The 288358-nt window shown below is 46.6% G+C and overlaps 2 protein-coding genes, 1 long non-coding RNA gene and 1 pseudogene across 6 annotated transcripts in view; 2 read left to right on the top strand and 2 right to left on the bottom strand.

Annotated features, from left to right (window-relative positions):
- Positions 1–49833, bottom strand: part of ZCCHC7 (zinc finger CCHC-type containing 7) — a 252664-nt gene extending 202831 nt beyond the window's left edge. Inside the window, exons 1-3 of one of the 4 annotated variants that reach the window (XM_045469082.1) lie at positions 49689–49812; positions 49231–49349; positions 44247–44877 (exon numbers count right to left, since the gene is read on the bottom strand). In XM_045469082.1, coding sequence (XP_045325038.1) covers positions 44247–44856 — 610 coding nt within the window. In that variant the 5' untranslated portion in view covers positions 44857–44877; positions 49231–49349; positions 49689–49812. Of the gene's footprint in view, positions 1–44246; positions 44878–46379; positions 46477–49230; positions 49350–49684 lie in introns of those variants that run through there. The other 3 variants (XM_045469081.1, XM_045469084.1, XM_045469083.1) reach the window with 3 other exon arrangements.
- Positions 49834–53423: 3590 nt separating this feature from the next.
- Positions 53424–54660, top strand: LOC123593363 (annotated as a pseudogene).
- Positions 54661–91369: 36709 nt separating this feature from the next.
- On the top strand, positions 91370–279943 carry PAX5 (paired box 5). The gene is made up of 11 exons (XM_045469080.1): positions 91370–91562; positions 104905–105069; positions 110496–110693; positions 118564–118628; positions 122056–122184; positions 154590–154765; positions 193808–193864; positions 199872–200001; positions 239674–239775; positions 273058–273144; positions 279395–279943. The coding sequence occupies exons 3-11, from the start codon at positions 110608–110610 to the stop codon at positions 279469–279471; spliced, it is 909 nt and encodes a 302-aa protein (XP_045325036.1). The 5' UTR covers positions 91370–91562; positions 104905–105069; positions 110496–110607; the 3' UTR covers positions 279472–279943.
- Positions 268001–279386, bottom strand: LOC123593362. The gene is made up of 3 exons (XR_006710282.1): positions 278699–279386; positions 275024–275199; positions 268001–268434 (listed from the first exon to the last, which is right to left on the bottom strand). It is a non-coding gene; the product is annotated as an uncharacterized LOC123593362 (long non-coding RNA).
- Positions 279944–288358: the final 8415 nt, after the last annotated feature.

The raw sequence follows: 288358 nt of genomic DNA, 5'->3' as shown, positions 1-288358 counted from the left end.
ACACAAAGTGCAAAGGATTAGAACGATGTCTCAGGATATAGTAAGGATCTAACCCTTTAGAAACTAACTTATTAGACTGAATCCACAAATACATACTGAGTATTTTGTTTATGTAATTAATTTTACTAGGCATCATGGAAGACATCCTGAGTATGCCAGAATATGCCAAAATATAAGGAGATCCCAAATGTAAAGTAAACCTCCATTTCCCCAATAAGCAGATTTAAAACTAAGATTTTTGGCATCCAAACACATAAACCTTTTGGGATATAAATGTAATAGTCTACAAGAAACTACTACACACAAATCAAGAGTGAGTACCAGGCTTCTACATCCAACTAAATAAACAGGGTTCTGATCAGATTTACCAGCCCAACTGAAACCAACAAAAAGAAATAAAGAAAAGGTAACAGACAAAACATAGCCAACAACAGTGTTTAAGAAACTGAATGTCAGGGGTGCCTGGGTGGCTCAGTCGGTTAAGCATCCAACTTCAGTTCAGGTCATGATCTCACGGTTCATGAGTTCGGACCCTGCGTTGGGCTCTGTGCTGACAGCTCAGAGCCTGAAGCCTGCTTCGGATTCTGTGTCTCCCTCTCTCTCCCTGCCCCACCCCACCCCCACTTGTGCTCTGCCCCTCCCTCACTCGTGCTCTGTCTCTCTACCTTCAAAAATAAATAAATGTTAAAAAAAAAGAATAAAAAAGAAAAAAAAAGATAAGAAACTAAATGTCAGGCAATAAAGGACAATAAAATCCCTGAGAGACAGGTAGGTGAACCTTACCACTGCCCTAGTTTATTGCCTTGAGAGAGTTTCCATGCCACAGCACAGAAAGTAGGAACCCAGGCAGACCCTGACAAACACCAAGAGTTTATAAAAGAAAGAGCCGAGAGCCCAGGGAGATCAAGGCAGATAAGTTCAAAAGATAAAGTAATGAAGAGGAAACAATCACACAGATCTCTAAGGGGTGTCTCTGAGTATTTAGCAGAGTATATTCCACACAGATGTAAGAAAACTACCTGAGGTTGGGGAAAGAACCACCTAAAAGAATTGGATAAAACAGCACTAGGCACTCAAACAGGGAGGGAATAATGCCTGTTTCCTTCCACTGGTCAAGCTACAAAATCTCACAATTCATAGGGTGCTAGGCAGAGCACTCAGAAGAGCCTTGCCTCAGTGGTGGAGAATAATTAGCCCTAGACCAAACTTCCCTGTTCCCAACTAACAAATCTTAAAAGCAAAACTCAAAAAGATCACACAATTGCAAAGTAATTTCATTTTGTCCCAGCAGAAAGATCAAGAATATTTATAGGAACATAAAAATAATCAGCACCAAACAAGTTAAAATTAACATCTGGCACCTAATCAGATTGGAAAGGCATGCAAAGCATCAGGAAAATGACTCATAATAAGGAGAAAAATCAATCTATTGAAACCAACTCAGACTTGACACAGATGTGAAAATCAGGAAACAAGAACATTAAAACAGTTGTTATCACTGTATTCCTTATGTACAAAAAATTAAGTACAGGGGCACCTGGGTGGCACAGTCGGTTGGGCATCCGACTTCAGCCAGGTCACGATCTCGCGGTCCGTGAGTTCGAGCCCCGCGTCAGGCTCTGGGCTGATGGCTCAGAGCCTGGAGCCTGTTTCCGATTCTGTGTCTCCCTCTCTCTCTGCCCCTGCCCCGTTCATGCTCTGTCTCTCTCTGTCCCAAAAATAAATAAACGTTGAAAAAAAAAATTAAAAAAAAAAAAAATTAAGTACAGACCTGGAAGATATAAAAGATTCAAATAAAACTTGTGGAAATGAAAGCTACAATATCTCAGATTAAAAACATAATGGAGGGGCACGTGGCTGTCTTAGTTTGTATAGACTCTTGATCTAGGTGTCATGAGTTCAAGCCTCACTTTGGGCACTTTGGGCTTAAGTAATATTACTTAAGCAAAGCAAAACAAAACACAACACACACACGCGCATGCGTGCACACACACACACGATGGAATTAGTGGCAGATTAGATTTGTAAAAGAAAAGATTAGTGAACTTGAAGACACAGCAGTAAGAAAAATCTAATATAAAACAGAAAAAAAAGAATTAATAATGAAAACAGCATGAGTGAACTGTCAGATAACACCAAGCAACTTAACACCATGTACAACTGGAATATACAAGGTGGGGAGAAATATTTTTTAAAAATTGGAATAATGGCTAAAGTTTTTCCAAATTTGTCCTAATGGAATTATCTAAGAACATTTACCAAGATATTCTATATTCTGGGCCATAAAACAAGATTCCACAAAATACAAGGATTTAAGTCTGACAAAGTATGTCATTTAAATACAATGTACTAAATTAGAATACCAAAATATATGGAAATTAACATACTTCAAAAAAGAAATCACAAAGGAAATTAGAATATATTTTGAACAGAGAGCAAATGAAGATGCAACATACCAAAACTTGAGGGATGCTGTTAAAATAATACTTAGGGGGAAATTCACAGCACTAAAAGAAGGGTCTCAAAACAACCTTAGCTTCCACCTTAAAAAACTAGAAAATTAAAAGGAAATAATACCCACTGCAAACAGAAAAAAAGAAAATAATAAAGATTGGAGTGCCTGGCTGGCTCAGTCAGAAAAGCATGTGACTTTTGATCTCAGAGCTGTGGGTCTGAGCCCCATGATGGATGTAGAGATTGCTTGAAAATAATTTTTTTTTTCTTAATTTTTAGAAAGACAGCAAATAGGGAAGAGGGGCAGAGGGAGAGAAAGAGAAGAGAGAATCTTAAGTAGGCTCCACACAGTGTGGAGCCCAACACACGGCCCGGTCACAATGATCTTGGGATAATGACCTGAGCCGAAATTAAGAACTGGATACTCAACCAACTGAGCCACCTAGGTGCCCCAAAAATAAATAAATTCTAAAAAAAAAAGGAAGAAAGCAATAAAGATCAAAATAAAAACAAAAAATTAAAAAAATTTTTTTAAAAGGCAAAAACAAAACACAAAGAAACCAAAAAACTCAAAAGCAGGTTTTCTGAGAAGATCCATAAAAGTAATGCCTCTCAAGCTAGACAGACCAGGAAGTATAAAAAGAAATGAGGGGCGCCTGGGTGGCTCAGTCAGTTAAGCGTCCGACTTCGGCTCAGGTCATGATTTCACGGTTTGTGGGCTTGAGACCCACGATGGGCTCTGTGCTGACAGTTCGGAGCCTGGAGCCCAGAGTCTGCTTTGGATTCTGTGTCTCCTTCTCTCTCTGCCCCTCCCCAACTTGTGCTCTATGTCTCTCAAAAAATAAATGTAAAAAACAAAAAATTAAAAAAAAAAATGAGAGAGGTGATGTCACTAGAGACTTCATACATATTATAAAGATAATAAAGGAATATTATGAACTCTATGCCAATAAACTCAGCAACATGATATTTTTAAAAATCTTTGGAAAACAAGAACCACTAAAATTTATTAAAGAACAAACCAATAACCTGAGTTGTTCTAGGTCTATTAAAGTGATTGAATTTGTAGTTTAAAAACTTCCCATGAAGAAAACTGAAGGCCCAGATGGTTTCACTGGTTAATTCTACCAGATATTTAAGAAAGAAGTAATATCAATCCTTCATAAACTCTTTAAGAAAGTATAAGAGAAGGAAATGTTTCCCAACTATTTCTATGAGGTCAGCATTACTCAGATACCAAAACCAAATAAAGAACTGCAAGAAAACTATGGACAAATATCCTTCATTAATATATATGCAAAAATTCTAAACATTACTTTAGCAGATTGAATTCACCAATACATAAAAAACCACACATGGCTAAGTGTGGTTGTTGCTAGGAAGAAAGGGTGCTTTAATATTTTTTAAAAATCAATTAAATGTCTACTCTCACCACTTTTATTCAACATAGTACTGGAAGTCCTAGCCACAGCAATCAGACAAGAAAAAGAAATAAAAGGCATGCAAATCGGTAAAGAAGGAAAACTTTCACTATCTGCAGATGACATGATATTCTATATAGAAAGCCCTAGAGCCTGCACCAAAAAAATACTACAACTGATAAATTCAGTCACATTGCAGGATACAAAATCAATATACAGCTCACAGCTCGTGAGTTCAACTTTGGCTCAGGTCACAATCTCACAGCTTGTGAGTTCGAGCTCCGCATGGGGCTCTGTGCTGACCTCTCAGAGCCTGGAGCCTGCTTCAGATTCTGTGTCTCCCTCTGTCTCCGCCCCTCCCCTGCTGATATTCATTCTCATCCTGTCTCTCTCTCTCTCTCTCAAAAATAAATAAATGGTACAAGAAAAAATTTTTAAAAAAGCAATATATAGAAATCTGTTGCATTTCTATATACTAATAATGAGGTAGCAGAAAGAGAAATTAAGAAAACAATCCCATTTACAACAAAATACCTAGGAATAAACTTGACCAACGAGGTGAAAGGCTTATACTCTGAAAACTATAGAACAATAATTGAAGATGACACAAATGGAAAGACATCCCATGCTCATGTATTAGAATAACAAATATTGTTAAAATGTCCATACTATATAAAGCAATCTGCAGACTTAATACAATCCCTATCAAAATACAAATAGCATTTTTCACAGAACTAGAACAATAATCCTAAAATTTGTATGGAATCATGAAAGACCCTGAGTTGCCAAAGCAATCTTGAAAAGGAAGAACAAAATAAGAAGCATCACAATCCCATATTTCAAGATATACTACAAAGCTATAGTAACCAAAACAGTTTAGTATGGCAGAAAAATAAACACACAGATGAAGAGAACACAATAGAGAGCCCAGAAATAAATCCATGATTATATGTTCAATTAATCAAGGACAAAGGAAGCAAGAATATGTAATGGGAAAAAGATAGTCTCTTCAACAAATGGTGGTGGGACAACTGGACAGCTACATAAAAAAGAATGAAACTAGATCACTTTCTCACACCATACACAAAGATAAAATCAAAATGGATCAAAGACCTAATGTGAGACCTGAAACCATAAGAATCCTAGAAGAGAGCACAGGCAGTAATTTCTCTGACATCAGTCATAATAACATTTTTCTAGCTATGTCTCCTGAGGCAAGGGAAAAAAGCAAAAATAAACTATCAGGACTACATCAAAATAAAATGCTTCTGCACAACCTTTCTGTTAAACAAAAAGACAACTTACTAAATGAAGATGATATCTGCTGCATCCAATAAAGGGTTAGTATCCAAAATATATAAAGAAGTTATATAACTCAACACCCAAAAAACAAATAATCCAACTAAAAATGGGCAAAAGACATGAACAGACATTTCTCCAAAGACATCCAGATGGCTGACACATGAAAAAATAATATCACTCATCAGTAGGGAAATGCAAATCAAAACCTCAATGATACACCTCACACCTGTCAGAATGGTTAAAACAAAAAATACAAGAAACAACAAGTATTGACAAAGATGTGAAGAAAAAGGAACACTTGGTAGGAATGCAAACTGGTGTAGCCACTGTGGAAAACAGTATGAAAGTTCCTCAAAAAATTAAAATTAGAATTACCATATATGATCTAGTAATTCCACTACTGGGTATTTACCCAAAGAATATGAAAACTCTGGGGAACCTGGGTGACTCAGTCGGTTAAGCATCCAACTTTGGCTCAGGTCATAATCTCTTTTTGCGAATTTGAGCCCCGCATCAGGCTCTCTGCAGTCAGCAAAGCCCACTTCAGATCCTCTGTTTCCTTCTCTCTCTGCCCTTCTCCCACTTGTGTTCTCCCTCTCCTCTCTAAAATAAACATTAAAAAAATTATTTTTAAAAAAAGAACACAAAAACACTAATTGGAAAAGACATATGCACCCCTATGTTTATTGCAGCATTATTTACAACAGCCAAAATATATCAACAACCCAAGTGTCCATCAATAGATGAATAAAGATGCAATACACACACACACACACACACAATATTAGTCAGCCATAAAAAAGAATGAAATCTTCCCATTTGCAACAACAAATTTAGAGGGTAAATGCTAAATGAAATAAGTCAGAGAAAACAAATACCAAACAATTTCACTTATATGTGGAATTTAAGAAACAAAACAAAGAAAAAAAGACAAGCAAAAACTAGACTCTTAAATATAGAGATCCGGTGGTTACCAGATGGGAGACAGGTTGGGGGGATGGATAAAACAGGTGAAAGGGATTAAGAGTACACTTATCATGATGAGCACTGAGTAATGTACAGAATGGTCAAATCACTATATTGTACATCTGAAATATAACACTGTACATTAACTATACTAGAAATTAAAAGTAATATTAATTAATGAATTAATGTAATTCATATTAACAAAAACCACATGATCATCTCAATATAACACATAAAAGCATTTGACAAAATCCATTATCCATTCCTGATAAAAGTGCTTAGCAAACAACAGAAGGAAATTCTTCAATCCATTAAAAAGTATCTACAAAAATCCTATAGCTAACAGTGTATGTAATGATGAAAGACTATACTTTCCCCTTAAAATCAGTAACAAGTAACAAGACAATTCTCTCACCAGAATTACTCACGTTGTACTGGAGGTTCTATTCAGGGCAATGAGGAGAAAAGAAAAGGTCATCCAGATTGGAAAGAAGTCAAACTGTATTTGCAGATGACATGTTCAACAACAGAAAATCCAACAGAATCTACTCCAAAACTTCTAGAACTAATAAGTAATTTTTACAGGAACTATAAAGTTATAAGGAATCAAAATCAATACACATACCCATATGATTCAGCCAATTCACGTCTAGGTTTTTACTCAAGATGAAAGCATATGTCCATATAAAGGCTTTTACAATGTTCTTAGTTTTATTTTTAATAGACAAAAACTGGAAACAATACAAAAGTCCATCAACAGGTGAACGGATAAACTGTGGTATATCCATCCATACAATAGATAGAAAGCAATACCAAGAAATAACTATTGATAACTGCTATATTATGGTTGAATCTGAAAATAATTATGCTGGCTGAAATAAGCCAGCTCTCTTCCCCCCAACAAAAAGAGTTCCTACTACATGATTCCACTTCCATAAAATTTTAAAAAAAGCAAAACTAAACCACTATGACAGTGGAGGTGAAGTAAGGTATGGTGAGGCAAGAGACAAGGATTACAAAGGGTAAGAGGAAATGAATGAAGATTTGGATATGTTCACTACCTTGATTACAGTAATGGCTTCCTATATGTATACATATACCAAAATTTATCAAATTGTACATTTTGAATGTGTGCAGTATGTCGATTATACCTCAACAGAGTTGGTTGTTGTTGTTTTACAAAAGTACCACTGTGCTAACAGTCATGTATAGGACACTTCACTTACAGGTTTTTATTCAGAGCTAGTTTCTAAAGACATCTCCACAATATCCCAAAGTATCTGTTATCAGTCATAGGATATTAATGTGAAGGAAGAGATTCATGGATCATTCATTCTCCTGCCAAGGATTCAATGTCTGACTGCTATAGCAAAAGAAATGTCTGCCATGACAATGTCTTGAAGGGTCACATGCAGAAGTGCTAGCTCTAAAGAGGCATTTGAGCATGGTCCACCAACTAAAGGAGTTCTGTAGCTATCATGATCAGACCTCAAAATACTCTGTAAATTGTAGCTGCCATGCAGAGAAAAGGACCAAACTGAATACAGATTGACATGTCACTTATCTCCTCTGAGCCTGCGATTTTTCATCTAGAAAATGAGAGCACTGGCCTTGAAGCAGTGATTTCCAATCATTCTGTGCCAGCCTAACACTGGGGGACTTGTTAAAAACAGAATCCTGGGTCTCACCCACAAAGATTCTAATTCAATAGGTCCAGGGTAGAGCCTGGGTACATACTGTTAAATCCTGGCATAAAACAAGATTTGGGAAATTCTGGCCTAGGTATTTTAGATCCTTCCAGCTGCAACATTCTTCAAACACTATTTCCAAAGGCTTCAATGAGATATTTCAAGTTGGGTGTATGGCAGCCATAAAGGTCAAAGTGAGGTAAAAAAGCAGTAGTCTATATAAGGTATACCAACCACAGCAGGCCCTAATGTTTAACGTTTAAGAGAATCTCTTTAAATACACTGATTTGGAAGAAGTAAGTTTAATTTTTTTTTAAGATTAGTTTCAAGCCTGTTACAAATAGGTTACTTCTAATTAATTACTGCATTCTTTATCTTTACTCCTTTTCATACTTGCCAGAGACCCTAAGGATTAATTAGGTCTCCTGGTGTCTTTCTGCTTATTCTAAAGCAATTTTCTCCCCCCTTATTCTTGGGATATTTTAGAACAGAATGGAAATCAGAGATTCTGAAGAGCCAAAGATGTAGTCCCATACTCTTGTAGCTTCAAAATGTAATAGCAAAGCTTACAGGAATAGAATGGCAAAGATTTCTGCAAGACTCTCAGAGCTTGAGAGTGAAAAATTTAAATAATTTCTCTCAAATTTCATAAAATTATAGACACAGTACTAATGTCAGCTATAACAGCTGACCCAATTCCACTCCAACAAAATTAAAAGGTCCTCTCATACTGTCACCTCATCGTAGCTTCTGTCACTTTTGGAGTACAAAATGACATCATTTTTTGGAAATACTAAAGTTCAAATGAAATCATTTCTTCCTCTACCAAACTGGTTTGTTACATTACTTAATATAATAAATAAATCATTCAAAAATTTTAAGTAACATATTGCCATCTAACTACATATAGTTAGATAAGCACATATTTTTAATATTTGTTTCAGTATTTTAAACATACACTAAAATATTTTCATAGCCAATAGCATCAAGTTATTGTAGTTGAATCCTGTAGTTAGTCTTCATCCTAAAATTTTATTAAAATTCTACACCTCTGGACATAACTGCAATTGAAAATCTGTTTCAAAAAGGATTACATGAGTCAGACAGAAATAGAAAAATATACCTGTTAAAGTTGTTGTATGAATAAATGTGAACAGCATACAAATCAACTTTTATCTCTAAACTTTATTTCTGATTGTGCCCCAAACAGACAAGCCAATGAATGATTTAATACCTTGGGTATGTTTTGTGCCACTAGGCAAAGTAACCTAATTCTCTTAATTCCTGGAATTGGCTGCTGTTCCAAGACTAGGAGGATTGCATTGAAAGTGGCTGTGGCATACTATAATACAATTAATACGCTGCAGAAAGAAAAGTAAGCTTAATTTTATTCAGCAGACAAACTAATATATTTTGTTGCCATTTGCAAACCAAGTTGTAAACAACTGTAAGCTGCCCCATATTCCTTGATCTTTCATACATTCTGTACAAAATCATTCTTCTAATGACAGATTCTAAGGAAAATCATTAAGAGGGGAAGGCTACCAGAGTAATTTTATAATTTATGTATCTTTGTAATAAACAACATGTTAGTCAATCCACTCCAAAAAGAGAAAATATTTGTCCCCGTATGAGCTAAATACATGCACCTATTATGTTCATTAATATAAAATTCATGATAAGCCTAGGGCACCCGGGGGGGCTCAGCTGGTTAAGCATCTGACTCTTGATTTCGGCTAAGGGATCAAGCCCTGAGTCAGGGTCCATGGTAATCGTGAAGCCTGCTTAAGATTCTCATTCTCTCTCCCTCTCTCTTCCCCGCCCCGCCTCATCCGTCTCCCCAGCTTGCGCTCGCTCTCTCTCTACAATTTAAAAAACAAAACAAAGCAGTATATGTCTCAAGGGGGAAATGTCATATAAATAACTTGCAAACCTGTTAGACATGCTTACTCTCTTACACATTGCCTCCAGACACTCTTTATACATTTCCCCTACGTCCTCTTTTCCTTAACCACCAACATCCACAATCAAAATATTTTTTTAAGCACTTGTTTCTCTTCTTTTGCCTTACCAAATTTGACCTGCCACAAATTCTCGTCCAATGTGGGGCTAACATGCTTAATACCAAACAACTTCCTTGGGATTCTAGCACCCTTGAACATATGGGGCATAGAAAGGGGTGGGGGAGGGGGAATAGCTATAATTATCCATTCCTTTTATCATTTTAATTAGGTTTCTGTCCAAGGACATTACTTAGACTCAAAATCTTACAATAAATGCTTTCTTAACAAATCTTTACTTAACCCACTAAAATGACCAATTCTCTCAATCTGTTTTGTAAAATACATTGATGCTACAGAATACTAAATAATAGCCACTCTCAAGTTCACCCACTCACTTCTGCTGTAACCAATTGAAATATATGCTGTTTATTCCAAAGCTAATTTTGCCAGTTGTACTTCTATGATATTTACTGTAAGTGTTAAGTAAGGCAATGAAATGATTGAAAAAGAAAGGGCTACAACGTAACTGAGCTGCTAAAAGTTACTGTCAAATTAGGCATAGGCAAGTCAACTATATTATATAAGACTAATACCACTGGGGAGCAGGAAGAAGAGTCTGCATTCATGTTCCAAAACACTGGATTATGAAACAAATACAATGAAAAACTTTAGTCAGCAGAGTGAATGTGATACTCAAGAAAAGGTATGACTTTCTACCAAAAGACTGGCAAATGAGTCTATACATTAAAGTGTGCTTTAAAGATTACTTTATGTTCATATATGTCATTTTTCATACTTCTCCATTTTATTGAGGGATATGACTATAGATACTGATAGTACCAGACAAAAAGGGTTTGTACTATAAAAAAAAAAAAAAAGTCCTTGTTTTCTTAGGGAATACAAATATCATTCAATTTCTAGTAACACAACCTTCAAAAGGCATCTACTAAATACGTAAAACATTAAGAAGTTGAATGGACCCCTAAACAAGCACTGTAAAAGAAAAATCTCAAGCTTGTAGTGCTAAAGGAAAAGAGAAAAGTCTACACACACACACCCCCAAACACACACAGAGTATATACATGTTTATATACACACACATATCACACACACATATCAAGGTTTTTTGTTGTTGAGGAGAGAGTTATTTTTTTCTGGGAATATTTACTGAAATAAATGTAAAATACATTACTACTCCAATTTTTAGGTTAAGATAAAGAACAAGAAAACAGCCCATCTAATATATAGATAAGTATGTTAATCTATTCTAATTCTATAATGTAAGAACACAGAACAAGAAAAATGTAAAAGGGACTCAAATTTTAATTCAAAGGCTTTTAATTCAGAGAATCAAATAAAGGCACAATAAGGAAGACAGGTACAAAAGCCAAAAAGAAAGAAATATACAACCACAATGAAAAAAGAAATTTACAACCACAATATAGAAGGAAAAACTGCAGGACAAAGAACAGCATAAGCATACAGGAATAGACAAATACAAAGAAATTTTCATAAAACTCTATCATGAGATTCTATTTAGGATAGAGCCAATAAAGACAACGTCCATGTTATGTATTCGCAATTACAGATTAAAAGAGAAACACTAGCTTTTTGATTTAGCCTAAGTTTCCCAAGCTTGACTTGCACGGAGAAATGATAGGAAACAAAAAAAGAAAATTAGAGGGGCACCTGGGTGGCTCAGTCAGTTAAGTATCAGACTCTGGCTTTCAGCTCAGGTCATGATCCCACGGTTTGTGAGTTCTAGCCCCGTGTCCGGCTCTGTGTTGGCACCTCAGAGCCTGCTTGGGATTTTCTCTCTCTCTCTCTCTCTCTCTCTCTCTCTGGCCCTCATCCGCCAGGGCATGCTCTCTCAAAATAAATAAATAAACTAAAAAATTAAAATTACAAAGAAGTCTCTCTGAAAATGGTCAGTCCTTATACTCTACAAATCAATTTGCCAATTTACAGTGATGAAAAGTAATGCTATATTAAGACTTTACACATACATTTGTATATAGATATCTATATCTAAAGCAAAGATAAAAACAAAAACAAAAAAACAGCATTCATTCAATTCTTCCTGTCTTAAATATCCTATTTCTCCTGCCCTTATCTCCAGAAAGGCTACCCATTCTCCTTCAAGACTTAATTTAATACATATATCCTTCATGAAGTTTTCTTGGTTTCCTCTAAGCAATAAATAAACTACCTGTCTTCTCTGAACACAAGAATTTTATATCATTCACAATTATTATCATGTTCAAGTCATTATCATATTCAAATACCCAATATTCGAGTATTTGTCCTATCTGTACTTATACTAGATGACTGAATCTTAACTTTTTGGTCTAAGGACCCTTTTATACTCTTAAAATTACTGAGCACTTGGGGCGCCTGGGTGGCTCAGTCGGTTAAGCGTCCGACTTCAGCTCAGGTCACGATCTCACTGTCCGTGAGTTCGAGCCCCGCGTCGGGCTCTGTGCTGACTGCTCAGAGCCTGGAGCCTGTTTCGGATTTTGTGTCTCCCTCTCTCTCTGACCCTCCCCCGTTCATGCTCTGTCTCTCTCTGTCTCAAAAATAAATAAACGTTAAAAAAAAAAAAAAAGAATTGGGAAGTTTTGGGGGCACCTGGGTGGCTCAGTCAGTTAAGCGTCCGACTTCGGTTCAGGTCATGATCTCACTGTTCCTGAGTTTGAGCCCCGTGTCGGACTCTGTGCTGACAGCTCAGAGCCTGGAACCTGTTTCAGATTCTGTGTCTTCCTCTCTCTCTCTCTCTGCCCCTCCCCTGCTAATGATGTCTCTTTGTCTCTCTCTCTCTCTTAAAAATAAATATTAAAAAAAAAAAAAAAAGAATTGGGAAGTTTTGTTAAACTCATCATTTATACATAAAGGTTTTTCAAAATTCTAATTTTTGCTCAAAAGCTCAAATTTTATCACTGACAACAAATGCTCGTGGTTATTTTCCTTCATGTGGCATGTTTAATCCATTCATTTTCACGAAAATGTCTGCAAAATACCCAATTCTGAACAACTGTAGCTTGTCAGTTGTTCTTTGTGGTACAAATGCAAATAGAAACTAGTTCAGCTCACAAAAGTACATGTGCTCTTCCTTGAGACAACAACAATACTTCAGGCCACAACACAAGCACTCCCCATTCATCAATACAAAATACTGGTAAAGGTATTATAAACTTAATTTTTTTAAAGCTTTATTTTGAGACAGAGGCAGTGCAAGCAGGGGATGGGCAGAGAGAAAGAAATAAAGAGTCAGAGAGAGACAGAGAGACAGAGAAAGCCAAGCAGGCTCTACACTGCTAGCACAGAGCCAGACGTGGGGCCTGAACCCACGAAGTGTGAGATCATGCCCTTAGCTGAAACCAACAGTCTGGTGCTCAACTGAATGAGACACCCAGGTGCCCCTAAATTTACTAATTTTTTTAAAAGTTTATTTATTTTTGAGAGAGAGAGAGAGAGAGAGAGAGAGAGAGAAGCGGATGGGCAGAGCGAGAGGGAGACAGAACCGAAGCAGGCTCTGGCCGACAGCATTGAGCCTGAAGCGGGGCTCGAATTCATGAACCACGAGATCATGACCTGAGCCCAAGTCAGATGCTTAACTGACTGAGCCAACCTGGCACCCCTAAACTTATTAATTTCTCCTGCTTCATCAAAGACATTAAATGAAACTGGCTTTCTTTTTTAAAACTGAGTTTGTGTGGTGAAGAATACAATGATTCCTCATACAGTCTGGTGCCACAGCACAGATTCATACTGACGCATCAGTTTTACCCACCATTGCTTCTGCGCTATCAGAGCAAATATCAGCACAATGAAAAAGGAAAACAGCATCTTATGATGAAAATAGTTTTGACCTTGCAGGAACAACAGAGGTCCATAGCCCACATTTTGAGAAACATTTTACCAAATTACAAACTCTTTGGGCCAGGAAGTTTATTTACTTATCACAATGCCTTGCCACAATAAAGCTGTTAATACAAGAAGAAAGGAAGGTTTTAATGAAAGAACACCGGTAACATGGTAAATAAACAGAAACTAATTTGGAGTCTAAAGAAAGTGACTGTATGACAAATGCTGAGAAAAAAAGATGGCAATGAAGGCATATCTACCTATCCATTCCCATTAACCAACTAAAAAGCTCAAAATTCCTTCAGTTACCAGAGAAACAAAGCTCGGCTTATAGAATTATGGCCATCTTTTTAACAATTATCTATTCCATAAGAAATTTAATAGCTTAAGCAAAAGCTAAAAGTGTTTATATAAGGTATCTAACTTTTTTAAATGTTTATTTATTTTTGAAAGAGAGAGCAAGCAAGCATGAGTGGGGTAAGAGCCAAGAGAGAGGGAGACACAGAATCCCAAGTAGGCTCCAGGCTCTGAGCTGTCAGCACAGATCCTGACGCGGGGCTCAAACTCACGAATGGTGAGATCGTGACCTGAGCCAAAGTCAGATGCTGATCTCACTGAGCCACCCACGTGCCCCTATACAAGATATTTTTAACTTCTTTTATGGTCATTTGGATTATCCATCCTATGAAAAAGAATGTCAAAAAATTTTACTCCATTTAGAGAATCCATTCAACAAGTATTTATTGAAGGTCTGTAATATATACAAGGTACTCCATTATGTGCTTTGGGCTTATAGGGAGGAATAAAATGTGGTCTCTTCCTTCAGGAATTAAACACAGATCAGGAGAGAAAACATTGAGAAACACAGGCCAAGAAAAGCTAAAACAGCCTTTTTGTAGCCAAAATATATCGAACCACAATGACCATCTAAAAATAAATGAGTTATGGGGCGCCTGGGTGGCTCAGGCGGTTGAGAGTCCGACTTCAGCTCAGGTCATGATCTTGCAGTCTGTGAGTTTGAGCCCCGCGTCAGGCTCTGTGCTGACAGCTCAGAGCCTGGAGCCTGTTTCAGATTCTGTCTCCCTCTCTCTCTGCCCCTCCTTTGCTTGTGCTCTGTCTCTGTCTCAAAAGTAAATAAACATTGGGGCGCCTGGGCGGCGCAGTCGGTTAAGCGTCCGACTTCAGCCAGGTCACGATCTCGCGGTCCGGGAGTTCGAGCCCCGCATCAGGCTCTGGGCTGATGGCTCAGAGCCTGGAGCCTGTTTCCGATTCTGTGTCTCCCTCTCTCTCTGCCCCTCCCCCGTTCATGCTCTGTCTCTCTCTGTCCCAAAAATAAATAAAAACGTTGAAAAAAAAAATTAAAAAAAAAAAAAAGTAAATAAACATTAAAATAAATAAATAAATGACTTATCTAATGTTAATGTATGGATTTAGAGAAAATTCAAGAAAATGGCTTAAATCAAAAGAAAATCGAATTCATGTAAATATCAAAGAAATTTACCTTTATTACTGAGGAAGAAAAAATGGAAGGAAACAAGAAAGGAAGAAAGGCAAATCATAGCTTAAAGCAAAGAAATCCATCAAGAAATCTTAAGATGAAGCCTACCTGATCCTCGTGTTTACCTTAACCAAGACTTTTAGCATGTCTCCCACCAAAATAAAAACAAAACAATTAATTCACAAACTAACGTGTCCAAACTGCCAATAAAAAGAGCCTAAACATAACAAAGTTGGGGTAATTTTGCTACAGATGGATGGGAGACCAGATGGTGTTATTTCTGACAGGTCAGAAACTCTAGTGTTATTCACCTCTAGTCTTAACAAAGAAACTAGTCAATAAATATTTGTGAACTGATGGGGCATCTACACTGCATGACAGGCAATGCCAGAACAGAATATTCTTTGTACTCACATTCTTAACCATTACCAGGTGATGAGGTTATTTGGAAGAACTTAAAGAGAACAAAGACTGTATATTTTAAGCAGTTAGATAAGACTCTGGAATTTGGTGAAATTTATTAGATTGCTCTCTGAGAACAAGGATTTTTTTTTTTAATGTTTATTGATTTTTGAGAGAGAGAGAGAGAGAGAGAGAGACAGAGCACGAGCGGAGGAGGGGCAGAGAGATGGAGACAGAATCTGAAGCAGGCTTCAGGCTCTGAGCTATCAGTAGAACCCCATGTGGGGCTTGAACTCACAGCTATGAGATCATGACCTGAGCTGAAGTGGGACACTCAACCGACTGAGCCATTCAGGCGCCCCAGTAAAGCACATTTTAATATCCAACCTCTCAGAACACCAACAGCTGGCTTATAAAAATTGAATGCTATCAATTTGGTAACATGAGATATCAAATCACTGAACTTGAATTTATAGTAAATATTTATGTGAAAAAAATATTTAAAAGAAAAATTAGAATTCAAACTATTTACTAGAACACATTTAATAGTAAAACATTACTATTAAAACTAATAAAACTATAAAAGCATTATTATATACTAATAAAATCAATTTGGTTGGCTTAGTTACTGCTAGGTGAACTAATTAAATGTCATCCTAATGGCCATCTTTTATTTAGCTCCCAATATCCACTGTAGTTAGAACACTCACCAACGTGGATCCACAGAATATTAAATACCACCTGTTTACGTCCAAAATTATATGAATTTCATTTTTTTCCAAAACCTAAACACATTACACTAATTTTTTAATTCTATGTTCTCTATACTTTAATAAAATCTGGAGAGGATAAACAGAACCCAAACTCATTAACTCATTACTTTACAAAATGTTATCATCATTGTTCTTTTATTTTTTTTTTTTTAGGTTTATTTATTTATTTTGAGCGAGTGAGGGTGCACATGTGCACAAGCACACTTGGAGAAGAAGTAGAGAAAGAGGGAGAGAAAGAATCCCAAGTAGCCTCCATGCTGGTGTTGTCAGCAGAGCCCAGCAAGGGATCAATCTCATGAACCATGAGATCATGACCTAAGCTAAAATCAAGAGTCAGACACTTAACTCACTGAGCCACCCAGGTGCCTCTATTCTTAACTTTTTAAAAAAATCAAACTGAGATCAACAGTCACTAGTTAACTGTTATATACCATGCAATTAAATATACACAATTCTAGGGGCGCCTGGGTGACTCAGAAATACACAAGAGGAACCTACAAGAGGAATCTTGTAGTACCAGAAAGGAAGTGCTTTAAGAAAATGATAGGATTCAGGCTCCTGGGTGGCTCAGTTGGTTGAGCATCTGACTCTTGATTTTGGCTCAGGTAATGATCTCAGGGTCGTGGGATCAGGCCGTGTGGCAGGCTCTGTGCTGTGCATGGAGCCTACTTGGGATTCTCTCTCTCTCTCTCTCTCTCTCTCTCTCTCTCTCTCTCTCCCTCCCTCCCTCCCTCCCCTGCTGCCCTTCTCTCCTGCTCTCATTCGCGTGCTCTCACTCTGTCTCTCTAAAAAAAGAAAAAAAAAATTCTAATGTTTATTTATTTTTGAGAGAGAGAGAGAGAGAGAGATAGAGAGAGACAGAGCATGAGCAGAGGAGGGGCAGAGAGAGAGGGGGACACAGAATCCGAAGCAGACTCCAGGCTGAGTTGTCAGCACAGTCCGACATGGGGCTCTAACTCACAAACCATGAGATCATGACCTGAGCTGAAGTTGGAAGCTTAACTGACAGGCTACCCAGGCAACCCTCAAAAATATTTTTTAAAAAAGGTAGGATTATGGGGTGCCTGGCCGGCTCAGTCATGGAGCATGTGACTCCTGACCTCGGGGTTGTAGGTTCCAGCCCCACACCAGGTATAAATATTACTTAAAAATATGTGTTTTTTAAAAAAAATGATAGCATTATGTCAGAGACACAGGAGCCAAAGGAAAGAGCTCCCAAAGCCCAAAGCTAGAACAATTCAAACAAAATTAAGTAGTATTAGATTATAACCCAAAATATAAAATATCCATGAGTCCAAACTGACATAAATGAATGAATAAATGAATGAATAAATGAATGAATAAAGAAGGAAGAATAGATAAACCTCCCACACAGAAGAATCCCAAATAATTTATATATATATATATTTCACCCTCAAGAAGTTGGAACGTTAACTCCCTACTCCTTGAATGTAGGCTATGTCCCTAGGGACTTCCTTCCAAGAAGTAAGTATGATAAAGAGGGAACAAAAGAGTAATTCTACAGTGGCAAAACCAGATAAACACTACTTTGGCCAAGTAAAGGTTAATATCATCAGTAAGAGATCATATATAGGTCACTTTGCCTCTGTGGTCTTCTTCCCAAAAACCTGTAAGCCAACCTAACCATGATAACAATATCAAACAAATCCCAATTGTGGGACAGTCTACAAAATACCTGATCAAGTACTTCTCAAAGCTGACAAGGTTATCAAAAACAAGGACAAGTCTACGAAACTGTCACAGCCAAGAGGAGCCTAAAGAGACATGACACACAAAAGTAATGTGCTATCGTAGATGGATGGGATCCTAGAACAGAAAAAGAACATTAGGTAAAAACCAAAGAAATATGAATAAAGAATGGACTTTAGGGGCGCCTGGGTAGCTCAGTCGGTTGAGTGTCCGACTTCAGCTCAGGTCATGATCTCACACTCCGTGAGTTCGAGCCCCGCATCGGGCTCTGTGCTGACAGCTCGGAGCCCGGAGCCTGCTTCAGATTCTGTGTCTCCCTCTCTCTGACCCTCCCCTGTTTATGCTCTGTCTTTCTCTGTCTCAAAAATAAATAAAAAATTAAAAAAAAAAAAAAAAAAAGAATGGACTTTAGTTAACACTAAGGAAATCAATGTTGGTTCACTAATTTTAACAAATGCACCATTTAATGTAAGATGTTATTAACAGGGGAAACTGGGTGTAGGGCATATAAGAATTCTCTGGACCATCTTCATAATTTTTCTGTAAAACTAAAACTGTTCTAAAATAAAAAGTTTACAGGCACCTGGGTGGCTCAGTCAGTTAAGTGTCTGACTTTGGCTTGAGTCGTGGTCTCACAATTCATGAGTTTGAGCCCCACACTGGGCTCTCTGTCATCAGTGCAGAGCCCGCTTCGGATCCTCTGTCTCCCTTTCTCTCTGCCCCTCCCCCACTCACACTCTCCCTCTCAAAAATAAACATTAAAAAAAATTTTAATGAAAATAAAATAAATAAAAGTTTATTTAAAAGAAATAAGGAAAGGCAAATAGGACAAAAAGGAGAAGAGGGGAAATTCAGGTGCCACTATTCCTTGTACATAATTCAAGACAGGTTATTTAACCTTATGTACGTATTTAGAAATCTTTCTTCAGAGCTCTCAAGAGCTATACATATAACCCAAAATATAAAATAAGTACCCGGGGCACATGGCTATCTCAGCCAGTAGAGCATGCGACTCATGATCTCAGGGTTGTGAGTTCAAGCACCACGTTGGATGTAGATATTACTTAAAAATAAAATCTTAAAAAATTAATAAATTAATTAATTCAGTGAAATAAATAAATATCCATGAATCTATACTCAGAAATTCTCAAACTCTTCCTAGAGTATACTACCATCACTGTGTCTGTCTCCTCTAATTTAAGCCTATGTTCCCAGGAGAGACTGGAATACTGCTGGTCTCAATTTTTCATTTAAAAATAGGGAGGGAATTCAAGAGAGTTTTTATTTTGTTTGAGGATATACACTGCCAAAACAAAGAACTGTTAATGCAGTACTGATCCACCAGGAAGCCTATCAAGAAACAACCCACAGGAGCTAAGTTTAAAAAAAAAAAAAAAGAACTCCACCATCACCCTAGAATCAAAGGAAAAAAAATTTTTTTAAGATTTAACATACGAAGATTTTATAATTTTGCATAAAACCTAAATAGCTAAGTCATAAAGTAAAACGAAAGCTACCTTTTCCAGTATCAGCTTTAATGTCAAAAAATTCCAAGTAAAATGAAGGATAGAAGAACCATTTTAGGTAGAAAAAAGGTTTACTCTTTGAAAACACACTTGGGGTATTCTAGAAATTTCTTTCTGATTTCAGCTGGGAAAAAAAATGAAGAAAACAATAAATAATCATGTCCTTATAAATTCCAATGCTACAGCAGTTCACAGGAAAGAAAAAACCTACTTTCTTAAGACTTGTTAAACAGGAACAATAACTTATCAAGCCCTATATGCACACTGGAATGTTAAAAAAATCATAAAAAAACCTCATAGATGTTAAATTTTTTTGCATTAAATATAAGGTTTACAGTGTTTGCTATTCTTAAGAAACCTAAAGGGGGGAAATTATGGTTGTACATTGTATAGTAACTCCTCTTTCTACTCTACGCTTCACTAAAAAGATAGGTATACATGTGATGAAATGCTTTCTGGATGTTATTCCAATGTCTGATGCAAAAATATGCTCTTCTGTTCCTGTACTGAAACACAGCTGATTCTGGCACACATTTATTATTTGCCCTCTTTTGTGATACAATCTGATTGACCTACAGAATGTACCAAGGGCTATTACTGTCACCATACAAATAAGTACAATGGGTTAAAACAATATCCTTAGAGTGGAAGTCGAATTATAATATAATGAAATTTCAAATTTAATATTTCCAAACAGCTTAAGTTAAATGCAAAAAAGAATTATGTGCTTACAAATATAAGCAGGGCTGATTTTGTTTATTGGCCCTGGAAACATTCAGAATTTGGTTTACCTTTCTCCATTAGACCCTACAAATTCAACATTTAAAGAGATCAATGAGAAAGTAAACTGTACTGGTGTACAGGTGTCCCAAAGCTCCAGTCTAGTCCCATTCCCTTCCTCTCCATCCCCCTTCTCCAACCTGATTAAAAACCTAAAAAGAGCCCAACTGAGAATCCCACGGCCACATACTGGGCATCATTGTAGTCCTGGGGATCCTCCTTTCCTCAGGAGCATTCATTTCTAAAACCTTAATGACACTCTGTCACATTCTCCTGAAAAGGAGAGGAAAAACTGCCATTAAAGGCTGTGTTCATTATAATCAGTGACTTCTTAAAAATGTTTGCAGTCAAGCAGTGATGTATCTTTGGGACTTCTTTCAGAGCTTGAGTCTTTTAGCAGCTTCTTAATGTTTCAGGGAATTTCTCTGCACAGGAAATTATGAGAAATGCTTAAAATTGCTTAGACTTTAAAAAATAAGAAAAGGCAAAAACAAAAGAGAACATGGCAATGCTAAATTTATGTGTTTCCCATTTGCTATTTAAAGTATCTGTCAAAGCGAATTAAATATATTTTTATATAAAGGCAAGCTGACACATGAACTATTAAGAACCTCAAATGGTAATACAATATCCTCAAAGTAGCATATTACAAGCAAAACACTCTAAAGAAAATAAGCTACAGAGAACCAAAATTATTCAATGTATGATGTGAGCAAATAGTCTTTTCTCCAGGTAATAACAGTATTCCCAGGAATTTCCCAATCTAAAAGTCTGGATAAGTTTCAGAAAAATATAAGGAACTGAAAGTCATCATCTAATTCTTACTTTGGTCAATTTTATTTGTTTGTTTGTTTAGGGGTGGGGGGACACAGTTATTTTTATCCCTAAAAAAAAGAAGAGGGAAATATTCTCTAGTATTTTTTCTCAAAATTTTTGCAATGTTTGATACAGATATTCCTAAATTTACCATGTTCAATTTACCCAAATTTCTTTAAAGACAACAAACTAAAGTACTTGTTTATTCCTTATGTGTTTCTCCCTAATTAATGAAATAAAATTCTATACTATCCTCTACAAAATAATGTAGGTTTAACTAATTTTAATGAACTTAAACTGTCAACTTATTGCAAAACTATAAGCAGATAATAAAATCGGACTCCCAAAATAATCAATTACACAAAGGCTTTGGATACGGTATAAGGTTATAAGGTACTCTTTAGAACTAAAAAAGAATAGAAGGCTTACCACAGAAACCATTTTAACAGGTCTAGTTTATGTTCAGACTATATTTAGGAATTTTACCCTCCATTTAATAAATTCACAGTCCATTATTATTTAAAATTACATACGCTGTGCCCATTCATCAGTACTGCCACCAATTTAAATCCTAAATGGTAGTGGCTTACAAAAAGCTCAAAGAATTTTGGGATTTACAGTGAACTCTCTCAGCTACCTTTCTGAATTGCCTGGTCTCCAGAAAAAAACTAAATCCCAAAGTGGATCCCCTTACTACCCACATACTTCTGGGCTACCTACTTCCTGCCATCAATTTGAATGTGGCCCAAAGAGCACAAAATATTGGTCTAAGCCTTTGTTTCTTAAACTTTCTTTCCTTTTTTTTTTTTTTTTTTTGGTTTCTCAAACTCTCCAAGAAAGTGGTATAAACCACTGTAGAAAAGTTCTCTTCAACTTCAAATCAGTCCACAAATCCCAAATTGAGAAACACTGACTTAAGAAACTGATGTCTCATTCTACAGCAAATGTCCTTCAATTGTGAATTATCACTGCAAAGTGTTATCTTTATAACTGGTACTTTTTTTTAAAAAAATCAACATGACCATACAAATTTTAACAGTTCTTCTAAAACTCCAAGACTATCCCTTGAAAATGGATCCCAGGAGTCTGAGGAACCTAGTCTGAGAAACACTGCCTTATTCAAAACACAAAGAAAAGTTTGCCGTTCCCATAATCACACAACATATTCTATCTTCCTCACATACCCCTTCCCTCATGAAAGCAGTCTTTCGTTTTCTGTACCCCAACAGCTCTCTTATTCTACCCATCTCTTGTCTCTTCTCTTAAACCATCAGATCTTTGAGGTCTGGGTCTATACCTGGTATCATCTCTACATGGATCAGCACACCTTACACACAAGGCCCTGATTATTTACTTGTTGGCTGAATTAATAGATATGGATTATATTCCTTTGGCTATTATTTGCTGTTTCAGAGTATTTAGGTCTTTGTTCCCAATCACCACCATAAATAATCAAAAGTTTACAGACTTTTCAATTCAATTCCTACAACATGCTTAGAAGATTAAAAAACAGAACAAAGTCTAGCCTTTTTCCTTCCTTCTCCATATGAAGAGACCATCACAGATAGTTTAAGATACCAGGAAAAAGTCAGTAAAGATACAAATATACACATCATTACCATCAGTGCTCTTATACACCAGCTTTACCAAAAAAAGGCAAAAATTCCTTTATAATGAAACTCTGATATGTTACAATGTATCAAAAATTCACTGATAAATGGTAATGATTTTAAAGCCTAAATGTTTTTAAGTGGTCAATGGGCCTGACTGAACCAATAAAATCACAATATATAAATGATTATTTTGTGAATAAGGATCTATATAGTACCTTTGATGCAAAATGAAACAAAACTCATCAAATACAGTAAGTTAAAATAAAATAATGCTTTCTCTTCCTTTCAAAAGCCACAAAGGTTTGGTCTATATTAAAAGGCCATAAAAAAATAATCAATTCTAAGTCTCTGTATAGTAACTCAAATACAGATGGTTCCTTAGATGCTAATAAAAAGCGCTATATGAGCTATTACTTTTAATCCTACCATGATTGTCATGCCTTTTACAAAAGAAAGTCATTTGCATTGTAGGAAATGAAAAAGCCCAAAAGGTTAAAGCTTTGGATATAAAATTTAGCTAGCAGACTCAAATACTAGATCTCTATATCCTATTCACTCTCTACTCTCCACTCAGCTTCATCTTCTTAGGATTTAGATATTTGGGAGTTTTATTTTATTTTTTTTGTAACTTTGTGTTGCAATTTTTGGAATAAATACAATAGCATACCCATATCTCTATGTTAGACAATATTTAAAAACTTTCAACAAAGTGTTTTTGTGGGGCTTTTTTTTTTTTCTGTATTTGTTAGGCCTCACCTGGTTAGACAGAAAAACAAAGCATGAAATAAAAGTAGCTTTTATGAGACAAAATATTTTTTCAATTACATTACAATGTCCCTTGTCCGTAGAACTTTATTTACAAAGAAAGAGTATTCTGTAGTAGATTTAAGATTAGATACTATTACCTTAAATTCCCAAACTTCCACTAAACTGTTTTTAAAACAGCCTAATTTAAAGGTGTTGAGGTAGCAATAACAAGGAATGGGGCTAAATGTTATTAACGGTACGATTACTTACGAAACAGATATATTACTACAGCAACTATTACATTAAAAGATGCTAAAGAAACAGAAGTCTTAAAGAATTATCTGTAGGACATCGTGTCCCTTACCTCACCTTTACTTCCTACAGTTATCTGAATATTAAATTCTGAACCTACTCTATTAGCTACCTAAAGTTAATTCCACTTTAAAAGAGAAGTTGCAAATTGCTGATGTTATTCACTGCGTTTTAAATATTTAAAAATTTAAAAAGGTCAATCAGTACAGGTACTCACTAATTTTAAATTATATGACCATCAGAGCACTTGATACCGAGTCAGATTTTCAACTTAACATACATACTTCAACTTCCTCTGAAGTCAAATGCAAAATAATAAAATAAATTTTTATTTTAAAATCTACACCTTTCCATATTATAAGGCCATTATACTAAAGACTTCTCTCCTATTTTTCAAAGATCTTGTGGGAATGTTGAGCAGCAAAAACTGCATTTCTCTCTTAAAAGCAACTAGTTTCATATTTGATGAACAACAAATCACCAGAGGAAGTTACTACTGACCTATTTCCTATTAATTAAGCATCTTCCAATGGACACCATATACCTAAAACGTGGGGTGAGGGAGAGAAAAAAAAAAGCATCTTCCAGTAAATTAATACAGCTACTACACATTTTTATTTTAAAAACAGAAGTGGGGAAAGTAAAGACAGACTGATTGGTAGGCAATAATAAAGCAGGTATAATTTGATAATATGGCCATACAGTCATGGTAATATGGTCAGAAATAAGGTTTCTCATTTGGAGGATCTACATCCTTTTCCAAATTACAATTAAAGAGAAAAGTAAGAAAAATAGCATACATACGGACTTAAAAGAAATGTGTTTCTCAGAAACTGGATACACAAATACTAAGAAGCAAGCACTATAAATTCACTATGTCTGAAACCGATTTGAGAAAAAAATACTCTGTATATCAGAATCTATATGCACCATAATTATTTGGATCATAAAATCTTATATAACCAACTCCCACAATAAAATAAAATAGGTACGAAAAAACTTTATCAGTAACTAAAGGTATTATATCTATATATAGCACATCAAACAAGATGAGATAAATCAAGCTAAAAGAATGTGTTAAAATAGTAATTACACTTTTGAAATTAGTACTGACCATAAGGCATATAACATGGCCGTTAAGGGCTGATGTTCAAAAAGATTTCCCTAGAAAGTGATGGGTTTGGGTCACGCACTCTGAACTACATAAGAACATAAGAACACACACGAAGATAAATGTTCAAGGTATTTATTGCAGTATTTTTTATGCTGCCCTCCCCACAAAATAGAGGAGAAAGGTCAAATAAATTATGATGCATATAGTTGTAATGTTATGCAGTCATGAAAACTTGTATTTTCCTAGAATATTTTAATGATAACATACTTATGGTATTAAGTGAAGTACAAGATACAGAACTGTACATGCAGTTTAAGATTCTATATATGCATATATTTATATGGATATTCCCATGAGAAAAACTTTACCTGAAGATGTTATTAGTGGGTCTATCTGATAGGCTGGATTGTGGCTATCTTTATGCTCTTCATACTTTACTGTATTTTTTATATTTTTATTGGTGTCTTATTTTCATCAAAAATAAAAATCACATTTTTACCTACAACTTTAAAAAAATAAAAATATGTAATTAGTATTTATAATTTTTAACGTATAAAAAAACTTGATGCCAAGCTTTTATTTAAAAGTGAATGCATATGAAAATGTATACTGTATACTTCAACAACAGGATATAAGACCTACTGTCCCAGATAATTACCTACTAACAAAATAATTATCCTATTTTAATGGTGGGTTATATTCCTTACTTCTAATTGAAATCAGCACCTCCAATCCAATTTGTAAGAACAATTTTTATCCAAAATTATACTGAAATATTTCAATATTTTAAATGAGGACTGTTACTCAAGGAAACATTTTAGTAAGAATTTTTTTAAGTCAAGGATCAAAAAAAAAAAACACCAATTTTAATAAGCAGTTAAGAGTTAGGCATGTTCCTCCTCTCTCTCTCAACTATGTATTTCATTTATTTAGAACAGCATATAGAATCAACTTTCAAGCTGTTTCCCTTTAAATTAAGGCTTGTTTCACCCAACAATTTAGTTTAGTCTAAGAATTCTTTAGTCTAGAATTCTTATGTTCTTTAGTCTAGAATTCTTATGTTCTGTTTTTAATAGCTCAATCTTTGTTTCTAATCTACAAATTGAAAGAGTTTTTAAATTTTGGAGTGTTTTGATGTGTATGCCTCCCAAGCAGTAATTACATATTCACAGCAAACTGAAGATAATTTTTAGAAATATGTTTAAGAACACAGCAGACTTCTAAAACTATGAAAGCATTATTTAATATAATAAAGATAGTCTGTTTTTAAGACTGAAGAAAAATACAACTGGAAAAGGAAAATTTTTAACAATTTACTGAACTCCACATTCTTCCATGCCAATTTTCAACGTGGTCCATTTTTCAATCAAGGTCTACATATCTGAAAAGTTGACTTATTAAAATTCTCAATGAATTTAAAAGCACTGCTATTAAACTTTTCTTTAGTCCATTCAGCCCCTTAACTAATCAAACAATGAAACAAATATTACAAGACGAAGGCTGACAAAAAATCATAATGAACCTCTCAGATGAGAAACTAATTGGTACTAAGTACACAATGGCTTACATTTAATCCTGTTAATAACCACACAAAAAAAGAAATAAAAGACTCACTTTTCAGTCATCTCTCTGGACCACTGGGCTAAAATAACAGCATGACTAAATCTGACATTGACCCCGTGGCCCTGCTAGGAGTTAAAAGAATTCCTTTGAGTCTTCTGAGGCCTGTTTTCAACTGCTCCAGAAGGGGTGGGCTAGTCATACACACTTGTTAGCCTTCTTTACAGTAACAGGTCAAATTAGAAATGGTCATACACACTGTAACATACCCTAGCTCTTACTTTAGACTTGGAAGTCTGTACCTCACAACAATGCAAAAAGAACAATAAAATAGTAATAGCTGGCTGATAAAATGTCACAAATGGACAAAATGTAATTGGAACAAGAATATACCCAAGCAATAACATATTACTGGAAATACATTTCTAAAACATCTAATATTATGTCTAAATTGACAAGACTGAAGTTTAGACAAAGCACCAAGATGAATCACTGGTAAATGAGAAAAATACCATATATAAATTTTTCTAGGTTTATCACAAAATAATTTTCGGCAAGCCTACTGATCTAAAACACCTAATTCCTTTGTGAAGTTTTGCAGGCTTTTGTGACATGAATCCACAAATAACATACAATGTCAAAATGATATAAATATGACTGAAAGCAGTTTACTTCTTCCCTTTCGTGGTTTTTTTTTCCAAAACAGTTTGACTTCCAGCAAAGAGTATATTAGCATCTCTTAATCATTCCTTTCTAATTAATCATTTAAAATAATTATGGATATGGATTTACTATACTTAACAAGATTTCTCTAGTATTTCTCTAATATTCCTAGTATTTTTCTAAGATTTCTTCTAAGATTTCTCTAATATTAGTACTTCTAAATTAAGTATATTTCCTTAATTAACATAAAATTCCAGACCTTATTCTTATTTCACAAAGTCCAATCACTGAAAATCTAACAAATCAGCACTGGCATATTTTATATATTTGCCTCAAGTTTTTACAATTTTAAAAAAGTACAACTCCAGTTAATTTATGGCAGTATTTAAAATTAAAAGGTCTACATTTTCTATATATTAAAAGCCAACAGAAGTCCTTCTACCACAAAGAAATAAAATTATTACATACCAAGACTCCTTTGCCTCTACAGCAAAATTATTTTTACATAATTCAATTTCTGTACTCTTATAATTTCAGCTTATCATATTAAGCTAAATGAATAAAATCAAACAATACTACAAAGAACTATTAACTAAACATGATGACTTCATTGATCATTAGTAATTAGCCTCAAGGCATTGTTTCATTAATTTTGTAAAGGCTTAAATTAATTTAGGATAAAGCCAGAGTTAAAATTTTAATACTCATCCCAATCAAACTTTGTGAATATGTCAAAGTTTAAGTGAACTCTTAGAAACACAGTGTTCCAGCCCTCTATGTTTTGAAAATCTGTAAGGGCATATAATTCTCCACCTGTCAGGTGGCAGCATTTGGGGAAAGTTTTCTTTCTCCCCAGGGCTGTTCTGTTCTCATTCCCTATCTTCTCTCTTTCAGAGTATAAGATTTTTCAGGAAATACCAACAATCAACTAGAACACTGAAACACAAAAACACCTCAAACTTACCACACAATGAGAACTACAAAATACTTCACAAACAATCCCTATTTAAAGCCCTAATCAGAGTCTACTTTTCTAAACAGAAAACTAAAGCTAAAGTTTCCACACTATACAGTGTAATTTCACCCTCATTGGCTTACCTTCACAACATTTTCTGGCCTAAAAACATATCAAGAATAAAAGTATTTCCATTATACTTGAATAGTTACATGTTTAGCCACTCAGTTTTAAAAGAATCTTCCCACCACTACCAAAAGAAAAAGGGAGAGAAAGAACAAAAAAGAAAACCTATAAAATGAGAGTTTCAAATAAAGACTGGAAAAAGGGCATCAAGCAATGATGACCTTAAAAAAAAAAAAAGTTGTCTGACGACTGTCTGTGAAGTTTTTTAATAGCATGAAAACACTTTACCAGTTTGTTCTTTCCTTAATAAATTTCAAGTTTGGCTCTACAGTGTTCTCCTACTAAAGCTACACACAATAAAACATGTGCCATGAGCTTCAAAAACTAGTAACATTTTACACAAATGTTTGTAAAACTAGTAAAATGTGCTAACAGAAGAATTCCTTATTTTTAAAGCTGCATACTTTCAGATAGCTTTTCATATCACAGATTATATCCTGATTCGATAGGAATACTAAAAATACCTCTAAATATATATTTTCTATATAATACAGGAGAAATAAATTATATGAGTGAATATATTTTAGAGGTTATGTTTCTCAGTAATTACATATAAATATCAAGTATAAACTTATAGAATACCTTTCAAAATACTAATCAGAATTAGGAAGAATAATTTTACAAACTTATGAAGCCTCTATAACTATGATGAAAGCGTAGGAATTCAAAAGATTAATTGCCATGGAAAAACATAGCTAATTAGACTATTAGGATACATTTTCTTCATAGTTTGAAACTCTCACAGATTTTAAAAGAAATTGCTGCTTGAGAGTCATATTATAGAAATCAAAATGTGAAGTATTAACTACCTAGAAAATCAGTTACATAAAACAAAAGTTCAATAATGTTACTTGTTTCTGGGTAATAACAAATTGTACAAGTCAGTTTCATATTCTAGGAGCACTAAAACCCACAAGAAAACACTACAATTAGCAGACACCAAAAAAAGGCTTGCCCTTACCCCAATTCCCAAAGTACTTAACAGACATCCAGAAAGGGAATTCTAGATACCTCACTGCCATGGTGTATAATCAACTAAACAAAAAAAAAAAAAAACACCCTAAAATTATGCATATCAAAATTCTTTTTTCATTCTATCAACATTAGAAAGTTCTTTTAGCCTATTAATAGTATATCACATCATTTTTCATGGTATATTAGGAAATTATTACAATTTTTAAATGCTAAAACAAACCTTTTAATTACCTTATAGGAGTTTGTTGATATAAAATTCAGCTAAATAATGCTACTGTATGATGCACCCTCAAAAAACTGATGTAAAATAGAAGTAACTTTGACCACGCTAATTTGCTATTTTTAAAGTCTTCAGATATTAATGAAAAAATATTTTGAGGAGATGTTAGGACTAGAGATCTCTCTTTTCCCTTACAGCAGTAACAAATCACTCAATATTTAATTGCCACAGCACTTCTCCAAGGACTTAACATTCAGCAGCATAAAGTTGTTTCATTAAACAAAATACTTCACATTTGAAAAACAAGCATGTTTTGAAGGAACAGGCACTTTTAAGATCTAGTCAAGTTAAAAATGTGTGTTCCCCAAGCAAATGTATATTCATACATCTATTTGAATGTATACATTACCATGGACAAGAAAAATTGAATGTAAGATAAATCACATATCAGATGTAACTGATTTCTTATGAATATCTGTTGAATATACAGTAATTATTTAAATTAAAATTTTTAACAGCTACTTCCAGTTAATTAGTATTTCTAGTTATTTACTTAGTTCAACTATAACATTTTTATTCCAACAGTGGAGCGATTGTAAATAGAAAATTTGGGGATTAATAATTTTCTATCAATTTCATACATAAAGCTAACATCTTTTGAGCTTCTCAATGGCTCAAAAATTAAATTGCTACTGTTATTAAGAAAACAAAACCAAGAACAAAATTAGTTTTTCCCTGCTAGTCCCCATGGATCTAAGTCCACACAATAATTCTTCCCAATCTGCAAAACAAAACAAAACAAAACACAAATAGATGGGCTAAGGAAGAAAGATCAAAACAAAGAAACAAGTCAAAAACAAAACAAAACAAAACCTCTTTCCCTTTAGCAATCAACAAAATAACAAAAAAGAAAAAGTGGAAAAGTCCCCCAGAATATATGACCATGTAAGCATGGGCACTCTTGCAGAAAACCAAGTCTGCAACCCAAAGCCATGGGAAATTTAAATTAGAGCAAACGGCCACAATAGGCAAGGAAATCTGCAGAGATAAAAAGGGACTGCTGAGGTGGCAGGTACCCGACTAAAGATCTTTTGAGATTTCCAAACAAACTTTATTAGTTTTACTAATTTTAAAAAATAATAACTACATCCAGATTATTTCATAAAGATTAAGTTTTTCCCCACTTAAATCAAAACACACGTTTGTGACAGATCTAAAGGAAAAGATTCTTATTGCTAAAATTGAGAATCAGCAAATCAAATATGCTTCACAACTCTATCCCTTCTAAATTTAAATAATGTTAAAGCAACTTAACGATTTAACAAAAGGAAGAAAAGTCAGTTAAGACCCTTCACTGCTGATGGTACCTAAGTGGTGGCACAATCACACAAGCTCAACACAACTCCTCTTTGACGGCCCTGCAAAGAACTATATGCCAAAGTTAGTTTAACCAAACGAGCTTGAAAATCAGATGATCTGTGATACAACCATCGCAGTTTATCAATTAAATACAATCGTAAAAAAAATTTCCCGAACTACAACATCTCAAACAGAAGAATTAAGGGACTTCTACAACAACCAAAACAGTCATAGTATTAAGAACCAATACAAGTATTCCACAACCTAGGACCTGATGAATTTTTACCAGTAACTCACCTCTCCAGAAACATTTAGATTGAATACTATGCACCTTTTGAGGTAAGTGCTTCATAAACATAAAAACCAATCATACTAGATTAAAACAACACATTTACAGCAATACTTAAGCCACATTTATTCTCCCACAAAATTTATACCATTTTTAAAGCAAACCAAAAGAGCTGGAGTAGATAGAGGGTATGGAATGAAGAGCAAAATACTAATTATATAGGAGTGAGGTAATTTTTCAAGTACTTATTAGAATGCTGAAATTTTACTGGCAGTTAAAATCTTCCTTAAAAGTGGAAAGTAATGATATTTCTAAATAAAACCATTCACAAAAGCTCACTTTTGTTTACATCAGACCATTTAACACTAACAAATGACTAGTACAATATAAAAAGTAACTTACAGGATCACTGGGGTTGCATTTTTTTTTCTTTAAAACCTCCTTCATTCGGTTAAATTTATATGTCATTTCCCTCTGTGTCCTGAATTCTTCTCACCTGACTTTTCTAAGTATAATTTTTCCATTACTTTAACAAACTTATTAGCCATGACCAGTCTATTTCCTACATCTTTAGAATTTCTCATTAACTACAAATAGGGACACAGTACTGAAAAGTATTCTAGAAATCTGGGCTTTTCCTCTTCTGTACAGGCACTATTGAGTGACAAAGCAAAACCAAATGTGACCTCGGTACTTCGAGGGAATTGCCAATAAAAACACTTTCAATAAATAGCTCTAAATAGCCATTCTTTCAACTTGAGGTAATTATAAGTTAACTATATATATAGACAAAAGGTAGGAGTACAAATTATTTTCTCATTAAAGAATTATGCTGTCTTCCCTTAAAATGTATTTGCAAAAGATGAAAGTAACAGCAGATGCTCTCAAGTCCATGGTTAGCCAATTTTCAAAACTATGTCAAAAGCTGAAATTCTAAGGTAAAAATATCATAGAAATAAAAACTACACATTTAACAGACAAGATTCACTATTAAATAATCTATTACTACATTACATTTATATTTGAATCCAAATCTATATTACAACAATTATTTTTTTATCCCCATAATTACATCTATCCAGAGCTAATGCTATCAGAGCAAGATTCAAACGCTAAAAAACAAGTCAAAGCTATTCCTTTACATATTCTTAAGCATATTTGTATAATTTAAAAAGAAAAATGTGTCCTTCTACATGGTGGATGCTCAATTAAAGTATTTGTTTCTTTATTACCAGTAGAATCAACAACAATCTGGCAAGTAACTCAAAATGCCAAAAACTTAACCATGACAATAATTTCTAACAAAACAAAGATAAACAATGATTGAAAGGGTAAAATATTTTGGCTGAAAAACTTCCATTAGGTTAATACTTTACTTCATTAAGTGTTAACAACCAAGACTGTGCTGGCAAGAGATTAGTAAATTACTTTGAAATTAAATATAAATTTAGCAAAGTCTTAAAAACAAGATCTCCTACTTAGAGACATGAATTATCTGAATGGTCTTTATTCTTACAAGGGAAAAAAGAGTAAATGCTCTCCATTCTATACTTCTTTTGAACGATGTTTTACAGTCTGATCACATGTAGTTAACGTCAAGTTTACTTTCTGACCATAAAAAAATTTACTGTCTATAAATTACACTTACTTCTTAGACAAGTGATCACTATATGCAACACATTACTTTTATAGCAAACAGCTACATGAAAATTATATTTCAATACTCTTTACCCAGACATCAGGATTCAAGTTCCTATGACCTGCAGATAAGAATGAAAATGTTGCCTGCCCATCTAATTTTATGCTTCTCCATCCCCCCCCAAAAATGTAAAACAGTGGATAATGAATAATATTTGAATGGCCACTAAACTTAGCCATTAGTTCAATAAATATATATGTTATTCTCCTATTAAGCAGTTTCCAATAAATTTAGTATATCTTATATGAAAATCAAATCAGTATCTAAAAGAAATGTCAAAAAAAGGGTAAAACTTTAATTCTCTTCCTAGGTACTTATCGCTGTTGAAAAGAAAAGCTACTGTAATGAATTTAGACTCAAAGTCATAAACTGACTTTGGAAGAATGCATACCTAAATTGCTGATCAAAAGGGAAATCACAGAAATTAGCAACATACAATATCAACATTCCAAAATGTTATTAAAATCCAACCCAAAGCTGCCTTAGCATTTCTGGAATTTCTAATGAGATTTTCAGTCCGCTGAACAATGGCCATAAAAGGCTTTCAAACTTCACTCCATTCACAAGTAAAGTTGAAATTGAACATTTTTATTTCTTCTCTCCCTATGACAACTTCACCATGGAACAGTGAATAACACAGCTCAAGTCATTATGCTAATTAGAAATTAAATAAAAAGATGCCCTTACAATAGTTAAGTGTAAGGTGACATGCTACAACTAGAGACACAGTTCAAAAGCAGCTTTACGAATTGTGTAGTTCAGGCTTACAAAAGCTGAAAACATCAGGGAGGGAGCTCCTTGACGCCCTCAGTCACTGAACTCTAGCATGTGGCCATTTTTCAATTATAAGGCAGAAATTAAACTATACATCGATGAGAAATATGTCAAATGGCAACCCACCCTTATGCTCTAAAAGGTCTCTCAAGAAACTATTTACTGAAATTAAGCTGACTTGTTATCTGATAAACGCAAGAGGGGGGAGGGACACTACCTTAAAGATTTGAAGAGTACTGAAAGTAAAGTTTAATTTATGAATGTTCCTAAATGAACAGAATGTGTCCCTTCCCTATGTTAGAAGATAGTAAAGAACACAAGCTATGAGGAGCCAGTTTTATTTTAAGAAATGCTTAAACAGCCCTGTATAAAATATATACTTTAAATAGCTGGTCATGTCCTTTGCTAACCTTACAGCACCTGGCCCATTTGAGAGAATTTTTCTACCTGCCATAAAGTTGCATAAAACATCCAATTTTTTTTGAAGGGAAAGGAGAAGATACACAAGTAATAAACAAGCAAAAAAGGTGGAACAAAATAATGACCAAAAAAAATATTCCAAAAGCATTCTGACACATACGAAGAACATATATGAAACACAAATACCCTTTCTCACTTAGGCTGAGACAGCTACTAAAAAGGCATGCTATTAAAATATTTAATCACACCAACCCAAATATTAAACCATTAATTTAGCATCTGGGGTACCACACAGTCTTAAGTTTCTATGAGGGTTTTCTGCTTCTATTCTTCCCCCTTGCATTTAACCTATCCTATCCATTCTTCAAGACCCAGCTCAAAAGGCTACTTTGCAATTCAGTCTTATACTTTGCCTATACATGTAATTGTTTTTGATCTGTTACATGAATCTGGAAATGATCTTCTACTATGCTGGAGCATCTCTTGTATCTGTAGAAATGTATTTAACTCTGGTGTTCCAGTGAACTTTCCATATCATCAGGCATTTTACGGCTTCTCAAAGCAGAGACTACATAGCAATTCTTGAATCTCAACACCCAAATGGTACAGTAACTTGTACATTGTAAGTATCCACTAGGTAACTACTGGACAAATTTTAAGATTCCAGATTTAGTTTAACTAAAATGTCACCAAACCAAATAAAATTTATTTAAGGAAAGTGCCATACTAGAGACATGTTCAAAAGCAACTTGGGTCCACAAAAAGTGGAGAACTTTGAATTCAAAATACCAAGAGGAAGCCATATGCCCATGCTTGCCACAGTGATCTGTAGTTAGAAGAATTTTTTCAAAATATTTTCCTATTAAATTAATTTAGTCTATTCATGGTCTCACTTTAGCTTTATAACTTTAATGAAACAAAATCATTATTTTACCAATATTGAAATTAAGTTACCCAAAGTCACAGCCAGTCAACTGAGGAGCTATAACAGATCTAATAACTACCACTAATTGAGGGCCTATAGGTCACCTCATTCAGAATTAAATTTTAAACTGGCACCCAAGGGATGAGTAGGTATCAGCCAGGCAAGGTAGAAAATGATCCAGATAGAAAAAAACAGCATTTGTACAGACCCAGATAAAATAAAATATGACTTATCCAGAAAACTGAAATTCAAATAGGTAACCCACTCCACTCAAATTTTAATTAGTTATCAAGTCTTGGTTGAGTGCTTAATAAATGCCAGGGATTCAGCAATTACCTCTAGATGAGTTCTTCATCCTGTGAAATGGTACCAAAACTTTTATGTGCATATTTTGGGGGAGTAAAGGGACCTGACACAAAAACGACTACAAGATTGGGGCACCTGGCTGGCTTAGTCAACAGAGCATGAGACTCTTGATCTCAGGGTCGTGAGTTTGAGCCCCACGCTGAGGGTAGAGTTTACTTAAAAATAAATATATATATAAAAGACTTACTGTACTAAGTCACTGAAAGCCATGATTTTACTTTAATCAAGCTGTAATTTCACTTCAACTTCATGTAGTACTACTATGTAAACAGCACTACTCTATATGCAAAGGTAGAACTTCAGCTAAATTCAACTAAGATTTGGGGCGCCTGGGTGGCTCAGTTGGTTAAGCGGCTGACTTCAGCTCAGGTCATGATCTCACGGTTCATGAGTTCGAGCCCCACATCGGGCTCTGTGCTGATAGCTTAGAGCCTGCAGCCTGCTTTGGATTCTGTGTCTCCCTCTCTCTCTGTCCCTCCCCTACTCATGCTCTGTCTCTCTTTCTCAAAATTGAATAAATGTTAAAAAGTTTTAAAAAATAAATAAATAAATTCAACTAAGATTTGCTAGATATCCACTATGTGGCAAATGTTGATAAACTAAAGAAACGATGTGTCAAGTTGTACATATTGAATGAGCTCTATATTAACATAAAATTCTCTAACATAACAATTACATACTAGGAACTAATACAGCTTCTTCAACTCTTAAAAATACTATATTCTTCATTCTTCCAAAGTTATTTCTTTTTAAAATCCGAATCTAATTTTTTGCTTAATCTTTAAAAATTACTAAATGAAAAACAAACATTAAGACCAGGAATAAATACAAAGCAAGCTTGTGAAAGTGCAACTAGATGGTTACACATGTGTTTAAAATACATTTTAAGACTGCAAAAGTATTTCATTCATCAAATACTTTAAATTACCATTCATTCACTTCTAAAAAGTATGTTACATGCCTAATGTATCCAGCTCAGAGTAGTGCAGAGTAGTGGACAACCCCAAATAGTCCAGAGTCCTAGAAATGAGGACTATCTTTACATATACTGTACAATGGACTGATCTCCAGGCTATATTGCCAACGGGAGGGGGAGGGGGAGGGAAAAGCAAATTGTGACTAGTATGCTAATGTTTAAGAAGGGGGAGAAAGATTTCAAAGACATACACATATTTGCTTACATTTTTTTTTTATATAAGGACATACCATCAATTTTCTCTGAATAATTACCCATAAGGGGAATGGCAAGAACAGGGTGAGGACTTGGATAGAAAGTAGAAGGTAGACTTCTCTGAATATATTTTACCTTGTCTTACTGACTTAAATCTGGATATTATAAACATCTTTGTAATTATAAAACAAATTAAATTTATAAACGGCAAAACTAAAAATTAAACATATCCAAAGCAAAATAAAACAAATGAACCTATCCATGTATCTAGTTGATAACATAACCACAGGGAGAGAAACCTGAATTTAATCAAGAAACACAGGGACACAGGGGAGTATGTTAAACAATACCATAAAATTCAGACTACAGAAAATTCTAGAGGACAACCAATACAACAAATAAGTTACAAGGGGAAAAAAAAAAGAGAATAAAGAAATAAAAGCGGAATCTAGAAAGGACACTTAAGTTATCAACCAATTATAATAAATGGATCTGATTCAAATAAATTGTAAGAAAAAAAATTAAGAGCCAGGAAAGGAAATCTGAATGCTGACTGGGTATTTAATAATAAAAGAATTACTGGTAATTTGTTTAGGTGTGATAATAAGATTATGTTTCTTAAGAAACTTTTCCTTTCAGAAATACATATTGAAAAATATTACATGAGCGCCTGGGTGGCTCATTCGGTTGAGTGTCCAACTTCAGCTCAGGTCATGATCTCATGGTTCGTGGGTTCAAGCCCTGCATGGGGCTCTGTGCTGACAGCTCAGAGCCTGGAGCCTGCTTCAGATTCTGTGTCTCCTTCTCTCTGCCCCTCCCCTGCTCATGCTCTGTCTCTCTCTCTCTCTCAAAAAATAAATACTTAAAAAAAAAAAGAAATATAGATATACATATATATGAATGAACAAAATGATAGGTTGATGATGTGCTTCAAAATAATACAGGAGTATGCAGTTATAACTGAGGAAAGACTAGTCATAAATTAGGCTATGAGACACTGAGTTCATTGTAACATTCTATTTTTATATACTTCAAATTTTCTATAATAAAAAACTAACAAAAAGTTACTAATTACTCCCAGCGCTATTAATAACCCTTCTCTGTGCAGGAAAATAAGTGGCTGATTATGCCTCTATAATTCCTATAGCACTTATTGTCTCTCCCCATCATCTGGCTATCTTACATAATAATCCTTCCCAAACTTGAGATCCTCTTCACAAATTAAGAAACATGCTAATTTCCCTTGGCGCATCTCTTCTTCAACCAGGAGCTCTACCTTTCTAATATATGAGAATTGCAAGTCACAATACTGGAGATAATAAGAGAAAGAAAGTAAAGGGTGAGAATTTCAAAAAGGAAAACAAAGGATAGAACAGGCAGTTATATAAATCCTTAGGAAAGAGTAAAGAGTGAAGGAAATGAAGCCTATACCTTAGAAATAAACTCCTACATCCCTCAGTAAAAAGAGCAGGAAGCCAGATACAACAAGCACTGAAAGCCGATAATCTCGCATGAATTTATTATAAGCAAAGCCCTCATCATAAAACTGCATGTACTGAGGAAGGCTAGGCTGAGCACGTTACATAAGTGTTACATCCCTAAGGTCTCAAAGGGACCTCAGGAAGCTAATCAAGAACTTCAAACCAGGGGCCCTGGCTGGCTCAGTAGAGACACCATATGACTCTTGATCTCAGAGTTGTGAGTTCAAGCCTCACGTTGGGTGCAGAGATTACTTAAAAATAAAATCTTAAATGGAAATGCAAGCTGGTGCAGCCACTCTGGAAAACAGTATGGGGGTTCCTCAAAAAACTAAAAATAGAACTACCCTACGACCCAGCAATTGCACTGCTAGATATTTATCCAAGGGATACAGGTGTGCTGTTTCGAAGGGACACATGCACCCCCATGTTTATAGCAGCACTATCAACAATAGCCAAAGTATAGAAAGAGCCCAAATGTCCATCGCTAGATGAATGGATAAAGAAGATGTGGTATGTATACACAATGGAGTACTACTCGGCAATCAAAAAGAATGAAATCTTGCCATTTGCGACTATGTGGATGGAACTGGAGGGTATTATGCTAAGTGAAATTTAGTCAGAGAAAGACAAAGATCATATGACTTCACTCATATGAGGACTTTAAGAGACAAAACAGATGAACATAAGGGAAGAGAAACAAAAATAATATAAAACAGGGAGGGGGACAAAACAGAAGAGACTCATAAATATGGAGAACAAACTGAGGGTTGCTGGAGGCATTGTGGGAGGGGGGGATGGGCTAAACGGGTAAGGGGCTTAAGGAATCTACTCCTGAAATTATTGTTGCACTATATGCTAACTAATTTGGATGCAAATTTTAAAAAATTTAAAAAATTAAACAATTTTTAAAAAGTGAAAAAAAGAGAAGGAAAAATAAAAAGAAAAGAAAATCTTAAAAAAAAAGTTAAAAAAAAAAAACTTCAAATCAGAAAATCAGAAACGCATCCAACATTCAGAGGAAAAACAGTAGGGGGAAAAAAGGCCTCCTAGTTGTGTATTATCTGCCTGATTGTGTATTTTTAAACTTTTTATTAATGTTTATTTTTGAGAGAGACAGAGAGCACAAGTGGGGAAGGAGCAGAGAGAGAGAGGCAGACACATAATCAAAAGCAGGCTCCAGGGTCTGAGCTGTCAGCACAGAGCCTGAAATGGGGCTGCAAGATCATGACCTGAGCCGAAGTCACACACTTAACCGACTGAGCCACCCAGGTGCCCCTGCCTGATTGTGTATTAAAGCAAAACAAATGTGTAAGCATTTTACTAAAACTGAAGTAGTGGGGGACAGTCTGAAGTTTCCATAGAGCAAGAATGGCACTGCACTCATTACTACAAATTTAACAATAGTAAATGGGAAATATGTATGTACTTATATATTCCTTCATTCATTCACTACCTCAAATTCACTAATTCTATTTTTATTAAGGTATAAGTTTTCAACTAATCTACCATCAGGATTTTAAGAGACTTAACTCCCACTATTGAGAGACTTCCATAAATTACTTAGCTTCTTAGTGTCAGCTTCTTTTTATAATACATGTATTACATAAATTTTGTCTCTTCAATGAAACACTAAGCCACTTAAAGCTAAAACTATGTCTTTTATCATCTTAAATCCCCTCTATGTATTCTACAGAGTAGATGCTCAATAAATATTTGATCATTTAGCTATACAGAACTAATATATACAGAACTAATATATATCCAAGAAGTACTCTAAATATTGTAAGGAGGCTTCTGAGTATGGAAAAGACCTGCCCTCAAGAGCCTGCAATCCCTTCTGTCATAGTGATATTTTAAATATGCCATAGTTTAGGGTACCTGAGTGGCTCAGTCAGTTAAGCATCCAACTTTGGCTCAGGTCATGATCTCACAGTTCATGGGTTCAAGCCCCAGGTCAGGCTCTGTGCTGACAGCTCGGAGCCTGGAGCCTGCTTCAGATTCTGTGTCTCCCTCTCTCTCTCTGCCCCTCCCCACGCTCACGCTCTCTCTCAAAAATAAATAAACATTAAAAGTAAAATTAAACATGCCATAGTTTGGGGGTTTGGAGAGAAGGGGAAGCAGCACACCAAATAGCTACTGCTACTGTTTAATAATCATCATTTCAAAAGTATGCCAGAATTTCTACAAATTTCCACCAACATGAAAAAAATCTTCTCTTTAAAGACTGTTATATAAACTGAACTCAGATCTATTCACAAACAGGATAATAATGATTAGAGAGTAACAACGCACTCAGATAAACATCACTGCAGAATATATTGTTTATTAACTGAAAAGAAATAGGATTATGGCATTAGCAGATCAAGGAAATAAAACAGGAGATATACATTTGAATATTTGTCAGAATTTATAAAAGTCAAGCAAGTTAATTTGCAGAATTGCAGAATGTGTTTCAATTTGGTTGGAACAAAAAAGACGTCCTAGAAGCAAAGGGATAAATTTCAATACGGATAAGAGGAATATATGCTGAATGAATGTCAAAGGGAATCAAGAAGTACAGTATTTGGAATTACTTGGGTCTTATACCAAACATTAGTAATGCTACTAATGTTGCAGAAAAGGTGTTATAAATTTATACACATAAACACACTAAACTTTAAGAGAATACACACTTACAAGAATCAGTTTCTTTAAAAACTGTAAGTAGAAGAAAAGATACAAGAAAAACGTGATACCAAAAAAGCCATTCTAGAAAAACATAAGACAACATAAGTAAAAAGTATAAAAAACAAAATACTAGGAGAAAAAACTAAGAAATAACAGAGTAAACCAGCACATCACAACAGAAATACACAACATCACAAATCATTGTTAAAAGCAATGCAGTTAAGTGGAACCCTCACACAATGCAGGTGGGAGCGTATAATGGGGCAGCCACTGTGGAAAACAGTCTGGTGGTTCCTCAAAAGTGAAACAGGAATCTCCGCTACTCTATTCTGAGGTATATGCCTAGAATAATACCCAAAATAGGTATTCAAATGATACTTACACATGAATGTTCACAGTAGCACTATTCATAATAGCCAAAAGGTGGAAACAACCCAAATGTCTATCTACCGATGAACGGATAAACAAAATGTGGTGTAACACTACAATGGAATATTATTCAGCCTTGAATAGGAATGAAGTATGATACATGCTACAATATGTATAAACCTCTAAAACATTATGCTAAGTAAAAGAAGCCAGACACAAAAGTCACATATTAATTAGATGATTCTATTTACATGAAATACCCAGAATAGGTAAATCCATAGACAGAAAGCAGATTAGTGGTTGCCAGGATCAGGGAGAGGAGGGAAGAAAGAGATCCATAATGTTCTAAAAATGTTTTGGAACTAGATAGACATGATGGTTCCATAACACTGTAAATATACTAAATGCCACTAAATTGAACACTTTAAAATAGTTAATTTTGTTATGTTAATTCCACAATTAATAATAAACACAAATGTCCCCTCCTCCAAAAATGCAGTAACAGCCATGCTTATCATCTAATAACAGAAAACAGTAAAATTGTTTGCCAGAGATCTTATATTCCTTCGTTTCTTCTCTCCTGTAAAACATACCTGACTAAATCTATCATTCCCTTTCTTCTAGAATCCTCACTCTCATATGGCTCACATTCCATATAGCTACCCTATACCCCCATTCTCACTACCCCTCATTCACCTCTTTCATTTTGTCCTGAAAAACCTTAGTTCTCAGGGCAAAATGAGAACTGCTAATCACTTCCCAGTTAACCTGCTCCTGTTTCTGTGGAAAAATAACCCTTTCAATTTATCAAACTTTTCAGTATGTTAAGTCTGAAATGACGATAAGATACCCAAATGGAAAAATCAGCAAGGTGGACAACCTGAGTTCAAGAAAAGTGGCTGATCATTATCAACACATTAGTGTTTGATGAAACCAGGTGCAATGTCAGGGTTGAAGAAAGAACAGGCTAAATGCTTTTGACCCATCGTACACCTAACCCTGGATCATTTGGTTTCCATAATCTTGCTCCAGGCTGCCAAGTATTACTGGAAAAAGTTATGAAATCCTTCAAAGTGAGTTCACTGCAAGTTCATATTGTTTCAATTTTAATTGAATACTACTTCTAAGTAATCCTTTTATTCGCTTATTGATTTATCAGCACAATGATTTTCCAACTATGAGCTTCAGACTCCCGGGGAGCTGCACAATTAGCTATCACAATGGATACCCAGAGGCATGCATTATATAAAGAAATACACATCTATATGTATTAACATTTTTCCAATATGCAGATACTGGGGTTAATAAAATACAACGTCATGTGAGAAAGTACTAAAACAGCAGCTTTTTGCTAATACGCATTTTCTCAACTAACAAGCACTATAAACATAACTACAGTGATGTGGGGGGAGGGTTTCACAAATCATTGTGAAGTTAAAAAGGTTGTCATCTTCAAAATACTGGGAACCACCGCCTAAGAGAATCTCCCACAGCACTTAAACATGCTTTCCACACTCAAAGCTCCTAGGTACTCCCTGCCCACTTCCACTCCCAATTCTCCTTTCACTTTCTCAAGAAAATCAAACACATGCTCATATATCCCCTCATCTGCGATCCATCTGAATGTATTTTTTTTCACTACTTCTATATTTGATACTTTAGAAGTTACTGGTGTACCTCTTCCCTTTTAAGGCTAATTCAGACATACACACCTGATCCCATCTCTTCCTTGGTCCCCACTACCTCAATCCATCAAACAGGTTTAATCTCTCCTTCAAAAGTTTTTTCCCTTCTACCTAAAAACATTTTCAGATCTTATTCTGATAAAACTTTACTTGATTCTACTCCATGTTCTAGCTGCTACTCTATTTCTTCCTTTTGCTGTCAACTTCTAAGGGCTGGCCTGTTACAGACTGAGCCAACTACCTATTTTTATAAATAAGATTTTGTTGGAATAGCCATCCTGTTTTTTTAGGTATTGTGGCTGCTTTCCCACAAGGGCAAATTTAAGTAGTTAGGAAATCCTATGGCCTGGAAACCTACAGTTTGTCTCCTTAAAAAAAAACAAAAACAAAAACAAAAACAAAAACCTGGGTGGCTCAGTCAGTTGAGTGTCTGACTCTTGATTTCGGCTCAGGTCATGATCCCAGGGCTGTGGGACTGAGCCCCACATCAGGCTCCACACTGAGCAAGAACCCTGTTTAAGATTCTCAATCTCTCTCTCTCTCTCTCTGCCCCTTCTTGCCCACTTGGCTCTCTCTTAAAAAATTTAAAAATAAAAATATAAATAAATAAATAAATAAATAAATAAAAAGAGGTCAAGTACTGGGGCTCCAAAGCATGACCTACATTCAATGCCATCATTTCCTCTGAGAACAAGTGGGTACTATTAAAGGTTTTGGAGCAAAGTAAAGTACCATGAGCAAAAGGGCCTTTCAAGACTCCTAGTTTAACAACAGTGTGCAGGGAAGATATAAAAGATCATTTAGGAAATCACTCACTGCAAGAGTCTAGCATTAGGCATACAGGGAGAGAAACAAAAGGGACTTTTTAAAGGAATAAGCATCAAGATTAGATGCAATATATGACAGAGAAGACAAAGCTCACACCAAAATTTCAATCTTTGGTGATGTGGTTTCTCCTATAATCTACTGTAGACTTACAGCTTTTCAGAGTCTTAGTGACTATAGAGTTCCTAAAATCTCAATACTAATTCCATATCCTCTGTGTATCAAAGCATTCCCCATGCTTGCTACCTGGCTAATGCCTAGGTAAGCAAATCACTTAGGAAGAAGCAGTCCCAACAGAGTTGGCCAAATGAGAACACAGGACCAATGTCAGAGATGGATGGAGTACTCACCTGTGATACCAAGTAGAGAGAGAGGGGGACTAAGATTTCAGGTCCAGAACTGGCTCTAGCCAAACAGGAAGAAGCAGCTATGAATTTGCTTACAGTAGAAGCAGAGTGTCTTTGATATTCTGACATACTCTTTCTGATGTTCAGACAGACCACTATTAGAGCAGCCACTGGTAAGAGTCTCATGAGAAACAAGCCAAAAAACAAGACTGAAAGGTGAGGAATTAAATGGAGCAGACCCTATTGGTCTTTTGTCTAGGAAAAGCAGTCTTCCTTATTAAAGATGGTACTACTTTTCAAAATGGCCAACATGATACTAACCTTCATTTACAGAGTTTTCACATCCCACAAGATTGAGAAGGATATCATCATCTTTATCATCAACTTCACATCCCAGCAGCATCCAGTTCTCCACGTTATCACTTTCTGAAATGGTGCTCTCTTCCTCTTCACTTGAACTGACCTCTATAATCATGACCTCTCGGATTGTACCCGATAGCTCTTCAGATTTAGGCTTCTCGATATTCTTCTTGCATTTCTTATCAGTCAACTTATTAGAATGAAAACATGCAGGAGGACCTTGTGTTTTTTCTTTTGCTTGGACTCTAAAATTCTTTCTTTTGCATCTGTAAATACTATCTTCATCAGACAAAGTGATGACCTCTGACCCATCTGATAGCTGGATGACCTCACTATCCGAAAGGATAATTAAGTTCTTCTGATTTGGTTTACTAATGGATGATTCAGAATTCCCAGAGTTCTTCTCTTCATGTTCTTCCTCTTTAATGACATTATCAAGATCTTGGGCATAATGAACTTGGCTGTAGAGCTGAAATTCCACCTCACTATCAACACTCAGTTCACTAGAGGACTCTTCACGATAAAGGTCATCTTCGTATGCTTCTATAGTCTCATAACCACCAAACATCATGGAAAGTCAGTAATTTTGATGCTGTAAAAGAGAAAACCATACAAAGAATGTATTTTAAAAGCTCAGATCATGCCTGTTTAGTGCATAACAACATCACCTTAGAGCTAACTTCTGTGAAAGCCATCACTGTTCTCAGTGACATATTAAAATACCTTTTCCTCTTAGAGTACCTTTTTTTCAAGAATTTCCAAATCCTGTTATGACCTACTCTAACAATGCCCACCCCCCAAATGAAAATTACTACCAACAAATTGACTTACAGCTATTAGTGGAAACACAATATTTTGCAGGTGTGACAGAAAGAAAAAATAGGTTGACATCCACTGCTTCAGACACCAAACATTTTTTTCCCCTAAAATGTTAAAAATCACAAGAATGTTTTAAGTCATTCTCACTAGTCCATCCATTTTTCATCTCTTCCCTGGTTCTGGCTCTTCCTCTCATCTTTTCTGATATGCATTCTCACATAGAAATATCACTTCAACTTTAATGAAAATCCACTACAGGAAACAATCATCACATTTACTGTTTTAGTGCAGATTTTTATTTTCAATCAAAAAATTAATCTCATGACCTTAACTTGACTAAAAGAATACATAAAAATACGTGATAAGCCATGGTTTACTTTTGTACTAGCAATAAAGATGTGTGTGAAACACACACACCTAAAACTGAGGCAAACTCCTAGCTACAGGAGCACTTTATTTTCCTACTGTGGCATATTAAATCTTATTCACCTTCCACTCAGCTTAAACATCACTTTTCTGAGAAGCTTCCCTTGACCCACCAGACTAAATTAAGTGTCCCTTTTATAGGCTTCCATAGCACTTTACATTTCAAAACACTCACCACAGTTCTAATTACTAATTCAATGTAAATCTCCCACAAAAACAGAGACATAGCCCAGGAGAGCAGAAACTATATGCACTTTGTTAAACGCTGGATCCCCCAAGCCAAGCAGAGTAACTGGGATTTGGCAGGACCTGCATAAATGTCCGTTGAATTAACGGATAAATAAATAAAAGAATAATATTATCTGGCATTTGCTCCTCAGTACTAATAAATCTAGTATGGGCCTAAAATATGGAAATTATGGTGGGACAAAGTTCACAGTTGTCTCCAACTATTCCAACTATTCTCATATCAACCCAAAATCTACACAGATGTTTCAATGAGGTACTGATGGAATACTGATCCAAATGAGAGCTCTGGAAAAATAACTCAGGTTTTTTTCAAAAATCAGGGATAGCCTAAAGAACAATACAATGAAAATTTACTCTTTCCACGTCCTTTTTAGCTATACAAATGCAATTCAGAAAGACCAGCTGTTTTTAGTTTACCAATTTTCAGCCCCAAATGTCAGTGTTCTGATGGTAGTTTTGGTAATATAACCAGCTGACTCCAAGAAGCAAATGAACAAAAGCCAAAAATGCACTCCTTACACTGGAGTTTTTCTGTTCACAGAAATAAAGAAACCGTGTCATACACCTTAAACTTACACAATGTTATATGTTCAGTTATACCTCAACAAAGCTGGGAGTAAAAATGATAACTTCTGAGTTAACAATACAGTATTGTATTCTTGAAATCTGCTAAGAGTAGATCTTAAAATGTTCTCACTGGTGGAAAAAAAAGGAAGACAATATGTGAGGTGATGGCTGTGTTAATTAATCTCAATGTGGTAGTTATTTCATACAACAGATCATGATATCGTACACCTTAAACTTACACAATGCTATTTGTTAATTATACCTCAATAAAGGTGGGGGTGAGGGGAAGAAACCAACTTTTAAATGCCTTTTTCTTCTAAAAGTTACGACACACCTGTTCCATTCTTACACTGTCCTTCAGGTTGCTATGCTGTTGTTGTCATACAAGTTAAATGTGGCTGTCTGAATAATAATGCTCATAGCATTTATCAGTTTATATTGAAATGTTAGCCTCAGAGCAATTCAAATAAAAGATGAATTCTTTCCTTTTTATTTAATAGGTAAATTAATTCTGAAAGAAGTCAAAGGAATTATGCTTCCTTCAAAATCCTCACTGGATCCATACTGATAAAACATAAATAACATAATTCCAGTGCAGCACAGAAAAAATTAAAAGAGCTAAATTACAGAGTTACAAATTTGTACTACTCTTGGAACCATCCCAAAGGAAAGGGATTAAGAAAAGAGCCACGGGCACACCTGTGAATGTATGCCAAAAATAAACTACAGAAATATAATAAAAACTGACTTCCTTGGGTCTAGGGGTTTATCTCTTTCCTTGAAATGTAGAAAAATGAATTTAACAATTTAGCCCCTATGGCCTTTAAGAGGATTTTGTATCTTCTGTACTTGAAAATTGTGCTCAGCATAACTTGCTCTGCTCTTTATGTAGCTTATGTATGCCAGGGTTAAGGTTTGCCCGAGGCTATTTTGGTTTATGTTTATGTACTACTTTAATCACATTCAAATGCATTTAATTTTTTTTAAGTATATACTCGCAGGACAAATATGAAATAAATAAATAAATAAATACACACACACATCTTAGACTAGAAGACTTTCTCAGCTTTTAATCATTATATACGATCTCAAGCATACTTAACTAGATAACATAAGGTCCCTATGAGAGCCACAAAATTTTAAGCCTCAAAGAGAGCTTCCTGATTATCTCACACAACCTCCTCAACTTACACATAAGGAAATTAAAGCCCAAAGAGATAAGGAAGCCTATCCAAGGTTATGCAGCTGATTAAGAACATAGGTGGGACAGATTCACATTTCCCTGACTCTTAGCCAAGTGTTCACTAAGACTTTTTTTTTCACTTTTCCAAAATAATTTCAAATAAAAATTTTTTTTAAAAAGCTTCCTTCAAAGCTATATTTGCATTGGTTCTAACACCTAAGTTTATCTCAAAAATATCCATTTCACTTCCCAGTGGAGTATAAAAACTATGAAAGAGGCATTTTAATTGGAAGGAAAAGCATACATGTGAATTTATTATCACTTTACCATCCAAGAACCTTGCAAGTTGGTACTCAAGAGTACAGCAATCCCATGACCAAAGAAGATGGTTCTTAAAACCTAAAACACCCAGTTTGAGAATAAAATTTATTCATAAAATTAAAATGGTTTAACAAATAAAAAACAGGCATAGAGAATCACTGCAAAGACTCTCACCATTCAAAAGTGGGAGTAGTTTTCATTCACTAAAAAATTTTAAACTACACAACTTAAGGCTTATTTTAAGCTTTTATATTTTACTATAGTATTTTTGAGGCCAATACTTTTCTGCTCTAACAGTCTACCAGCTGGTCATTCCAGACCTTTTGCTCTTATTTCCTTCCAAAGAACTTTTAGCCTAAATGTTTCTTCTTGATGACATAGGTATCCATTTCAACATTCAAATCACAGATTACTCCTTAAGTCCAATGTTCACTGGAAAGTGATTAATAGACATAGTTGATTTTCAACTTAAAATTTCTGACATACTCTATTATATTTACATACTCTGCTAGCTATCCTGACAGTGACAGATTTGAAACACTATTAAGTTCAGTCTAGAATGAAAATCTCTGCCTATTCTTCAAATATAATTTTCACTCTGAAGCAAATCTGACTAGGGTAGAGAATTCAAATATGTGAAACGACACTCACAAAAAAAAAAAAAAAAAAAAAAAGAGACAATACAAGATATTGGTGGGAGAAAGTTATGCTAAATTTATTCAGACAAGTCTAGCTGTTCTTGGTATAGTCTTTTTATGATAACTAATCCTATCTCAAAACACTTCCTTCACCTTTCTCTCAAACCTTCTTCCTTTTACTACACAGCACCTTACTCTTGTAGCCACTTTATAATCCTCACTTCCAGGTCTTCCTCAGTTCATCCCCTACCCTCAGATTCTGGAAAACAACAATACTGAACTGTCCCCCAAAGGTAATCCTGTCTGAAATATACACACAGCCCATTTCAGAGTCTTTGTATGTTACAGCAAAAGTATTGGAAACACAAAGTCAAGAGCTTTGGAATGGACAGTCACTAACTTGCACGCTCTCATTTTATGTATACAGAAACGGGCTCTCTGAGAAGCTTATTTATTCATTGAGCCTAAAGATCTCCTCACTGGACCCTGTAATGTGAAACGGAGGTAAATTCAGCCTAAACATGAGATTCCTAGAGTCACCAGCTATTCAGTGGTGGAGCCACGACTAGAACCGAGGCCTGCTGATTCCCAGCCAGTTCTCCCACTGCACCTGCAGCTCTTAAAGTTGGAAGTTAACTGCGGGCTCACAGGATGTGAGGGATATAGCAAATCTTGGTGCACACAGTCCAAATCTCCCTGTTTTACATAGGGCAAGTAGCACAACCCCCTAAAATTTTCTGACCCCACAGTTGTAGCTGTTGCTTCTGACAGCAGAGACTGGAGTTGGGCTATTCGGTCCCCCAAAGGCCGGGCTCCCTCAGTGAGGCAGGACCTCCGCGTTTAACTGACTGACCGGCTTCCCTAAAAAAAAAAAAAAAAAACGGGAACTGGGGGAGGATAAAAGGCATGGGGTAGAAACGCCACCCCACCAAGGCCATGGGTGCCCAGCGTTTTTTGAACCACGACCTCGCCCCTGGCCGAGTAGGGAGAAGCGAACACCCCAGCCGGTCAGCCGAGCCGCAAGAGGCAGAACACGACTGAGGGGCCACGAGCTGCACCCTGCCACGAGTAGGGACAGACGGGGGGCGCGGAGGCCGGGGAGGGGACACGAGCTAGTTCCACAGCCCTGCGAGAGAGGCGGAGGGCGGGCAGGGGTCCCCCGGCCGCGGGCGGCTGGGGGTCCGTCACACACATACTCACTGCCGCGGCTGCGACCAGGAAGCACCAACCAGGAACCAAAGCGCGTAGAGGGATGGGGAGGGGCGAGGACAAATGAGGTAAGGAAACCGCGTCCGCGCGGACCCGGGAGGAGGGAAGGCACTTCCGGGGAAAACACAGCTCCCGGGAGTTGTCTTCCGTCCCCGCCTACCCGGCGAGCCCTCTGTGCGCATGCGTAATACCTGTTAACCCTTTCATTTCCCTGTTGATAATCTGTTGAGTTGCCTTCCTTGCTTTGCCCCTTACCCTTCGTGACTTCTTTCAAAGATACCTAGGCTACATCTATAATGGGGTAACACTTGGCTTTAAAGACTTGCACGCAGGGGATGCTACTTAGTAGGCAAAATCAGGGAAGACCTCGCACCCTTTCTGTGCCGGCGAGGAAAACTACATCTCCCATGATGCCCCTGGGCGGGTTTCCGGACGGGCTCCGCCTCCTGCTGGCTTGACCTCCGGGGAACCCTCTTTGTGCCACGTGGCGTGGGAGGTGAGCTGAGACCCAAGTGGGTTAGGGTAGGGAGGACGGGTTCTGGAGGCCGGTTCCCCAGCGTACAGCGGGACCTCGACGAAAGAGAACCTTCTTTGAAACAGCCTGGCCTTAGTGCTAGGTGATCTTAGGTAGGTCCCTTCCACCTCTAGTTTGAAGTTGAATTTAGTTAGTATTGGGATGATTCTGGCTCTCTCTTTCCTAGAATTCGAGGCAACAGATTTAACTCTTTGTGAGTCTTGAAGACATGCCTTTTTTTTTTTTTTTTTTTTGCTCTACACTCAACGTTGGTCTTCAACTCAAGAGTCAACATCTCTACAGACTGAGCCGGCCAGGCGCTCATGAAGAGCTGCATTCTTGATAAAGATTGAAGTTCATACTCGTCCTTTGGAAGCCTTCAGAGGCTACAAGATTGTGTTGGAAACCTCTGTCTTCTGTTCCTCTTCTCACACCTTATTTTAATACTTAGCAATAATAAACCCATTTGTACAACTTTACACAATGGCAAAGCACTGTATAGGTTGGTCCTAGGCAACAGTCCTGAAAGATAAGCTTGACATTGGTACTTCTTCCCAACATTTTTTGAGCATCTGTTAAGAAGCAGTGTTAGCAACTGTGGATGCAGTGGTTAAAAAAAAAAAAAAAAAAAAATCTTAAGTCTCTGGTCTCCTAGAGATGAGTCTAGCTGGGAAAACAATACAATTTGGGTGTAGTCTAAGGGTGTGATCAGGAAAATAATTAGAAATTAAATTAACATGGTAAATGCTAGGAAGGAGGACAGGTTACAATGAAAAGGTAAACTTGGAGGAACCATTTTGCAGAGCAGGAAAAAGGCTTAGAAGTGGATCACAGAGATTACTAAATTGTTTAGGTAATGTGTATGGTGTACAACAGAAGTTATCTCTAAAAAAATAAAGTGTTAAGCTTTTGTCAAGTGCCAGGCTTAATCTATAAGTGTATTATGTATAAACCCTTTTAAAAGAATGTTTAATGTTTACTTTTGAGAGAAAGAGAGACAAAGCTCGAGCAGGGGAGGGGCAGAGAGAGAGGGAGGCAGAATCTGAAGCAGGCTTGGGCTCAGCTGTCAGCACAGAGCCCAAGGTGGGGCTAGAACCCACAAACCGGGAGATCATGACCTAAGCTGAAGTCGGAGGCTTAACTGACAGCCACCCAGTCGCCCCTAAACCCTTTTAAATTATAAAAGCTTTTTTTTAAGTTTTGATTTTTTTATTTTGAGAGAGAGAGAGCGTGAGAGAGCATGCGAGTGGGGGAAGAGCAGAGAGAGAATCCATAGCAAAGAATCCCCAGTACACCGTTTTAAATTCTAACAACATTTTGGGATGCTTGGGTGGCTCAGTCAGTTAAGCATCCCACTTTTGATTTCAGCTCCGGTCATGATCTCACAGTTCCTGAGATCAAGCCCTGTATAGGGCTCTGCACTGACATCAAGGAGCCTGCTTGGGATTCTCTCCCTCTCTCTGCCTCTCTCCTACTTGCATGCACTCTCTCTCTCTCTCTCTCAAAATAACCATCTAATTAAAAAATTATAAATAAGTTTTAACAACCTTTTGAGGTTGATTTTTATTTTTAAGTAATCGGTACACCCAATGTGAGGCTCAAACTCACAACCCAAAGATCAAGCTTTGCACACTCTACCAACTGAGCAAGCCAGGCTTCCCTTGAGGTTGATTCTTCATTCCCATTTCACAAAAAAGGAAACATTCAGAGAGGTTAAGCAACTTGCCCAGGGCCACAAGGTTAGGAAATGCACTGAGTGACCATGCCCAATCCTACTATTACTCAAGCATTCAACAAAGATTTACTACTTACCATTAGTCAAAATGCTTTAGATACCCCCTTTTAGGTTATTTCATAAAACCTGTAGTCCTCTGGATGGCACTTCATGAGCTGACATCTGCCTCCCTGTTGACCACCATGCTAAATCCTGAGCAGTCACCAGAAGACACTATGCTCTCCTATACCTGTGCCTTTGCAAAAGGCATTCCCAGTGCCTATAAAGTCCTTCTCTTTGTCTTTTAAATACGCCCCTACCATACCCTACTGCACTCAAGCCCTGGGTCTTCAGGAAGAAGACCCGAGTCAGCAAGACAGAATAGACATTCCTTCTCTTAGGCTTCCCTACAATTTGGATGAGTCTCCATCAAGTCAATCATACTGTGTTTGCCTTACAGTTGTCTCCCAGCTGGATTGTGGACTCTCTCAAGGCAGAAGCTTTGACATTTTATCTTTGTATCTTCACAAGCTAACATGGTACTTAGCAGACCCGAGCACTCATTAAAGGTGTTAAAGAAATGAAGGCAAACTAAGAACTAGATGTGGATTCACCAGCTGTCAGATCAGTGGGGAAACCATGTCATGTCCCCAGATAAGTGGGATGCAGTGTAGTGCTCTATGACATTAAGACGGGCATAAAGAGCTGCAGGGGTCCCAAGGATACAGAGATTTGTAGATGAGGAGAGTAGTGTATATATACACACTTTTGCCTTGACATGGTGAGTTCTCATTTAGATGGCTTTTAGAAACTGAGAGATCTGGTCTCCTATTACAGTAATGGGAAAACTGAAGCCAAGAAAGGAAGAGACATGCCAAGAGTCACCTAGCAACCTAGCAGAGGCAGAGCTGTGTCTATAATCTGGGTCTCTGAGTCTTTCCCCAAATCACACACACAGTAGTTCTGTTTCCACCTCCTGCAGTCTCTAGTCCACACTTCTTGAAATCATGGGTAGCAATATGCAAAATACCCTGAAGTCTCTCTTACAGAGAATGTTCTAGAGAGCCCACTTATTTGAGGAAGGAAGCACCTGTTTTCCCCCCAAGACGGTGGCAGTACTACATCAACAGTGAGCAGCTGAATTGGGACGAGGGTCCAGGACAAAGCAGAAATCTGCAGAGAGCAGACAAGATGGGGGATGTACTGTAGCAGGGTCCGGGTGAGTGTTGCATATTACTGTCTTTACTCTTCCATTGCAGAGGGAGGAGCTGCCTTTTTTCTTTGGTTCCAGTTTATCAGTAATATCTAGTACCCCTGAGAACTAACTAATCATTTTGACCACTCACTTAACAGTTGCTTTTGTATTTATTATTATTCATTCACTGAGAGCCTACTATGTAAGAGGACCTTGCTTGTCACTCCAAATATATTATCCTCTCTCCCATTCTCGAAATGACTCTGTGAGGGAGGTGTTAGCCCATTTCACTCGTATGGAAATTGCAACTTGGTAAGGTCAGGTGACTTACTGTAAATCATACAGCTGGGATTCAAACCTAAGTCTTGTCTGAATCCAAAACCATGTTCTTTTCTATGCCCAAAGCTGCCTTTCAGAACTAAACTCTTTGAGGCGGAGACTATGATGACCTACGTCTATCTCTACACCCAGCACCTAGCCCAAGGCCAAGCACTCGGTAGGCTCACAAAGAACACTTGTGGAATAAGTGGATTTAGTATGGAGTGTCCGCTAAATGAAGGCCTGCGTGCAGTATGAATGATGTTGTGGGACAGCAGCAGAGGGAGCAGCTGGGCGTTTAGAAGTGGAGAAAGCCTCCCTCTGCAGAGGGGGACGCCAAACAAGTGGTCAGTAAGAAAAAAAAACATCAATCCAGCATTCTAACGGCAAAGAATCCAGCAGGCAATTCACAAAAGAAATCCAAACAGCCATGAACAATGATAAGAGGTGTTCAGCATCACTAATAATCAGAAAAATGCAAACAATCTCATACACAGTGGATGAGAATACAAATTGGAAAAGCCTTTGAGGGAAGCTATCTGAAGTATCAAAATTATAAATTAGCTATGTCCTTAGGTGTATGTACAAAGATTGTGATAAGAAAAATGGAAACGGCATAAATATTCATTAATGAGGAATAAAATACTTTGTGGCTTTTGGCTCAGAGGAGGCCATCCCGATTCTGGGTTATCAGACACCAGCCACCTCTATCATGGCACCTAAGTTCAACCCCCACAAGATCAAAGTCATTTATATACCTGAGGTGCACCAGTGGGGAAGTTGATACCACATCTGCATTGGCTCCAAAAATCAGCCCCTGGGTCTATCTCCAAAAAAAGACTGGTGATGACATCACCAAGGCAACCAGTGACTGCAAGGGTCTGAGGATTACAGTGAAACTGACCATTCAGAATGAACAGACCCAGACTGAAGTGGTATCTTCTGCCTCTGCCCTGATCATCAGAGCCCTCAAGAAACTGCCAAGAAACAGAAAGAAGCAGAAACACATTAAGCACAGTGAAAATATCACTTTTGATGAGATTGTAAACATTGCCCAATAGATGTGGCACAGATCTTTAGCCAGAGAATTCTCTGGAACTATTGAAGAGATCCTGGGGACTGACCAATCCATAGGCTGCAATGTTGGTGGCTGCCACCCTCATGACGTCACAGATGACATCACTAGTAGTGCAGTGGAATGCCCAGCTAGTTAAGAACTACAACGGAAAATATATCTTTTTTTAATTTTTTTAAATGTTTGTCTACTTTTGAGACATAGAGAGACAGAGCATGAACAGGGGAGGGTCAGAGAGAGAGGGAGACACAGAATCCGAAACAGGCTCCAGGCTCCGAGCTGTCAGCACAGAGCCTGACGCAGGGCTCGAACTCACGGACCGAGAGATCATGTCCTGAGCCGAAGTCAGATGCCCAACCGACTGAGCCACCCAGGCGCCCCACAAAGGAAAATATTTCAAAGGATCATTTAACAACCAAAAAGAAATAGAACAATGAGGAATAAAATAAACAAGGACACATTGAGGGGTGCCTGAGTGGCTCAGTCAGTTAAGTGTCTGACTTCAGCTCAGGTCATGATCTCACGGTTCACGAGTTCGAACCCCGTGACAGGCTCTGTGCTGACAACTCAGAGCCTGGAGCCTGCTTCAGATTCTGTGTCTCCCTCTCTCTCTGCCCCTCCCCTACTCATGCTCTGTCTCTCATTTCTCAAAAATAAAACATTAAAAAAAAATTTTTTTTAAGAATGGGTCAGAATTTGCTAGATAGAGAAGGCAGGGGAATCTTCTGGCAAAGGAACAAGATAAAGGGAGGAAACTGACAGATGTGAGTCTCCTGCACTGAGAAACAACCAGTGGCTCTGAGTGTCCAGGACACATCATGAGGCAGGGAGAAAGGGAGACAGAGGTGAGTAAGCAGGACCCACAAATGGACACATTTCCATGCCACCTAATGAGCTTTCTTTCTACCCAGCCTCATGCCCTGCAAAAAATAACTTGAGTACTTTGGCTACTCATTTCATTGGTGATTTCTCTTCCTACCCTAAAAAAAGAAACCCTAGAATAATGACTGAAGGGGACATCTAGTACAATGCCCTCATTTTGCAGAAGGGAAAACTAACGCTTGGAAAAAAAAGAAACTTGCAGGTTCCCAGCAAAAGTTTGTGTTAACAGTGGCTTCCAGTTCACAATCCAGCATTCTTTCTGTTGCACCGAAGTCTGAAAGGTTGAGGCAGAAATAGAGGCTGGCAAGTGAAATGAGTGAATGTTGCCCTTTAAAGTTTGGATGTTTTGGGGCGCCTGGGTGGCTCAGTCGGTTAAGCATCCGACTTCAGCTCAGGTCACGATCTCACAGTCCGTGAGTTCGAGCCCCGCGTCGGGCTCTGGGCTGATGGCTCAGAGCCTGGAGCCTGCTTCAGATTCTGTGTCTCCCTCTCTCTCTGCCCCGCCCCCGTTCATGCTCTGTCTCTCTCTGTCTCAAAAATAAATAAACGTTAAAAAAAAATAAAGTTTGGATGTTTCGCATTTGCCACAAATACAAACTTAATGTCTGTATAATTTTAAAATGTAATTATAGAAACTGTTATCACTTAAAGCCCATGCCTTGCAACTGGGAAGTGATATTCAATACAGGCTTTGAGTCTGAAGCAGCAATCAAGGTGATTCTCAGGAATTCTCAATGACATTGGTACCCATCTGGATTTGTTGAAAAGTTTAACATCCTTTTTTATTATTCATGATTTTGCAGTTCTTCAAATTGCAAGGTGATGGAGGGAGCACGCAATTTTCATCCAGGCTATGAAATCATTCTTGAAAATTTGGACCTTCATATAGATGGCTTTTAATTTTTCTTAGAGACCTCTTTTCCTTATAAAATCATGAAATTTAAAAATATATATGCTATAAATTAAGCTATATAAATGATAATGGTCACATTACAATAAAATCCTAGGATACGGAGCTAGTATTTCAAGAATTCTATACTCATTTGTTATTATCCCTAGTTAGAATTGTATTCCTCAAGGCTCAGATCTAAGTGAGTATATAAGGACCATTGACTAGCAAGCCCATTGAGATTCTAATTTATTTAAGAATCATTAGATTCCATACAAGAAATCTCAAGCATATCATCAGTAATGCGTTGAGAAGCAGCACACTCCCAAAGGTATGCCTTTATTTTAAACGCCCAGGAGCCCTAAACCCACAGATTCTAATGCATGAAGGGACACACATACCCAGAAAGGGACTAGCCTTATTCATGTCTCATTCTATGAGGGATCTGCTTTCTTTACCTGCCTGCCCCAGACTCCGGAATCATGCCTGCAATTTTCAGTCCAGACATGTCTTTGTAACTACATTAGCAATGAATTATTTTACTCAGGACTTTAGATCGACAACAGAAAAAAATTAATTGAGAATAATTAATTGAGAATAAGATTGCCCTATCAAATGAGTTATATACAGTTGACAACAATCAACTTAAACACAATTATATAAAATAAATTATAGATGTCATGCTTTGTGTCTCAACCATTAATATCCCTTGTTTCTTACTAAATTGGTGAAATGACTGTCTCTATTCTGATAGAGTCCATATCTTCTACCTCTGCCTTCATTCTGGATCTGATATTCTTTCAAGACTGATTCCCGTGTGCATTTGTGCCGTATTTCTCTTGCATCAGACCTATTAATTGCAGAAGATGCTAATCTCCCTATCTGCAATACCTCACACTTCACACTTTCTGTACAATCTTCAACAACTATATTTGCATGACCCTGGCAATCCCTATTCTTGCTTTGCTACTAGACAGTAAAATCCTAGAACTACTACACGTTTTCGTCAGAATGTTCAATGCGTCTCTCTCTCGAAAAGGCTTCTTTCCCCTGCTGTGCTGTTGCTCTCAGAACTTACTCTCTAACCTTGTCTCTTCTGTGCCTGTGCTCAGCTATTGGGGCACAGGCAGAGTTTTTATCATCTGCCTCAGTTTCTTGGCACAGGGAAGAATCTATATACCTGACCGAACAGTACCCTAAAAAAGCTTTAGGCTGCTTAGCAGACCCACACTCCGATTCTGCTCAGGTAGTGTTATCAAGGCTCCAGTTTCCTGTCTTCAAGGACCACCTGGGCAAACATTGACCAGATTAGACCAGGATAGAATTGTGTGAAATGGGACCAGGAAAGCAGTGGGCAGGGATTGCTGGGAGCTACTAGGCAGTAGAGGGTAAAAGTTACATATCTCTGGGAAAAAAAAAAAAAAAAAAAAAGAAGCTGTAGGCTGCAAAGAGTACTGCAATCAAGTGAGGACCAACAGGTAAACACAGACAATCAGGACTAAAATGGATCTCATGTGGTATTGAAGAGGAATAAACATCAAAAGTCAGTGTGTATTTTGGTGTGTGATAAAGATCGCACTTCAAATCGGTGAAAATATGGAATATTTGATAAATGATGCTGAAAAAAACTGCAAACATGAAATTAGAGCCTACCTCCATTCAAAAAATAAATTCCTGACAAATTACATATGAATTAGAAAAAGCATTTTAAAATGTAGTACTTTAAGGAGAAAGAAAACATTAAAAAATTAAAAGGCAAACCACAGAATAGGAGAAAATATTTCTCTCACATATACTAAACGATATTAACCATAACATATAATGAATTCTCACAAATCAATTAGGAAATTAAATGTCACCATAGGAAAAGAGCCAAGGATTCAAACAGGTACTTGTAGACAGAGAAATAAAAACAGTTGGTTAACATGAGATAATTCCTTTATTTTTATTGTTTTCACGTTCATTTATTTTTGAGAGGGAGAGAACATGTGCTAGTGGAGTGGAGGAGGGGCAGAGAGATAGGGAGAGAAAGGGAGGTCCCAAGCAAAGGGGTCTGTAAGCACAGAGCTGGATGCAGGGCTCAAACTCTCAAACCATGAGATGATGATATGAGCCAAAACCAAGAGTCAGATGCCTTAACTAACTGAGCCACCATGGGATAATAATTGATCTTCCTAACAGCCAGATAAATGGTAACTAAAACATAATGCAATTTTTGTAAATCAGATTTACAAATTCTAAGATTGATAATAACTTCATTGTTTCATTCATTCAAATAAATGTTTATTAAGAGTCTACTATGTGTCGTTCATGGAAAAATGATGAGAAAAAGAGACCCAATCCCTGTATTTATGTGTTTGGTTCAAAAATGAGTCTATGCTACTCTTATAAGTGGTATATAGTGGGTCATATATATTTTATTAGCCATTCTGCCAATCTCTGTCTTTTAATTGGTGCATTTAATCCATTTACATTTACTTTTTTAAAGTGTTTATTTATTTATTTATTTATTTATTTATTTATTTACAGAGTGCTCAAGGGAGGGACAGAGAGAGAGGGGGAGAGAGAGACAGAATCCCAAGCAGGCTCTGTATCATCAGTGCAGAGCCTGATGCAGGGTTTGAACTCACATACCATGAGATCATAACCTGAGCTGAAATCAAGAGTTGGACAGTCAACGGACTGAGCCACCCAGGTGCTCCGTTAATCCATTTACATTTAAAGTGATTGTTGACAATGCAGGTCTTACTTTTGCCATTTTGCTATTTGCTCTCTACATTTCTGATATCTTTTTGTTCCTAAATTCCTCCAACACTGCCTTCTTTTGTTTTTTATTTATTCTAGTATACCATTTTGATTCTCTGTTCATTTTCTTTTCTGTAAATTTTTTAGTTATTGTCTCAATGATTACCGTGAGGTTTACAGGTAACACCTAAATTTATATCAATCTAGTTTCAATTGATACCAACTTAGCTTCAGTAGCAAACCTAATCTTGCTCCTATCCAGCTCTCTCTGATAGCTCTAGGAGAGAATCCTTCCTTGCCCCTTTCTAGCTTCTGAGGTTCTCAACAATGCCTGACACTCCTTGACCTGTAGATTCATCACTTCAATCTCAGCCTCTGTCGTCACATGGCCATATTCTCCCCGCGTGCCTCTCTCCTCCTCTTACAAAGCCACCAGCATATTAGATTGGAATAGGGGCCTACCCTACTCCACTGTGACCATATCTATACAACTAATTGTACCTGCAATGACTCTATTTCCAAAACAGGTCACATTCTGAGATACCACGGGTTAGGACTTCAACATATCTTTTTGGGAGACACAATTCAACCTATAACAACATATCTCCATCATTTTGAATGACTCACCTCTACCTCACTGATTCATTGCAGTCCTGGAAGAGAAAGTCCTACATTTAGAAAGAAAAAACAAACAAATAAAAGAAAACAAACAAAAAAACATTAGAACGTTGTGTTAAAAGAAAGCAAAAGGTGAGCAGGAAATAAAGAACCCTACACTGGAAGCAAAGGAGAGGGGTGTAGGGCCGGGTATGACATGGTTTTACTGTGTGAACATTTATCTCTGTGCACTTTAATTTCCTCACCTACAAAACAAGGAGCCAGACTTAATTATTGCAAAGGCAGGTCCCTTTGGGTTCCCAGATTCTAAGATTCTTCCGCATATGCATTCAGTGTTAAAAGATCGTTTGCAAGTGATACAATGGGCTCTAATCTGTTTAAACTGATTCCTCAGACCGCTTATGCTCAAGGTCTCTCTGGGTTCATTTCCAATTACTTTCCTGTTGTCCGCGAGATAGTTTAGTTTATTTCAAAAACATCTGGAGGATTCACTAGTCTTAATTCCAAGTGTCAAATATAAAGGCCCCATTTAAAGCTCCATAATTAGAGCCAGATGTTTCTTCTAATGCAATTAAACGCTCTCATCTAATCTGGGTACCCGGAAGAGTGTGGGGTTTCCTCTCAGAAAGATGCACATTATTGGGGTCGGAGGGGGAAGGAGGGGAGCGGGAAAATTGAGGGTCGTGCTGTATGGTCTCCCTCATCATCCCACCTGTGAACGTGGCTCCCATACATCCCTTCCCCCCCTCCCCCCACTTACCTGCAGCAAGTGCTCCTCCAGGGCAAGTACTCTGTCTTATTCACCTCTGAGTCCCCACACGCAGGCATTAGCCCCAAACCTGGCCCAGGACCAGTGTTCTGGGGAGTGAGGGAGGGAGCAAGGGAGGGAAATCAGTCATAAGATGAGTTTCATTACTGCTCTACTCCCACTCTACTCAGTCCTCTAGCCCCCTAAACTCAGATCTAGGAAACTTCCTTTGAATTTTTTTTTTTTTCAACGTTTATTTATTTTTTGGAACAGAGAGAGACAGAGCATGAACGGGGGAGGGGCAGAGAGAGAGGGAGACACAGAATCGGAAACAGGCTCCAGGCTCTGAGCCATCAGCCCAGAGCCCGACGCAGGGCTTGAACTCACGGACGGCGAGATCGTGACCTGGCTGAAGTCGGACGCTTAACCCACTGCGCCACCCAGGCGCCCCTAGGAAACTTCTTTTGAAAAAACATGTGGTAGGGGTGCCTGGGTGGCTCCGTCGGTTGAGTGTCGGACTCTTGATTTTGGCTCAGGTCATGATCCCGCATCTGGCTCTACACTGGGTGTGGAGTCTGCTTGAGATTCTCTCTCTCTCTCTCTCTCTTTCTCTCTCTTTGCCCCTCGCCAGCTGGTGCAAGTGTGCTTTTTCTCTCTCAAATAAAATAAGATTAAATTTAATTTAATTTAATTTAATTTAATTTAATTTAATTTAAAAACATGTGGTAAATGTCTATAACATAAAAACATACCATTGAACCATTTTTAAGCAGATAGTTCAGCGGCATTAAATATATTAACATTGTCGTGCTACCATCAGCACCATCTATTTCCAGAACACTTTCATCTTCCCAAACGAAAACTCTGTGTCCATTAAACACTGACTCCCTGTTTCCCCCTCCCCTAGCCCCCGGCAGCCACCACTCTACTTTCTGTCTCTGTGAATGAATTTGACTCCTCGAAATACCTCATATAAGTGGAATCGTATAGTATTTGTCTTTCTGTAACTGGCTTAGCATCCTGTCTCTGAGCATAATGTTGTCGAGGTTAACCATGTTGTAGCATGTGTCAGAATTAGGAACTGCCTCTTCCCCAGAGCCTCAGAACCCGTAGATTCCCTTCCAACTCTGAGATCTCCTATCTCTGACCTAGCTTTTCTGGTTAAATAAGAGCAAGGACTAGCCTAATCCAGCCTCCTGACCTTCATCGCGCTATCTTTCCAACTAGGCTTTCGGCCTCTTTGGTCCTCATTCATTTATTCATTTACTAGACACCTACTTGAGCTCCTGCTCTGTCCCAGTCCTGCTCTTAGCTTCTAAGACAGACGTAGTATGAAGTTCATGAGACACAAGAATGAAGGATTCATATATAACTGAAATAATGAGAAACATCTCCAGAAGCAACTCCTTGAATCTCGTAAGAGGAGTAAGTGGCAAAAGCACTTGTGGAAAAACCAGGACAGGAGAGGAGCATGCTGGAAAGGAGGCAGGGCCAGAGCAGACCCCTAGAGGCAAGACTCAGCCTCATGTGTGGGTGAAATTGCACGTGAACTGCCTAACTGGAGCACAGCGTGTTGGGGGATGTAGGGAAAGGGGGAATGTACCATGAAAGAATAGTCTGGGAAGCTCTAAAGGAAGGCAGAAGCCAGGTCTCAGAGACCTATGTATGCTACATAGGGAATTTGGTTTTCTTCTCGGGATAAGCAAAACCCACGAAGGTTTTAGTAAAGGTAACATGGTCAAATGCATGTTTTATCTAATCTGTCTGCTAGTAACGTGAGACTAGAGGTAAGACACCAGTTAGGAGAATGTTGCCTTAGACCAAGTGGAGTGACCCAGTCATGGTGAGATGGGGCAATAATGTGCTTGACCGGGCTCATACCAGCTCATGAGAGCCAGTTGTCAAATTTTTAAGAATTTTGCAAGTTGGTTGTTAAACATAGTCACTGTTAAAAATTAAATTATGTAAACTTACAATTAAGTGAATTCTAATTTAAAATGGTAATAAATACTCAACATTCACTACTTCCTAATTATTATATTACCTTTGCTGTTCCAGAAGTTTATGTCTATCCGATCTATACAGTAGAATATGCTACTGCTCTGCTCTTCCCAATGACATCACACTGGTAATTTGAAACTGGCCATTGGGGGAATATTTTTACCAGAGGAATTAGTAGCTGCTTGAAATCAGGACTTTTTTCCCCCTGAGAGCCAGTTATTAAACATTTGGTGCCTGGCTGTCTTGGTTGGTGGAGGGTACAACTCTTGATCTCAAGATTGTGAGTTTGAGCCCCACTTTGGGTATAGAGATTATTTAAAAATAAAATCTTAAAAAAATTAAAAAATAAAAATAAACAAAAGACATTTACCAACACACCACTGGATGTGGTTACCACAGTGTAGAGAGATGCACTCAGAGAAAGGGGAAATAGTAGAATCTTCTGGTCGCTACCTGGGCAGACAGAGCCAATGTGCTAGTTTAAAAAAAAAAAAAAATCGTCTAGTTTCAGTAGGACAACTACTAAGGCTAGTTTCAGTAGCCTTCCTCCAAGGGGGCACTGTGCTGATCTAAAATCCATCAGGGACCTTGCAGCACAGAGCAGGTATTCTTTTAATTCTCAAGGATTTTGCTGATTCTGTTCAGGCCGTTAGTGCAGAGCCAAGGATGTTATTTTGTTGGCCAGTAATTTACAACCAAGGGAAAGTAGAATGACAAAAATCCTGTTTTCCTCCCACCTTCCTGAGGTTTTGATTGAATAGGTCTGGACATCCTCAGAAAGCTTTAGCAGCCATAGCATGGGTATAATAAGATTATATTTTCATATTACAAATAATACCATCACTTTAGATTAGAAATGGATGAGAGAAGGAGGGTGGAAGCAGAGGCAGGGCAACCGGTCAAACAATTGTTACAGTCACACTGGGGAGAGGTGACAAGAACTGAATTGGGGAAATGGCAATGGGGGACTCAAAAGATGTGGGAGAGGTAGAATTAACAATGCACAGATGCCTGGCTGGCTAGTTGGTAGAGCACACAACTCTTGATCTCATGGCCATCAGTTCAAGCCCCATGTTGGGTATAGAGATTACTTAAAGATAAACTTTTTTTTTTAATGTTTATTTATTTTTGAGAGAGAGAGACCATGAACAGAGAAGAGGCAGAGAGAGGTGGAGACAGAATCTGAAGCAGGCTTCAGGCTCTGAGCTGTCAGCACAGAGCCTGATGCGGGGCTCGAACCTATGAACCATGAGATCATGAAGTCAGACACTTAACCAACTAAGCCACCCAGGCACCCCAAGATAAAATCTTAAAAAAAAAAAATACACACCAGTTGGTTGAATGTAAAGAAGGGGAATAGTCATTGGGTAGTGGGTAGAACCATTTATTGAGACAGAGAAACCAGAGGAAGAGCAGATTTTTTTGAAGGGAACCACTTTTAGACTCATTGATACTGAGGTGCCTTTGGACATCCAAGTGGTAAAGTCCGGAAGGTGGTTGGACATAGAGGAAAGGTGCTCAAAAGAGAGTACGGCATGTATATGAGTTGTATACTTGGGAATCTTCAGTTGAGACATGACATTTGAAATATTGGAAGGAGGGGTGGCTGGGTGACTTAGTTGGTTAAGTGTCCAACTCTTGATTTCAGCTCAGGCCATCATCTCACGGTTCATGGGATCGAGCCCCATATTGGGCTCCATGCTATTAGCAAGGAGCCTGCTTAGGATTCTCTCTCTCCATTCTCTCTGCCCTCACCCACTCACATGTGTGCACACGCACTCTCTCCCTGTCTCTCTCCTTCTCTTTCTCTTAAAATAAATAAATAAACTTAAAAAAAAATGTTGGATGGAAATGAGCTTATTTAGGGATGATATATAGAGTGAGAAGAGATAAGGACACAATTCTGGAGGTTGGACCCCAAAGTTTAAGAGGCAGACCAAGGAGCCAGCAACAAAGGATCAAGGGGGAAAGATCAGATACCAGGATAACATGGTAAGAGAAGTAGGAGAAAACTGGAAGGCAGTGGTGACTTTTAGAAGAGTTTGGGAGACAAGATTGACTGTGGTGTCAGATAACACCAAGTAAAAACTAAAGAGTTCACCAGATACAGCAGTAAGAGGTGCCCAGAGTCCATCTTCAGAGCTGTCCGAGTGAAGAGGTAGGAACAGAAGCCCGAGTGCTTGAATTTGAGGTTACAGAGAAACATGCGGTAAGTCTTTGAGGGGCATACTAGAGATAGGGAGTAGCATGAATATTTGGAGGGGAGTGAATGCCTGGCTGGCTCTGTCAGAAGAGCATGTGACTCTTGATCTCAAGGTCTTGAGTTCAAGGCCCATGTTGGGTAAACTTATTTTAAAAAAAAAAGATTTGGGGAGCTCTTGTGATGTTTTTAAGTAGGAGATACCTGACAGCATGGCTGTTGGAAAGTGAAGAAGAGATTGGAAAGGCAAGAAAGACTGGAAATGACCAATAAAGTGACCTTTCAAGGTAGACGGAAGGGATTGGAACTGTCAGTTCCTTGAGTAACGAACACACGAATCACCCGGGGATCTTGTTAAGATTCAGATTCTGATTCAGTAGGTCTGGGGTGGGGCTTGAGATTTTCCATTTCTAACATGCTCCCCGCTGAAGCTGATGCTGCCCGTCTGTGAACCACACTTTGGGTAGCAAGGGGCTAGAGTTCTGAATTGTAATTGTGCATTCTTTTGTCTGTCTCCTTCCCTAGACTCTGAAACAGAATCCTTCCAGATAATCCCTATTGTCTAGCACAGTACCTGTCATATAAACGTTTGTTGAATATATTGAATATACGAAGATTAGAAAGTAGGGAGGAATCCTAAAAGTCCAATAACACCAGAACGGACAAGTAAACTATAGTACGAGTATGCTTTGGAATGTTCTTAAGTAATTAAAGCGATCATTGTAAAATCCATCTCATAATATAGGGAAATTGCTACAATAAAATTTCAGAAAGCAGGTGAGTTTTTACTTATATTTTGATGGCCACTCTATGAAAGTATGCATTTGGACAAGAACTAGAACGGAACAGAAAAAACATGTTTGGTATGTTGGAGCAAAAGGATCATGAATGAATTTTTACATTTAGATTTCTGTCAATGTTGTCAGAATTCAGGCAAAAAAAAAAAAAAAAAAACCCTCTGTTCACATGTGAAAGAAAATCAGACATGGATATTCTGTGGAAAATCAAAACAGAGAGGAATAACCTATACACATGGTAGCTTCGATTTTGGATTGTATGTATTTTTTTTAATATATATATTAACTTCTCGTTGCACATTCTTTTATTCTGACTTGACAGGTTCTCCCTTCCTTTGTCCCATCTTTCCTTCCCTTTCTTTCCTTTCTTCATTGCTTCCCCTCTCCCCTCCCTCTTTTTAAGACATTTCTCCCTTAAGGAATTCCCATTCCCAGTGATCTCTCGTCAAAGGAGCACATGAATAGCTGACATTATGTAATGCTTTGACACTTGGCATTCCCAAGGCGTTACCCCACCCCTGATGCAGAATAAGTTGTCAGAGCATGAAATTGGTATTTTTACATATTCTTAATGTACAGATGTCAGTCTGAAAACCATTCACTAGTATTATGATTACATTCTTTGTCTCATTTTCTTTCTATGCCAAGATCTGTTCCTGTGATTTCATTTCTTTTGGGAGTTTCAAAGAGGGAAGACAAAACTTTAATAATCCAGCTTACTGACTCTGCCAAAAGGTAAAAGTAAACTTTTAAGTGTCTCACCATCTCTGGCAACGATACTTCTGGCACAGGAGCAAATATGTAACGAGAAGGACCAGATGTAAGCTGGATATACAATCAGTGGCCCACTTGATGGTGCCAGATTCCTCAGTGTGTTCCAGATCAAATCTGCTTACAGTGTACAAGTTTGTTTTTCTGTGTTCATCACACAAATGAGTGGCCTGGGCTTATGGGAGAAATAGCATGTCTAAAAATAATAACCTTGCAGGGGCGCCTGGGTGGCTCAGTCAGCTGAGCGTCCAACTTCCACTCAGGTCATGATCTCACAGTTTGTGAGTTCAAGCCCCTCATCGGGCTCTCTACTGTCAGCACAGAGCCTGCTTCGGATCCTCTGTCCCCCTCTCTCTGCTCCTCCCTCACTCGTGCTCCCTCTCCCTCAAAAATAAATAAACCTTAAAAGTATAAGAATAATAACCTTGTAGAAAATACACAAGATAAGAACCAGAAGGGTTTTAGAGACAGTCTCATCCATCTTCCCATATATGCCCCTAGAAGATCCCTGACAGGTGAGAAACCATTCTCTGTTTGAACACCTTCGGTACCTCACAAAGCAACCCATTTCACATGTGGCAAATACTGTTCAGCATCCTTTCTTCTTTCTACGAACAGCCCCAGCTTCCTTTGGGGGAACTGCTACTTCTTCATTCCATGTGGGTCTGACAGGACAGAGGTGATGTGCTGCTCCCTGGCCTGTATTCCCTCGCATCCATTCCTCGCTTTTCTCTCGTCCCTCTCTGTACTGCAGGGGGGGGCCACAGGCCCTCAGTCCCAGGCTCTCGGCTGGGGTTTGGGTGAGTCTGACCAACGGAAGGCACTGGTAGGAAACTGGAGAGGGAGGAAAGGGAGAAGCCAAAGTATTTCTCCCCCCTCCACAGAGGGGGAGATGGTCAGGTTCCTGCACTGCAGTAACATTTCTTCCACGGCTCAGATCCAGCTCTGGTTCACAGACCCACCATGGTCCCAACTTCCGCTGGGTGACCCCAGCAACACCATCTCTTCTCTTTATCCCTCCAATTTAGGATTAACAACAGCTCCTAGCTATTGGTGATATTGGAGCTGTTGCATCATTCTCAGGAAGGTTTCTGAGGCTCTCCCATCACTTGCGTATAACCAATAAACTCCCTTCGTTCAGAGCAGGTTCTGTTTCCTGTTTGGATCCTAACTGATATGGTTCCATGTGTGATCAGACCTGACAGTCATAGTTCCTATTTTCAGCAGATTGGCTGAGGGAAGACATAGCACGCAAGCTAGATCTGTTAGAGTCCTTTCCTAGGGCTGTATGTGCGCTTTTCAATGGGGGTCGCTAAGCTTGGACTGGGTAAGATTGGAATCTGCAGCTATGTCTATGATGCCCATCTGCACAGCGGGAGAATGAAGTTAGCTAGAGAAAGAACTGGCATAGGGAGGGGAGACACCCAATGGCACCATCTTCAAGTTCCTAAAATCCCTGAAGCTCTACCCTGAACTATCCATTCACATGAACCAAAGTGGTCTCTTTTTCTCATAAATTTCCTTGACTTGGGCTTCTGTCACTTGCAACCCCAAAATAAGCCTGACTAACAGAGATTTAGTTGGTAGAAAAATATTCCCTTGAGAACCCCAAATCTGCTTCTCCATATCCTCCCCATTATCAGCCTGGTTCTCAGGATGGAGAAGACAGCATTCTTGGCTCCTACCCACCCTATGTAGCTTTTTCCAACTATAGTATGGATCAAGGACACCCCACTATCTCCCCTCCCTGTCCCTGAAGTTCTCCTTCTCCCCTTCCCCATCGCCTGATGTCTCTACTGGCTTCCAGTGCTTCCCTCAGGCAATCTTCAGACATGCTACTGGCTCATCCTTGACTCCTCTCTCCAAGATATGATATGGGCAGCCCCTAGTGCCAGGGGCTGGTCAGAAACTCTCCTGACCCCCCTATCAAATAAGGGCATTTGATGACTCTCTTTTCATGGTACTTTGGGGACTGAAGGCAGCCTTTGTGTTCCCCTCACCTTCCTTTTCCTCTCAGGACCTTAGAACCCTACAGCCTTCAAGCATACCTCGCATTTTGAGGTCTCTGCTCTCGAGTAGCCTGGCAATAATCTCCACTGAATGTGTTCAGAATGGTCACCAGGGTGCTGTGTCTTCAAGTGATGGGTTTTACACCACCACTGGAGACCCAGAGCAAAAGATCTACAGATGACCTAGGGATGATCCAATGTTCACTGTTCCTTGAAGGCAGCAGCCCAAGTGACCACAAATCTACTAAAACATGGGCATCTTCCCAGTTAGGGAGAACAGCCACCTGGCATGACCATTTACTGGGCACTCTGCCAGACCTTTATTTACTTTTTACTTTTTAATCATTACAACACACCGTGCAAAGGGGGCGTGGCTGCCCCTATGTTTCAGAGGAGGAAACAGAGACCTAGAGAAGTTAAGCAACTTGCTCGAGCTCACACAGGTAAAGGGTGAGGCTTAAACAGGACTTGAGGAGCCATCCCCCACCCCTCTCCCTTTTCCACCACTGCATATGGCTTTAGAAACCAAAGAAGACAGAGAGAGACTACCTTTCCCTGCTGCAAAGCCCTGATGTGCCCCACTGGCTGTAGACATGCCAGAAACTCGGTGTAGGGTGACTAAGGTATTCAAGTGGGAATGGGTATCTGTGAAAAGAAGGTCTAGAAAGATGGATGAGTGAAGAGATTCCAATTTTTTTTATTTTTTTAAAAAATATTTTTTTTAATGTTTATTTTTGAGACAGAGACAGAGCATGAACAGGGGAGGGGCAGAGAGAGAGAGGGAGAGACACAGAATCTGAAGCAGACTCCAGGCTCTGAGCTGTCAGCACAGAGCCCGACGCAGGGCTTGAACCCACGAACCACGAGATCATGACCTGAGCCGAAGTCAGATGCTTAACCGACTGAGCCACCCAGGCGCCCCGAGATTCCAATTTTAAAAGTGTGAAGCAAGTGGCCAAAACATGATTTGGGCTTTGATTTTCAGAGCACACCTACCTCAGGGCAGTGAGGAACACCTAGAGAGAGAAAGGGCTTACTCAAAACCACACAACAAATTAGATGCTGAGCCTAGAGTGGATCCAGGGCTTTTGACTGGATCTCCTTTTTGAAAGGAGGAGAGCTGAATCCTGGGCAGCACCAGTCACCTCGGCCAACATCAGCTTCAGATGCTGATGGGACACTTCTGGTTCCATCCCCATCCCACTCCACCCTTACACACATGGCGGTCAGCCAGACTCCCTCAAGAATCTTGTTGCCCAAGGGCATCTGGCTGGCTCAGTCGGTAGAGCATAGGATTCTTGATCTCAGGATGGTGAGTTCAAGTCCCACACTGGGTGTAAAGTGTACTTAATAAAAAAATTAAAAAAAAAAAAGAATCTTGTTGCCCAGCATGCAGATCCTAGACTCTAAGAACCCTAGAAGCTTCTAGCTCAGATCCTTCAATCTACTGCAGGAGTGAGGCCAGAGAGAAGATGAGCATTTCACAGTCACTTAGTGAATAGTCCAGGCATTCAATCACCAAACATTTATCAAGAACTTATATTCTGCTGGGCTCTGTGCTGAGAGCTCGGAATGCTGTGCAAAACCAGCCTGCCCCTCTGGAGTTCTCAGTCTAGAGGAGGGGGAGAGGGAACAAACAATTAAGTAAGTTAATTAGTCAATTATAAATTATGTTGTATGCTATGAATGAAATCATGAGCTACAATTGAAAATAACTGGGGCGGGTGAGAGATCTTTTCTAAATAAGGTCGCTAAGGGAGGTCTCTCCAGGACATGACCGGTAAGCAAAGACTTGAAAGATGAGAAGGGGTTGGGTATGCAAAAAGTCAGAGAACATTCCAGGCAGAAGGGGTAGTATGAAGCAAGATTCTAAGGTAATAATAATATATAAACATTTACGTAACACTTACTAAATTCCCGGCACTAGTCTAAGCACACTACATATATTACCTCATTTATGCTTTGTGACAACCCTATGAGGTAGGCAATATCATCACCTCCATTTTATTTATTTATTTATTTATTTATTTATTTATTTATTTATTTTTAAACGTTTATTTATTTTTGAGACAGAGAGAGACAGAGCATGTACAGGGGAGGGGCAGCGAGAGAGGGAGACACAGAATCTGAAGCAGGCTCCAGGCTCTGAGCGGTCAGCACAGAGCCCAACGCGGGGCTTGAACTCACGGACCGTGAGATCATGACCTGAGCCGAAGTCAGACACTTAACCGACCGAGCCACCCAGGCGCCCCATCACCTCCATTTTACAGATGAGGAGCTGAAGCACACAGATGCTAAGCAATTTACTCGAGGCTGAGCAGCTAGGAAGGGGTAGAGCTGGGATTCAAACTCAGTAATAAGGCTTCAGAGCCTACATGTTCAACCATTTCACTGACAAATTTGGGGCTGAAGCCCAAGTCCCCTGACTTCTATTTCAATTCTTATTCTATGGGTATATCCATATACGTAGGTGTTTATACACACACACACACACACACACACACACACACACACTCCCTGAATTTCCCTTTCAGGAATCTGAATATAAATAAGGGACATCCGAAGGCCCCTTCTTCAGCTAAGAGTTGTTAGAATTGTAATTCTCTATGTCATTCCTGTGTTAGGCAGTGGGAATGCAAAACCAAGTAGTTCCCACTGTAGAGGAGCTCACAGTCTCATGGGGTTGGAGAGGGCATGGTTCAGAGCAGTCTTCCCGAAGGAGGTGACACCGAGCAGTTTTTCTGGAAGCAATGGAGAGGGAAGGCCAAGTTGGACGAAGGGAACAGAAAGGGCAAAGCCACACTGATGTAAGGGAGCTTGGCTCCGCTGAGTAAATGCAAAGCCTCTGGTACGGTGTGTCACAGACAGGTCCAGAGGGAGATGTACAAGTGAGAGCTGAGCAGGGCCCAGACCACAAAGGGCCTTGAATATCATGCTGAGGAATTTACACTTTCCCTTAAAGAATCAGAGAGCTATAGAAGGGTTTCAAGCAGCATTTTGCTTTTCATCATTTTAAGCCCACTGCACCAGCTGTTATTTTCACACCACCAAAGGAATACATATTTTTAAAAATTTATTTATTTAAGTAATCTCTATACCCAATGTGCGGCTCAAACTCATGACCCTGAGATCTAGAGACCCACACTCGCTGACTGAGCCAGCCAGGCGCCCCAAGGGAATAAGTATTCTGACTTCTCTGTTTTCCCATCCTCTGCTTCCTGTCTGGTGCCTCTCACTGGCTGAACCCAAAAGGAAGTCGAAGGGCAAGAAGTCTTAGTTGATGAAGTCTACAGAGGTCAGCCTGCCAGGGTACCAAAAAGCGGGGGAGAAGGGTAAAGAGTGGGTTCGGAAAAGCATCTGTTTCTCTTGAAAACATTCAGCACCTTTCTGAAAGGTTAAGAATGACAGAGAAGAGAGAGAAATTCTAGACCTGAAGGCTTCATGGGTGGGGAACATCTGAACTGGGCCTTGAAGATCTTTGACTTGTACAGATAGGAAACGGGTCTTCCAGGAAAAGGAAAGTGCATGAGTAAAAGCTCCGGGAATACTCAAGGAGCCATAAACTGGACAAGGCAGAGCAGAAGGCCACACAGAAGAAGAGGGGAACGGTATTTGTGTGCTGGAGGGTGGCATCCAGCAGAAAGGTGGACCATGAACAAAGGCAGATTGAACTGGATTAGGAAAGCCCAGACTCTGCAGCCTGACTGCCTGCTTTGAAACTGACTAAACTATCTACAATCTGTGTGATGGTGAGATGGTTACTTAACTCTCTGCTTCAGCTTCCTCCTCTGTAAAATGAGGATGATACTAGTGTGCACATGGCAGTACATGCCTTGTAGGATTGTTGTGAAGATTAAATGAATTAAAATATAAGAAGTGCTTAAAACAGCCTGGCACCTAATGAGTGTTGCGTAAGTGTTAGCTGCTGCTGCTGGTGGTGGTGGTGGTGTTATTGTGAGGACTATTTGCCTTTAGCCCTTGGGTTTGGGTATAGCTCCTGGAATGGGACCCAGGATCTCACGATGTTCCTAATGCAACCTGAGCACACAGATTCCTCATCCCCAGCATGACCTGGCTTATTTGTACACCTATGAAACCTGAATACGAAGAATGTATAGAGAGGGAAGGACAAGCTGAATGAAGAATGTATGAATGAGTGCAGAGCAAAGCCATCAAGAGAAACGCATTACTTTGTCTTTGTTTCAAGGCTACGGTAAAGTGATCAAAGAAAAAATGGAAAGGGCGCAGGGCTGGGGAGCAGGAGACCCCGGTTCCTACCTGAGCTCTGCCACTAATTCAGTAGGTGACCTTGGGCACGTCCCTTCCACTGTCTGGACTTTATTTTGACCCTCTGTAAAATGACGGGGGAGGATTATGATGATGTCTTAGGGGCTCTCTTCCAGCTCTATCATTCTGTAATTCTAAATCCCTTTATAACAAACTCTAGGAGAGGAGCTTTGCTCTTGCAAATGGAGTGTAAAGTTAATCCTGCCTGTGCTGAGGCTAACTAATGTGCATGTGTGGTTTATCCTACTTCATTAAACCCTGACTCCCCACAGAGCAATGCATAACGCAGCCCAGGCAGGTAATACCAAAGTGGTGCTGAACTGGGTCTCCTAATGGAAAATGATTTCCCCCCACTCTCTCAGGTTTATCGACACAAAGCCTATAACCCCCATTTTCCACACTGTTACTTTGCCACATGTGTAGATTCAGACCCTGTCATAGGTATAGCAAGTCGGGTCCTGATACTGATTTATGTGCAACACAGCCCGCAGCCCACACCACCAGCAGATGTGAGCAACGCCATGATTTTACATGGGAGGAAATGGAAGCTCAGACAGATCAGTGGACTTGCTGGGGGAGGCACGTGGGGTGGTGTGTGATGGAGGAATTGAGGGTAGAGCTGCCGTTGACCAACTTTTGGAATGTTTGCTAAGGGGTGGGAAAAAAAAGGAAAGGTAACTGGAAGCTCTGAGGCTAAACTTTTGTGAAAATTTGTAAAAATCATTGTAGGGGCGCCTAGGTGGCTCAGTCGGTTGAGTGTCTGACTTCAGCTCAGGTCACGATCTTGCAGTTTGTGAGTTCGAGTCCCGCGTTGGGCTCTGTGCTGACAGCTCAGAGCCTGGAGCCTGCTTCGGATTCTGTGTCTCCCTCTCTCTCTGCCCCTTCCCCACTCGTGCTCTGTCTCTATCTGTCTCTCAAAAATGAATAAACATTTTAAAAAATTAAAAAAAATCATTGTAAATTCCCAAGTCACTTTTCCCCAAGACTAAAAGACCCTTTTTCTACAACAGTCTAGATTGTCTCTTGAGGATAAAATTGAATAGTAACTGTCTTGGGCTCCTTCAATTTGTCTTCTTGTATTGTGAAATACAGTCCAGATCCTGAAAAAATGCATAAAGTACAGAAGACCATTTAATGAATAATTAAAAGTGAGCTCTGGCAACTCCCACCCCAGTCAGAAAACAAAGTACGATGGTGAGCGAAAGAGGCAAGACACAGAGAATATATCCAGTATGATCCCATTCATATGAAGTTAGAAAACTGACAAACTCAATGTGTAGGCAGAAGTGATCACTCCCACACAGACCTGGGATGCCTTCTTCCTCTTCCACCTCACTGAGCACAGAACTCACTAAAGACTAAGAGGCACAGAGACACTGAATGTTAGAGCTGGGAGCCACCTCATGTGACTTCAAATCACTCATTTATTCATTCATTCATTCATTCATTCATTCCTCAGATGCTTTGGGGCCTCTGGGCTGGGAATGGTGGGGTATATAGCATAGAGGTATCTTGCACAACTATGGGCCCAAAGGATCAACGAAAGCTGGAATGAATTGAGTCTGAAATGGGGGGAAGTAATAAGGGTCTTGGAAGTGCCTGGCTGTCAGCCAGGACATAGCCTTGCCCTCCTCTGAAAAAGAGCCAGCTGGGGCAAAACCCATCACGAGGGAGGGACCGAGAGAGACTACCTTGGCCTCAAAAAGAATGAGTAGGCTACTGTGGATGACTGCAATCAAGCCTTCATACCAATCTCTGTTCTCAAAAGTCAAGTGGATGGCGTTTTATGCACAAATGGATGAATGCCAAAGCAGTCAGAAATCAGGCTCCAGAATGTCAGAGAAGAAGGATCCGATGCCCTTGTTCTGTGAATGAAGCGAATGAGGTGCAGAGTAAAGTGACTTTTCCACAGGTCATGTGGGGAGCTTGAGGGGAACCAGGACTAAAATTCAGGTTTCTGACTCCCTGAGCAATTCTCTTCCTCAGCCCAGACAAGAGGAATAGTATTTTTCAAGATGAATTTTTAGTATCATGGGTTGTTATGGTCATGAAATCATGGAGAACATAAGAGCTGGGAAAGATCTTAATGATAATCTCTCTAGTCCATTGCGTCCAAACCAAGTTGGTCATCAAATCAGCTGGGAAACTTATTTTTTTTTATTTTTATCAAAAAAAATTTTTTTTAATGAGCTGGGGAACTTATTTTTAAAAATACAAATTCTGGGGGACTTCTGGATGGTTCAGTTGGTTAAATGTCTGACTTCAGCTCAGGTTTGTGAGTTTGAGCCTTACATCAGGCTCTCTGCTGTCAGCACAAAACCCAGTTCAGATCCTCTGTCCCCCCTGTCTTTGCCCCTCCTTCCCCCTAACATACATAAATATTTTTAAAATATTTTTTATAGTTTATTTATTTATTTTGAGAGGGAGAGCAAGCATGAGTGGGGGAGGGATAGGAAGAGAGGGAGAGAGAGAGAATCCCAAGCAGGCTCCATGCTGTCAGCACGGAGCCCAATGTGGGGCTCGAACCCATGAACCTTGAGATCATGACCTGAGCCAAAGTCAGACACTTAACTGACTGAGCCACCCAGATGCCCCAACATAAATAAATATTTAAAAAAATATAGATTCTGGGACCCCAGGCCCCAGAGATTGGAATTTAGTGAGGCTGGGATTTTAGGAGGACAGCTTGGCCATCTATAATTTTTTAAAGCCCCTTGTTGATTCTGATGATTAGCACGTGGGACATTCACAAGGTTCGACAACTGTCTCCCATGATGGAGGGAGGAGGTGAGGCCCAGATTAGAGAAGGCAGAGTATCTGTACGAGGTGACATCTCATTTCACCACACACTCCTCAGTTATCCAGGAGACGACTGAGTCAGACTGCATCTCTAGGAGCCTTGATTTGTTAAGAGTGTTACCCCCAATACCATTTTTGTGGTTAACACATTGTGTTTTTTTGAAGCAGCTTAAAAGATTCCTCGCCACGCGGCAAGGCGCTCAGCTTTGTGCAATGTTTACAATGACTTTGTTGTTCATTAAACAAATTTACTCAGACTAACCCAACGATGAAAAAAAAAATCGTCTTGTTTACAGTGAGATCCTGACAAAAATACGTGTAGCAAAGACAGACAAACACACATAAACCTGGATTGCCGAGTGGGACATGATTTGCTGTTGCATCCAATTTTTCTCATTAGAACTTGTTTTATTTGAACATGACTCAGTACCCCGTGTAAATGCAAGGCTGTTAATCTTATTACTATATGGAAAACAAATTAATTAGTATGCATACTATTGGAGATGAGTTGTAAGGTCGGTGTTGGAAAGATTAGGAAAATACACTCATTACTCCAAATGATATCTGATATACACGTCTGACTTCCACTTTAAGATCGGTTCCATTATATGGGCAACAAATATAGCTAATAAAAATCAAGCCTTTGTGCTCAGCATCTAAATGTTGGGGTTGGCCAGAACATGTATACTGGCCTTCTTTGTTTTAAAACAAAGGTCAATGTGATGAATAACTGCTTGTCACTCTCCCTCTCCCTCTGCCAAGACTCACCTGCAGCAGGTACCCTTCTCAGGTCCAGGCTCCTGCTCCAAACCAAGCCCTACTAAGTGACCTCCTCCTTCTTCTACATAGCCACCCAACTGCATACACTCTTCCGTGAGCACTTCCTACCTTTTTGCAGTGATCATAATGAGCCTCATTTTCCCAGGGGACTGTGTGCCCCTCAAGGGTGAAGACTATATTCCAACGGGACATTCAAATGCATACTGATCAAAATATCATACTACAAAGGGAAAAATGCAAAGAATGAGGAACCTCTCTATGTACCAATGGGGAATAATCGCCAAGGTATATTAAGCGTACCCATATGGACTACACATATGAACATATACTGGCAGGTTCAAAGAGAGGGAACGGGGGTGGGAGGGGGTGGGGGGGAGAGGGATAGCTGAGGGACAGAGATAGGAAGAGACTTTTCCTCAGGTTCTTTTTGTACCTTTTGAATTTGAGCCACATGTATATATTAGTGAGTCAAAACAAACAAACAAACAAGTCAATAAAATATTAAATTTAAAAATAAAATCTAGTAAAAAAGGAAACATTTGCTCAAAAGAAACCCCAAAACACCAGAACAAAAATAAAACAAATAAATATAAACAAATGTCATTTGGGGTATTAAAGATTTTGGGAAGTCCTTTAATAAGTAAACCTGTTTAATTTTAACTCTGTGTTACCAGACTCATGTCACCAGAGAGCTCCAAAAGAAACATAAGGTATCCAGTATTTCCCAAGTGATTTTGACCCTGCAATCCTTTTCAAAATATCCAATTTTACTGTCTCACAAAACACAAGTGACCCCACTAATGTGCTCTAGGAAAACTTTTTTTTTTTTTTTTCGGAGAGAGAGAGAAACAGAGAGAGAGAGAGGGAGGAAGGGAGGGAGGGAGGGAGAGGCAGAGGGAGAGAGAGAATCTGAAGCAGTTTCCAGGCCCAGGCCCAACCCAGAGCCCCACACACGGTTTGATCTCACGACCATGAGATCATGACCTGAACGCAAATCAAGAGTCAGATGCTTAATGGACCGAGCAACCCAGGCGCCCCTAGGCCACATTTTAAATCAGAGGGTAGAAGACAGAGTGGATACTGAGTCTGCTGCCAACTCCCTGAATGGACCTGGACAAGTCCTTTCTCTTCTCTGGGCCTCAGTTTCCCCATCTCTAAAATGAATCAGCTGTATGAGATTCTTTCTAACATCCCTCCCAGCTCAGGCGTTCAAAGATTCTCTGGCAAGAATACATCAAAGAGAGCCCAGGCTTTCAGTAGCAACTGGAGGCAAGGAGGTTTATGAAGTTACAAACTTACCTGATATGAATGTATTGTCCTAGTTTCTACCCAAACCCCAGGGATAACAAAAGCAAAACAAAGCAAAGCAAAACGAAACAAAACAAAACAAACCTGAGAATCTTCCAGGAGGTTACAAGAAACCAATGAAATCATCTTTGGTTCACTACAGCTACTCATAGTGCCAAAGGCAAGACCATTTTTCTCTGTGCATCCTTGGGCAAAACCATGAGTTGAGACTCTGTCTCCTCAGCTATAAAGTGGGTATAATAACTGCTTTGCTGCTTTCCCCAAAGTCTCGGTAAAGGCATTTAATTTATAACAGCAACAAAGAAGAGAATAGAGAGCCAATGACAGTTCCGTCAAACCATTTATTTTAATGAGTGAAAATTTTGCTTATCAAGTTATCTTTTATTTTTCGGAAGATTTCCCTTGGGTAGTACGAAAGTATCATACTCATACTCATCCATTACTGGAGGCAAAATAAATTTATAAAAGCCTTTTGCAAAGTGATTTGTCCATATATATCAAGAACCGGGCAAGTTCTTGAACCAGCAAATCTAGATCTGGGGATTTTAGGAAATGATAAAAAAAAAAAAAAAGACAGAAGTATGAAGACGTGAAGTTTGGGATTATCTGTGATAGTGAAAAATTGAGTCTTTTTGAAAGTATAATGCTAGGAATGATATATCTACTTAAAAAGGGTATTAAGCAGCCATTAAAATAATTATTAAAACATTAAAAAATCAGAAGCCCATTTATTTTTATTTTTTTATTAAAAAATTAAAAAAAAATTTTTTTTAACGTTTATTTTTGAGACAGAGAGAGACAGAGCATGAACCGGGGGAGGGTCAGAGAGAGAGGGAGACACAGAATCCGAAACAGGCTCCAGGCTCTGAGCTGTCAGCACAGAGCCCGGTGCGGGGCTCGAACTCACGGACCATGAGATCATGACCTGAGCTGAAGTCGGATGCTTAACTGACTGAGCCACCCAGGTGCCCCTAAAACAACTTTTTTTAATGTTTATTTATTTTTGAGAGAGACAGAGACAGAGTGTGAGCAGAGGAGGGGCAGAGAGAGAGGGAGACACAGAATCCGAAGCAGGCTCCAGGCTCTGAGCTGTCAGCACAGGGCCGGATGCGGAGCTCGAACCCACAAGCTGTGATGTCATGACCTGTGCCATAGTTAGACGCTTAACTGAGTGAGCCATCAAGGCACCCCCATTTCTTTTTAAATAATTATGAAGACCAGGGGCGCCTGGTGGCTCATCAGTTAAGCATCTGACTCTTAGGTTTCAGCTCAGGTCATGATCTCAGGGTTCGTGAGTTCAAGTCCCACATCGGGCTCTGTGCTGACCTCACGGAGCCTGCTTTGGATCCTACCTCTCCGTCTCTCTCTGCCCCTCCCCTGCATGTTCATTTCTCTCTCTCTCTCTCTCAATAAATAAATAAACTTAAAAAAAAATTTGAAGACCATGTGGCATTATAATCATAAATTGTTAAGTGAGAAAGCTGAATACAAGCTGTAACCACACTAACAAAATCCTTATGTAAATTTTGCCAGCATGTAAATAAGGGCATAAAAGGAAAGCTGAACAGTTCATTTGTTAGGATGGTAGGATTATGGATAATTTTCTCCCCTTTTAATTTCCTTTATTGTTATAACAGTGTAAACCACAAAAAAAAAATCTGGAAAAAAATACAATGAAAGCAACAGATAGGTACATTTTGTCATATCCTTTGTAAATCCTTTCAGTGAAGAAAGGGATTAAATGTGGTTTACCATAGAAAATGATAAAATAAGAAGCACATATTGCATTTCTTCCAGACCCTCCTACCTTTCTGGGAAGAAATTAAAATATAAACACCAGAGTTGATTTTTTAAAATCCAGGATTATCTCATCATTCTATTTAAAACATATAAAGAAAGAAAATGCACTCCTTTTTCTTTTGGATGAAAAATTTCCTCAGCCAGTTTCCATATGTCTGTTCTCTGTTGGTGGAGCTTGGGTCCTGACTCCTACCTTGTGCATTTCCCAACTTGTAGGACCTCCCTCTGGATGTATAGACAGTGGTGGAGAAGGTCCAGTGAGACTGAAGGAACCCCAACTGCTCCTGCTTTGAGAAATGAGCATGCTAATTCCTGCCCAGGCTGCAACCTGAGTCTGTGGTCAGGCTCCCCTGAGATAATGTGTGTAGGGTGACCCAGAATCACTTTGGAAATCCTCCGGAACTGCATACACTTGGATCTTTTTTCTTTGGGAGTCAGTGCAGCATCATGAAGGACACACAGGGGTAGAATCTGGGTGAGGGTAAAGGTAGGGGCTGGAGGAGTCCTGGGTTTTAGGGAAGTAGTATAATTTGACTGTGAGGTTAGAACTGACTTTCAAATTCCATCTCTGCCATTTCCTAACCGGATGGTCCTGGGCAAGTCTCTGTGGCTTTACTTAACTCATGGTGATAATGTTGTAAAGCATGGTGAGCAGTAAGTAGTAAGCACTCAGGAAATGTCAGGAACTCTCATCAGTCCTGCCCCTCCCAGTAACTCACTGTGGAAACTTTGGCAAGTCTGTTTCCTTCTCGGGGCCTTAGTGTGCCCATCTGTCAAATGGGGCAAGAGGTTGGATTCAATGGCTTCTCAGGGCTGTCTTTCTTAGCATAGACAGGCCAAGTCTGTGGTGTCACAGTGGTGGTTATACCAATGTCCTTTTAAAGATAAAGTTACACAGGAATCTGTAGCCCATGGGGATGCAGCCATGGAATTGAGTTTTCAGAAATGTTCTGTAGACTGGCCTCTCAACCCCATAATCCTGCTCCCGCTTTACTCCTTTTTGTTTTTGTTTTTTTTTAAGAATCTTTTTTTTGGGGGGCGCCTGGGTGGCTCAGTCGGTTAAGCGTCCGACTTCAGCTCAGGTCATGATCTTGCGGTGCGTGAGTTCAAGCACCGCGTCGGGCTCTGTGCTGACAGCTCAGAGCCTGGAGCCTGTTTCAGATTCTGTGTCTCCCTCTCTCTCTCTCTGCCCCTCCCCTGTTCATGTTCTGTCTCTCTCTGTCTCAAAAATAAATAAACGTTAAAAAAAATTAAAAAAAAAAGAATCTTTTTTTTTGGTTTGTTTTTAGAGATAGAGTGAGAGTGCATGTGTGCATTCATGAGCATGCTTGTGGGAGGGGAGGGGCAGAGGGAGAGAGAGACACAGAGAGACAGAGACAGAGACAGAGAGAGAGAATCTTAAGTAGGTTCCACACTCAGCTTGGAGCCAGACTCAGGACTCCATCCCACATCTCTGGGATCATGACCTGAGTCGAAATCAAGAGTCAGATCCTCAACTGAATGAACAACCCACGTGCCCCTAGAGTTATTTTTAAGTCATCTCTGCACCCAACATGGGGCTTGAACTCATAACCACAAGATCAAAAGTTGCATGCTCCACAGACTGAGCCAGCCAGGCGCCCCCTGCTTTACTCCTGAATGTGTTTTCCCTAGTTGACATTATAAGACCACCCTTTTAGGCTGGGATTATTCATCCAATGACATAGGGAGGATGTTGAAACCCCCCTTGCACTGTCTAAGCTGATATTTTCACAGGAACCTTCACTGTGTTACCTTGTTTGTTCTTTCATGAGGGCAGTGACCCCCAGAGGGCAGAACTAGGACCAATGGACAGAAATTACATGAAAGCTGACGTGTGCTCAATGAAGGAAAGGAATTCTTGGCAGCCATTCCACGATGAAAAGAGCTAGTGAGCTCACTGTCCCTAGAGGTATTCAAGCGCAGGCTGAGTGTTTATTGGGATGCTATAGACAGGCCAGGCTAGATACAATTCATATAATTAAATGAGGTCCTCCACTCCACGTGCCCATGCTATTAATGAACTATTTACTGATTTAATTAGTAATACATTAATTGATGAACTACTAGCTGTACCATCTAAGAGAACCTGGCCTATTCTAGTTGCTCTCTGAAGAGAATGCTCACTGGGAGACTCCTGGGATTGGGGGTTTGTGGAGAATCTGACAGAACACATGACTTATGACTCATCTTTCTGCGCCTTCTTTCCCACAGAGTGAAATTCTATAATGTACAGGGTGTGTGTGTGTGTATGTGTGTGTGTGTGTGTGTGTGTGTGTGTGTATGCAGTAGACTTCACCTCATTAATGCACTATTGACTGCAATTATGCCTTTTCATTTTCCCTGTAGGATCTGAGGTTTTCTTCCCCGTTCAGCTCTGCCCACCTGTGTGTTTTTCCCCAGCAATTCTAGATCCGACATTGTCTTTTCAGAAATTTAGCAGTGGTATCATGACAGCTGTTAACCAATGGCTCTCAGATGTGCTTGAGTTGAATTTTTTGCCTGCTGGCAAAGGATACTTTGAAAAGACTGGCACAATTTTTTTAAACATGTGAGTACTGTCTGCCTCCTCCTATACAAACCCTCACTCACAGCTCCTGTCAAATGCTGGGCCATTGGCTCCTCTACCAAAGGAGAAAAATACTTAGTCAACCAAAAAAAAAAAAAAAAAAAGATTTTCTTTAAATGGCACTGGGGGATGTAAACCCATCTTAACAGTACCTCATGAGATAAGAGCCTAGCAATTCTGTCATTTGATATTCACAAAAGCCCAGAGAGGTGGGTTGAGTGGGTGCCAGTTGATCTCCCCAACACACAGGTTAGCAAACTGAGGGGCAGAGAGGCGAGGTCACACTGCTAGGATGTGGGAAAGCAGGAGTTAGAGCTGTGGACTACAGAGGCTCAGTCTAAAGAGGATCATCCCTTCACCACGTTTATTCATTCATCAGACTCTCGATTTATGTGCAAGTCCTGTGTTGTTCTGGGGTTGCAGAGACAGATAAGATACTGTCCCTGCTCTCATGAGAGAAAGGCACAAGGACAAATTGCTATGATAGTGTGACGAAGGCATTTGCAGAGGTGTGGGACCCAGAGGGACTCTAATACACTCACTCAGGGAGTGACTCTAGGCATAATACAGACACAAAACCCCACAGAAGCAGGTAGTAGTAACCTCTGCTCAACCAGAGAGGCTCAGCAAGAAAGAGGGTCTTGCAATGTTCGGAGGGAAGGTGATATGTTCCCGTGGGAGTGGTAGGTGATTGGGCCAAATCTCAAGGTTGCTCTAATGCAGTTCTTAACTGTTTCTCCTTGGGGACTCCATTTTCTCAGCTCCCTAGTTTGGTCACCAGGGAACACTGTGTGCTCCTGCCCTTCCACTTCCTAAACAGGCCAAGCATTGTCTACCTCTAAGCCATTGGTCATACTGAACCCTTGGCCTGTAGCAAACACCTTTCTCCCCATCTTCTCCAACTCAGTCTTCCAAGCTTAGATCAAATACCACCTCCTTCAAGAAACTTTCATAGATTCCCCCTAGTAGGAAAGGACTCTTCCTTCATTTTCCTAACTGTATTCAATTAAAAGCTCCATCAGGTTCTACCTTATATTATAGGCTTATTTCTCTCCCTTGACTGTGAGCAACTGGAGAGCAAGAGAGTCTTGTCTCTCTCTAAGCCTAAGCACTGGACTCTTTTTGTTGAATGGAACAGAATGAAAAAATGGGAAGAGGAGACAGTTCTTTGGTTCTTTTGGGACACATTGGGGATGGTTTGCAAAGAGACTTGCTGGTACTTTGGGCATCTAAGTACTGTGATCCTTACCAGCTCCAAATTCTCAATGTTTGGATAGGTGGAGGCCTGGTGAAGTGGGGGGTGGGCAGGAATCAGTAAATCATAGGGATTCAGTCCTTGCCCTGGAAAAGCTTTTAAGTCAGTGTTTTTCAATGGATGGTTCAGGTACCTCTTGCATCTGATTTCCCCGAGGAAGTTATTAAACATTTGGGTTCCAAGCTCTGTCCCATATCACTAAAGCAAGCTCTCCAGAGTTGGGGCCCAGGGATCTGCATGCAATCCTTCTCACACTGAAGTTGAGAAGTTACTGTTATTAACAACCAGAATGGCATACTGCCAGAAGAGCCAAGGTCCCAGAGGTGGAGCCCTGCCCACGGGAGCTCATAGCCTAGGAAGATGGGGGAGGACTGGACACACATACTCATTTGCCATTGCACAGGGAAACAGGAAAGGGAGAACTCAGGGCTATGTGGCCTGAGCAGTGAGTGGTGGCCACCAGCGGTAGCTCTGGGAGGGTGTCCCACAGCTGGAAGATTTACTAAAATGGATGAGGAACATTGCAGGCTGAAATTCTTTTGTTTGTCCCCAGGCTGGAGTTTTTTCTGAACTTTGCAAATTTTCCAGGTCAGACCATGAAAAGTTGATACAAGTTAAGCGTTCTTGTGTATGTCTCCTTTGGTCCTGTAGCTTTTCTTTGAACTGCTTTTGACCCTTGGGGTCCATTCACTCCTCCAGTAAGGGGAGAATACCTGCTGCCATTACTCTGGCCATCTTAAGGGATGTATGGCAGGAGTTTGCCCACCTTATCCATCCTCCTCCTTACTTTGCTCCATTCCCCAAACCACTCTGAACTCCTTCCCTCAGGAGCCTTTACCATTCCTGTCCCCCCACGCAAGCCCTTGGTCAACTCTTTTCATAGCATTTTACTGATATGTTGGTACACAGTAGTCTCATCTGCAAAATGGGAATGTTGATCATGCTCTCCCAGTCATTATCCAGTGAAGTCTTACTCACCCCTCAACATCCTCTAGGTTGCTCCCCCAAGAGAGGTCTCCTCCAACCTCCTCCGCCTTTCCAGAGTCTGGCTTCATCACTCTGCTGTTTTCCCACTGCCCTCTTTGCTTACCCCCATCCTCACACTCTTTACAGTCCAAGTAGAGATCTGTCTCCCCTCTGGACAAGGGCTCAAGCCACGTTATGCCCTGGCTCTTGACACAGGGCTGATTACTCTTTCCCAGGATGGCTTCAAGGGTCAAATGACTGCCGTGTGCACTCACTGAGGGTGTCTCTGCAAATGTTGTTGCCCTCTTCCCTGACACCCGTGACAGTGGAGGGCACGGGGCTGGCCCATTAGGCCAAGGGGACAGGGCACCCCAGCACTGCAGGCATCAGATACTCCCACTGGGTCCGGAGAAAGAAGGGAGGGCTATCTACTCGGAGCATGTGGCCCTTCTGGCCCCAGAAGCACGCTGCTCCCCCTCCCCCATGCCTGCTGGGCAGCAGCTTTCCCCTGGGTGGCCAAAAGGGCTTTAGGGACAGAGCTTTCGGTGTCTCCGAAGCAGCCACCGATGGCACAACCCGGGCATCCAGCCTGCAACGAGGGCCTCAGAGGAAATGGAGGAACCAAGTACTCGCTAAACTGGGGCAGGCTTTGGTGAAAGGAGCCCACACAAAACCTAGCTCTGAGCCTAATTAAAAAGAGTGCTTAATCCCTCCCCCAACAAATGCTGATCTCCCACAAAGGAGAACAGGAATGCCAGTGGCCAGGAAGACCCAAAGCCTTAAAAACAAGCGCTTCGGGCTGTGCTGGGCAGCTCCTCTAGGATCTGATACAATGACTATTGTCAGGGAGGGCTGTTTTTCCGTGTTTTTGTATCCTTTTCTTCGCATCTTCTTTTGCTACCTAATTTCATGCATCAGAGGTCAAAAGACAAAAGGTCAGTCCTGGTTTAGAGGCAGCAAACTCCCCACCACCAGGAACGTGTATCCAAAGGAGCGCTTTGAGGCACCGCCTGCAGACACCGGCAGGTTTTCATCCCCGCCTAATTCTCTTTTGTCACTTCATGGGGTACACGAGTCTACGTGCAAATTGCATGAGAAATGAGACACCAACTGCTGTACCAAACTCGGAAAAAAATCGGTCCCCCTTTCAATTGACCATACTATTTCCAACTCGCACCTTGTGGGTAAGAATTTGTGCCTAACAAGAATCCCGTCTGGGGCTCTTAGCCTGCCTATCCACAAACCTTTATATATACATATCAACTTACACTGCAAATAAAGACTCGGAATAGATAGTCCTTACTTGTTTTTCTGGGAGAATTTATAAAGATCTCTCCAAAACATTACCAACGCTTGTCCTAAAAATTGCTTTCATTGAAAATTTAGCAGCATTTTTAGTATGAGTGATTTGGTATGGTTCTTTTAGTATGAATTTAGTAGGAATATTTTGTTCTAGACCTCCAATTTTTGTCGATGCCCCATTTTGGATTCTCAAGTAGTAGTGTATTGCTAGTTTCCCTATGTGATAGGTGGACACTTAGGTGATTATAAGGAAAATACAGTGTCATGATTTCCCATTAGAAATATTTTCATGATTTAGGGGGAAAACAACTTTCTTGTTCTATGTTTCATAACTTCCTCATACCATCTTGATATGCCAAATGGCTTTCATCTGATTGAAAGTAAATGAGGGGACAGTTTTAATTTTTCTTTTTGTAGCCAATTTTTTAGCCAGTTGCCATTCAATGTCTGAAGGTCTGGCCCCCACCTCCAGGATTAAGTAAAGGAGAAGTTAAACACTTTGGGAAGTGTCTCTGGTCACTAGAGACTGGGGCTGGCTGCAGGGCTCACCTCAAAGGCCCTCTGGACCCAAATCCAGCCAGCTCCCCTTGCATCTCACTCTGGGCTAAGTCCTGGAGAAAGCTACCAGCAAAGAATAGCTGGTCAAGTTGCTAATAAGAGGTCAGCAGCAGCAAATCTGAAGGGTTTTTAGAGCTCAGTTTTATTACAGGCATGTTCTCAAATCCAGACTTTATATCCTGCAGTCCCCTCTCTACCCCCTTTGACTGCCCCTCAAAAGGAAGAAAGGAAAAAAAAAAAAAAAAAGCAGTCCACAACCTGCCATGAGTCTGAGGTATTCGCTTGGCGATTTGCAAGGTCACTCTACAGGCTCCAGGGAAAGCGCTCCAATCCTGCTGTGATCCTCTGCCATAGCTCGGAAGTTATTACAGAAAAATGGAGAATGAAGTAAGTGAGAACATTAAAGGGCCTACTTACAGGCGCGCTTCGCTTCCGTTTAATAGCCTGATCTATGTCCAAAAACTAAAAAGATCGTTTAACCTGTGCACTCACTCAAAATCGCTTGTGAAGTAGGCTACTTTATGTTCCAATACTTCACGGGATGAAATTATATCACATTTAAATGTTATTGGTTTAAAACATTAAATAGGATGTAAGTCTAGGCTGGCGCATGAATATTTAAAGCTCACATTACACGGAGAAATAGCAGAAGAAAAAAGGGGAGGGAGAGCTAACAATTCATCGTATATTGATAGAAATAAAACATCCTATGTATTAACTTTCTTAAGCAAAATAAGATTTTATTATTTACAAATTATGGCATTGTTCAATTTAAGGGGAAATATAATAAGAAATGAACTGACTTAACGTTTGTTCTCAATGTTAAACAGAGTGCCAGTAAATCTTTTCAATGCCTCGTTTGGAATTCTTAGGTAATAGTGGATTGCTGGAAAATGTTGGCAAATGTTAAATACAACTGACTGCCGGTTTTCCATATTCACGTATTGCAAGTGTAACTCCAAGAGAGTAAATTTTACCTCAAAATTCTCCTAGAGTTTCCTTCAAACCTCGTCTCTGTGCCTATGTATACGCCATATACATGACGTCTGCCATGTGTACCTGTGCACTAAAAACCGATAGTGGAACTGAATTGGATTACTGGATTGAGTTGAAATGAACCCAGCCAAACGACCCAGGTCTGCCCTTCCCGAGGCTTCTCTCAATAACACCTTTAATTAAAACAAGAAAAGCAGTAAAGTAAAACAACAATAGCGATAACCCACCACGAACGCCAGGTTCCCCGAACACAGCCCCATCGCGTTTTCCAGCGCTACCCGAATATTCCTGGGTGGCGAGCCGCTAGTACACTGTGCCCTAGAGAACCAGGAGCCAGACCTCAAAGCCCTTTGGGCGCAGAGGATCCCGCTGGCAGCAGAAATGGGTGCTTTGACCCAAACCCGTCCTCAGCCCCTTTCTGCTGCGGACACCGCTAGAAAACTTGCGGCGGCGACTGGCCTGCGTTGCGCGCTTTTTGCGCTCTGCACCCAAGTAGTTGCCAGTGGAGAGGCGCCCCAACCACCCGAGCGCCGCCCCCAGGCAAGCCCCAAGCTTATATCGCGAGGGACCTACTCGCCGCGACTCGGTGTCCACCCTCAATCCCAACACCATCCAGGGTCGGCAAACGAAGCAGGGCGGGGCTGGGCATTAGGGGCACCGCCCGCGGAAGGTGCGGTGCCACGTGCGCGCTGCAAAGACCCTGAATCCTGCAAGTCCAGCTGCGGCCTCTGCCGCTCCCAGATCCCGGCCCCCAGCTTTGGGGCGGGGCCTCCTCCTTCCCTCCGGCCTGGACGTCGGCTCCCACCCACCCTCAGCTCAGGCCCCAGCCCAGAGCCCTAGGGTCAGAGTCGTTCTCCGCAGCGTCTCCCTAGGCTCGCACAGAGCGAGGCCCAGCGGCGGACCGCGCTGGTCCAACCTTCCCTTGCTGGATTCCGGGTTGGGGATCTCTGGGGGCGCTGGGCCGGAACCGGGCCCCAGTTCCGGCCCACAAGCCCTGGGGTCATCGGGCGTTTCCTGGCGGAGTGGAAGAGCCCGAGCTAGGCTCCTCTCCTCCCGTCGTTGGCCTCCCCCTCCCTAGACTTCAGTGTCTTAGCTGGAGGGAAGCTCGCAGCGTGCCTAGGCCAACCCCTTCTGCGACTCTTTTCTTTTCCTGTCACTCTCTGTTCTCGGTTTCTGCTTTCTCGCTCTCACAGAATACAGAGCGCTGGGGCCCCGAGGAGCCTCCACACCAGCCCCTTTCCTGGGCCTCCAATCTGCCCTTCCCCACGGTCTTGTCTCTCTCTCAACATAATTCTGTCTCTATAGATTCTTCCCGCATTTCCCTGCGGGTTTAGCCAGCATGTCTCTCTGCCTCTCCAAATTTCCCTCTCCCTTTCTCCCGGGTATAGCATTAAACAAATCCAGGTGTATCGAGGTTGGAGAAATTCCGGCGACGTGGACAGAAAGAATGCCTTATTCTGTCCTTGTAACATTTCCGGCCACTACAGTTTGGCTTCTCCTTGAAGTGATGCCAGCGCCGGTACCGCCATGCAGGCCGCTGCTACCAAGGCGCTGGCTCGCTCTCTCGCTCTCTAGCTGTATATGCGTATGCTCGAGTGTGGATTTATGTGTCTGTGGTTGCAAACCAGGAGAGCCTTTCCAAACCGAAAGCTGAGCGGAGTTGGGTTCCTAGGATACTAGGGCTGCGGGCAAGTAATATGGGGGACTTTTCCGGGATTCCGACGCGAATCTGCCTCTAGAGTCCGCGCGTCCCTAGCCATCTGCCAAGTATCTCGAGGGCCGAAGCATCAATTCCGTGTGGTCCGAAGAGTTTCTCCACTTGCTCCTCTGTGGGGATCCGCCCCTCGGTCCAATGCTGCTGGAGTCAGGGAGGTCCGGAGCAAGCTGGCCAGGCGCGAGGGGAGATCGACCCACAGCGGACAGGGTGCGCAAGGGAACGGCGGCTGGGGATGGGTACCCCGCGAGGGGGGGCTCTGTGAATTCTGAGCCTGGCACTGGCCCCGCACAACCCGCAGGGTTATGACTAGAGGCGGGCGCCCCCTCGGGAACGCACATTTGTTTCGCGTTGGTCTGGAGCGCGCAGAATACGACGCGGCGGCGCCGAGGTCAGGTTTTGCGGAGCACCGTGAACCCATCATTTCTGATGCTTGGCCTATTCTTCCGCCCTTCCTGGGTGCAGACTGGAACAGAGTAGTGGCCGGTGTCTCCTCCCTAATCCAAAAGCCCACAAAGCCAAAACACACTTGCAAAACTCACCAAAGCATCTCACAAATACAAAAACTAAAGCCCACAGACGAAAACATAACCCCAACCCCCCATCCAAACGCTCGGCTCCTAAAAAATAAAATCAAAATCGAAGAAAACAAAACACATACAAACACAAAATTCACCTAACACAAAACACACAGACGAACACCCAGTAATACAAAATCAAAACACATCAAAACACCGCGCAGAAGCAACAGTCTTCCAAACGACACACAAAAGGACAACCTCCTAGGACAAAGTACAAAACACGTAAAATTAAAACCCACCAGACAGAAAACAAAGGCCACCAGAAAGGCCAGGACTCACAGAGCAAAACCCTCTTAAAATGAAATCCACGAAAAAACTACACGCAAAACACCCGAAACAAAAGACTCTCTCAGAGATAATGAAAAGAAAATTCATGGGAAACAAATAAAAACAAAACAAACCCTCTAAATCGAAAACAACCCCAACAACTCCCGCCCCCAGCCTGGGGTGAAATGTCAATTCCGGGAGGACTTTTGATCTCTAGGCGCGGACAGGCCGCTCCTCCTCGGCTCTGCCACCCCGCGCGGGCTAGGCGAGAGGGCGGGAAGCAGGAGCTGGGGCTGGACAGCGGAAGGAAGAGTCGAGCTCTCGGAGAGGGCCAAAAATCGAATCGCCGGGGCAGGGACCCGGACTCGAAGCGTGCAAGAAGGAGGCGGCGCAGGGGGACTGCGCAGATTACTTGGTGGGGGGGCCGCCGGGGAATCCACAGCCACGTTTCCGATTGTGGCGAAATCGGCTCAGTGGATAAGAGATGTCCGGTTCCCGCCAGCCTCCCCCCCTCCCCCTTTTCTCGAGCTCTGGGCTCTTCCCCCTAGGTTGCGGCCCAGCCTCGTGACCACCCCCTCCAAAAAACAAACAACACTCTTGCTGAGGGCGATTCACTTTCCGAAACTGCCATTGTCCGGAGGGCCAAGAGTCCTCCTGCAGAGCTCTCCCCCGCCCTGAAGAACCTTGCCCCTGCGACCACCCCACAGCGGGGCCCCACAGACTTCCAGTGGCCAAGCCTTGCAGCTGGACTCGGGACTGGGGAGGGGGAAGGGGAGTGAAGTTTTAAGCCTGGGCCGAAGAGAACGGGCTGGACGTGCCACACCACTGCCCGGTCTCTCTCGGGCTGATCGCCCCTCTTGGAATCAAGTCCCGGGTCTCGGGGCCGGGCCCGCCGCAACGTCTCCGGGCTAGAGGGCAAAGGGATTCTATTTATGGGCCGGGGTAAGGTGTCCAGGACTCCCGCCAATCTCCAGGACCTCTGAGATGGTTCTGCTCAGCTCGGGCGCTCCAAAGCCGAGGCCCGGATTTTATCTCCATCTTATAACCTCTATAAGCTCCGGGCCAGAATGGGACATGGTTTGGGAGGGAGCTCTGGGACCAGGAGGCTGAGTGGGGACCTGGGGGCTTTAGGGTTCTGGCACTACCCTAAAGTCAGGGACCCGGCAATGTTATTAGAGCTGCAAATTGGGGTGGGGGTAGGATTTCTGGGGCCTGGCGCCGCCCTAGGGGTGAATCTGAGGAAACTGGAACGCCCCCCTCTACGCCTGGCGACGCTGCTTGCCTTTGCACCCCCTTCAAAAACACCTGCTTGGCGAGGTGGTTATTTTTTAAAAAACAAAAACCCGGCCTGCACCCGCCTACGCGGCGGGGCTCACACCTAGAGGAGTCACCCGCACAGGGCCGCGACATCGAGACATCGAGAAGCAGGGGTTTGTAGAACGTGCGGCCACGAGGCCAGGGCTTCCCGGCTTGCCTTCGGTCCGCACCTTCTCGTGGGCGCGCGGGCTAGCGCCCGGCTCCGTTTGAACCCTTCCTTCCCTCCCCCCAACCCCCTATAAAAGTCCAGGGCGGCGCGGCAGCGGCACTGCTGCTCTCCCGGCCTCCCGCACTGCTCCGGCCCGGCTCGGCCCGGCCCGCCCCGTCTGGCCAGCTGAGCAGGCCCGGTGGCACAGCGCGGACACCCTTTGCCTGTTCGGGGCCGGCAGTGCGGGGCGGCACGCTGGGGGCGCGGCGTGTCTGGGGACATCTTGTGATGTTGGCGAGAACAGGACATGATCTCACATGGCGAGAAGCTCTTTAGTTCCTTAATCATTTCACGGTGCCTTCGGACGCTTTTTTTCCACCTAAAACGTTTAGTTTCAGCTCAGTGATCAGCTACCCCAGCTCGGCGGGGGAGCGGAAGGCTTGAATTATTCCGACCTGTGAGCGGCCCCTGGCACCAGAAAAAAAAAAAAAAAAAAAAAAGAAAGAAAGAAAGAAAGAAAGAAAGAAAGAAAGAGAAAAAAAAGAAAAGAGAAAGAAAAAAGAGAAAGAAAGGGGAAAAAAGGAAAAGAAAAGAAAGAAAAAAGAAAGAAAAAGAAGCACACACAAAAAGTGGAAACTTTTTCTCCCTGTCCACTTCATCAAGTTCTGGAAAATCAAAATGGATTTAGAGAAAAATTACCCGACTCCTCGGACCGGCAGGACAGGTAGGACTGCGATCCGGGCTTCAAGCATGCTAACTCCAGGACCCAGCCGGCTCTGGTCCTCACGCACGTCGGCCCTGGGGGAGGGAGTGAGCCGCATTTTCTCAGGGATTGACTGCGTGTCTGTCTGCGGCGCGTTTTTTATGTCTTTTCACCAATTTGTTCACACACTTCTGCATCCGTCCAAGTATCTGTGAGTTTGTGTTTTCCTCTGTTTCTCTATGTCTATCTGGGGGTCTGAAAGTTCGTTTGGGTCCGTGTGTTTACATAGGGGCTCAGAGTGTGCGTGAGTAACAGTGAGTTTGTGTGTCCCTGTATGTGTATTTTCAAAATGTCTGTGTGCCTAAGAATTTATGTGCCTGTGTGTATCCGTGTCCTTATATTAATGGGTGTTAGTCATGTTTATGAGTTGATATTTCTGGGTACTGTACTCTGCATATCCAAAATGTGTGTCTGTGAGCCGAGTGTATGTAATTTGGAGAAGTGTCTCAGTGTACATCTACTCCTTTAAGGGCTTGTGTTTACCTGTCGTATCCCAAGTGCCTTTGGCAGTGAGAATGAGGTGGTTACGCTGACTCCTCCATTTTTGGATGCCAACAGCTGTTCACCATGTACATGCCAATGTACACAAGAATGCCTGCCTGGAGGCACAGAGATGGATCTAGGGCATTGGGGTTCTGTTGTGCTAAGCCTGCGGATGGTCAGGCTGTGGTCACATAATGTTGGGAGAACCCGGAATGGAGGCGTGATTTCAGGGAGTGCCGTCCCTGGGTGTGTGGGGTGCACTGCTTCACTCTGTGGGCTCTGTTGAGTCTACCATTTGTATGAAAGTGTCTCCTGTGGCAGGCATAACCTTGGCGGGTGACAGCAGGCAACCTACAGGCTAGTTGTGACATTTCTAGGGACCTTCAGCCTGCCTTCACTTTTTCCTAGACAAGCCTTTGACCATGGTGTGTGTGTGTGTGTGCTCTTGCGCGGACGCTGTGTGCACGGGTTTTATCTTGTGGGTGCTGCTCCAGTGGAGGAGAGCACAGTGGGTGGACATGTATGCCTCGCCTGGGCATCCAACTCTGGTGCCTGTATAAACACGGGCCTTCCTGGCACAGAGCTTGGTGTGCCACCCACAGGCCCAGGCAGTGGTAGCAGAGTGTGTTTATATCTAAGAGGAAGTGGCAGGCAGCAGGAGGCCTCAGTTTGCCCTGAGGTTAAATCTGGGTATAGGAGCCTCTTTTACGCATTAGGCTAAGTGTACTAACCCCCCCCCCCCACCCAAACACACTCCTGGCCCTGTGGGCAAGAATTCCACTTCCATTATCCTCGTGGATCTTTGAGGCCGTACCTCCACCTCAGCCTTAAATACTGGTCAAAAAGCAGAGAGAGAGAGAGAGAGAGAGAGAGAGGTGGACTTCAACTCTAAACCCAGACAACTCCCTGGGCATACATAGGTTTCCAAAATTGTAACAGGAGAAATGAGGACAGAAATCTAAGAGGTGGGGAATTAAAGCGGACTCCCCAAGGTTAAGGTGCATCAGGAAGGGAAAGGAATCGGGAAACCCCCTCTGCTCCATCCCCTTCCTCCTTCCCCACTGGGGTCCCTCGGAGGGTAGGACTCAGAGAGTCGCCTGCGTCGGAATGAGGACTAGGTGTTGTGTGTATGTCGGGGACGGGTCAGAGGCATGTGAGGCTCCGAGGGAGGGTCTGGGTGGCTGGCAAGGCAGCCTCTCCCTACGAGCTGTCTACCCAGAATGTAATTCAGGGCGGTCGATGGGCTCTTTGATTAGTTCAATCGCCTGAATAATCGTTTAATCAATAAAGCATTTCATTCCTCAGTGAGGCGGACCTGGGTGGGGCTGGGGGGCCCTAGTCTGGCCCGAGTTTTAAAATCTGGAGAGCCACGCCCCATCTTCTCCTTTGGGCTGGGGTAAGGGCCGCCTCCTCTGGCAAGGGTGGACATCTCAGGTGACACTGCACTTCCGCCTGTCTGCACCAGCCTGCGCCCCAACTGGGGGGAGAGGAGACAGCTGAGAAGCTGGCCAGGCTTGGGGCATCTAGGTCTGGTTCTAAGGGATTTGTGTGGGCTTCTCCCATTTCTCAACTTCGAAGCCTTTTATGGGCCACTTGACCTCCTTTTCCTTCCTTCCAACTGTATTCCATTCCCTCTCTTGACTTCAGTTTCCCCATCTGTACAATGGGGAAGGAGTATATGCCTTTTTTGCTCTAATTGCAAGATCAGGTGAGGTCAGCCTTGAGCAGGGAGCCACTTAAGGACCCTCCTGTCTAGCCTCTGATCATTGTGGTACCAAAAAGGAAAAACTGACGGCCAGAGAGGGGCAGGGACTTGTCTGACATCATCCAGCAAGAAGTACAGGAGTAGGTAGTACAAGAAGTACTACAAGGAGTAGGACTGACAGGTGACTTCTCTGCCATTAGACCTCTCATTCTTGCTGGGAGAGGAGATAGAGCCCCACCCTCCAAAGGCCCCCTTGGAGAAAAACTATTCTTGGCCAAGCTAGCTTAAGGAGTCCAAGGCCAGGAAGGCCAGGAGAGGCTGAGCACTGTCTGGGCATTGGCATCTAGCACCCTAGCTCTGGGATGAACGTGGTGGAATGATAATAATACTCCCTAGCCATGGATCTCCATCTTTCACAACTTTGGGAGGCCTCATCTCAGGGGTCTTCTCTCCATTAGACACATAGGGAAGCTGAGCCCTAAGAGAAGGGGCCTGTAGCCTGAAGACTTTGGGAGAGAGGAAGGTAGTTCCAGAACCCCTGGCCTTCAGGGTGCACTGGTAGTGATAACAAACCCTGACAAAGGCAGTTTACGTGGTTCTTGAAAAATTTTGTTAAATTCTATTTTTCACATACTTAAGTGATTCCTACAGAAAGACCCTGATCCAGGTGCAGGAATCACACAGGAATTCACTCTGCCACCACTAGCTGTGTAACCCAGGTCAGTTGCTTTCTCTCTTTGATACTTTAAAAATGAGGATTAGACCCAGGGTAGGTGGGGGTGGGGGTGGGGGTGGGAGGGAGCTGGCTGCCTCTGTTGGAAGAGCATGTGTCTCTTGATCTCTGGAGTCTTGATCTCAGGGTCAATGAGTTGGAGCCCCATGCTGGGTATAGAGATTACTAAAAAATAAAAAATAAAATAAAATAAAATAAGGGTTCGAGAGAGAGAGGACCTACTGAGTTAAGACAGCGATAGCAGCGGCATCTTTGACTCCCTCAAACTGAGCAACTAATCTGAGCCCTGTAGGCCTCCCTTCACCTCAAACAAGAGAAGAGAGATGGGCTGGAGGAGTAGATTTCAAGCCCCTAGAGCCCTTTAGCAGTCCCAAGCCCAGACTCCTGCGTCCCAACTCCTGCGTGGCGGGTGGGGCTGACTGGGCAGAGAGAAAGAGGAGGAAGGGAGAGTATGTTCTGAGTGAGGGCAGGTTGCTGGCTGAATATCGAGGTGGACACTCCTCTGGAGGTATTTTGGCCTCTCATACATTCTCAATGGGCTTTTTTTTCAACAGCAGAACTTTCAAAGGCGATTTGACTTCCATAAATTTAGTTTCTTCCCGGATGGTTTCCTTTCCCAGTTTCCTGCCTCCAGTGCTTAGCACAGGGCCTGCCGGCCCTGCTCAAAGTTGTACCGTTGGGGATCGTAACCCCGTGAGTGACTGTTGGACACAGCAAGTCCCGACCTCATTCAGTGCCATCATTGAGACCAACTCCCTGCTAGTCCTTTCCATCTCTCATTGCTTGTCTCTCTACTAGCCTCACTCAGACTCGTGGGCTCATGAGCCCTCGGAGGCACGACTGTGGCGCCGAAGCCCGGCTCCTTCATGGAATTGCTGTGTAATCTTGGACTAGTTCTATAACTTGTCGGGGCCATCGTTTGGTGGCCTGTAAGGCTGGGCTAGGTGGCCAGGATGTTAGGTCTGGTGGTGCCTCTTGGCGTTAGAAGTTCCCAGAAGACGGCTGCCTTGGAGATGGTGAATAACCCCCACCCAGAGGGAAACTTCCTCTGTCATGGGCACCTGTCGCCCAACAAATTAGGCAGCCCAGCTAAAGCCTGTCCTGAAGCAGCACGCCTCTGTGTGAAGTGGGAGTCCAAGCTATTCCTGCTCAGTTAATATCTGTGGTTCCATCCCTCTCCGGCAGTACTTCCAAGATTCTGTCCAAGCTGCACAGGTATTGGGAAGAAAACTGGTTTGTGCCGGCATATCCTAACTGGGTTCTTTGATTTGGCAGCATCCACACCCTCACCTCTCCCCCAAACTCCTTGCCATCCCAAGAGTGGCTCTTTTCTGAGAGAGGTTCCCAGCCCACAGCCTTTCCTCTACCTTAAACTTTCTACTTGACCTTGGACAAGTCCCTCCTCGGCCTCAAGTTATGCATCTGAAAAATGGGGAAAGCAACGCCTCAGGGCCCTTTTGGCTCTAAGACTTTAGAAGTTGTGGTTCTAGGCCCGGACTCAACGAGTGTGGCTGGAGGTGTCCCTCAGGGTGTCCCCACACTCCCGCCTCTCCGGTGGGAACGCTGAGCCACCACTTCAAATTTTAGTCAGTTTTTATGCACCTCGCGCCACCGGGTGGAAAGAACATGGGAACCAGGATGAGTAGCTCCTCTCTGCTTTTGCAGAGATGGGATTTCTGCTCCAAGACGGGGTCAGGTTTGAGGGGGTGGGAGAGGGATGGTGGGGAAGTGGTGAGGATCGGGACCTGCACGGTCCCAGACAAAGGAGAGACAACGCAGCCACTCCACCCCAATGCACACCGCAGCCTTCTGGGCCCCAAGAGGCCGCTTGGGACCGTTTTGCGCAGCTGTGCCCTGGAGGGGGTGGGGATGGTGTCAGCACCGGAAACTTATCTACCGGTTAGGGGCAGCTGTGTCTGGGACAGTAACAGAAGGTGAGACCGAAGGCTAACTCAGTGTAAGGAAGTGGTGCAGAGGTAGAGAGAAGGGAGACTGAGGCAGAGAATGAACCAGGATTCCTCTCAGGGGCAATCAGTCTGTGCTCTGTCTTCCTTACAAGCCTAGGTCTGGAGAAGTTATCTCAGAGCCCCTTTTTATGTTTAATACCAGAGGATCATTACTTGTGAATTACAAATGGTGGGTTTGGAGACCACTTCCATGAGCTGCTGGGGCTAGAATCTTCAGTGTATTTGCCAGTGCCTCCTGGGTGTAGAATGGCTGTCACATGCTTCCTTTTCAAAGTCCATTCCTTTGCTTGTTGTCTTCTGGACCAGGAGAGTCTGCTAGAAATGCACGCATTTTGTCTTAAAATGCAACAAGAAATTCCCCGGAAAAGGGAAGGAGGAGTTTTCTCTACAGCAGCCTGGTGTAGCACGCCTGTCTTGGCGCAGCCCTTGCAGATAGAACTCGCCTGCCGACCTGCCTGCTTTAAGGACCCTCATTAGCACTGGACTAACCCGACTGGCTTCATTCAGTTCCCAAGAAGTCTTGTGTCAGATGCAGTATTACTCCTGGAAACAGAATCCTTCAGCTGCGCATCACTAGCCCCCAAAGCGTCTGGCAGTTCCTGGTCTGAAGCTGGAAACAGAGGCTCAGGGCTCAGTGCTTGGACAACCTGGTCCAAAGCCTCAATTAGTCTTCTCTCCCAGGAGCACCCTGATTACTAACTTTAAAAGGATGTGAGATTTCTTTCCTCTCAACGTCTCTGCATTTCTGTTACCTCAGAATTGGGGTGTCCTGGGGGTAAAATGAGGGAGGGAGGTGGACGAGGCAGCGGCGGCAGCGGCTTAGCAGGCTCTTGAAATGTTTAAAATTGTGAAATGTTTCCTCTGGAAGGAGTTCCATTAAAAACTAGGTAAGCCAACTCTACCCATTTTACAGATGAAGAAACTGAGCTCAGAACCGGGTAGATGTGCTCACACTACGAGTCTATTGCGAATCTGGTGGCGCTTAGATTGAAAACCGGATCTCTTACTGCGCTCCGATTTTTCCTCTAATATCCGTGTGTAGATTTCCAGGAGACTATTCCTCCACCCTCACCGTTCACCTCCCCATCCCCACTTTGGCCGCCCCAATCTCTTAGGGCATTCCAAGTTCCCAGCACTGCGGCGGGGAGGTCAGGCTCCCGCGGGATCTTCGGCGGGACTCTCCAGGCCCTGTGTAGATCCCCTTACCCCTCCCCCCATCCGCGCTCCTCTAGGCCTTCGCCCCGCGCGTTTGTCAATGAACGTGGCGCCGCCGCCTGGGCCCCGCCCCCCATTCTCTCCTATTGCCCAGGTGTCGGCTAATCAGGCGGAGCCCGCCGGTTGCTTAGCCAATGGGACGCTGTCTCGGGCCAGGGCCGGCTGCCACAGCTCTGATTGGCTTGATGAAGCGTGATTGGCAGGTCAGCCCCCGCCTCGCCCCCGCCCGGAGGGAGGCTGAGCCCCGGGCGGCGCTGTCCACACGCAGCGGGTCCTGAAAGCGGCTCCGGGGCGGCGCGGTGGCGCACTGTGCGCGCCGAGCAGGCGGAGGGCTAGCGCCGGCGGCGGCGGCGGCGACAGCGCGGGCAGTCAAAGCCGACAGCGGCTCCATCTCAGCACCGGCAGTCCCAGCGGCCTTGGTGGAGAGGACCTTCCGCTCTCTCGGTCCCTCGCTTCACGCCAGGGGCAGGCGCGGCGGCCGTCCCGGAAGAGGCAACTGGAAAACAGTGGAACCAGACCCCTGAGAGAGGGCAGCGGGGCTCGAAGAGTTGGTGGGCGTGAGGCAGATACTCAGGCGAGGAGGCGACTGTCGCTGTTGTCCCCATTCCTGGTCCCAGCGATGGGGGAGCATCGGGGGCCGGGGGAACTTTGAAGGCAGAAGCTCCGGGGGTGTGAGAGCTGCAAGCTCCTGGGGACTGAGGAGTCACGGCCCCAACGTCAGTGACGGAAGCGTCTCCGAACCCGCCGGGGCCCCAGCGCCGCCAGAGAGGAAGTTCTTTGCAACTTCGTCCGAGACGTCGGAGAGCCGAGTAGAGAGAGGCTGGGGCTGCAACTCCAAGCCCCAGAGATTCAGGGAAGCAGAGAAAGGATCCGGCGGAGACCGAAGGGTCGAGGAGAGACTCCAGAGGCAGCGAGGCCGCGGAACCAGCCTGTCAGTCCGCGGGCCTCGCTGCCCCCTGAGTGAAGCCAAGGGCCGTGTGTCCCGAAGGCCTCCTCAAAAGCCGCTCCTACCGGAGGCCGGGGGCTCTTTGCCGTCCCGGAGACGGGCCCCTACGCTATGCCCCCGAAGCTGCCGGCTGCTTGGCCGCAGCTACTTCGGCCCGGGTCCACAGCCACTGCCTGAGCCAGCCCGACAGGGAAGCCACCAGGACTTGGGCGCCCCGCTCCCAGCCGGACGGCACTAGCACCGTTTCCCGCCTCTAGGCGCAGCTCTCGGCGATCTCCAGCGGAGAGGCTCTGAGAGAGGCCCGGCAGCTCCAGCAGCGTTTTCCGAACCCAGATCGCACAGAACCCGGCCTGGCGGCTCGGCTCCCTAGCCGCGCTGGGCAGCCCCTTGGCGCCGGGAGGCGGCGGCGTGGGCCGGCCTGCAGTCTGGAGCGCCCCGATGGAAATACACTGTAAGCACGACCCGTTTGCATCCATGCATAGTAAGTAGGCGGCGAGCTCGCTTCTCTCACTCTCCGGCCGGGACGGGGTTGGGTGTGCCGGACCGCGGGGCAGGTACCAGGGCCAGGAGGACTCAGGACTTCCGTAGCAGCGCAGTCAAGTTGGCAAAGTGCAGTGCTCCCAGGCAGGGCATGTGGAACGACGCGCCTGGTTGTCCGACCCAGAGCTCGGCCAGAGCACCTGGTACCGGGAATCCCGCCTCCAGCAACGCGTAGTGTAGGCAGCGAGTTGCAGCCTCTCCAGGGGTTCCGGGCAGCAATCCCAGCGTGTTGGGAGAATCCTGGCTCGGACCTGAAGAGGGCTCCAGGCCTGGCTAGTTGGAGGGCACGAAGTTGTAGGAGAGGTCAGTCTAAGTCTCAGACAGTGCCCCACACCCCAACCTGGGGTGGTGCCTTTTACAGCCGTGGGGCATCGAAAGGGACTGAGGCTTGGAGGGAAATTGGGGCCCTGACCAGCACCTGTGTAGTTGTATGTGTGGAAGAAAAGGCTGAGAAGTAAGCAAGGACACCAAGTCCAGAGCTCTAAAGGCGCCCTGGAGTTGAGGAGTGGGATCTGAAAAATCAACAAAGTGGCGTTCCCTCAGCCGAGCTTAGAAGCTGCCGATTCATACAGAGACCCTTAAAGACACTATCAAGTCCTTCTCTTCAGGACACTTGCCTCATGATGGCTTCACCCCTTTAAAAAAAAACCCCAGAGGTCAGTTAGTCATAACAGGCACCCCCCCCCCCCCCAACCGTGGCTTCTGTAGGAGACGGGAAGGGTCATTCTGGGCACAGGCGAGGCCGACCCAGCTGCCTGACCCTTCGGGATCTGCCAGTTCACCCTTTAGCACAGCTTCCTGTGAGATGAGCGCTTCTCTCATGGTGAGTTAACGCCGGATTAGATTCGGAGATTTCAAGGAAATTCCAAGTGGAACGAATCGCGTTTCCCTTCTGCTCACTGCAGAGCTGGGCCGGAGCAAGGCGCCAGGCTTTGGCGGCATCTAGCAGGGTAGCCTGCTTGAGTCCCCACGGGCAGCAGGTCAGGGAGTTGCTCCCGGACTGGGAGCTTACCCAAGCCAGGTTTCCTTCAGACAGCCCAGGATCCTGCTTACTCAGCCGTGAGTCCCCTATTTAACAAAGGCAGCACAGACCCGGCTGGAGAGAAGGCAAGCTTCGGAGGCGGATTTGTTGGTTTCTGCCCTGGAGGGCCGAGTGGCCTGGTAAGGAGGGAAATGCTGATATAAGCGGCAGGGGCTGGTTGCGGGCAGGTCAGTTTCTCTTTGTGTCAATTTCCCGAGTGCAAGGTAATCCACCAAAGCAGCTAGGAGATTTGCGTACAGAAGCGGTTTGCGCTGGTCCTACCCCAAACGATTCTTCACCATTTGGGGCCTGTGCCAAAACGGTTTCCAGTCCATGGTGACCCCAGCGTCCCTGACAGCCCTCTCTGGGGCAGACTTGAGCCATGCTCTGGGGAGGATCTGTTCTCGCAGAGCGAGCGAGAGAACAAATGAGTTGGGGTCAATACTCTGAGAGGTGGACAAGCCTTTAGCTCAGCTACGGGGCGATTGGGGGACAAAATGGAGAGGGTTGACCCTGCACTTCTCTCCTCGCCAGCCACAATTCACAGAGTCTCGCTGCCTCCTGCGGAGAGCCGGGAGCCCCAGAAGTCGTGCCGGCCCTTGGGGAGATAGCATCAGAACCAGTGGTCTCCTGGCTTATGCATGAGGGTGGAGAAGGCAGTTCCTTCCAGGTGCTGGTTAGCCAACCGAAAACGCCAGTGTCTCTGTCCCTCCTTGTCCCTGCCTTCATCTGCCCCCTCCTCGAGAAGTGCTCCCTCCTCCCATTTTCAATCATCCCGGCAGCATGGTGGGGGGCTGGGCCCCAGCCAGCCTAGCTTTCAGAGCTGGCTTCTCTGGAAGTGCCTTGGTTCTGACGCCTAAAGCTATTTGCTTGTACACTGTAGGCCCACCCTGGCCCCCAATTTGTTGGCTGTTGAGGGGGGTCAGCTTCTCCCCCTGCTTCCCCCATCTCCCCCATTCCTGGTGGAGCAGGACATCATCTGTGGGGAGGTGGTATTGGGGGAGGGCAAGGCACTGCTGGGAAATTGGCTTCTGTGTTCTCTTGCCCCTACTCCCTATTCTAGACTCATCCTTTTCATCAGCACAATGGCCTCCCACCATCCCCGCATAGATGTCTCCTTCCCCCAGGTAGGGCTTCCAGTTATAAAGCACTTTCATGGGCAATCTCCTACCTAAGTGTCATCTAAACCCTCTGCTACACCCATTTTACAGAGTATGATAATTGAAGCCAGATAGACAAAAGGACTGACAGGAAGTTTACATGGGCAGAGGTGGAGCTGGTTCTTGGGTATCCTGGATTCATGGAAGGGGAAAGGGAGGGACTCAAGATTCCAGAGAGAGGGCAGTGGCCTGAGTGAGTACACACATGTGCAAGACACTCTCTCTGTCTGGTTTCACTATACCTGTACTCATGATCGGACTGTCCATCTGTGTCAGCGCCTGTCTGTCGGTTAGAACCCATTAAGGAAATTTCATCCCTCGTCTTTCCCTGTGTCCCTGTTTGCATGTCTGTGTGCCCCTTCATTTATCCTCTCTGGTGCCACTAGGAGGAATTTTAATAACCCTGTGGGGTTCTGGAGTTCAGTCTTCCCTCTGAGTCAGCAGAGACCCTCTCCTCAGGACTCTTTACCCAGCCATGGTCTTCACGATTTGGATAGGGTCCCTGGTGGGTAGTATGTCCTTATCAGGGCCTAAGGAGCATCTGTGGAGGCCAGCCCTTCCAGACCAGAGCCACAGAGGCCTCGGGGTATCTTCAACCCTTCTCCCCTCACCTTCCTCCAAACCCTGAATAGTCTTCCCTGTGGGGTCAGTATCTGTGTGTCTGTTTCCTGGTCTTTGCCTTGATTTGTTTGCATCTGTCTCTGTGCCAGGCTCTCTGAAAATTCTACTTGGCCTTGAGAAGTGTAGCTGAGAACATGCACCGCTCAGGAGGTGAACCCTCACCCAGCTGAGGTCCATAGGAAGTAGAGGCTGGGACTTGGGTCCTCTGAGGAGATGCAGGGTTGGAGCCGGGGTCCCAGAAAACAAAGATTCTTCTCCAAAGAAGTCCCCTGTCTTCCAGATGCCCCTTTCCTGGGCTTCCTCCATTTTCTCTTCTGGTCTTCTTGCCTCCCATGTGCACCACACTCACCTTTCTTTTCCTTGCCTGTACTAGCTGATCCATTCCTTTTTCTCTTCCTCTGCCTTTCTAACCTGAGGCTTCCCTTCTGGGCTCTCTGTCCTCGCTGTCTGTGTCATTTAGTTCCTATGCATTGCATCCTTCCCCTCCCTTTTCCTCTCTTCTTTTCCCATCCTGCCTCCCTCTTTCAGGCCTCTGGTTTTACTTCTTTCTAATCTCAGGGTAAATGGGAGACACTGTCTTCTCTGAGCAAGTAAATTACCTCCCCACCACCCTTGAAATGCTCTCTGTTGGATAGGACTGTGACTTAGGCAGAAAGGGCTCACCTAAGTGAGTTTGGGAATCTTCCCAGAAAGTTGAGGGAGATTGGGGGCTCCAAGGTCATCCTGAGTCTGAGGTCAGCTGTGGTTATTGGATCGGACTCTGGAAGAACATTGGTAGCCTTGTCTTTGTGGTCAAAAGTAGAGAGTTTGGGGCCTTGCTGCCACCTAGAGTGTCCGACCCTGGGGGTTTCTCCCTGGTGCAAATGGCCCCTGAAGCTCACAAATGTCCTGCAGGACTGCTCTTGGAAGTTAAGTCCTCTTGAAGGTTGCCACTCTGTTTTTGGCAGAAATTTTACATTGCCAGTGGTATAGGGAACAAGCGATAGCAAATGGGTCACAATGCCTGGGCTATAGGTTATCTCAAAAGTGCTGGATGCTTTTGGCTTCCTTCTTGTCCTCTCAGATGGGCTTGTACCAATTTTGAATTTACTTTCTTCTTCAGGCCAGCCTGTTCTTTAAAGATCTGTACAATCCTTTTTTATTAGATGCTCCCAACCCCAGAACAAAGCCTTCTTAAGGCCCTCAACCAGGGGTGGCCGCAGTCTTTCTGTTTTGGGTGAACTACACAGTTTTCTTTCTAACTGCAAAATCCTGTTGGGGATGGTTTTCCTTTTTCTTATGTTTGGGGTGTTTTAGAACAATCAAAACCAATGAAAGCTCGTTTCAAAAATGAGAGAGAAATTCAGCTAAGAATTAGAATTAGGTACTGTCATTACCTATAAAATTATGTTTTTCCTTGAAATCAGTCTGAACTTGGAAATTTGGGAAATATTCAATTAGGACCCTCATGGGAAACTTCAGTGAATAGCTTTGGCAGTTTTTAGGAAATAGGTTATGTTATGAGTGTCCCCCCCACTTTTATTTCAGATGTTGTTCATGAACTTAGATAGTAATTGAGTGCTTGGTGGGGGATTGCTGAAATGAGGTGGCTATTTTATATTTTAGAGCTGGAGACAGAGAGAGAGAGAGAGAGAGAGAGAGAGAGAGTGTGTGTGTGTGTGTGCATGTGTGACATTTGAGATGCCCTAGCTTCCCTAGTACAGTCTAGTCTCAGGCAAGTCCCAGTTTAGATAGAGATTTCCCCATCATTGGCCTCTGAGCTGCCAGCAGCATTGATAAATGCTTGGACTTGGCTTTTGGCTTTTGGCTGTCCTTAGTGATGTCAGTTAGTGGCTGATTAACAGCCACAAGGTCAATGATGTTACATACTGGATGTTATATACAGTGGTGCTATACTGGATCACTCTGTGTTTACTGGTTTTGCTATTCATTTACTTGGATTCCTGTTTCCCTCCAGATGGACTTTGGTGTAAGAGAAGGGAGCTTATTGGGTGGAGGAGACACTTTCCTGGACTCCTTTTACTTAAAATCCGTCTCAGAGCCCTTGTAAAACCTGGGACTCGGAAGCCTTCTCCAGCTTCTTTATTTCCCCTGAACCAACTTAAAGCTGCTTGTCATTTGCAAAACACTTCAGCAATTCCAAGGAAACTCTTTTATAACAAATCCTGATGTGGTAGAGTGGAATGTGATCCTCTGACCCATTTCTTTTGTGTGCTCTGAGAGGGTACAGTCTGCATGTCAACCTCACCTTTTTTGTTTATTTTTTGCCTTTACTGAGGGATGAACCCCATCTTGTTAAAAAAAAGATTTTTATCAAGGCAGTGGTTGGGTTTTGTTTCAGTACTCTGCAGACACTATTTAAATTAAAAAAAAAAATCTTTAGCCTTTGAATCAGATTGCTGATTAAAAAAACCCAAAACCCATTTTTCCCCCTGAGATCTAGGTTTATTGGAGTAGTCCTTTTCACTTTTACAGATATTTGCTAAAAGGAAAATAGTTATATTTTTAAAAATCTCTTTAAATTTGATGTATTCTAAAACATTTTCTCCCCAGGATCTTTCTTAGACCTCAGCATCATGCATGTAATAAGTTAGGTCTCTAGTATAGATTGGGGTCTTTCACATAGTCCATTGTTAACAAAAAATTACAAGGCAAATTACAACAAAAATTGAAGGATGGGGATGCTTGTTATCAATAGCCCGACTGGCTGAAGATGGACAAAGGCAAAGGTTAATTTTAAAAAGCAATCTGAGGGGCTCATGAAGCCTGCGCGATCAGACTCCAGGCTCAAGATCTCCAGCCTTCGGCCATTTCCGATCAGAGGGGCTGTGGGCGCTTACAACATGCTTCTTCTCTTATGGGACTGGTTCTAACCACCCTTTCTCTCTGCTTTTGTTTTTGATCTCTTTCAGGACATGGAGGAGTGAATCAGCTTGGGGGGTTTTTGTGAATGGACGGCCACTCCCGGATGTAGTCCGCCAAAGGATAGTGGAACTTGCTCATCAAGGTGTCAGGCCCTGCGACATCTCAAGGCAGCTTCGAGTCAGCCATGGTTGTGTCAGCAAAATTCTTGGCAGGTAAAGGCAGAAGCTGCAGGCTTCCCTTGATTTTTCAAGTAACGACCTAAAACATGACCCAGTAGCTGTCCAACGTGCGGGTGTCATATTGAAAATCATGGTGGCACTTCACCCACATGCATAATACTTAAGAGTTTGCAAAGCTCAAGCCATTCAATTCAAAGTAGTCCTGGGAAACCCCTGTTTCAAGTGACATGTGGAATGAGGTGACTCAATCAGGAATGACATGTTTTTTGAAAGCCTGGTGAATTATTCCAAAGAACCCAAGAATAAGAGGTTCTTGGGAATTTCCCCTACACATGTTAGGTGAGTCTGGGGCCTGAGCAGGGCTGGGTGGAAAACCCACAAGTTATAAAATCACGTTATTAGAGTTCAGTGTTTCATTTTAATGTCTTCAAAAAGCATATTCCATTTTTAAAAGTCAGCTGTCATTTTCAGTTTTTGGTTATCACCAGCCTTATTATGTTGGGCTGTAGTATTTTCCTTCTACACATTTTGTTTCCTTTGTAGTGACAGGCATCCTAAGCGTATATTAGAGAGGGAAAAAAACTCAAACGCTAACTCTCAAATCTGACATTTGATAGTTGCCACTTGACCCGTCGATTTGCAGCAAGCAAAATACGAATAATGCCAATTCTCCCAGAGGGCTGTAGAGCCCAGCCTTCGAGCACTCCTGTGTGTTTTCTCAGGAGAGCTTCAGTATGGTCCAGGGAAGCTTGTTTTGAGAAGGAAACAAATCTACAGAGGCCAAGTGCCTGAGCCAGGTCTATCCAGCTAGTCAGTTCTCGGACTGGGAAAAGGCCTCAAGGATTCTTAGACCATTGGCACCTTAGCATACTGCAAAGCCAAAGCCACAGGCTTGTTTCGGGGCACGTGAAGTTGTTCGAAGTCTGCTCTGGCAGCCACGGGTGTTCTCAGGTTTAGTTGTTTAGAGCTCTCTCAGGATTTTTCTCCCTGGGTCAGGAAATAACCTTGGTCCTGTAGCTTGCATTATGATTTGAGAACAGATGCCTGAAGAGAAAATAAATATTTTGCAGTATGTCAGTGATATTGTGACTTTTTGCTTGCTCTCTCCCTTTCATCTGCTGGAATTTAAGAAATTCTTTTAGATGGAAGGAATAACAGTTTCTAACCTTGGGGAACCTTGCTGGAGGCCAAAGGAAGAGGTTTCAAGGCCAGGGGTCTGGCGTCCCCTTTGGGGACCTTGATCCTTGTGTTAATTCCTTATCCTGTACCTACCTCGGGTCGCCTCAGCCAGGGAGGCTCTGGGCTCCACTCCTGTTTAACGCTCAGCAGCGAATGAGACCCAGCCAGAGTTCAAGGAGGAAGGCTGGACATTAGCACGGTGCTCTTGTTAGACGGTGGTTTGAGGCAGGAGGACGAAAGTGAGAATAAAAGAAGAAAAATACAGGAGAGGGAGATGAAGAGAAAAGAGAATCGTTCATTTAAAAGAGAGAGAGAGAGAAATAGAGAAATGAAGACAAGAAAGAAGGAAAGAGAAAAAGAGAGAGGAAGGAAATATTTGAGATTATCCCAGTGTCAGGCTTCGAGAGCCAAGTGGATCTTCGCTATCTTCTTGGGAAGCCTCTTCATTGCATTGAGGGAGAGAAAAAAGAAGGCCCTTCCTTTGTGTTTGCTGAGACACCTTTGCTGAGCCGACATTTTGCTAGCTATCTGAAGTCTTCTTAGGACGAGATGCCGAGCCCTTTTTAGAGGGGACATCCAGATGCCAGGTCCTCATGTTCTGGTGCCCCAAAGCCCTCCAAATCTCCCCTGGAGACCAAAGGGGACAAGGACCTTCCCAGGCACAGCCGGCAGCCTCCGGAGGCCCAGAATAGATTTGTCACTAGGTAGAGTGGCACTCGGAAGTTATGCGCCGCTCTGGTGCCTGGCCGTTTAAGTTGTCAACAATAAATTGGAATTTCATAGCTCATTATTTTCATAACTAAGAACCACAGTGGACAAAATGTCACTCTAATTAGAACTGCCTCTTAAGAAACAAGTTCAGCCCTAAAACAGTGTGACTGGGAATTTCTGAACTGGGCTGTTCCATCCACTTATTTTATTTTATTTTTTCGGTTACCGAAGAATTTGATGGGTGCGCTCGGAGCGACAGATTATAGAGAGTGTGTTGTGTGTGGTGGCCGTGGTTTTCAGAGGGTGCATGACAAAGCAGGCAGAGACCCTCGTCATCTTGGGAAGGTGGCGATTTGCCAGGAGTGTGGGCATTCAGTCCACAGACCTCGAGGCTCAGGAGGGGCTGGAGAGGCACAGCCTAGTGGCATGTGAGGCCCATTTAAATCCACCCAGAAAGCCTGGCTCTTGTCTTCTTTCACTGGAGCCTGGCTGGGAGGTTCAGCCCGTTTGGAATTGGGTGGTATGTTACACAGTAAGAAACACTCAGAGGATTTTAATCCGCAACACGTGCTTTTTATGTTTTGCAAAGCTTTTTCTTAACCATTCTGCATTTCTGCCCGTGTCCTGGGAGGCAGGCAGGGTAAACATCCTCCCCTTATTATACAAATGGGGTCACTTGGAGGCCCAGAGACGCTAAGTGATTTGGCCAAGGTCACACAGAGCCACTGACTAACACGCCCACCTCCTCACTCCCAAACGAATGTTCTTTGCAGGGAACTACGCTGTGTTGGTGGCTGCCGTTTGTCTGTCGTGTGTAAGCCAAAAGGCGGCATGGCTGTTTTGCTGATATGAAAGAGCAGTTTTTCCGTCTGATTCCTCACTTTATACGGTTGCCAATTGGGGTTTCCCCTGGGGTGCCAGGACTGCCTTCTAAGGGCCAGGCTGATGTGTCAGTCAAAAGGCAGACAGAGACCTCTTCGTGTGAGCACCACAGCCTGCTATGGTTGGCACTGCTCAGGTGGGCTGGGTGGAGGGCCCCAGATCCTGCCACCCCCGCTGCTCTCTCAGCTGCGGCAGGAACAGTGCAGTCCCATTCGAGTGATTACAATTGGAGTACTTAGCCCAGGGTTGTCCTTGCGTCTGTAACTGCTGCCCCAAGCCAGTGCCTGTCCTAACAGGTGCCCAGAGAGGGGTGAGTGAGTGAGTGAGTGAGTGAAAAGAGGTCTGTGAAATGCCTGGTAAACAGTAGAGCTTCCTACAATTGTCATCATCCCCATTATCATTTTAATTTTCACAATCAAAGCAGAAGTTTGCTCTAGTGGGAAGAGGCCAGAGTCAGACTTGAAAGCTGGGACCGCCTCTGGCTTCCAAAAGGGAGTTGGGCAAGGCATTTGTTCTAATCATCAGTTTCCCCTCCGTAAAACCCCGCTGGCCCCTTAGGATTGACGTGGAGATCCAGATAATTTGAGGCAGAACTCTGTAAATTTTAGAGCCTTGTGCTGAATAATGAGTTATTGTGTTGATAGTAACAAATGACTTTTTATTGTAAAATTGGAAGGATAATTGGAAGCTGCAGAGATTGCTGTGTGCCTTGATTTAGCTGCCTTTCTAAACTTCTGACAAAATAGTGTTTTCTTGGATGTTTCTTAAAGATTGTGACTAATAATTTTTCAGTAATTACAGAAGGGGGGAATAGGTTGCATTTTGCCTTATTGTCCAAATTTAAACATGACTCAGTTTTCTCAATGAAAAACAGAATTTCCATGTCCATATCACTGCTCTCAAATTATTTCATCTGTTTCTAGAATGTCCATTAGGTTGGCCCTAACTAGATTTCCCCAGGCTGAGACTTTCAGCATCTCTTTATTTATTTATTTTAAGTGTTTATTTTTCAGAGACAGAGAGAGAGAGAGAGAGAGAGCGCATGAGTAGGGGAGGGGCAGAGAGAGAGAGAGGAAGACACAGAATCTGAAGCAGGCTCCAGGCTCTGCACTGTCAGCACAGAGCCAGACGTGGGGCTTGAACTCTTGAACCAAGAGATCAAGACCTGAGCTGAAGTCGAATGCTTAACTGACTAAGCCACCCAGGCACCCCTCAGCATCTCTTTAAATGTGACTAGTCATTGGGTCTTGGGTAACACTTCCCACCCGTCCCATGGGAGAATCGTCTCTTTGCCTTACCTATTATAAACTCTTCAGGTTGAAAATTTACCAGTCATTGGGGTGCATGGCTGGCTCAGTTGGTAGAGCACATGACTCTAGATCTTGGGGTCGTGAGTTCCAGCCCATATTGGGCATAGAGTTTACCTAAAAAAAAAAAAAAATTACCAGTCAGTTCTAAAATGTCTCCTTAGCTAAGAAAAAAAATCTCAACTACAAGATAATCTCTTTTGCAAGCAGAAGTCAAGAATTCCTCTGTAAATATTGAGAGACATCCAGTGAAGGCTCAGATTCAGAAAAGGAATCAAGTAATTTTTTTCCCTTGAAATGATCTTTCACGGCACTCTTCTCCCCGGTCTCGGTTTTACTGTAAAACCCTGACATCCTATTTGTGTTAACGAGGAAGAGCTGATAGCATGGAAATGTCCTTAGAAACAGCGATTTACCTCAGGGGAGGTCTCTGGAAGAGCTGCGGTGACTTGTGGTTGGTTTTTATTTATTTATTTTTTTGATTGCTTGGGTTTTGACTTGTATATAACACATATTTCCAGTTAACTCTGGAATCCAACATTTCCTTTCATTTCAGGCTAGGGCTATCGTTGTAATCTTATGGCAAAAAAAAGTTGCACTTAAGGGATAGTGTCACAGAATGCAGATGGAATCTGCTAGGGGATGTGAGTACTGGTAAATTAAAGGTACAAGCCAACTTTCTGGGGGAAATTTTAGCTCGGGGGCCAGGCCACTGTCCTGATTTGGCCAATGGGCCTTGTGTAACCCTGGGCAAGCCTTTTAACCTTCATGGATCTCTGTTTTATACCTGTAGATGGGGACCAGTTCATTCACTTATTCATTCATTTATTCATTCAAAATATGTATGTGCTTTAGAACTGTGGTGGGGATCAAATGGGAAAGCTGACTTCAAAGTTTTCTGTAAACTGTACAATGATAGATAAATGTGATAGTTAATTAACTAATTAATGCATAGCATCTGGACCAGCACTGTCCAATAGAAATATAACACGAGCCACGTTTGAAATTTAAAATTTTCTGGTAGCATATTAAAGAAGGAAAAATAAACAGGTGTAATTGATTTTATATATTTTATTTAACCCAGTATATGAAAAATGTGATCACGTTAGCATATAACCAGTATAAAAATTATTAATGAGATATTTTACCTTCTTGTTTCTATACTAAATTTTGACAATCTTGTGTGTGTTTTATGCTTACGGTACACCTCAATTCAAATGAGCCATGTTTCAGATGTTCCAAAGCCCCATATGGCTAAGGCTAGGGCTGCTGAATTGGACAGCACAGATCTGGATGTTTTCTGGACAGAGTAGCTATTTTGTTGCAAACATCCGTTTTGCTGGTTCCTCATGGCTAAGCTCCTTTCTGCTTGGGTCCTAGGTATTATGAGACGGGGAGCATCAAGCCTGGTGTAATTGGAGGATCCAAACCAAAGGTCGCCACACCCAAAGTGGTGGAAAAAATTGCTGAGTATAAACGCCAAAATCCCACCATGTTTGCCTGGGAGATCAGGGACCGGCTGCTGGCGGAACGGGTGTGTGACAATGACACGGTGCCCAGCGTCAGTTCCATCAACAGGTGAGGGGCTGGTGCCTGTGGGGGGCTAGGGATCGGGGGGAGTGGGGCATCCTGGAGGTTCTGTGAGTGCCTTTCCTAAAAGTCTGGTCTCTCCATTCATCCAGGCCCCTTAGGGGTTATTGGACAGGAGGGGTGCTAATGGGGCTAGATTGATCTCTCTGTTGCCCTTCTTATCTTTCCAAAGTAGGCAGGGGTCCTAGGCTCAGGGAGGGAAGGCCACGTCAGTACCCAGGCTGCTTGAGAGTCTTCTGAGCCCAGAGTGATTTCTGTCACTCTCCCTTTACCGCCGCCTCTGTGTGTGGGACACTTAGCAGCAAACTGTTCTGATCAGGCCTTGACAAATGTCACTTCTTTGTAAGCCCGTGCTCAGGGTCTCCGCACTGGCTGATATAAATCAGAGTTTCCAAGGAAGAAAATCCCTGCCTCCAGTTTGGGCAGAGGTTGAGCCGTTGAATGTGGAAAACAGAGCCTGGACTTGAAGTTGAGAGATTTGGTTCCTTGTCCCAGTTCTGCCACAAACTCCAAGTGTCACCCTGACAAAGTTCTTCCTCTCTTTAAGAGCCCAGAACCTTGGTGGTCCTGATGTAGGTCAGTGATCTCCAAGAGGGACGTCCAGGACACCAAGATGCTGTGGAGTTAGGGAGCTGCCCTCTCCCCAGTTTCCCTCAATGTCACCCATGGAGAGAAAGAACCAGAGAAATACCATGAGTACCAGGCATGGCATCTTCCTGGGAGCCACAGCGGCACCTTCTCTGAAGTGTGATCCAGGATATCTCTAATGGAGCTTTCAGAGCTTCAAAAAATTTCTGAAAGAAAGTATTCTATTATAGGGGCACCTGGGTGGCTCAGCTGGGCAGGCCCCCGACTTTGGCTCAGGTCATGATCTCATGTTCTGTGAGTTGGAGCCCCGTGTCGGGCTCTGTGCTGACAGCTTGGAGCCTGGAGCCCGCTTTGGATTCTGTGTCTCCCTCTCTCTGCCCTTCCCTGGCTCATGCTCTGTCTGTCTCTCTCTCTCAAAAATAAATAAACATTGGGGCGCCTGGGTGGCGCAGTCGGTTAAGCGTCCGACTTCAGCCAGGTCACGATCTCGCGGTCCGTGAGTTCGAGCCCCGCGTCGGGCTCTGGGCTGATGGCTCAGAGCCTGGAGCCTGTTTCCGATTCTGTGTCTCCCTCTCTCTCTGCCCCTCCCCCGTTCATGCTCTGTCTCTCTCTGTCCCAAAAATAAATAAACGTTGAAAAAAAAAAAAATTTAAAAAAAAAAAAATAAATAAATAAACATTAAAAAAAATTTTTTTAAAAGAAAGTTTTCTATTGTAAATGGCAAAGTCTCAAATCCGTTAAACCTATAGAAGTCAAGGATGAAGTTGTGAGGTGAACAGAAATGATTGTTCTCTAAACTCCACAAAGAAAAGAGAACCAGCTGACTGAAAACTTGAATGGTTCCCATTTCTCTAAGGTCACACACTACCCTTGTCCGTGCAGAGCCTGTCCAGGCATAGCAGACCCCTCACCCCCCAGCAGAAAGAGGTGGTCAGACTAGAATGTCCCTGAGACCCCTTCTGGCCTTGATGGTTGTTCCTTCTGTGATGACTCAAATGCACAGAATCACTGTGTGAGTGCATCTCTTGATGTTTTGAGACCTGCTATTTCATAAGCCATGAGCCTGTTTCCTTTCTCTCAGCAAGTCTTTATCTTGGTCCTGACATCATGTGAGGTACAGAGCACAGAGAGGGGCACCAGGTACACTGTCTCATAGTCTCTGTTCTAGAGGGCCTCCTTGCGTAGGATGGCATTCAGGCATGCATGAGAATTCTGGTCAACCTGAATTAGCTGAGGAGATAGCAACGGTTGTGGTGGGTTTCGGGTGGAGGGGGATAACTTCTGTTCTTCTGGGTTATGAGGGGCTCCAGTGTGCTTTGGGAGTCCCCTACTTCTGGCACGTTGCAGGATTACCGTCACACAGAGCAACATGACTTTTTCCCACGTCTCCAAGAGCCCTCGTGTGGAGTAAGGCATACAACGCCTATAGCGATGGGGGAACGGAAGCCTTCTCTTCAGAGGAACCTCCACCAAACCCATGGTCAGGCTTTGGGGGCCCGCAGATTTCCCAATGTAGGGTGTACGTGTAATTGGTGGTTTGAAAGATAACCCTGGGTTGCCTGTGGGGGTCCCAAGCTCCTAATGCCTGCTGTTGGCAGGCAGTAATGTAACAAGTGAAGAAGGCTAGGTATGAGGTGATAGGGAAATGTGGGGTCTGTGGGAAACCGGACAGCACAAGAGTTCTTGAAGGGGTAGGTGCTTCTCAGCTCCAGCCGAATGCCTCCAGGATTTTTTTTTAAGTTTATTTATTTATTTGGAGGGAGAGTGTGTATGCACCCGCGAGTGTGCGAGTCCACCAGCAGGGGAGGGGCAGAGAGTGAGGGAGAGGGAGAGAATCCCAAGCAGAGTCGGCGCTGTCAGCTCAGAGCCCGACACGGGGCTCAGTCTCATAACCAGGAGATCGTGACCTGACCCGAAATCAAGAGTCGGACGCTCTACCGACTGAGCCACCCAGGTGCCCTCCAAATCTCCGTATTATTAAATGGTGGCAATGAATTTCAGTGAAAAAAAAAGTGCCTTACAGGACGAGCATAACTCATTTGCAGGGCTCCAGCTTATATCTTCTGTAATACAAGGATGAAAACGGTCATCTATTTATGATGAATTTGCTTTAATATATTTTAGAAAAATATAAGTGGAACACCAAGCCAGTGAGTGTGAACTTTATGAACTATCCCTCCCATTTACGGTAAAGAACTCGTATTGCCTCATAAAGTAAGTCTAAGTCAAAATGTAAGTTACTTGAAAGGAAGATACGAAGTGAAAAGAGCACAGTGGCCCGACGGAGCGGTGGAGGCTGTGAGGCAGGACTTGCATGAGTGTCTAGGGAAGCCGTGGACCAGCCGGTGCTTTGTGCTTGGAGTTGCGCTGGGCGGCTGCTTGCTGGTTGCTGGGGCCGTGGCTAGCCTCAGGGGCTCCTGTGTGTCCACAGCGGTGGCTGTGTCTCTGAGGTGTTTTCAGGTCTGTCGTCTCCTGTAGCCCTGGAGGCTTAACTCTGTTCTTTGGCAGGTGTAGAAACTGAGGCCCAGAAGAGAGGTGTAGAGGAATGATGATTTTGAGGTAGAGATGGGAGTAGAGTCCAGGTCCCCTGATGTTAGTAAGAGGAGGGCCTGTCTCTTTCCACCATCGCCCCGTAGGACTCTACCCATGACAGAACTGAGGATCCGAGAGCAAAGAGGCAAGGAGGAGTAAAACGGTCATTCCTACCATGTCCACGCACCTCGCAGCCTTTGCGCTTTGCTGCCTGTCTGCAGCTCCCTCTGTGGCCCACAGCCCTCTCCTGGGCACCCTGCTGGGGGCTCTTCTCTGGGGGCACAATGTGGCACTTCACTCAGAGCTCTTTGTGTCTTTAGCCAACCAAGCCAGCAATGCAGATGAACAAGGACACTGTTGGTGCCTCCCTCCCACCGCCACCCACCTCCCCCTGCCCTGTCCACGAAAGCCTGAGCCATCCCTGTGTGCAGTTTTATTTTCCATATGAAGGCAAAGCTGCTCTCCAAAGCTGCGTTCAAACGGGTGCAGTTTCCAAGTAACTGTCTCGCAAACGTCACGATCATGATGTAAGAGCGTCCACAGATTCCTCTCCCAGCTCTTGCCTCCCCGGGGGCAACTTTTCACTCTTCCCCTACTTCACACAGCTAAGGAGGGAATGGTGGCTGGATTTGTAGCTATTCCGGTGGCAGCAGTGTCGTCTCCACTATCCACCCCTACCAGTGTATGCCTTTCTGCTGTCTCCTGGGAGAGCAGCCTGGGAACCCGTGACTGACACGGAATTCAGCGACACCGAACCTGTTCTGCTCAGCATGTGGGAGATTTGCTGGGACACGAGCCATCATGTTTATGTGGCTTCCTAAGGACAAAAAAGGGCTGGGGGTGCCGCACGACCTGCACCAAGGATTGTTAGAATCCAGCCTGAGTGTCAGTGGGAGGTGACTGTCCAAGAGCTGACAGAAGCCGGTAATGGAGCCTTCCTTCCAATCGGGTCCTGGATCTCTAAATCAGGGACCAAGTGGTGGGGACTGCGAGTGGCACTCCAGTTAGAAGGACGGTTCCACTTAGCAACAATTGGTTGTTATCATGTGGGAACGTGGGATCAGGATTGCTAGGTGTTTGGATTTTTCAAGGGAAGCTACAAATCCGTGTATTTATGTAAAAGCTCCCACCCTACAATTATTGGCAACTAATTCAAATAAAACAAATGACTGTGCAGGCCAAACAAAACTCACTCAGGAATTGATGTGGCCTGGGGATGACAGTTTGTAAAGTCTACTCTTAATCTGAACTTGGGCAGCAAGACTTCTGAGAGTGTTTACCCATTCCCCTCTTTCTTCTCCACATCAGTTGCTGGCCTGGGTGTCACCTGTGGGCCCCCTCCCAGCATGGCCCAGTTGGACCCTTGGTTTGGGATTCTTAGCACAGCTGGTGACCCAAGATTCTTACTGCACCAATGGCAGTTTGACCAGTGCAGTAGATGTGGGTATATCTTCAGCCCTGTCTTCCTATTTCCTTTTTAAAGGCGCCATGATTTTCTCCTTCAATGTAATTGTGTAATGGGGGGCGGGGATGGAGGAATATGTGTGTGAGAAGACCTAGCCTTTCAAAGAAGTGAGGGTGATGTTGAAATAGGATCCTTACAAATGCCTGTAATACCTGAAGCCCTTGAAGTTTAGTCCCTCAGTTTCTAAATGGATTTGGAATCCAAATAGACTTTATGTCTCCTATAGGAAATATTTAGCAGAGGGGCCACTTCTTCTGAATGTGGTGCAAAGGAAATTGCTCAAGCATGGGAGCTGGGAGTCTGGGCTGACCTGCTGTGTGACCCTGGGCAAGTCACTTCAGCACTCTGGGCTTTGGTGTCCCCATTTGCAGGAATTGGTGGATTGTTGAATTCCCTTCTCTGCTGGACCATCTAGGATGCTCACATGGCACCCAGGATCATGCTCATGCTCAGCGAAGTAAAGGCAAAACCCTTTAGTGTTAACTGCCAGGTAGCCAGACTGTCTCTGGTTTAGAAGAGGTCCAGAGTATGACTCTTACTGTGACACGTCTTGACGATTGCTTGTTAATTTAAAATTTTTTTTAGAATTGCTATGATTCAATTAGTCTTGTCCTTCCCACTACCATTTCTTCTCAGTGGAAGATAATGCTCTTTGTTCCTTTTTTTTTTTTTTTTTTGGCAGCTGCTGCAAGCAGATGGGCAAAATCTCTATCCCTGGGGACAGCTTTGGAGGGTTCCCTACAATTCTGGTCTCGCCTATAAAGGACAGATCCTCTATAGCCTTAAAATAGGGTGTGGGGATGGCTACTTTCCCCTCCCTAGTTCCCAAGGGGATCTCATGTGTTTTTAAGGCATTTGTGGAAAATATGAACCTTTTAAGGTTGAAGCTGGCGTTTAATCTTCCTGAAGATACTACTGAAGATAACAGCTAACATTTATAGCAAACTTACTGTGCAACAGCTGCTATTCTAAGTAATTGATTAGTTTCATTCTCATCATAACCCTATGATGTAGGAATGATTCTTGGTCCCATTTTGCAGATGAAGAAACTGATGCACAGAGGAGTTAATTTACTCAAGGTCATGCAGCTGGCAAATTGGAAAACTGGGTTTCAGACTCTAGTGGTCTGATTCTGGAGCCTGTGGTTTTAATCAGTATGCTGCAGTGGCCTCTTAATGATTTGTAACAATTAATAATGTTTTACCAAATGGCTTATAAATATTTTAAAAGAAAAATAAGGAAAACATAATTTTCTTTGCTCTGCCTAGGTACAAACTTAATGGCCAGGCAATACTCTGCAAAGCTAGGACTTTATAGGAAATAAATATGAGAAATTGTTCTCATATATTTTACCATACATTTATATGTACATAACCCATAATATAGGTAAACTGTATTTATATCTGTATAGCCAGATATTCATATTAGCCATATCTCTGTAGACAAACACACATGTATCCTTGGAAAAGGTGACATACACACAAATACAGAAATTAGATCAGATTCTAACTTAATTCCAGGTGGTCCAAAAGACTATCTCACTCCCAGGTCCTTGTCAATATGCTCCATGTTTGTTTACTTAAAATAAGAATTTTGAATATTGGAGGAAACAAACCAACCCTGAATGCATTTGAAGCAACACTTAAGCTGACTCATAAGAAAAAGGCAAAAGGCCCTGGGGGCTCCAGGGGCCTGGACTCCAGGGGACCTGTGGTTGGGCTGTGTGGTGTGAACAGAAGTGTCCGTTCAGGCTCTCAGCTGGGCATGCTGAGGGGCCTCGGTGCCCACCACTGAGCTGTGAGATCTCTGAGGGCAGAGACCATAACCCAATGAGGGTATCCTTACTCCTCTCCATTTGTACAAGCTGGAGACTCAGTGCAGCTTGAAACTTGAACTTCCAGAAATAACGGTCTGGAATGTGAAAAAGCCTCTCACCTAACACTGAGTGAAGAGAGCCAGATACAAAACCATGGACGCGATTTAATCTTGATTTTGTTAAAGGAAATGGGTATTTCTTAATATGCGTAGGAATGTTAGCATAAAGGAGGTACATCGAAATGTGATTTTAGATACCTTCTTTGTAGTTCTCGTCCTAATAGTCTACAATGAGCACAAAGTACTTTTATAATTAAGAAAAACCCTAATAACTGTTCTTTTAAAAGGTGATCCTTGGAGGCTGGAGTAGAACGTCTCCAAAGAAGCTGAACATTCTGTTACCACCCACCCTTCTCCCTAATGAGAAGGGAGAAGCTTCCCTTCTCAGGGAAGGAGCTTTCGTGCAGATCCCACAGGGACTTTGGGCCCAGCCCTGGTTGGTTGCACTATGACACACAGGGCTCAGGGTCTCACGGAGGAGACCCATATGAGTGTGCTGTTGTAGACAGAAATTTATAAGCTAAGCTTCTCAGAGCCCAAGGTCCTACAGAAGAACATCAGAGCTGCCAGGGCAAAGGAAAAGCAGTACCACTATTATCCCTTTCATACAGTGGGCTTTGTTTGAAGATTTTTTTCCCCAAAAAAGGATTTAATTAGAGTGGTCTGTTCCAACTTCCTCATTGTATTGAGGCCGGCAACAGAATGGACTTGCCCAGGGTCACAATCAAGTTCATCATATTAGAACTAGGGCAAGGTCTCTGGAAAGACAGGCCAGCACACCCCCGGCTCCTGGCCTTGCTGGAGCCTAACCATGTGGCTTTGTACACGGCAGCTTTGGAGGCTTCCTCTTAGCAAAGCCAGGCCTGTCCCGGCAGCACTTTAACCCTTTCTAATTTCAGAGCAACATGCATCTGCTTCCTTGGTAATTTTTAATGGGTGGGGATGTGGCTCTCTCCTGCAGAGAAACCAGAGCATGTGGGCCCCCAGGGAACAGAGAGGTCACCTGGTTCAGTCCCTTCATTCCACCGATGGGCGGGCAGAGGTCCAGGAAAGGGAAGAAAGTCCCTATTAGTGTCCCTCAGGGAGTTCCTGATGGAACTGGAGCTGCTCCAGAGAAAAAGATGTCTGTTTGTAACATTAATGTGTCATCCTTTTTCTACACAAGAGGTACTTGAAGCCCAGAGAGGGGTGGGAACGAGTTACCCAAAGACACCCAGGGAGTTAGGGGCTGAATTGGGACTAGTCCATAGCGCTGCTAACCCCCTACACTCCCAGTCTGGGGTCATAACCTCCCTCCTCGTCTGCCCCAGCTTGCCAGGCCTTTTCCGTGCATAGCTGGTTGAGATCTCTTCTCCGTGGTGGTAAATAGCCATTAATTTTTCCCCCAACTGTCCACAGGATCATCCGGACTAAAGTACAACAACCCCCGAACCAGCCGGTCCCAGCTTCCAGTCACAGCATAGGTAAGAAGAACTTTTTAAAAAAATTTAAAAATCTAATGGGCTCCAAATATTCTAAAGAACTTTTTAATCATTCTTATGGACAGATAATTCTGCATAAAACACTTCGGCACACGTACTAATGCGCCTTCTTTGTCATTCTCCAAGGGCTGAACCTGGTAAATGAATTTTATAAATACTGCTAAAAGGTTTTGAATTTTACTGATTATTATGATAAATAGCTTTCACCATGAGACAGAAAATTGAAATCTAAGCCAAAAAAAAAAAAAAATCCACTAATGGGGGTCTATAGAATGTCAGATAATTAAAGTAATAAATCAAGAAAGGGATACTTATTCATAACATTTTCTGCATCATTAGTCAGTAAGTAGTTTTGAATGTGTTTTTTTCTTCTATCAACCAGCCCTTCTACAATTCTTTGTGCACTTGCAGTCTTGAGTGAAGATGTGGCAAAACTTCCCAAACTTTCTCTCTCTCTCTCTCTCTCTCTCTCTCTCTCTCACTTCAATCTCATGTACTCCATGAACTGTCGAGAACTGCCAGTGGGGCTTTTGACACTCGTGGGAGATAGTCTGAGTGAGCATGACTTATAAGGGTGGGGGTCCTATTTCCAACTACTAAAGAGTTCAGAAGTTTCGCTTGCCTGTCCTTTCCCTGAAAAGACTGTGAGATGAAAATGACATGTGTCTATTTAAGACATATTATTTCTCCACTTGGGATAAAGGGAACACCTCTGGGGGGAAAGTTATTCTACTATAAGAAAGTGCTGACCATTCAGTTCAGTAAGCCTCTGACAGTCAATGTCACTTAATAATGCCTCAGACTGTGTAATGTTTCCCCACCTTTGTCACACCCTCTTTAACTGAAGAAACCCCCACGCGGTGATGGGGGATGGGCAGAGGCAGGCTTATAGTTCCAGCTCTGCCATTAACTCATCCAGTGAGTAAGTCCCTTTACTTCTCCGAGTCTCAGTTTCCCCATTTGTGGACTGACGTGCACAAACTAGGTGCTCCCTGAGGTTTCTGATCCACCATGGTTGCCTCTGTGGATAAAGGTAAGAGTGAGTTCCTCCCTTCCATAAAATAATTATTTAGGAATCCATTCAAAAAGTGTTTGCTAAGCCCTTGCTTTGCATAGAGACTAGTGTTATAAAGGAGGCAGGACAGAATCTCCATTCTCATGGGCTTCTCGGTCTAATAGGGGAATGTAACGAAGAGAAGTTTGCAAAACACCGAGATAAGGCTCAAGAAGGAAATACAGGATGCTGTGTGAGCCAAAGGAAGGGAACTGTTACCAGCTCTGTTGAGCTGGTGTGAAGAGGGTTGAGGAGGGTTCCTGGGGAAATGTTTGTGGCTGAGATTTCCCTTGTAGCTTTAACTATTTCGGATGACGGAGCAATGAATGTGAGACTAAGAATACCCGATAATATTCTTGCAATTGGGCTAGAGGAATAATTCTACTTGTAGGTCAGCAGAATGCTTTGTCTCAGAAAGTTTTATAAAAAAATGTACCTTGTATGCGTACAGGCCTTTATCGTTTACAGACTTATTGAGGAGCGAGGAAATGGAAGTTAGAGCGATTAAATAACTAGCCCAAGGTCACATTGCTCATAAGTGACGGAGCCAGAATTGGAACCTGGGTCTTTGGAGTCTGGCGCAATCACAAGATAATCAGAACTATCACTGGCTCTGTCAGCAACATGGCGAGCCTTGGTTATATGTGGTTGTTGGTTTTTAAAGTACCAAATGACGTGTGATCTTCTTTCTTCCTCTGTTCTTTGCACCTTAATACAGAAAAGGTTGTGAGATTTGCATAAATCTATTTTGAGGAGCTTCTTCTGGTGAAGGAAAAGAGAAGTTAACGATTTCTACTTCTGTGTCTCCTAAGGAAGATCTAAAATCTAACTCAGATATAAGAAGAAAGGCACTGTTCCCTCTAGGTCTGTAGGAGCAAGAGCTGGATATGCTCCAAGGAAAGCAACAAACAGCTTCTCACGCAACACCACCATTTCTAGTAATTTCCTACACTTTAGAGTCAAAGGCGGCTCCACCTGCCTCCAGCTAGTTATAGCCCAAGGAAATGTGTCAGAGATTGGTTTGTAGGTTTTAATGAACCAAGAGAGAATTCCCACAGCCCAGAAATGGAAATTCAGCTGTACAGCTTGAGAGGACCCTGACGACTTGGCTGCTCTTTTCCCCTGGACTCTGGGGTTAGGAGTTAAAGTGAAACTTGCGCAAAACCACCCCTCCCCTCCCCTCCCCTGTTCTTATCCTTAGGAATGTAGAGACCTGGCCTTAGTCCCAATAAGTCACTGAGCTCAGCCCACGTTTCTGGGCAGGGGAAATCAAGACTTTAAGTCAGTAGACCTGAGGCCAAGTGCTGGTGCTACTGCTTATTGGCTAGATGACATTTAGCGAATCACTTCACCTTATGGCGCCTTCAGTTTCCTCCTTTGACCCAGGAGTATAAATAACAGCACTTGACATTGTTGCAACCGTCAAATGAAAAGCAAGGCATTAATGTGAAGCGTATTATTGTTCTTCATTATTACTTAACGAGGGGCAGATTACTGTCAGGGTTCAGACTTCAGTTTCTGGATTCTGTGGCCTTGGGCAAGTCGCTTACCTTTCCTGAAGCCTGTGTTCCCTTACCTTTCCAATGAGATAACAACATCACCTCCCTTACAAGATTGTTCTTAGAATTAAATAAAATAATGCCTCAATAATGCCTGGCACAGAGTAAGTTCTCACAAAACATCAGTTATCATTATGATATTATACATATCGATACGTATTATATATGCACAATATATATTCTATTATATAGCCTATCATTATTACATAATTAATATTGAATGTGAAAATCCAGGTAAACTAGAAGGAGAAAAGACAGCGAGGAACTATAAAGAGAAGGAACAGTTTGCCATTTGGAATTTTGTTGGCTAAGTGTATGAGTGTGCAGGTATTTATGTCTGTGTGGATGGGTGGATATGTAAGCAGGGAATGCAGCTGCCTAATGAGCGGTCTAGGCTGGCTGGTGGTAGGCCCCAGCTCCCCCCTCTCTCTTCGCCGTCCCCCTGCTTCCTGCATTCTTGGACAGGATTTGAGCTACTGCTCTTCTCACGCTGTCCTGTGTGCCTTTCTGCACCGTCAGTCCTCCTAGCTGCCCGTGCTCCCCCTTGCATCCTCCCAGCAGCAGAAAACCCGGGCAAATGCCCTGAGGGCTGCCCCCATCGCCCAGGTGTAGACGCTGCCATAGGGCGGGTGTCCTCAGCGAACACTCACTGCATCCCGCGCTCCCGCTGCTCCGCAAACAGTGGCATCCAGCCCAGTGTAGGGTGAGTGCTTTTGTTTTGGCCGGCTGCCCGGCAAAGCGCCCGCCCCCACAGCCCTCCCGCCGGGCCCTGACCAGCCCCTCTCCCTCTGCACAGTGTCCACGGGCTCCGTGACGCAGGTGTCGTCGGTGAGCACGGACTCGGCCGGCTCCTCGTACTCCATCAGCGGTATCCTGGGCATCACGTCTCCCAGCGCAGACACCAACAAGCGCAAGAGAGATGAAGGTAAGAGATGCCTCTGCAGTCCTGTCCCGGGCGGACCCGACCGGACGGGATCTGCTGTGGGGCCGTCAGGGAGGAGTAGAAACAAAGATGCCTGATGAGCACCGGAGTCCCCAGGTCGGGTGGACACGGGAAAGGGCTGGGTGCCCTGGGAGAGGCAGGCAGGATACTGGCTGGGATTGCGGATTTCTCACCAGTGTGCCCTCATCTTCACCCCTTGGGTGAAGGAAAGAGGGCCTGGCAGAGTCCTTGTGTTTTGAGCTTTGTGGTCTGTAAGAAACCGTGTGCAGATCTGATGCCCAAGGGCAGGGTGTGCAGGGTACAGTGCAAGGCCTTTTGTCTCCTTTGTTGGGGAGCCTGGGAGCCGAGGGCGTGCTGGGTGCCCTGCAGTGAGAGCTGCACACCTGGGCGGAGGGGGTCAGCAGGTGGGTTATGCCAGCTGGCTCTCCCAGAAGGCCTCCGAAGACGAAGGCAGTGATGGTGGGGGGCTGAGGGAGTTAATCATCTCATCTCTGCCCTTGGGCCTGGAAGGAAGGAGTGCAGTGGCCTCCTGGGGATTACAAAGATGACAATCTTCCCAGTTGCTTTTTCTGAACCCCTGTGTATGCCTGCTGCCTGGGTCCCGGGAGCCGGCCATCTCTGTCCTGCACACAGGCCCACCTTAACCTGGGTTTCTGTTCCCTGATGGGCTGCCAGTGCAGCTGACGTTAATGGGTTTGAGAGGAGAAACGAGCCCCTGGGAGTCTGTAAGACCTTCTCCAGGAGAGGGGGAAGAAAAAAAAAAAAAAACAAAAACGCCTATGGTCTAGGGCCTGAGAGCTGCGTGACAGAAATCTTGATTCAATTATTCTGTTCCTCAGCACAATTCCCTTTCTCGGCGCCCTGTAAGGGATGTGTGTTCTGGTGAGCACATGCCTAAGTACTTAAGATCTGTAACTAGAAAATTGAGTCGGCCCAGCGGTGGATTGGCCTGTGGTCTTCGTGTTCTGGGCAGTGTGGAAGCTGGATCTCTGGCCTCCTCTTGGAGCTGTGGGGGCGCCGGGGCGGGGGGGATGATTCACAGCTTTGGAACTTCCCTCACCCCTTTCCCCTGTTCTAGACACTCGGAGCAGATGTCAGAAGTCTTTAACTCAGTGGGCGATTGTGCTGTGTTACCGCAGGAGGCAGTGGGCCTACCATCTCTGTTGGTTTATGGGGTTGGTGCTGTCATCTTTTCTGCCATTGTCACCTGCACTCACAGCAGATGTGCCCAAGTTGGGGCCAGGCTGTGTTTGATCACAGTGGAGGGGCAGGTTGTGTGAGACTCCCTCACAGGCCGAGGGATCCCGGCACAGACTTTTGGAGAAATTAAAAAAAAAAAAATCTAGTTTGATGTTTATCACCAAACAGGTCCTGATTTGGCAGGGGGTGGGGGCTGTTTTACTGTGTTTGTGGAGCACTGGGGTGGGGGGGGGGCAGCTGTTTTACTGTGTTTGTGGAGCATTATACTGGCTTTTAGCTTCTGTTCAGCGGCCACTGTTCAGCTTCTCGTGCTGCTTTAAAAGGTATCGAGTGGGGGGCATTGAGGTGGCTTAGTTGGTTAAGCGTCTGACTCTTGATTTTGGCTCAGGTCATGATCTCGAGGTTTGTGAGATGGAGTCCCACATGGGGCTCTGTGCCGAAAGCACAGAGCCTGCTTGGGATTCTCCCTCTCCCCTCTCTCTGTCCCTCCCTGCCTTGTGCTCGCACGCACTGTGTCTCTCAAAATAAATAAACATTTAGAAATCTAAAAAGCTATCGAGTGGTCAGAATGCAGGTGTTGTTGGTCTAGACTGCTCTGTGCCATCAGACCATTTCTCAAGGACTGTGGCCCAGTTGGGGTATTGACCTTTAAGAAGGACAGTGACAGATTGAGATGTGTCCAGGTGGGTGTCACCTGGAATGGCAGGGATCTGGATATTACAGCGCCTGGAGAACACCTTGAGCCTCTAGGGTTGTTTCAATACAACAAAGAGAAGAATGAGCAGGACTGGATTGTTGCCTTCAAATATTTGGAGAGCTGGCCTGGAAGGTAAGAGGAATGAGACTTTGTTGTCTGGCCTTCAAGGCCAGTCTGCAGCAGATTCAGAATTTCAGCTCAGTGTCAGAAAAAACTTGTAGATATGAGAGTGGTCTGAGGCAAAGGGAGCTACCTTGGTAGGTAGTGAGTGCCCTGTCACTAGAGGTATGTAAGTAGAGCCTAGGTGACCATGGGCTGGGGCTGCTGTATGAGAGCATCAAGGATCAGATGTAGGATTGGATACTCTTCGAGATCAAGTACTGATCTCCAGAAAGACGTTTTCCGGGGGCTAAGGGACAATGATTTGATGGTCCTGGAAGCCGACAGGATTGGGAAGAGTGGGAGCCCCAAATGGCAACCAGAGCCCCTTCTCCCCTTGCAGCACCAGGAGTGTGTTAAAGCAGAGAGGTGGGCAGAAGTGCCCTTGTTCACATCAGCAAACTGCCTTGAAGGACTACTCCCCAGTGCTCCCGGATACCCTTTCCCACCCTCCTTCCCTCCCTCTCTCCCTATCTCCCTGGATCCTGGCATTGGCTTCAGGGGGAGTTAAAGAGGCAGAAATTGTCACCCCTATCTTATAGGGGAGGAAACTGAGGCCCCAAAGAGTTCTGTGACATTGTCAAAGCCACACAGCTGGTGTGGCCTGGGGAGCTGCGAGCAGCTGGAGAGGCCCTGAAGGTCCCAGTTCCTTGGAAACCGCCCCCCCCCCCCCCAGCTCTCATTACCCTCAGTCCCTCCAAAGAGATGCTTGGGAGGTAGAGCAGCCTGGGGCTGGGCAGAGCCTGGGGACAGTGTGAGGAAGAGTTTCAAGCAGAAGGGACTGGTCAGCAGGTTGGATGCTGCCGAGAGCATGATGAAAAAGTCAGAAACCAGCATTGCTGGGGGCACTGGAGGGCTGGCCTTTTGCGGAAGACCACGGCACTGTTTTTCACAGGAGCCCTTGACAGCCTGAGGGAAGGGCTATGAGGAAAAGAGGCACAAAGGGCCAAGAGGAAGAGGCCAAGAGGAATCCTCACCCCCATTTCTCCGATGAGGTGACTGAGGCTCTGCAAGGTGGATTCTACTTTGCAGTCATCTCCAGCTAGGACTTGGGTTTTGCCCTGTGGGCAGTTCCTGCTGCCACTCTCATGCCCAGGCCTCAGGACAGGGGTGGGTGGTTACAGAGTCTAGTCACAAAGGGCCTGCCCTCTAGAGCTCACAGGCTGGGGTCAAGACTGACAAGCCCAAAGTCCCTCCAATGGTCGGTGTGTAAGATGGTGCTGTGATGGGCGGGGACACCAGAGGGGGAGAAGAGCAAGGCAGGGAGGGGCAGATTTTGACCAAAGGAATCCAGGAAGGCTCCTCCTAGGAATTGGCCCTTTATCAAGGGGAAAATAGTTTATACTGCTTCTGTTTTTTTTTTTTTTTTTTAATGTTTATTTATTTTTGACAGAGACAGAGACAGAGCGTGAGCGGGGGAGGGGCAGAGAGAGAGGGAGACACAGAATCCGAAGTAGGCTCCAGGCTGAGCTGTCAGCACAGAGCCCGACGCGGGGCTGCAACTCACATACCGCGAGATCATGACCTGAGCCGAAGTCAGACGCTCAACTGACTGAGCCACCCAGGCGCCCCCTGCTTCTGTTTTTAAAATCAAATGAAATTTAAATTTTAGTTCCTCAGTTACACCTGCCACATTTCAAAGCGCTCAGTAGCCTCACGGTGTGCTGAGTGGCCACTGTATTGGATGATATGGCTTTGATGCAAGTGCTTGGCACATAGTAGCTGCTCAAGAAGAGTGCTTCTTGGTGGAATGGGTCAGTCACGTGCTTGTGGAGGGTTCACAGTTAGTAAGGAGGGGGAGTGGGCAATCTCCTCAACCAGGAGGGTTTCTGTTTGGTATTTTGGGCTTCCACAGAAAGCTCTATTTGAATAAAGACTTCTGTAGCAAAAACAAAAAAGTTAGGGCACTGTTAGACTTGTGGATTGCCAGGGGCCCCTTTGGTCTAGAAATTCTAGGACTCTCCCCCGGGACATTTGCCTCCAAGATCAGCTTTGGGGATGTGGCCACTGTGTTCTGATCTCAGATGAGCTGTGTGCGGCTCAGGTGGCAAAGAAGGCCCTGGGGCTTCTGAGGGCAGAGCTGGGGCTGGCTGAGGGAAGCTACAGGAAGCAGATTGTAGCTCAGTGCAAGGAACTGCTTTCAGATAACAGCCAGGCTAGGCCAAGGATGGAAGCATTAGGTTGGGAAGGGAATGAGCTCCCTGTCATCAGATGTGTGATCGGGAACTAGACAAAGGAGAGGCAGAAGAGCCAAAGAAGGCATTCTGATTTGGATCCCATGACTTTGAGACCTGTTACAATCTGGGTAGCAGGTGCTTCTGTGACCTCCTATGTCTGCAAGTAGTTTTCCCTACTTATTTTTCCCTTCTGCCAGCTGACTCTGAGGTGGCCGTCCACATGGACTTGACTGGGCAGAGGCCACATCGCATGCGTTTCTCTCCCTGGTCAGCTCCTTGGCACAAGGCACAGTGCCCAGAGGTGCTCAGGAGTTCTGTGGCTGGTACTGAGAGCTTTCGTGAAGTCTCTGGTGTAGCCCTCAGGAATCCCACTGGGCCAGGGGGACAGAGCCTGATGCGGTGCTTCCCCCACTAGGAGGCTGGACTGGGCCAGGCAGGAGTGGCTGTGAACGGTGGCCATGGGTGAAAGGGCAGCCTCAGACCCTGTGTTTCTTCCTGGGCCTTGGATCTCCAGTGGGGTCTCTGTCCACCATCTATCTCCAGGGCCCCCATTAAGGTCCCCTTGACTCCCCCCTCCTCTCCAACCCCCAGAATTTGAAAAGCCCTGATGAGCACACCAAGGTCAGCTGAGCGAGAATCCCTTTCACTAACTCAGAAGGCTGCCCAGTCCAGGACCAGTGTGGACTGGGGGAGCCACAGCTCCTTTGTGAGCAGTAGAGGTACACTGCAGGTGGAATTTCTGGCCTTCTGTCCCCCGGCTTCTCTCTGCCTGAAGAGGGCACAGGAAAGGCATCCAGAATCCCTAGGTGGCCTGTGCTTTTCAAGAAATGCCAAGTCCAGCATGACTCTCAAGGAGAGGATTGGGGGGGCATTTAGGAGGGGCTCCTGTCATGACTATGTCTACCCCTTTCTGGGGGTGCCTGTCTCTTCCTCATGCCTTTCATTCGGGGGTGCATCTTATCCAGTGTTAGCTGCCTTTGTTTGTGTCCTGTTAATAGACTTTTTCTGTCTGCTTCTGTCTCCTGGTCTAGTGTGCATGCTCTCTCTCTCTCTCTCTCTCTCTCTCATGCACACACACTCACACTCTGTCACTCATGGTCTCACACATACACACGCTGTTGCACACCCGCTCTCTCTCACACACTCTTTCACACACATACACACTCCCTGTCTTTGTCACACACTCTCACACACAGACACACACTGTCACATACATACTGTCACACACACACACACACACCTCTCTGTCTCTTTCGTTCCTCTCTCTTTCTCTCACACATGCTCAGTCACTTTTTCTTTTCTTGTATTCACTCTTGCTCTCCCTCTTGCCAACTCTCTGCTCCTCTCTCTCCCAGGTTGGGAGCCCCAGCTCATCCCTGCTCTGCAGACCTCCATGGGACCCCACGCAGGGAGGGAAGGGCTTTCAGAAGCTCACAGACCGACCCCCTCCCCCACCACGGGCAGACCCTGATCTTCCTCTATCAGGACCCTTTTCCTTGCCAGACACTCCCATCCTATCTGCTGCTCCCTGGCTTGGGATGGAAGGCTGGGGACGAAGGTGCAGAGACCCCTCTCGGATTTGCCAGAAGGGAATGGATGTGTGAAAAGAGTTATCGGCAGCCCTTGATTCCACAGATCGCTCATCTCTGGAGAGCCCATGATGAGATGGTGAGGTGTTGAGGCAAGGACACAGGCTCACAGGCCAGGGACAGAGCAACATGAGGACTTCCTGGCGTGAAATCTTCAGCGAGTGACTTAATCTCTCTGACCCTCCACTTTGTCATCTGGAGAATATCCGTAGCACAAGCCTTGTGGGTTATTGTGAGGATGAAATGAAATCATACCCTCAAAGGGTTTAGCCCCAGGGGCCAGTCATAGTAAGTGCTTAATAAATGGCCACGGAGGAGAGTGGGGCTGGAGGGTGCGAGGCTTCAGTCACAGGCTGAAGTCAAGCAGTCGCTAGCCTTCTGTTTGGTGGCTGAAACTAGGGATCTGCCCACCGCAGTCTTCCTGTTTGTAAGGCTTCTGCTGTGGCATCGAGACTGAACAACAGTGCCCCCAGGTGTCGGCAGCAAGACGAAGGGCCACTTGCTTTCCTTTGCTTCCTTTCCTCAGGACCTTGGTCTTCCAGCCCCCTGATGGAAAAGAGTAAAAGGATCAAGTCTCAGTCCACAAAGAGTGGCCCTAGGTACACAAGAGAGGCTCCAAGATGGAGGGCAGAGGGCAGAGCACCTGGGCCTGGGAGGGCTGGGGGTGGGGTCACCAGCTTGGACCTCAGGGCTCCCCTGTTGGAGTAAAGGGCCTTGGAGAACATCTAGGACATGTCATTCCAGTCATTACCCAGAGGGGAAAACAGACTTGGAGAAGAGAAAGGGTCTGACCAGGTCACGTAGTAAAAATCTGGAAAACCCAGAGGGAGGGAATGGACTCTTCAGAACATCCTTTGTATCCAGCTGCCTTTTGATGTGGCAACTCTCAGTTTCTTCTGTCCCTTCTCTCCCATTCTCCTTTCCGGCTGCTGCCCCCACTGTTGAAAGCCACCAGGAACCTCATCCGCCTGTGCTGGGACAGAGGGGCTCTGACCCCTGACTCATCCCCAGGGCGAACCTCAACTCTTGACAGTGAGCCTTGCCCTTCCTGCCTTGCCTCCCGTTCCTCTTCCTTGTCCCTTCTGTGCTTCTGCTCCCTGTGCATTCTCTGAGCTTTCCTGTCTCCAGGCCATTATCCACACAGGGGGCCCTCCCACAGGAGTGCTGTCCTTGAGGCTGGTCTGTTGGCCTGGCCTGGTTCCCAGAGCCAGCCCACTCCCTGCAGGGATTTTCAGTGTTGGACCAGTAGTCCTTCACAGCCAGGCCCAGGATGGAGCATTGGAAGCCAGAGAGCCTCTGCAGAGAGGGAAAGGAGTGACTAGCATTTTGTCTCCGTCTTTCCTGGGGCTTTACCAGGGCAGGCCTCCCTTCCCCAGCCCTCCATGAGGTACCCCCTGGAGGTCTCCTCAGGCTGCCCATGCAGGGGGCCCTTCTCTGAGTTCTTTCTTTGTCTATCTGTGCAAGGCTCAGAACCAAGGTTCCCGCTGGGAGGGGGATCGCTTAGAAGCCAGGTGGCAATTCCCAGCCTGGCAGTCATGCTTTACTTGGCTTGCCTTGGAGTTAAAGTAATTTTTGATTAGTTACTGACGTTTAAAAATCAGATTTCATATGTGGATGTTTGGCTTTTCTTGGGGGAAAAAAAACCCCAAAACTCCAATCTGGCAACACTGGGCAGATTTTCCCACGTAGCCATGACCGTCTGTGGCTGCTGGGCCTGCGGGTCTCAGGCTGCTCCCTATTCAACTTGCTCTCAGTTATTCGTGCTCCGTTTTTCTCTACCTGAAGGCCTTTGAGTTTCTGGAGTCCTAGAGTGGACTTGGAGGAACAAGCATGAGTCCAGTCGATGCAACTAAAGCCTGTGCGGGGCAGCACCATGACCTGGCCCAATGGAGCTCTGTGTGTGTGTGTGTGTGTGTGTGTGTGTGTGTGCACGTGTGCGTGTGGTCAGGGAAGTAGGCAGTCAGGTTCTTAGGCCAGTGGTGAGTGGGGTAAGGCACGGCAGTAGGGCGAGGTCAAGGAGCCACACCTCCTGTAGCCCAGAAGAGCAGTGAAATCGAGGTCATTCAGTCCACACCTACCAGATGGGACAGGCACAGAGGTCCCAGGCTTTGCCTCCGGGCGTGCAGGGCGTGCTGAGTGGCAGTGGTGATAGGGACCCAGGTTTCCATCTCCCAGCCTGGCTGGCCACTCTCCGTGTCCTTCTGGCTGTGTCATCATTGGCACTCTGAGAAGTGTCAGAGACTTTCTTGGTAAAGCAGAGGACCTGAGGCCAGGTGGCCAGTTGGAAGGGCTCCTTGGGCCTTTCCCTAGTGCCTAGGGCCTGTCCCTTGGGTGTGTGTGGGGGGTCGAGTTTCAGTTCCTCCTGGCCCCCGGTTCCCTGAGTTTCACTTTGATTCAGTGAGTGAAAGCCTGTGTGAGAGCCAGCACCACTGAATACCCCCTCCACCCCTCCCTGCCCCTGTTTTCACGCTTGCTTTGCCCACACCTTCCCCTCCCACCCCCCAGCTCCCCTTCCCATGGTCTGTGGTCTGGTGTTCTGGAGAACCTTAGGGAATGTAAAGGATAGGGTGACACAGTGTGAGGGATCTCAGTTCAGGGAGCTGGTTCTGAGGTCAGCCAGAACAAGAGTTCTGGGGTCAGCTGAGGGGACAGCTTAAGGGATAGAGTCTCCACAGTGCACGGGCTCCCACTGGCTTTCTTCCCCGATCTGTGCCTGCTGCCCTGTGGGGCAGAAAATCCCACAGTCCCTTCTCTCTGGCTTTGGAATATGGTTAAACCTTGGCCACAGTCTGAGGCTCGGGGCTTCACAGGGCTCCAAACCACTAGGGGCTTATAAGGTAGGTGCAGGAGCCTGGAAGGAGGGGGATAGGACCTCTGGGCCCCTGTCCTGACTCTGTGGCTAACTTACTGGTGACCTTGGAGGGAATCCCTTCCTCTCTCTAGGCCTATTTCCTCATCTATGATATGGGATCAAGGGATTCCTAAGGTTTTTTTTTGTGGCACCAAGATTCTGAGCTTCTCCTAGTCCCATCTCCAATACTGTTGCAGTATTTGAGAACAATGGTTCTCCAATTTTTGGTCTTGGGACCCCTTTAAACTCTTAAAAATTATCAAGGACCCCAAGAAGCTTTTTCGTTTAAAACATAAAAGTTTAAATACTTACTTACTAATTCATAAAAAATAATAGGGGTGCCTGGGTGGCTCAGTCGGTTAAGCGTCCAACTTCAGCTCAGGTTATAATCTCACGGCTTGTGAGTTTAAGCCCCGCTTCTGGAGCCTGCTTCGGATTCTGTGTCTCCCTCTCTCTCTGCCCCTCCCCTGCTCGTGCTCTCTCTCTCTCTCTCTCTCTCTCTCTCTCTCTCTCTCTCAAAAATAAACATTAAAAAATTAAAGAAAACAGTAATAAACAAGTAACATAAGTAACGTGTTTGAAATAAGAATCATATTTTCCATACCAAAAAATTTAGTCAGAGTGGCATTGCTTTATGATTTTGCAAATCTCTTTAGTGTCTGGCTTAATGGAAGACAGCTGGATTCTCAGATCTGCTTCCGTATCCAAGCTGCTGTGATACCACACGTCCTAGTGCGTTTGGAAAACTCCACTGTGTACTTGTGAGGGGGTGAGAGTCAATGAGGCCGATAAAATCTTGGATTTATTATGAAAATAGTTTTGGCCTCACAGGACCCCCTGAAAAGGTCTTGGGGTCCCTCAAGGGGTCCCTGGACTATACTTTGAGAATCTCTGCTTCAGGCTACTGGGGACTCTGAGCTTGCTTACTTATCGCTTATACAGAGAGGGAAAGCAGTTAAATAGTTTTTACTAAAAGGAAAGGTACCATCAGTTCCCCCTATTTTTAGCTCCTGAAGGCAGGGGGAGCCATGGAAAGTCTTTGAGCTGGGGTGGGGGGAGTAACAAGACATGCTGGGCTTTGGAAATCCTCCTGTAGCACATTGGGTACGCAGTGCCTGCTCCTCTCCCAAGTGTGAGCTCCCACAGAAAGGCGCAGCTACTGAGGTTTCTTTCATTGCCAGCAGAATGTCTGTAGGGCTTGAGGTCTGACTTCCCTCCAGCAGGCTTTCTTCAGGGTAAAAAGCAGCCACCCAGTGCTCCCTATGAGACTGGAGAGCGGGCATTCTGAGACCCAACCACGTCTCCCCAACCCAGCTCAGCTCTGCACTAGCTGGCAGATCCCTGAGATCTCACGCTGGGCATAGTTTTGGTGGGGGAAAAAAAAACCCCAGGTAATAATATTGAATAGGAATGAAAAAAAATGAAATAAAGTAGTAGGTTTGGTATTTATCTGAACTCCTGCTATTTGAGGAAAAGTAGGTCTGAAAGGCAGTTGAGACGGGAGATTTCTGTTCTGATTCCATAGGCACTTCTAGATGTTTCTGGAATGCCAGTGGTTGGGCACTGGTGTGTGTGCATCTATGTGCATGTGCGTGTGTGTGTGTGTGTGTGTGTACAGTTTCACTTTGGAATGTCCAGTTTTCCTCTTCATTGGTACAAGCTTATTACTTGTACTAGTCTTTCCTTGGACTAATGGACTAAAATGGAGGAGAGGGAGGTGTCCTAAGGTAATTTGAGAAGAACTGAGAGACCAGGGCTTAAAGGTGTTAGAGAAGATGCGTATGAGAAAGAGATTGCTTGTAGTGTAATGAACTGAGCTATGTATGAGGGGAAACAAAACCATGGCCCCTGGAGAAACTCAAGGAGGAGGATGAAAAGCGACAAGAAGGTCAGGCACTTCCCTGTACTAGCCACCAGGTGGCACCATTGACCCAAGACAGCTTAGTTGCCGTCCAGGGTTGGGGACAAGAGGGGTAACAGGGCAGTGTGTAATGGCCATGTGGGAGTTTGTAATTCAGTGGGAGGTGGCGGTGGCCAGGTAGGCTGACTATTTCCTAGAGACTTCTTTCAAAGCGTTTGGTCAGGGCAGGCAGAGGCTGGACCATCCTTGTTGGAGATCAGTCTGGTCTTTTCCTCACCTCCATGGTGCAGATGTCTAGATATAAACCTTTCTGAGAGTCAAGTCTTTGGTTCTATTCTAAGCCTTTACTGGTTGTGTGGCCTTGGGCAAGTCATTTCTCTCTTTTTTTTCTTCCCTCCTTCCTTCCTTCCTTGCTCACTAACCCCTCCCCCACCTGCCCCCCCCCCCCTCTCCTCTTCTTTCTTTGTTCCACACCCAGCATGGTGCCCAGAGCAGGGCTTGAACTCATGACCCTGAGATCAAGACCTGAGCTGAGATCAAGATTCAGACACTTTAACTGACTGAGCCACCCAGGCCAAGTCACTTCTTTCTGAGTCTTGTTTTCTGCATGTCAAAATGTGGAGATTTGAACAGGCAGTTTTAGTGGTCTTTTGGGCTCTGACATTCTGTGGTATGCCTGAGGGAACACAGGAGGGAGTTGGAGTTAAATTCAGGATCATTCAGCTGTATTACCTTGGGCAGGTCACTTGCCATCTGTGGGGATTATAGTAACATCTCCCTCAGACTTTTTGGATAAAGTAGCAGCCTCGAAAAGACTTTGCAATCTTTTTTGGTCCTGTAGGACAAAGAGGATTGCTATTTATTATTTCCCCTGGAATTGAAGTTGGCCAGAGGCAAATCCTTAGAGTGTAGAAAGTTTGGGCCTCTGCCTGTGACCACCAATAAAGGCCTTATGGCAGGTGCTGCTCAAGGTCACTGTATTTCTTGAATCTCCTCATTTCTCTCCATCTCCACTGCTACTGCCTCAGTCCAAGCACTCTCTCATTTGAACTATTGCTATAGCTTCCTAGTGGGTCCCTACCTCCAATGTCTCTGACTTCTCCAAACAGTCCACTTTCCACAGAGCAGCCCCAGATGCACTTCTGAAATAGTTCTGATCAGTGACTCACCTAAAGGGCTTTTGCTCTTCAGCTCTGCCTGTTGTTCTCAGAAGCCCAGCAGACTTAAAAAGACTGCAAGGCCCTCCGTGATCAGGCTCCTGCCCATCTCAGGAGCCTCATCTCTCTCCACCCTCCTTTTTTTCATGCTTATTCCAGCCACACTAAGCCTCTTTCCATGTCTTGTTCTTTCCTGCTTGCAGCCTAAGCTTTCTGTGCATGGGTTGTAGGATCAGGCAGTGGGGGCTCTGATGCTGACTCCACCAATGCCTACCCATGTGACTTTGGGCAAGTTATTTGACCTGAGCCTCAGCCTGAGTTTCCCCATATATAGAATGAGGGCACAAATTATGTCTATGATTGGGCTGTTATGTGGATTGTATGAGGTAATGCGTGTAAAGTGCCTCTGTGTGTGATACATGCTCAATAAAGTATGCCTCTTATTATGGTGCTGTTCTCACTGCCTGGGAAATTGTCCCTTCTTGCCAACCATTTACCCAGGTGACATCCCAAATCTTTAGGATCCAGCACGAATATCACTTCCTAAGTGAGGGCTTCCTTGGTGCTCACTCTTGCTGGCTCCCCTGGCCCCACCCTCAGCACACAGAACCTGCCTGTTGACAAAAATACCACATTGGTCATTGTCTGCCCTATGAGACTGTGTCTGCAGTGCTCATCACTGTTGCCCTAGTACCCAGCACAGGGACTGGTTTATGGTAGCAAATATGTACTGAATAGGGACTCTGGATGACATAGAAGCCTGGAGCCCATCTGGTCGGTGGATGCTGGCGGCTGTGTAGAACCCAGAGCTTTGCACATCAAACATCCACCCATTCTTGCCTGACCCCAAAGCCTCTGTCCTCCAGCCGCTGCTGTCTGGCCCCATAGAAAGGATCTCATGGCAACCATTCCAGAAAGGAAGGGAGCTCTTCCTTGGTCTAAATACACGTATACGCGTGTACACATGCGCATGCACACACATACGTGCATGCTGGTGACTTCAGCCCCTATCCTGCCTGCCGCACCTGAGCATATGTTCCAGTGTGTGGCCCCAAATCGCAACTACAACGCGGCACAACTCTAATGGGTAGCACTTACTGTTTACTGTATGTATTTTAAATTATTAATGCATTTAATACTCACCACCACAGCACCAGGTAGGTACTCCTATCATCCCTGTTTTATAGAGATTCAAAGAGATTGGGGAAGTTGTCCAAGGTCACATAGCCCCAACATTCAACAGTGGCAGTGTTGGGACTGGCACCTGGGTGGTCGCCATCCTGATCTTCTTCTCATATGGTGTCGCAAAGGATGGCATCAGTGGGAACTCCCCCAGCTCTCAATTCCACCTCCCCCCCCCCCCCGCCCCATCCATTTCTGCCATCCTATCCTCCTGCCAGTCTGAGCACAGGGGGCGACCTTGGCTCAGAGCCTGCTTTATTAATTAGGTGCCCCACTTCTGAGGTTTCCCCCAGCACCGCTGTGCACACTTTCTTGTCACACCTTCAAGTTGGTCAGTTTCAGGCGCAATAATTGGCTGATCACACACAGGCTTTAAACCACAGCTGGGTAGTGCAGCGGGTGGACTAGAGTTTGGACCCAGCCCTTCCGGGTACCAGCTGTGTGAGCTTTGACAAGGGTCTTCTCTGAGTTTCAGTTTCCTCGCCCGTCAAAGGGGATAATAATTTTGGCTTTTCCTGGCAATTAAAAAATGTTACTTGTGATATTTCACTAGGCACTGGCATGTGGCAAGTTTCAAAATAGCTATTATTATTTCTATCATCGAAGCAAAGAGTTGTTACCCTAAATTCAGATGCCTTGATGACTTTGTTGACAATTTTCTAAAATTCCCAGCTTTTTGTGTTCCCATTCTTCCTTTTTTTTTAAAAAATAATTATTTTATTTATATTTCTAGGACTAATGATAGGACCATTCAGGCAAGGGGTCCAAAGAAAAAGGAAGACATACCCACCAGAATTTACACTGGCAGAACTTTAGCTCTGTATTCCAAAAGGCTAATAATTCGAGTTGTGGATGAGGACAGCTTGCAGAGGCAGGATGAGACTGACATGGGGTGGAGAGGCCTGGGTTCCTGACCCCAGTTCAGCCACTGTCTTGCTGTGTGATCTCGATCAGGTCCCTCCCCTCTGGGTCCTCGGTTGAGCCCAGACAAACCTTCCAACTCCGGATCCTTCCTTTTCCCTCCTCCCCACCTCTCCACTGCCCCCCTCCCTGCTCCTCATCTTCTCTCTCTTCCGTTTCCTTTCTGTCTGAGACACAACGCCATCCAGCACTCTTGAATGGTACTTTTGTTCTGCTGACATCTCTTTTCTGAAAAGGATGATTGGTCAGGTTTGTATCTTTTAAATGCTGGCACGTTTTATCAGTTAAGAACCTGCAAACCTCTCTCCCAAGACATAGCCTTAAGGAGTAGACAAGCTGCAAAGGTGGGGAGGGCATTTATGGGAGACAATGGAGGAACAATAACAAAATCTCTTTGGGGGCCTCATGTATGGTCCCTACAGAAAATGCCTTCTTTCCTGAGAGCCCCCTTTCCTGCTCTTGCCATGACCTTAAGCGTTTTCCAGCTTGACTCCAGTTATGACTTTTGTCCCCCCTTAGCTCCCTGCAGAATGGGAGAGGGGGCAAGAACAGAGCCCACACTTGGGTGGCCCTCACCTCAAGGCCTCTTTGAGGTAGGGCTTGGAGCACTGGACTTGGAGGGACAGGGTTTAAGTGCTGCTTTGAGTGGTGGTGATCTTGGGCAAGCCATTCTGGGCCTCAGTTTTCTTCTTGGCAAAAGAGAACAGAATGCCTTCCTCAAGGTCTCGTGCAGACTGGGTGAGAAGCAATGTGTGAGAAAGTACTTTGTAAACTGTAAAGCTCTATGTAGGTATGAGACGGTTCCTATAATTCAGTTCATGAGCCTGTTCCCAGACTGAACAATCCCTTAACTCCTCCAGAGGTCAGTTTTCCCATCTGTAAAGTGGGGTCTGTAGTACCTAGGTCATACAATCACTGTGAGAATTCCGTAAAGAGTGCAAAACACCTGGCACAGTTCTTGGCAGTGGCAGGTGCCCAGGTCTAGGTCAGCGCCCTGTTCCTTTCCCTTTCTCATTTTTCCACAGCCCTTCCCCGTGAGCACAGCGCACAATAATTATGCTACATGCTTCCAAAATCTGGCTGCCAAATCTTCGAGCGGCGGCTCCTTGGCCGGGAGAGCTTAGACAACTTCCCTAACCTGCGCCTCCATTCTCGTCCCTGTAAAAAAAAGGATCATAGTAATATCTGCTTCAAAGGGTTGTTGACAAGATTAGACGTTGCCCATACACGACTCGACCCAGGGTCGGCGCCAGGTGAATGTTTGTGATTCCGCCGGACCTTGTGCCCTCCGCACAGCCAGACGCGGGACCCCTGCTGCGGTCTCCTTCGAGCCCCCGAGCCCCCGCGGCAGGTGGAAGAGAGCCAGGCCTGAGCGGAGCGGGAAGGGGTTTATTCAAGGTCGCACCGGGATTCCTGCGCCAGGAGCTTTGAGGAATTTCCAGAGATTCCGTCGTGCCGCCTTGCGACAGAGAGGCCAGACCGCCCTCCTGGTCCGGTCCCCCTCGGCCCGGAACGGAGGGTACACTTCTCCCGGGAGGGCATCGGGATTTTCCTCCGCGGTGTGGAAGGAGAAATAAATTCAACCGCAGATTCAGGCCGTGGCGCAAAAAGAAGGGAGCGCGCGGCGCCCTCGGGAAGGAGGCGGCCCGCCGCCCGGCTCCGCCAAGCATTTGCAATTTAATTGACATTTGGCGGCAGGAAGCCAATCAGTATAAGTCAATTGACGTTCGGCGATAAAACTACCCGGCGGCCGGGCGCTCCCCCCGCCGGCGGCCTCGGCTGGGCCGCGGGGCACAGCGTGGCGGCCCCGGCAGGTAACGGCGCTGGCGCGTGTCTCGGCCCGCGAGGGGGCGGCGAGCGGCCCGCTGATTGCCGCGCAGCCCACGGCGGCCGGGAGAGGCCCGTAATGAATGACTTTATTTGCCGGGGCCCTGCTGAGAACAATTGAGTTTGTTATGGTAACAACGGATGCCAGCTTTCCGGGCCCCGGGGAGCGCGGGCGCGGCGGCAGCCGCGAGCTGGGCAGCGGAGCAGATGATGCGCGCGGAGGCGAGGGGCGCCGGCGGCGGGGACCCGGCCCAGCGAGTGTCAGGAACCCGGGGACGCTGCGTACCCCCGAGCCTGGGGAGGAGAGGCCGCGCTGCCGGGCCGCCTGGGACCGAGGTGGATGATGCACACAGCTCTCCCCTTGGACCACAGTGCAGAACTAGGATGGCAAGATGCTTGCTTGTCCTACCGGCCAGCCTTCCTGGGTGTCCCCGCGGCCCCTTCTTCCCTCAGCTCCTGGGGCCTAGGGGCTTCTGGTCTGACGGAGTGAGGCTGTGACATCAACTTTTTGTCTCTTGCACGAGTGGAAAGTAGAAAAAAAGCAGAAAGGCATCCCTGCTTCGTTCCAGTGCGGTGGCTTGACAAATTCAGGGCCGGATTTCCGCCCAACATACGTGTGGGCATTGCCTCTATACCCTCTGCCCTGGAGAGATGGCTTTCTCTCCACCTCTATCCCCAGTCTGCATCCCTGGGCTTTGCGGCATGGCACCTCCCACAGGAAGCCCTCCTTGCTCTTACAGAGAAGACTCAGTCGGGTGGCTGCCCCTGAGCCTCTGCAGCCTTCTACTATCTCCCCCTTCAGACCATGAATTCTAAGGACAGGGGCCACCTTCCATTCCTCCTCAGCACCCAGCGTGGAGCCTGGCACAGAGCACAGATGTGGAAGGAGTGGATAAGAGACAGGACCTCTCTCTTTCTTGTAATCTCTTTCTTTCCCCCTGGTTAGAGACACCAGAGTTCCTTCTCTCCTTTTTTTTTTTTTTTTCCTTTTCCAGTTCTTTTTTCAGGCATGCTATCATTAATTCACTCAGCAAATGTGTACGGAGAGCCAACCATGTGTTAGGTACCCTGGTACTAACGGGTCACTGCCCTTGGGGAGCTTACTGGTCAGCGGGAGAGGATAATGCAGTACATGGGATCAGTACACCAGGAACCTACTGTGTGCTGCATAATGGCCAGAATTCCGAGTCAGCTAAGCTTGATGAAGGCTTGCTGAGGGCTTTTCCCTCTGTCATTGCATTCAGTGATCCCTAGTGCCACCCTGTGACAATCACTCTTATTCACAGATGTACAGACTGGTGCTTAGAGTGTTTAAGAAGGAGCCCGATGCTGTGGAAGGAGTCTGGCTTGGGAATCCAGCACTAGTTTGCCATATGAGCCATGTCCACGTTCCTCCCCTCTGTGCCCTAGTATCCCCATCTGTAAAATGGGGGAGTTGCCACTGATCATCTGTGAGGGCCAGCTGAGGATGAGTGTGGTCCACAGGGGACCACAGGGGACACAGGTCTCTGTCCCCAGCTCGCAGCCCCCTGGTCTTGCAGTGTGACCAGTGGAGGAGCAAATGTTCTTTTTCTCTCAGCCTTATGAGGCTGGCAGTGAGACTGAAGCACTCACTATGTGGCAGGCACTGTGCTCTCAGCAGCCTTGAGAAGTGCAGGTGCTATTACTGTTTTCCTTTTGCAGATGGAAAAAATGAGAGATGAAATAACCCGCCCAGGGTCACAAGGCTAGCGTGTTGCAGGGCTGGGATTCAGACCCAGGCAGTCTTGTTTCAGAGCCTGTGCACTTACCTGCTCTGCCTGTGGCAGGGGGAGCCCATGGGCCTCCTCCCCCACTCCCCTACTCTTTCACCTCACCCTCACCCCGGCTTTGTCCCACCTCCCCAGCGCTCTGAACTCCAGGCCCATTTTGCATGTTTGCAGGACAGCAGGAGCACTGATTTCTCAAGGTGTCTTTTCTTCCCCTGGCCTTTTGCTCTTTCCTTTGTTAGAGACCCAGGCAGGAAGGAGAAGCTTCTGTGGAACCCTAGTCTCCTCTCGGCTCTGTTCTAGCTGGATTATTGTGTTTGGGAAATGGGTTTCTAAAAAGGATGGGGGGATTCCAGGTGTTGGCTTTTAGGAGCAAGCTCTCACTGTTCATGTTGAGGAAGTACATTTATTTGAGAGTTAATTGTGGCACTCGTCTTCCTGTCTCTCGAAAGGTGTCTGGAGAACTCTTTCTTTCCCTAGATACATCCCTTTTTCAGGAAGACAGATTAGGAAGATAGCCCCTGCCATGGGATAGTCCTAATAGGCAGAACTGGAGGGGCCTTGGAAAGCATACACAGTGAATACCTGTCAACTTGGCATCCCCTCTTTAAGACAAGTATTTGGGGGGCTCCTGGGTGACTCCGTTGGTTCGGTGTCCAACTTCGGCTCAGGTCATGATCTTGTGGGTTCAAGCCCCACATCGGGCTCTGTGCTGAAAGCTTGGAGCCTGTCTGTCTCCATCTCTCTCTACCCCACCCCGGCACACTCTCTCTCTCTCTCTCTCTCTCTCTCTCTCGCAAAAATAAATGAACATTAAAAAAAAACCTTAAACAAACAAAACAAATGTTTTGTAGTGCTTCCTTTGCTATCTGAAAATGAAATTTAGAAACAATATAAGCTACCTACCCACATAATTTTAAAAAATCAATTCAATGCCCCAATTGTGACAAAAGGGGGAAAGAAAAATAAAATCATAATAAAATGGTGTATTTCATTATGTAAATGCTCAGGCATGACTACGCCAGAAGACATAATAAAGTAGTCAGTTGCTTTGCACTTATGCAGAGAATCACCACGAATGCAGCGGCTACAAATGTGGGCAGCTGTGTTTTTTGGCAATGCAAATACTTCTGGTGGTGTTGCCGTCAGTAAACTGATTTTCTGAAACTATGAACATGTCTGGATACAATTCCAACCAAAACAAAGCATAACCTTTTCTCAATTTATGTGATGGTTGCATTCCCGGAAAAGTCAGTGTAAATTAAAACGCAAGTTTGTGTCTATAAGTAAAACAGTTAGGTTCATGGCCCGGATATTTATAAAGAGAGTTTTGGGGGCATGTGGCTGGCTCAGTAAGTGAAGCAGGCAGCTCTTGATCCTAGGGCTGTGAGTTTGAGCCCCGCACTGGGTGTAAAGACTACTTAAAAATAAAACCTTAAAAAAAAAAAAAGTTTTCAACCTGAATGTATGATGGGTCATTCCAAAGACATGTGGGCTCAGGGCAACTCTTCACTGTGCTGAATGGGGCTGGGTACCCCCCTGACTCTGCCCACTAAATGCCGTAATTCCTCCCTGGTAACAAAAACGCACAGATTACCCAAATTTCCTCTGATCTGATCATCTTTGTTGAGATCCACTGGAACAAACAGTTTGTCTCTGGGCTCCCTTCCTTTGGGAAATTCTGTGACTCTGGTAAAAAAACACTATCTGCATATATTGTGCATCTATTGTGTGCAAGACCTGGCATTAGGGAGACAGAAATATGAGCTGATTTCCATCCGGGCTGTGAAACATAAGCCCCTACTCCATGGGTGCCAAGCTCCCAGGAGCCCTCAGTCAGTGAGCACAGCCTCCTCACATCTTATCTCTACCGGGATATCCTCTGCCCCCTTCCTCATCCTCCCAAGCCCAAATCTTGGCTCAGATGCCACCTCCTCCCTCCAGGAAGCCTTCCCTGACCCCCCATTTAGTACCAGATGACTTCTGTCTCTTGGCCCCCACCACCTGCCGTTTGGGGTTCTCTTAGGGCACTTTCCCAGGCTGGTGTCATAGCTGCATCTCTAGGCTTTGTCTCCCTGCCAGAGGATGGCTCCCTTGAGTGCTGAGATTGGGTTCCCTTATGGGGCTAAGCTTGGACTCAGAGCACCAGAAAAGATGGTTGAATGCTTGAGCCAAGAGATGCAGCCTAGCCTGGTATCCCTCTCTGTACACATCTTGTCCTTTTAATTAAGCACATGGCCTCCTTCTCCTGTCCTCACTCCCTGTCCTCATCAGCTGACATGAGATTCTTGCTGTGCAAACATTGCGATCTCATTTGGGATCTAGCCGCTTGCTCGCTCCGACCTAGTGCTTGGACTCGGCACAATTTATTGAGCCCATTGCACAGATGAACTGAGGAGGTCACACAGCTGGCAAGTGGCGTAGCCCGAGCTGGTGCCTGCACATTACCATCTGTGTCATTTAAACACTTCCAAGCCTGGGCCTCTCTCCTAGGGAGTCATTCATCTTTTTAATGGCTCCTGACTCAGTGTTGGGCACTGTGGCCTCCATGGTGGACACAGCATGGTGGCCCCCTTTGATTTCCCTCAGGGGGTTCTGTCTCCCAGGCCCCAGGCCAGGCACAGAAGGCAGCATCCGATGCCCTGACTGGACCAGTGACCACCCTTTACCAACAGGTCATCAAGGAGCGGCTGTCTTCTTTGTACTTGTTTATTTTGTCACTTTCAATGAAATGTCCACTTTTGTCCATTCATTTCACAAGTGTTTATATTGTGCCTGCTAAGTGCTCTAGGTACTGGGGACACAGCGATGAACAGGATAGACAAAAACCTCTGCCCTCATGAGTGACATCTTCTAATAAGAGAAAGAGAATAAGTAAATAAGGAAAATAAGCAGCATGTTGCTAAGTGCTCTGGTGGATAATGAAGCTGGGTAAGGGGATAGAGAGGGAGGCGGGGAGGGGGTGGGGAATACATGCTGGTTTCTGGAAGGTGGTCATAATGATGAAATGACATTTGAGGAGGGAGGAGTGAGCCAACATCTGGGGAGGAACTTTCTAGAGAGAGGGAAGGGCGGATGTGAAGATCCGAAGCAGGGGTGTGCTTGGCATAACTGAGGGACAGCAAGGAAGCCAGTGTGGCTAGAGCTGACCGAGTGGAGGAGAGTGGGAGGAGGGGAGACGGGAAGGCCGGGCTGCAGGGCAGGGCACCCAGATGCTGAAGGGCCTTGTAGGCCATGATCCACTGTGGATTTTGCTGGGAGTGAGATGAGGCAGCCCAGTACGTCTAACAGGGAACTTCAGAGGTGTGTTTTGCCCCCGGCCACCAGTGAGTCGCTAAATTCGGCAGATTTTCGCTCCTGATCGTCTCCTGAGCCTGGCTCTGAACTGGGTAGTCATTCCCGTCGTCAGCTCTCTCCTGGGCTGGGACCATCGTCTGGCCCCGGAGCCTCTGTCACATCTCCCTCTGATGAGATCTCTACACTGTGGCCAGATCAGACCATATGAACCCCTCCACCCCATAACCCTTCTGTGCCAGGCATGAATTTTAAGTATATTAATATGATCACACAAGGGCCCAACTATTTGGAAAACAGACTGGGGGGATCTGGGATGTGGGGCTTGGGGTTACTGGAAGGTAGACTGTCATCTGGTGGGTAAGAGAGGCAGTGTGCTGCAGGTAGAGGCCCAAAAGCCCTTTCCCCCACCCTCAGCGAGCCCCTAGTCTCAGCCCTCTCTCAGGCCTCAGCAATGGCTCCCCCCAGAGGCGCCTACTTTATTTATAGCTTCTCCCCAGCTCCCCGCGGGTAGAGGAAAAGTCCATTAGTGTGTTTGCCGACTCTGCCAGCTCTGAGCAGATGCAAGGCTTATTTGCAAACTGTCATTGCCCTGGCCTCCTCCAGAGACCCGCATGCTGGGCTCAGCCTTGTGGCTCCAAGAACCACCTCCCCCAGGCAGACAGCCGGGCAGAGCCCCTGTCCCCTGATTTCCCAAAGCACAGAATCTTGGCTTGCAGTTGGGAAATTTAAATTAAATGCCGTGAAGGAACCATAACAGTACACTGGGCCATGTTGACAGTGGAGAATGAGGTTCTCTCTGTTGGTAGGAGCCCATTGGCTTGGCACAAATCAGAGAGGTGTCCGGAGAAAGTGCAGAGTCCTGAGCTGAGCCCCTGGGATCCAAGTTTGAGTTCCGGTTGGGCTGCTGAGTGTCTTAGTGACTTTGGACAACTGTTTACTGCCCTCTGGGCCTCAGTTTCGAAGCTGTACGTGAAGCTGCAGACAATCTTAGGATCTACCCTAAGCTCTAAAATTCTCGGACGTGTGATTTGAAGATGTTTCTTTCATCCAAGTAGTCGAAGACAGTGGTGTGCCCAGAATGTCTTGGCAATCCTGAAATTGCCCGGAGGTTGGCAGGGGCACTCAGGAGCTGAGTCTCTAGGCCTCTTAGTCTCACCTGTCCTGATAACGCTGCTGTGTGACCTCGGGCAAACCACCTTCCCCCTCTGTGAGCCCATTTTCTCATCTGTAAAATGGGAATGATAATCACTTGCTCAACTCTTCTGCCTCTTGTGAGAGGCAGATAAACTGAGGAATGTGAAAGGTCGGCGAGAACATATGCTTGAGTGGCGGCTGTTACTATTGCTGTTGTGGTTACCATTTTTGGATGTGCCTTACCCGGTGTGGGCACACGCACTTTCCAGTATAACATAAGCACGTGCCCCTTCTGAGTGCAGTTGACGGTGGTTCCATGCAGAATGCGGAGCCCTCTTAGAGTTTGTGCTTGCTCAGTTCCATGCCATCCTGAGTCCACCATCGACGTGCATGTGTTTGGTGGAAAAACACACCACAGATCCACACAAAAGCCTCTTGAGTTCTTTTCAACTGGGACAGGAGATGACACACATTGGCAGACAGAGGCTGATCTCTGTGTATCCAAGAGGAGTCGAGCCAGTCCGAGTATATCTAACAGGTCAAGCTCTGAAATGAAGAAGCAATAAGCCAGTGAAATGGTACTATCACCGAAACATGATTGATCAATTGAATTCTATCAGAGACAGTGGACAGTGAGATTAACTCAGGCCTGATAGGTTCAATGAGTTAAAGCATGATGTTCATTTCAGCTTCATTTCACCAGTCTTTGCTTGTGAAATTGGTCAATCAATAGAGGTTGAAGATCATATATATATATATATATCGGGGACCATCTTATGGGGAATATAATCTCAGTAGTTGGCTCCTGGCTGGGGCTGCCTGCCTCGGGTAATGGAGACAGAACAGGGACTCCATCAGCCCCATCGAAATGGCCTGATATCTTCTCCAAATGAAAAGTATTTTTGGATCTCTGATGATTTATCTTTTTTTCCTCCCTCTCACTTTGATCTATGACAAAACCCATACCCATCTTGGAGAAATATAGTGATTTCTCTTGAAAACATTTGTGCGATGATCAGATAGATACACTTCAAAATATGAACCTTCTTTTTAGTTATATTGTCCTTGGAAAAAAATAAAGACAGTAATTTAAAAACTCAAGTGGGGGTAATGCAAAGATATCAGTGTAAATATGATTTTTAAACCCTTTTATTTATTTATTTCTGTGCCGCGGGGATGGGGGACAGACTGCTGTGTGTGTGAAAGCCAAAAAAGGGGACGCATGCACAAGGAGTCCTTCCAGGTATAATTAAAATGAAGCCTTTAGCATTCTTTAATCTCATCTAAAAGCACAACTCATAGAAACAAATCACCCTTTTGCTGCTAGTAATATTTCATTTGCTTTGGAATATTTTCACCGTGGTGGTTAACATCTTCCCTAATTAGTGTGCCTATTTCTGTAAGGTGGAGGAATTAGGTACTACTGTGCAAGGTAATGGACTTGGACAGTATGGATTAGAGAAAACAGACTTGTCCTGTGGCAGCGCACTGGGTATTCCTTCCTGCCTATTCGTTGAGGTCATCTTGATTTAATTAAGCACAAAGAAATCCCATCTCTTCGTACCAACACCATGAGAGCTTCAATTATGTATTTGTGCTGTTTGTACATCACAGGATATATTAGGGTCTGGATGATGGATAGCAGCGCTGAGCAGCTAGACAGAGAGGAGAGAGCCTTGCACACTTTGCCCTCTTCCCCCTCCCCCAATTCCTGCATTCCAGTCCTACTGAATTATAGCCATTTCCCAAACACCGTGTTTTCTCGTGCTTCTGGGCCTTTGCATATGCTGTTCCCTCTAGTTGGAATGCACTTCCTTCCTCTCTCCACCCCTTTCTTTGGCTAACTCCTTCCTATTCTTTCTTAAGTCTTGGGCTCCATTTTTCCCACGTGGCTTTTTGGATCACCCTTGCCCCCAGTCTGGATTAAGCGGAGTGGCTTAGTATAGGCTTAGGAGCAGACTCTGGAGTTAGACTGCTTGGGTTTGGATCCCAACTCTTCCATCTCTTAGCTGTGTGGCCATGGGCAAGTTACTTAACCTCCCCGCACCTCAGTTTCCTCATCTGTAAAATGGGAGGGGGAAATAGCAGACTTAACATTATTGGGTTGTTGTGGGGACTAAGTGGGTAAGGTGCTTAGAATAGTGCCTGGCACGGAGCAAGCTCTGTATAAGGACTGCCAACCACCATTTGGCTCCCGGGGCTGTCTCCGCCTCTTCGGCTCCCAGCACTTACTACACTGGAATTATTCACTCCTCTACCTCATCCACTCAAGGGCAGGGGGGTGACTTAAACCCCTCTCTAATTCAGGTGCCACACTCATGGCCAGACCGCCAGCAGGAGTTTGGTGCATGTTGCTCAGGAATGAATGGGTCCATGAGGCTTGGAACAGGAATCAGGAGTCTTGTGTTCCCAGGCTCAGCTCACTTTGGACTTGCCTTCTGGCCCTGGACAAATCCCTTTGCCTTCCTAGAGTGTGGAATTGTCGGTCCCTTGGGGCCTTTCGCTCACTGACAGCCTATGACACATTGGGTAACACACGGCACAATCAGATTCACTCTGGTCGAACCCGAACGTATTTGGCAATTTTACAATTTTGCGTTTTCCTTCTCTGAGAAGAAAGATTGAGTGAAACTAATGGCTGAATAATGGTAGTTCCAATGGAATTTTCCTCCACGCCACTTTGATTTTTCTCAGTCTGCGGCCCCACTTTAAGATGGTATTTATACAATCACCCAGAACATCGATTTTGGTTTGGCGCTGCCACGGGATATTTCCAGCCCTGCCATCCTGGTCCCCAGCACAGGGCCTGGCTCATAGTAGATACTCTAGAAATGTCCTCAGCTGAATCTTATTGTCTGTGCCAGGAATCCCATCCCCCTCACCTTCTCATTTTGTCTCCTCTCTTTATCTGGGGTCTGGCTCGGATGGCCCCTCCTGCAGGACCCCCTCCCTGTTGTTAGTCATCTCTGGGTCACCCTCAGCATCCAGACACCCCCATGCAGAGTAGAAGAATTAATGGCGTTGTGTTGTTGTTGCTGGGAGCTTAGAGCTCAGCTGAGTTTAAAATTTAAAAGTTTATGAACTGCCTCAGGTCTTTCTTAGAAGTAGTTTAGAACATAAGGCCTTAGTTGTTTCACTCTTTCCTTCTCCGGATCACTGATGTCATGGAGGTCACTCCCGAAGGTTTTCTCCCGAGTTCTCTGATGACGCCAGAGACTGTCCTGCTGCCGAGTTCCCCAAGTCATTCAGGCCTGCATCCCCTCAAGTCTTCCTAGGTTATGCATTCAATCAACAAACCTTGATTAGCATCTCCTGTGCTTGAGGTGAGTCAGACGTGGCCTCTGTCCTCAGAGAGCTCATACTCTTAGCAGGGAAGGAAAGAAAGAATAATCCTAGAAATGGCTTGTGTTTTTTCAGCACTTACTGTGTACCAGGTACTATGCTAAGCATTTTACACGTACCCTCATCCCATTCTTTTGTCAACCCCAGGTCTCATTATTGTCCTATTTTACAGATGGCAAAATCGAGGATTCAAGAGATTGAAGTTTCTCAAATATCATAGGCTTGTAAGATACAGAGTGAGGATTTGCGTCTGGGCCTGAGTTTGGGGTGCCCAGGCTTCCCTGGTGTGTGAGCCATGTCTACCACAGTCCTGGCTTCACTCTAAGACATGTTAATAGGTATGCACGCATTTGCTGTGGGCTTGAACAAAATACTTCATATCTTTGCCAGCTGTGAAATGGGGACCGGCCTCACAGGATGTGTTGTAAGGAGTAAAATCCAGGCCAGAGTGGTGGCTTGTGCAGCTTGCGGAGGAGACCCAGAAGAAAGGGCAGGTAGTTCAGCCTTTGGATCTGGAGGCAGGCTTCAGAGAGGAGGTGGTTTTTAGGCTGAGCCTTGATGGGCAGGAGTGAAGGCCAGCCGGCAGAGGGAACGGAGCAAATGGTGGCATCGGGGAGTGCCGTGAAGGGACACTTGAGGAATGAGGCGTACCCTGCTGGGATGACATTGTGGAGTGACTGAGGGGTGCCTGTGGCTGCAGGGGCAGATCATGAAGGCCCTGAAGTCTTGGACTTTGTCTTGAGGAAGCCTTGGAAGGGTTTCCCTGGTGAAAGTGACTAACACTCTTTGGACATTAACTTTGCACCAGGCACCATGCTAAGCACGTTCCTGGAGATTATCTCATTAATCCTTACCAAAGCCCCAGGGATTGTCCTGCAGACCTTTGTGCCAGCTTGCAGATGAGGAAATGGAGGGCATTAGTTTTAGTGGCTGACCTGAAGGGTAAAGGGAAGTGGAAAGAACACAGCAGAGAAGAGGCCTAGGTACACATCCCAGCTGAGCGACCTCAGTTACTCAACCTCTCTGAGCCTGATCCGCCAAGACCCAGCTCTGCCCCATCTTCACTGGGGGAGGCAGGCCTGGGAGCGTGGTGGGTGTCAGAATATCAGGGTGGGTCAGGGGCAACAGACTGGCTGGGTGTCACTACCACGGAACCCTGCAGGCCAGATGGGGAGAGGACTTTGGGCCCTGGGGTAAGGGTAGGGGGCATTGTAGTGCATACAGCAGTAATGGGATCTGGGACTTATTCTTGCAAATTCAAAAAGATTAAGGGTAAGTGTATCCTAGTGAAGAGATTTCTTCCTCTCTCTGACTTCCTCCCAGAAGCTCCCAGCAGCCCCTTGCTCTTCACATGTCTGTTCCTAAACCAAGTATTGGCAAAGAGAATGGGATCCCCTGGCTAGGTGTGGGCAGTTGTTTAGGGGTGGAATGGATACTGCACGGGGATACCCTGAAAAGACTGTACAAAACAACCAAAATGGGAAAATAAGTTAATGGTTATTTAATACTATTTAGTAGACAAAATCTGGGTGGATTTTGGAGGAGAAAATGGTTAGAAATGACTGACTCAGCCTCTTTAGTTTGTTGATGGGGCCCCTGAGACCCAGGGAGGGCGAGTGGGCTCACACAGCAAGTAAGGGCAGAGCTGGGGCTAGAACCCAGGTCTGCTGGCTCTCAACCCTTTTCCCACTGGGCCCTGCCACTGCCCTGCCATGCAGAGGGGGAGCGGCGAGGACAGAGGAGGTTCACTAAGGGCTCTGGCTTTGGCTGGGTTTGTAGAGAAAGAGGACCCAAGAAAGGCTGAAAACTGACTCACGGGCTCCAGCTTCCTTTCCTGGGGCTCCTAGGCCTTTGGCTACTGTTATATCCCAAAGGCCACGATACCAGAAGGGATTATGGAGATTCCTGTTTGTTTTTATTTTTTTTCCCTCCCAGTGAGCATCTGCAGACATAAAGTACATGATGATTTTTAAAGAAACAAACCAGAACCCTTCAAGAAAAATGCAAAACCTCTGAGTCTTCTGTGCTCTGAAGAAAACGCAATGGGTTTATGATCTTTTAAGACACACAAGAGACAGCTTTCTCTTGACAGATGGGAATCTAAGGCTATTTTGCTTCCTCCCCCTTTTCGTGACCAGACCCGATTGTGTAAAGCTTTTAGCTTCAAAGCCGGGTTGTGAATAACATTGGTTTAACCTGAAATTTAAAGCCAGCATTTCTCTGCTCCCCGAGACGGGGCTTCCTGCCCCTTGCTCCCCTGAAGCTAGCTTCCAGAATGTTAATTCTACGAGCCATGGTTGACTAAGCCCAGCACTGGGTCTATTACATATTATTTGATTTGGAGTAGAAAAAAAGATTTAAAGATACCATGCCCCCTGTATACCTTTGTACTTTGCCCATGTCTATCCATATATTTAAGCATACCATTCACATTGCAAGTTCAGATTTTTCTCCCTGGAATAAAATCGGTCTGAGCATTTCTGTAGCTTGTCTCCAAGACCACATTCCCCAACGAAGTCAGACAGCATCTTTGCAGCACAGATGAGAAATGCTATGGAAACTTCCACTGGAGGCTTGGAGGTTCAGACCTGCCCTTGTGCCAGGGATGATTTTCAGATGTTCATTTTTATAGCTGTCTCTTAGCATACAATTGGTTTGTTTGGCTCATACTCACTGTGTACCCACTACGTGTGGCTCCCAGAGGCAGGTCAGCTGTGTCCCTGGCCGGAGAATTATGCATCTTTTTGTCAGAGTATTTATCTTGGTTGACACGTGCGCCTTTTCTGGTCTGATTATTTTTCAATTAACATTTCCCTCCTCCACTGAACATAAGTCCATGAGGGCAGGGCCAGGGCGGCTTTTGCCCATCGTTGTATGCCGGCATTAGCACGGCACCTGCTCACTGAGGTTGGTTAAGAGAAGAATGAATGATCGAATGAATGAGGTCAGATAGAGAGGGATGCTGACATTTGCAGACCGCACCTGCGGAATGAGAGTGGTTGTCACAGGTATTCCTGACTTGTTCATTTATCCCATAAATACTCCCCATGGAGCAGACAGAGATGAATTAACTGGGGCTTCCCCTTGAGGCGGCTAATAGCGCAGTGTCAGAGTAAAGAGCCCAGGGGGCTTAACACCTGAGAAAAGGGAGAAAGTGGTCAGAGCCCAGAGAGTGGGAGATGAAGCAGCTGGGGCAGGAAGGAGGGCATCCTGGAGGAGGTGACACGCATGCTCACAGGCTGTGTCTGTCCTAGTAACAGGGTACACATGTCAACGAGGAACGGTTTACCTTCCATAGGAGCATGGTGGGTGACCTGTGGGTGACAGCCTGACTCCAAGCATCACATTCAGATGCCCACAAGTGCAAATTTCACGTGGCCAGCCCCGAGTCTTTCCGAAAGATGAGTCTTGGGAGCAGGGCTTCGAAAGAACAGCCTGATATAGGAACTAGCATTTCAGGTCCTGGGACTGAGAAGTGTGGAGGGTGATTGTTCCCCAGCCCCTCCTGTGGTCCCTGCACTGCTCCCCCGGCAGGACTCAGATCTTCCCCATGGCCTTCTGTGGGGTTGGGGGCTGCTAGGCCATCCCCAGCCTGCCTCTCCATGGTCCCCTGGGGTCTCTTCCCCTCACCATCTCTCCCCCCGCCTTTCGATTCCTCATGTCTAAGCCTTTGTAGGCGGTCTCCTCGCCTGGCATGCCCTCCCCACCCCCACCCTCTTTGCACTGCTGACCCTTGTCCTCTACTCTCACTTCAAGCATGACTTCCCCTTGGAAGACTTCTCTGGCTCCTCCCCATGCGGTCACACCCCTTCCCCATTCATTATCCATAGTCCTATGCATCTATTTCTGGACCCTTTTTCTACTTGGCAGTAATCACAGTTTGTAGCCGTATGTCTGTGGGAGTACTTGGCTAAAGTGGCTGCCCTTTCTAGTTTGGAAAGAGGGGCCTGTCTTAGTCATCACTGGATCCTCTGTTGTTTTTTCTAAACATCACTTGGTGCAGAGTAAATACTTCATCAATACTTGTTAAATGGGTGATTATATTTGTAGAAGTGTCCCCAGCCTCCTAAGGAAATGACAGACATTAGGCATCTGCACTAGGTGACAGGGTAGACCTACCTCGCCTCCCTTCCTAATGGAGAAAGCAGGGGTGCTGGAGGGGCAAGGGCAGCAGCAGGGTCATAGGTCAGGGCACATGCCTGGAGAGGTGGTCTTTCCATCTTGCCGTCTTCCACGAGGAGTGTCTGGGTCACCAGGACAGCCAGGACCCTCTCCCAGGCTTGGCCCATGGGTGCTATGGTTGACTTTCGGAAAGCCAGAGTGGGATGTAGTGAGTCTTCCTAGATGGCCAGGGCCCTGCCAGGCTGTCTGTGCCTGGAGTACCTGAGCTGTCCTCAGGGAGATAGGACTCCAAGGATCCCCAGTGCATATACCTGAGTTGGCCCTGTGCCCTGAGCCTTTACTCTGTGCCGGGACCTACTCAGTGACCAGGTGGTGACCTTGTCCACAGGGGTCCTCAGCAGAGCCACCCTCGGCTCCCTTAGTGGGGGTGAAGTTCTGCCCTTCCAGAACTATGGGTTGTGCAAAGAACCCAGCCTATGAATCCCACGGGGGAGGGATCGAGCCTGAGGACATCTGTGGGAGGACAGCCTGGCTGGCACATCTAGTGGAGCAGACTGAATTGGTGGGGGGGGGGGGGGGAGGTGGACACTGTCCAACTGGGGGCAGAGCAAGACCTGGGTGGGAATTATCAGGAAGGAGCCTTCATGAGGAGTTTGGGCCTGGCTGGCAGGATGGGGCTGGGGAGTATCAGTGAAGTTGGTGGGCAGAGAGACGTCTCTTACGATCAGATGTGGTTCCTCTGACAGGGAGAAACTTGACGGGAGCACTGGGGACCCAGGGCAAGATCATACTTGAGCAGGAGTGACTGGGGCCAGGATGACAGGCCAGAGCAATAGCTGAGGAGGAGCATGATGAGCTGTCCTCGTGAGTGTGTGTGTGTGTGTGTGTGTGCGTGCGCGTGCACATACATGTATCTTTGATCCTTTGATAATAGGGTTATTTGGCAGATACCAACCAATGGGAGAGCTCAGACAGGGCTGTGAGCTCCCACATTCTGCTAGTCTTGCTGTCCTTGTAGGAATAGCCCCCATGGGGATGGGCCATGATGGAAAAAGGGATTCTGAGGATGATGTCCTATGGACAGGAATAGGCAGGGACCGGTCTTGTGGAAGACTAATGTCCCAGGTTGCCAGTGGAGGCGCCCCAACTCTAGGCTGGTGGACATCAGCCAGAGAGCCCAGCTTTCATCGTGGTCCATGTGTTGGGGTATGTGGTCATTCAGGCTGTAGCCTAGCCTGTGGTATCCTCTTGGATCCAAATGGAGCTGGGATCTGTTTTCTCAGGGGCTTTATGAGCTGCCTCTGAAGGCCCTTCCCGTAGAGGAAGGTGCTCTGAGCTGTCAGCCTCCATGGAGGAAACTGGAAAGCCAGCATTCGTGTGAACACCCAAAGCTGGTGACTTCGCTCAAGTGTCAGACCCTGCATTGCATTTGCCCCCAGATAGGACGGTTAGGGAGACACCAGCTTTTGGCTCATCTCAGTGACACAGCTTCCCACTGCTTCAAGCTCCTTGGTTGGACCTCCTTCCTCACACGAGTGGGGCTCTGACATGATGGATGAAGTCTGGGGCAGCATGTGCTGGCAGAGGGGGATGTAGGAGAGAATCAGGCAAGGCCTGTGTGAGGGCCAGTGAGAGATCTGACAAGCGCTGGTTTCCCTTGGGCTCCCCAGTGGCAAAGGCAGATGCCTCACCTCTGGGCCTGACGCCTCACCTCTGGTCAGCCCTGCATGAGCAACCGGGTCCTACAGGGCCCTGGGGGATGCACGGCCCTCGAGGCCATTTCCTTGCTTGAAACTTTTGCCCTCCTTGCTGTGTCTTTCACTTTGAGTGGTTCCAGCTCAAGGCTCACAAAAAATATTTCTTCCCGTTTTCTTTTTTATTGGTAACTCATAATATTTTCTTTGAAATGTAAGCATCGTCACCAGAGATGGTGACAGTGTGGAGAACTAACAATATAGAACACATACAGAATTTAACCCTTGGTAATTCGTGTTTTTGAGTAAGTGGTACCTTTAAAGTTCTGCAGTAACACAAAACATAAAACAAAAAAAGCATCCCCCCCTTCACCTCTATCCACTTAGTTCCCACCTCCCGGAAAGGAATGGGTAAGTGCTCTAAATGTTTCTCATGGTGCCCTCCAGAGTTCCTTTTGTATATGCATACACAAAATGCGTGGGAAGTCTTATTTTCTTCCTCTTATTTTTTACACAAAAGGTTATACGTTATACATGCTGTGCTGTACCTGGTTTATTTTTCATAGGACAGTGTATCCGGAAGATCTTTCTGTATCAGTTCACGGTGGGAGTCCTTGTTCCCTTTTGCAGCGGCTCACCGTGTGAGCACACCGTAACTCATGTAACCAGCCCCTGCAAATAAATTCACGTGTTGTTTCCAGTCTTTTGCAACTAGAACCTTGCACGCATATCACTTCCCGTACGTGTGAGTCTAGTGGTAAAAAAACATTTCCAGAGGTGCAACTGTGTCATCAAAGGATATGTGCATTTGTGACTTTGATGGATTTTGTCAAGTTGTGTATCGTGGGTGTGTGACCGGTGGGCTCCCACCAGAATTGTACGAAAGTGGTGTCCTTCCCCACAGCCGTCCTGGCACGGTGCTTTATTGACTGGTCATGTGATGTGGTGGCAGATGTTCTGGGTTAAGGGCCTCGGCTCTGGGACAAAACTGTACCTCCACGGGGTGGGGGAATCTTCATTATAGAAGAGGAAGTGGCACCTGGTACTTAAGCCTTCCAGTCAACCTGAGCTCTCATCTTCAGGTGAATGACTTTAATTCCTCGGGTCTCAATTTTCTCATCTGCAAAATGGGGAAAATAATGTTACCTACCTTGGGGTCGTTGTGAGTTTTAGGTGAGATGATGCATGTAGAAAAGGCTTCACATGGTGCCTGGCAGGTGGCTACGGGAGGCTGGCTCTGCACTAACCAGCAGGGTAACCTTGACTGAGGGCCCCCTTGTCTGAGTCCCTGTCTGTTTCCTCTCTCGTCAGGGAAGGAGCTGGGCTTGTGGGTCTCTCAGGCTGTCTTCTCTCACCAGCTGACGTGACTTTCTTTAGCAACTTGTGTAACCTGCCCCCCCCCCCCCTTCCTCTCTCATGCTCATCAAAGGTATTCAGGAGTCTCCGGTGCCGAACGGCCACTCACTGCCAGGCAGAGACTTCCTCCGGAAGCAGATGCGGGGAGAACTGTTCACGCAGCAGCAGCTGGAGGTGCTGGACCGCGTGTTTGAGAGGCAGCACTACTCGGACATCTTCACCACCACAGAGCCCATCAAGCCCGAGCAGGTACGCCCCACGGCTCCCTGCCTGCCGTACCCCCAGCCAGACGCAGACCTGGGGGGGGCCCTCCCGAAGGCGTTTGGCGGGGTGTGGGCGGGAATGCCGGGTTCTACTCAGAGGCGGGCTTCTCGTTGTTCTCGGCCCGACTTGGACAGTTGCAGCGTCCCCTAAGGTCAGGAGGACTTGTCTGGGGGTTCTGGCAACTTCTTGCCCTGGTGCCTCTGTCTCCCTGGCCAGCCTGTGGGGTGGGGGGGGGGGTGGGGGCGGGGTGGGGCATGGTCACATGACTTGTCTGGCTGCTCTGCTTTTGCTGAATGGCGTCCTTTCCCCAGGCTCTCGGCACAGAGCTGGTGTCATGACCTTCTGGGCCACTGGAGGTGGTCTTGGGTCACCATCCTGCCAGTCAGGATGAAGATGGAAATACGGTCACAAAGCACGTTATAGTGGTGCCAGCGTGCACCCCACCATCAGCCCATGCGTCAGCTCGCCCTGGCATACTTTTAGAGACCGAATCCAAGAGTCTGGAGATGGGGAAGTGTCTCACTGGACAAACTCCCAGCCGGGTCATTTGCAAGACAGGGAGAGAAGTAGAAGGATGACCCCTTGCTGACCGTGGACAGACAAGCAGTCACTGTCTTAGCTATGGGACCAGAAAGATCTGCCCAGTGAGAGGCTTCTGGGGCCTAGATAAGGTCCCTAAGTACCAGATGCAACTCGAGAGACTATTTCCTGATGCCCAGTCTGGGCTGGTTACCTGGCAGGCATAGGCGGCTCAGATATGGTCCCCGCCTGCCGAGAGCTCCCATCTGGTGGGCAAGTCAGAGACCTAGCTAGCTGATCCTGGTGCTGAGGACTGGCCTCACTGAGCTTCCTTTACATGCTAACTAGATGGGGCTTCTGAAGTTTTCCCATAGAGCCAGTCAAAACCCTGCAGGCTATGTGCACAAGCTCCCACGGAGGGGAAAGGGACCAGAGGGGATGTTGAGTAGGGAGGAATGAGCAAAGCCTCCAGGGCCACCATCCTATGACAGTCTAGCTGTCTGAGCAGTTCTTGTGAGGGCTCTCACAGACCATCTAGCCACTTTGTTTTCATATGGAGAAACCGAGGCCCAGAGAGGCAGAGACTTGTCTGAAGGCCACACGGCAAGTCATGTATTCACTCAACAAACACCAAGGAGTATCACCTGTGTGCAAAGCATGGAGCCAGGCACTAGGTACTGTGAGTGAACAAGACAGGCTTGGACCTGCCCTCAGGGAACCTATAGATATGTGGAAGAATCCCATAAGTAAGAATAACCCCAAAGGTCATGGATTACAGATGTGCTAGGTGCTGAGGTTCTCTGAAAGAATAAAGCACAAGCTGAGCCAGCCTGGAGGCCACCATGGCTTCTGGGGGGAAATGCTTTTATGCTGGGCCCTGAGGGGTAGGGCAGGACAGGAGAAGGGACACGGGGTGGGGGGGAATGTGCCTGGCAGAGGCAACAACAAGGGCAAGGGCCTTGAGGTAAGAGGGGGCACGGCAAGGTGAGGAATGGAAAGAGGGCCAAGAGAGCCACTGTGCCTGGGCTTCAGGGCGTGGGGGCATGGGAGTGTTGGGGAGATGGGCCAGGTCTCGTACGCTGTGGTCAAGATTTTGGTCTTTCTTCTACACGTAAAGTGTCCCCACTCTGAGGTGGTCCTGTGGGCTGGACAGAGCTGATCCCACACACTTTAGACCTTGAGCTTTCAGGTAGAGTCTGTTTCTATCACATACAGCCTCTCTCCCTGCTCAGAGCCCTTCTGAGAGGTGGCCAAAGCCACATTCCATCTGACACAGGAGGAGAAAGAAAAGGAGCCTTCCTTGGATGAAGCCTACCTTTCCCTCCAGAACTGGGGAGAAAATGTATCTTCTAACCATCGACAAGATCACATGATTTGAGAGACTAGCAGAGGGTACAGAGGCAAGCTTTCAACTCCCTCATTTTTTAGAGGCCCCGAGAGGGGACAGGGTTTGTCCAGGGTCACCCAGCAAGTTAGTGGAGAAGAGTGAGGGCCCAGGCCTCTACACTCAACCTGGTCTCTACTTCATGAAGCCTCCAGCACTTGTACTAAGTTCCTGTTTACTTAAGGCAGGCATTCAGTGTTAGAGACTGGATTTCCCTCGATTCTTAACGGAATTCAGAGTCTGCATCATTTTAGCTTCGAATGCCCAGGAAATCTGGGCAGAGACTGCAGGGCATCATAATTGGGAGGAGTCCAGAAGCCATCCGTGTATTTCCTCACTTGCTTAGACATTCATATGTTCACTTATCCGACATATTTCTCGCATGCTGCCTGCGAGGTTGGCACAGTGCCAGGCACCCAGGGGGACAGAGGGATGAGTCAAGCGTCAACTCTGTCTGCCCACACTCTCTCAGGGGCCATGTGACATGGATCCAGAACCTGCAAGGCAAGGGAGAAGGTTCTGCGGGCGCTGATGAATGGGGAAGTTGCCTCATTTGGGAGCATCGGGGGAGGAGTTACAGAGCAGGCAACATTGAGGGACAGGTCCTGATAGGCCCCTGTAGAGATGCGGCCTGGTGGGGAGGAGACCGAGTTACAAACTCTGCAAGGGCCCTGTTCCTAACGGTCTTGCTGTGCAGTGTCCTTCAGAATGGCGCGGACACGACCGCGGGCCTGTGTCTGTGTGGGCTCTGAGGCGGGGCCTGCGGGCGAGCGTGTGGCGGGATAATGACTGACTCAGTGCTTTCTGGTTAATCTGCTTCACCTCCCCGTAATGTGCCGTAATGAGGAGAGATGGAAGGTGAGACCACGGGGCTGCCAGGCACACACACAGGCACTGGACTATGAATGACGTACCCTCGCTCCTGGTTCCCAGTCACTGGACAAATGACAGCCAAAGCAAGGGGCCACAGACCGGGAAGGAGTGCGTGTCAAGGGTACAAGTTGCCGTACAAGGTTGACACGCAAGGGTATGAACCCCCTCGTGCCCACTCTCTGCTTTGCCTTGTGAGCTCCAGAGCAGCGTGGCACGGTGGTGGCACCGAGAAGGGGGCCTGGAGCTCCGGCAGCCGAGGGTGGCGTGTCTTCTATACGTGAGCAGACCTGTGTCTCCATGGCCTAGTGGCCTTGGTGGGGTCTTGCTGTCAGTTTCACTGAGCAGCCTATGGGGAAGAAAGAGCTTCATCTGGCTTTGGGGTTGAGGGAGTTCGACTTGAGTCCTGGCTCCGCCCTGTTGGGCAGGTGGCTTTTTCTCTGGACCTCAGTTCCTTATCTGTGGTGGCCGTAATTGTGATTTTGCCAACAACAACAATAGCACAACAGCAACCCAACAGCAGTGGTCGTCCCCACCTAAGCAGGGTACTGTACTGTACTGTTTTCAACGTTTATTTATTTTGGGACAGAGAGAGACAGAGCATGAACAGGGGAGGGGCAGAGAGAGAGGGAGACACAGAATCGGAAACAGGCTCCAGGCTCTGAGCCATCAGCCCAGAGCCTGACGCGGGGCTCGAACTCACGGACCGCGAGATCGTGACTTGGCTGAAGTCGGACGCTTAACCGACTGCGCCACCCAGGCGCCCCTGTACTGTACTGTTTTCAAAGCCCTTTCACATCCATTCTCCCCTTGGACTCACAATTTAAGTGCCTGCTGAACAGTGTGGGCAAGATTGGTAAGCTCCATTTCACAGATTGGAACAATTTTTCCCATTCACCCCATTTTCAGCCCAGGGAGCTTCCAGGACTTGTTGAGGCCACAGAGCTGGAACTTGACTTCGGGGTCTTCTGTCCTCCTTCTGTGCTAGATGGCTGCATGGGCCTCCCTGTCCCCAAAAGATTCTAGGAGCGTTTTCTTTTTTCTTTTTTTTTTTTTCCAACGTTTATTTATTTTTGGGACAGAGAGAGACAGAGCATGAACGGGAGAGGGGCAGAGAGAGAGGGAGACACAGAATCGGAAACAGGCTCCAGGCTCTGAGCCATCAGCCCAGAGCCTGACGCGGGGCTCGAACTCACGGACCGCGAGATCGTGACCTGGCTGAAGTCGGACGCTTAACCGACTGCGCCACCCAGGCGCCCCTCTAGGAGTGTTTTCTAACTGGCTGGTTCTGGGGACTGGCCTTTGGCAGCCGGAGTCTGCCTGTCATTCCAGAATCCTCAGAGTCTTTCCTCCCCATGGGCTCTGATGGTCAAATCTTCCTGAATTACCTACCCAGCCCAACCACTCATGGGAAGAACATTCCTCGTCGAGGCCAGGCTGGGGTCCTACCAGTCACACCCACACCCACCTTGCCACTGTTCCCACCCAGATCTGCCCTGGGTGGGTAGGGCAGGGTTCCTGCTTTTATATGGAAACTTAGTAAACCCTTGGCCCTGGATGTAATGTGTACATACTTCTGGGGCAATGAAACACTTCCTTTTCAAAATGGTTATTGAAAAAGCAATTCTGTTTTCCCTACATGTGGAGTGAGTAAAAATCACCCTGAAGGGGAAGAGGGAAAAAAAAAAAGAAAAGAAAAGGAAAGAAACAAGTGCTGGTGGTGAGTGCGTTTTGAACAGTGGAATCTGTTTCAGTAAAACTCGCGGTGACGCTGTCGCCTGCCTGCTCCTAGCGGGAGCTGGTCCCTCCTCCGGCCTCGGCAGGAAGGCCGCCTCGGAGCTCAGCCTGCCGTATTTACTCTCGGCAGACTATTAACCAACACCAGGCTATTAATCTGGCTTTTGAGCCTTCACTAAAGCCCATAAAAGCTCACAGTTGTCAAATGGAGTTCATTTTAATTTCCTTTCAATCACAGTAAATTATTCAGGTGATAAATCAGCTGGAGCAGCCTCCTGGCTGTAATAGAAACCCTAATTCCTGGCTAATTATCCAGCCCATTGCTGCCAACAGATCAATACGGGCGCAAAATGGAACCGGCCCAGGGCCCTCCCTCCCATCGGGCCAGAGACAGAAAGACAGCTGGGGAAGGGGACGTGCTGCTGACCTCCCGGGAAGTTCAAAGGTCATGGGGGGTTAAACTGGGAGAGGGCCTGTCCCTTGTCTGAAAGAGAAAGCCACCAGAAATGCCTCCCACTTGCTTATGCTGCTTTGCCCCTGAATGGTGGTTTCTCTCCAGGCTGGTGGCCCTGGGCCGAGCATTGCCTATTCCTGTGGGTGTCCTACTCCTGAGTTTCTGAGCATAATTGAGCTTGATCATCAGAGATGGTCTGAACACCTACCTGACTCGGAAAAAGGGCTGGGACTGTAGGGAAAAAGATGAGGTGCTGGACATGCTTCCTTTCTTCAAGGAGCTCGTTTTCCTCTGTAGTGGGTCCGTGCCCATCAGAAGGAGGTGAGGTACGGAGAGGAGGGACTGAGGAGACCAGTGTCCTGGGCTGAGGAAGGGGAAAGGCTTCCTGGAGGAGGTGCCGTTAGTGCTGTGTCTTGAGGGATGGGCAGAATCTAGATCTGTGGAGATGGTAGAGATGGCCGGAGGGGGCATTCTAGGTAGAAGGACAATGTGGGCAAGGGCATGAAGCAGTGTGAGATAGCAGGGAACTGTGGGCCGGTCTAGGTAGTTGAATGGAGGATGGGTGAGAGGCAGTCTGGACAAGAGGACTGGAGAAGTAGTGGGTCAGCCAAACCCCAGAGGGCTGGCATGTGGAGGTGAGGAGGTCTGACTTCGCTGTGGGGGTAGTGGGCCCCAAAGAACCTTGCGTCCGTGGCCTGGAGTACTCTGCTCATCTGGAGGCGACCTTCCCTGGGACTCCTGCCTCTTGCCCTGTCCCTGCTGCTATTGTCAAATCTTTCTTTCTGAAGCCCATCCTCACTTGGGAGTCCCTTGTGGTTTACCGACTCGAGACCCCAACCTGGGCCCTTCATCCCCGTCATGGCCCTTCACCGCCCCCCCGCCATGCCCCTCTGCTTGCCCACAGGATGCTCTGGCTATGGACAGGCCTGACCTCTCACTGCCCCTTGTGGGCTGGGCTCCTTCTCTGTTTGAGGGCGCACGGACCATGGGCTTGTGTGTGGGGTGCATGCGTGTGCATGTATATGAGTGCGTGAACAGCAGGGATAGCTCCGAGCATGCAGAGTGGCAGCTACTGTGATTATTATTACTTTCTTAATGTTGTTATTCTTTTTTTTTTTTTTTTTTTTTAATTTTTTTTTTTTTTCAACGTTTATCCATTTTTGGGACAGAGAGAGACAGAGCATGAACGGGGGAGGGGCAGAGAGAGAGGGAGACACAGAATCGGAAACAGGCTCCAGGCCCTGAGCCATCAGCCCAGAGCCCGACGCGGGGCTCGAACTCCCGGACCGCGAGATCGTGACCTGGCTGAAGTCGGACGCCCAACCGACTGCGCCACCCAGGCGCCCCAATGTTGTTATTCTTTTAAAAAAATGTTTATTTGTTTATTGAGAGAGAGAGTGGATGTGTGCGTGTGCCAGCAGGGGAGGAGCAGAGAGAGAGCGAGAGAGAATCCCAAGCAGGCTCAGTGCCATCAGCACAGAGCCCGACGAGGGGCTTGATCCCACAAACTGTGAGACCATGACCTGAGCTGAAATCAAGAGTCAGATGCTTAACCGATTGGGCCACTCAGGTGTCCCTTACTGTTGTTGTCTTACTCCAAGCTCCTGCTCACTGTTGCCCTGCATAGACTATTCCTTCAGTCTGTTTCTAAATCTACCCTGTTGGGGCCCACCAGGAGTGGCCTTCACTGACCCAGTTCAGCCAGCACTAAGTTGCTTCTTGTCTAAGTTCATGAAAGCATCAAGTCCTAATCATTACTGTAGTGATGGTTGTAACAATGATGTATTCATTGCTTGCCATGTGTCTGGCTGTGTTCTGAGGAGCACTTTCCTTACCCCATGTCATTACGAAGTCACAACAACGCTATTATCACCTTTGTGCAGACAGGATGGCTTAGTGAGGTTAGCAGTAATGTCACCGAAGGTATGTAGTAAGTGCCAGGGCGAGATCGGAGCCCAAATCCCTGGCCCCAGAGTCCAGGCTGGTGGCCACCGGGTCGCTCCCATTGCAACACAGTCAGGCTGCCCACTGATTCTTACAGGTGACCAGTTTCCTGGGAACACACCTGGGGGTTCACTCTACTCATCCTGGGAGCCAAGCATGGGTTAGAAAGTGGTGGGGCCGCCACAGGCACCAGTGTGGTTTCTGGAGGTATGAACAGAAGTCTGAGGGCAGTGACTGTGCTGTTCCACTCTGATCTGGTTTTGCTTTGCTTACCCCAGCCTTCCCCTGCTAAGGCTGTGCTCAGAACCAGACTCCTCCTTTGCGGATACAGTAGAGAACATTTAGAAGAGACGATTGAAAACTCTTTCCTAGGAGGGATGACTGGAGAAATTGGGGCTGTTTGGTCTGAAGAAGGGAAGACTTGGGGATGTGAGCAGGGAAGGAGGCAGGCTAAGAGAACTTTCTCATAGCCCAAGCTTCCTAACCAGTGGAGTGGGCCTCCTTGTGAAGTAGTGAGCCTCCTGTCACCAGAGGCATGTAAGTAGAATCTATCCTTATTCATATTTGCTGTATTAGAAGTTTAAGAATCCACTGAGGACTTGATTAACTAAATGTCAAGGCTCTTCCAACCTGAAAGAATAATTCTAAGGCACGGAGAGCAGGAGGGGTTTGGTGGGTGAGAAGGTGAAAAAAGGAGACCTTTAAAGCTGCCGGGTGGAAGGGGCGCTCAAGGGACATTTCCCCTCAGGAATCCTCACTGGGGTGGGCCAGCCTGGGGCCCGGGACCCGTGGCCCTGAGTGGCAAGGGGCTGGAGGCTGCAAGCTCTCGGGAGGCTAGTGATGAAGCCAGCTCCTCTCGTGCACAGAGCAGGGTGGAGGCTTCTGGTGAGGAAGTCTGGATAGTGGTGGCTGCCGCCAGCCTCACCACACACACAGGGTACTGGGCATCCTCTGCCCAAGAGCTCAGAGCCAGGCCCCTCAGGGAAGGAGGGTGGAGAGGACTAAACAGACCTGTGTCCTGCCAACAGGTGCCAGCTTGCAAGGGGCTGGGAGAGTGATGCATAACTTAAGATAAGGGGATCACTACTTAAAACCCACAACAGCTAGCAGGGGAGTCTAGCTCGCAATGGCTCTGCAAAGCAGAGCGGGATCTTCATGTGGCAGATAAGGAAACTGAGGCAGAGAGAGAGTAAGTCACATGCCCTAAATGATGTAGCTCATAAGATTGCCCCATTCTCTGCTCCCTGCTTTTTGCGGGTGTAGACTGTCCTCTGGAGTCAGCGCCCTTTACTCTGCATGTGCAGACACTTCCTGATTGACTTATTGGCTTCATTCAGCAGATATTTTTTGAGCACCCCCTCTGTGCCAGGAACTGTGCTAAGCGTTGGGACAGAGCAGCAACAAAGACAAACATCATTCCCAGAATTGACCCTATAGCAAAGGAGACAAATTTTGACAACATTATTATACCAGGAAAAATGGTGTCATTACCAGGTATCACAGAGTATGATAGGTGCTCTGAAGAGAAAGACCAAAGAGTAAAGAGTGGGACCTCATCTATATGGGGGGGAAGGGGCATCAGGGAATGTCTCTCTGAGGATGCACCTTTGAGCTCAAGAAGGGGAAGTGTGGCAGGGAACAGTGTTCTAGGCAGAGGGAACAGCCTATATAAAGGCTTTGGTGGTCTAGTAACCAAAAGATGTCCTGTGGGGCTGGTAAGCATGAGAGGTAGAAAGCGGCCTGTGGTGCAGGTAATGAGGTGGTGGGGGCCAGATGTGGACTAGGGCCATGGCTTTGGGTTTTGTCTTGAGAGCAAAGAGAAGATTGTAATTTGTAAACCAGGGACTATCAGGATCTAATCCAATACAGATTAGAAGGTTATTCTGCTGCTTTGAGGAGACTTGGAGGGTTGGGAGACCAGGAGGCTTATTTGCCAGGTGCAGACCAAGTCGCTGGTCCCCTGGAGATAGTTGTCAGCCCTGGCTGGGGTTGGCCTTCTCTCCAGTCTTGGGGCGCTGACTGGGAACTGTGTGGCCCTGTGATGCATTGCTTCTCCCCTTTCTTCTCTGCTCCTTTACCTCCTCCCACCTACCCCCAGACCCCCCAACTCTGCAGCCAGGCCCCCAGGTTACTAGAGTTGAGCTCAGATTTGATTGTGAACTTTCTGATGGTCAAAGCAAAGCGGGAAGCAGTCATTTGTGTGCTTCTCATTATCCACCAGGGGAAAATAGGACAATTCCCCCAAAGGAAGCCATGTTTTTTTCGGACAGGGTGGAAGGGAATGGCCGCATGGGTTTCCAGTGGGGGCCCTGTGGAGGCCCTGGGCACAATCCTCAACCACACCCACAGAGGTGCCGCAGAAGGTTTCAAAGGGCTCTGTCTTACGGATGAATGTGATGGCCACACACTAATCAGTGCATTTCTGCATGGGCCTGGCTGCTGTGACCATAGGGCTTGAGAATGCAGCTTTTCCAGTAGCCTAAGTTAAACTAAGAAAAATCCCAGACATTCTGGGGCACCACTCCTAGATTTTCCAGTTTGATGCTTGGAAGATGTGCCACTATCTTGGGGCTTTGTGACTTCCCGCCACCCAAGGGTACCTCAGGGCAAATGTCCTAAGCAGAAGGTTTGGGCTATAAGAGTGTACCTCATCATCAACTCAGCTCTTGACGAGAAAGAGAGTTTAGTAGTTTTGCATTTGACTTCTTTGCATTGACTTTGCATTTGGGCTTGCTGTGCAGGAACTTGGGGATGTTAAAGGAGGGAGGAATCCTACATTTTGGAGATGAAAGAAGCAGAGGGCTTACCCACGCAGTTGCAGCTGGACAGGATGGAAGTAAGAGGGCATGGCTAGGCCTTCCCATGGGAAGCAGGCACCTTCTGACCTAGTTGTACATAGAAGCCTGATGCCAGAGGAAGACTTCTGACCTCAAGGCATGGTGGAGGTGGCCCAGTAAATGTCCTGGGCTTTGATGGGTCAGAGGAGTGACTCTTACCGTGGAAGGAGCCATAAGAGTGGAGAGGATGGTAGCAGCAAGGAGAAGGGCACTTGTCTTCCCACTTCTTCCCAGTTCTTCCCTGAGGGCAGAAAACCCTTCCTTTCTTAAAGTTTATTTATTTATTTTGAGAGAGAAAGAGAAAGAGAAAGAGAGAGAGACACAGAGAGAATGAGCAGGGAAGGGACAGAAAGAGAGGGGGGGAGAGAGAGAATCCCAAGCAGGCTCCGCACTGTCAGCACAGAGCTCAATGCAGGGTTCGAACTCATGAACTGCAAGATCATGACCTGCCAGAAACCAAGAGTCAGACGCTTAACTGACTGAGCCACCCAGGCGTCTCTAAAACCCCTTTCTGAACACTGAGATGCAAGCAAGATTTAACTTGGATGTCATCTTGCCTTTGGAATGAGTTAATAACAAGGACTGTGCTGGAATTCTTGCTCCCAGATCCCTAGAGGTTCTTGGTGCCTCTAGACCAGCCATATTCTCCCTTAGCCTTCTGCTGTTGTCATCTCAAAGTGACCCAGGGGTGAAACTACATGGATTCTGAGGCCTCAACCTTTTTCACTGGCTCTACTCCCTTAGAGTCTTGCCTAGGGATGCCCGTTTCTTCCTGAACAGCTGTTAAAATATTTCCTAAACAACGGAATGTTCTGAGTATTCTTTGTGTTCCCGTGGGTCAAGCAGAAGGGTGGCTTCCCAAGAAAAGTCATTGGGTCTGTTTGGCGAGATTGAGGAATGTCTGAGGGAACACTGGGGAAGTTGCCATAGTGAAAAAGTGTGATGCCTCTTGGGCTCGTCACTTCCCTCTGGGGTATGGTTTCTGCATTTGGGGTGGGGGATTAGACCGCGTCATCCTTGGGATTCATTCCAGCTCTAACATTTCTGTGAGATATAAAACAAATTGGAAACCCATCTCTTATTTTTATTTTGACTTGTTTACATTTTTTCTTCCTGTCTGTTCCACTCTTTTAGATGACAGTCAAATTCTGTGTATCGTGGGGTTTAAAGATTACAAGCAAATTGTCAAAGAGCTGCCTGTGCCTTGCTGGGATGTTCTTTCATTCATTTATTCATTCATTCATCCAAGAAATTTTTATGGCTACGCCATGTCAGTGACATTGACCACCTGTGCTGTGCCGTGTGGCATAAAGTAACAGCGATAGACGCAACCAAAGGTGCTGTGTGAAAATTGACTTTGGGGGTAGAGATATTTCCCCCTACACAAGGCTAAGCAATATTTGTAATTTTAAAAAAAAGGCAAAAAAGAAAACAAACATAATATTCTACTCATAGCTTGTTTGTTTTGAGAGTGCACTGGAAGTTTGGCTTAAGGAATTTGGCTGTTTACAAAGCTCTCAAACACACACACAGACGCACACTTTGTTGTTTTGTAAATTATAAAAAAAAAGAACACAGATTTCTGATTCTGATAACAAGGTCTCAGCTATTATAGGCACCTCTTTCTTCTTAAACAATAGAAACACTGGATCAAATATAAGAATGAAATATATTTGACATATATCTGATGTTGCATTAAAGAGAGGGAAGTCCTTGGGGGCTGGAAATTAGGAAGGAGCTCAGAGCCAGAACTTGAAGTGCATGAGCTAATATCCCAGTGGCTCAGGGTACTTACTGGTCCTGGACATAGTTCATAGTGAACAGGGTCTGGGGGTGTTGATGCTGGTGCTGAGACAGAAGATTTGGTCTGAGACCTACGTGATAGGGGAGTTGGAAGTGAACTGTCTGTAAAAAACTTGAAGCCTGGAAGGATGGCACTTTCCATGAAGTGAGCAGTGGACCCATTTCACCTCCAGACTGATGAAAACAGTGGAAACCCTGATTGCATACAGGACTCCAAGCACAGCAAAGGTTTCCCATGAGAAGTTATAATCCCAGGCCGTGCCACATACAAGTGTGGTATCCACTTTATATTATTCCCAAGAAACTCAAGTAGAGAAATTAATATAAAAAGCAGGCTCCTATCAGTGAAATCCTTGAGATGCCTAGCAGAAGCACCTGACAAACTCTCACCTGGATCCTTCCGCAGTCCAGTCTGTACAACTTGCCTACAGAGTGAATGATAACTACTGAAGATGAGCTTACGATTTAAAAAAATTGCAAACCACACCAGGAAATGAGGGGGAGTATGGGAGACATAACCAGAAGAATTAATGCTCCAAGAACTTAAAATAACAGACAATCTGAAACAGACTGTGAAATGACTACAGAGATGAAAAAAGGACCGGAAATACTACAAAAGGAGAAAACACCATGGAATGGGAAAACGCAGATTAGAAAAAGAGCCAAACGCATGTTCTAGAAATAAAAATTTTATTAGTTACCAAAATTGAATTTTCAATTCATGGATTAAATACCAGGTAAGACACAGCTGAGTAGAAAATTAGTGATTTGGGAAACAGAGCTGAGGAAATTGCTGGGAATGCAGGCTAGAAGTCTAAGGAGTTGGGAAGTCTTAAAGAGAGGGTTACAGATAAAGCAGAGTTTCACGAGAAGGTCCAAACTATACCTAGTAGTTGCTCTGGAGGAATAAATAGGAAAAATAGAGGTGAGGCAATATTTGAAGAAATATTGGCTAAAGAATGTATAGAATAGAACTGTTGTAAGACATGGGGTGTTAGATTGAAGAAGCATAATTAAATCCCAGCAAGTTAAATAAAAATAAATGTACATCTTGGCAAAGGGTAGTGAAACTGAAGAATGTCAGAGACAAAGAAAGTTATAAAGGCAACTAGAGAGAAAATATAACTTTTAGATTGACAACACTTTTTTTTTCAGGAGCCAGAAAATAGTAGAAAATATCGTTAAGTGTTATGAGATAATAACAATTGATCTGTACTCAGATAAATGATCATTTAACAGTGAAGGCAAATAAAGACATTTTCAGACAAATACAAAGAGGGCTTACCACTCAGACACTCTTACTGATCTGATAATGAGGTACTCCAGGAAGAAGGATAGGAGAGACCTCCAGTTTTAGCTCTGGCATATGAAGATCTAGGAAGTCATTGCTCCCATATTTACAACAACAAGTAGAACTGAGCAAGCTGAAATCAACACCTTTTCTTGACCCATCAGAGATCTGAGGCTGAAGGGCAAACAGCTATTGAAACCTGCAGAGATAGGAGCATACAGAGTTGCAGCTGATATCTTCCGGATTAACATAAAGCCTCTACTAAAGACCTGTTTACCTCAGTTTCTGCTACCCAATTCTCATGCCCAGCTTTTGGCAAAAAGTTAGGTAAGAAAAAACACAGTCTGAGAGACAAAGTAAGCATGAGAAACACACTCAGATGTGACACGGATTTTAGAATTCTTATATAGGGAATTTAAAACAACCATGATACCGGGTGCCTGGGTGGCTCAGTTGATTAAGCTTCCGACTCTTGATTTCAGCTCAGGTCATGATCTCACGTGAGGTTGGTGAGTTTGAGCCCCACTCTGTGCTGACGGCACAGAGCCTGCTTGAGATTCTCTCTTTCCCCTTCTGGCTGCCCCTCCCCTTCTCTCTCTCTCTCTCTCTCTCTCTCTCTCTCTCTCTCTCTCAAAACAAATAAATTTAAAAAATTAAAATAACTATGATATGTTAAGGGCTCTAATGGAAAAAGCAGGTGGCACAAAAGGACAGATGGGTAATGTAAGCAGAGATATGGAAATTCTAAGAATTGAAGGGAAATGCTAACAAGAAAAAGCACAATAACGGAAATGAAGAATGCCTTTGATGGACTGCTCAGCAGATGGGACAGCCAAGTGAAGAATCAGTGAGCTTGAAGAGGTGTCCATAGAGACTTCCCAAGCCGAAATGCAGAGAGGAAAAAAGAGAACACAAGAACATCGACAAAATGACCAAAACAGAACATCCAAGGGGTGTGGAATAATTTTAAGAGGAGTAACACATGCATAATTGGAGCACCAGGAGAGAGAGAATGAAGAAGAAATATTTGAAGTAGTAATGGCTGAGAACTTTCCAAAGTTAATGACAGATAGCAAACCACAGATGCAGAAATCTTGGAGAATATCAAGATATTTTGATATCTACACCAACACATATCATACTCAAACATCAGAAGACTAAAGACAAAAAGAGAATCTTGAGGAAAGCCAGAGGGAAAAGCTACCTTACTTCTAGAAGGACAGGGGAAAAGGAATAAATGAAAATAAAATAAACTACTTGATTTTTTTTTTTAAGTCTTAGTTGATCGGAAAGGTAATGGTTTGAAGTGATAATAGTAACAATGAATGGGGGTGATTGTGACATATGGATAAGTGAAATGAATGGCAGCAGTGTCACAAGGGGCAGGAAGGGGGAATTGGGAATACTCTACTCTGTTAGAAGGTACCTGTACTACACCTGAAGAGATACAGTGTTAATTAAGGTGAACTTTTTAAATGTATATTGAAAACTCGAGGACAACCACTAAAGCTCTTTTTTTAAACTTAAAATTTTTTTCTTAATTGTGGGAAAAACACATAATGTAAAAATTATCCTCTTAAACATATATAAGTGTACATTTCAGTAGTGTGAAGCAGATAAACTGGAATCATATACTATATTTAATTAAACCCAGAGAAAGAAGAAAAAAGGAGGGGAATGAAATAAAGAACAAATTCAATAAATAAAAAATAGTTACAAACTTAGTAGATGTTAATCCAACAAGAACATCGCTTGCTTTAGACGTGAATCATCTAAATGTTCCCATTAATGGGCGCCTGGGTGGCTCAGTCGGTTGAGAGTCCAACTCTTGATTTTGGCTCAGAGCCCTGCATAAGGCTCCTTGCTGACAGTGTGGAGCCTGCTCGGGATTCTCTCTCTCCCTCTCCCCTGCTCACACATGCACTCTCTCTCTCAAAATAAATAAATAAACTTAAATAAGTAAATAAATATACCCATTAAAAGACAAAGATTGTCATAGTGGATTAAAAAAACACACAAGACCAAACTATATGTTAACTACGAGAACATGAAACCCAGAAGGAAGGGATGGGATCTAAGGAGCAATGGCCACCAAACACCTTGATAAACAAGGGATAATCTTTAAAAACATTTTTTTAATGTTTGCTTATTTTTGAGAGAGAGAGAGAAAGAGAGAGTACGTGTGAGCAGGGGGAGGGGCAGAGAGAGAGGGAGACAGAGAATCCAAAGTGGGCTCCATGCTATCAGCACAAAGCCCAATGTGGGACTCGAACTCACAAACCGTGAGATCATGACCCAAGCCAAAGTCCAACACTTAACTGACTAAACCATCCAGGCATCTCTAAATAAGGGATAATCTAAATAACTGGATGGTAAAAATCATGACTAGTTTTGGTGGGTTTAAAAACCAATAGAAAAAAAATACAATAATAATATGTAACATTAGGAATGGGCTGATGGGAATTAAAAATTCTAAGATCCTTGTGTTACTCAGGAGGAGGATAGATACATAGATAAGCTTTAGATTTGGTTATGTCAAGGATGCGGATGAACAAATTAAGGTAATCACTAAAAGCATAGTAATGGACTTCTGAACCAGATGAGGCAAAAAAGAGAAGGTATAGAATACTCAGTGAATCCAATAGAAGACAGGAGAGAAGAAAGGAGCAAGAAAAAAGCATGGTAAATTAAAAATACAAAATTAGATGATAGATAGTAGAAATAAATACAATTATTTGAGTAGTCTCAATAAATATAAGTAGATTGAATTTGTCACATAATACAGAAGATATGAAAAATAGCCAGAAATATGCTGTTTATAAAAATTAACCTAAAATAAAATGGTACTCAAAGGTTGCAAGTAAGGAGATAGGAAAATATAGACTAGGCAAATACAAACCAAATCAAACCTGATAGAGTATTATCACTCTCAGATGAAATGAACTTTAAGGTCCAAAGTATCTGCAAAGACAAAGAGGGTCAAGAACCATTCATAGGAAGATACAGCAATCCTGAAACTGTATGTGCTTAGCAACAGAGTCTCAAAACTTTTAAAGCAAAAAAATGTCAATGAACCAACTTTAAAAATCTGATAATATATTTTGGGAACTTTAATATATTCCTCTTATTTTTCATTTATTATTTTTTAGAAGTGAACTTTTTTTCAATGTTTATTTATTCATTTTGAGAGAGATAGAGAGAGAGAGCACAGGAGCGCGTGTGTGAGCAGAAGAGGGGAGGAGAGTGAGGAAGAGAGAATCCCAAGCAGGCTCCATGCTGTCAGTGCAGAGCCTGATGCAGGTTCAATCCCATGAATCGTGAGATCATGACCTGAGCTGAAATCAAGAGTCAGATGCTTAACCAACTGAGCTACCCAGGTGCCCAGACATATCCCTCTTATTAATGGATAGGTCAAGCTGATAAAAAACTGGCAGGGATATTTGTAAGCTCTGTACAACATAATTACATGCTTAATCAAATAGACATATAAAAGGCCAATAATTAGAGACTACACATGCTTTTCAAACATACATGTAAGGAACACTTACAGAGATTGACTGTGTGCTATTTGTGGAAGCAAATCTCAGCAATGCCAGAAATTCACATCATAGACCACGTTCTTTGATCAGAGTGTGCTAAAATTGAAAATTCATAGTCCAAAGCAGATTATGATCTCTAATCTTCTGTATGTTTGAAAATTAAAAAAAAAACAAAATCAACTTTCTAAAAAAACTCCATGGGTCAAAAAAGAAATCCTAATGGAAATTATGAAATATAACTGAACAACCCCAAAAACCCAACCCCCAGCAACAGCACTGCATATCAAAACTTGTGCAGTGAATCTAACGTGGTACTTAGAGGGCAATGCATAGCTTTAAATGCAATTTATTTTAAAAAGAAGATAAAACTAATAAGCTAAGCATTTAAGTCAAAAAGTTACAAAAAGAGAGGCTCCTGGATGGCTTCGTTGGTTAAGTGTCTGATTTCTGCTCAGGTCGTGATCTCACTATTCATGAGTTCGAGCCCCGCATTGGGCTTTGTGCTGACAGCTCAGAGCCTGGAGCCTGCTTCGGATTCTGTTTCCTTCTCTCTCTGCCCCTCCCCTGCTCATGGTCTGGCGCTCTCTCTCTCTCTCTCTCTCTCTCTCTCTCTCTCTCTCTCTCTCTCTCTCTCAATAATCAATAAACATTAAAAAAGAAAGAAGTTACAAAAAGAGTAGCAAATTCCAATAAGGCAGGGTGGAAGCACATACGTGTTGCAAAAGATTCAAACAACACAGAATCACACTAAAGAAAGTGACGGCTGTCTTCCTACACCTTGCTTAATCTGTGTCTGCTTAGAGAGCCAGTGCAAATGCAAGAAGAATTTCTAGACTTGTATTTTCTAAAACTAGCAGTCAGTGAATAGTTATAGCTCTAGCAGTGAGTGGATAGGCCTCGGTATAGGAAGGGATCAGTGGTTTCATAAATAATAATAATTTCGTAGATATGTAAGTAATATTTCAGAAAACTGAGGCAAGAGGAGCTGAAGATACAGAGCCGCTCTGGGGAGAAAGATCCAGAGGTTTTAGTTGTCTGTGGATTCAGTCATGTGTCTGCCAGCGTGAAAGCAGGCTCTGAACGGCTCTCCTTTATTTCGGTCAGGACACGCCTGTGGTGTGGGGCTCCAGGTGAGGGCCCCACCTTAAGAAGGATGGCATGTAACTGGAACATGACCAGAGCGGGTGACCGGGTTGGGGAAGAGACTAGACCTAAGAGCTAACATTTATTAAGCCCTCACCATGTGCCAGGGACTGTGCAGAACCCTTTGTGTAGCCCCTTACCCACCCTCTCCGTGCTCTATGAAGTAGGTGGTGTAAAATCATTCCCATTTTACAGATGAGAAAACCAAGAACAGAGAGGACAGCTTGTCCAAAGACCCATGCATAGGTGGGAACATTTGCAGCCGCATCTTAAAGCCAGGCGGTCAGAGTCCAGGGCCTATACCTTGAAGCACCATTTATCCTACCCCCCCACACTCACTCCCCTGTTTTCCCACCTTCTTGTGGGGAACCTGTCTTGTGAGGCACTTGAGGAATTGGAACTGGTTGGCCTGGAGAAGAGAAAATGCAATGGATACGCAAGAGTGTAGTCTGATCTCAGAAGAGCTCCTGTGGAGAGGGAGCAGACTTAGTTGTGGGTCCAGTAGGCAGACCCAGACCCTAGGTAGAAATTACAGGCAGTTTCCTAAATTTTTTTAATGTTTATTTTTATTTTTGAGAGACAGAGACAGAGCATGAGTGGGAGAGGAACGGAGAGAGAGGGAGACACAGAATCCGAAGCAGGCTCCAGGCTCCGAGCTTTCCGCATAGAACCCAATGTGGGGCTCAAACTCACGAACTGTGAGATAATGACCTGAGCTGAGGTCAGACACTGAATCGACTGAGCCACGCAGATGCCCTGAGACAGCTTTCAACTCAGTCAAAGGAAATCTTCCAGACAGACAGAACTGCCCAAATGTGGGTTGGGCTGTGGGTTTCCTGTCGCTGGGAGTACCTGGCATGGGCAGTGCAAACACTTGGAGGAAAGGCTGAGGAAGGTTTTCAAGCATCAGATGGAGGCTTGGAAGAGATGACCCTTGCAGCTCTGAGCGTCAGCATTCTGTGACAGACGTGGTTGCTTTTCCTCTCTCCCATTTGGGAGAAAAGATGGTTTGTTGATTCTTTCCTGATAACTTGGCTATGAAACAAAACTGTGGATTTATTGAAGATGATCACATCCTCCAGTTCAGTGTCAGTGCTTTTAAGAGAATATAGACAAATCTAGGGTTGAGGTCAGGGAATTGGCCATGTTATTATCATTTCGGGCCACCAAGAGGCAGATCACTTTATGCACCTGTTGTAAGTTTTGGGGGTTCCTGGCAGGAGCTGGCTCATGAGGATGAGAGTATGTTCCGAAGACACTTAGAGATTTGAGATCTGGGAGGTGGACAGGATCTAAATGACAGGTCTAAATGACCTGTGGCCACCCATGGGGCTGGGGCAGGCGAATGGAGTTTTAGATCAACGGAGTCAAAGAAGTGTGCTCAGTGAGGTTGAAAGATGAAGATGTCGGTGGAGGTCCCCAGGAAGGGGACATCTGTCAGGAGGGAGGTAGGCAGTTCCTTAACATTTTGGAGGGACTGGCTGGGGCAGATGGCAAGGGGTTCCGAGAAGTAGGGGCAGGGTGTTGTGGTGGAGCTGTGGCCTGGACGGAGTTGGTGCCTGGGCACAGCGAGCACGCAGACCCCTCTGCCTTGTGCAGAAAGTGGTGGGGAGAGGAGGGAGGCATGCTCCCCACTGGAGAGGACCTCAGGGACCAATACGTGGAGGACTGCTGGAGGAAGTACAGTGCTGTGGCAAGAGAGCACAGGCTTCCCAAGGAGCTGTCTGGGACTTTGCACCCTTTTATGTTAGTTTTGAACCTCTTGGGACATTATGGTAATAAGTGATTGTAGGCTTACCTCCAGAGACTGTGTGATTCTCTCTTTTATGCCTGAGTTTGAGCACACAGGTCACCATCACTCCCAAAACAAGCACTAGCTTTTCTTCCTTTGTGTGCAGAGTTATTACTTTAAACCAATTTGGCTTTACCACTGCTTTAACCTCAGTTTTCTTATACATAAAATGGTATAGTAACAGCTCTTGCGTCACTTGGGTTATGCAAATTAAATGAAATGGACATGAAAAGAACTTAGCAGAGGGTCCAGCTCATAACAGGCACTCCATAAATGTGATTTCTATTAGTGTTACTTTTATCATTATCATCAAGGGGCATTTTGCCACAGCAGAGGAGCCTCAGGGCAGAGATGGGGTTATGATGGCAAAGGGATCCAGGCTGGCTAAACAGGATGCGAGTTTGAGAGGAGGCAGGAGGGCTTTTGCTGCAGAGAGAGGCAGAGTTCCAACTTGTCGGGTGGGAGGGTTGAGAAATGCACCAGAGGTGCTGTGGTCTGCAGTGCACTCTGGAGGTGCTGGCAACTTCTCCTCCCCAGGCTCTGCTTTTACTGTTTGCCCGACTCCAAATTACACCAGCAAATGAGCTCAGGCTTTGAGGGGAAAATCCCATTAAAGTAATCAAAATAACAATTTGTATCACTTTTAGAACTTCTGCCTGAGGAGCTAAGAAATCTTTGTAATAAATTATTAATTCTGGGTTGTATTATAAGAATTTCCCCCTATAAACAAGCAAATTAATATTTCCCACTTGGTGCAACAGAGGACAGAATTCTCCGGTCTCCTAGATTTGTCTTGAAGAGAGAAGGGGGTATTCAAATCCAGACTCTGATACTTCCGAGCTTGTGAATGTCCCTCCTGGGAGGAAGGACTGGGCCTGGCAGTGCCTGTGACCACACTTCCGGGGATACTTGCCACCCGCCTTCATGCTCAGCCTATCTGGGAACTCAGGTGGCACTGTGCTGGTCACCTGTGTTGGCCGCATGGTAAGGTGGTTCATTCTTGAGGTCTCTGGAGTTTGCCTGGTTCTGGAGTTGTCTGCGCCTACTGGCTGTGCGGTCTGATCAAGTTGCCCAACCATGCTGAGCCTCGGTTTCCCCATCCAAAAGAGGAAGACGGAGATGCTAGCATGCCCTCTGCGGAGTTGGTGTGAGGACAGAATGGGAGGCTCGTGCATAGTCTTGGACAGCTCTTGGCCCATGCTATTTATCTTTATTAATTACACCCCCAGAGAATGGCCAAATGATACAGACGAGGCTGCTGCCCCCACAGAGCAGTCTGGAGGCCTGCCCAGGACATGAGTGGTGAGGAGTATAAGAGGGTGCCAGGTGGAGAAGAGAAAGACCAAAAGCTGGAGACCTGTGCTTATGGAGTTTAGGGAAGGGGGAGTGGTTGCAGGTGGCTGGAATGTGAGTGGGTGGGTGTCATGACTCCGGAAAGCCTGTTTAAACACACACACACACACACACACACACACACACACGCACACACACGCACACACAGAGGAACACACACAATATGATATAATGAAATGTAATATAGTATAGCATATAATAACATAATATCTAGGCAAGCGTCAGTTAAATACTTTGAATTCTCTCATTTAATCTTCATAACAAACCCCTCTGGCTGGTGTTTATTTTCCTCCTTTAAAAGATGAGGAAACCGAGAGGATGATACTCGATACACAGTGAAGTCTCACATGTTTACGTTACTGTTGCCTGGTGAGACACACGTGGTAGGTTTGGTTACGGTGTGATTTGTATCCTATTTGCAGCTTCAGGGCTCCTCACTTTGGGGTGCCCCAGTGTGAGGGCTAGTGGTGGGCGTTGGGGGCTGCGTTGGGAGCTGCTAGGAAGGGGGCACTGCTTCCCTCTGGGACGTTCTTTTGGGAATAGGTATATCCATTTGTACAGATTGTCCTCAAAAAATTCCTTATGAACAGATCCAGGTGGTAAATTATAACCTGGAGTAAAAGTAGAGAAATCCTTTGCTCTCTGCGCTTTGGGGGACAGCACTGTAGGTTCTCTTGGTAATAAGCTTTTTCCAGGCTTCTGATCCTGTCTAGGATAGATATTTGGGTAGCCATTTCCCTCCTGTTTTGACTCTGGGCATGGTTACCTCATCACTTAGTCTTTGTGGTTTGGGAGGTTAGGAGCTAGGAAGTAGAAAGAGGGCCATGGGGCTTTCAGATTTCGTTGGGGACCTGCCTACTGGTAAATAAGTTTCCTCAAGTGTCTCCTGGGGATGCCTCATAGCTCACCAGTGAAATCCTAATATCCTAAACCAGACTTTAACCACAAAGGGCCCTGGTGAACCTGTGACCCATCACTATAGCACCCAGTTTTCTCTTCCATTCCCTAGAGTCAGAAATCCACATCTGTGCTGGGGGGCAAAAGAACTCAGACATGTTTACGCACAACCTTGAATGACAACCCTGCATTGCCTTGGAGAAGCTTTACTAAGACTAGACAGTCTATGGGAGGACCTAAAACTGGCAATGAGATCCCATGCTAGGGCATATTTGGGGTCCTAATCTCTAGAGGTTTTAACCTGGTGAATATGGACCCAGGTTCTGGCTGATTCTGGGGAAGTTTCTTTTCCTAGCTCTACAAATTGAGGTTAACTGTTTGGATTTCTCCAGATCTTGGACTGGTTCCCATAACACCTACTTGATTTAAAAACTCAAGCTGGCCATCTGTGCTCCCATAGACACATTCAGGAATGCTCAGAGCAGCACTGCTGGTCATCGTAGGGTTCCTGAAGTGCAGGGAAAGTGGGCAGGGGCACCTTGTGGGCCTTGTGATGGGGCAGCACAGTTTCCTGTGCACTCTTCTTCAAATTTTTTTTTTTTTGATGGTGTGTGTATTGTATGTGTGTGTTGGTGTAGACAACTCAAAGTTGGATATTCTCCAGTCCACGACCACACTGCTTTATAATAAGTGAGCACTCATGTTGTGCTAAGGACTGGTTTTAACTCATTAACCATGTATTAACTCCTTTCATCCCATGTACAGCCCTGTGAAGCGGGGTGGGGGGGGTTCTATTATCTTAATTTACAGATGAGGAAACTGAGGAACCAAATAGCTGAGTAACTTCCCCAGGGCCATGCAGCTAGTGAGTGGTCATGCTGGGATTTGAAGACAGGGTCTTCTGTCTCATTCAAGGAGTGGCCCAAACAATCAGATCCGTTGATCCCATTTGGCAGAATGAATGGCTGTGGGCCAAGTCTTCTAAAATACAAGCCTGTTTCCCATGTTTGAACAGATTTACAAATAGCAATCCCTTTTAACCAGCTACTTGATTTGGTTGTCTTGGCATAGATTTCATCTTGGAAGGTACAGGAGGCAGCATTGATCATAGCTAGTTGTCCAAAGGCAGTTTTATTGCCTTTTTTTTAATGACAGAGATGGAAGTGTGGCTACACCTGTCCCCAGTGTCTTCTGGGACCTAACCTGTGTCAGCGCTAACTGGAGGAAAACTCTGGGGTCTCCACCATCTAGATATCTGTGTGTTGGAGTGGATCCAAAACAGTTTTCTAAGGAGATTTCCTGTCCCTGCCACTGCATCTTTGCTCTGTTCACTTCTGCAAGGCTCTGGCCCCAGGCCCCCGCCCAGCCCTTCAGTTTTCATAAGCAAGTTCAGTGTCGCTCCCAGCTGGGTCTGTATTTAGCTGTGGGCAGAATAGCTTCCATCCTGCCACTTGTTAGGAATCAGAGTGCTTCCCGTTGTTATTAGTTTGGCTCAGAGAAGCAATATTTAGGGAGGATTGCTTGGAGAACGTATAATCTTTGAGTCTTCCATTTATTTGAATAATTCCCAGCTCAAGCCATTCATCTGGGTAACTAAACCACACACATGGTTCGCTTAGAGTTACTTTTATTGCACTACTCTTTGGGGTGATGCCTGAATCTGCATGAGGCATATCCTAAGAAACAACTTCTGGCAACCGCCCCTGGGTCTGGAGGGCATTCACGATTTCTCAGCTTGGTTTTTAGGGAGGGCCCAGAGAGATCCCTGCTTGGTCTAAGAGTCAGTAAGAGAACCTGTGAGCAATGGACAGTTTATGTCTCATGGACTCTGTGAAGTATCACATCAGCTCTCTCCAGTTGGATGGCAGCGAGGAGGCCCAGATGTGGCCCCTCTTGTTGCAAGTTCAAATGCCTGTAGCCTCAGTCTTGGGTTGGAGCGTGGGCTGTAGAGCCAGACTGTCTGGGTTCAGTCCCAACCCCATCACCTACCAACTGTGTGGTCTTGAGCAGGTTGCTTGGCCTTGCTAAGCCTTAGTTTATTTACCTACAAAATGGGAGGAATGAGTTCTTGCTTTATAAGATTGTGTGAGGTTTAAGCGACGATCTCTGGGCGGTGCAGAGCCCGGGCCAAGCATGTCGTATGCTTCACTGTTGGCTCCAGCTGACTACTACTGGTCCCATTCTGTGCCCTCCTCTTGCTTCCCTTCCTGCCCTCTTCGCCTCCTTGTATTTTGTGCATCATTGTGAGCTGCCTTAAATCTTTTCTGCAAAGTGATGAGGTATGAAAGAATGAGTGATTGAATAAAGTTAAAATAACAGTTGCTAATAGGAGCAGTTGTTTGGGGACTCTTTAACTCTTCTCAAAGTCTTTCATGTATCCTCTCTGATTTCATTATGAAAATTCTCTCGCAGTATTATTTTACCCTGAATCCTCACACAGAGATCCTTAGGCCTTCTCTTCGGGTATTAAATAGCTTGCAGAGATGTGGCTTCTCTGTGTGTGTGTGTGTGTGTGTGTGTGTGTGTGTGTGCGTGAACGTCAAACTAATCCACAAATCCTCAGCAATGTCTTCAGTAGAGCTGAAGTAAGCAAGGAGCATCAGCTTTATCTCACCATGAAGTTCTGATTTTTGAAAGAAATGTTGCATGGTAAAACTCCGGGCTCATGTTCTGGAGGCCAGGCGTAACCATTTGAAATGAGGGATAGAAGAGGACGGGACATGGATTGGATGCTGGGAGCCAGCCAGACACTGGGAAAGGTCTGGGGACGTCAGACTCCCCCCGTCTACCAGAGCTTACCCTCAGGCTGTGTCTACCTCAGGGCAGTGTCCCTGGGGTGGTATATTCAGTCACCCTCCAGACAGACCAGAGATCCACAAGGCAAGATGATCCTGCTCATGTCAGGGGCGGCGGGGGGAAGAGAGCGAACCAGTTGAGGTGGGGAATGGTGGGACTGAAATGGAGAAGAATAGATGGGTTTGGCTGAGATGGCACGTGCGGTGGAGGAGGGGAAGCCTAAGGACAGGGAAGGCCCTGCGTGGGGGGAACCGAGGGCTGGCTGCAGAGGAGGAGGCTGGGAGAGAAAGGTCAGTGGGTGTTCCACTCCTTCAGGAGAGGCCAGGACACTTGCAGGAATCCCCACTTCCCTGGGGTAGAGTTCGCGGTGCTGAAGGTAGCTGTCCAGCCACTAGGCCCTGCCTGTTGGCCGGGACTTCTCGTGGCAACCCGTGCTACAGTGCCCATGCACTCTGGGGGAGAAGCCAGCCTTTGCTACTGCTAGCAGCTTCTCTGCCTTCTGGGGGAGAAGCCAGCCTTTGCTACTGCTAGCAGCTTCTCTGCCTAAAGCTCTGCCCCAGCATCAGCGACTGCAGCTGCGTGATCTCATTTACAGTTTTATTGTGTGACCATGGGAGACTCACTCCATCTCTCTGTGCCTCAATTTCTGCACTTACAGAAAGGAAGAATAATAATGACAGCACCTCCCTGATTGAGTTGGATCAAAGCTCAGCATAAAAGGTGCATGAGCGGCTAAGCACAGCCTGTGCAACAAATAGGAGCTGTAAATGTATCAAATGTGTCCATCCTGGAGTTTCCTCAAGGCCTACCCGGCACCCCGGTGGGGCTTTCTCTGCTCAGAAGTTCTCTGATTGCTCTCATATCTGGGACCCTACCTGATCCCTGTTAACACTTCTGGGATGTGAAGGGCAGACGGAAGCTCCTACTCCCATTTTGCCAGGGAAGCAATGGAGAGCCAGAGAGATGGAGCCCGTCTCTTTCCCACTCACAACTGCAAATGTCACTTTTCCGGAGACCTGCGCTCTGATTTGGGCCCACCTACCCGAGCAAAGCTCTTCCTCTCATCAGGCCTCAACTTCCTGAAAATTGGTGAGCGGGGACACCCCAAATCCCTTCCAGCTTAGACACTGTCTAGAGCTGTGCGTCTGACTCAGGAGAGCCTCAGGCCTTTCCCTGAGTGGAAGGGTGAACCAGGGTTCTAGATACACGGTGGGCACATGAATTCATGGATAGAGCTGCCGGCTGCTGAGCACAATGCCAGGGAGACTGGTGGCAGACGCGCTGGGTGACACAGAGGTGTGCAGGGTGCCCCTCAAGACAGACGAGGCCCTAGGGCACCCACAGGCACAGCCATGGCCTTGTTAAGGTCCAGGCGGCCTGTGCTCATTGCCACTTACCTAACATTGGTTTTCTATTCAAAAAATTTTAATAAGTGGTACATGCGAATGGTGAAAATTTCAGACAATACCAAACGTAGACAGTGAAAAGCAAGTCCTCTCCCCACTCTTTTCTCCCCCCACCCAGCTCCCCTCCTGGGAGGCAACCACTGTTACAGTTTCTTCTGTGTTCTTTAGAGATTTACATAGAGTACTTGAATGAGGGTAAGATATATGTATATAAATAAGTGTATTACAATATATATAACTCCTTCCTTTAAAAAAATTTTTTTAATGTTTATTCTTGAGAAAGAGAGAGAGACAGAGTGTGAAAGGAGGAAGGGTAGAGAGAGAGGGAGACACAGAATCTGAAGCAGGCTTCAGGCTCTGAGCCATCAGCACAGAGCCCGACGCGGGACTGGAACCCATGAACCACAAGGTCAGGACCTGAGCCGAAGTCAGACAGTTAACCGGCTGAGCCACCCAGGTGCCCCTATAACTCCTTCCTTTTGAACATAAATGGTAGAATTCTATATGCACTGTTCGATTCGATTTTATTTCTTAGAGATTGTTCCCTATCAATCGAGTGCTGCCCCATTCTTTTTAACAGCTACATAGTATTCCACTGTATGGAATATCATAATTTATATAACAAGTCACCTGTTGGTCACTTTCAATCTTTTTCATTTTCCAAAAAGTCTGCCTTGAGCATCCTCTCCACATTTATTTTTGCACAGGTGGGACTATGTCTGCAGGATAAACTCCCAGAAGTGGAAGGGCCAGATCAGTGTGTGTGTGTATGTGCTGTGAATTTTGAAAAATACAGCCTCCATTCCCCAAAGAGGTTCATCCCCTGAAGTGAGACCTGTTTCCCCAGTCTGCCTACATAGTGTAGCATCAGCATCTTGAGTCATTGCTAATCTGTTTTTTTAAATGTTTATTTATTTTTGAGAGAGAGAGAGCACAGGTGAGCGTGGATGAGGCAGAAAGAGAGGGAGATAGAGGATCTGAAGCCTGCACCACACTGTCAGCACAGAGCCCGATGTGGGGCTCGAACCCATGAACTGTGAGACCATGCCCTTAGCCAAAGCAGGACGCTTAACCAACTGAGCCACCCAGGTGCCCCTTATTGCTAATCTTATAAATGAAAAAGGAGACATTATGGCTTTAATTTAATTTCTCTTATTATGAGTAAGGTCTGGCCTTTTTTTTTTTTTTTTTTTTACACATACTTTTATTTTGGAATAATTTTTAAATTTAGAAAATTTGTAAAGGTAGTACAGAGAGTTCCCATAAACTTCTCACCCCATTTCCCCTGTCATTAACACCTTATATAACCGTGGTTCATTTGCCAAAACAAAGAAACCAACATTGGTTTCCACTAATAGCTAAACTCCAGACTTTATTTGGCTTTTGAGCAGTTTTCACACGGGTGAGCGTAAGGTAAATGTGTAAGCTGAAGGTGGCGTTGCAGATGCCAGAGCCACTGCCCTACCCAGAGGCTGTGGGTGACCGTGATTTACATCATTCCCTGCACAGTGCAGCCCACAGCCCAGGCCTCTGAGCTGGAAAGGCAGACTCAGTGGAGAAATGATTGCTGTTTCTCTAAGTTCCTCTGGGAGAGAAATGCAGTTATTGTTAAATCACCGCATTGGCTCTTTTTTGCAGCATTTCCATAGCTCTTGGTATTCAGGTAGAGGGAATAGCATGTACCAAGGCATAGCGGTATGAAACTTCACCAGCTTTAAAGACCCCAGGACACAGGGCACCTGGGTGGCTCAGTCGGTTAAGTGTCCGACTTCAGCTCAGGTCATGATCTCACGGTGTGTGAGTTCAAGCCCCGCATCAGGCTCTGTGATGACAGCTCGAGCCTGGAGCCTGCCTTTGATTCTGTGTCTCCCTCTCAGCTCCTTCCCCACTGGCACTCTCTCTGTCTGTCTGTCTGTCTCTCTCAAAAATAAGTAAACATTTAAAAAAAAAACAAAAAACAAACCCAGGACACAAGCGGTCCTTCTTGTCTAGTGAAATTAACACAGTACAGAGAAGTCTTGAGCTAACAACTCCATGTCAGTCCCTTCTCTCCCCTCCCAGAGGCCACGCTGTGGTTGCTTTGGTGTGTATCCTGTCCGAACTTTTCTGGAAAGGTGAGCTTTTCAGGGTGCTAGCAGTGAAAAGAAAGTCCTTTCCCCACTCTTTTCCCCCCTCCCCCAGTTCCCCTCCTGGGAGGCAACCACTGTTACCAGTGGGGGTGGCTGGCGACGACCACGGGCAGACCTTGGGAACTCTCCTCTTCTTTTTTTGTTAACGTTCGCCCCTCCCATGCAGATAGCACTTCACACTAATAGCCAGCTTCATGGCGCGACCCATTTGAGTCTTCTGGCCTCTCCAGGGGGTGGGCGGGACCGTCTTATCAAGCTCTCCTTGGACAGACTAGAGGAAGCTGAGGCCAGGAGCCGGGGTGGGGGATGGGAGGGGGTAGCTTGTCCCAAACCCCAAGTCGCACAGCTAGTAAGAGGCAGAGTTGTTCCGCAACTTAGTTCTGTTGTCGCTTCCTGAAAAATAGCAGTGGTACCAGAAATGATGATAGCAAAGCTTGATCGGGTGCTAGGAGCTGTGTACGCGTGACCTCAGTCACATGTAACCCTCAGAACAACTCTGTGAGCTACATACTGCTCTTGAGCTGGTTCCGCAGGTGAGGAAGCTGGGCTGTGGGTGAGGCAGGTGGTCTGGGGTGGTGGAACTGGGGTCCTAAGTCAGTTGTGTCTGCCCCCCCATCCCCAGCCAGAGTCTGTAGGCTTCGCTGCTCTGGCCCTATGCCCTCCTCAGCCCACAGCTGCCTGATAGCACAGCTTAGAGTTGACTGGGCATTTTCACTGTCACACTCACCAGATCAGTGGGACCAGTGCTTCTGTGCAGTTCCTGCCTTAATTTCCCCTGGGCAAGTGCCTCCATCTATCTCCCCTTACCCTGTTTTCAGGGCTTTCTGTATCTGCTCACCACCTGAGCCCAGGTGCTATCTTCTCCTCTCCTTACACTTCTTCTTCTTCTTTTTTTTTAAAAAGTTTATTCATTTATTTATTTTGCGAGAGGCAGAGAGAGAGGGAGACAGAGCATCTGAAGCAGGCTCTGTGCTGACAGCAGAGAGCCTGATGCGGGGCTTGAACTCATGAGCCGTGAGCCAAAGTCAGACCCTTAACCTACTGAAACCCCGCCCCCCACGTGCCCCTCTTTGCACTTCTTTAGGATATTTCCTGAGCACCTGCTGGGTGCCAGGTGGTAGTCTAGGTAAAGCAGAAAGGACAAGAATGAAGAATGGCTGCCCTCAGGGAGCTTCTATTCTCCTGGAAGAAGACAGCTTCTGCCCTGAGGCCTACATGCTTCTGCAGGCCCAAAGCCAATTCTACCAGGGCCAGCTCAGAGCACCCTGCCTTCTTGCCATTTACTGGGACAGCAGCACATCCTGGTGTTTGTTCTAGAGGCCCCAAATGTTTCCCACTCGAGACAGGCCTTCCTCCTCCAGTTGCCCCGGGGATGTCGCTGCAGGCTCTGTACGGTCCCCTGGCTGCTCCTGGGGATCACGTGCCCGTGTGATTTACCGTGCCTCACAGCGCCACATGTCTTTAAAATTACAGTGCCCATTTCCTGCTGAAATAATTTCCACAAAGAGTGGCTCCTATTACCGCAAGAGGCGTGCAGACGTCATGATTTATTATTATTTATGGTCCCAAGGCCTTGTTTATGCAAGACGGGTTAGGTGCGTGCGATAGAAATGCCATTATGCAAATGACATTGAATGTCCTTACTGCGCCTAAATAATTTCTGTGTTGGACGATTAAACCTCATCTGTTATTGATATGGGCTGCAGTCGGGCTATTACAGAGTCCCAACAGTACTTACTCCCAGTAATGGGAAAATTGAGACAGAGACACCAACACAATTGCCTCAAGTGTGCCGTGATGGTCAGGAAGGAGTACATCTCCGAGGCCCACGCAGAGGGAGCCTGCGGACCCCTCCGGATAGATACGAAAGGCAGCGCCCAGCAATAAATCAAGCCCCAGGTTTGAGTGGGTGCCTTGGAGGATTTGCGGCCTTCCAGTTGTGTGATTTAGCTATTTGATTTAGCCAGGGGACTAGGCAGGCCCACACCCCCGAGTGCCGGGGTTCCCTCTGCTGAGGGAGCCGCCAGCGTGGAGGGGAGGGTGCAGGGGAGGAAAGTGGCCGCTGGCGACATCACCGGGCATCCAATCTGCTGCACCAACGCCACCGGCCGCCTGCCGCCCAGCCCCTGTGCACAACCGCCTGCCTTCGAGAGCTCTCTCTCGCTCTTGCTCTTTCTTTTTTTTTTTTTTTTTGACACAGCTGTGAAGTCCCATTTTGATCAGTGTTGATAGCTTATGAATTCCAAAATTGACAAAATTTACAGAAAAATGAGGATAATCCATCTTCCTTAGCAGCCTGTCAGGAGCTGGCCATACTTCATAATCTCCAATTACAGATGCTATTTTCCGACATTTACATGCAGATATTAGAACCAAATGAAAATGAGAAACAAAGAGAGAATGGAAATGCAGCTATTTATATGTATAAAAGACAAACAGGTAAATTCAAGACATTTAGATTGGATTTGGGGTCCCTTTAGGAGGCTGGAAAGAGACAGCCCTGAACACGTGGGGTTTCAGAATAAAATGGTGAGACACGCGGCCTCGTCAGGCCTGCCCATGGTCTGGCAGTCTGGGTTAAAAATGGGTGAGCTCCACCGGGTCAGCTGGGGATGCTTGATTTGGCTGGGGGCACATAAGGCATCCCTCAGGGTTTTGAGGGGACTCTGGAGATCACCCATAGCTCATGCTAAGCCATCAAGTCCACACATATTTCACAAATGAGTGAGTTTAGACCCTTCAACGTTCGTTTTAAGAAATGGCGTGTGTATTGCAATGGGGAGGCAGGAAGTGCCACTGGAGTCCGCTCTCTCTCCTGGGCAAATTTCAAAAAGTTGGCGCATCCTGGTGACCAGTACATCAACTGCTCCTGAGTAGGAGACGTGTGAAGGTACCACTGTCTGTCAGAAGGGCTCTGGCCAGGTGCACCAGGATTTGCACCAATAAACTTCTAAAATGGGATATAAATAATAAAATTAATGGGGAGAGAAAGAGTTCTGATATATGGATCATCCGCTCCCTTCTCAAGGCTAATCTGGCTGAGGGAGGAGGGTCTGGGAGGAGGCTTTGTAATGAAAATGTTCTTCCCATAAAATTGAAGGGAGAACAGCCTTGTTGCCCTCGCAGCTGTATGTGGCACTGGCTTCTGGAAAGCCGGGGATATTAATTAGCACTGCTTTGGATTAAACTCTCCCAACCATGTCGGATGGTACGATTTTTTCTCTTTGTGAGCTTGACACGGATTGCGAGGAGAAGTCTGCCCGGGTTTTCCCAGCTTACTATTATTGCTGAAGTTTTCTTTTATTTGGGGATCAAACCTCTTCCTCTCCCAGAAATGAAAATGAGGTATTTCAGGGTTTTCCAGGGCAGTTGGTCAGAGAGAGGCTGTTTTGTTGGAGCAGGCAGAGGAGGTAGAGATGGTTGGACGGGGAGAGGTGCCTTGAAAGCTTTTGTTTGTGTGAAGCCTGTTCCTAGCCAGCAGTTTTATATTATTTGAGGTTTGATTTGTGGGAGAGAGGCGAAGGAAATAAGACCAGGAGGCTAAATTTAATGTATATCTGTGTAACAGAGAGAAAAAGGAATTGTTAAAAATCAAACTCCAACCAAGCTCTCAGAAGTGTGTTTGTTTACATGTCCAGTCTCAAGGCCAAGGGCTTGCTTATTTAAGTAAATTATAGGTATTAACGCAGAAGAATGATTATTATGCTTTGTTTCCAGGTACAAAATGCAAGATTTGTGAAATTAACACACAACTGCAAAATGCGAACCTATTTTCAATAATTAAAAGCGAAGCTCTAAGTTAACCTTGATAAAAAGGCAAATAAATAGAATCACTGTTGTCACTGTGCTAGTTTTTTTTCTATCATCTACATGAGCTAAAATGTGGCCTCGGACATAATAGCTAAAACCTAAGCCTAGTGTGTCCTGCCTTCAGTTTCTGATCTCTCTAAAAGCCAGATTACCTTCCGTAAAGAACACAGTGCCTGGGCCAAGCAGTCAGATGCTTGATTTTTCCTTAACAGTATTGGCAATGTCACGTTTCTATTTGTTTCTCTATTGTTTCCCACTGATGTTAAGATTAATTGCTAATTCTGACATATAAATCTGAGCATGGCTGTCCTCTGAGTTTATCGTGTAGGCTGTCCTCCGAGTCTAAGTGGGGAAAAGAAAGAATAAAGTTAATGGCGTCTGTGGCTGAACCCATCTGGAAACGTTTCCTGCGGGAGGTCATTCTTGAGCCAGGGTTTCAAGGGGTGGATAGACAAGGATCGGCTGAGAGGAAGGGAAAGGGTACTCAGGGAGGGGGAATGTCAAGACCAGGTAGGTGTCTGAAAGACTGGAGTGTGTGAAACCATCCCTGGTCTAAGAGTTGGCATCTCACTCCCTGGGCCCCAGCACCTCCTCATGAGGCACTTGGAGTCATGGACAGAACCTAGTCTGACATCCCTCCTCCCCCCCCAGCTCACTCGACTCCCCTGCCCTGTGTTCTCTCATCTGTCCCAGGATGGGGTTGATGACAGTTGGCAGAGAGGTGGTACATAGAACTTTAAGATCTTGGACTTGGGGTCTCACTGCTAGGAGGTGATTGGGTGTGCCTCACTTTCATCATCTGCGGAAGGGGGGATAATAATATCCACAGGGTTGTTGTAAGGATGAAATAAATGAATGTGTTTTAACACCTAGAATCACACCTGATGTGTAGCAAGCATCCGGGGAAGTCCTGTTATTCTGACTGTTATGAAAAGCATGTAAGGGTTTAGGTGAGAGCTGGTATAGGCTTCAGACTTGCAAACCAAGGGGTCTTGGTCTTCTCAGCCTTTTTTTCTTTTTTTTCCTGGTGCTTCTCTTGCATGGTTTCTGTTTGGCCCTTGCAAACCTTGGTGACAGAGAGGGCACTCCCTCCCAAGACTGCCTGTGTTTGCCTTTGCAGAATATCACCCTTTAGAAAGTTCTGTCTGATAGGGAGCAGATGGGGTGGAGAGGTAGCCTCTGGCCTGGGGAGTGTGTGTGTGCGTGTGTGTGTGTGTGTGTGTGTGTGTGTGTGTGTGTGTGCGCGCGCGCGCACATGCACGTGTGTCACCACTCAGCAGCAGCAGGACAGAGGTGGTGGTGGTGGGCAGGGGCATCCAGGCCTACCTCCCTGCCCCCACCCTATTGATCTTGCAGTCCAGAGGGAAATCTCCTTTCTTTATGGCCCCAAGATAACCTCTCTCCTCCTGCAGCTGGGAAGTCAGTCCGAAAGAAAGTGCACTATGAGCATCTTGAGGTGCCCCCTCCACTCTCATACCAGGTACTTTAGGATGGGGGGAGGGCTCCCTTTGCATGCCCCCGTTCAGGGCCCTCGCTAGCCAATAGACCTGCATTCCTTTGGGGGGTAATGGGTCTCTCTGCCCTGCTCCCTTCCTAGCCCTGTAGCAGAGTGGGACATTGAGCCCCGCGCCCTGCCCCCCCCCGCCACTCCATGGACCACCTGGGAGAAGTCCATGAGATTTGGCTGCCTAAAGATGGAGCTCTGATTTGGGAACTCTCTCTCTTCTTCTTCATGTTAGGATCTGGAGCTACTCATCACACAGACAGGCAGAGCCTGAGCAGGACCTGGGGCTCCCAGGTCAGGGTGTCCTCTTCCTTCCTCCCCTGAATGATTCCCCTCCCTTCCTCCCTCCCTCCCTTCCTCCCTCCTTCTCTTCTTTCCTTCCTTCCTTCCTTCCTTCCTTCCTTCCTTCCTTCCTCCCTCCCTCCCTTCCTCCCTCCCTCCCTCCCTCCTTTCCTTCCGTCCTTCCTTCCTTCCTTTCCCCTACACTATGTCTTCTTATCACTTAGGAGGCCTTGACCCCTAGATCCTGGCTCTCATATTCCAGAAGTGGAGCTTAGTGCTCCAAGCCTTGTCATTTCTTTTCTTGCATTTGGGAAGGCAAGAGCTGGAATGCTCTGAGCCCAGGGCCTTCTCTTCCCCCTTTTCTGGCAGAACTCTTAAGGTTCAGGGTGAGCCGTAGATTCGTTTGCCCCTTCTCTCCCTCTCTTGCTCAGTTTCACTCAGGATAGGTCCTATCTGAGTGACAGAGACGGCACTCCCTCTGCCTACTGGTGGGATCCAGCTTCAAACCAGGCCAGAATGCTGCCTATAGGCATCTCAGTGGGGAAGCAGACGGGGTCTCAAATTACTAGGATAAAGTAGCATGGACTGAATGTCCTAAAGGAAGTGCAGGGAAAATGCCTTGGGAATTCAGAGAAGGAAATGATCTATTTCAACCAAAAATCTAAGGAAAGCATCAGAAGCAGATGCCATTTGATCTTGACCTTAGAGGACAAGGATTTAGACTGGGGTGGGGATGGGAAGACCCTGTGAGCAAAGGTATTGGGTGCAGTGACCTGGACTTTGAGGGATTAGTGTGTGCAGTGTGGTTGGAGTAGAGGACGCTGTTTTGGAAGTCGAGTGGATTGGAGTTGAAGCTGGAAAGGTCCATTGGAGTTTGGATTGGGGCTGGTATGGTTCGGCTCAATATTAGCTGGAGGCAGCGTGAAGCCACAGAGAGTTTATAAGCATAGAGCATTCTGGTTGCAAATAGCACAGTGGTTAGAGGCGGGAGAAAAGGAACACTTAAAAAAAATCATATACACAATCGCTTGCCATTTCTAATGAACTTGTAGTGAGCCCTGAGTTGATTGAGAACAGCGTGAGTCAGCCAGGTGATGAGGTCACCAGAAGAGCAGAAGGAAGCTTCTTATGCCCCAGAGAGAACATGTCCAGAAGGAGGAGTGGACGACTGTGAGCCCTGCATCGGACCCAGGAGGGAGGGACGCTGCCACCCGTGGCCCAAGAGGACATTTGTTGGGACTGGAGCCCCAAGACCAGTGTATGGAGCAGTGTCCCTAAAGGGACAGTTTTAGCACTTCCTCAAGGCTGAGCTGGACGGCCTTGGAGTGGTTGCCTCAGGAAGCAGTGAGTTCTCCATCACTAGTGGGTTTCAAGCATCGGATAAAAGATCAGCCTTTGTCGTAATTCCCGAGCTCCTTTGGGCCCTGAGATTTGGGGCCCATAAAATTCTCTAAGTGGTCAGGGAGGAAATAGGGGACCTCCCGGTTAGTCATTGCTGGGAAAGTTTCTCTCGGACAGAAACTACAGTATCTCATTTCAACCCCCTCCCTGGGGCTTTCCCTGCTACTCCACATCACTGAGAGTGCATCGTGGGGGGTGTGCCGGCAGGGTGCAAACAGAATAAGGAGAGATGAGTCAGTTACATTTCGCAGGTCTCTTCTTGGAAGCCCCTTGATTTCACTGCAATCCATTGTGGCACAAGCACGGGCACAGAGCTGGAGAGCCAAATGAATAGAGGGCATGTCTCACCCACACCCTAGTACTTTCTGATAAATAAAAGCACCCTGAGATCACTTATCCTCTCGGTGACCCTGGGAAGCACCTCTGGTACTATCGGCAGAGCCGGGCCAGGGTACCTGTCCCAGTTCATTTGGTTCCACGGGCATTTATGTCACATCTGTACAGAGCTGGGCACTGGGCCAGGAGCTGTTGTCACTAAGATGAGGGAGACATAGTTCTATCCCCTTGAAGTTCACACTCTAGTTGGGGCATGAGGGCCCTAAACAATTAGGTGTATGATGCAAAGTGATAAGGGTGGTGACAGAGGTATGACCACTTTGGTGTTCTAGGAACACACAAGAGGGGAAACGGGGAAAGCTTCCTGGAAGGGGCAGGTCATTCAGAATCCTTGGCAGTTCTTTCCCTCAGTCAATACTAACAGTACCAGTGTAGGTTATGGAGTACTCTTGAAAGCATCATTTATGTTCACTTATAGCAAACATTTTTTAAAAGTTTAATTCATCTTTTTTTTTTAACTTTATTTATTTTGAGAGAGAATGCACGTGAGAGTGGGGGAGGGGCAGAGAGACCAGGAGGGAGAATCCCAAGCAAACTCTGTGCTGTCAGCCCAGAGCCGGACACAGGGCTCAAACCCACGAACCATGAGATCATGACCTGAGCCGAAATCGAGAGTCGGATGCTTAACCTACTGAACCACCCAGGTGCCCCAGAAGTTGAATTCATCTTTATTAGGTTTAGTGGGGATGGAATGCTAAAACCTTGTTTTTTATTTTTTGCTCTTTTTTAAATTAAACTTTGATTTTGAGATTATTGTAGGTCCACGTGCACTTATAAGAAATAACACAGAAGGATTCTGTATACCCTTTTCCAGTCTCTCCCCGTGGTAACATCTTGGAAAGCTATAGTACAATATCACATCGGGATAGTGGTGTTGAGAGACTTAAGATACAGAACAGTACCCCCAACACGGGATCCCTCCTATTGCCCTCTTCGGCATTTTTCAAGTGTTTGTTTACACGTCTGGCCCCGAGGAATCAAAAAATGAGAATAAAAAGGACTGCCCTCAAGGCCTTGACACTCTTATCACCTACCTTGTGCCTTCTCACAACCTTGTGAGGAAGGTCATATATCCTCATGTAACACATGAGAAAAGGGACCGAGAACGTGCCTGGCCTAGTTCCACATAGCACGAACTTGGCCCATCTTCCTGGATCCAGGGCTGGTGGGCTTCCTAGGCCATATTCTTCCCCTGATGACTGCCAGGCGTCTGGATTCAGGGACCTGGGTAGAATGGGCGACGCCTTCACTGACCCATAGAATGTGGGCTAAGCCTGACCTCAGCCACGTCAAGGTGAAACCCAATGCACACGGTGAGGACCACACCTGCGTGGAGCACAGACCCTGGGTGAGGCCTCAAAGGCAGAGCGGCCCTGACAGTTCTGGTCCATCTCCCTCATTTGACAGCTGGAGTCACTGAGACCTAGAGTAGGGCGGGGTCTGCCTCAGGTCAAACGGGAGTCCAAGGCAGTGTCCGGTCTCCAGGCTCCCTGCCAATTGGTCTGATCCACTATAATCAAGACAGAACTATTCCTTAACATATGTTGTGCAGGTGCAGTTTTTGTGTGCCCAGGTTTAAAAGTGTGGAACCTTCCTCCTTGCTTGCAGACTCAGAGAGCTCTCTCCCTAGCTGGAGGAGTGGAGTTCAGCCTGTAGAGAGGAGGACGTCCCACTGCACGTGTGTGAGCTTTCTCTTCAGGGCTGGTAGTAAAGTCTTCTCTAATCCCAACTCCGCTTCTGGGGTAACGGGCCAGCACTGAGCTTGGAGCTGGCACACCTGGGCTCCCCTCTCTGAGCCCCGTCCCTGTGTCTGCCTGCACTCCAGGATTCCCAAGGACGTAATGGGCCTGCAGGGACTTTGCAGGCTGGAAAGGGCCAGGCACACCGGAAGCCTTATGCTTCCTGTGTTTGGAACCTTGGAGTCCCCGAAGATGGAGAAGGAACAGACTTCAAGAGAGCAAATTCCTGGCCATTTCCTCATCCTCTGGGGTGCTCTCATTATTCTGCAGGTGTTTGTTGGACAGCTGATGGGTGCTGGCAAGTGGGGTCATGACTCAAATACGTGCTATTTCGGGTTTTTGACTTTAATTATGGAGAATTTCAAAAGTAGACAAAATAGTCTAATTAACCTATAAGCATCCTGCCCCTGGATTCAACGATTCTCGACTCATGGCTAGACCTGTTCCATAGGTACCCCCACTTCTCCCCACACTCTGCTTTATTTTGTAACAGCTTTATTGAATTTGAATTTTTATATCATAAGATTCACTCAGTTGAAGTATACAAGTCAGCGATTTTTAGTAATTTATGGAGCTGTGTCACCAATACCAACAGCCCGGTTTTAGAACAACCCTGTCACTCCAAGGAGATCCCTTGTGTGCATTCATAATCAACCCCTGTTCTCGCGCCAGCTCTAGCTGACCCCTGCTCTGCTTTCTGTGGCTGTAGCTCTGTCAGTTCTGGACGTCCCACTTAGCATCTGGCGTCTTTCACGTAGCATGCTTCTGAGGCTCACCTGTATCGTCACATGCCTCAGAGCCTCGTTCCTTTTTACTGCTGAGCAGTACTCCGCTGCATAGAGAGACCACATTTATCCATTGTGTACATAGACCACAGGGTAACTGCAGTGAACTCTCTTAGTTTTATTTTGAAGCAAACTCCAGACATCGTTTCACTTTATCTGCAAATGTTTTAGAATGACTTTAAAAGATGAGGCCTGGGGTACCTGGGTGGCTCAGTCGGTGAAGCGTCCGACTTTGGCTCAGGTCATGATCTCATGGCTCATGAGTACGAGCCCCGTGTTTGGCTCTGTGCTGACAGCTCGGAGCCTGGAGCCTGCTTCAGATTCTGTGTCTCCCTCTCTCTCTGCCCCTCCCCTGCTCGTGCTCTGTCTCTTTCTCTCTCTCTCGAAAATAAACATCAAAAAAAATAAATAAATGAAAATAAATAATAAAAGATGAGGCCTTAACAAGCATAATAACCATGACTCCATGATCACATCTAAAAAGTTAGCAAATCTGTAATGTCCTCAAATATTTCAAATACACAGTTTGTGTTTGCATTTACAATAGTTTCATAATATGTCATAATAATTCTTTCATCGCTGTATTTTTTACAGTTTATTTGTTGGAATCAGGGTCCACACTGTGACCCACTGATACGTGTCAAGTCTTCTCTAACCTATAAGATTCCCTCCATCTCTCTTTTCTTGCCTTGGAATTCATCTGTTGAACAGGGCACCCACACCTTGTCATGTGGCCGGTTATAGAGGCAAAGAGCATCGGCGGTGGCAGGGGGAGTGGAGATCACGGGCACGTCCTCAGGCAGCTGGGGAGGCAGAGGCCCGGGAAGGGAGACACCTGCCCCCAGGGCCGGGCTCCACCCCAGCTGCCTTAGGCATCCAGACACCTCTGCCTCCTCAATCTCAGGTCATCGGGCCAGGCCCTGAGGACACACCTCCCCCACTCCAGCTTGTGCCCTCCTCTGGGAAGGTGTATAGGTGGGCAGGTGTGTGGTCCCACAGGCTGGGAGCAGTTGGCCTGGCACTGGCCCAGCTGCCGAGGCCATCTGAAGCTCGGCAGCGAGCCTGGAGGAGCTCAGCAGGTGATGGGGAAGCCTCTCTGGCCGAGGTAGCCACCAGAGGTAGCCAGCCCTGCAGCCTTGTCCCCATGCCCTGCGCTTCTTCATGCTGCCCTCCTTCTCACGTGTCTGTGTTTCTTCTCTCCTCCATGCTATGGCAGTGGTGCCCCGTGCTGATGAGACAATACTTGGTGCAGCCCCAGGCAGTCCTTTTCCAGGTAATTTCCTAGGGACCCGAATGACGCCCAGCACCCACGTTCCAGGAGCACGTGCCTCCTGGAGTCCCCCTTAGGATTCCTTATCCCTTGTGGTGCTTAGTTTCCAAAGTGCCGTCCCTGTCCTTATCCTTCAGATCCTCATGCTCGCCCTGGCAGGCAGGCAGCAAGGGGTTCGACTGAAATCTCCTTTTATTAATGAGGACAAGGAGGCTCTGAGAGCTGGCCTGGCCTGCCTCAGGTCACACAGGTGAGAAAGAGGCAGCGCTGGGGGGAGAGCCCTGTGTTATTGCTCCTAGTTCACTGTTCTTTCTACCACAGGGTCAAAGGCTATGAGTGATACAGATAAACATGAGCTGAGGAAGTCCACTCCCCTCCCCGAACCTCAGTTTTTCCAGGTTGGGGAAGATGACCCTGAGTATCCGTCTGGCTCAGACACGGGAGTGTGTAAGACTTTCCATCATCTGGAGCACGGTGTCCGCTGTGAGGAGGGTGTGCATCCCTGGCGGGCTTGACCTTGAGCCCTCCCAAGAATCTGTGGCAGCAGGCAGAGAGTTTTATCCCAGTTGGTTGCCTTGGAGTGGACAGTCTGTGAATTGCCGACTTCGGTTCATTTATCTTTCTGGGTCATAGTCAAGGATGGCACCAGGGGGCCCTGGTGGGAAGGGAGCAGAAGCCCAAAATAATACTCTAAGAAAGAACCCTAAGAGCTCAGAGAAGTTGGAAATGTGGGACGCAGCTGTTGCCTTGTGACTGTCAGTGGTGGGGAGGAGAGCAGAGCTATGTTGCCAATGTAGGCGCACCAGCACACTTCCGCGCATGTGACTGCCCTTGTTCAGTCATCTTCAGCCCTTGGCTTCCCAAATAACTATGAGAAATAGAAGTAAATTGTCACTGTTCCCAGAGGCACCAACAATGCCTTCTCTCTTCTCTTTTTCTCTCCTGATCTTCCTTTTTTTCTTTTTCTGTCATTCTTTCTACCACTCCCAGCCTCCATTTTCACAAAGGACTTGAGGTGTCCTGAAAAATAAACAATTACATGTATCTAAATTAGTAAGTTAAGGCTGAAAAGAAAGTTCAGAAATTATGTAGTGAAAAAGGGAAGATCATAACACCAGGTGCAAGCAATGATGTGGTTGTGGTGGTTTAACACTGAAATAGACTGAGCTTCCTGGCAGCCAATGCAAAAAGGGATATATAGTGGTTTCCAGTGTTCCTGTTGTTCAGCCATAGGCAGGTTAACCATTTATCAGGAGAAAAAACTGGCTTCTGGGGTACTGAATTGCAGGAGGGATTGGCAAGGACTTTGAATATTCAGTGGCAGTGTCTTCGGAGGTTAACAATTTTTTTTTTTTTTGTATGGTGCTTCTGTTTCCTCTAACAAATGTTGAATGCCTGATATGTTATCACAGATGAGTGAAAGCACTTCCCCAGAGCGTTTAAGGGTGGACAAAGGCATTGTTTTCTGGTCACCTGACTTGATGAGGGGAGAGGTGGGAGGGGGGCAGGGGAAGGTTGACATATCACTTGGAGTTCTTGTTGAAACACTTCTCAGTTAATTTTGGAGTGTTGTGGTTGATGTCATGCTACTGGATCATATATTCATTCATTCATTCAAAAAGCACTTCAGGGGCTCTAGGGATGTTCCATGCTCTCAAGGCAACCTAGAAAGAGATAGACAAACAGCCATTAAACATGGTGAAAAGTGATCATGGAGGTTTGTGGAAAATGCCATCAAGTGTGGAAGCATAGACAAGGGAGTCATGATTCCATTGTAGCATGTGGGGCCCAGGAATGGCCTCACTGAGGAGGTGACATTTGAGCTAAGTCTTGTGGACAGTGTAGGAGTTCTGTAAGTAACTGAGTGAGACAAGTCCTCCGGGCAGAGGCAGGCTGTAGAGTAGCCACTGTAACAAAGAAGCAGGAGACTGGAGAGAGTGCAGCTTCCTTTCAAAATCATAGCAGCTCAAAGGGACAGGCAGTGACGAGGACTTAGGGAAAAAGTACACATCAACCTCAATGGCAGCATCCCCTGGCTCGTACAGGAGCAGGGTGAGCACTGTGAATCCCACCAAAGAGGAGAGACTAGGCAGGGGGCAAGACCTGCAAGGTGGTGGTGGTAGGAGGGACAGTTGGCAAAGGGCTGCTGAGGGCCGGTTTCTAAGTCCCCTGTCCCCAGAGTCCCCACTCTTTAGGGACATTCACTTTACCTTCTGGCAGCCAGTGGTGGTTGGGAGACTGGATTTTGAGACCTCCTAGCACATGTGTAACACAAGTTAAAGATTTGGTGTCTTGGAAAGGTGATCCAAACTCAACTGTCAAAGTGACTGGGCAAACTTTTTGTAAAATGCTTTTTAGTTTATTTATTTTTGAGAGAGAGAACAAGCCGGGGGGTGGGGTGGGCAGAAAGAAAGGGAGAGAGAGAATCCCATGCAGGCTCTGCGACGTCAGAGCAGAGCCCGACGTGGGGCTCGAGCTCATGAACTGTCAGATCATGACCTGAGCCAAAACCAAGGGTCAGACGCTCAACCGACTGAGCCACCCTGGTGCCCAGTGACCGGGAAAACTCTGACAATGAATTTATGGACTAAAACAAAATCAAATAGCAAAAAGACCCTTCTAACGGGACATCAAAGAAATGAAGAAATATCCCTATTGGCCACCCTCTTGCAATTTTCTGAAACTCAGGTTGGGCTCTGCTTTCTTGGGGGAAATAAAGGCTCTCCCTTGCAGACCCAGCTGCCCAGCCTGGCATCTAGGAAGGGTAGGTCTGGCAGTGGGGTGGGGAGGGGCGCAGGGATGCTGACTCTTCATTGAGATTGCTGCCTGGACTGCCTAAAGGTCACTCATTCATTTGTTCATCCACGTGTTCACTGTGCAAACCCTTCGCAGGCGGATCCCAGCTGGACTACCTTTCCGTCTTTGCCTCTTCTAGTTTCACTTCCTTCAACTATTGTCATGTGCCCTGTTTCAGACCACTCCTGTCCTCTTCCCTCTGAACCTTTCTTCAGCTCTTATCGGCCTTGAGGGTTCGGGACAGCTCAGACCCAGGCTGAATAAAGCCTGGGCAAGAACACTTTCCTGGCCGCTTCCTACTCCATGGTCAATTAATGTCTCTGTGTTCCTGCTCCCCTTCGATAAAGTTTCTGGGCCACATATCTTTTCCCTTGGGGCTTGTGGATGAAAGTCAAAGAGCATGTCTGGGCTTCACATGTATCTTGTGCACAAGAAAGGCTCAATAAATACGGAACATTCATTATGCTCAGGCCTCCACCAGCGCCCTTGGTAACACAGAGAGGAAGGGGCCCTGTCCCCTACCCCAGGGTCCCAGGAACCCTAGAAGACACCATCTCAGAAGAGACCCTTACAGAAGTGTTTTGACCTCCTGTCTTTGCTCATGGCGATACGCTGAAGGAGCTGTCCAGTGAGCTTTACTTCCAAGGTCCTTTTTCAGCAAATGCCTAATGGCTAATGCCATGACCAAGTCTCCTTCTACAGGGAATGAAGTCTAGACAGTGACCTTTTCCCAACAGCTCCTTGCTGCATAGAATGAAGACTTTGCTGGTCCTGACATAAAGCAAGAAAGATCTTTTCATCTCCGCTTCTATGTGAAACAAAGATTTATAAAACAGGGCTTCTTTTTTCTGTGTGTGGGAACCTTGGATATTTTTCTGTTCTAGTCCATTCTAATTTCATTTTTTTTTAAAACATTGGCACTAGCAAATTGATTTCACATCTGTTTATAGGACAGGATTTACGGTATGGAAATCATTAGAGTAACTGTCAAGACTTTGGAGTCAGATCGATCCAGTTTGGAATCCTGGCTCTGGCACCTAGAAGCTGTGTGACTTTAGGCAAGCTACTTCCTTTCTATAACAAGTCTCAGTTCGTCATCTGTAAAATGGGGATAACATAGAACCTATTTCGTGGAGGTACTGTGAGGATTAAATGGAAGATTCAGGTAAAGCTCCTGACACAGAGCAATTGATCAATAAATGTGAGCTTTTGACGTGATTGTGAAGATTATGGTTCTTACTGCCCTGACACCTCATGGTGAGGCCAGTGGGGCAAAGGCAGGGCTCCTGCCTCCTAAGAAATGGTAGTTAGGAAGGGCTTCCTGGAGGAAGAGGCATTGGATCAGGGTGGCAGGATGACTAGGACCCACCCTGTGGTGAGCATCCCAGAACCACTTGTTTCCTCTTGAAGGGCAGGTTTGTTCCCAAGGATTTTTGACTGGACCTAGAGCCGACCACGTTAAATGCCTTTGCCTTTCCCATTTAGGTCTCCAATCCACCTGGAATTGATTTTTGTGTCTGGTATAAAGTAAAGATCCAATTTCTTTTTTCCCCCTTGTTTCTGAATGGATAACCAGTTACCCCCGCACTGTTTATTAGAGTCCGTCCTTCCCTGCTGATTTGTACATCACCTCTGTCATATATCAAGGTTCCATCTATGCACAGATCAGTTTCTGGACTCGCTTCTGTTTCATTGATCTATTTATCTGTCCCTGTGCCAATCCTACCCTGTCTTAATTACTACAGCTTTATAGTGATATAGTCGGGGAGGCGTGTCCCTATCATGTCCTTCTCCTGTAGAAGCCTGTGCTCTTCTCTGCATGTTTCCGAATCAGCCTCTGCTGGAGATGATTGAGAGCCCCAGAGCTCTGGACAGAGCTGTCCTCGGTGAGACTCACGGCAGGGTGCCTGGGCCTGCACCCTCGTGGACTCACTGTTGCCCACCACCCCAGGCTAAGCTGCCCAGGAAGTACTTTCTAGTTCAGATGCAGAGAGAAGCACCAGGAATGTACCCGAGTCTGAGTCCTCTCTGCCTGCCACTTGCTCAGTGGCTCCCCTGGTTCCCTTCCCTGTGGCTCAGTCCTCAGCATCCTCCCCAAGGTGCCTGTGTCTCCTTTCAGAAGGCGGCTTCCTTCCCTGTCCCTGTCTGCCAAGGATGTAACCCTGGACAGACAAGGATGTGCCCTCCGTTGCGATGCCAGCGTCCTGGAGGGAATTGCTCATGCCAAGAGTTTGGCATACACAACCAAATTCTTTGGCTTGGGCGTTTGCAGATATTTTCTGTACCCGAAACTAGGCCTGGGGGTTGCGTGGAAGGAAGAGGCCTGGAACTCACACTTATAATTTGGTCTGTCTCTGAGTGGGAAGGCCCAGGTTGGCATCTTCTGGAGGCCATTTGACAGTGGCTAGGATGTCAAGGAAATGACTCATCACAAGCTCTGATTTCATGAAATGGCTTAAAGGAAGGAGCATGACCCTGGGCCAAGTGCCCATGGCTGCTGTGGACTTGGTAAATCAGATGTGTGCACCTCACAATTTGCAGCACATAGTTTACATGCTGCCGGAATTCAACACACTTACCAAACTGTGGTTCATTTGGTTTGATGTATTGGATTTTGAGTGAGAGTTTCTGGTGGACTACTCCCTGGACTGGGATTCTGCCCCATTGGCCATGGACAAAGCCCTCTTTGCCTTGGGCCTCAGTTTAGTCATCTGTGAATTGAGAGTTTGGCATGGATGAGGTCTCAAAGTCCTTTTAACCTTGTGTCTGTGATTCTGCATCTGTGGTTTAAGAGCATTGAAATCAGAAACTTTTCTTTCTATCCTCTTGGCAACAAGACTGTTATTTCCGCCTTGCTTTTAGTTACTGATATCTCCCTCCCTGTATTCAAGACATTGTCGGTGGCCACTGGGGCTGGGCAAATGGAACCTGCAGGCCACAAGAAGCTAGGTTTGAATTCTTGTGAAGCTGCACCTGACTCCTGCCCACCTCCCTCCTCACCCGGGGAGAACTGTCGACTCTGGATACCTGTCTTGCTCTATTGAGCTGAATCTGCCTTCTCAACACTGGGGGGTTTGCGAGCCCCCCGTGGGCCCTGGCGCTGGCCTGGGCTAGCCCAGCGAGGTGGCTGAAGCCCAGAATGTGGTGGTGGCGTTTGGCTGGGGTGCTTTGGAGTCTTGATGCTGAGACATTTCTGTTTTGTTTCCTCTTTCAGACCACTGAGTACTCAGCTATGGCCTCGCTGGCTGGAGGGCTGGATGACATGAAGGCCAACCTGACCAGCCCCACTCCCACCGACATTGGGAGCAGCGTGCCCGGGCCACAGTCCTACCCCATTGTGACAGGTGAGGGCACCTGGGGTGGGGGAGAGAGAGAGAGACTGACAGAGGGAGACTGAGAGTGCCTGCATGGGCGGGGGGAAGAGTGGCTTGGTGCTTTTGGACTTGACGGGCCATTTTTGTTTTAGTAAGGTTCTGGGGCCCTGGAATCGGTCAGGCAGGATACTGCCGGGGCCCAGAGCTGCAGCTGTGATGAATCATGGCTGTATTTGCTCTGATAAAGCCAGCGGAGAGCGAGTGTCAAATGGGCTGTGGGCTGGGACAGGTGGCAAGAAAGGCCCATGACAAGAAGGGCTGTGGTGACTTCGGGATCTCCTGTGGATACAGCCAGGAGGTTCAGAGGTCTGGGATTTATCCCTCTCACGAGAAGGGCAACCCTGCTTGGTAGGACTTGAGAAGGAGCAGACTCCTGGCAGATTGGCATTGGTATTTCGGGTTTCCAGGCAGAGACTGAGTCAGGAAGGGTAAGAGGTTTCGGCTGGAAGGTGCTTGGCCTATGCAAAGTAGCTGCCTTTCTGGAAGGCCCAGGGCCAGCCTCTTTAGCCGTCAGTGTAAAGATTGAGTTTGGATCCTGGAGGCACATTGCTGGATTTGAACTTGCCATTGACTAACTGTGTAATCTTGGGTAAATGTATAAGGATTCTGAGCTATGTTTTTAAAAAAAATCTCTACAGTGGGAATGGTGTTATTGTGAGGATTAATTCATTAATACATATAAAGTGTTTAGACTCTTATTTAGCACACGGCAAGCACCCAATACATGTTGCTGTTATTCCTCTCAGAGCCTTCTCGTGGTGGCCGGTCACATTGTTGGGTTTGCTGCTGCAGAAAAGTCTGGACCACTAGGGCTGAGTTAGGCAGACACCTCTTCCTGCTCCAGCAGCAGTGGGATAACATGGGGGGACGGACCCTGGAAGTTTGTCAGAGCTGGCAGGCAGGAAGCAGTCTCAGATACTATATAGACAGATAATAGGAGGCTCAAGGGGAGCACTTGGGCCAGAGCCTTGGGGTCCAGCGGGGGGTAGCAGGATGTTCCTGTAGGCTGGTAGGCAGGACACGGTAAGAAGTAACAGAGACAAGGGCTTCTTAGAAGTGCAGGCGGGCTATGGTTGTGTTGGGGAAGCTGGGGATTGTGCTCAGGTTTGAGTTTTAGGGGAGAGGGCTTGATGTCACGTAGGTTCCGAGACAGAGAGAACCCAGCTCTGAGACCTGTGCTGATAGGTTGGCACTGAGGCTCGTGGGGCTCAGACAGAAGCAGTGGAGGCCCTGTTTGCAGATCTTGGCAAGCGTCTGGGGGCAGCTGAACCAGCACAGGTGGGGAGGTGTCAGCACTGGGACAGGGATAGAGGGTGGGGAGCCTCCGTTAGAGTGGGGCTTTACTAACAGCACAGATGTCCCATGAGGTCCTCTCCCTTGATGTCACAGAAGGTTTCAGTTGACCCAGGCAGTGGGTCTGGGTGTGGATTGGGTTTTCAGGTAAACCTTTGACCAAAGACTTGTTTGTACTCCAGACCCAAGTCAGAATCATGCTTGATCTTTAAAAAAAAAAAAAAAAAATTAATTTTGGAGATAATTCTAGTCTCTGACCCATTGTTACTACTTGTGTTGCTTTTCACTTTCATCTTTCCTAAAAACACATGAAATTACCTGCTGTACAATTTTAAAAGCACTCAGGTAGTGGATGGCTACTTTGGAAGAAATATTTTCTGCCTTGCTCTGCAGAAAGTAGAGATACTGAGCTCTTTTGCATGCCCTTCCAGAGAGGTGTGTTTTCCTGGGTGTTCATTGCCGAAGGGATATTTCTCTGGAGGACCACATAGGGCCATGAAAGAAAGATACGCGGTGGCAGATGAAGGCTGTAGGGGAAAGTCAGGGTTACATTAAATGAAGAGCTCTTACTGTATCTAGGACCACATCGTGATCATGTGCAATTCTGAGCTATTTTACTTTATTAAAATTCTTTAAAATTTAGTTTATTTTTAAAAAGTTTACCCATGTCTCTATTTTGCTTGATTTTGCATAACGGTATGCTTGATGTTGAAATATTGGAAGTATTCTAATTATAAATATAATCATTAGCTTTTTTTGTGAGTAAACAATAGCTAGCTAGAAAAATAATAGAAGAGTCCTTTAACAATAGTACCAAAAAAACCAATGCTGAGGAAAAATTCACTTTAAACTCCACCAAGGGACATAAAAGAATAAATGGAGAGATATAACTTGTTCTTGGGGAGGAAGACTCAATATCATAAAGTTGTCAGTTTCTTCTAAGTAATCTACTAATTCAAAGGAATCCCAATCAAAATAGCAACAGAATTTTTTGGGGGGAACATGTCAAAATGATACCAAATACTGCAAAAATAAGCATTGAAGCATAGCTAAAAAATTCTGAAATAGGGAAATGAGCAAAAGTTGTAGCCTATTTAAAAACATTATGATAAAGCAGCAGCACTTAAAACTATTTTTTGTTTTTTTAAGTTTATTTGTTTACTTACTTATTTATCTAAGTAATCTCTACACCCAGTGTGGGGCTTGAACTCACGACCCCAAGATCACGAATCATTTGCTTTCCCGACTAAGCCAGCCAAACACCCCTAAAACTATTAGTAATGAAACTGAAGCTATGGACACATATAATGGCCTAGAGCGTCCTGAAATAGATCCAAATAGATATGGGTATTTATAAATGTAATATTTCAAATAGGTAGAGAAAAAGATAAATCGTTCAGTTAATGGTGTTGGGACAACTAGGCTTGTTGGATACATACCTCACTTTTTATATCAAAATAAATTCCTAGTTGATCTACACTTTCAATGTAAAAAATGAAACCATAATAAACTAGAAAAAAATGAGGGATACTTTTTTTAGAATCTTAGAGCAGGGAAGGTCTTTTAAAATCTGTTCCAAATATAAAAGACAAAGAAAACTAGTCTAAATGACTGTTAAAAATGTAAGTCTTTTGTCTGTATGTAAAAACATTCAAAAGACAACAAAATTAGGGGAAAAAAGTGGAACACCAATGACAAAAGCTAATTTTCTTAATATGTAAAGGGCTTTTAGTGGCGCCTGGGTGGCGCAGTCGGTTAAGCGTCCGACTTCAGCCAGGTCACGATCTCGCGGTCCGTGAGTTCGAGCCCCGCGTCAGGCTCTGGGCTGATGGCTCAGAGCCTGGAGCCTGTTTCCGGTTCTGTGTCTCCCTCTCTCTCTCTGCCCCTCCCCCGTTCATGCTCTGTCTCTCTCTGTCCCAAAAATAAATAAACGTTGAAAAAAAATTTTTTTTAAATACGTAAAGGGCTTTTAGAAATGAATAAGAAAAAAATCAGTAGGAAAAACAGGTCAAGACTGGATAAATTCATTGGAAAAAATACAGATGTCCAACAGCACATGAAAAGGTACATACCTGACTCATAGTTTTAAAACTGCAAATTAGGGGCGCCTGGGTGGCACAGTCGGTTAAGCGTCCGACTTCAGCCAGGTCACGATCTCGCGGTCCGTGAGTTCGAGCCCCGCGTCAGGCTATGGGCTGATGGCTCAGAGCCTGGAGCCTGTTTCCGGTTCTGTGTCTCCCTCTCTCTCTGCCCCTCCCCCGTTCATGCTCTGTCTCTCTCTGTCCCAAAAATAAATAAACGTTGAAAAAAAAAATTTTAAAACTGCAAATTAAAACAGTCATGAGACACTTTAAAAAGTCAATTAGCGGGGCGCCTGGGTGGCACAGTCGGTTAAGCGTCTGACTTCAGCCAGGTCACGATCTCGCGGTCCGTGAGTTCGAGCCCCGCGTCGGGCTCTGGGCTGATGGCTCAGAGCCTGGAACCTGTTTCCGATTCTGTGTCTCCCTCTCTCTCTGCCCCTCCCCCGTTCTTGCTCTGTCTCTCTCTGTCCCAAAAATAAATAAACTTAAAAAAAAAAAAAAAAGTCAATTAGCTTACTGCAGATTGAAATGTTTCTGGAGGGCAAGTGTTGGAGAAGGTATGAGAAACAAATATTTTCATCCACTGTTACAAATCAGTGTAACCTGTTTTGGAAGGAAATTTGGCAATATCTGTCAAAAATGTAAATGCACCTACCTACCCTCTAACCCAGAACTTTCATAATCAAGTCACAGATATATTCATGAATGTACAGTGATACCTTTATCTGTATAATAATTATAGAATTATTTATAACGGCAAACAAATGGCCACAAGGCAGTGTCTGTCAATAGGAGCTGGTTAAATAAATTATGGCTCCTTCATAACACAAAATACTACGCAAACCAATTAAACCAATTAAAAATAATTAAGTAGAGCTGTCTGTGCTGAAATGAATAAAGGTCCAAGATAAATTGTTTTAAATTTTTTTTTAATGTTTTATTTATTTTTGAGACAGAGTGAGACAGAGCATGAACGGGGGAGGGTCAGAGAGAGTGGGAGACAGAATCTGAAGCAGGCTCCAGACTCCGAGCTGTCAGCACAGAGCCCGACGTGGGGCTCGAACTCACGGACCGTGAGATCATGACCTGAGCCGAAGTCGGCCGCTTAACCGACTGAGCCACCCAGGCGCCCCTCCAAGATAAATTTTTAAATAAATAAGCAATTTGTATAATACTATGTTAAGTATGATCCCATTGGTGTGAAAAAATACAAAGGACATACACACAGGGGCAGAGGCACACACAGGCAGGTCAGAGGCTTGTGTAATGAGGATTCTTTAGAAGATCTCCAGCTCTTCTCCTGCTTTATGGGGCATTGTGGTGTTGGGGTTCTCTTCCCAGTCCCACCTAGCATCCCCTTGGGATAGCAAGTATTTTTTTTTTCATTTTATTTATTTGAGAGAGAGAGAGTGTGCACGCATGAGCTGAGGAGAGAGGCAGAGGGAGAGAGAAAGAGAATCCCCAGCGGGCTCCACAGTACCTGATGCAGGGCTCAATCCCACAACCTTGGGGGATCATGACCTGAGCCAATATCAAGAGTCGGGCACTCAACTGACTGTGCCCCCCCGGGCGCCCTGGGATAGCAAATATTAACAATGCCCCTTTACTCTCCGGAAATTAAGATCACATCTGACTTCAAGTTAAATCAAAATAAAGCCTTAATCATGAGATATAGGAAGAATGAAAGCGAAATTGTTTATAATGAAATACTATGTACTTTGATAAGCAAATACCCTGCGTGTTTGAACTGCAAGAAATAATGAAGTAGTTCGGGGCTTGCCCCATGCACAGAATCACTATGAATGCCACGGCCCTGAACGCAGACTTAGGGACTCCTACTTACTCATACTGCGAGCCTGATTTTATGAATTAGGTGAGGAACTCTTGGCAAAATTCCAAGTAAAATAAGCTAGGAGCTTTTCTCGGTTTACACAGTAGTTGCATTCCTAGAAAATTCAGTGTATATTAAGACCATGGAGATTGCAAGTTCACATTTATATGTAAATGAAGTTCAGTGCTAGACTCAAATAATTATAAACAGATTTTTCACCTGTCCTGTTTGGCAGGACATGACAGAATGCAAGATGAAAGGAAACGTCGCTGTGGGGACTCTTCCTCTGCAAGGCAGGGATGCCTCTCAATTATAGAAAAGCCCCCACAAGTTTTCAGAGCACCCTCTAGGGGGCAGTTGCTGACCCTCCTGAGAAGTGTTAGAACACCTTGAAGGAATGCCTCCAGGAGCTGTTAGGATGGCAGTAATTTTATTCCCTTGTGTTCATGGATGTGTTGACACAGTTCTGAACTCTTCAGGGAGACCCTGAGTCTTCCGGCCCCACGCCTTACCTTCTCCCCTCCCCACAAAGCCCAGAGCGTAGTTGGCGCTCAGTTGGACTGTGAGCCAGCCCAGGACTCTAGCTGGGCAGTGCCAGCCTAGAGTGCGGGGCCGGGGGAGGAGGTGGCCTCCGTCCTGCTCCATCTCGGCCCTTACACTCCATGCTGTGCAGGGAAGGTCTCATTAGAGAATGAGTCGATTTCTCTCCATCGTTTATATGCCACATTAAATATTAACTTAAACCCCTGCTCTACCAGCCCGGGCCACGGTTCAGAAGCGGCTCACCATTTGCAAACCAGTGACATGGCCAGCTTGCTCCTGCATCATCAGCAGTTTGGGGCCGTCCTGATTGGGACTAATTCTCGGCAGGTGTGTCCTTGGGCCACAGGCCTGCCCATGGGGCAGCCACTGTGCCTACCTGCCAGGGAGGACAGCGGCTGGGGTGCCAGGCCCCCTGCTCACCCCCCTACTGGTAAAGGGCCTGGCAGTCTTGCCCTCCGCTGTGCCCCCCCTGACCCTTGCCTGAAAGAACAAAGGAATGGGGCCAGCCTGTGTCCTTGCTGGCCTCTTCCCCTGAGGACTGTCTTTCTGCATCAGCAGTTAGAATGGAGGGAGGAGACTGAGGGAGGCTTCTCATCAAATAAGTTTGGGCAACACTGGCATGGTGGATACCTGTCGGGGTATGAGGCTCCCCCTGGGCACTGTCCCCTCTAAGTAAAAGACACCACTAGTGGGGCAGCAGATAGGTGCCTACAAGGACAGACAGAATGCCACCAAGTCCCCAGGACCACCGGCTCTGATTTGCTGTGCCCCCAGGTTCAATGTTTGGAGCCTCAATATCCCAAACCTGGAAGCCCAAGAAAGTCCACCCTCTTCTGCCTTTTTCATCTGAGCAACAGCTGAGGGTTGGAGGAAAGAGCACTAGATTAGGGGTCAGAGGAATGGGCGTAAGCCTGGACTTTCCCCCCTTAATTGTCCTGTCCTTCGGCAAATAGATTGTCCTCTCTGAGCCTCAGTTTTCCGATCAATGAAAAGGGGATGGCAGTTCCTGCCCTGCATGCCTCCTTTGGCTGTTGCAAGGATATAATGAGGCAGTGGGGGGAGAGAGTTTGAGAGCCACCACGGGGGCAGCTGAGTGTGTGTGGGGAGTTGAGGGAGAAGGTAATCTGGCGGGTCCAGGATCCAGTGTTGGCACTTCCCAGCCTCCCTCAGGACAAATATCACGACCGCAGATGGGCAGGGTGGGAGTGTCGTGCCGTCCAGCTGCTCACCCGACAGCTCAGCTCGGGAGACGTAGGTCCAGAGAGGGGAGATGCCCTGCTCAGGGCCACATCCAGTGAGTTAGAGCTGGAACTAGGGCTCGCCCAGGGCCCTGACCTTTGTGGCCTGCTGCCGTTATGTGATGGGATGGACAAAAAACAAAACACAACAAACAAACAAAATCCCAGTTTAAAGTTCCAGAGGGTGCCTCTTCTAGCATGTAATTGAGAATGTCAGCAGGAAAGTCAGACTGCTTAGCTTGAAGCCCAGTGTCACCGTGTTCTAGCTGGTTGACCTTGGGCAGGTTACCAGCCTCCATGCCCAAGTTTTCCATCTATAAATGAGGCCCAAACAGAACTCACTGTAGGCTTCCTGTGAGGATAACACGAATGGTCCATGCGGAACCTTAGCACAGTGCTTGGCACGAGTAAACGCTCAACAAATGGTAGTTATTAGTATGTTTCGGAGCTCTTGTACCAAGATGTCTGGCCAGCACCAAGCCACTCTGAATGGCCATTTGTTCATCTTTCCATGGGGAACACTTCTTAGATCTGTTTTTTATGAGCCTTTGAGGCTCAACTAGGCTCAACTAAGTATCTCTTCCTTCAGAGTGAAATCATAATAAATAACAAAAACTAAAATATGAGAAATTCCTTATGTATCCAGTTTGCCAAAGGTGCTTCAAAAAAATATAATTAAAGCTACAGTACAGCGTAACATCTTACAACAAAAGGCTCAGCCATGGAGCTTTCCTCGGAATCCCGTGGAAGATGCTGGGATGTCAAAGTTGTGTGCGCAGGAAAAGAGTGTAACGTGAATAGTTACTGTTCACTGGACTCACTCTGTGCCCAGCTGGGAGAACGATGGTGATCTTGGTGGACAGTCCCTGCCCTCACTGGGCTTGCTTGCTGGGAAAAGCTGGACAATTCACAGCAAACAGAGGGGGGAAAAATGTGCAGTTTCATTTCGTAATGGCATGTGCTTTGAAGAAACTAGCTGGTTGAAGAGATGGTTGGTGAGTGGGGCGGAGGGTGGAGCACAGCCTCTCTAATGGGTAGCATTTGATCTGAGATCCCAGTGATGAGAGGCTTTGGGAAGATTTGGGGGCAAGGTATTCCTAACAAGATACAGCCTCGGTAAATGCCTTTTAGCTGTAAAATGAACGAGTGAATGAGATGTGGAAAGGAGGAGGCCATTTCTTGGTTCTTTCTCTGCTGTTAGTTGGGCTCAGCCCATAATCAGGCTTTGGGGACTCTTGCAGTCAGTGGAAATGAACTTCAGAGGTTGAGTAGCCCATCCCTTCAACCCCCGCCCCCCGAGGATCTATTCTACATCAGGGCTTGGTCACCTCTGGTGATGATGATTTCGCTACCTCAAAGGCAAAGAATCTTCAAACAGTACATACCTGCAGCTGTTCTCCACTGAAAGTGATTTCCATTCCCGTTAGCAACCCAGGCCCAAAGTGTCTCCAAAGTCCAGATGGACATCCATGGTATGAACTCATAGACCCAGCCACTGCCCAGCACCTCCCTCAACTGGCATTCTATGTACCCACTGTGAAGCCCAAAGATTGTTTGGTCCGCATAGTGTTTTTTGAACTTAAAAAAAAAAAAAACAAACAACTTAGACTAACATTTTAAAGATTGGAGGAGAACAACCCAAATGTCCATCAGTAGGGAACTGTTTAAGTAAAGAGTAGCTTATCCGTACAATGGAACGTTGTGCAGCTATAGGAAAGAATGAGGAAGCTCTCTATGTCCTGATAGGGAAGGAGCTTTGAGATACATTATTCATGAGAAAAGCAAGACTACTGTGTACAGAATGCTACCTTTTGTGTAAAGAACAGAGGGACAATGGCAATGCATTTGTATTTGTGCACACGTGCATAAAGAAACCCTGGAAGGATACTCAGGAACTTAATAACCGTGTTTAGGCAGAAGCCGTGAACTGGATGTGGGAAGAGGACTTTTTTACTGAATACCATTTACGTTTTTAATGTTTCAAATGTTGTCAATATATGACTATCAAAACGTTAAATTAAAAGTGCCTTGGGGCGCCTGGCTGGCTCAGTCGGTTAAGTGTCCCACTTAGGCTCAGGTCATGATCTTGTGGCCCATGGGTTCAAGCCCTGAGTCAGGCTCTGTGCTGACAGGTCAGAGCCTGGAGCCTGCTTCAGATTCTGTGTCTCCCTCTCTCTGCCCCTCCACCACTCACACTCTGTCTCTGTCTCTTTCTTTCTCTCTCATAAATAAACTTTGAAAAAAATTGTTAAAAGCGCCTTAAAATCAGGAGATTTAACATAATGATTAAAGTGTCTAACCTTTCTTTAAAAAGTTGAAAAACTTGAGGCACCTGGGTGGCTCAGTTGGTTAAACGTCTGACTTCAGCTCAAGTCATGATCTCGCGGTCCATGAGTTCGAGTCCCGTGTCGGGCTCTGTGCTGACAGCTCAGAGCCTGGAGCCTGCTTCAGATTCTGTGGCTTCCTCTCTCTCTGCCCCTTCCCTGCTTGTGCTCCGTCTCTATCTTTCAAAAATAAGTAAATGTTAAAAAAATTTTTTTAATTGAAAAACTTGTCCACTTTCGGTCCACATCCCCATACTACTACACTCAGTATAGTGGAGAAGTGGCTCCCCCTACACGTGAGTCTTCTGTTTGCCCCAGATTCCCGGACAGCTCACTAATTTACCATGTTTGTAGCCCCTGTGAATTTATGAGTTCTTGACTTTGCTCCAGCCCCATCCTTCCTTGTCTCCTCTTGCTTCTACTTCTGTCCAACAGAAAACCCTTCTGTCAAGTCAGAAAGGGCTGGCCACAGGTGTCCAACTGGCCTTGCCTGTTTCCGACTCCAGGTCTTAGGTCAGGCTGTTCTGCCCGCCTGGAATGGCTTTCCCCAAATATCAGCTCAGCGTGTAACCCATGCAGTGGGGAAGGCCTGGAGGACTGAGTGCAAAGGTCCCGAGAATGTGCAACAACATGGAATTTCATCCCAGTGCAGTGATGTCACACTCTCTCCAAACGAGATGTTGTGTTTCAGGGGAGCACGACCCAGAGAGAAAACTCAGCATCTGAGACTGGAACCTTCCCCGTAGATACAAGGCTATTTGCATTCCAGAAAGATTCAAGGCGAATACGATTGGGGTTTAAAGTATTTGGTATGGGATTGTTAAATAGACTTAGAGTTGTAGATTCTATAGAAACCTGGAATTTTGGAATGTTTGTGTTTAAAAGGGTACTCAGAGGTTCAGAGAAGCTGCAGCTCTGATCATTTTAAAGCCAAAATGAAATTCAAGCCTCTCCGTAATTAAAATGCCCATCAAAGGAAAATATGATTTGCTTTCAGGTTAGCATAGTGTTCCTAAGAACTATTTGTTGAATAAATGAATTAATATTTGTGGAAAGTGCAGTGTCAATTAAAAAAAATAATTTCAGCAGAAAGGACTCTGGTTGTTTCTGACCTTGTATTTCGTAGGATAAAAATAAACAGAGCTGGATGGCCATCCTGGTAATGCACTCATAGATTTTTACACTTGCGAGCAGCTTGGAAGCCGACCTTTCCAAATAGCCTTCGAGCAGGTCTCTGGGCCTCCGGCTTCCCAGCCCACCCTGCTGTGATCCATCTTCCTAAAATAGCTATTTCATTAGCTTGTTCTCCTGGTCAGAGATCTCCACCGCCTTGCCATTATCTGCAGGAGAAAGCATACCAGACTGTAGTGCCTGGCAATTTGCAGATTGCTGCCATTCATTATTCACTCACTCACTTATCTCTTCCTTATCTCTTCCTATTCCAACTCCTCCTTCCTGTCAGACTGTAGCCTAGCCTGAGTCATGAGGGTTATAGAGTCCCTGCCCTCAACATGCTTACAGTCTGTTAGGGGAGGCAAAGGTGGTTGCACGTACAAAGCAAAACAAAACCAACAAGAAAAACAAGGGAGATCCATGGGAGAAGCCATGATATGTGAGGGCACTGAAGAGGGAATGATGGCCTGTCTCTGACTGTGGGCTTTGGGGACCATTTTGTGGAGAAGGCCATGTCTAGGCTGTTCTGGGAGAGCCAAGCACTCCAGGCTTCTGTTTTCTGTTCTGAAGCTTGGCTTGTTCTCTTGCAATCCCCCTTTCCTAATTCCTTTTTAGTCACAACACAACACGTGCCCATGGTACAATAAAGCCAAATGGCGTGAAAGTGTGTATAGCTTCATATGACCATATCCCCTCACCCCATTCCTAACCTCTTCTGCTGATGCCATCAGAGTTGATGGTTTGGTATATGTTCTTCCAGAAGCTTTTCTATATACATATATATATATACATATATATATATATATGTATATATATATATATATACATATATATATATGTATATATGTATATATATATACATATATACATATATATATATATATGTAGCTTATTTCCTACAAATGGGTTTTTACTCCTCATACTGTTGTTCAATTTTTGAAAATTGTATTTCACGTTTTATGGATACCCAACATGTCGATAGGGACAGAACTTCTATCCTCTCTAATGTTCTTAACTTTTCTCAAGCAATACAAGCTAGAGAATCCATATTCTCAGGGCTAGGGAGGGGGAATCCCTGTCAGTATTCAATACTGGGGCTTCAGACAGAGAAGGATAGCGTCCAGGGAGGAGGGCAGGCAGGGTACCTTGTCCCCCAGCGCTGTTGGCTTACGACAGCCGACTTGGGGCCTGGCTGCTACCTCCCCTGTGCTCAGGGCTGTAGGGGGAGAGGCGTGGTTGCTGGGAGTACATTAGGGAAAGCCACAGGGAAGCAAGCTTTAGTTGAGTGCAAAGAAGAACTTTTAATAGTTAGAGCTCTCTGAAACTGGAATAGGCTGCCTCAGGAGATAATAACAATGATAGCTAATGTTTATTGAGCATTTGTTATGTGCTTCGGTTCATTTCATCCCTTATTCTGTGGAACACAGGTACTATTTTTGTCCCAACTAACAGTTAAAGAAACTGCCTGAATTCACACACCAGTAAGTAACAAAGCTGGTTTTCTCCTTACTTCTGTACGGTATGGTTCCTGTAGGTAGTAAGCTCCACGTCATCAGAGGCATCCAAGCAGAGCTCTCTCACATTTAACGGCAGCACAGTTAAACTAGCAGCCACTGGGGTCTGCAGAAGCTGATCACACTGCACAATCTCTCATATAGACTCTGAAGCCAGACTGCCTATCTTTGGATCCCAGCTCTGCCACTTATGAACTGGTGACCTCAGGTGCTCAATTGTTTGCGTGTGAGTGTGTGTGCCTCAGTTTCCTCATCTATAAAATGGGGATAGAAACTCATTATATGGATAAAATGAGTTGATATTTCAAAGGCACACACACAAAAACCCTGGCTTGGAGCACAATAAATGCTGTGTAAGTATTGATTTTAAATTAAAAAAAAAAATTTAATGTTTACTTATTTTTGAGAGAGAGAGAGAAAGGGGCAGAGAGAGAGAGAGAGAGAGAGAGGGAGACACAGAATCTGAAGCAGGCTTCAGGCTCTAACTGTCAGCACAGTGCCCGATATGGGGCTCAAACCCGTGAACTGCAAGATCATGACCTGAGCTGAAGTTGAACACTTAACTGAGCCACCTAGGCGCCCCTAATTTTTGATTAAAAATAAAATAAAATAGGGGCGCCTGGGTGGCGCCGTCGGTTGAGCGTCCGACTTCAGCCAGGTCACGATCTCGCGGTCCGTGAGTTCGAGCCCCGCGTCGGGCTCTGGGCTGATGGCTCAGGGCCTGGAGCTTGCTTCCGATTCTGTGTCTCCCTCTCTCTCTGCCCCTCCCCCGTTCATGCTCTGTCTCTCTCTGTCCCAAAAATAAATAAACATTGAAAAAAAAAATTAAAAATAAAATAAAATAAAATAAAATTTTGGAGCTCAGGAAAGCAGCCGGAGCCAGAGAGCCTAGGGGTCCGCCATGACAAGAGGATGGGAGAAGACCTTGCTAAGGGTGGCATGTGTCCCGCGTTGAGCAGGCCTGATGGCTCCCTCTTCTGGATATTCCACTGGTCTCCTCTGTTAGTTTTTACTTGCTGCTGTAACTACCACAAGCTTGGGGCTTAAACCAACATAAATTTATTTTCTTACCATTCTGGGGGGGCAAGAGTCCTAGCATCAAGGAACTGCATTACCTTCTGGAGGCTCTAGGGGAGAATCTTTTTTTTTTTTTTCTAACCTTTTCCAGCTTTTTCTAGAGGTTGCCTGCATTCCTTGGCTCATGGCCCCTTACCCCATCTTCAAAACCAGCAGGGTAGCATCTTTTCTCCCCTTTGGCCTCTGCTCCTGCTGTCACCTCTTCTCGCTGTGACTCTGACCTTTCTACCTCCCTGTATAGAGATCCTTGGTGATTACATTGAGCCCACCTGGAAAATCCAGGATCTCCTCCACGTCTCAAAATCCTTGATTTAATCACCCCTGCGAAGTTTCTTTTGCTTCCTAAGGTAACATAGTCACAGGTTCTAGAGAGTAGGATGTAGGCATATTTGGTGGTGGGGGAGATGTCCATCATACCTACCCTTACCTCCCCTGAGCTCACTATAAAGGTCTCCTTGAAGACTCCACGTCCCTTCATACCTGGCCTGACCCATCATCTGGGAGGGAATCAGGTACCTCTTTTGCTCTGCTTCTGTCTGACCTGTCCCCACCATGTCTGTAAGCACTGCTGGTCCTCACTCTGTCTCCTCCATCTGACCCACTGTTGTGACAATCGTGCCCTCCCCCGGTGCCCAGGGCCAAGAGACTGGAATTTTGGTCCTGGATGGGCCCTTGGAGATCATCTAGTGCAACTTCCTGGGTGAGCAGATAGGAACACTGGGGACTGAGAACTCAGGGTCTCCAGAGTGAGACAGCTCTGGAATCCATATCCCTTGACTCCTTTTCTACCTAGTGCTTCTCCTCCGTGCCAGACTTAGCCTTCGTCCTTCCAGAATGCAACTGTTTCCCTTTCCTCTCCTTGTTTCTCAGCCTGCCTGGTCACTGCCATCTGTCTACTTCATCTGTGAAGCTGTCCAATGGAACCCTTTATCCAGGCTTATCTATTTACTACCATCCAACTCAGCCATGCCTGGTCTCACTCGAAGCCTTTTGCTTCTGCTGGTTCCTCTGGCTTAGAATGCTTGTCATTTGCTCAGAGGTAGTAGTAATGTGCTGTGAAAGGATGAGCGCTGGGTTGACTTGGAGTCAGGGTCACAGATCTTCATCCCAGCTCTGCCATGCTCCTTGGTGACTTTGGGAACATCCTTCACCTGTCTGAGTCTCAGTTTTCACATCTGCCGATGGGAATTATAATCTGGGCTCATCCCTTCTTGCAGCACTGTGGTGAAGTGCACACGAACTATAAGCTGTAAGGATCTGTGCCCTTTCTTAGGACTTCATGGAGCCCGTGCCACCTTGACTGCGCCAGGTGCTCAGGTCCTGTCTCCCGTCAAGAAGGAAAATGTGAGTTGATGCAGGGCTTTGCCTGTAAAAGGCTCTCATGACACCTACTGAGGAACCGAGGAGTTAGCAGGCCTGCTGGCAGTCTTTGCCTGTATGCCTTCAGGGAGTGTCTGCAGGGAGTAGTCCCCAGGTGCCACCTTCTCCAAGAAGTCCTCTCGGTTACCCCACAGTCAGAGTGATGTCCACCTCACCTGGCCTCTGGGGACCAGGCCACCTGTTATAATGTTGTGCCTTGATTTATCACTCTTTGTTACCAGCCTAACTTTCTCCTTAGACTTTGAGGTTCTGAATGATGTCTGCCTTCCCCGGAACAGCCTAGCATGGAACTTGAACATAGTAGGTACTCAGGAAGTATTTGTTGAATGGATGGACGGATGGATGAACAAATGAGTTGTCTACATGATTGATTGTTACTAATTGCCCCAAACTCCACTCTCCTAGGTTATTACCAAGGTTATCAACGCCCTAGATTATTATTATTCACACACTGGAATCACTTTGATAGGCATAAGGCACATTTGAATGTAATGTATTATCGCAATTATTATTTTTATTCAAATGCATAAACTTCTCGTCTGCCACCTTCCCCCCTGATCCCCCCCCCGCAGTGTTCACAGCCCAGAAAAAAATCTGTCTCTAATTTATCTCAATTAGTTCTTATTTTCATTAACTAAGAGGCTGTAGAAGTTCTACTCCCACCCTAGATCTTCTATACATGTTTGGTAAGGCTGGTTTGGGCATGGATCCTTAACAAGCACCTGTTGTCTGTCCAACTTGCCCATCCAGAGATATGTTTACCTTTCCAAACGCACTGCTTCCTTTTGTCAGTGTCTTTTAACTCAGGTCTGCGAAGGTGTCACAAGCACACCTCAAGGGAAGGGTGGTCAGATAGTCTATCTGGGGAGTGGGTGTGTAGGGTGGGGTCACGCGAGGGTAAGGGCCTTTTCCCCAGAGCTCATCTCTGGGGAGGCCAGAGTCACCAGCAGGGGTGATGATACTTGTCTCCCACTTACCAGGCACCAGAAATCATTCTAAACACTTGACGTATGTTAACTTGTCTAGTCTGCATAACTACCCCATGAAAGAGGTATTACCCTCATTTTACTACTGCAAAAACTGAGGCACAGGGCACAGAAGTTTGCTTAGTGTTGCACAGCTCCTAAGTGGTGAAGCCAGGTTTCAAATGCACGTAGTCACATTCCAGCAGCCACACATTTGACCACTGTGCCACACCACTTCTCACCAACCTGGTGCTGGTGGCCAGCAGAGCTCTGAGTCAGGCAGAGCCTCATCTGGAGAACAGACCACAAACAAGAGACGTGTCTCTTTCCCAGTTGGCCTGGTAGGATTACAGTATCTTTTATAACCAGTAATGTCAATCTGTATAGTTGGTCAAAAGGTGTTGCCCAAAAGAAGACCATAGCTGGCACAAGTAGCCATCTGTGCCAATAAGAGGGTAGGTTACAAAAAAAAAACAACAACAACAAACCTGTGGTTTTATTATTATCTCTAAATCACTTTTGTACTAATGAGACTGATGGAGTAAAAGATTCCCATAGAATCCAGCCTGGAGCCACAGAGCCCAGGGTCTGGCTCCCTGTCCCCCTCTGGTCCCGCAGCCGATTTTAGCTGGGCCCTTCCCCAGGCTCACTAAGCCTGATTTATGCTGGTCTAGACTGCCTAGAACTTGCCCAGCAACTGCCCAGCTTCTCCGTGGGCCGAGCACACCTCTGGTAGGGACTGGCCCAGCCCATGCCCCCCCCCACCAAGAGGAATCCCTTCTTTGACCTTTGTAATTATTCCTGTTCAATCTTCCTTCATGTTTTTTTCCTCCCCCCACCACCCCTTTCGAGGTGCTCAACTCCTGCACTCTCTCCAGTGTATTAAGGATGTGAGTGAAATTGATGACTGGGATGTCTCAGGTCTTTATGATGATGAATGACTTTCACTGCCAAAGCTTTTATTGTCTGTGATTTGGGAAGAAGGGGGAACTGATATATCAAGGCTGCCTGTCACACCATTTAATACAGTTATAAATCCTGACGTCACTAACTGGTGGTCAGGAGCTGGAGAATTCCACCGGCCGCCGCTTTGCCGAGCCTTTATGGATTTTTCCCCTTGCCTTTCTTTGCTTGACTGTCACAATTGTGTTTTGGGAGGGGGGATGGGAACAGCTGGATGATGCCTTTAAATATCCCAGGGGCAACCTGGGCCGGAGAGGAAAGTGGGAGTCCTCTCCACCCTAAAGGAAGGAGGAGATGGCAGGGCTTTGATTCTAAGGTGGGCAAATTCTAAAAGTATGCTAATAGCTTCCTGCATTACTGCAAAGGGTGTATCACCCTTTATAGTTTACCGAGTGATTTTACATCTGCCATTTTTCAGGTCTTACTCCTATCCTTGGGAGGGTGGAAGGGAGAGGCTTGATCCCCATGTTATAGAAGATGAAACCGAGGCTCAGTAAGGCAAAGTGGCTTGGCCAGTTTGCAGATGCAGAGGGCAACTCCCTGGGTGAAGCAACAGGACACGGCCGCTAGGCACTCTGAGCAGAGTCAGAGAGCCCTGGACTCACCCCTGTCCAGCTGCTGATCTTGGGACGGTCCCTTCTATTTTCTTTTTTTTTTTAATAAAAAAAATTTTTTTAATGTGTATTTATTATTGAGAGACAGAGAGAGACAGAGCATGAATCGGGGAGGGGCAGAGAGACGAGGAGACACAGAGTCTGAAGCAGGCTCCAGGCTCCGAGCTGTCAGCACAGAGCTCAACGCGGGGCTCGAACCCACAAACCGCGAGATCGCGACCTGAGCCAAAGTTGGACGCTTAACCAACTGAGCCACCCAGGCGTCCCAGTCCCTTCTATTTTCTGAGCTTCAATTTCCTCATGTGAAAAATGAGAACAACACTTTCCTCGTAGGGCTGTTATGAGAATTAAGTGAGATAATGCATGTAAGTGCTCAATAAATGTTTTTTAAAGGTAAAACTACAGTAGGAGAATGTGGTAGGTGTTGCAGGAGCGAGAGGATGGCTGTCTATGCCTCCCTGAGGTTGTGTGGGGAGGTGGCCAAGGAAGGCTTTCCATAGGAGGTGAAACTTGAGTTGATTGGAACAAGCAGGGATTAGCCAGGCTGCGAGGGCAGGAAGGAAAAGCATATCAGGCAGAGAGAACATGATAAACGCAAAAACGACATCGGAAGTGCAACTGCTCCAGGAGTGGTGAGACGTGCCGCTGGCCGTGGGGCAGGGGTGAGACCAGGGAGGCTACCAGTGACCTGAGGTCATAACCTCCAGATGCCAGGGGGCCTCGGAGGGCTTTAAGTCGGGAGTAGCATCTTCAAAGAAATCTCTCTGGGGTCTTGACAGAGGGCGGACATAATGAGGACAAGTCTGAGCAAGAAAGCCCAACCCATTGAAGGTGGTTGTAAAAGTCCAGGAGAGGAAGGATGAGGACCTGGACCCAGGCAGCCGTGATGAGAATGGAGAAAACATTTTGAGGAGTAGAATTGGCAGTAGTCAAATGTCGGGGACAGGTGAGCTGCAGAAGTCAAGGCTGGCTTCCCTGGTTGGAGTCTGGGGGGCTGTGTGGATAACGGAGGCACCAGCTGAGACAAAGACAATGGGAAAAGGAGCTGGGTTGGATACGTGGATTTTGTGGTATCCCAGGGACACCCAGGCAGGAACCCCCAGAGGGAAGTGGGGGAGGGGTCAGTGCCGGGGATGAGGATTTGGAAATCATGCCCATGGAGGAGATGAGTCACCCAGTGAAGATGTGTAGACAGGAAGCGTAGAGAGGAGTGGAGATCTAGGAAGAGTCTCTGGGGGAAACACTGATGTCTGGAGAGAGGAAGCCATGGAGAAGCCTGGGAAGAGGTGATTTATGAAGGACAAAGCGGGCCACCAAAGCCCTCCATCTTGGAGACTGTAGCAGTCACAGCTCTTAGTTGAGACCAACAGAATTCTCTCTGGCTGCTTAAGCAGAAGAGGGATTTTCCAAAGGATATTAGGACATTTAAGAGGCTTAGAGGCCTCACAGCCAGGAGCCCACACATCAGGACTGTGCCTGACGAGATGCCGCAACTTGGCCTGTGGACACAGAGCACTCGGCTCACACTGCTGTCACTGGACACTGGATGTCACCACCGGAACCTCGGCCTCAGCAGATGGACCGCATGGGCTCCTGCTTCTTTGTGTCACCAGCTTCTGAGTTAACAACCCATACCATGTGTCTACTTGGTAGAGCCAGTAAGGTGCCTGTGCCCTGTCTGCAAGGGAGGCTGGGAGATAAGGCTTCTGGCTTCTGCCTTGAGGAGACTAAACCTTTTTATTTGTTTTTTAAGAGAGAGAGAGAGAGAGAGCAGGAGCGGGAGAGGGGCAGAGGGAGAAGGAAAGAGAGAATCTTCAGCGGGCTCCATGCTCAGGGCACCTGGATTGCTCAGGGCACCTGCGTGGCTCAGTCCCTCGAGCATCCGACTTCCGCTCGGGTCACTATCTCACAGTTCATGAGTTCGAGCCTTGCATCCGGGTCTCTGCTGTCAGTGCAGAGGCCGCTTCAGATCCTCTGCCTCCTTATCTCTCTGCTCCGCTCATGATCTCTCTCTCAAAAACGAATAAACGAACGGCTCCACGCTCCGTGTAGGGCTCTATCTCCCCGGGCTCGATCTCACAAACCATGAGATCGTGACCAGAGCCGAAATCAAGAGTTGGACACTTAACCAACTGAGCCACCCAGGTACCTGAGACTAAATTCTTCAGGTAGAAAATTCCCAAAAGAGGGGTGTTCAGTGGTATCAGGTGGCCAAAAACCTTGAAGAATTGGGGGACAATGGCAGTTAGGAGGGCCTTGTTCTTGGAGTCATTTATTGACATGTGTCCATCTCTTCCCACAGGATTTGAGGTGACATTAAGTTCAAACTCAAGGCCATCTGCAGACAGGCCAGAAACCGCTGACAGAAAGGGAGAAATTATTGTACTGGGTGCCAGGAAAGCCCTGGTGAGGAGAGGCAGCTGGACTGGGAGGCTGTGGGGTTGGGCTGTTTTTTCTGGACTTGAATGACCTTTGGCAAGTGGCTGGCCTGGGAGGAAGGAGTAGGGAAAGGGAAGACCCAAGGGCCCTGAGGCCCAGCCCCAACCCTGGGGTGGCTGGGAGGCATTTCCTTTGGTTAGAACTTGGGTAGCTTCTGAGTTTGGGATGGTGGCTTCTCTTCAGGGAAGAGGATCACAAGTATCACTTCTGAGGCTTGAAGAGAAAGCTTCCTGTTCCTAAGAAACAAGGCACAAAATCCCTAGCACCTGACGTGTTGGGCCCAGAAGAGTGGCTTGGAAAATGTTTTCTGAGCAAATGAACGAATGAACGGGCCAGTATACATATGTTTGGCTTCAGCTCTGTGCTGAGCTTTGTGCTGGCACCACGGGGAAACGTGAATAGGACACGGCCCTTGTCTGGGAAGGGTTCAGTAGGTCTGGAAACAGCCGCCCTAGGCCGTCCGACCAGTGCTGTGATGTGGAGCTGGGTCCAGGGGCTCTTGAGAGCAGTAAGGAGGGAGTGTGTGACCTTGGGTGGGCAGGGCGGGGCATCGGGGAAGGTTTTCTGCAGGAGGTGACTTTGGTGGACTTTACTAGATGCTGCCAGGGTGGGGCGGCAACATTTGCAAAGGGTGGAGGTGAGATGGGGAAAAACAAGCTTTTTAGGGCCTGAGTAGGGGTGGGGGTGGGGTGGGGTGGAGGCTACACTACTCCAGTAGGAACAGAGGGTAGCGAGGAGTTTGGATTTGATCCAGAGGCCATGGGGGAGCCTTAGGGTGGAAGCAGAGGGTCTGGCATGTTGGGGGAGGCTGGGGCCAGGCAGGGAGACAGTTGTGGGTGTGGTGGCCATGGGAGTCTGAACTGTGGCCAGAGTTGGCTGTGGATACAGAGGGGCTGCGACTTGGTTGTTGTGCCCCCCAACCTTCCCCCTGGAGTGTTGGTGGGAGGGGCTGGGCCTGTGGGTGCCGTGGGTGTCGGGGTGTCCAGGCGGGGCCTTCTCGCCCAGGGCCACTCTGGAGCCTGCTGGGTGCCCTCATTATGCTGCTCACGGGCGGCGAGAGACGAGAGCAGCAATCGAGACGCTGGCTGCCTCCTGCTGGTGTGCGGAGCGCCAGGCAAACCACATGAGATCCCATCTCGAGCATAATGTGCATCCGAGGACAAAATTAGATTGAGAAGTAAATGGAGCCGAAAATTTCCAAAGCATTTCCCGTCAAGAAGCTGTTTGATTGTGTGTTTTAATTCTCAGAGTCCTCCTGCCCCGGTGAGGTTCATTTTGGTGGGGAAGGCTGGAGCCTGAAGGAGCTTGACCTGGGGACTGGGACTGGGGTGGGGAGAGAGGCCATGAGTCCAGGCTCCATCTCCTGGGTGACCCGGCCAAGGTGGCAAGCACTGACCCGTCTGACTTAGCACTGACCCGTCTGACTTAGCACTGACCCGTCCGACTTTAAAACTCAAGCTGATGGCACGCTGGGTTACACTTGCAAATGTTTCCTTTTTTTTTTCTTTTTTTTTTTGCACCAGAAGGCTCTGCCTTCCTCTTCCTCCTCTTCCTCCTCTTCTCATTCCCTCCTTCTCTCCTTCCTCTAAAGCCCAGGAACCCACGGAGGCAGGGCAAGGGTTATGACTCCATTTTGCAGATTTGGAAAGCGAGGCTCAGCCAGGTATGATCATTTGTTGGTGGCCCAGAGGGAGGAAGTCAGTGGAATATCCTGTGAAGTCTGATTCCTGTGTGTGTTCCCCCTGCATGCTCCTGACCACAAAGGTCAATAAATATAAAGATGTGACAAAATCTCTTTCTCTGTCTCTAACACACACACACACACACACACACACACACACACACACCCCTTGGGCCCCAGTCCACTCTCTGCACCCGCTCCCCCCAGGAGAGTTCAGCCCTGTCCTGGGCTCCAATGTCACTGCTGACCCCAGCCTCATCTGTGGAGCTCAAGAAAATGCCCGTGTCTTTAGACACACTCACCAAGGAGAGCGTTCTGTTTACTTCATTAGGAACATTCATGCCCTAGACTACTGGGAGGGAAAAAATTGAGAATCAGTTTCTGGAGCTTGAGGGGTGTTCTGAGAGAGGGAAGAGGTGGGAAATGAACACAGAATGAGAAAAGGAAATTTGGATCAGGGACCATGGTGGTTCTAGGGCCCAGGCCTGGCTGTGCGTGGCTCTTTGGGCAAGGCCTGGCCCTTGAGGGGACCTCTTCACTCACCTGCAGAGTAGGCCATTTGTGATTTCCCAACAATTGTTAAGTTTTAAAATTTTTATCAAGAAGGCTTTTGTTCAGATAAAACCTTCACGGGAAGCCCTTTATGTGAACCAGTTGGAAGCAGGGTTCACTGATTAATGGGAGCCCCAGAGGCCCTGAAGATCCCCCAGGAGGACCAGAGGAGCACAGCTGGAACCCCCTGCACTGGCTGACCCGTAGCGTCCTTTGGGCTCTGGTGCTCTCCACCGCCAGAGTGGTCTTGAGCCAGTGTGAAATCAGCTCACAGAACGGGTGTGTCCTTTGCTCAGCCTGGTTCTCAGTTCCCACCTCGGGGACCCCAGGCCTCTGATATTACACCCCGGCTGCCCGCCCACCTCACCCCAACCTCTGCCTGCGCCTGAGGAAGCTCAGACCCAGCCTCGAGCACACGGCTCCTCGAGGTTCATCCACAGGTGCAACAGCAATACCAGTACTGCCTAACTCACCACGACTCAGCCTGAGTCCCAATCCCAACCCCACTGGAGGAACCGTACCCACTGAGACCCAGCTCCAGTGCCTTCTCCTCCAGGAAGCCTGCAGTCCAGCTGCTGGAATGGAATCTCAGGTCTGCTCTTTGCTATCTATGGGGTCTTGGGCAGGACTCGGATAGCTTCAGTTTCCCCAGCTGTGGGCACTGAGAGGGCAAATAACTAGCAAATGAACCCCAGGCCTGACTGACTCCTGCACTTGTCCCCACATAATGCATCCCACTCAGTAGTGCCCCTTCCCTCTCCGTGTTATGTGAAGCACTCTCACTTCTGCGATCCCCTTTAGGACTCCCAGTGGCCCCTGAAGGAGGCAGGGCAGGGATGATCCCAGAACCGGCAATGGCTTGCGAGCAAGAGCCGGAGCTGTGTGGAGCCTCTCGGAAGCCCTGGCACCTGATTCAGCCTCTCTGGGAAGGGAGGGCCAGGGAGGGCTGGGCTGCAGTCTCTGCAGCCTGCAGCGCCAGCAGCGCAATTTAATGCGTGTTCTCTGCAGCACATTAATTTGCCATGCACCCTGGGAGGTGCCTCTGCGGGGTGGGTTTGGTTTTCCCTGACAAGCAGTGCACCTGCCCAGCCTGCCTCTAATGCGTGGCCTCACTGTTTAGTTTGGGGAAACAATTGCTGGGGCGGGAGTCTTGTCTGGTTGGGCTTTCTCAGTTCCAGGCCTGGATCCCTGTGACATCCACCATCCTGTTACCCTCTGGACCAGAAGTGGATCAGCTGAGGCACTAGTTTAGGAGTTGTGATGGGCTTCAGTCCCTTAGAAGAGATCAGAAGCCTATCTGAGGCTTTTCTGGCTTAGACATTCACCTATTGACCGTTTCTTGAAATAAACAGGCTGTCAGCCAGACGTGAAACAGAGAACCTGGTAATAGGCATTCCTCACATCTCCGGCATTGTTTGATCTCCTAGGTAGCTGGCCTGGGATTGGGACTCAGGTTCACAGATGAAAATGTTCAGAGAGAGGAGAGGACCTGCCTGAAGGCACTGGCTGTGCCTCAGTGAGCTTTCAACTTGATCCTTCAGCCCTGACCTTACCCTTAGGAAGATCCAGTAGGTCCCTCTCACCATGCTTGACTTCATTTCAAACCCATTCTTGATGTGGAACTTGGCGATTAAGGGCACAGGCTGCCTGGGATTCTAAACCTGCCCCCACCACCTCGACCTGGTCCAGTTTCTACCTGTGCAACCTTGGGCAAGTTTATTCACCTCTCTGAGCCTCGGTTGCCTCCTCTGAGTACGGGAGGTAATAACAGACTTAGCTGATATTTGGGAGCACTTTTTGTCCTGACTCTTCTAGTCCTTTCAAGCAGTCTCAAGCGATGGTGTTATCATTAGCCCCATTGTACAGATGAGAAGACAGAGGTGTATCTTGCCCAATGTTACACAACAACCAGTGAGGAGCAGAGCGGGATTTGGATCCAGGAAGCATGTTCCTGGAGTCTGTGCTCTTAATTGCTAGGCTCAGCCTCGCAACAACACCAACAATAATGATGCTTTCTACTTTGTAGGATTGTTTGATGATTAAATGAGATAATGTGCACAAAGCACTTGGAAGAGTGTCTGGGAAATAGAGCTCAACTGAGTTAGCTTCTACCATCTGTCCACGTCATGCATGTTCAGTGATTCCGGGGGCACACACAGCGGTGGGTGGGTGAGCGCTTCTGAGGCTTTCCTCCTTCGTGTGAAGTACTATTTCCTTCTTTACCCGTCCCCTTTCACGTTTCGGTCTCTGGTGGTTTACGTGGGTGTAGCAGTGGGCGGGAGTGCGGCACAAAGAAAGGTGGCGACAGGAAGGCACAGTGTATACATGGCGTGGGGAGTGGGCAGTGAGGGGCTTGAGGCCAGGCATCGGGCTTGCTGGGTGAGCACGGTCGCCCCACTAGAGGGGAACCGTTGGGGCGCTGTTCCACCTTCCTTCAACATGTGAAGAGGGAGCTTGGGGCATCTGCCCAAGGTCACACAGCTGGCAAGAGGCAGAGCTCGGGACCCTGTGCTCTTAGCTGATGGCTCGTGGCTGTGTCAGCAGTGGGGAGCCATGGCATACGTGACAGCCGCTTGATGTGAGCAGAGCGCACTTTCAGAGACTGACTTGGTTGCACTCTCGGGTGAGCAGTGGAACGAGAGTGGCATTATTGAGGGGCTTTACATACATTTGTTAATTTAATCCGCTCAGCAACTCTATGAGGCAGATGTTTGTTTACGGATGAGAAAATGGAGACACAGAGAGGCTAGCAACTCTCAAGATCACACAGCCGGCAAACAGGGAGCCAGGGTCTGCATCAATACTGCCGGCTTGTGCCCCCTGTCCCTAACGACCATTCCACGCTGCCCCCTTTACAGAGATGTAATGTCCCCCAGTCTGGAAGGTCACCTCAGGGAGACTCGATGATTTCTGTGTATTTCCTGACCTTCTTCGATCTGTTTGCCATTTAACAGTCATCTTAGTTTATGTAGAATCCAACTCTCAGGAAGACAGACTTTCCCAACCATTAGAATTGGGAACTGTGTTCTGCATTAGCAACCTGGCGGTGGGAAACCGTGATGAGATTACCGTTAGCCCTGAATCGGGAATGCGCGTGGCAGGGGAGGACTGGGACACCTCCACATGTTAGCCCCGCCATGGGACTCCGTGACTCTGAAACATTATGAGGCAAAGGTACATTTTCAGTATTTTCTATCAAGCTTGGGTAGGCATGTACGTACCGTAACCAGGCCTGGAGGCCTGGTGGGTCTCCATCAACAAGCTAATCTCCTGGCGGTCTTTTCTGTTGCCCTGCACTGTACAAGGGTTCTCCGGGGACACATCCCAGACTGAATTGGACAATCGGGCTTTTCTCCATCTGCTCCATATGATTATGTAGGTCCCAGGCCAACTCTCCAAACACTTGTCATACCAGTTTCCTGGCTAAGAGATGCACATGATCATGCTGGAGTGACATAGGCTAACCCTTCCCAGTGACAGCACCCAGGTTCATCTCTGAGTACTGGCACTACTGAACCTCGCCCAAGGGGGTGGCGAAGCCTCTGGAGATCTGTGAGCAGGCCACGTGTCCTTCCTCCGAGGACCCCAGACTGCTGAGGTTTGGACTGCTTGTGTCTAATTATATTGTTTTCCTGTCTCTACCCTTGCTGGTTCACCTGTCACCTGTCACTTCTAATGTCAGTTTGCCTGGCTCTAGAAGTCTCTCTCCCCCTTTTCATTCTGCTGGGGGCTGGGAAACCAAGCCACTGAGCTCTTTGGAACTGTGTGCAAATGGTTGGACCCCCTAGAGCTGGTGCCCAGACAGACTCTAGGGACAGGCTTTGTGTCCACCTTGGCTACTCACAGCCAGATTGTCAGGGCTGAGATTGCCTGATGGCACATTTCAGCATCGCGGGACATCACGGTGTTTACTGTTTATGTGAGGGCTGGATGCTGGCTTAGGGGAGCCTGGTGGGACCATGAGCTGTGAATATGTGACTTGGCCAAGGTGCTCCTGCCATCATGATGCTGTCCTCAAAGGGAAGAAATTCCTTCCGAGACAGCTCTAGGCTGAGACCTGCTGAGGTGGGAGCATAGGACAGGGAGGATCTGTGTACTTTGTGCATCTTGGATTCATTATGATCTCTCCTCTGAGACTGTGAGTGGGCCCCTGGGGCACAGACGGTGTCTGGTTCCTAAGAAGAAGTTAAGTTTAAGTCAAAAAGTTAATTTCAAATAAAAAGTCATATGTGCACATGGTTAAATATTCAAACCACACAAAAAAATATAATATGAAAACTAAATCTCCTTCCTCCAACCTCAGTCCTCACATCCATAGCCCCTCACCCCAAAGTTAAGTGTCTTGTGTATATTTCAGTAGCATTTTTATGCATCTATCAGCATATAACTTTTACCTGTTTTCTACTAGCACATGTGGAATCATCCTTTACACAGATTTCTTCTGTACTTTGCTTTATTCACACAGTCATGTGTCTTGGAGCTCTTTCCACACATTCAGATCTACCTCCTTTTTCAAAACTCTGTAACATTCCACCATAGGGAAACATCATAATTTATCGAACCCAGCCATTATGGTAGTCCCCCCCTCCCCAACTCCCCGCCCCATCTCTTCTCCTTCCACTACATGTAAATCTTGGTGTACCTTTCTGTGCATTTCCAGCGGTAAAGTTCCAGAAGTAGGATTGCTGGTCAAAGGAGAGGTGTGTTTTGTATTTTGCAGTTCACCTCTTAAAGCAGAATAGTGTGGGGAGGGGGTGGGAGAGGTCCAAGACTCTAGCATCAGACGGCCTCAGTTTACATCCAGCCCTACCTCTTTCCAGCTAGGTGTCTTACTTGCCAATTGGGGATTTTAAAGGTTTCTATCTCCCAGGGTGTCTGTAATGCTTAAATGAGATCATGCATACAAGCACTTAGAATGGTGCCTGACACATGGTAAGAGCTGGATAAATGATAAAGTACAGTTGTTTTATGGATATTATTATTACTATTATCATGCTCTCCAGGGTCCTCTGGAGCACTCAGGAACATGCTTAGAACTTAGGAGGTATCAGATAACGCACGAATGAATGCGTGGACAAATGAATAAATGAAGACAGGAGCTGGCCTGCAGTTGCCCTCACTATCCTCCTGCTGTAAATACTGGCCTCCGTTTGTCCCTGGAGCCATGCCTAACCTGGCAGGGAGGCCGAGAGCCACGAGCACGACAGAGCCATTTTGCAGCCTTGCCTCATTAGAACCCCACCTTCATAGGATTATTACGTTGGATCAACAGTTGCTAGTTCGGGGCTGATCGTGTCGTAAACGACATGGAAATATTGATCGAGCCCCAGTGCCTGCTCTAAAATGCCCAGGCAGATACTATTCAAACACCCTCTCAAAACTGAAACACAGTGGTGGAGTCTGGAAATTCATGGGGATTCCAGGAAGGAGATGGGGTTGGTTCAAACGAAGGAATGGGGAGGATTGAGACTGCAAAGTAAGCAGCGCCCTGGCTAGTGAATTCTCCAACTTGTCTTCCCTGCTCTACAAAGCCAGATTAGATCTCCAGCCAGGGCAGTTACAGGAAGGCCAGTCGGGAATAGTGAAAAGTAGGGATCAAGCAATTTTTGGGAAAAGAAATGTAGGGTTAGTAAATAACACCACCTGGGGTGCCTGGGTGGCTCAGTGGGTTAATCGGCCAACTTCAGCTCAGGTCATGATCTCGCAGTCCGGGAGTTTGAGCCCCGCGTCCGGCTCTGTGCTCACAGCCTGGAGCCTGGAGCCTGCTTCAGATTCTCCGTCTCCCTCTCTCTCTGCCCCGCCCCTGCTCGCGCTCTGTCTCTCTTTCTCAAAAATAAATAAACATTAAAAACAATTTAAGTAAATAACAGCACCTAATCCAATGGCTAATGAGCCTGTTACTCGGAGAGGCCAGAATGACTGGACGTGGCTCCTCTGTGATGTGCATCATGTCCATTCCTGCCGGCTGGGTTGGGCTGTTACATGGGACGGCCTTTCCCCTCCAGGTAAAACACCCCCCTTCTGCGCTCCCCGGCTCAGCACACCCCGTACTCATGGCAGGTCCAAACAAAGGGAGACCTCAGAGCAGCCCTGTTCAAACTGTCACATATTTCAAACGCCAGCTGGAGCAAGCAGGCCCGGTGGCGAACGCGCCGCGTGTTCATACGCAGGGGTGTGTGGAGCGGGACGCACCCCCTCCCGTACCCCGCATCCGCAGTGTTGGGCTGATCCCTCCCCCTCCCCTTAGGTGGCAGTTGTGTACTGTCATCTGCTTTGATGTTGTTTGAAGATCTTTAGCTCATGTCACTCCGGCGCAGTTGACTTTTTCCTTTAAAAAGTTAAGACGATGCCTCATGTACAAATACAGAATGACTATGTGAAGGTTTTATTCAGCTCGTAAATTAACAAGAGAACCTGTAAAAAGTGGTTTCAAGAGCATTTGAGGATCAGGGGTTTATATCTTCTATCAAGGGCAGCATTTAAAAAAAAAATGCTGGAATAAAATTGCTAGATTAGACACAAAATTGGTTAATGTCCTACAGGACAAAAAAACCCCAAACCTTTAGGTTTATCTTTTCTACTCAATAGAAATCTACACATAAACATACACATGTAGCTTCCCGTGTCTGAGCTCTGTTCAAATAGTAAAGAATTGTCAAACACGGGCATATTCTCTTAGAGGTACGATCCTTGGGTGTGCCTGTTAAAAAGTGCCCGTGACATTGAAAGGCTCTACTTCCCACCTTTATGACCATTTTTTAGAGTTTTAAATAACATTTCTTTTTTTTTTTTTTTTAATTTTTTTTTCAACGTTTATTTATTTTTGGGACAGAGAGAGACAGAGCATGAACGGGAGAGGGGCAGAGAGAGAGGGAGACACAGAATCGGAAACAGGCTCCAGGCTCTGAGCCATCAGCCCAGAGCCCGACGCGGGGCTCGAACTCACGGACCGCGAGATCGTGACCTGGCTGAAGTCGGACGCTTAACCGACTGCGCCACCCAGGCGCCCCTAAATAACGTTTCTTAATACACAAAAGGGTTTCTTACAGTTCTGTGACTCTGAGGAAGGGTATTCTGGGAAAATGTTGGAGAAGTAGAAGTGTCTGCAAGATTTGGTTTAATGCTTTGAACTGAGACAGAATCAGAAGCGTTGGCTTCGGAGCCCTCACTGCCTGAGTGCCTCGGTGATTCCAGGTGTCCTTCAGAGTGAGCTAAGTGGCTCTGTGGCTGGACGTGGGGCGCTGGCAGAGGAGCCTTGACAGGAAGTCCGGAGCAGGGCTGAGGCGGGAGGCCTGGGGAGAGGTTGCCAGGAAACAGGGAAAAGGGAAGAACAGGGCAGGTTGGGGCCATGGAGGAGAGGGGACTGAGGGGATAGAGAGTCAGGAGGGGCTTGGGGCCTGACTGGACATGAGGGAGCAGGGGGTGGGGGTCTTGGAAGCCGGCATGGCTGGGAGGTCGGGACTGTCACCAGAGAAATAAGGCAGATGGCATGGGGTTTAGGCAGCCCATGGGCTCACGTCCCAGTTGCCCAGAAATCACTTTTGTAATGCTTTTACTCTGTGCTCTGGCCTGTTCAACCCTGCAAGATGGTTACCTCTTTGGCAGTTACCTGGACACCCAGGAAGGGCTTAAGTCCTTGAAAGGCCTGGCAGCTGGTGATGCTGGTGGGAATGGTGACGGTGGGGGGTTCAGACAGGACTCGAGGGCTGGAGGTTGGGTAAGCATTGAAAAGTGGCAGTCTGAGGGCTAAAGATGACCCTTGGGCAGGTTTTCTTTGGCCCTCAGTGTGTCTTTTGATTAATGTCAACATCCACAAAGGCAGGAGATTTCCAGATGAAGAGAATACTAGAGTTCCAACTTCTTTTGAAAATTAGCCAGAGCCCCAAGAGGACGTGGAGCTGACCTGTGGTCACACATCAAGTTACCGTTGCCCCTGTCTGGAGTGTGCAGGTTTTCTGGGCATTCAGAGTCCTGGGCATTCAAACGGCCAGTTTCTGACTTTGCCTTTCTTGACCAGCTCCACCATATTCCTCATAGCTTGTGTGTGGAGATCCCTCTCCTCTGGCAGGACCCCTGGCCCAGGGCTGTCAAGGCTGGTGGACCCTCTCTGGCCATCGAGTCATTATCAGCATCCTGCTCTCACCTGCCATCTTGTCCCCAATAATTCACGCTTCTCAGTGGCTTTCCTTCTCTCACTCACACAGTCAGGTAGATAGAGGGGGAGTTTGGTTGGTGCCCTGTGGTATTCAAAGTGAAGGGTTTTCATACTGTCAGGGTAATGAATTCTGGAAGGGTTTGAAGCAAGGGGCTGGGAGGATCTCCGTGTCATGTGTCTGGGAGTGACAACCCCCAGTGGTTAATTACTGCCACACGATGAGAACCGAGCTGGTAGCAAAATGAGATAAGTTCATTACGAGCTAAATTTGAAGTTAATTGGATTCACATTTCCCCCCATTAGTGTACATAGATCCTACCTAGAAATGGGCTGTATAAAAAAGAAAAAGTTGTATCCAAGCAAAAAAAAAAAAAAAAAAAAAAAAAAAGACCTGGTTATTCTGTGGAGTTCATGATGAAAGGCTTTCTGAGATGTTGGTGAGATATCCAAAGTTTCTTTCAGATGGTAAAACCAATGTCATTTGACTAATTTCGTCTTGGCAGACATTTTCTGAGCACCTGTTATGTGCTGGGTCAAGATAGCAGAAGGAGGGACTCAAGCAGCTCTTGCTTTCAGGGACCTCCAATCTGGAGGCAGGAAAAGCACAAGTGCCCCGTATTTTGGAGCAATGTGAGGGAATCTGGTGCCAGAATGCCTAGGCGTGGATATGGCTCCATTTCTTACTAGCCATGTGACCTTGGACAGGTAACTAATCTCTCTGTTTTAATTTCCACATCCATAAAATGGGCATAATAATAGAATTTATCTTACAGAATTTTTGAGGATTAAAGGAGTTGATATCTAAAAAGCACAGTGAACAGTGTTTAGAACACCACCTAGTGTTAGAACAGGGCCTGGTTTATAGTAAGTGCTACAAAAATGTTAGCTTTCATGACTATCAACTGTGGGACCTTAGGGCACATCAACTGTTTGGAGGCTTTGTTTCCTCATCTATAAAATGAGGATAATAACAGCACCCACCTCTGGGATCGTTGTGAGTGCTGACTGACATAAGGCACATACAGTGCCCAGGGCCTGACTCCTAGGAACCTCTAGGGAAGCTGTTGTTCTCTTGGTTGACCAGTCACCAAGGTGGTCCAGATTCAAGGCAAGGGGATGTAGACCCCACTGTCCCATGAGAAGGGTGGCAAAGTATTTGCAGACATGTTTAACACTTTCACAGCAAGGACCACTGTTTCACTCCCAATAGATACTCTCTTTCTCTAATTATAAAAGGAAGACCGAGGTTCGAATGATTGTATTATTACTTGCCAAAGTTCACACAGCTACTAATTGGTGGTGCTAAGATTTTTTTTAAATTCATTTTTTTAATGTTTATTCATTTCTGAGAGAGAGAGAGAGAGAGAGAGAGAGAGAGCAGGGAAGGGGCAGGGAGAGAGAGACACACACAGAATCCGAAGCAGGCTCCAGGCTCTGAGCCAGAGCACAGAGCCTGATGCGGGGCTCGAACCCACAAACCGTGAGATCATGACCTGAGCCAAAGTCGAATTCTTGACCGACCGAGCCACCCAGGTGCCCCGGTGGTGCTAAGATTTGAACCTAGGCCTGTGTGACTCCAAATTCCAACCCTCTTCCTCCCCTGCCCCCCTCTGCTGCCAATCAGGAGTCTAGATGCAGCTCTGGAGGCACCTGGGGGGCCTGTGTGAAAGGCAGATGGCTTTATGGCCCATTCGAGCCGACACCCTCAGTGCTGGCTTGAGCATCTCCTCCCTGGGGATGGGTCTGCCCTCTGGAGGTCACTTCCTCCACAGTGTCGGCCAGGCCTGCCTTAGTCTCACCCTCTCCCCAGATGCAGATGCATCCTGAGAATTCACACCTTCCCTTCACTTCTTTGTATTTTGAGCATTCCAAACTCATGCACCTCCAGGATTAGTAATCTACTCTTCTCTCTTCCCTACCATTGTCCCTCCAAGGCTTTCCATTGGCCATTTAGAACCTGAACTTGAACTTCCATAAGGACTTTGACCTCGGGAGGCCAGCGTTTCACTCCTGGGCTTCAGCTGTGCCTGGCACAGGTCCACCTCATCTTTTGTACAGTTGCACAGTACTCCATCGTATATATGCACCACAGTTTATTCACTCATTTCTCTATGTCTGTCTGGGCCTTTAGATATAGTTTCTGGTATTTTGTAATTACAGATAATGTTGCAGTGACTAACCTGTGCATATGCATTTGTGCATTGCTGAAGGTGTGTGTATGTGTAAGGTAGATCCTTAGAAGTAGGATTCCATGTTGGAAGGGTAAATGCACATATGGGTATATATATATTCTGGTGAGTTTTCTGTTCATGAATTTTGCCCAATTTTCCATGGGATTTTTGGCCTTTTCCCTTTAATTCTTACAGGTTCTTGATACATAGGCATAGTAGCTATCGATTCCACTTTTGGGCTATTATGAATAATACAGCTTTGCACATTCATGTACACATTTTTGTAGAGACACAGTTTTTTTTTTTTTTTCAACGTTTATTTATTTTTGGGACAGAGAGAGACAGAGCATGAGCGGGGGAGGGGCAGACAGAGAGGGAGACACAGAATCGGAAACAGGCTCCAGGCTCTGAGCCATCAGCCCAGAGCCTGACGCGGGGCTCGAACTCACGGACCGCGAGATCGTGACCTGGCTGAAGTCGGACGCTTAACCGACTGCGCCACCCAGGCGCCCCGAGACACAGTTTTTTATATCTCCTGGGTATGTACCTAGGAGTGGAATTGCTGGGTCACATGGTAACTCTACATTTAACGTTTTGAGGAACTGCCAGGCTTTTCCAAATGGTTGCACAGTTTTACATTCTCACCAGAGGTGTATAATGGTTCAGATTTTCCACATCTTTGGTCAATGCTTGTCATAACCTTTTTGATTATGGCTATCCTAATGAGTATGAAGTGGTGTCTCGTTGTGGTTTTGATATGCATTTCATTGATAGCTAATGATGTTGAATGTCTCTTCGTGTATTTATTGGCCATTGTATATCTTATTTTATTCAGATCCTTTGCCCATTTTTAAATTGGGTTGTCTTTATTATTGAGCTGTAAGAATGCTTTGTATTTTGTAGAAACAAGTCCTTTATCAGATATAGGACTTGCGAATATTCTTCTCCCATTCTCTGGGTCTTTTTACTTTCTTGATGATGTCCTTTGAAGCACATAAGTTTGTAATTTTTATAAAGTTCAGTGGAGCTAATTTTTATTTTGTTGTCTCTGTCATATCTAAGAAACGATTGCCTAATCCACGGCCATAAGGCTGTATGCCTCTGTTTTCTTCTGTGAGTGCTATGGTTTTAGCTCTTACATTTTGGTCTTTGATCCATTTTGAGTTAATTTTTGTAGCTGGTGTGTGCATCTGGTTTTGAGTCATGGTTAGAAAGCCTCTCCCTGCAAACAGGAGGGGAATTCACCGATATTTTCTTTTAGTATTTGCATAGTTTTAGTTTTTGCATTTAGATCTCAGAATCATATGGAGTCTATTCTGGTATATAGTATGAAGAGTCTGTCTATTTTATCTTTTTCTTTTTTTAATGGCTCTCCAGTCATCCTAACGCCACTTAATAAAAAGCCCATATTTTTCCAAGTGATTTGAGACCTTGCCTTTGTCATATGTTAGATTTCCATATATAATAGTTGGGTCTATTTCTAGACTTTCTATTCTGTTCCATTGGTTTTCTGTCTATTCATGTGCTGGTATCACACTTTTAATTATGAAGACTTTGTAGACTGTTTTAACCTCCAGGAGGGCTTGTCTCCTTGAGGGGGTACATTCTGAGTAATCCTTCAGAAATAGCATTTAACTAGAAGTCATGTGTCATGAGCTGTTCTACCCTTACTCTGTGACTGTAGGTCAGTCAGACTCATCTTTGAGCCTCAGTTTCCTCGTTCATATAACAGGGGTAGGTTCCTTCCCTCAGGGTTGAAAAAGACGAGTTATTTTAAATTAATTCAGAGAGCATCCTTTGTCTTGATGAAAGATCCATATGGACTCCTTGGTGATAGTGAACAAGGCCAAGTCTTGATTATTCTGTCTGGGAAGAGGAAGCAACACATGAATTGTCCAGGGTGTACTTATGTGCCATTAATAGGAACAGTTATGTTAAGAACCCAGATCAATTATTTGCAAGTATATTATATGCTATCAATAATATTCAGTGCTATTGCAAATGATATAAGCCATTTCTTCCTTGGCAAAAAAAAATGACGTAACTATGTGTTTTGAAGTTTTATATTGAATTCAGAAGCATTAATTCTGGTATTCCATTGGGTCTAGAGGCTTGAATTAGAGCTAAAGAGCAGTAGCCTCTTAGCTGTCTTGTGTTGACTGGTCTTGTGGTGACATGCCCAGCTCAGTGCCAGGAGAGTCCTCTTGGGCATCAAAGCAAATGTGAGGGTTAAATTTACTCTGTGGGTTCCCACCAGATGGTGTCCATCCTCTGCTCAGATTTAGACAGATGTCCTTAGAAAGTCCCAGGCAGAGTATTCTCAAGCAGAGAATAATGATGAAAACAAGAACAGTTAACATTTACGAAGTCTTGTATCAATCAACTATTGCCACAATACTGCTGCTTAGCAAACTCCACCCCAATGTTCAGGGCTTAAAACAACAGTCGTTTCTTCTTGCTCATGTACCTGGAGGTTGGCTGGGGGTTGGCTGATCAAGGCTGGGCTTGGCTCCAGTGGTAGACCGGGTCCAGGTCTGCCCACACGTTCCCTTCTTATTTGTGGTAGGCTAGCCCGAGCCTATTCTCATGGCGATGGCAGAAGTGCACAGGCGCACACGCAGCCACACAAGCATATAATAAGCTTCTGCTTGCTGAGTGTCTACTAACATGTCATTGGCCAAGGTGAGGCACGTGACTGAGCCCAAACTGAAAGGGCAAAGAAGCACTCAGTGCCTCTAGTAGGAAGAACTTCAAAGGGTTTTTTTTTTCTGTTTTTCATAAAACTAAATTTACCTGGTCTAAAATAGTTTAATATTATGTTTTCCCTACATTTTGGTGTGAGATTACCATTCATTCAAGATGATGTATGTGTAGGGATAGGAGCCAGGACCACATCAGAGAGAGGCCAAATCTGCCTCTTGAAAGACAGGGGGCGCTGGGGCGCCTGGGTGGCTCAGTCGGTTAAGTGTCTGATTCTAGACATCCATTACCCAGCTGCCTTGCCAAACCTTTTCACTGGTTCAGATGAGCTGACTTTCCAGGCTCATGGTATACCCAGCTACTGAAATTTTGGTGTTTCCCCTACTCCCAGTGCTTATCCTTGTGTCTCTATCTTGTCTTCTTGTACTGGCTAAAACTTTCAGAAGTGATAACAGGTTTCCTTGACATGTTTTTTTACTTTAATAAAGAATGTTTCAAGTATTTCACCAATTAAGTATGATGTTGACTCAAGATTTAAGATCAATACCAGATCAAAGAAGTATACTTACCGAGAGGTATTGGAAGGAATTAGTATTGAATTTATTAGCCAGTGCCTTTTCCACATAAGAAAAGCTTTCCATCAGCTTTGATATAATCATATGGTTTTCAACTTTTGATGTGTTACTATGATTTCCCAACCAATGCTTTAATACTGAATCGTCCTTGCATACCTGGAATAAACCTTATTTGTTCATGGTATATTATTCTTTCTAACCTTCTTTGATTATCGAGACAGTAGATTTTTTGCGCGTATATTAATAAATTGTGACATTACCCTTTAATTTTCATTTTTGTACACCTTTGTTAAGTTTTCATAGCAGGATTATGCTAGCTGGGAAAATGAATTGGGAAGATTTCCTTTAGTTTTATATATCCTGGAACAGTTTAATAACAAAAGTATGTGTCCTTTGAAGGTTTCAAAGAACTTCCCCAAAACAAAACAAACAAGAAACTTGCCTGAGAGCTAAGTGAATAAGTCATCTTATATTAAAAAATAATTTAAAAAAACACAACTTTTTCTGTTTCTGCCAAGGCAGTTGGGGTGTTCATATTTTCTACTTCTTGAGTTAATTTTGGTAATTCATGTTTCCACATTTATTAATGTAGAGCATCTTTTGCATTTAAAAAATATTTTTAAATATCATCTCTTCCACGTCTGTGGTTGTATCTTCTCATTCCTTATCTCGATGTTTGTGTCTTCCTTTTTGGATCTTGCCCTGGGTTTGTCTATCTTATTGGTCTTTTCAAATAACAATTCTTGGTTGCATTTATTGTTGTGTCTGCTTTTTTCACTTTCCTAATTCATTATTTTCTGCTTTTTCTTTATCGATTCCTTCCTCCTTCTTTCCTTCAGTTCATTTTATTACTTTTTTATCTGGCTTCTTGAGTTAAGTGCTTTGGTGAGGCACTGCATTTTCTGCTTTAGGGATCAAGGTTTTAAAGCATGTGTAAGAGTGGCAGAAACTGTTGGGGTTCTGACTAAAGGCACAGCCTCTGTTCAAGAAAGAACCTAATCGCAGGAGGCAGGAGAGCTGCGATCCAGTCCCAGCCTTTTCTGAAATCAGCTGAGTGTCCTTGGGCAAGTCCATTCTCAGCCCAGGACCCTCTTTCCCAAATTTCCAGGTTGCCCTGGTTCCCAAAGGCAACCAGGTGGGATGTGGACCTCATGAGGCTTGGCCCCCATGCACTACCTGCACAGGAGGCCTCCTGTCAGGATAATGCCCTCTTTTTTTTTTTTTTATGTTTATTTATTTTTGAGAGAAGGAGCACGAGCAGGAGAGGTGCAGAGAGAGGGGGGACAGAAGGTCCAAAGTGGGCTCTGTGCTGACAGCAGAGAACCTGATGTGGGACTTGAACTCATGAACCGTGAGATCATGACCTGAGCCGAAGTCGGACGCTTAACTGACTGAGCCACACAGGCGCCCCAGTGCCCACTGTCTTTCAAGAGGCAGATTTGGCCTCCCTCTGATGTGGTCTTGGCTCCTATCCCTACACATATATCCACAAAATCTGTGTAGCTGAATTTTCTTTTGCATGATAGAGCCAATAAGCAATGGTGACAGTGTGCCGAAGGCAAGGCTCAGCCTGGGTGTCCCAGCTGAGAGATACCTGGAGCCTCTGGACTCGTGGTCAGAAGCATAGCAGGTGTATGTGCATGGCAGTGAAGTGGAGTGGCTAAACGTGTGACCTCTGACATTGGGCCACTTGGCTTCAAATCCTGGTCCTTACTATGCAACCTTGAACAAAGTACTTGCCCTTTCTCTGTCTCATTATCCAGTGAAATGGGAGAAGTATCAGCACCTTACCTTTTAGGGTTGCTGAGGGTTAAATGAGCTAATGATTTCAGAGACTGAGAATAGGGACTGGTATGTATGTATGTATGTATTTTTTTTTTAATGTTTATTTACTATTGAGAGAGAGCACAAGTGGGGGACGGGCAGAGAGAGACACACACACAGAATCCGAAGTAGGCTCCAGGCTCTGAGCTGTCAGCACAGAGCCTGATGTGGGGCTCGAACACACAGACTGCGAGATCATGACCTGAGTCAAAGTCGGACGCTTAACCGACTGAGCCACCCAGGCGCCCCCAGAGACTGGCATTCACAATTTCAATGTAAATGTTTATGGTTTGTTGACATCACCGGGGGCAGGGGGCATGAGCCTGGGCGTGGTGCTGGGGACCAGAGCTCCACACCCATCGGAACAGCCCAGCCATGGCTGCTTTCTCTACGCGTCTCACTGTCTGGCCCCTGGCATTTTGATCTTGTACCAACTAGTCTGACACTTATGGTCACTCCTCTTCCTTTGCAGCAGCCCTCGGGTCACCAAGTCTCCATGACAGTGTGGAGAGGGCTCTGTGTTGGGCATGAGTGCTCTTCCCACCCCCACCACGATGTTGCTTAAGGTAGAGGAGGGTCCTGGGTTGATGTTAGGAAATGTGGGCTGAGGTCCCTGCTCTGCCATCTGCTCCCTGTGGAACCTGAGCCATTTGCTCCCCACCCACCGTGGGTCTCAGCTTTTCCATCTGCAGAATGGCAACAGGGGTTGGTCAAGAAGAGCTTCAAGGGCCCTCCCTTCGCTGATTCTTGACCACAAATGGAGGGACTTTTCTAGGCTCCAGACAGCTCTGCTGCTCCAACACGACCTCTTCCTTCATTCACTTAACATCTATTTCTTTCTAACCTCGTTTGATTAATGAGACAGTAGATTTTTGCAGGCCTATGCCATCCGACCTTAGCGCACAAAGACCTTAGCGACTTGACCCTGGAGCTTACACTCTAGAGAGAGGAGCTGCCATAGAGGACTGTGGGTGCTGGGTTTGAGGAGGATGAGATGGGAAGGTATAAGAGGGCAGGTGGGGGGACCTCCTTAAATCACTTTGCAAACGGTCAGTTCTGCCAATTCCAGTTTTCTGTTTAATGTCAGCTCTTGTGGGGAGTCATGTGTGCAGTTCATTTGCTCCCCTTACAATGCCTCATACAACGAGACATGAGCAGTGCTTGTCACAAGCTAGGATGCCCAGTCCAAAGCCAGGGTGGTGGCGAGCAGAGGAAAGGGGCAGCCACGTGCCTGGTGTTCCATAAGGTTCTGGAAGGTAAGCAGAACCCTGTGAAATGAGGCAGCCTCTGGCTGCTGGCCGGACAGTCTTTGAATGACTGGCACTAGAAAGGCTGTTGGTTTATCTGGGGAACATTCACGGCTCATACCATGTGCTGGCTTGGATTCTTTGGGGAGTGTTGGGAGTGATTCTTCGGTCCCTCCCCTTGGGCCACCTGCTAATGGGGCTGAACTCAGAGCCATTTACTTGTGGTAGAGCCTGCACCACCCTGCTGGGCCCCAGGGGAGGGTCCTGGTACCTGGTCTGGCTCTTCATGTTCAGGAGCCCCCACCCAGTCTTCAGTGTCCACATTCAGAGGAGGTCAAAAGTCCACTTTCCCTCCCTTGTCCCAAGGCTACCTCATTTCCCACCTGCTTCCCGGGATGGCTAAGGCCAGTGCATCTCCTTCTTTCCAGGAGCAACCTACTTCCACCCACTAGGGGTACTGCCCACCCAACCCGGGGTACTGCCTTACCCACGAACACCTTGTCACGTTCACGTAACTGGCAATGCCTGAAAGGGCTGTGGCTCTTTTTCCCTAAGTGGCAGGCGCACCTCAGTGGCACCTCCCTCGCCGAGTTCTGCTGCCTGCGGTTTCTTCTGCATCGCGTGAAATCCAGCACATTTGCACACCATTCATTCTGCATTTACTCAGGGCCCACCAGGCGCCAACCTCTGTGGTGCATGAATGCCCTGCCACCCGGGCGCTGGTAGCCCGCAAAGAGAGAGGAGCACAGAGGGTCTGCCTGCAACAGCCGAGGCCTGAATCTCCACGTCCCGGGCCCGGAACAGTGTCTGGTGTGAGGAAGCACATTTCCTGCACCTTTGTTGAGTGACTGACTAGCTGGAGGCCGAAGGAGGAATTCAGTCAGGGGTCTGAGGAGGAGCAGGAGGAGGAGGGAGGTGTTTGAGCTGGGCTTTGAAGGTGGGCGGTGTTGGGTTGCCCGCGGTTGGAGGAGAGGGTGCTTCGTGCTGAGGCACAGCAGAAGCAAAGGTGTGGAGGGGGAGAAGTCCAAGTGCTACTCTAGCTCTTGCAAAGTGAGCTGGCCCGAGCTCCATTTTCCCAGGGAAGCAGCAGAGCTGGCCCGGGTTCCTGCTGAGTGGAGCCAGGGTGGCTGGAGGGGTGTGCGTGTGTGCGTGTGTGTGTGCATGCATGAGTGATGGGGGGGGTGCCGCACGCTGGCGTTCAGCGCCCAGACGTGACAAATGTGCAGATGTCCCAGGAGCTGTGGACATGAGTGGCTGGCCATGGAGACACTCACCCCGTGATTTGTTGCTTTGATTCCTCAGGCCGTGACTTGGCGAGCACGACCCTCCCCGGGTACCCTCCGCACGTCCCCCCCGCCGGACAAGGCAGCTACTCAGCACCGACGCTGACAGGGATGGTGCCTGGTGAGTTTGCACTGTCGGCGTCTCCGCAGCAGGCAGCGGATGGGGTTTCGGTGGGGGGGCATCCCCCCAAACAGCCTGGGTGACCTCTGCGCTTCTGAGAAGTGGACCTGAATAAATCAGGCAGAGGTCTGCGCTCTCAGCCTCTTTCTCTGCAACTGGGCCTTCCGTGGGGCCAGCGGTGAACTCAGGAGAAGCAAGGGGAGCCTTGACTGTCACTCACACAGTCCCTTGTTGGCCACACAGATAGCCTGAACAGAAGGGTGCAGAACCTGGCCAAAGGTTGCCCAGTCAGTGCTCAGTAGGGATCCTCCTCCATCCTCCCCCACCCAATTTAAATGACTCAAACGCCAGGAGACCCCATCCCCAGGCGCTCCCAGCAGCCTGACTCCTTGGGGTTGAGGACCATGTGCTCAGCACAGACAGGATGTTGGCTGATGGGTTTGTCACTTGATTCTAAGCTGAATACCCTGTGGCCACTGAAACCTTATCCCCTCGGGCCAGCAATGTGTCAGTTTCTTTAAAGACATTGGAAAGGAGGCCACCGTGTCTCCTTCTCTTGTAGAAAGGTATGGGGAAGGACAGCACATCATCACGGTGCTGGCTGGCTGTGTACTAAAGGGCGTGAGCATAGTAGAGAAACCCAAAGTATCATTTTTTGAAAAATGTTTTAAAAAATCAGGGGAAAAATCAGGACAGGGTTGGATGTTGTGACGCTTCTTTTAAGTCTCCTTTTCTGAGTCATTTACCTGGTGCCTGAGCCCCTCCTTCTAGCCCACCCTAGTGGTCCGGCCCAAATGGCCCCATGCCTCTCCCAGCCTCTTCCCCAGCCCATGTCACGGGCATGTGCACCCTGGGCCCGAGGACTGGTGGGGGATGTGGACAGAACTTGAATGTGAGATCGAATGTTCACATCTGCGTGTGAAGCCCCGTAGGATGATGAGCGAGGCTAGGGGTGGGAAGGGAGGCAGGGCAGATCAGCGCCTGGCCAGGCTTCTCCACTCAGCCAGGTCCTGGCACGGATACCAAGGAATCCCAGAGTTCTGAATTCACTCTTGGCCTTCCAGGTTGCTACAGAGATGTATTTAACAAGGTAGGAGGACAGAGCATATTTCATTTAACGGTTTGTTAGCTTGATTTATGACTTTTAAATATGAGACATATGGGAAATGGCCTTTGTGTGGGCCCTTGCCCCGGGCCTTGCCAGTGCCAGGGAGGCCTGCCAGGTTCACACCTGCGAGAAGCCTCTGTCTTTCTGCTGTGAGGAGGGGCCCACAGCCCCTCGGAGCATAGGGAAGTGCTGTGCATGAGGCGGACAGAGGCGGTGGGACCCAAACTCTTGCTCAGCCCCACTCTCAGGAGATGGAGCCCAAGTCCTCTCTGCTAACGGCCCCTCATACTTAACGTGGCACTTTATAAAAGGCAAAATGCTTTCCCAGGAGCCCTTTATTGTTCCAACCCTGTGAAGCGGGCTGGGTAGGACTCGAATCCCCATTTTCCAAAAGGGGAAGCGGAGACTCAGAGCGGTTAGGGAACTGCCCAGGGCCGCACAGCTTACAGGTGGGAGGGCTTGGGTCTGGGTCTTTGCCCCCCGGTTCAGCACTCCTTCCTCTGTCCCGTGCTCCTCTGTGTGCTCTGGTTCCATCAACACAAGCTTCTCACTGATGGCAGACGGGGAGGCAGCCGCCCCAGGCCCTCTCCTGAGGACACGTTGGCAGGTAAGGCTGAAGCCTCCCGGCTGGCCTCGCTGGCTCCCCACTGCAGACCCCAAAGAGGCCAAGTTCAGAGAAGCAGTTGAGCTTTCTTGAGTCTATCCAAACAGAGCTGCCCCCTGGCCCCTGTGATTCCTCTAGACCTAATTACTAGGCTCAAGATCCAAATGGGCACGGACCTGGCAGAGACCCCAGTGGGAACCGATGGCGGTTCCTCACCTATTAAGAGCGGCAGCAGGAGTCACAGGCCTGAGCAAAGGCACAGTCTAACCAAACCTGCTGGCAGCAGCTGGACAGGTACCATCAGAGGCTTGGCCTGCTGGCGTGGTTTCCTGGCACAGAGGGAGGGTACACAATGTGGAGGGAGGAACACAAACATTCTGGCAGGAAGCCCCAGGTCTGCCTCCTCCTCTCTCCCTTTCTTCTCCTTATGCTTTTTCTTCTCATACACCCCCCAGCACTCATTCATTTTCAGACCCAGTGTCAGGGCTGGGACTCCACGCTCAGTGGGCACGATCCTTAGTTCTTTTTCCTCAATGTCCAAACTATGGCACGCCTTTGGAACTCTGTTTCCAACATGATTGCCAAACTTTTTTTTTTTTTTTTTTTTTTTTGAGAGACAGAGAGAGAGGCAGGGGGTGAACACGTGTGGGAGCAGGATAGAAGCAGAGAGAGAGAGAGAGAGAGGGAGAGAATCCCAGGCAGGTCCCATGCTCAGCATAGAGCCCAATGTAAGGCTCAATCTTACGACTGTGAGATCATGACCTGAGCCAAAATCAAGAGTTGGATGCTTAACTGACTGAGCCACCCATGCACCCCACCAAATCCGTTTTTTGAGTGGCTTCGTGGGCGCTGGCTCACATGCATGGTGTTTGCTGAACTGCCCTCAGGGCTGGCAAAAAGAGAGCTCACCTTACAGGAGAGTAGGTCTTGGGCCTGCCATTGAGGCATCACACAATCTGTCCTCAACTTGCCTTTCTGGTCAAGTCTCCCAGCCTGTCCTCTCCTTGACCTCCCACTGGTTCCTAGCATGCCTCACATACTTATTAGTCAGTGTCACTCTTTGACCTTGGTTTAGACTACTTCCTGCCTCCACCTGTCGGGATCCAGCTTTACCCTTCAGAGTCAAGTGGAAACATCACCTGCCCCATGAAAGCTTCCAGCGTGGCCGTCCCCTGGGGGATAATGCTGGATGTTTGGCTTTGTTATGCCTCATAGCCCAGCACATTTGTGGCCTTGTCAGCTATGCTACTGGATGGTGGGCTCATAAAGGCCAGGCCCTCTGCCTTGTCTTCTGTACCCCTCACAGTCCCTGGCACATAATAGGCCCTTTTGTGTGTGGTGGCTGAGGGAGGGAGGCAGAGAAAATTAATACTAAACCGTGTATCAGTTCCTGTGACAAGTCAGCAAACCTTGGCTTAAAATAATAGAAATGGATGGTCCCACAGTCTTGGAGCTCAGGGCTGTGCTCCCTCTGGAGGCTTTATGGAAGGATCCATTCATGTGGTGCTCCTTGGAGCCCTGGTGCTCCTTGGTCTGTGGCCACCTCACTCCACCTTCACATCTCCCTCTCCCTCGGAAGGACACACGTGACTGCATTTAGGGCCTAACTGGGTAACCCAGGGTACTCTTCCCATTTTAAAGTCCTTAATCATATTTACAAAGGGAACCCCCCACTCCTCCTTTTTGTCCATGTAAGTAACATTCACAGGTTCCAGGGATTAGGGCATGAATACACCACGACCTGTTTGAGGATTTCAACTTTGTATTTGTCCAGATTTCAAATTCGTAATCTCTTGGACTTCTGAATCTGGGAGGCATTCATTTGATTGTGGCAGTGCTAAAGTTGGTGCCATGTCATAGGCCCCCAGGGGCATGTCGGTACTGTTTGTTTCTCCAAACTGAGCAAGGCTTTAGAAGATTTTTTTTTTTTTTTAACATTTGGAGAGAGATTGAGAGAGAGAGAGAGAGAGAGAAGAGGTGACTGAGTGGCTCAATTGGTTAAGCATCTGACTCTTTATGCTCGCATGGTTTGTGAGTTTGAGCCCCTCATTGGGCTCTGCTGTGACAGCTCAGAGCCTGCTTGGGACTGTCTCCAATCCTCCTCTCCCAAAATAAATATTAAAAAAAAAAGGAGATTGTTTATCCTGCTTTTGTCTGAGGCTGTAACATGGCAACGGGCTGTTTCACTCTATGGAACTGTCCTCCTGCCTCGCCTAGCAGTGAATCCAGAGGGAGACCAGAAATCTTCTGAATTGTTTTTTCCATTCTAGGTTTTGAAATTTGGCTGCCACCTCTTCTTTTTAAGGGAAGACTTTCATGTGGAAGGTTTGCTTTTAGGACACAGTGAGGAGGGACTGACTCCAGAGTACATTTGGGCAATTGACCTCGCGGCCCTGAAGAAAGTCAGCATTGCATTTTTCTGTAAATTCCAGCTTGTGGGCTTGGACTCTGTTTCAATCCTGCTTCTGCCATCCGAGTGTCGTCTGACATTTCTGGCTTCGGGGTACCCCCATGTCTGCAAAACGGGGCTTCTTGATATTCCCTGGTATTTGGAGATTCAGTTTCTGCAGGTCTGCAAAATCTGTACCGCCCTTTGTTGATCCCCCACGTTGAATAAAGCAAAGAGGGCACATATCAGCCTAGAACGGAAACAGTTCAGTTTTATTGTTCATCAAGTCCTAGCAAATGCCAAAAGTTTTGCACCAAAGATTCCACAGTGTCCTGATGGGTATAACTAGTTGATTCCTGCCTGGAGATATTTGTACAACCTAACAGATATCGATCGACATGGCATTTGAAACCCTTAAATTTTCTAGGCCAGGTGAGAAAGAAGGGTGTTTGCTGCCCTTTGGTTCCAGTGAGTCTCAGCAGCAAGGGAATGGGCTTTTAGAGGAACCGGTAAGGGATGGCCCCCACGTACGGCCCCATTTTGGAGCTATAGGCCAGAGTGCCCAGAAATCCTGACCACGTCCTGTTTGCCTTCCTTGGGCTGCAATAGACAAGAGGCCGATTGGAGGTGTTAGAAGGCGCGTGGCAGGTTCCTCCCGTCCTGGGCACTCTCCTTGCCATGGATAGGTGTACAGTGTTTCTTAGGTGCTTTTCAGTGAAATCGCCCAATTCGCTGATGCCTTTTATTTTCATGAGGAAGGAGGGGAGGGTGGGTGGAACGGGGACCTGAGGCCAGTGCAGAGGTCTAGAACAACAGTGAGAGGTGGGCAGGCATAGTGCCTGGTGGACTGGGGCGAGGGGATGAGGTACAGGTGCAGCTTCCTCTCAACCCTCTCTGCCGCTGTCACTGGACCGGGCATTTCACCTCCTCCGAGGGGCCTTCCCCGTAACAAATGCACATGACTTTCCTGTTTCTAGTGTAATGAGTACCACAAAGAATGTGATGTATACATTCACCATCTTACAGTTCTGGAGGTCAGAAGTCCAAAATGGGTCTCAGCAGGCAAAAGTCAAGGCATCTGCAGGGCTGTGTTCCTCCAGGAGGCTCTGGGGGAGAATCGTTTCCTTGCCTTTTCTAGCGTGCAGATGCTACCTGCACTCCTTGCCTCGTGGCCACAGTGCCCCATCTTCAAAGCTGGCGACGCTGAGCTGAATCTTCATGGTGACGCCATCTTCCTGCTTCTCTCTCTAGCCTCCCTCTTCCACTTCTAAGGACTCGTGGGATTTTATTGGACCCACCTGGATAATCCAGGGCACTCCCCTGATCTTCAGCCAGCTATTTAGCAATCCTCCTTTGCTATCTAACTTTCCATGTTCCCAGATTCCAGGGATTAGGATGCAGACCTCTTTGGTGGGGGGGGGGGGGGGGGGGCGGCATCATTCTGCCTACCACACCATCTAAACCAGGAACCCCATCACTCCTGTCACAAAGCATCGTGTTCCTTTCATTTGTCATACTAAGCACAGTTGAAGGAATTTAATTAGTGGTTTACTCCTTCCTCATCTGCTTTCCCCTCAGGTCTGTGCAGTTTACAGGGGTTGTGTGGTACCCAAAGCTATGTCATTTTGTTCACTGCTGTGTCCCAGTTCCTGGCAGAGTGCCTGACCCATGGTAGCACTCAGGAAATACTAGTTGAAATATAAAGGGGGGGGGGGGGCTTTGGGCTGTGCCGCCAGTGAGAGCTCAACCCACTGCCAGAGCATTTGTAGCCAAAGATGCTGGGGCAGCCACGTGGTGAAGCAGGGAGGCTGCGTGGTTAAGAGCATGGACTCTGGAGCCAGACTGCCCATTGTTTTTTTTTTTTTTTTTTTTTTTTTAAGTTTTTTAATGTTTATTTATTTTTGAGAGAGAGAGAGAGTGAGAGCGAGCAGGAGATAGGCAGAGAGAGAGGGAGACACAGAATCTGAAGCAGGCTCCAGGCTCTGAGCTGTGAAGCACAGAGCCCGATGCGGGGCTCGATCTCACGAACCGTGAGATCATGACCTGAGCCCAAGTCGGAGGCTTAGAGCCACCCAGGCACCCCCAGGTTGCCTAGTTTTGAATCGCCATCCTGTTTCTCACTAGCTGTGTGACTTGGGGCAAGTTACATAACTTCTTGGTGCCCTGGTTTCCTCCTCATCTGTAAAATGGGGTGATGGGAATAAGAGTGAGCATTAAATGATGTAATGCATGTAAACACTGTTATTGGATTTTTGCCTGGTACATATTAAGTGCCATGCAAGTGTTGTTGATGATGATGATGATGATTGTTGTTTATACAGGGGACTGAGCTGGGTGTGGCAGTGAGAGGAGACACCTAGCTAGCATGCCTAAAGTTGGCCTGACTCGGGCTGACATCAGATTGAGGGCTCTCCAGCAGAGTTCATGGCCCAATGGAGCCCATGGATCAGTTGGAGAACAAAAGAGAATCCAGTCACAGACAAGAGTGTTGTCAAGCAGGGGTGGGGGCAGACCCTGAATGCTGCCACCTTGGAGAAAACAGAAAGACACCTGGGGGTGGTTCAGTTGAGAAAGGTGTCCTGCTGAAGGGAGCCCTTAGGCTGGGCTGTCACAAGTGTATCCTTGGCCATCTGAGCAGGAGGGCAGGGGCATTGGGGGTGGGGCAGGGTTGAGCCCAGTGGCTGGAGTGGGTTCACGTGTGTGGAGCATGGCACAGCTACCCTGGTAAATGAGTAAATAAAGTTGGCAGGAAGGAGAGCTGGTTGAGGAGGAGGATGCTGGTGACCAGCGAGATTAGGATTCAAGTTTTCGACTTTTAGAGGCCAAGCAGATATCCAGGCAAGGTCCTCTGCGGGTGTCAAAGCAGGTCAGGAACACCAGGGCCAACACCTGGCCCAGAGAGAGACAGAGAGAGAGTTCCCCAAGAAAAGTGAGAACTACCATGGAAGGAGGGTGTCTTCACCACTATCTGTGTGACTACGCACAAGCCCCACGACCTAAGTCTGCCTTGCCTGCTGTTTTCGAGAATCATTTGAAATGATGGTTGTAGTGTTACCGAAACACCAGCCATACGAGGCAGGAGAGTAGGGGAGGAGGGCTTCTTTTCCCTATCTGTAGCAAGCCCCTCCCTGACTTTGAGCCTCCACTGCTGGGCAGGCCTGCTCTCTGGAAGCCAAGGTTTGGGGGAGGGGGGGCCCAGCACCAGGCAGGGAGGCAAAAGCCTGGATGGTGGCCAGAGTCAGCCAGGAACTCGCTGTGTGATCTGACATGACATTTCCACTTTCTGGGCCTCATTTGGCACGTGGCAGTAGAATACACTGCACAATTCTGTAAGTCATGGCTGGGACCATGAATGGGAGCCAGAGGGATCCCTTTTCAGCCTTGTATGAAGACCCTTCCCCAGAATTAGAACTGAAGATAGGCACACGGGCAGGTTTGGGAGAGAAGGGGCTAGCAGAAGCCAGCAAGGATCTGATGGAGTGACTGGAGCATCAAGGTGGGGGGTTGGACCAGTGCCCCCCAAGGCCTAAATATCACGCTCGGAGAGTGTTTGCTCAGAGAATGAATGGCCTTGGGCCTTAGCTCTTACTTCTCCCTCACCGGGGCTTCTGGTGGTCCTGTGGCCTGGGTACTTTTGAAGCTCCTTCCACACCTTTCAAAGCTCACCTTGGGCTCCCCATCGCCCACCTGTTGCTCCTTCCTGACTCTTTACTGCCCTCTAGTGGCCTCTAGTCACTCTACCACACCAGGAACTGACTGGGGGTGGAGGGTGAGGGGTGGAGGGTGGGCGGGGAATACCAGGCACAACCAGTGTGAAACAACAGCCGGCTAGTCATTTGTTCATTCTTCAAACGTTTCCTGGAAGTGCCAGTCTAGGCTAGGTGTGGTGTTGCAGACACAGTCCCTGCCTTCAGGGAGTTCACAGACTAGCTGGGGAGACAGATATAAAAAGTCATCCCTGCATGCTGTGTCAGGAGCTAAAATGTAGGAATGTGCTGAGGAAATGCAAAGGAGGGTGCTGCTGAATTTGCTGGGGCCATAGGGCCAGGTGGGGGAAATCAGGGAAGGCTTCCCAGAGGAGGCCACTTGGGCTGGACCTTGAAAGGTAATTTTGCAGTCTGAGAAATTGAAAGGGTGTTGTAGGGTGGGGGACGAGTGCGTGAGAAGACAGAAGGACCAGAGAGCATGGGCATCCATGCAGGAGCTGGGTGTGACCAAGACTTTGGGGTGCTGGCAGGGACAAGCAGGAAGGACAGGCCGAGCTGAATGAAGAAGGGCCTCTCCCAGCACCCAAACGTCAACCCCCTGGAAACCTGGAGTGCATGACATAGTGCAGCCAGCAGCCTTGACAGATGGCAGGCTCTGCTCAGGCCGATCTGGATAGGAGTCAGGGTGAGGCGGCTGTGCCCTCACAGAACGGAGCATTGAGGGGTCTGGAGTGGTCTGATCTAGACAGTCTATCCAGCTAGCTCCTGGGAACCCTGCGTTGAAGTGATGCTGGGATTGGGGGAGACCCACTGTGAGCCTAATGATGTCTTTGTTGTATTGGGGAAAGAAGAATTGCAAAATCAAAGATGCAGATGGAAAACATGCCAGAAGCAGGAAGGTCTTTTTGGAATTTCAGAGATCTGGGTTCTGATTCCAGCTTCCAAGTACTCACTGGTGTGACCTTGGGACATGGCCTTGGGGCTTCCTTGGCTGTCTCTTAAAACGGGAGGCGGTGGGTGGGGAGATTAGATAAGATGCTCTCTAAGGGCCTTTCTGGTCGGCCATTCAAGGGCTTCTAAGTCTGTGACATCCCTGCCTGCAGGTATCACCTCCCAGCTGGACTGGAAGCCTGGCTGACTACCGCCACCTCTGTTCTAAGTGGGCAGCAAATGCTTCCGAGTCCCCCTCAGGACTGGGTCTGTGATGTGACAAGGCGGTGGCCCTGGGCTATCATGTGTCATTTGATAATGACTTCCAAGGGGTAGAGCTGAAGGAAGGGGGCCTCAGGATGTGCCAATCCTATTCACCCACAGGGAATCCTTGTCTCCACAGGGAAGGTCCTCCCCTAACACAAAGACTAGCCTTCAGGGCCTCCACACCTGGGATGGGTTCTTACAGACTTTAGAATCTAGAATTTTAGGGCAAATTTTAGAAGCAGCAAAGGCCACTGTGATTTGTTCCATCTTTTAAAAAAATTTTTTAATGTTTATTTAGTTTTGAGAGAGAGACAGAGACAGAGACAGAGTGCAGGTGGGGAAGGGGCAGGAGAGAGAGAGAAGGAGACACAGAATCTGAAGCAGGCTCCAGGCTCTAAGCTGTCAGGACAGAGCCTGACGCAGGGCTTGAACTCACATACTGCAAGATCATGACCTGAGCCAAAGTCCGATGCCTGACTGAGCCACCCAGGTGCCCCTCGTTCCATCTCAACAGAGTGTCCTTTTGGGGATCATGGGAGGAGGCGGAGGGAACACATCACGGGCCTTTCTCACATAGCCCATGACAGCAACAGGTGAGAAGTCGAATCCTAGCTAGGGAGGAGGGCCCTGCCCAGAGCCAGGAGCTCACTGGCTGCCTAGGAAATGTCCAGCACTGGGAGCTTGGAGCAAGAGCTGGGGACATCTCACCTCCTGTGGCTACTCTGTCTCGTGCACTTGTTACCTTTACCCCCACTCTGCTCCTTCTGATGGCGGTTACTGAGAGGCAGTCATGAGTACAGGACACCATATGTCTGGGCTCCTGACTTCCAGTTTCCCCCTCATGTGCCTCATGTGTTTTTTAAACAAACAAGCAAACAAAAAACTGGATTATGATGCCTTTTTAGGAAATCGGGGAATACGATCAGGATTGGCTTTAGAAGAAATGGAGTGTTTGGAGGGCATCTGAGCAGTGGGTGGCATTTCCTGCCCTAAGAGGTTGGGTTCCCAGGCTGGTGCAGAAACAGTGCAGGTGCACAGCCCTAGAGTGTGGGTGTCCTGAGGAGCATGGGCGGCCTCGCTGGGCCTGGGGACTTCATCCTCCTAAATCCTGGTGGCTGAGTCAGATTCTAGGAGATACACCCTCAGGATTGGACAAGGGCTGCCGCTCACGTAGGCACAGGCCCTTGGAGAGCAGCGACAGGGGATCATCCTGAGCACCTGGCCCACAGGAAGTGGCAGCGCGGCCTGCCTCGAGCCCCTGGGATTTTAAGCCACTCTGTTCCACTGCCTCCCAGTATCACTTCTTGCCCGAAGGTCTGCCGAGAGGGCTGGGTGACAGTTCTCTCTGGTTAAGTGGTTGAGTCCTGGTTAGGGGCAAATGAGGAAAAGGTGCTTTGGGCCTGGCTCAGCTGGGTGGGCAAGGGGGAGGCCTCTTGGAAGGGCTCCCCATGCAGGAGCCAGCGCCCCACGGTGGCCAGGGCTCAGACAAGCCCCCTAGCTGTCTAGCCATTTGAAGCTCAGGGCCCAGCCCACTTCTTCCAGCTAACTTTCCTTTTAGTTTTTATGACATTATCTGTGAGTGTACCTTAGCCCCAATCAGACTTAAACTCCTGAAGGAGATTGACATCCTAGCCGGGACTTCCACGGGACCGTAATAGGGGATGGCAGGGTCCCCGAGAGGTCCTGGACTAAAAGCCTAAGAGTTTTTCAGGAATTTACAATAATATGAGACCTGACCCAAACTGTTTTTGCCTCTGAAACTCAAAAATGAAGCTGGGAAACTGGCATTAATAAATGTTAAGTTTAGTGTCTACAACTTATAACATTATGTTAATTTCATTAACTATTACATTTAGTGCTCATAAAAATTTCATGACATTTGAAAATAATTTTTAAGTTAGATTTTCCCACTTTGCAAGAATTCCCTACTCCGTGTCTTGATTGCTGAGAAATCGTAGCCACCCATAGATTAGATAAATGACTGTGGCCAAATAATTTCCAAGGCGGAATTATAAAAGTAAGCCTTTCTTATTTTTACTGAAAAGTATCATCATTGGGGTACCTTTATGTGTGAAGTGCCGTAAGGTGGGTTGGAGACATGCTTCCATAGGAAGGTACGTGGTCGGGAAGAAGAGGCGTGAGACACCCTGGTTTCCTGTTGAGCCGTATTGAACATAAAAAATAATGGTGGGGCCTTGAGCTGATCAGGTTGAGCTGGTGCCAGCAGCCATCCAGCCAGCCAGCCAGCCATCCTTTTTTCTTTCCTCCCCCATCCCTCTCTCCCTCCCTTCCAACATGTATTGACTATCTGCACATCCCAAGCATGAGCCTAGGGATATAAAGGTGAAAGCCATGACCGTTGTCCATGAAAAGCTCTTAGTCTACAGCACAGATGGGCAAGTCAGTAAGGGTCTAGGGGGACGAATGTGGTAACAGGTAAACTCAGGGACTCTGGGAGCACAGAGAAGGGGGGTACAGCCTAGACTGGGGATGTCAGGCATGGAGGGCTCCAGAATTTTTCTGTAGGAGGGTTGGAGTGGGGAGGGCATGTCTGAAGCTGCTTTTGCAGAGTTTGGCTAAAACTGTGAAATACTGTCCGCATCAAAGAACGAAAGAGGCTAGAGGTGTAGCTAACCCTGGGTCAGGAGAGGGATCTAGGAAGAGATGAGTCTCTGGCTTGGCTTGTCACTGGGGATGAAGCATATGTTAGCCAATGGAATGTGGAGTGAGGAGGGAGAAAATGAATGGGTCGCAGGTGGGGGACGGTAAGGACAAAAGGTATGCTCTGCCTCTACACATACTAGAGTCCTTCCCCCAAACCAGACTGAATCTGCTGGGAGTTATCTGTGTTTTCCTCCCTTTGATTTGCTGGAATCTGCAGCCCACATCTACAAGACCTCATCAGCTGTCAGTCCTGAGCTGGTTTGACCACCCTCTCCAAGTCTGTGAGTCACTCCACCTGGGACTTCTCTCCGGAAGAGAGAAGTTCTCTCCAGAACTTCTGGACAGTGCTCTGAGCCTTCGGGGGCAGGGAGAGCCAGTAGGCCTTGGCTTCTGCCCTCCAAAAGACTTCTTAATGAGGCCGAATTGCTTACGTCCATAATGTAATTTCCACCAGCAAGCCTTCCCGCCAGCCTGCGCGGTGGTACAAAAGGAGCCCTATCTGTTATCCCTAGTTGCAGTTTGAAAGCACCTTGTGAGGTTGGAGTGTTTAGGCCCACTTCAGAGGCATGCTAGCTGAGTTCAGAGAGGTAGCATGCCTTGCCAGGAGTGCACAGCCAACAGGGGAGCGGCTGGGCCTGGAAACTGGCACTCATGTCTCAAGTTCACCCAGCTCCTGGTGCCCATGGAGAGTGAGAAGGAATGGGCTCTGGGCCCTGGAGACAGTCGTGGTTTTCCTGGTGGTCCGTCAGGGCTGTGGATGGCCTTCCTGACCCAGAGACCTTTTTATGGTCCAGATGAGGCTCTTCCCAGCTGGGACACCAGGGAACCACACTTCAGATTCCAGTACATTCCCTCTACTCCCCACCTTCCCCTGTGCATGTTTGACCCGTCCTCCTAGACCCCAAATCTAACGCTCTGTCTTATAGGAAGCCTGCTACCAACCCCCCCCCCACACACACAGACACCCCCGGGCCTCATCTCTCCCTTGAGCATACCCCAGGGCACTGCCCATGGTCTACCTCGTCAGAGCTGTGGTGACTGAGTGCTCTCATAGCCTGGTTGCTCCTCTTGGAATCCTCCACCTACGTGGTCCCTGAACACAGTAGGCGCTCGATGGATATGGGTGGAATTCATTTGAATTGGGCACATGCCCCTCCCTACCGTGTCCGACCCAGAGTCAGGGGCTTAGGGCCCAAATATGTGTAATTAAACAGGGCTTCAGCTTGACTCCCATGCCCCCACTCTTTCTTCCAATATTTGCTCTGGCTTCTCGCTGGAAGACGCCGAGACAATGGCCCTTGTTACCCTCTGTTTGAGTTATTTATTTTTTTCACTTTTCCCTCCTTCCCCTCTCAGGGGACTCGCCTCTCGCCCTCATCCCTCATGTTTTCCCTTTCACTTGACTGTCACTCTCATTGTCCTCCCGGGGCCAGGAACGTGGGGTGACAGGCAAGGGGAGCCCAACCGGGCCAGGGAGGCTGGAAATATAGTCATTAATGGGACCCGTGAAGCCCAGATGTCCTCCCTGAATGCGAGTAATTTGTTTTTAATGAAAAACCACGCGGTGACCCTGAACAAATGAATTTTCTTTATAAGGAGTCTATGTGCAACGGCACACATAAAGGACCCAGATCAGGGAGACTTAGATCCAGGGTTGGAAAAAAGAGAGAAAGAAAGAGGGAAGGAGCGGAAAAGAGAGCAAGAGAGATGAAAGAGGGAGGAAGGGAAATTCTAAAATGACAACTGTGTTATCATGTCCTTTTGTCTAAAGAGCAATCCCAGGTCACAAATGCCTTGGGCATTGTCCTGCCAGAGCAGGATGCATGACAGTTGTGGCCATTTTGAGGTCTTGTTCACAACAATGCGAAGAATACGAATCACCATCTGGACGGATCTTTACAATTTACAAGCCTCTTTCGTGCATCATCTCAAAGGATCCGTACCATAGTGTTAGGAGGGCACGGTTCGTAGCCCCATTTCACAGAGATGAAAACTGAGGCTTAGGAAAAGTGGTTTGCATACGGTCACACAGCTAGCACGTGGTCCAGTCCAGATGACAAGGGGACTTTGCAATTTGGTGTTTGACTCTCAGAAACACTGTTAGAAATCGCTTTTAGAGAAGGGTGCACATGAGCAGATCTGGGTAAGGGGAGGTACCATGTCTGTACCCAGGAGTCTTGGATTGAAGCAAATCCCCACAGCCTCTGGAACTTTCCATCACGGCTTTGTCTATGTGCAGACTTTCTGAGAGTGCTTTGGATAGGGGATTTCTGGAAACAGAACTCCCCGGGAAGAAGCCAGAGACACTTGGGACAATGGCTGCAAGGGAACAGAACCTGGAGACCAGCTAGGTATCATCTGCCATTACCTAGGATCTTGTGGTGGGGTGTGGAGCAGGTTACTGGGGGCAACAGCAAAGACAATGACTCAGTGGGGGCCCTGCCCTTGGCTTTGGTGGAATCTGCATGTAGGAAAAGCACTGAAGGCAGTTAGCACAGGTCTAGATCGGGGAGTGTTTCTGTGGTGTGGGCAGGGGTCTGTTCTAGCACGTATCTCACAGAGGACCGTAGTACATTCTGTAGCTACAACTCCCTCTGTCATGAGTGGACAGGGCTGGACTCACCCTTAGAAATCAGCCTGCCAGGGTGCAGATGAGGTCAAGGAAAAGCACTTGCTCAGGGTCACACAGCAAATCAGAGGAAGAGCCAGGCTGGCCCTTGCCGTGGTAGCAGCCTGCCCTGTGGTTCCCACTGGGGAAATACTAATGCCCTCCCCACCTTTCAGCGCTTCCCTGAAGCAATGAAAAGAAAGCATTTCGTCTCTTGACCTCAGGCAGGCCTGGTATTCCTGAGGTGGCCCAGGATGACCTGGCTTCTAGAACAACTCAAAGCAGGACTCTTACCTACTCCCTCCTTGTCGTGTTCTTCCTGAGCCCACCTCTTTCCCCGGCCTGGGACCTGGCCAGCTGCAAGAGCATCTCCTGGGATCCGGACCGTCCCTGTCCCTGTCCCCATCAGAGCTTCTGCCTGGGACCTGTAGGCCAGGACCCGGCTCCTCCCGCTCTCTGCTTTTCCTCCAGAGTCAAGCAGCTAGACAAAAAAGAAATGATTGTTTTCTTTTCCTGGGTTCAGTTTCCCTCTGGAAGTTGTGACCCAATTAGAAAATCAGACAAATAGAAAAATCTGGCCACGACCCCAGCTGAGGTTATAAAGTCTCTGCTCGCATTTAGGTCTCTACCTCCGACGCTCTCCTGTGAGTCCTGGCCGGCTCAGGCTTCCTTGGCCACCTGGAGCAGACCTTCCTCAGTGTCGTGCTCCTCTGTAATTGATGCTTTATTCCCCACTGACTTCCAAAATGGATTTGAGACAGCTTCTTGACCTTTCAGTAGCATCGGCCCAAACCTGAAATCCCTGTTATACAATAGGTGGGTCTCGTGCAGAGGCCTGGGAGCGAGGCTGCTGTTGCACACCCGCCCCCCCCCCCTCCATGAGTGGACTGCTGGACAGGGTCCCACCATGGAGCCCATGCTTTGTGCCCAGCTCTGCACCTGGAGTTGCCCATGCTTCGCTGCTGGAGCAGGGAGCTCACTTTCTTGGAAACAGTTTCTATCTGGATAGGTTCCAGAGCATGCTTCCAAAAACATACTTTTAATCAAAAAGAAGATCACCAGAAAAACTGGGACAAATTGTGATTTTTTTTTTGACAGTGGACGATTATAAATGCCAAGAGGGGTTGCCAGTTGGCAAATAAACTCCTCCGGTGAGGTCTTTGATTAATTACACCGCCAGCGAGCTGAGCGGGTGGGGTCTCTTAATGGTCCTCAACTGTGGGATAACTTCTGATCTTCCTTTTCTCCCTCCTTTGCCTCCTTCCTTCCTGCCTTCCTTTCTTCATCAGACAATTCCTCAGCTCTTCCTGGGTGCTGAGCCCAGTTCACAGAGTGGGCACAGAAATAATTGAATTTCTCAAGTCCTTGGAGCATTTGTGGGGCACATCACCCATGTTACCTACTCAGAATGGAAAGAAACCAGCTTGATTGTGGCAGTTTGTGGGATCGCTAGGCCCAGAGACCAAGCAGGGACCCTGGGGAGGGGGGGAGGGGGGATAGGAAGGTGAGGTTTGGGGGACGCAGGAGCCGAGGGCTCGCCTGCTGACAGGAAGGGATGCTCTGGCCGGTGGCCAGCTGACCCTGGGCCTCCCCAGGAGGGCTCCGAGGGAAGCCTGGTCCCTGGAAGTCTTCACCCTGAAGTGGGTGCCAGACCCGTGTGTACAAACAGGGGACTCAGTATTTAGGAGTGGGGAGGAGCAGGGAGCTGCCCTGAATGGCTGCCCGCTTTGGAAATTTCTATGCATTTGTAATAACAAAATTACCATAATTTGCTCGTTAACGCAGCTAGATCAGTCAAGCATTGTTCCATCGCGGGCAGGGAGGCCGTGGCGCCTCTCTGCACACTCTACACACCCCAGCCAGCCTGCCAGCCCGTTAGAGTGCTGGAAATTAGCATGCAAATGGTCCTAATTCGGTGGGCGAGCTGTCAGGCAGCGCCTCTCCGGCCTCGTCTCCGTGAAGGCCCTGACAGCCTGGCTCCAGCGCCGGCCCACCCTCCTCGCTCCAGCCGGGAGGGGCTCCGAGGGGCACCTCCAGACTGACAGCTTGGCGGCCTCCCTCCCTCCGTCAGCGCCATCAGGCCTGGCGGCGGGCTCCCCAGGGAGCAGGCAGGGCCTGCCACCGTGCCTGCCGTGCCTGCCGGCCGAAGGAGGCAAGTAGGCAGGTGGGCTGGTGGGGGAGGCTGGCCAACGCTCAGGTCCACCAGCCTGGGCTTGACTGGGGCAATGGGAGAGAGGGAGGGTGGAGCTGTGGCCCCCTGACTCAGGGCCCCGTTGGGACGCAGGGACCCTCCCTGCTGGCGGGTTCTGAGAGTGGGGACTCTGGGCCCCTTCCCCCACGTGCACATCCACAAGGAGCCAATTCAAATCCTGCCTTGCTCTCCCTTCTTTGTCTTCCCGGTCTGACTTAACGTAGGACTGCCCCTCCCCCACACCTGGAACAGCTCTGTGCAAATTCTGCATGGACTTCCTTCAGCCATATTGGAGAACTGGGGGGGAGGGGGCTAAGACGGTGTGTGCTTTGGGCAGGGTGTCCTAGACTGGACTCCACACCCTTGGGCCTCAGTCCTGCCTCCAGGTTTACCAGCCTTTGGGGCAAGTCACCTTCCCCTATCCAGACCTCAGTCTCTGCATCTTTATAGTGGGGACATCTTTATGGTGTTCCTCTCAGGGCTGTCGTGAGGGTAAGAGAGAGGGAGAAGGCCCTGCTGTCTAGTAGTTAGTAGCTGACGTGTAGTGAGAACCTCCGTGTGCTGGTCACTTCCCAGCCCGCTTGCCCTTCACAAGAACCCCACGGGGCGGGTGTTGATCTTACCCTCTTTCACAGAGGAGGAGGCTGAGGCCTCCGCTCATACAGAGGAACCTGCCCAAGTGGCAGGGCCAGGACAGTCCAGTCTTGCTTGCTCCGGAGCCCTTTTAACAGGAGAAAGCGCAGGGCGCTGAGAGCCGGGTCTACTTCTGAGAAAAGCACCAGGACACCACCTTGCAGGTGAATCACGCTCTTACGGGGTTTGGCACATCCTCGGTACTAAATAAACGTGTGAAGGAAGAGAACTAGGTGGCCCTGGGTGTGACTGTCTTTGGGATCCCCAGTATCCATTCTTATGTTCCCCTCCTGATCTGTGACAGCAGAATGAAGAAGCTACTGCAGGAGAAAGAGGGGGAGCCACAAGGCTTATCTTGAAGTTCCCTCATGCTGTTTCTCAAGAGCTTGCTCCTTCCTCGCCATCAGCCAGATGCAGCCCCATGCCAAATGGCAGGGTTTGGTGAGTGGACAGCGGGATGGATTTCAGTCCATCAGCTGGCAGCTCTTATGCAGTGAACAACCTACTCATCCTTACATGGCTGCCTGCCCCTTTGTCTGTTTTAAGGGAATCTCACTGGGCCTTTTGAGCTTTCAGGTAAACAAACACAGAGGTAAGAGAGATGCTGAGAAATCCAAAACCCCAGCTGGCTCCTGGCTGTCTGGGGGGCAGAAGCAGGCTCATGAGCTTGAGTCCCTGCCGCATCCCAGCACCACCCACTGCTCAGCACAGAGCCTGGGACAGAGCAGACGCTCAGTAAAGGTTTAGAAGCCACATTTAATAACACGCGGACTAAGAAAAAAAAAAAAAACAAATATGCAAATATGTGCCAGGATGAACTAAAATATGCAAATATGTGCCAGGTCATCCAACCTGTGTACCTCAGACCAAACACCTTCAGCCAGCTGTGACTTTCATTTCCATGTGGATTTTTCTTTCCATCCAGTCTTTGGTTTGTTTATTGGGGGCCCATGGCATGAGCCTGATGGAACTTTAGGGCTGTATGTACAAGTCTCTCAATAGCTGCTATTGGGCTCTTGAAGAGAACAAGTCCTTCCAACCACAGGGTCTCAGGCACTATGAGGACAGTTCAGGGGCACACTCACTCCCACCCCAGAGGCCGTCCTGGAGACATCCTAAGTTCCCTGAATGAGAACGGATGGATGCCTGCAAACTGCATTTCTGCTCTAGGAAGAATTGCCCAGGCTCCCCCTAGTGGAGAATTGGGGTGTGATGCTCTGCTGCATTCCTGGTACGTGGCAGGACCCGGCAAGAATGCCTCCTGCCGCCACAGCCTTTCTCAGTTTACCCACGGCTGGTACGTGCATACTCTCCTGGAATCCTTGTCACAACCCCTTGGTTGTGGGTACCCTTGGTTATCGCTTTTGTTAGAGACTGAGTGGAAGGGGCTGGCCCGAGGTCATACAGAGCCAGGTACTTTTCCTTCCACCAACAGCCCGCATCTGGCCTTATTCCCCGAGTGTCCTTGGCTTTGGCCAGCTGACCATCTGCTTGCGTGACCACACAGCCTGGCCCTTCTTGGCCTCGTGGCACTTCTTCCCCAAGTGGCCAGAAGGGACCACTCTGTGGATAGGGCAGTCTTTCAGTACCTTTGCAGTAGCCTCCTTACTGGCCTCCCCACTGCCAATGTTGCCCCTTTAGTCCATTCCCAACATGGCAGCCAGAGTCAGCCATTGCAGTCTGAGTCAGGACATGTCCCTGTTTTGCTCACTTAGAGTAGAAGCCAAAATCCTTATATCATCTCTCCCTCCCCACTTCCCTCCTTCACCTCATCTTCTACCTCCTCCCCTTCGCTTCTCCTCTTCCGCCATGCAGCCCTCCTCACTGCCCTTCCAACACACTGCCTGCGCTCCTGCCTCAGGGCCTTTGCACTTGCTGTTCCCTCTGATATCCACATAGCTAATTCTCACTTCCTTCAGCTTATTATTCAAAAGTCACCTTTCTGGTGAAGCCATCCCTACCCGGTCTATCTAAAATTTTACCACTTTATGTTTTCCCCATAACACATGCTATATGCTGTAGTTTTACTTATTTTGTTTATTGTCTGTTTGTAGTACTAGAATATGAGCTCTGTGAGGGCAGGGTCTTTTGTCTGTGTTGTTCATGGCTGTATCCTCGGTGTCTGGAACAGTGCCAGGTATTTAGTACGTACTCAGTCAATAGCTGAGGAATAAGTCAGTGGATAAGTGGACGAGCTGCTGTGTGCCTTGCGTCAAGGTCAACACAGATGGGATGTCCCAGCACATCTGTGGTGCTCCCCCACCTAGCCCTGCATTTGCTCCCTTAGGAGACTTCTCGACTCTTCCTTAGCCCCCAAAGATCTCTCCCCTCTTCTCCTGTCCCCCTAGCTTGTTCCCCCCAGAAGATGCCTCTCAGCCAGGTCTGTGGGCTGGTCACAGAGGACACAGATGAACATGTCGGTTGAATTTAAGAAAGAAGAGATCTCCATCAGCACAGCCAACTTCAGGGCTGATCAACTCAGTACACTCCTGGGGAAACTGAGGCCTGAACTGAGTTTGGGGTAGAGAAGAGACTCCCTCCTGGTCCTTAGAGTTGTGAGACTGGCCTGAGGGGCAGTCCTGACCCAGCTCCCCCCGCAGAACCTGTGCCTTATCAGCTCACTGAGTAGTGGTGATGGCTGCCCAATGACCTGCTTGGACTTCAGCCACACCAGCCAAGCCCTTCGTAGTGTAATTAGAGGTTGGCTTCCTTAGGACCTGGGGACTAGACACCTGTGTGCCCCTGGGGCTGTTGGGCGACTCCTTCATGTGGGGCAGTGCTTCTCGAACTTGACTGCACAAGGCCAGCTGGGGATCATCTCCCAGAGTAGATTCTGGTCCAGTAAGCCCAGAGTAGGGCCCAGGATGCTGCATTTGAACAAGCTCCCCAGTGATGCTGACGTGGCTACATTCAAGTCGCTATCCACTGGTGCTCCTGCTCACTGCACGTTGCAGTCACCTCTGAAGTTTGGGTAAATCCTGATATCTGGCCCCACCGCGGAGATGCCGATTCAACTGGGATGAGGTATATCCTGGTCACCTGGGGTTTTCAAAACTCCCCAGATGGTTCTAACAGGCAGCAAGGTTCGGGAACCACTGGCCTGGGTCACTGCACATCATCCCTGCACCCAGGGCAGCTCTGCTCTGGGGAAGCAATACAACTGAAAGACAAAGGTGGGGGGTTGACACAATGAGGAGGGGTGAGGAGCTGGGAGGCTGCATCCCGCTCCCGGGCACAGGAGAGGGCACCCAAGGATGCAGTGGGGGGCACGGATACCAAAGGATGGGGCTGCTGAGTCTGGATGCCAGCAGTGAGGGAGGGATAGAGAGAGCCTGGGAAGCCCTCCCCGGCAGAGAAGCCACCAGGAGAGGTGAAGCAGCTGAATGGCCCCTCAGAGCCCTGGTCTCTGGCTTCAATCCTAACCCTGCCTCTGACAGCGAAGTAACTCCCTTCCCCCTCTTCAGCCTAGCCTGCCTCTCTGCCTCTCTACCTGTACCCCTGCACTGGTCCCCAACCACCCAGGACCCATGTAATTTATGTGTATGTTTCCCCCTCCTGCAGACTGTGGGCTCTTGGTGGGCAGGGACCGTGTCTGATTCATCTCTGCCTCCCCAGGCCCCAGGCCCTGCGTGCTGGGGGTAGGAAAGGTGTGTGGAATTGAGTGTATTCCTCCGGGCGCAGTGGTGCTCAGGGCCTCTGTGCTACTGAGTTCCCAGGGCACAGCAAAGCCTGCGCATCGTGGTAGTAATTGTGAAGGTAAATCTTGTCTGGTCTCCTCGCAAACACTTGGTGAGGCTTTCCATAAATATGTCAGCAGCAGCATTAAAATTTGATGGCAGGCGGCTCAGGTCGGGACTAGCACTGTGACTTCCCAGCAAGGTATGACACCATCACCTCCCTCTCATTAGTCAGCGGCAGGATGCGCGGGCCTCTGCATGGAGCTGGGCCCAGCCAGGGGGAGGTGATTTCTTCCGGGGAGGACCCCTGGCTGCTCTGAGGGACAGGCCAAGGTCTAGACCACAGAAGAGTAAGTCAGCTTTGGGCTGACGTTGGGCTGAGAGGTAGAGTCCCTGAAGGCCCTGGGAATGTGCCCAGAGGCTAGATGGCCTCTGAGCTGGAGGAGGCTTGAGCCATTTTTTGAGTCTGGGAGCCGATAATAAGGGCTGGGGACTCGTTTCAGCTTTATAGACAGCCTGGTGGAAATTGTCCATTTGCCCCCGAAAAGGCCTCATAGAACACTTTAAAAGGGCACGGCGTTAAACTCATCATTTGAGCAAGCAAAGGAGTCTGGGAAGAAAAAGTATTTAGATTGGAACCCAGCCTTGTCTACTTCCCACCCCGCCATTGTCCATTTGGGGAAACTGAGGCTAGGTGAACCTGAAAGAGCCATGTTCAGGGTCACACTGTGGTAGAGACAGAATGAGATCAGGGGCCTAACTCCTAGGTTAAGACTTTCTCTGCAATCAAGTATTTGGGGCACTTGTTGAAATACGAGGAATCTACCTAGAAATACAATTTTTATTAAGAAAATAAGCGTGAGTGCATCCCTTTTTTCAACAATCACACAGAGCATGTGCTGTGTGCCAAAGACTGAGTTAAGCATTAAATAGCCCCTCACCTCTGTAGAATGCTTTTGATTCCCACAGGGCTTTGACATGCACCAGTATTATTTAGTGTTGTAATCCCATGTAGCAAATGAGGAAGTCAGGTTCAGAGAGGTAAAGTGTCCTCTCCAAGCCACTCAGCTAAGTGGCCGAGGGGCTTTGACAGGGACTGGCCGGCTGCAAGCCCACGGTCTTCCCATCCCCTCTGCTATCAACACGGTGTGGCAGCCATTGCTGCCGTCAGGGCCTGTGCAGAACATCAGGCCCGCCATTTACAACTAATTACAAAAAAATAAAAGGGGCTCAGTCAGTTGAGCATCTAACTTCGGCTCAGGTCATGATCTCACAGTCCGTGAGTTCAAGCCCCGTGTTGGACTCTGTGCTGACAGCTCAGAGCCTGGAGCCTGCTTCTGATTCTGTGTCTCCTTCTCTCTCTGCCCCTCCCCCGCTCGTGCTCTGTCTCTCTCTGTCTCTCAAAAATAAATAAACGTAAAAAAAAAAAATTAAAAAAAAAAACAACAAAAATCGCGATGTGTTTCCAAGCAGTTAAAGAGTCTCTGGGTTGTTTTTTTTTTTTTTTTTTTTAAGTTTATTTATTTATTTTGAGAGAGAGAGCGAGCAAGTGCATGAGCCTGGGAGAGGCAGAGAGAGAGGAAGAGAGAGAGAGAGAGAGAGAATCCCAAGCGGGCTGTCATGGTCGGTGTGGAGCCTGATGCAGGGCTTGAACGCATGAATAATGAGATCACAACCTGAGCTGAAGTTGAACTAACCGCCTGAGGCACCCAGGCGCTCCAAAAGTGTCTGGGGTTTATTGGGCAGTGTGCTACATTAGCAGTTGCCTCTTTGGGCCTCTGTGGCTTGTCCCATGCCAGGACACGCTGCGTCCTGCTAAACTGGCCTCCTGTTTGGGAGACCGACCTCACCCCCAGGTTCCCTTCCCTGGTGATGCGGGCCTCACACTTTGACTCTTTTGAACGCAGCCAGGGCTGGCAGGAGGCACATAGAGACAGGTTTTGGTAACCTACTAAATGATGAAGCATGGATGTTCACTGAGGCCCACTTCTCAGCCACTTCCTACAGGAAGCCCTCCTGAATACCCCAGCTAGAATAAATTCTAACTTCCTCTCCGATTTTAAACTCACGTTGCCCTTTTCTTGTACCCAAATTTTTAGTTCAGGGTCTAAGAACCCCTTAGATGCAAGGAGTTCCTGAGAACTGGAGTATGAGACCCTCCCGGGGGCTAAGCACAGAGCTCTGAATGGAGTAGGGCCACTGTCAGTGCTGAATTGAATAGATTTACCAAAATCGTAATGAGTTTTTTAGACATCCATCACAGATATGTGAACTGGATTTGGGGTGGGGGGTGGATATGATTCAGTGTTAACGCCAGCTGAATTCTGCGGAATCTGGAGCCTCGAAGTTTAGGTCATGGGATGGGGGCTTCTGGCAAGGTCACTCGAAGAAAGCCTTCAGGTTTCCAGACTGAGCATCTTCCGATGGCCAAGGGAGTGGTAAGGAAAAAAACCTTCCTAGTTATCCAGCCCAGCTGCAGCCCCAAGGAATGCAGTTTGCTCTTGCTCTTTTCTGAGCTCTAACTACCAGTGGGTTTTGCTCTTGCCTTTTAAAAACACCAAAGCAAAATGATAGCAGGAACCACACTTCTCTTGGACCCTCCTGCAGGAAGGCAAGCTCGGTGCCATTGTTGTGTGTCAGAGAGGCCTGGCCAGGCCTGGTGGGAGCCCAGCCCCTCAGGAGAGCACCCATCCGGGGCTCCTTTCCCCCACGGGACCTGCACCCTGGCCCCTGCAACAGACGTAGCCTACTTCCCTTTCCTTGTGTGTTTTGCTGCCTTCCTCTGTCTGTCTCATGCTTCTACCAAAGATCAAGAACCAGAGTTTTACTACTGCTTTTCTAGCATGATTCCATGACCCGGTTAGGTCTGACACCCACAGGAGCTGGCCTAAGGAAGGAGCGGTGCATTTATGCTGTGGGTGGGGGGCCCTGTGCTGGGGGCAGGGAAGGTTGCCAGGATCTGCTAGTCCTGGTGATCACTTGGTGATCACTTGGTGATCGGTCTTTGTTCACGCCCTCGAGGAGGAGCTGGACTCACCAACAGACGAATGGAGACAGGATCACAACTACCCCAAGTCTGGGCAGGAAGTGCTCTGGACCATGGGGCTGAGGATTCAGAGGAAAGTGGGGGAATGCTCTCAGCTGGCACGATCACTCCAGAAAGGCTTCCTGGAGAAAGCAGTATTTGAGCTGGGTCTTGACAAGTTGGGAGATTAGACACGAAGAGGAAGAGGAAGGTGGTATTTCAGATGAAAGGCACAGCATGAGTGGATGGCGATGGGCCCCGTGGAGCATCAGGGGACTGGCAGTTGGTCTTTGGGGCAAGCGGGGAATGGGAGGTGTGGCTCAGAAGCTCACTGGGACCAGACCCTACAGGGTCTTGAACGGCACCATGGAGCTTCTGGTCATCGTCTTGCGGCTTTGTCATCACAACTGTGCTGCCTGTGGGCACTCCCGGGTGAGGTGCCCCAGAGACTGGGAACTCCCTTGCCTCCCCCCCCCCCTGGCCACGCACACAGATCAGGTGTTGTGCCCTAGAGAGGCTGCAAGAGCAATTTGCACACTGCACATTGTCTTGCCCGTTGTTTGCTTAGATGAGGGCATGGAGACGGAATTCTGGAATAATACCACAGCGGGTGAGCAGATTAAAATTGACCCAGAACTGCTCAAAACGTGCCATAGCATAGCCAAGTGTCTCAAATTGAAATGTCTACAGGGGCCCAGACAGGTTACAGGAAGATGGGAAGTCAGCCTTGGGGGACAAGACAATGGTTGTAAATTGCTTGTGACCGATGACACACTTGCCCCTTTAAAACACTGGGCTGACCATCAGTATATTTTGACTGGCCCTGCGTGGCCAGAAGGCCCCAGTTCCTGCCTCTGACGACGGCCAGCTGGTGGGGTCTGCTGTGCACCCTGTAGCCCACGGTGGAGGTGCCGTAATGCGACAGTGGGGTTGTTTCCCTTGAGTTCCCCGAAGGGCCCTTGCATTCAGGTTCTTGCGGTAGACAGCAGGAGTCGAGCTGACGGCACAACAGAGGACCAAGCTGAGGTTCAGAATGGTCACTCAGCTGCCTCAAGGCCAGTCAGTGGCAGAGAGCCAGGGCTCGGCCCTGGTCTCCAGCCCAGTCTCTGTCTGATTGCAAAGCCCACGGCTCTCCTGAGAAACAGAAGTGAGACACATTCAGCATTCACTCTCTCACACTTGCCCTCTCTCTCGGTTTTTCTCTTCTCTGTTTTTCTGAAGGTCTTCGTGGCTGGCTTGAGCTGGTGGGAGAAGAGGTTTTTCCCAGGAATGGATCGATGCTCTGTGTACCAGGCTGTCTGGGCTGACAGGGCTGACCTTTACTGAGTTGGCTCGGGTTTTCCTTTCCCTGTTGGGAGTCCACGAAGGTCTTGCTCTGGAGAGAGGGAGGTTGAGAAGCCTTGGCCTTCAAGGGGGCCCATCTGGGGGTGGGTGCAGTGAGAGTAGGAAAGGGGAAAGTGTTAGTGCTGAACACCCTTTGGGGTCAGTTATTTAAATCTCTGCGGCACACACTTTCTTTACAGGTGAGAAAACTGAGGCTTGGTGAGAAGGGGCTTGGTCAAAATCACTCAGGGAGGCTTTGACAGAGCCCCAGACTTCAGTGTGTGTGCACAACATGCACATCCATGTATACACATGTGTATGTATGTACATGTCTATATTCATGTATATATGTGTATATATATATATATATATATATATATAGGTTATGTGTATACACACGTATGTTACACATGTAATACCTAGTATAGTAATACAATGTATATACAATTATAGAGTATATATATATATATTTGAGAGTTTGTGCCTGTGTGGGATGCTGCAGTTATCATCTCTCTGACTATAGACAGCAACGCACCGAGTACCCACTGACCCTCAAGCCCCTCAAGCCACGGCACATCATGTGGTTCTGCAAAACCATGGGGAGGAGCTGGAGAAATCTCACGCTCCTTTTCAAGTCTTTCCTTCCTCCTCCTCCTCTGCAAAGATTTTCTCTCAAAGCCCAGTTTCAATCCTTCAGAAATAGAACTTGGCTGCGAAGTCACTTTGAAAGACTTTCCGTATGTTAATTACAGCCAGCCAAGGTCTCGAGCAGAGGTGGGAGCCCACCATCTGCAGATGGGGTCGGCCCCCGGCGAGCTCTGCAAATCCCCATCATCTGGCAGGTGTCGTTTTGGGTTAATTAAGAGCTACACTGAGCCGGTTACCTGTCACTTCTGAGAATTTTAGGAAACTTCGACTTTCTTGCCGTCTCTGAGCTTTTTAGCGAAGGAGAAACAAAACATCTCTGATGCTGACAATGTTTCTGGCTCTGGACTCTCCGGGAAAACACATGTTCGCTACTAGTTACCTCATTGATTTTTATCGCTAGTTCTTCTGTACTTGGAAGACAGCATTGTTTGGGGGGATGCCCACCATTTATCCTAAATGTCTCAAGCCTCTGCTTCCTTTCTGAGTCTTTGAGGGAAGAACATATATTCCTCACCTTATTTCTGCTTTGGAAGGACTTTTGATGTGTGCCAGGGGCCTCTTTCAGCAGTCGGGGCTGTGGTCAGAGGGTTTGGGGTGGGAGCAGGGACGACCGAATTTGTTTTCTCTACCATCAGTGATGAGGAGGCACCAGATCCTCCCCACAGGAGGGTGTGCAAAGATCTGTCACCATTAAGTCAGCCGATCTCCACAAGCTTCAGAAATAGAGATTTTCCTTCCCTCCGTTTTACAGATGAGAAAGCTGAAGCGCAGGAGAGAAACTCACGTGCTCAAGGCCACCCAGCCTGTGGGTGGCAGTCTGGCCTGGACCGTGGGTCTGTCTGACTCTAAAGGCCATTTTTTGTCGTCTTCTCCAGGGTAGACAGCTCTGGGCAGAGATGAAGGTGGAGCATACCTTTGGGTGTGGCCCTGGGTGGGAGCCTGAAAGGGGCCAGCCCTCTGTCGTTGGTCCTGCTGACAGTGCCGAGGAGGGGGGCATCTGCTTCAGGTGCCCCAGAGTCCCACCATGTCCCATCTGCCTGGTCCCACCTCCCTGCATTTGCCCAGGCAGTTGCCCCCTCGGGCCCCACCACTGCCTTACCCGGTGCAGAATGCCAACAACAGTCAGCTGGTGTCTCTGGCACCTGGAGACCAAGTAAGCTTGACTCGAACCCTTATTCCCTGCCTCGTGGAAAGGTCCTGTCCTCCCCTAGACTTCTGCCACATTTCCAGGGGCGGCTCACTGTTGCACATGATGGCTCAGGCCGCCTGACGTCACAGAATTCTTGGGCTCTGTGATCTATGTTGCTTTTGGACCATGTCCTTCGTGTCAACCCCGCTGGCCACCAAACCACAGCACTCAGCCACCTCCTTTGATTTCCACGTACGGAGAAATCACCAACCTAGTCGTGAGAGGCACTGGGATATGCGGCGGGCTTAAATGTATTTGAGATGGTGGCTGCGGGAGGGGAGGGCTTCCAGCCCCCAATACGGATGATTTAAAACGGGAATCTAGACCCCCACTTAAATGTTCTTCACCCTCCTACCCTCCACATACACGTGATGGGATATACACATCCTCTTTTCCCTTTATCCCTCTCAATAGTAGAACCTCCCATGATACAGGTCCTTTCTCATGCACAGCACTTGGGTCTCTAAACTCCACTCCTAAACCAGTACGGGCTTTCTTTTGCATATTCAAGAACTCAGTGAATGTTGTAACATTCCTTTCAGGGCCTTCTCCGTTTTTAGAAGAGACTCTTCCTCCTCCCTCTCTCCCCAGCTTCCTCAGTCTCCCAGGTATGGGTAGAGGAAAGTTCTGTTCTCCCAGTAACATTATCTTGTTTCCCTCTCACCATTCCTATGATACAGGTGCTTTTCTTAGGCCCATATTCAAGACGAGGAGACTCTGTCCAGAGAGGTTCGATCACTTACTCAAGGCCACGCAGCCAGTAAGGGAAGGGCTGAGTGCAGAGCCCGGCCCTCCCACAGGAATGTCCACACCCACCTGTGGGCCTGCCTTCCCTCACCCCTGCCTTCTTTCTGCTCCCACAAAGTATCAGGGGCCCAACCTGCAGTGCTGACTCCAACTCTGCTCTCACTCCATCCTGGTTTCCCCTTGGGACTGCTCCCTCCCAGGAGGTCCGAGATGGAGAAGATGATGATGTGTTTGGTTGGTGAGAGTTCCTGGGGGCTTATCTGTGACCACCTCCAGACAGGCCAGGAGCTGTCTCTGAGGAGGGCCCATGTGCCGCGTGTCTTCCAGATGGAGGTGTCACCGGCCACTGAGTGACGGCCACCTGGACATGAGATGAGCTGGCACCCATTCCGCCTCATAGGGACTTTTCTATTAATGCACAAAAAGTAAAGGTTTCCCAGTTGAAGGGGGTGGTATTTTTGAGAAGTGCCAAAAGCATGGGTAAGTTAGTGGAATGAGACAAGGGGCCCATGCTGTCCTTTGTGCTGTGCAGTCATAAGAGAAGGTTTTTATTATTTTTTTCAATTCATTTTTGTGTTTGAGTGTAGCTGACACATGATGTTACATTTGTTTCGGGTGCACAACATAGTGATTCAACATGTTTATACATGATAGCTACGCTCACTGCAAGGGTAGCTACCATCTGAGCAGGTGCTTATTGTGTGATCTGTGTCTGTGGCCAGCTAGCCGGAGGGTAGCTGAGGGTCCTAAGGATGAGCCAGAACTGGGGACTTCCGTTTTCTGCCCCAAGGAGCATCATTTTGTACCTATGGTTATTGTAGCCATGTGGTTGTTCCCGCTTGCTTGGACTGTGGCTGCCGTCACCTGGCTGGTCTCCCTGACCGCAGGCTCCCCTTCTCCCACTGTCCTCCAGATTCTGGCACTGCCTGGTCTTCCCCGGGTACCGGCTCTAATGGGAGAAAAGCACAGCGTTGTTGCCCCACCAGCTCTGCTCTGCGACTTGCCTCCGCCGGGGCCTCACGATGACCTGGCCGTGCAGAGGTTCACACTCTGACCAGACCCACCCCAGACCTCTGCTTGTGCCTGGGATGCCCTGCCTCCCCTCTGCATATCAACATCCTATCTATCCTGGCTCACATGCTCCCCACTGCATGCCAGAAAGTACCCCCCGTGCTTTCCCCAGACCTTCTCCTGGTTGGGCAAGATTCCCTCTTCTAAGCTGCTGTTGTGAAGTTTGAAGGAAAGAAGGTGAATGCTCCCGGGGTGTCGTGTCGGTGGTGAATTTAAGCAGGGAGATGAAGCAGGAGGTTGGAGCCTCCAGACCCGGAGAAGCCAGCAGCAGGTGGGACTCAGTGAGCCCTATGGACAAGGCCTCCTTCTCTGCACCATGGCTCCTGAGAAGTGAAAATGAAACTCAGCTGACAAGGGCCTCGAAAACAAGAGAGACAGAGGCCAAAATGGGAGGGCAGGTCACGTAGGCAGAGGGTCCTGGGCTGGAAGGCAGGATGCCCGTTTGGGAGCCCGCCCCCCGCCCTCCGCCTTCCTGAGGCTCCGTCTCCTCACATGTAAAATGCAGACATTTGCACCCACCTGTGAGCTTCACAGGATCGTCAGGAGGGTTAAATGAGATTCTGGATGCCAGGGAGGCTCTGGCGGCCAGTCTCGGATCATGGTCATCATTGCTGAGCATTTACTGTGCACCAGGCACTCTGTGTAGCACTCATTCAGTCTTTACAACGACCAGATCAGGGGCATCTGTTAGTTGCCCCTACTTTACTGGGGAGGACACTGAGGCATGAAGAGGCTGAATGATCTTAACTCTGCCGAAGATCACAGAGTTCAGAAGAGGCCGACTTGGGATTTAAACCCAGGCAGTTTGGCTCTAGAGCCCTTGCTCCCAGCCTCTGTGCCAAACTGACTTGAGGGTTCAGTGGTAGCACGCGGGCTTGAACCTAGGCAGTGTGCTGCTTCCCAGCCGTCTTTGGGGCCAGGCGAGGCCAGGTTTATAGACGGGCAGCTTCCTGGGTTGAGGACCCGGCCTCCCCACATCTCATGGGCTGAGGGCTCCCTACACTAGCTTTCTGAGTGGCACCTCGGAGCATCCCAGAGACAGAGCATGAGTGGGGGAGGCTGACCACGCCCACAGGTCAGCCTCATGCCCCAAGATGGTCAAGCTCCCCTCCCCCAGAATGCTCACTCTCCCAGGGCATCTCACAGAGCAGGGCTTGCCAAGGACGCCCACCGTGCCCCTACTCAACAGACCGGCAGGGGGTCCCTCGGGGTTCACATCTGCTGAGGAGCAGGATAGTGTGGTGAGTGGAACCTGACAGTGGATCAGATAAACTGGCCTGAATCCTGGCCGTCAGTACTAATAACAGACGGGAGCCACCATCTGTGTCCCTAGTTGACCAGGGAGTTACCTATTCAGCCATTCAACAAATAGTTTTCAGGGGCACCTGGGTGGCTCAGTCGGTTAAGTGTCTGACTGCAGCTTAGGTCATGATCTCACGGTTTGTGGGTTCGAGCCCCGCGTTGGGCTCTGTGCTGACAGCTCAGAGCCTGGAACCTGCTTCGGATTCTGTGTCTCCCTCTCTGTCTGTACCTCCCCCACTCACGTTCTGTCTCTCTCTCAGAAATAATATAAATAAACATTAAAAAAAATTTTAGGGGCGCCTGGGTGGCTCAGTCAGTTGAGTGTCTGACTTCAGCTCAGGTCATGATCTCACAGTTCGTGGGTTCAAGCCCAGCATCGGCCTCCATGCTGACAGCTCAGAGTCTGGAGCCTGCTTCGGATTCTGTGTCTCCCTCTCTTTCTGCCCCTCCCCTGCTTGCACTCTCTCTATTTCTCTCAAAAATAAATAAACATTAAAAAAAAACAAAACAAATAGTTTTCAATGCCTGCTAGATGCCAGGCCCTGTACTAGACATTGGGATGGAGACATGAATTTGACAGACAAAACTCCTGCCCCCATGGAGCTTACCTCGTACTGGAGGAGGCAGAATTAAAAAGATAAGCACAAAAAAACAAGATATGTTGGATTGTGATCAGTTCTATGGGGGAAAAAAAAATAAAGCAGGAAAGAGGGATCAGGTGGGAGGAGTTACCATTTTAAATTCGGCGGTCTGGGCGCGCCTGGGTGGCTCAGTCGGTTGAGCGTCCGGCTTCGGCTCAGGTCATGATCTCACTGTTTGTGAGTTCGAGCCCCACGTCGGGCTCTGTGCTGACAGCTCAGAGCCTGGAGCCTGTTTCAGATTCTGTGTCTCCCTCTCTCTCTGCTCCTCCCCTGCTCGTGCTCTGTCTCTCTCTCTCTCTCAAAAATAAACAAACATTAAAAAAAAATTAAAAAAAAATAAATTCAGTGGTCTGGAGATAAAATTGAAAAAGCCTAGAAGGCAGTGAGGGAGAGAGTCGTGCAGACATACGTGCAAGACTGTTGTGTTACAGGTAGAGGCAGGCGAGTTAGCAGTGATTCATGGAACACGGACTGTCTTTGGTGGCTGGGGCGTCACGCAGGGGGCGGGGTACGGGGGGAGGCAGCACACAGGTGTAGAGAGGAGCCACACCCAGACCTGCAGGGCAGACACTTCCGCATCACAGGAAACTCCCATGTAAGTGCTGTGGGAAACTGAGTGCATCTGAAGAGGCAGCTTCCCAGAGAAAGAGGTATCAGAGAGCCAATTTGGGGACAGGGTGGAGGTGGTGGGGGGTGCAGGGCAGATAACACAGACACAGTAAACTCTGGCTGAATGAACCCAAGACCTGCACTCCCGGGGGCTGGAGATCCAGGAGGCTTCCCGGAAGAGGTGGCCTTGGAGCTGAGCTGGCCGGCAGGCATGATGCTACTGGATGGAGAAGCAGAGACAGCCTTTGCCAGCAGATGCCCTGGGCCCAGGCGCAATGCTGTCAGGAAGTGCCTCTGATGGGGCAGCCCGGAGCCCTGAGGGGAGGGTGGCTGTCCCCCTTCTCCAGGCTGCTCGGTCTCTCTGATCCCCCACCCTGCCCCCTAGGAGGAGGAGGAGGCACTGATGGATATGCGGAGGCTGGGCTGCTGCGGCCCAGCACTGTCACCATGCTCTCCCTCCCTATGCCGGAACCTGACACGCTGACCACTGAGGCATAAAAAACAGAGAATTGGAAGGCTCAGCCTGTCAGGCTGGGAGTGGCCCCCAGAGAGGCCTGAGGAGGAGCACATGCGTGTGTGTGTGTGTGTGTGTGTGTGTGTGTCTGTCGCACGCTCTGCCTGTGGTTGCCTGTAGAAATGGGGAGGGGGCTAGCTGGGCCCAAGGGGTGGGAGCGGCTGGCCCCTCAGGCCTCCTTTATTGTTCCTGCCCAACCTGGTGGAGCCCCCAGGGACCCTACATCTGGGCCTGGCTGCTGGGGAAAGAGCAGTGCTCCAGGTCCTGACTTCTGGTTGGTCCTTCTGGAGGCCCCTGCCCTTTGGCCCTTTGGCGTCCTTGAGAAGACTCCACGGAAGCATGTTTGGGCCCACGGTGGTCTCACGGGGCTGTATAACTCCCATCACCACTGCCAGGGAGGGGTGCACAACTCTGTAACCAGTGGCTTAAAAAGCCAGTCAACGACCAGCTACCAACAGCCTGGGCCAGGCATTGAGGTCTCTGCTATGCATCAGGCCCAAACCAGGCCCTCTGGAGTCCCAGCCACAGGGACAAGACGTGCAGGGCCCTCCTGCTACAGAGCCAGGACAGCAAGGTCTGAGGGCAGGGATTTTGAACTCCTTTCCTATGACTGGCTGGTGGTAAACAGGCTCTTGTGGGGCTGAAGAAAGAGCACAGGGAAGGGCTGGATGCAAGAACCCCTGCCCCATGAGCAGCTGGGTAAGAGTGAGCCGTCCTCCAGGCCTGCTATGCCCTTTTCCCCAGTGCTGCCCGCCCCCCTGCGCCCCGGCCCAGCTTGTAGTTCCTGCCTGAGCACACCTTTCCAGTGCCTGCAAGGCCCCCACCCACTCCCCCTTCTGTGCTCCCCAGCCCTCTGGCTTGTCCCTTCATCTCAGTCAAGTGCCATCTGCCTTCTCCTGGCTTTGGGTCTGAGTTTGTGTCTCATCCTCCCCATTAGACCAAGGCCCAAGGAGAAGCCACCTCTAGGTTTACCACACAGAGGGCCAGACTACATTTGAGGTCACCTTTGGCTTCTCAGTTCAGAGCCACTCGGGAAACACATGGGAAGTGAAATCGAATCCACACTGGGGCACTGGAGTGCCTCAGTCAGGGCTGAGAACCAGGCAGCCTGGAGCTTTGAACTTGGGTCAAAGTCATTTTGTGAGAGACCCTTTCACCTGTAAAATGGTCCAATAACCCCAGGGAACACCTGGCTCATAGTAGTTTCATGGTACACATGTTAGAGGCCAGGATGTACTCCCACTGCTGAGAAAAATGTTATAGGGGGAAATACAATACCAGTGATAGTTGTCCACTGAGTCAGGATGTGGACCAGACTTGCCTTTATTGGTTACAAAAAATACCTGCCATTTACGTAACATGCACATGCCATTGGCATTTTCCAAACCTGATTTGACATTTGGTTCCTGTTTCTCTCCCCACCCACCACATACAGGGAGTGAGTTTTCCGGGAGCCCCTACAGCCACCCTCAGTATCCCTCATACAACGACTCCTGGAGGTTCCCCAACCCGGGGCTGCTCGGTGAGTACTGGTAGAGGCCCTATGGGGCCTCTGGGTCATCAGCTGCCCCATTAGGACTCCTCTTTGGGCCAGGGTCCTTGACAGCCTGAGTTTTGGTCACTGATTGAGGGTGGGTAGTCTGGGGGTTGTGATGGGAGCTTCATACAGTAAACACACTGCAGCCCACCATGTACCCTTATCCCTCCCCCAGAGGTTTTGGTGGATAAGGGAAAATGGCAGAGAAGGGAAACAGAAAAAAGGGCATTGAAGAAATGAAAGGAATGTAGAAAAATTGCCTGCCCAAGAGTAACATATTTCTTAAGAATCATTGAATATTCCAGTGAGAAATTTCTAAGTAAGAGGCAGTGAGGAGGCCGACTTGGATTGATTGGTAGTGGCTACCCATCTTGATAAGGACTCTGAGGCTTAGTGATTGATTAGTGATGTCTGCCATGGACATCAGCAGAGCCAGCCCCATTTGGAAACTGATTGCCCTGTGGCTGAAGGCCTTCCAAGTCATGCCATTCTGAGCTCAGTTGGAGCCCAGATTATCCATTGCTGGGGCCAGCCTGATCTGTGTACATCATCAAGGATATCTGGCCACTCCAAAGATCAAGCAGGGGTAACTCAGCCCTCAAAAAGCCAAGGAGAGCCTTTTGTTTTGTTGAAATTAACTTACATGAAACCAGCTGGCGAGTGATAATGGGAGCTCAAGTTTCTGGAGCATGAAACCAGGGCCCAGGGCTGACAGATGTCACTCACCACGTGGGGGCAGCGCTAGCCAATGAGCCTGCAAGTGACAACACTAATCCTGCCCCAGCAGTCAGCTGAGGAATTCTACACAGGTCAGGAAGAGCCTCAGAGACCATCCAGGTCTGTCCGTCCAGCTTACTAACGCCTGCTTAAGTCAGAACCTATTAATTCCTGGATCCTAAATTATTTTAGGACTGGAAAACAGACTTCATCAAGAAAGCAAGAACCTGGTACCTTCAGACTCAAATTGCCAGGTCATGGGTCTTTGAAGGAGGCCTTGAAGTCACGATCGTGATTAGGTGATTAGGACAGACACGTGACATAGACACATAGACCACCCTTTCATGTACTTGGGCCTCAGTCTGCCCAAAGCATTTTGGCATATTATGCAAAACTTGTGGGTACAATAAAGAACAATGCCGGTTAGTACTCCAGATCCCTATGTCTGGCGATGTCACTCATAGAAGACCAGGGTCTTTTTTGTGGCCTCCCAGAGGGGCTCATCTGTGGACTATGTCTCAGACTTCTTTTTTGGTTTTGGTAAAAATTAATTCTAAGTATGGAGCCATGTCTCCACTTACCTAATGCTTTTCCTTAAACAAACCCCCTGAGAGACCTGGGTCTCAGCCTCAGGCCCAGCTGTCAGTCTCAGGAGGCAAGGGCTAACCATGGTCTCCCTGAACCAGGATTCTAGCAGGGGTAGGGGCAGAGGGATGGGTCTGGAGCCCAAGAGGATGGCAAGGGGAGGGTGGGACTAGACCGCATCTGAGGCCTTAGCTGCTCAAGCTCAAGTGAAATCCAGTTCACATCCCCAGTTATCAGGCACGGGCTGTGTTTCTGGTATGGAAACGATGTAGACTCTGTGTCAGGTCGCTCCCAGGCTGGAGGTGAGGGAGGCTCAGGCAAGTGTGTCTGTGCTGGGAGGTGCTTAGTGCCTTGAGAGGGACCAGAACCAGTATGGAGAGAAGGAAGAAGAAACAAAATCCTGTCCATCTAAATGAGTACCTGCTAATTGTGTGGACACCAGGCAAAAACTCTTCATGTGGGTTACATTATTTTATCATTTCAGCAGCCCAAGGGAGCACATACTACTATCTCATCACATACATATGAAGACAGTGAGACTCAGAAAGGTTAATTAGCTTACCTGAGGTCACAGCATGCAGGTTGCAGAAAGAGGTCTCAGACTCAGGTTACGCGGAGCCCAGAGCCTGTTTTCGTAACCGGTGTGTGATGTGGTGCTCTCATCCCCTGACCAGTTACGTCCCAACGGTACTTCAGCCTCATCCCTCCATAGGAAGCTTTGCGGGTCCTAAATACAGACTATGTATGTGATGAGAGTAGCTCTGGTCAATTTTTGAAAGCCATGTTATTGTATTCACCTGTCAGAATTTCAGTTGCAAACAACAGAATCCACTCTGGCTAGTTTAAGCAGAAAACCAATTTGTTGAGGGATATCGTGGGCTTCCAGAACCTCCAGGAGGACCAAAGAGACACGGGTCGGGACACACAGCCAGGAACAACACGCAGCCACACTCCCAGGACCGCTCTAGCCTCCTGCTGCTGCCGGTTGGCCCTGTGCTCTATGCTCCTGCACTAGCCAGGCTGCTGGGCGATCCGAGCAGATCGAGTCCCTCAGCCCACTCACCTCCTTGGGCTGCTCCCTTTCCAGTCAAAACCATTTGCCAGGGAGTCTAAATGGCAGAGCCTAGGTGATATACCTGTGCCCTAGCAGCACACGACTGGGAGAATGAGTTCTGACTTCTAGCTCGAAGAGGCGGGCCTCATACCACAGGAGACCCTGCAGATACAGGAAAAGCTTAAACAATGTTGGGCAGTTACAGACGTGAGATGTGGCCCCTGCACCATCCAGCTCTATGACCTGGGGAATCACAGTCAGGTCATCAACCAGTCTGGGCCTCAGCTGCCTCAGGTGTAAAGTGAGGGTGATTGCCAGTGGCAGCTTCATTCAAGCAAGGAGCTGATATGATGCTCTCTTGAGGCCCACAGCCCTGAATGAGCAGGGATCCCACTTTCCTGAAGATGGGTGAGATGCCAGGTTCCCTCTACCATAGTCTTGCAAATAAGCTCCAGGCCCACTCACATCTCCCAGATTTCCCTTTACCCAGAGCGTCTTCAGGGCTTTAAGCTGAAAGAATCCCACTGCACCAGGGAGCTAGACTATTTCTGGGGAGGGCACCAGGGGTGTGGAAACTTGTTCCGCGGTTCCATGGTGCTCCTGCTAGATCCATGGGAGCTGTGGAAACAGGTGAGACCCTACACACACACACACACACACACGCACACGCACACGCACACGCACATGCACACGCACTCACACCCTTGCCCACACTGTCCAACCTTGGCCAGCCTGGTTGAAGCCCCCTTCACAGAAACACCACCAAAGTGGAGGGACAGTGCTGCCTAATGAAGCTGCACACTGACTGCTCAGGTGAACTTCCCTCCCTACTGAGCCTCCTCTGCAGGAACTGCCTGTAAGTTGTCCACACAAGGCCCAGCCAGGGCACGGTGATCAGGCTGGGAAGGCACAGAGGCAGGCCATGGGGAAGAAAGCGGTGGTCAATTAGGATTAGAATGGGGTGTGCCTGTGGCCACTCTAAGGGGATGAGAGAGTGAGCAGGAGCCTGGAATGATTGTGCCAAGAAGTAAATTGATGATAATGAGAATTAGAGAGGAAAAATGACAGAAGAAAAGGACAAGTTTATTCTAGAAGGAGGTCTAATGGGCACCAGAAAGAGTGCTTTGTAAGGTGCTGTTTTTATTTCTTATGGTAAATGCAAGCAGTTTTGATTTTGCAGGACAGGCTGGCCAAGAGATTAGGCTTCGAGAAGGGAGTGAGTCAGAGCCGAGGGTGAGAGGTGGCCAGTGGGGAGCTCAGAGGGCTGAGCCAGGATCGTCCAAGAAGCCTTACTTCCATTTCCTGTCCCTCGACGCCCATTTGCGAGGACAGCTCCTGTGGTTTTCCTGCTCCCGTGCCATGCCCAGGCGTGCAGGGATGCCCCCACCATAGGCACACACACACGTTCCTCTCGCTTGGGCTCAGACAGCAGGCAGGGCTAGCACTGCAGATGCTCTGTGGGTGACTGTCTTAATGCTGTCCCCATCCCAGAAGAGAGAGCAGAGGAGGCCGGCTGACAGGTGTCTCTGAGTCAGGGCTCCAACTAAGAAGGTCACAGAGGAGGCATCAGAAAACGCATCTCTGGGAATACGTAGGCTGGGATTGGCATCTTTGCCTCTGGAACAGCATAGCAAGGCACTGCCTGCTCCTCCTCTGTTGTCATTGCTGCCTGAGCCATATTGCCTCCCAGGGAGGCAAAGGGAGGAAGTAGTGTATCTGCTAGTTAGGACTGGGTTTGGAGGGCCACTGTGGCACATGCTAGAGTGCCTCTCCGCCCCAGCTTGCCCTCTTGATTACAGACTAGCTGTGTGATCTTGGGGAAGCTGCTTATTCTCTCTGCGCCTCAGTTCCCTCATCTACTACACGGGGACAATACTAGTTCCTCCCTGATGGAATGGTTTTGGAAATGGAAAGAGTTAATGGCTATAAAGGGCTTAGAAAAGTGCCTATTTCCGAGGCACTCTCACATCCTTTTCTCATGGTGCCCTCATATAGCTCCATTGCGACCCCCTCTTACAGATGACAAAAATGAGGCTCAAGGGAGTGAAGCCACTTGTTCAAGGTCACTCAGCCAAGAGTGATAGAGCCTGACTAGCCACCTCCAGGTCTTGGTGCTCAGTTATGGTATCCGGGAGAATTGCCAGGATTGGTTTGGATTTGGCTGAGATTTCAGAATAAATATGGGCTGGTTCCCCTGGGGAATTAAGAAGCTCACTATTCCCACCCCAAGAGATGTATTGATCTACAATGGCAACGAGGACCCCTACTGCTGTCCACTTGGATAAACACAGCCTCCAGCATCGTGTAGTTCATGAATTGCACTGTGGTGGAAAGTGTCCTGAATCCAGGCCAGGCTGTGGCACTGAGAGGCCCTGTGACTTTGGGCACATGGTTTTGGTTTGTTGAGCTTAGTTTCCTCATCTGTAAAAGGAGGCAACAGCCTAGCCTTTGTGGTTCTGAGAATCTGCTGCACTCCCCTCAGACTCTTTCATCCCTGGGGATGAGTCAGGGCACAGAATAAGCCTCCTGGAGGCCTCATCCAAGGCATGTAGTCACAGAATGAAGCCTAGAGACAGTGGGAGGAATCCAGCTTGGCCCTCACACTGGCTCTGTCTGGAGGTCACGGGCAGCACCTGGCCCTTCTCCCACGTACTCACATACCTCAGTCTTCCCATGTCCATATCTTCCTGTCCTCCAAACCCAGTCCAACCCACATCCTCCAGGAAGCCTGACCCTGCCAGAATAATCTTGAATTCCCCAGAGCTCTTCTCTCGGAGCTCAAATCCCCCTCCTGACTCTGAACATTGGTCTGTGTGTGATATTTGTGCAGCATTGCCCCTTGCTGCAGTAGAGCCAGAAAATAAATGAATGACCGGGCAGGGGTCTTCACTGTCGTTCGTTTACTCAGTGCTGTTGTTCACTGACTCAACAAACCTGGCTGTGAACACATGCCACGTGCCAGGTTACACATTGGGGACTAAAGAAAGACGCCAAGAAGAGCAGCGTCCAGCCTCTGCCTTTGTGGGGCTCTCTATCCACGGGCAGAGGAAGAAGCAACTGAAGAGGTGATAAGAGCACATGGTCCAGGCTGCGGCAGAGTGTGAGCTCTGGGCAAGGGGCTTTGGAAGCAGAGGATGGGAAAAGGCACAGGGGCAGAGAGTATGATAAAATGGGCTGACTCACCTGCCCTGTAGGTTGAAGTGAGACAACACATGTGAAGGACACTGCGGTGTGGGGCAGAAGAAATGCTCATCCAGTGGTAGTTACTATTAGCATTAGGGTCTGTGTGAGATGGCTGCAGAGTCTGATTTCACCGGAGTGTGATGTGTGAGCGATGTGGAGTGGGAAGCAGTGGTTGTAGGAGGTAAATCCAGAGAGGTCGGCGGAGCTAGGTCCCGACGTATCCACAGGGCACACTGAGAAGTGACGACTTTCCATCCTCTAGGTCAAAAGTTGGCAAACTCGTTCTGTCAAGGGCTGGATGATAAATAGTTTAAGGCTTTGCAGCCTGTGTGGTCTCAGTTGCAATATTCAGCTCTTGTGTAGTTGCATGAGAGCATCCGCAGACAACACAGGGAACAAATGGGCAAGGCTGAGTTCCAGTAAAACATTGTTTACTGAAATAGGCGGCAGGGAGGATTTGACCTGAGGGCCTCAGTCTGCCTACTCCAGCTCTAGGCGGTGAGGAAGCCTTGAAATCTTGTGAGCAGGAAGCAACCCTGATCAGGTTTGCAATTTGGGGAACAGACTGGGACAGACTGGCCTGGACTGGCTGGGAGGGAGGAAGGGGCAGGGGTGGGGGACACTGGTGGAAAGGGGACCCCAGGTATGGGGCACGAGGTCACCCTTGAACTCTGTGCTCTCTTCTGTCTTTCGCAGGCTCCCCATACTATTACAGCGCCGCTGCCCGAGGGGCTGCCCCACCTGCAGCCGCCACTGCCTATGACCGTCACTGACCCTCGGAGCCAGGCAGGCGCCAAGCACTTATAACACATATCACTGAGGGCGATAGCCTCTCAGCCCCTCTGAAGATGGCCAGAGGGGCCCAACGAGACCATCCCCCAGCAACCCCCACTCACCTGAAACTCCCTCCCAACCTTTTCCTGCCAGGGACTCTGGGGTTCCATGGTAAGGCTGTTGGACTTGTAGACATGCGTCCATTTCTAAGAGTCAATCAGTGAGCTTCTCCCAACAGCAGCTGGGTCTCTGCAAACCAACGGACTATTCTTCAGACAACTGTAGCCCCAGCCTAGCTTGCCAGTCCCCAGCTGTCTGACCATCCACCTGTCTTCCTGCCCCAGGCCTGGGAAGGAGAGCTTGCTTTTGTCGCTTCAACAGCACCCATGTAAATACCTTCTTGCTTTTTTGTGGGCCTGAGGGTCCAGCTGAGCAGACAGCCCACCCATTATGCATCCAGTACTCCCGATGTGTCACAGGAAATCTTAGACCTGTGTGCAGAGTATCCCCTCTGTTCTGGCTGCCCCCCAGGGGTGGGCTTGGAGTTGTCCTTGAGACTAAGGATGCCCACCTCAGGGCCCAGCCTCCTGCTCATTGCTACTTCTTTAACGTCTGGACTAGGAGTCTCTTCGGGCTAGTTATGCTTCAAGCTTCCCCCCTGAGAACCCTCCTCAGGAGAAACACACTCTGGAGAGATGCCCTGGCTTCCTGACTTCATTTCCCTGGGCCCAATGCAGTGTGAGCAGCTCTTTTCCATATCAAAGGACTCAAAGAGAACTGTCTGGGAGAGTCTTCAGCAACTACTCTAAAGTAAGATGCTGTCCAAGGTGCTGACTGCATTGTGGACTTTGAATGCTAGGGCTGGACAGAACCCAGGAGACCATAGTCCTAGGCGGGAACTTCAAGCCCCTGGAACCACTGAACTGAACTGGGATGTGTTTTCTGAGGAATTCCCAGGTTCATATCACACCGGACACCCACCGTGGACATTTCTCCCACCCTCCAGGATGCCAGAGAGTGGATTCTGGGCAAGCCTGTCCCTGCCATGTAGACAATGATTAACAAAAAGGACTTTCCTGCACTGAGGACCACAAACACCTACAGAAGTCAGCCAGAACTTCCTGATCAACCCCTCCCCACCCTCGTGGAGCCTAGTATGCAGCTGGGAATAGAGGTGCTGGGGTGGGAGCAGATGCCTAACCTTGCACAGTGGGTATGTACCTATTGATGCAAGGGGTTGTGATGGTCAGAGCCATGGCCAGTGGCCCCAGGAGCCTGGAGAGGGGAGCTTGGAGAACTCACTGTGGGCTGGTGAGATCAGAAAAACCCACCTGGGAGGATGCAGGGGACAGAGGAAGGCCTTCTGGGAAGATTAGGACAGGCAGTGAGGAACTGGTGTCTGAACTGGGAGTGGTTTTGAAATAGGGGTACCAGGGGCCACCATCTCTTCTCCCAGGGCCTCAATTCCTTGAATAGTTTCTTTTGCCAACTCAGAACAGCAAGGTGAGGCACTACCCGAATCTGGGCTGAATTACAGTGAGAACAATGGATGTTGCCATCTCATGTGACAGTGTCCCCAATGTTGGCACGTCACCAAATTGGCAAAGAGCTGGGGTGGAGAGAGCCTGAACTTGACGTTATTGGGCCTGAGAGGTCTTGTCCTGGCCGTACCTTTTCCTTGCTGTGGGACCTCAGACAAGATGTTCACCTCTCTGAGCCTCAGCTGCCTTGGTATAGCAGGGTCACCTGCAGGGTCATCCTACAGCTCTCTCCTTGCCTTCCTCTTTCCCAGGATGCTGGGGCTGTAACAGAGTCATCTGGGGCATGTCTTCCACTTCTGAGCAACCATACAGGGTGGGCACCCGAGTCCTGCTAATATTTGGACCAAATAGGAAATAAGAACACCCAGAGGCATGGGAATCAGCCTTGGGAAAGACCTAGTCCAACTTCCCTCAGAGGAAACTGAGGCCCCGTTTGGGGAAGCCCAGGACCATGCAGGGAGATAGAACAGACCTCCTCTGGCCACCACCAAGTGTTTTCTCCCCAACATCCTACGAGGCGGCAGGACAGAAGAGGAAACTGAGGCTCAACAAGGTGGAGTCCCCAAGCAGTGACTGGCAGAGGTGGAGCTGGCATTCAGCCCCCTGAACCCAGGAACAAGGTGATCCTCCCATCCTTGGGGAGGGCAGTTGAGAGTGAGGGCAGTGGGAGGTTGCTCTGGGTCCACTGCCACAGATGGAGTGTCCTGGGCTGTTAGCACTGCTGAGGGAGCCCAGGCACCCCGGGCAGAAGTGGAGCCAGTGAGCTCACTGCAGGCACACCCACCACCTTGGAACCTTCTGGGCAAAGAAGGGAGGCAGCTGGGGCAGAGCCCACCTCTGAAAACAGGATGAACGAGCTCCAGCCTCTACCTGCCAGACAAGGTAGGAGAAGGTATGTTAGCTGGCCTCTCCTTTCCTCCTTCCCTTCCTCCCTCCCTTCTTCAGGAAGTGATGGGGTCAGGCCTTTGACCTCTTGCATCCTCATCTTTGGATCCTTGTCGCTCCTTGTGGTCTCAGGCTGTTGGGAGGTCAGCCTTCCCTGAACCAACAGCCTGAAGCACACACTAAAGCCCATCTGGCCCCATACTGTTCTTTCTCCTTGCCCTGTGATGAGCTCCCTCCATGCCTTTCCTCTCTGAAGCTCTGCTGGTCTTCAGATCGCATTGGTATTTATTAGACAAGCACTTGATTCCTGGGCTGCCAGGCAGAAGCACAAGAGCACATGGACGCACACGCGTGTTCTCACACATGTACCTGCTCTCCCCAGCTCAGAGTTCCCGTGCTGGTTGAGCTGCCCGGGAGCTCAGAGAGAACGGTTCCGAAGGACACAAGCCGTTGAGTAAATGCCAGAGAATTCTGAATGAAAAACACAAGGTCGGGGCTTTCACCAGCATCGTGGCTGGAGACCTAGGGACCTTCAGCCCTATGTTCCAGCTCTGACTTTTGGAAAAGGACCTTGTGAATTTTATGAAAAAGTTTCATACCATTAGTCTAGCTCCAGCCTTGAAAATTTGATGACATATCAAATCCAACATCCCTTTCCCAAGGCGCCTTAGTTAGGGTTAGCCTTTTCATAACTGACATTCGTATGGTGCTTTGCCATCCTTGACCATTCTCTGGGGCAAAGATCACAATGCCCATTTTACAAATGGGAAAACTGAGATTTGGGGCTTGCACGGTAAGACAGAGCTGAAGTGAATTCTCAGATCTCCGGGCCCCGTTCACCCTCCACAGAATTGCGCTCCTGTCATGGGAGCCTATGATTTAGACACACCCTTCAATCCCTTAGAAACCCCCTAGACCCACAATGAGGAAAAAAAGAACAGGGGCCCAGAGGCTGGCCTGACCAAAGGGCCTGCAGGCTGGTAGTTTTGCTGGTCTGACTTGATTCCCATTAACACCAAGACCGACAAAGTCTTTGCCCAGATTCACTCACATCAGTGCTTCTGAGGTTTCATCAGACTCCTTCCCTGCTGTGTCCTGAGACTCCGATGGGATCGGAGCTTGTCCAGGACTGTACCATCAGCCCTGGCAGGGCCTGGACATGGGCCCAGATCTGACCCCTGGGGTCTAAGTTTCCAGTGGCATGAGATGTCTGTCGTGAGATGTTATGAGATTCCCTCACTCTTTTCTTTACTCATCCCGCTGTGGTTCAGACTCTAGGCCTGGCTGTGACAATATGCAGGAGTCCCCTAGCAGGCCCATTAGGGTACTCACAGGCCTGGGAAACACAGATCACAATCTCAAGGGCCCCAAACTGCTACTTTCCAGGTCAGGCAGGTGGAGTAATCTTGCCACTCAGGCAGGGCATGAGGCAGCATGGGGTGGTGGGACCTAAGACAACCCGGTTGCTTACCCCATTCAATGGCATTCAAATGTGAAAGCTTTTAAAATGCTCTTCCAGCCAAAAAATATGGGCGAAATTTGACCCACTCACTGGCAACTAGCTTTGTGACTGTCAGCACAGAGCCCAGTGTGGGGCTCGAACTCATGAACCACAAGATCATGACCTGAGCCAAAACCAAGAGTCAGACGCTTAATCGACCAAACCACCCAGGTGCCCCTGTGGCCCTCAATTTTTGTCCAGTGCTCCCTTTCTTCTTCACCTCCTTTTTTTTTTTTTTTTTAGTGTATTTGTTTTGAGAGAGAGAGAGAGACAGTGAGCAAGGGAGGGGCAGAGAGAGAGGGGGACAGAGGATCTGAAGCAGGCTCTGTGCTGACAGCAGAGAGCCCGATGCGGCGCCTCAAACCCACAAACCGTGAGATCGTGACCTGAGCCAAAGGTGGACACTTAACCAACTGAGCCCCCAGGTGCCCCTGTTCTCCACCTCCTTGCTCTTCATTGAAGATTTGGGGGGAGATGGGAGCCCAGAGAGATGGAAGATGTGGTTCAGATTGGCCAGTCGCTGTCAGGAACAGGCACCCCAGTCCTTTCCACCTCCCTCCTTACCTGGGTTCTTGCAGGCCGTTTGGGCTTTGAAGGTGGGTGCGGTAGAACAGTTGGAGGTGGTGGGGGTGGAGGGGTTGTTGGTTTTGAGAGGAGGTCAGTGCTGCTGGGGCGTTTCCTCTGTGCAGGGAAGAGCCCCAGATGTGGCCACAGGGCACTGAGGGGTGAAATCCCTTTATGAGAAGTCACATCCCAGAGCAATTTGCCCTGCCTTTTGCAGCCCCTCTGACACCAGCTACCCCCTTCTGGATGACATTTCAGCTAGAATTTAGCTCCAAGCTATGGGGAGCAAATCTTAAAAACAAACCAAGCACTCCTGACAAATACCTAGAAACAAGATATGTCTGAGACACAGCTGCCCTGAGGGTAGAGAAAAATCCAGGTCCCTGGATAGGCCAGGCCCAGGCTGGTGTGGGTGGATCCCATAGCACTCAGCTAGACCAGCTCCTCGGTGGCCCCACTAAGAACCTGGCTCTGCAGCCTTGGCCTTGTCACCCATCTAGGAACCTGTCTCTGATGGTTTCCAGGCACGCACATCGGTGCTCCTGGAGAATTTATTCCTTTACTTCTTTTGGCCTCAGAGAGGTCCAAGGCAAGTGCATTTCTTAAAAGGTAACAAAACACGTTATTGGAAAATTGGACAGTCAGGCCATGACTCCTAGCCTGCAGTCTGCCCCACCTCCCAGCAGCCCCTTCAGCCCCTTGTCCCCTGATGTCCCCTTACCTCAGGATTCCCTCTTGCATATTCATGGTGGAACCATGGTGTTGATCTGCACTTCCCCACTGTCAGCTCATGGCTGCACCTCCAGAGTGGCGGCCAGGTCCCGAGGGGCTGTGGGGAGGACTGGAAGCAAGTCCCTAGCCTGCCCGCTCTCCTGAGGAGGGGTCTGCAGTGTCTCTGACATGGGCTGCTGCCAGGAGCAGGCAGGCACCAGACTTTCTTTCATTCACTGTAATTTCTCAACACTGGGGTCCCGTTCCTGGACCACCCCCACCCCAGGATCAAAGGAGACGTCAGGATCATGTCCCTGCCAATCTAGAGTTTGAGCCCACGTGTTCCCAGGGGTCCCATTTAGCCCATCTCTGAGTTAGGGGCAAATGTAACCACTGTGCAGTAAGTCTAGATATTCCTCTTCCCACATCTTAGACCCCTGAGCGGCATAAGGAGAAAATGCAGCTGTTTATATATTTATTGAGGAAATCTTAATGAATTCTAAAATGGGGTCAGTCTCAGGTAGTGTATTTGGCCTGTGGGCAGGAATCCCACCTTTCAGCTTTAGACAGCTCTGAGCATGGCGTGCGGAAGGAAGTGTGAAAGAGCAGGGGAAGGGCGAGACCAGGAGTTCTGTGCCCCCTTCCCTGACTCTGAGGCCTGGCTGGAGGAGGCCAAGCTGAGCCTCACCCGTCCCAACTGCGGGCCCACCCAGTCCTGCAACTGTGGCCACCAGGCCACCCTTATCCCCCAAAGCACCATGCTTACGACCATGTCTCTCATCTTCTCTAAAAGCACCATTAAGAACAAGTGATTTTGGATGATGGATTTTTGATTTACAAACGGTGCATTTCCCTTGGAGTGGAACAGAAAGGAAACCATTTAATGGCTCCCTATTTTCAAGCATGAATACATTTTAATGAAACTATTTTATTGTATTTGAGGAAATGGAGAGTTGAACATTCCAACCAATCAATAGCCAATTAATTGCTATAAAGCTAAAAATAAATAAGTCCTGAGTCTTTTTGAAATGCCCTGCAAAGCTCAAAGCTTCCGGATCAGGCCTTCTCCTCCATATGTGTGCATGTGAGTGTTTACATGCACATACACACGCGCACCCCTGTACCTCAGACATACTTGAAACTCAGAGATCGTGCTGAGTCTCCTCATGCCAATTCTTGCCTGCTCTCCTCGCCTTTGGTCAGAGATGGTGAGCAGACCTAGCAGCAGCCCATCCCTTGGCCCCGAGCCACCAGCTCAGAGTGGGGTATTGTGGGCACTGAGGGCCCCCTCCTTGGCCCCAGCTGCTGGGCCTCTAAGTCTGGGCGGAGGGTGGAAATCTGACTTGGGTGTTGCCCTGACTCTTGCTGGAAGACGCTGCCCCGGTTCCTCACCCTCTAGTGGCCTTTGGACATTGACTATTTATAGAAATAAATGCAGATTACATTGCAAATGGAACTCTTTGCCAGGAAGACACATGGATTTAGCTTTTCATTCTTTGAGACAGTTGACTTTGTCTTAGGGACTGACCTTCCAGCATCAAAGAAATACATATCTACTATATCCGCCAAAGTTTGTGATGCCTGCATAGACGCTTACTTGTAAAAAAAAAAAAAAAAAAAAATACAAAAAAAGTACAAAAAAACAAAAAAACCACAATTGAATTGCCTTTGAAAGTAGGAGATGATCTGTCTCCAACAGATTGAAAAAAAAAATGCTTCTTAAAAATGTGTATGTTTTGTATTCTTTTTTTCTAGTAGAAATACCTGACTTGAAATATTGGTGGTTTTTTTTTTTTCTTAGTGACGTGTGTTGCTTTTGTGTGTAATAATATTTGAATGTAATTACAGCAGTGCCGATTTGCCAAAGATGTTGGACATATTTTTCTTTTGTTGGGAGGAGGGCAGGGGCTTGGGGTGGGACTTGGGAGAAAACAGGGGTGGGATTTTGGTTTCATTTTTTACCTTTTTTTTTCTTGTCAAACTTGGAATTTGTGGTTTCATTCTAAGTTAAATGGTTGACTGCAACACTTTTCTTTTAGATTAGTTGGAGAAACTTGCAATAAGATTGGCGTAGTTTCAATATCTGTGTGTCTTTTCATGAGTGACTGTTACTTGTGAAGGATTGATTTTATGTAACCTTTATGTGAGATAATTATTTGTAAATATTTGCCATAATTTTATTGGTTCCTAAAATAAAAGTAATTTTTTAAGTTCAGGAAAAGAATTGTATCTCATTTGTTTTTACAACTTTGTACAACTTGCATTTGTTTTTAACCTTTGACGAAGCCACATGGGGCTGTGGGGAACTTTATTGGCTCTCCTGATGAAACCAGGGTCAAACAAATCTATGCAACTAGAGTGCTGTGTTGAGGCATCGGACCGTGGCCTGGGCAGGGCAGGGGTTCCCAGGCAAGCCGCCAGCCACTTGGCAGGGTGGAGCCCAACCCCGGATTTGACACCTAGCTCTGATATTCCACAGCCGTGGAACCTTGGTGAGTTCCGTAACTCAACTTCAGTAGCTCCAAAATGGTCGGTAACACCTGCCTCATTTATTCATTCAACAAACACCGAGGACACAGCAGCGAACGGGGTTAACAAGGACCCCAGTGACATGAAACTCACAATCTACTGGGCTCCTGTGCGGGGAACGTGAACACACACTGCATGTGTGCTCGGTGACCGTGTGCCCTTGCACACATGCTCTTAACCTTGATCCAGGCTGGATCTTAAAACTGCCTGAAATCTAAAATATCTGTTACCCACACACCCTTGACATGCAGACAGAGCTTAGGAGTCCGTCATGCCAGGAGACCTTGGGCTCCAAAGTCACAGGTTATCCCCAGCCAGACCTCAGAGCCCAAGCGTCCACGATCCTTCTGCGGAAGGTGCCCTGTCCCTATAGCTTCAGAGCGGAGCATTTGGACTGCATAGGAGCCCAGGAGTGGCTTTCCATCAGGGGCAGCTGCAGACCTGAGCCCTGCCCCTGCTGGGCGGTGTCAGTCTGCAAGGGCAGGCAGGGACCGCGGCGCCCCTTGGCACAGTGTGTGCGACACGGTAATTGCCAGAGATGGAGTGGGTGAGTGACCACGTGGGGGCCGTGGGCTGTGACTCATTCATATTTAATAAAGCTGGCTGTGCAGCTTCCATTCATTTTGGCAATGGATGGTGACGAAGGTGATTCCTGAGGGAGAGAGAAGGATGCTGGTGCAGCGGAGCACTGGCCCAGCTCCTTTCTTCCCAGCGCTCGAGGCATAGGGGCTCGAGCTTCAAAGACAAGTGGCAGCATTTTGGAACTGAAACTTGGACCCTTTGGTGAGGCAGAGCAGGCCCCTCTGTCTCTGATGCCACGGCCCTCGTTCCTGGCTCCCCTGGGACAGAGGGGCCTCAAGCCTGCTCTCCTCAGTTATGGGACACCAGTATATGCAGTAACCCGGGCACGTGCAGTCCCCACATGACGGCAGAAAGGAGGCCACGGCGAGGCCTCCAGTTAGGAGGGTGGAAATGCCAACCTTGAGTACGCTCAGGCAGGCTTCAGCAGCCTCAGTGACCATCACAAAGAGGAGGAGAGGGGGATGGCTGATCTGCCATGTGAGACTTAAGCCTTAGGCCCATTCATTCCCCAAACTCCCACCATGCTAGGTGCTGGGTAAAGAGGTGATCTGTGGAGGGATCAGGCTGCATCAG

This window comes from Leopardus geoffroyi, chromosome D4, assembly GCF_018350155.1.
Source record: "Leopardus geoffroyi isolate Oge1 chromosome D4, O.geoffroyi_Oge1_pat1.0, whole genome shotgun sequence".
In the NCBI taxonomy this organism is placed as follows: Eukaryota; Metazoa; Chordata; class Mammalia; order Carnivora; family Felidae; genus Leopardus; species Leopardus geoffroyi.
Note: the sequence above shows the minus strand (reverse complement) of the source record. Positions and strands in the feature narration are given on the sequence as shown.

Excerpts from the sequence above, each read along its gene's own strand:
- PAX5 (XM_045469080.1), top strand. The coding sequence starts at position 110,608 with ATGTTTGCCTGGGAGATCAGGGACCGGCTGCTGGCGGAACGGGTGTGT. Across the intron at positions 110,694-118,563 it reads AGCGTCAGTTCCATCAACAG|GATCATCCGGACTAAAGTAC; the intron begins GTGAGGGGCTGG and ends AACTGTCCACAG. Across the intron at positions 118,629-122,055 it reads AGCTTCCAGTCACAGCATAG|TGTCCACGGGCTCCGTGACG; the intron begins GTAAGAAGAACT and ends CCCTCTGCACAG.